Source organism: Camelus bactrianus, chromosome 16 (assembly GCF_048773025.1).
Source record: "Camelus bactrianus isolate YW-2024 breed Bactrian camel chromosome 16, ASM4877302v1, whole genome shotgun sequence".
Lineage (NCBI taxonomy): Eukaryota > Metazoa > Chordata > Mammalia > Artiodactyla > Camelidae > Camelus > Camelus bactrianus.
The window spans coordinates 29,269,131-29,512,923 of NC_133554.1; the positions used below are offsets into that span (position 1 = coordinate 29,269,131).

Genomic DNA, 243,793 nt, shown 5'->3' on the forward strand with positions numbered 1-243,793 from the left:
GTGCATAGCAGCAGCCCAGGCATCTCCCTTCCCCTGCCCCCAGCACGTGTAAGGACCCTCAAGACAGCGAGTACTGTTCGTATACTCCTTCACGTCTGTTTTCTGACCAAGATGGTGCCCTCTCTGTGGACAAGGACTGCTGTCCATCTCTATGTATCCAGAAACTAGCACTTAGTAGGAGCTTTAAAAATCGTCAAGTAGGGAGAGAGAGAGGAGACGCTTCAAGAGGTAAGAGGTTTAGTCTGTGCATGAGGGACGTGGCATCTGAGATGCTGGCTTGGTGTCCCCACCACGTGGATGGCCAGTCTCTGGAGGAGAGAGACCCGGCCCATTTGGGAAACCGTGTCAGTCGTGTTGATCTGTCAAGGGTCTAGTGGCTGGGGAGAAGTTCTGCTAAGGGCGAACCTGAGGTCAAGGGCCACCCAGAGTTCATTGTCAGGGCGGCTTCCTGCCAGCTGCACCTAGGGTAGGCCCTGAGCCCATCCTGGAGGGTGTGAAGGGCCGGTCCACGGTCCCTCCACCTTCTGACAGTGGCGGGGCTTCTCTGAGACTAAGTCGGGGCCCAGCCTGCTGTCCTGGGGGAGGGTGAAAGGCAGGAGACCCCCCCAGGGTCGGCCGACCCAGCCCATCTCTGTGGGCCAATGGTGGGAATGGGCAGTTGAGCCCTTCTTTGTCCCTGGGAAGTTGGTGAGCGTGGGGTCCACTCCACCCTCCAGAGAGGAGTGGGAGGGGGGACAGAGTCAGAGGAGCCAGATCCAGGGATGATTGGGAGGAGGGGCCCAAGAAGGAGGAGACTTCAAAGCGCTCCCAGAACAGCTTATAAACCAGCTGGGCTGGTGGGGCAGCCAGCGGGGGCCTTCCTGGGGAGGCTGGAAGCTTGCATGGGTTGTGCAAAGAGCACTGGACGGGGGTCCGGGAGGGGAGGGCGTGGGCCTCAGGACCCCTGGCGGGCCCTGCCTGGCCTCTCTGTGACTCGGTTTCCTCTCTTGAGTGGCTGAGCTCACAGCAACACCCGGGCTCCCTCCAGGCTGGCCTGAGGGTCAGCCTGACGGTGTGGGCGAAAGTGCTGTGTGGGCGCCAGCCCTGATCAGATGTTATTTATTATTCTGAGCTGTGTTTTGGTGGGAGACTTGGACTGGCTGAGGAGAGCCGAGTGTTCTAGGGCCCTTTCTCCCCAGTGCTGTTTTGAGAGTTCTCAGTGCAGAGTGGCCGGGAGCAGGGGCCCTCGGAGGGAAAGGCCCACGGCTCTCGACGGAGCTGGGCGGAGGTGCAGATACGGTGGACAAGCTCCCCTTGCTTTTCTCACCACCCCTTTCCCCTCCCGACTCTGTGCCCCTGCCCCTCCCCCTCTTCATGGTCTCAAGTGACTCCCCAGAAATCAACCTCCTCTCCCTGGATACTTGTCCTCATGTAATGGGGCTGTGACAATTCCCCCTAAGTCCCACTCAGAAGTGTGTCACTGTCCATTTCCCTTTGTGATATCAAAGGAGGCTGCACAAACCACGTTCATCAAGCCCTGTACTGGGGCCTGGCTCTGAGCAGCTGGAACATGGGTTTATGAAATTACAGGGAATTCAAAGCAGCCGGCGTCGCCCGCTGTCTGGCTTCATTACAGGGACCAGCCTCCGGAGGGAAGTTTATTCCAATAATTTAAAGAATTAGGATCTGACATCCTTCATTAGCTCTTTGACATAAGCAGAAAAGACAAATCTTGCAGAATGACCCACACGACAAGAAGGAATTGGCTCGGGTGGGGAGGAGGCAACACACCGCTGGTGAGGAAGAGGACAAGTCTGCAGGGGGAGAAAGGGGCTGGCTTTTCACCATCGAGCTAGAGGGTCATGTTTACCCTGAAGGGGAGAGTAGGGTTGGGCTCAGCACTTAGTTTCCCCCTCTGTGCAGTGAGAGCACTGTTGGGGGCCCCCCTGGCCCCACCCCATCTACTACCCTTGGGACACAGCGACTCAGTTACCGCTCCCCAAATCCTTTGTGGCTTGGCCTTGAAAAGTTACCTCTCTCTTCTGGGGCTCTGTCTCCCCCCACCTCTCACCCCCTGGAGACTGAGTGACCGACACAAAACCCCAGCCTGCTCACTTTTCCGTGGCATTTTGGATATGAGCCATTTCCTGCCAAGCAAGAGAGAAATTGCCCCCACCCCTTGGCAGCTTCTGGCTCTTTTCCTGGCCCCTCCACAAGTACTGCCTCTGATGTTTCACAAACTTCTTGTCCAGCCTGTAAAGACCAGAGCTGGGCCGCACCTCGACAGCAGTTCTGACAGCTGGGTTTCCAAAGGCCCCCGCAGGCTGGTGTCCCAGATTTAACGGTGGGGTCATGTAGCTGTGTGACACAGGGTGAGTTGCTTAGCCTCTCTGTGTGTCTTTTCCTCAAATCCAAAATGAAGGCCCAGTTTGTTGTGGGGATTAAGTGAGACGATGCACACAGCCTGGCACATGTGACGAGCCCCGTAAATATCAGCAACAAGTGGCCCTGCCCCTGCTCACCGTGGGTGACCTTCTCCTGCGTAGGCGGGGGATGAGAGCTGTCTGGAAGGTGCCTGGCTCTCCCTCAATGCAGCCTTCATGGTCGTTAGCGAGGGCGGCTCGGCTGCCCAGCACCGTCCTGAAACACTGACCACGTAGGTCCTCTTGGAGCCGGGAGTGTGTCAGTCGAGGAGCAGGAATGTGATCCGTCCCGGAGCCGGGGGAGCCGGAGCATATCTGGTATGTGTCTCTGGAATGATTTGGGGAAAATTCACCGAAGTTGGAACTTGAGACGCAAAATTGCCCAGGACATAGAGATAGGAGCTGTCCGTACGCCCCCCACCCAGGGACCTGGTGCTGGGGTGGGAGTTGGCTGACACAGCACAGGCTGCTCAGGCCCGCCCTGGAATGGCCGTGAACTTGTTGTTTTTCCACGTCATTTGCTCTCAGATGTACTATCAGGCCGGGCGATGCTAACCCTGCGGCTGCAGGTCCCTCCTCGTAACAAGCGAGTATGTGTTCTTTGGAGGTGGCAAGGGGAGGAGGGGGCCCCGGCAGAGAGGTGGGGGGAAGGGAAACATGCCTCTCCGTACAGTGAGCTTGCGTGTCCTGGAGCCAGCTCCCCCCAAAGCACATGCCATTTCTGGCCCTTGAAGGGGTTAAAGGCCTCCTGGAGTCAAAAACAAGCAGGTGTCCCACCGTGCCAGATACGCCGCCTAAACTGCTTCCAGCTTTTTTTTTCCTCTTCTGCAACAAGTCTGTGATCAGCCACAGGACAGAGGAGCCAGCAGCCTGCCTGTGACAGGCATCAGGTTAGCTCGCTCCCACTCGGGTGGCGCGCCCAGGACATAAATCCAGGCTCGGGCCCCTGTGCGGCTTCTCTCCCTGCACACTCCGGAGAGGGAGTTCCCGCATCAGAGGCCGCGCAGCCCAGCGGGCTCCACTGACTCGGTGGAGGCAGCCTCGGCAGCGGCAGCCCCAGCGCGGCGAGCAGGCCTGCGGGGTGGGAAGGGCAGGTGTCTGCAGCCCCCAAGGAGCAGGAGGCCCTGGGGGCCCTGGCCCTGGCATCGTCTCAGGGGAGGTCTCTGGCTGCCTCAGACCGCACCATGCGGGCCCCAGGGTGCCGCTGGTTCTGGTCCCGCTGGGGGCAGGTGGCAGTGTTGCTGCTGCTGCTCAGGGTGCCCCCACGAGGCCTGGCACTGCCGCCCATCCGATACTCTCACGCGGGCATCTGCCCCAACGACATGAACCCCAACCTCTGGGTGGATGCCCAGAGCACCTGCAAGCGGGAGTGTGAGATGGACCAGGTGAGTGTGAATCTGGAAGCCTGAGACAAATGGACCACGTGGGTTGTTAGTGAGGGAGAGAGAAAGCTGTGTGGTGGGGACACTCGGGAGTGCCCTGCAGGGCGCAGGCCACATGGAGATAAACAGAGCGTGATGTCCGTCTGACTTTGAGGCCAGGAATAAGAGGAGGGTGTGATGTCCTAGTTTTTCGGGGTCTGGGAATCCTCAGATTCCTGATGCGTGTCGGCTGGGGGCTGCTCTGAGCCAGCACTATGCCGGGCACATCACAGAGACTGGCATGGCTTCTCCACAGCCCGTTGACAGGTGAGAGTGGACTCAGCCACAGCAGTAAGCAGCCTGAGGCTCCACGTCAGGGAGCAGAGCGTGGGCCTGGACACGGCACCTGCCTGACCACAAAGCTGAGGCTTCATCCGGCCTCCAGGCCACCTCCCTGGTGGTTTGGACCCTGCTACTGAGATCAGACCAGGCTGATGGGGAGGGTGGGCAGGACCGGATCTGAATGGACTCTCTGCGGGTCCCTGGGAGGGAAGGGGATTAAGCTTCAACCTGCCAGATTCCTCAGTCCTCCTCGTCAGAGCACCCTGCAGCATTCAGGGCAGACCTGGTTCTAGGACAACTCTCTCCCAGCTCTGGAGGCCAAGAGCCAGCCCTGCCACTTCCCCCAGGGGTGAAGAGCCTGCTAGTACCTGGCATTGCCAGTCTGGCAGCTCCTGGGGCTCAGGCTGGGCTGGGCATTACCAGGGAACATGAAAGACCCTGGTACTCCCTCTGCCAAACACATGTAACCTATGGGAGCACACGCTCGCCCTGGAGAGAGTGGCCTCTACCTCCCACTGGAGTGAGCAACAGGACGCGGAGGGAAGGGGAGGTGAGGGCAGGGAGGGGTGGCAGAGCGTCCCCACCTGGCTGAGGTCAGTTGACTACATTTGCCAGGAAGGCTGTTTCACTGGCACAGCCTGGCCTCATAAATCAGGTGGGGCTCGGGGACAGTGAGACTCTAGCCAATTTCTTATGTCTTGGGAAGAAGGCACCTCTGTGGGGCTGGGGATTTAGACATCCAAGGGCACGTTCTGAGCACTGAAGCAAAAACTGTTCCACAGATTCCCTTTAGGTTTCCTGTGCCCAGAAACACCTGCCCCTGCCCCCAAGGTCCCCGCCTCTCATGGACCTCCAAGTTCTGAAGGAGCTTCCCAGCCCAGAGTCTTTAAAGAATTGAAGGACCCTTCGGTAGAGGAGCAGGTTCCCCTGCTGCTCAGCCCCTCCTGCCCTCACCCCTCGCCCCCAGTGGGTCTCTCCCTCTCAGATTGTAGCTCTGAGATCTGTCCTTCCCTGTCCTAGGGCCTCCCTGGTGTGGCCTCAAAGCCTATGCCAAGCAAGGGATGCAAAACAAAGTCCCCATTCTGAGCCACGAGGGGAAAACAGTAAACAAGTTGAACAGGCGGGCTCCACACAGCCCTTAGCTGATGTGGAATGTCAGAGAGGCTGAAGGAAAGTTGGAGCCGCCCGAGGCCAGCCCTGGTGGGAGCAGTGCACAGAGCCACAACCGGGGCGGAGGATTAGGGGCACTGCCCGCCGGCTTGACCAAAACACCGCGTGAAACTCTTGTTTCACGGCCCAGAGCAAGTTGCTAATTTTGAGGAATTAAACTAATGCCTTACGCAGCTCCACAAAAAATTAGAGGGAATTACAGCCTGGTAAGTCCTCACTGACGGCCGTGCTGACCTTTGCCACACAAGGGGACTTTTTTCCTTGTTGATTTCCTTGTGTGACGTCCCACGCTTTGGAACTAAGTGCCTGGGTCCAGCACAGCTTACAATGGCACGACCTGGCATCCAGGGCCTGGCCCTTCCTCTAGGCTTCGGACGAATGTTGCCATCATCAGAGCCGCTGTTCCTTATGTATGTGTGGACAGCCTCGAATAGCTGTCCTACCAGTGTCTGACTTTTCCTTCTTAGCATTTGGGTGACCTCTTCAGAGCCAGGGCATCCCCAGTAGAGAAAAGGCCAAAAGGCAGGCTCATTCATTCCAGCCTAGACCACACTGTGGTAATTATATGATATAACAGAAAAAAATCTCCTTTCAGAACCCCATCCACATGGGGCTTGAAGCCCTCTCCCAGCACCTCCCAGCTCTGTGGACTTAGGGTCGCCTCTCTTAGTCTCTGCATTCTATCTCATCTCATCTCATGGTGGCAGGGAAACTTTCCCTCTTGCAGGATGTGGGCTGCCTCTCCCCACACTAGTGCTGTGTGACCTTGGGCAAGTTACCTAAAATCTCTGTGCCTCAGTTATCATCACCTGTGAAGTAAGGATGATGGTTGTACCCACCTCAGAGACTTGTGATGAGCATTAGATAAGCTGACAGATGTAAGCATTCTTAGAAGAGGGCCTGGCAAGTAGTAAGTGTTATGGATACATTAGCTATTATTATTATCAAAACGTTTTGCTCACGGTGCGTGAGAACATTTTCCTTCCCCTCCCCGGACACCGTGGGGTGGGGTGGGGAAAGCCTGTGCTCTCTTCCTCTCCTCCTCACTCAGGCCTCTCCGTGTGGCTCTCCGCAGGAGTGTGAGACCTATGAGAAGTGCTGCCCCAACGTGTGTGGGACCAAGAGCTGTGTGGCGGCCCGCTACATGGACGTGAAAGGGAAGAAGGGCCCGGTGGGCATGCCCAAGGAGGCCACTTGCGACCACTTCATGTGTCTGCAACAGGGCTCTGAATGTGACATCTGGGACGGCCAGCCCGTGTGCAAGTGCAGAGACCGCTGCGAGAAGGAGCCCAGTTTTACCTGCGCCTCTGACGGCCTCACCTACTATAACCGCTGCTACATGGACGCCGAGGCCTGCTCCAAGGGCATCACCCTGGCCGTTGTCACCTGCCGCTATCACTTCACCTGGCCCAACACCAGCCCCCCACCACCAGAGACCACGGTGCACCCCACCACGGCCTCCCCGGAGACCCCTGGGCTGGACCTGGCGGCCCCAGCTCTGCTCAACCACCCTGCGCACCAGTCGGTCACTGTGGGTGAGACAGTGAGCTTCCTGTGTGACGTGGTGGGTCGGCCCCGGCCTGAGATCACCTGGGAGAAGCAGCTGGAGGATCGGGAGAACGTGGTCATGAGGCCCAACCACGTGCGAGGCAACGTGGTGGTCACCAACATCGCCCAGCTGGTCATTTACAACGCCCAGCTCCAGGACGCCGGCATCTACACGTGCACCGCCCGCAACTCCGCTGGCGTCCTGCGGGCCGACTTCCCGCTGTCGGTGGTCAGGGGGGGTCAGGTTTCGGCCACCGCAGAGAGCAGCCCCAACGGCACGGCTTTCCCCGCAGCCGAGTGCCTGAAGCCCCCTGACAGTGAGGACTGCGGCGAGGAGCAGACCCGCTGGCACTTCGACGCCCAGGCCAACAACTGCCTGACCTTCACTTTCGGCCACTGCCACCGCAACCGCAACCACTTTGAGACCTACGAGGCCTGCGTGCTGGCCTGCATGAGCGGGCCGCTGGCCGTGTGCAGCCTGCCCGCCCTGCAGGGGCCCTGCAAGGCCTACACGCCCCGCTGGGCCTACAACAGCCAGTCGGGCCAGTGCCAGTCCTTCGTCTACGGCGGCTGTGAGGGCAACGGCAACAACTTTGAGAGCCGCGAGGCCTGCGAGGAGTCCTGCCCCTTCCCCCGGGGGAACCAGCGCTGCCGGGCCTGTAAGCCCAGGCAGAAGCTCGTCACCAGCTTCTGTCGGAGTGACTTTGTCATCTTGGGCCGAATCTCCGAGCTGACAGAGGAGCCTGACGCGGGGCGCGCCCTGGTGACGGTGGACGAGGTCCTGAAGGACGAGAAGATGGGCCTCAAGTTCCTGGGCCGGGAGCCACTGGAGGTCACTCTGCTCCACGTGGACTGGACCTGCCCCTGCCCCAACGTGACCGTAGGCGAGACACCACTCATCATCATGGGCGAGGTGGACGGCGGCATGGCCACACTGCGGCCCGACAGCTTCGTGGGCGCATCCAGCAGCCGGCGGGTCCGGAAGCTGCGTGAGGTCATGCACAAGAAAACCTGCGATGTCCTCAAGGAATTCCTGGGCTTGCAGTGAAGCCCCCACCCCTCCAGGCCCCTCCCTGACCCTCTCCCACCTACCCACCCATCATGCCCCTCAGTCAGCAAACTGGGCAAGGTCACACTAGACAGTCTTAGGCAAGCAGGGGAATAGCAATCAACGTGTGAGAAAAAGGCCACAGAGAGTCTTAGATCAACTTTTGTTCTTTGGGTTCAGTAACAGTAGGGGCCTGTGTCTTTTTCAGCTGAGGGAGACGAAAGGAGAAGTCAGCAGATACTTGGGCCTTATAATCTTCTCTTGACTGCCCCCCACCCCCGGCTCTGCCCCTAGCCAGCCTCCAGCCAGGATTCTAGAGGGTGGCAGCTGCATGATGGTCACAGGAATAATTGAAGGAGTTGGTTTACAGAAGGGGTAGGTGGGGATAGAAAGGAGGGCCCAGAAATTCACTGGACAAGTTCCCCACAGCCCCCCGGAGCACTGTGAGCAGAACCATCCTTCGTGGTGGGCAGGAAGCAGGAGGCATGGTCCAACCCAGCTCACAGCTTCCCCTGAGTGGAGGGTGCTGGGCTGGTGTCTTCGGGCAGCGTCCAGCCTGTGCTTCTGTCAAGATGGCCCGACAGTGTCCAAGGCCACCTGAGCACCAGCAGAATACATGTTTCTCCTGTTTCTTTCTGGCTTTGTTAATTGGTTTATCGATGATTTATTGATTCAATTCTGTTCAGTCCAACTCAGTGGACATTTTCTGAACACTTACTGGTGCTAAGACCACAGGGAGGTGTTGGTCACTGCCCAGCTCCTAGTGACTGAGCACAAATGTCCAGATCCCAGGGTTCCCCCAGAAGCCGACCCATGGCTGGCCCTCCCAGCTTCAAGAGGTCCCATTCACAGTGTGCTTTCCACTACCACTGGCTTCCTCGAACATAAAGCAGATAGAAGCCCCAGGATCTGTTCTGGTGGGAAGAGAGAGGAAGAGGAAAAGCAGGCAGGGAAGAGGGTTGGTGAAGGAATAAGAAGGGAGGCAGGCCGAGAGGCAGGCTTGGGAAGGAAAAGGAATGTTGCTCGATGCTCCCATCTGGTGGCGGCCTCAGGAGCTGCAGGGACCTGGAGGGAGGCTCTAGGTGTGGCCTGGGATAGCCAGCCGGTTTGGGGATGTGGCAGCTTGTTGATTTCTGTTTCTGGACTTCCTGTGCAGGTCCCGCCACCCCACCACTAGGTAAAGGATTTGGGAAGCCCACAGTCAGCTTTCATCTCCCCCATTCCCTCCTTAGACCTTCACTCGGTCCGTGCCCCTCTGATGCTGAAGAAGGTCGTTGTGGGGCGTTCTCTTTTCTTCCTCAAATGTAGGGGGAAGATACCAATTAAAACCTTGTAGTATCAACAGCCCTTCTTGTGTTTGGGCTAGTGTGTGTGTGTGTGTGTGTGTGTGTGTGTGTGTGTGTGTGTTTGTAGGGGGTAGTGTCATTTGCTTTGGTGACCTTGCAGGAAGGAAGCCGCCAATGGGAACTTCTTGGGGTGGTGGAGGGACACTGCTAATATTTGGCCCACATTGCAGGTGCTTGCAGCAGCTCTGTGGCTTAGGCACAGGAGAGCTGAGGCCACAGAGGCCAGGTGACTTACCCAAGAACACGGAGGTAGGGAGGTGCGGGCTCAGGCCCAGGTGCTCTAACTTGTATCTCAGTCCCCTATCCTATCATGACAGCATGGTGGGCCAGGGAACACTCCAGGCCCCACTGCTGATGGTGAGTTCAGAGGCACGAAGGTGAAGGAGACGGGGTGGGGGTGGGGTGGCGTGTCATGGCCAGCCGTGACTCCTTAGGGGGTCTCTGGGGGAGGCTAGGTCCCAAAGCCCTGGGTGCTCGGAGCACATGGCTTGGTTCACAGGCTAGGGCAGCAGCACTTTTGGTCCCTGGGTCTTGTGACTGCTCTCCTCCCTGGAGATGTGTTCAGGAGCCTGCAGCCGGGGAAAGCCCCCAGCTTGTCCATCCCTGAGGCTGGGAGCCAGATGAGCACACACCTGTCCCCTGTTCTCTTCCCTGGCCACAACCCTGAGAAGGAAGCCAGGTCCGGACTGGCTCAGCCCGGCCAATCCCTCCTCAGAGATAATTCCCTGCAGTAAGGAGGGGCCAGGATTGGGAAGACAAGCTGCTCCGTGAAAGAGAAGAGAGGCCAGAGGCGAGGGAGCTTCTCAAATCACCACTGGGAAAAGGCTGAGCACAGAACTTAACCAAGAAGGTGTGAGCACTGGCCACAGGCCCCACCCTGTTCAGGTCAGAGAACCAGGGCGTGAAGACTCAGCTCCTCACCCCACCCCTCAGAGGCCTGGGGACATTCTGTGGCACCTGCTTCTAGGCTGAGGTGCCCCAGTAAATAGCACATCACCTTAGAGCTCCAGGGAGCAAGTGTCCACATGCCAGCACCTGTCACCTCCCCCATCCCCACACTCGCACAGATGTGGGGCTGAGCCCTGTGGCTACCTGGTGGAAGTGTGAGGTTCAGGGGGTCCGATCTCAGGGCTCCCTCTCACCAGCTCACTGCTCACACACAGCCCCAGACTTGGGGTCCCTGTCGCAACTGGCCCCAGCTTGGCAGAGTAGGAAGGCCTCACCCGTGGAGCCTAGGTCTGAATCTGGGCTCTGACAGGTATCTGCTGTCTGTCTGAGCCTTAGTTCCTGCATCTGTAAGACAGAGGGTAAGAAGAACACTTCATGGAGACTGGGGGAGCTCAACGCTATTAACAGTGTCAAACTGAAAAGCCTAGGAAACAGAACCCAGCCCAGATGGCTGCCCCTGGGCCCCCTCTTGGCCCTCAGCAGCTCCCTGGTAGAGAGCAGGGCCTCGGCACCTAAAGCCCTCCCCTGGCCCTCCCTTCTGGGCCTCGGGTTTCATGGGCGCAGTGATCACACAGCTCCAAATATTGTCTCCTGTTGCTCACAGAGTACACCCAAAACTGGCCACCCCACATAGGCTGATTTGGGTTTGGAAAATATGAGGAATGGGTGATACAGAATCCATTATACTTTGGGACCCACCACATGGTATTTATTTTCTGTCCTTGAAACAAAGCCTGCGTCTCTCTCTCTCTCTCTCTCTCTCTCTCTCTCTCTCTCTCTCTCTCTCTCTGTGTCACCCAGACCTTACACAGTAACTAACTTCTGGGAGGTGCTCAGTGCAGGATGAACTGAATTCCCAGGGCCTTGGTTGCCAGGTGACCTAGAGAGGCCACCACACCAGTCTGGGAGATTTGGCCCTGGCTTCGGCCCCAGGACATGGGGGATTGAGCCTTCTTCCAGGTCTGAGGTCAGACTCTCACCTGCTTTCCTGTCTACACTGGACACTCACTCCTCCCCGGCTTGCATCTGTAGGCTCCCTCTCCATCCTCCTCCCCACTCTGGTTCATCTCTCTGTTTGCTTCCAGACCAGGCCTGAGGCCTCCAGGGCAGGACAGCTTGGCTTTTTCCACCCTCTGCCTCCCCCAGCACCTCCAGCCTAGAACACTCCTCTCCATTGTCTGGCCAGCTGCTCCATAGTCTGATGTCACCCTGTGGACAGTGGGGCCAGAGAGCAGGGATCAGGGGCGGAACCTGATGAGGGAATGGGGCTGAATAAATACATAGCCACATGGTGATTTCCTCAGGCTGGGGAGAACGCCCTTGTCCAACTGTCCTATTAGAACATCAGCACTGAGTGGGGGCTACAGCACTATCACCTCTCATCTCCACCACAACTGTGGGAGACAGAATGCTATTTTGTAGGTGAGAAAACTGAGGCTAGAGGGGATAAGAAACTTGCCCAAGATCCCAGAGCAAAGATTTGAACCTAGGCAGTCTGACTTCAAGGCCATTACTGCTCACATTATGCTGTTTCTCCCAGCATGTGACACATGTGCGCGCACGCGCACACGACTCTGGGCTGAGCGGTGTGGCATCCCATCCCGACCTGAGATATCTCCAAAGAGCCTACCTCCCATCAGCCAAGTGCCTCCCACCCCAGCGCTGACTTCCGATCTTGCGTGTCACACGGTATCTCTATCACACACATGAGCAGTCATGGCCTAGATTCCTGAGCCTACCCGTCCTCCAAGACTCAGCTCCTTGGGGAGCCTCTGCTACCCCCAGGCTGCACAAACACTCCTCTGTGAGTCTGTCTTCCTCTGCACTTGCCCTGATTGCCGGCCAGAGTCACTGCTTAGGGCTCCGGGAGGTCTGTGGGCCCAGCTTACAGAGCTCAAGTGGGATTCGCTGAATGAACAAAGGGTCCTGGCACCCCAGGCCACATGGTGCACTGGACAGCCACAAGGCTGGTAAGGTGCTTCTCTGGGGTGCCCCCTCCTTTTCCCCAGCTCCACTTCCTTCCTGATACCGTCTCCTCCTCCCACCTCCCCAAGGACTCTGAAGTCTCCCTCCTGCTCTGGGAATGTGTGATTAATATAGGCAGGATGGAGGGCAGGGTTCCTGGGTCCTATTCTTGGAGGTGGACTCATTCTGGAATGTGCCCTGAGGTCAAGTGACACTCCTCGATCAAGCTGCGTCAGGAGGAAGGAAGAATAACCCTCCAGCTGGCGTTGCCCTGAGGGGGTGGGTAGGGCAGGCAGGTGGGCAAGTCTACCACCCTCTCCTTCCCACCTCTCTGGCTCCTGAGCCCCCAGGCACTTCTGTTTCAGGTCTGGGTTGGAATCTGTGTCTACACCCCAAATTACCCCAGGACGTGGAACTCCGGCATCCGGGTCTCCAGCAACACCCTGGCCCCCTCAGCCCCACTCAGGTGAGGGGGAAACAGGCCTCACCCCCAGTGCTTCCTGGACTGGACCCTCCCGGGGTGGGGCCTCGTCCCAGAGTGCCTCTTGGGGTGCGGCGAGGTGCCTGGGTATTTTGTGCCCTTTTCAAGTCTTGCGGGCGCTGCAAGAGACCTGACAGGATGAAGCTATACCCATCCTGATCATTTGTTTTCTGTCCTGGTGTGAGGGACGCACCCAGTTCTGTTCCCTTTCTGTGTGCGCAGCCAGGTGGTGGAGACAGGGCTGGGGTACTGGCAAGAACCCTCGGCAGGAGAAAAACATGCTGTCAGAGAGAAGGATGGACATCTGGGTGCCAACAGCTCTGCTCAGGCTCTGTGCGCACTTGTCCTGTTTAATCCTCACAAGGCTCCAGGCTGGATCTTTTACTATCTCGCCATCTGATGGAGCCCGCCCTGGGCTGCAGCGTTCCCGAGGGCTTTGCTCCCCTCTCTACGCCCTGACTGTGCAGGGTGTTTGACGAATACTTGTGGAATGAATGGGTGACTGAATGAAGCCAGCCCAACAGGCCTTATGGAGGTAGAGACGCCCTCGCAGGCATCATTGTACCTGTTTTGCAGAGGCTGGATCTGAATTTAAGTGTTTCAAGGAAATTTGCCCAAGGTGCTAAGGCTGATAAACGGAAGCCAGGATTGAAACCCAGGTCTGACTCCAGTCCCCATATTCTCTCCAGACTGACACGTATATTTTAACCATATCAGCTAAAGTCTGCAGACCCCAAATGGCAGTTCTTCTAAGCTTCCATGACTGCCACTTCGGACCGCCCCCTGCCCCCTGGGGGTGCCGAGGCTCTGCAGCCAGCTTATAGAGCTGCACCCCTCTTGGTTGTGTAAATGAATTCACATGAAATAAACTATTTTAAAATTCAGTTCCTCAGCTTCACATTTCACGTGGTTAGTGGCACCAAACTGAACAACACAGACACAGACTTTTCCCATCATCACAGAAAATTCTACTGGAAAGCCCTGTTACAAAGGACTAACACGTAATTCTTGTGTTCTCTGGTGAGATCTTGTGCATCTGTTGGGGGCCTGTCGGCAGTGCCCCTGACTCTAAGCTCCTGCCCTACCAGGGACACTAGGGATTCCTGCTTTTTTCAGGCAGCTGCTGGGTTTGGTCTCATTGATCCTATTGCCACAAGGGCTTTCGGAATTTTGTCTCCAGACTCTGATCTCAGCCTCAAAATCCCCTTACCTTTTCTCCCAGAAGGCTTCTGTAAGCCTTCTTGCAAATAAAGTTCTTAATGTCCTTTCTCAGTGTCCCGGAGTTTCTGACAAGGTATGCAAATGAGTACACACACACCAAGCCCCAGCGCTCGTGGCCCTCAGGGGAAGATGAGTTCACCAAACTTTAAGCTAAACATGATGGAGAGGGGCTGCTGATAGGAAGGCGACAGTAGGGACTATAGGCTACATCCTCCCGTGCCTCAGCACAGTGCTCTGAGGACCACTGCAGAGCTCTGCCACGGGTTATAGCCTACTGGCTGGTCACTTACTCAGAGACACCCGTGCTGCAGCGGCCGTCTTGCTTCTTACATGGAACTGCTGACCAAAGGTCTAAGAATTAGTTATTTTGGCATGGTCATTGCTGTTATAATTAAATTGCATAAGCCTTTTAAAAAAGGCACCAGATATTTTAGGCCTTAGGGTCCCCAAATATCCTTGGTACAGAGGGTAGGGGGCCATGAGGAAGGCTGGAGTCATGGTAGAGTATATGGGCCCTTGAGTCAAACTATCTGGGCTCAAATACTAGCTATGTGACTGTGGGTAAGTTAACCTTTCATGCCTCAGTATCTTCATCTATAAAATATAATAATAATAGTACCCAGAGTGCCTCCCCAGGAGTGGTCAGCCCTGGGCCTGGTTGCTCCGGTTGGCTGGGGATAATGGCTTTGCATATCTCTGCCCATGGCTGGAAAGAACTAGGACATGAGAACAGGTCCCCTCCCCAAAGCTGCCCTTGGACAGCAAAGTAAGAACAGATGCAGTCTCCTCTGCTGACAAAGGCAGAGTCCAGGACAAGGGGAGCCAAGGGGAGAGGAGAGAAGGAGAGAGACACACCCTGGGTTGTGCAGTGGGAAGCAAGCAGAGACAAGTGTAGTGATGGGGTAGAGACGGGGAACCGCTGGGACCTCCATGGAGGCCCCAAGAGCATTTCCCCACCATTCCTTTCTCTAACACCTCACAGCACAGAACTGAGTTCTTACCGATCCCTTTTTTTTCAAGCACTTCTCCCCATCTCAACACACCAAAAAGGGCAACAGAGTAAAAGAGGAAACAGCCTCAGGGTCTTGGTATGAGCAATAACTCAGACCCAAAGCACTCCTCTTAAATCATCACAACCAATCACTTCACCCTGGGACCCTAATAAGAGGAAAAGCTGGTGTTTGTGGATGAGCAGAATGCAGCTTCAGTGAGTCTTACACAGACAGCAACCCATCCCCACCTGAGGCCTCATGGAGGGGGGTACCCTTTACCAATTAGATGCCCTGATGGCAGAGTTAATAATTTCCATCACTAATATCAAACAGCACCTAATATGTGCTCAACATACATTATCTTGTTAAATATTTACCACCCTGTGGGTGTATATTAGTCACCTCCATTTAATATTCTCTGTATTTCAGAGAGGATGAAACTGAGGCTCAGGGAAATTGAATATTTTGCCCAAGGCCCCTGGCCAAGCAGAAAACCAAGCCTAGGTCGGTCTATGTGACCCCAAAGCTCACACATTTAACCACATGTATAATATATTCCACTGCAGATTCAGGAATAGTGAAGTACAATTTTTCTCTCTTTTTCGCTTCCTTCCTTCTCCTTGCTAATCCACCAGGAAGTTTCACTGCCCAGGTTCCTCATGAAAAGGCATGTTTTTTTTTTGTTTGTTTGTTTGTTTTTTAAAATATGGAACGCTTCACGAATTTGCGTGTCATCCTTGCGCAGGGGCCATGCTAATCTTCTCTGTATCGTTCCAATTTTAGTATATGTGCTGCCGAAGCGAGCACTGAAAAGGCATGTTTAAGGCCAGCTGACCTCCCCTGAGTAAGGCTGATCACATGCTCTTGAGGCTAAGCCACAGGCAGAGAGACAGAAAGTTGGGGGGTGCAAGCCCCTCTCACAGAAGAGGAGAGAGAATTCAAGTTATTCCACGTGGGGAAGAGGATTATGCTTAATGCTTTATGTATTTTATATAATCCTCACACTAACCATAACAAGTAAGATTTCTCAGATAGCAAATCTCAGGCTGAATAGGTTTAACAGGGCACAGCTATTCAAGGGTGAGTTTGGGATTCAGTTTGAAGTCTGACCTCAAGGCCCATATTCTTCTCTTGTTCAGAGCTACTAGGAGTCTTTTAGTTGGAGGCTTCATGAAGCCCCTACACTCCTATAGAACATTCTTACTTAGTTCTTAGCAGTTACCAAGGAGTCTGGAGGGAAAATTATAGGGCCTAGACCTCCATCCCTACTGGTGAATTTGGGGTGAGACATGGATCAGACACTGGTGTTTTCTGTTCCAGAGAAAGAGCCATGCTTCATTCAAAGCAGTGATGTTTTCTGAACAGTCTCAGGTCACATGAAGGGGCTTGGCCAGCTTGTGGCAGTATTTTCAGTGGATGACTGAGTGCTCAGCCACAAAGGAAACTTAGGGGAGACTAAGGAAGGGCATTGTCCAGGGAAAGTGACCCGAGGGAAAGTTACTTGTGGCTGCTAATTTCTTGCTTGGATATTATAAAGCTTACCCGCCAAAGCCTCTTTCTTTGATTTATGCTCAAACTGGAAGATATGATAAGCATCCAAAAAGCCAGACTGGAAAACAGAATAGTTGAATTCTGAAAAGACTAGTTACCTTGGCCAGGAGTAGAACATGGTGATGGGGACAGCAGGTGGGAGTGAGCTGGGGGTGCCTGAGTTTGTGCGGTGAACACACACATTCCACTGGACACCAGTTTCTGGGAGGGTACTACTTGCTGTGAATCCTGATAATTATAAAAACAAAAAGAGGTTTTGTCTCTAAAAGTAGGAAAACAAATGACATGACCCCTAGGGGGAGCTTCCGGCCTGAGGAGGATTTCAGGAGAAGCATTAAACCAAAACCATGATGAGAATTAGAGCCGCGCCTGCTGTTCAGCCCCTCCCTCACTACCACTGCTTCTGCCCTGGACTTCTCACCTGCCCTCCCCATCCTACCCCTGGGTCTGAAGAATAAAGAAGTTCTCTCTTTCACAATATTGCTGTGGAAAGCTTGGAACAATGAAAAAAATTACAATGTCCAAAGTCATAGCAGCTTCTCCAAGGAGTAATGGGCTGGCATTAGGGCTTCTAGTTCTGATTTCCACAGCTTTTTTTCCCCAAAAGTTAGCACAGATTCTCCCACTGTGGCCTTACTAGATGAAGAGAAAGGACCAGGACCAAACTTTTCCTCCATCAGGGCTGGGAGTCTGAGGGAGCCCATGCTTCCCCAGGTGACGCATCCTTCATGACTTGATAACTCCTCCTTAGTCCAGAATCCCTCAGAGGGACGTGATCTCTCCCCTTTCCTCATACCTCCACATTCTCCTGTGTGTGATTATTTGGGCATGTGTGTTATCTTTTGCTAGAGCATAAGCGCTTGGAAAGACCCTAAATGTTTATATATATCATCAGTTCCTAATGTAGTAGTTGCTCAAAAAATTGTTGAGTGGGTGAACACGGGGCTGTTTTAAATGCTACCTCACTTTGCTTGAGACGGCTCAGCCTGACCCTTTTGCTATCATAAGGACTAGTAGAGCCAAGGACCCAAGACTTCAGGTATATGAAAGGCCTAGATTTCCTTCTCAGAGGACCTGAGCACCCAGACAGCAGTAGGATGTGGGTACATTAAACTAGCCCATGACCCGCAAACTCATAACCTACTCCCTGCATTTCTGCAGCAGACTCCCTTGCCTAACTGTGCCTGGCAAAGGCTGATAGTAACCTAAGTTTGGGGCTGCTGAGCAAATGACCACTTACAGGACCAGGCCAGTTGTACAGGGAGGAAAGTGGCACAAAGTGCAGTTTATGTAACATCCCTGCGTGATCCTGTGTGGTTCTTTCCTCTTGAGGTCAAGCAAAGGAGCAGTGTAATGTAATGGTTAAGGATGAGGGACTTTGGAAACAGAATTCCACAGTTCAAATCCTGGCTCTACTGGCAGTAACTGTCACAGACTCTGCTTCCCTCTGTAAATGAAATTACAGAGGGTTCTTAGGAAATTTAAGTGAGTTAAAATGTATACATGTTTAGAACAACGTTTTGCACAGAGTAAATACTATAAAATCATGACTTTTTTCATTTTTCAGTTTTATTAGGTAGAATTATTACAGTCTGACTGCACATATACAATATATTGCATGTAAATACATATACACAATATACTGCATGTATTTTTTAAATTTACATTTATGTACTGTTCATTGTTTCTAAGAACATTTAGAGTTTTAGCTTTTTAAACTTACATAGTCATCAAATGAATAAAGCCAACCACAAAATAAGAATGAATTTAAAAAGATACACACACCCTGCTGTTAAAAGCAACATTCTTTATAATTGCCAACATGTAAAGCATCCTAGATGCACATCAATAGATAAATGGATAAAGAAGGTGCAGCATATATATGTAATGGAATACAACTCACCCCTAAGAAAGAAGGATACTTTGCCATTTGTGGCCTTTTGTTCTCTTTTTTTTTCTTTTCACTTCAAAAACCAGAATTTTATAACTGGCATAAACATTTCCATTGCATCAAAAACAGCAAAATACCTAGGAATAAACTTAACCAACGTGGTTACCTACACTCTAAAAACTGTAAAACACTGGTGAAGGAAAATGAAGATGATACAAAGAAATGGAAAGATATCTTGTGCTCTTGGATTGGAAGAATCAAAAATGTTGACTATTATTGTTGAGCTTCTGAGGTTTATTATTTCCTCTGGACTCCTTAAGACTTTTGATGATATCAAAATCATCGTCATTCAAATACGTAGCACGCAAGGCACTGGTACCACCACCTACCCTCCTTTAAAGTCTGGAAGGAAGCGCGTAGTCCTCAGGGAAGTGTGATACACCTGGATTAGGGGACTTGTCCTAAGTGTCCAAACTTCTGCAAATCCTCCATCAAGGGGAAGTGATCTCCAGGATGAGTCCCAGGGCAGCATACACACCAGCTCCCTCTTTACCACTCTTTCACCTTTCCCAAACCTGGAGGGGCAGATAGAGGAGACACACCCTAACCCCTTCTCTACCTGCTACCTGACTCTTCTCTGGCAGAGGCTCCTGGGGAGATAAGATCTCGCCTCTGACTCTCTATTCCTTTGTATACAGAACCCAGAAAGTTCTTTGAACTTTTGTGGCTCAGATAATAAATGAGTCTCCTTCCAAAAAACATTTCTTCCTAAGTTACCAAAAAAAAAAAAGTTTCTTTCGTTTCTTCCAAGCTATTGTAAGATTTGAAAAGATGAAACTTCTCTAGGAAAAACCCTTTGTAGCTATGGGAAAGCTGGGTTGTTCTCAAAGTCTTTAGTTAAAGGGCTTCTAGTGACACCTTAATTTCTAGAAAGGCTGTCCAGGGATTGCAGCTATCTTAAGCATTGGATTGAAATGGTTTAGAGATTCCAATCATGTTTCCTGGAAATAGAAAGGAGTTAGCAGAAAGTAAGTCACCAGGGTTCTACAGAACTTTAGAATGGCAGGTAGTTAACAAAACAAGAAGTGCTCTTTTTGAAAAAAGAGCTCTGAGGTCAGTAGACAGATCTGGATAATCAGAGTGAAAAAACAACAGACATGCTCTTTACAAAACAAACCAAAATCCAATCTTCATCCTTGCCAGAAATGAATCAATAGATAGTGAAGGGGCGGCAAGGAAAAGCCATCTGAAAGGAATACCTGCATTTAGTTCAAAACAGGAAAAGGGACTGTGCCTAGAACTACTGCCCCATGTCACAGGGCATCTGGACTCTGGATTAAATGGACATTTGTAGGGTCCTGTGATTCCATGTCTTGAACCATACTGATTGAAGGAATATCCAGTATTCCCTTCTGTCAGTATCCAGAACTCATCAATTTATACCCCTCTGCTAGACACCAAGCTAGACGGATGCCATGTCTATGTTTGTCCTATTACTTTCTAGCCTAAAGGAAGTACAAAATCAGAATTGTTTTGAATCAGAATTGAGTTTGGGGGAATATCACAACCCAGCTTTCATGCTTGGAAAGAGGCTGTGGTGCCATATTGTCCCAGCTCTCTCATCAGCTCTGAGGAAGGAAGAGAAAAGGAGACTCAGGAGCTGTCAAAGGACATTCGGAGAACCAGTGTTTAAAAATAGCTACAACCTGATGGCTGGGAAGGAAGTTTATGTTTGGCTTTAAGATTTAGTCCAAAAACCATAAAGGCAGTGTCTAGCTTATTTTGTAAGAGTGGTTTTTCCACAATTATTTTTGAAACACTTGAGTGTATAGACAGAAGGGATGCGACCTACAGTATATGCCAAGTTTTGTCTAAAAATATTTTACACCTGTTCTCTGTTCTGCACACTGGTCATATTTTATCAGTGAAGTAAAGTGCTCATAATGCCAGATGAGGAATGTGTTTTTCCTTCCAAGTCCTCAATGTTTTTCCCTTCTGTAAAGCAACCTCCTCTTTTTTTCTACCTGCACTAAAATAAAGCGAGCACCATTATCCAGATAAGATACCTGCCACCAGAGCTACATTTTAACTACTCCTATTCCTGAGCCAGTACTATTTAGGAACAGTCATTTCAGTACTTTCCACAACAGCATGGACACTTTACCAAACATTTTTGGCTGCTTCCAAAAGGCCAGCCAGATTGTATACTGGGTTTAAATCAACTTGCTGATTGTATGAAAAAGAATGCTGAAACACTGGTTTCCCTATCAGCAACTCAAAACTAGAAATACAAACTCAGTGGCATTTATTACTGAAAAATGAATAGAATAGACTTTAGGATATTACCGTAGAATTTTTACTCAATTTTCTGTTGATGCGAATAACAGACTGGACAACAAAATGTTGAATATAATAAAGACAATTATGGTCTTCATTTACTTTTTTTTTTATTTCAAAGGGCAATAAGTGTGGGTAAAATTTTGGACTTCATGGCTTCTAAATACTATAATGCCCTAAAGAACACAATACAATTCTTCATAGCAAGGTGATTAGTTCCTCATAACTCCCTGAGAAAGTGTTTTGATACTGCTGTACCTGCTCTTGCAGATGAAGAAACTGTGCCATCAGAGTCAAATGACTTAATATGCTTAAGGAAGGAATTAGACCCATAATTTCCAGTAGCCTCTAGATACAAGCTGTTTCCTGATTAAACGGGTTTTTTCCCCATAAGGTTTGCCTAATTGTAAGAGGATCTCAAAGCTCCACTTACAGACTATATGTATAAAGCAAGTCTTCTAAAATGTAAATCTTAAAACTCAAATATTTTAAAATGGGTTTTTGTTTACTGTGCAGTTTAAACATGCTCAAAACTAATAGCGACACTAAAGGGAATATAAGTTCATTCATAATAGCTTATGCTTCTAAAATGTGACCACTTCTTATGTTAAACCAAAATATGGTGATCTCTTTCAAGAAAGGCTTTCAGAATCAGGTTGAAATAAGGTCATTTGGTTTCCTTAATGTTTTAAAATAAAAGCAAAAAGACCATTTATCACAACATCTATATATATAGAAATCATGTATTATAAAGACAGTTTTTCAAAGTAACTTAAATCATAGGTACTGGAAACGTGTTGTCGAAGACTATTTTGGTAGCTTACTTGGCCTTTCCTTATCATGTTTATCAATAGCACAGATAAGGAATGTGTATGAAAATAGCTCCAGGAGGTCAGTGTTTACAATTTTACTTACAAATACTGGGCCCACTGAATCTACAGCCCTTACTCAATCTGAAGGAATCATCCAGTGGTTCCAAAACAAGAGAAGTAATTGACACAACTGAATTAAGGAAATCAACAAAATTAGAGCATTGATATAATGTAATGATTTCTAAAAGCATTTCCAGATAGCCCATGATCATAGTTTATGGCCACCGGAAATATAAAATCTCTCTCTTAAAATACCATCATGACTTCAGAGACGGCTGAGAGTCTTCTACTAGATTCTTTGACACTCTCGTAGAGATTCTACAAATCACGTAGCTGATAACATCAAAAATGGTCTTATTCCAGACTTCAAATAAGATTAGCAACCAATTGAAGGGAATAAAGCATAGAGCTTAAGGCATTAACACTGGAAGCAGACTAAGTTTGAATCCCAAGTCTGCCACTTATTGGCCATGCAATATTAAGCTGTGTCTCAGTCCCCCTTCTTTAAACTAGGTTAGAACTGTGCGTGGCTCATAGTAAGTGATAGATGAGTATTTGTTTCCTGAGTGATTTAGAATATTAACACCAAAAAAAGGTTTCAACACAAGTATTGTACAAATTTTCCAATTGTATGCACAAAGATAGTGATCCTAGGTTCTTTAAACATGAAGATATCTTCATATTTATATATATATATAACACAAAAACTGAAGAACTCTGATCTAGAATGATGTCCTGGGCCAAACTGATTAAGCCTCAGCTCATTGGCATATTAAACAATATAATGGGTTTTATTCAGCAATGTCAATTTTACATCCTTATCTTCTGATAAGGCTTTCCCCCTCTTATCTTGCACTAGAACATTGTTATGCTGCTTCTAACAAATTCATGTGTTCTAGTCAAACAAGGATATACATTTGATGTGCCATGCCTATGCTATCTTGTGTAGGGAAACTGCGGAGGAAGGTCTCCAATCAGCATTTTACTTCATTAGCTTAAGTATATGCAAAGAGAGGTACAGTTGACCCTCAGACAACACGGGCTTAAATTGTGTGGGTCCACTTATATGTGGATTTTTTTCAATAGCAAATACTACACTACTGCATGATCTGCAGTTGGTTGAGCCCCCGGTGAAGAACCACAGGCATGGAGGGCGCTCTAAGTCACACGTGGATTTCTTGCTGAGTGAGGGGTCAGCTCCCCTAACCCCTGTGCTGTTCAAGGCTCAACCGTACTTTATTTTCTCTGTATGTTACACAAATTCTTAAATTTAAAAATAACCTAAGTCCTGAAAATTCGTTAAGATTCAATCTCTCAATTAAAATGCAGGTACATAAGACATCTATATGAAAATGAAATTAATACCAATACACATTAGAAAAACACTTTAAACTCAGGGAATCTTTAGTTTCACTTTCGAAAGCTAAGAAGTTAATCACAGTAAATAAAGCTTGTTGTTATCTTAAAGGGAGCATTTTGACCAAAGGCCTGCATTTGCCATCTAATATAGGTTAAAGCTATTCAAGAGAGATTTAACAATACACTTGATTTTAGAAAAGATGGGCAGGAAAGGAATATTCTAAACCCAGAGAGCTATTTTTGGCATCATCTTCTTCACTTATCATTGAGCTATGCAGTTGTAAAGCAGCATTTTGGACACCAGGATAGGGCCATTCAGAGGCTGCTACAATATCCTTAGTTGTAGAAGACACAAAGATGGGTAAGACCTATTAAGGTAATTAACTCATCAGTCAACCAAAAGTCTCCACACAGAGGGTCAAAAGTGTGATGGCACAGTGAGGGAGAAAGATTTGGGACTGAGATGTAAGCTTCTCTAAGATTTTCTAAGGTGTGTTAGACAAAAGCACCTTTAAAAATTTTCCATTCCTAATGAGAAAAAAAGGCACGAAAACAGAGCCTTTGTTCATGCTTTAAAAAAATGAAAAACAATAAAGTCCTCAAGGATACCAACCTCAAATCAACTTTAAATCAACTAATTTTCTTGAAACCAATCAAGATAAAATTGAGTTAAATTTTTTTCAGGCACCAAACTAACGTATGTACCAATATGAAATTTCCCTAAGATTTTTTTTTTGCACACACATCCCTAAGATTTGAAAGATATTCATACTTACATTAAGCTTAATTATTTAAAATCTGAATTATTACAGTTTTAGATTGTTACAAACTCTATTGTGTAGCTATTAGCCAGTTGCCTAATTCTGATTTTCAGGAAAAGTATGTTTACTTGAGACTTTATTTATAAAAAGGCAGTTTTCTCCCGAAGTTAAGCCTGTGATAACTTCACCCAAATCTCCGGCAGAAACTAGTGCTTAAAATCATTATTCTGATGGTTCTCTTACAGCTTTTCGAACTTTGTGATCACAAAAGCATGTAATTGATAGCATACACAGACCAGTCTCTTCCAGTCACTACCCCAATACTTCTTCATAACCTCATTCTGTCCACTAAAGGACAAAGGCCTCACCATGGAGCTGACAGAACAGCTTAGCTGTTACTTCCAGAGCTTGTTTCCTTTAAACTTTTTATTGCTCTAAACTGCATGGGTAACAGACAAAAGGCTTTTGTACACTAGTGTCCAAAAAACCCATTTGAGACCAAATTTATTTCACAAATAACCCAGTGGTTTCTTACTACAAGAGTACAGAGAAAGTTACTTTTTCTTCCAGTTTAAGACAACTTTCTCCCCAATACTATGTCAACAGTGTTATCAATGGACATTTAAAAGTGTAATGATTATTTTACTTTTAAAACTAGTGTCTCTCCCTTCTAACTCATTTTTCAAAAATTTCTATCCTTAACGACCCACTACAATTGGACACATTATATATTATTAGATGACTAATCTTTGAATGCCCCAAACCAGCAGGTTGGCTATCCACTTGCAAAGACAAAACCAACCAAAAAACGGTATGTAAACTTTTTTTTGCTGGGAAAATGCACACAAATAGTAACATTAGCAACCTGTCCAACTAATCTTGAATTGATTTTAATCAAATTCTCGTTACATACAATGACTAAACAAGTGTAAGAATTAGTAAAAACAGACCTAAATCTTCTTTTTAAATAGTTAGATCAGTTGCTTTGTCCAGGCAAGTTTTCTGAGCTATTCATCTCCCACGCAGAAATAGAAAACTGATCTAATGGTCTCTCTCTCCATGTACCTTTCAAATAAATGCTCTCAGTTTACATGAGTGAATTTCATTTCAACACCTCACTCTGTCTTAGATGTCAACATGCTACCACATTTTAAAACTTGCTATAAAATAGAGTTGACTAGCCTTATTTAGCATACCGCCCCTATCATGGGGAGACAAGATGAGGATTGAAGAGAGTTGCTAAAAACAATAAAGCCATCCCAAGCATTGGTCAGGCTAAGGAGTTTTGACAGGACAAGTTTTTATATGGCAAAGTACTATCTGTGCACTGCTTTCTATTATTTTCTGATTCAGTGAGTCAGAACTTTCTGCCTATCAGCATTTACAATTCTCAAATTAGATCTTTGGCAAAGGCTTAAAAACAAAGACCACCATAAACATTTTTAATTTTAAAGAATTTTAATACAAACTTAATATAAACTATTTCAGTCCCTCTTAACATGTAAGACACTGACTCAAAATACTTTTATACCGTTTTTTCAAGTATTGCACAATATAGGTACAAAATTAATATTTACGATTACATTTTCTTCCATAATATATAGCAAAAATCTTTAAACCTTTAACAGAAAATACATTTTTTTGAAAAAGCAAATATTCGTACATTTTAATTCCACCACTAAAGGAATATCCTGTACACAATTTTTAGAATAGTTGATGTCTGTAAGATGGATATTTTACAATTTCAGTAAAAAAAATACAACATGAAGCTGCTGCTGTCACAGATCACTGTAGTAAAAAGATATAAATGCAATACCATGTCGTAGAAACAATATATATATCCTCTGATATTTTACAAACTTTGTACTAAATTAAATTATACAATTAGAAAAGACCAATAAACCCACTTATTAGTGCCAATTTTTTATTAAAAAAAAATCAGCCATGTCCTTGCTATATCTTAAATACTGTAAGAGGCCATATCTGAGAGTATACTTTAAAATATACAGTCAGTATAAAATAACTTTGTGCTTGGTTGGCAATGAAAAACGATGCATGTTTTATTTTTGTAACCAAGCTTGAATGTATCCTGACTATAAGCTTTAAAAAAAATCTCAAGGAGGTTATTTAAAAAAAAAAAAATCCCCCTTGGGCCCGAGCATTTTAACTGGTACGGTACATCTTTCTCTTTTTTTAGTTAGCCATAACAGGCTGGAATTGCTGGTTAGAATACTGCATGTTATTTAAGCTAAAATTCAAGCCATCCACAAAAGACTTCTCGTTGAGGCCTCCGTAGGCCGCAAACACATCAAAGGCATTACTGTACTGGAGAGGACTGAGGTTAAGGGGGCTGTCGCCTGGGAACATTCCACTGGTACTACTACCTTGACCCTGCATGTTAGGAAAAACAAACTCCTTGGCGTTGGGAGAAAGAGCAGAGGTTTTCTGCTGCAGCGGTGGCGGTGGAGGCGGCGGCGGCCGGGAGGGCTGCTGCTGTGGCTGCAGCGGCTGCTGGCTACCCAGGCCAAGCCCATACAGAGAGTGCACTGAGGAGGAGATGGCTTTCTGCTTCAAGAGGTCATTCACGTTCAAGCCGAGGTTGACAGGAGAAGTGCGTGCAACCTTGCTGCGGCCACTATTCTTCATTTTGGTAGAGCCGAACTTGGTGGCAGCAAAAGTGGCAGTGGTAAAGGTTAAAGGCTGAGTGGACCGGGGCATGAAGGTAGGGCTTACAGCAGCAGAGTGACCAAAGGGAGGCGATGGAGAGCTGGACACAGAGGAGGCTGGGTCACTTATGGGCATAAAAACCTGGGCCTCTGGGTTAAAGCTGTTTTTGATCTCCTTATCCAACTCACATCCATTTTCATTATTATCATCCACATAAAGCACTTTCACTGGTCCCTTTTCACCAATTTGGTAGGAAACCTCAAATGGGTCGATCCAAACACTAAGATCCTGCGGCAGATTGCCACGAACATCATCAATGTCCAAACCACTCTCTTTGGATGCTTGTTCAATCACTGGGTCCACTTTTTCCCCTATGTGTATACATCTAAACCCTGATCCTTTGTATGGCTTTTCAGGATACCAGTGCCCTTCATATTTCTTCTTAAGAAGTCTTTCAAGCTCTTCACCAAAAATGTTGACACGTCTCCTGGGAAGCTTATTGTACAGATATGAAATAATAAAATTTAGTGCTACTTGGATTTCAAGCTGCATAGCTGCTATGCCACAAAATTAGGTTTGTGTTTCAATTCCCCTAGACACACACAAAAGTGTTCAGTTTGTGGCAGAGAAACAAATTTTCATTCAAAGTGCTGGTAGTAGATATCCTTCACGTTGAGCGGTCTTGTTCCTTAAAGGAAAAAAAAAAAAAAAAGCAAACATGTCCAAATAAGATAAATGTAAGTCTCAAAACTTTGTTTTTACCCCCAGATTAATTTCATTTTTGAAAAAGTCTAATAGGCTAGAAAGTCTGAAAAATACAATCAGCACAAAATAAAGGAACATACAATGGAAAATTATTTATTGAAGATCAAAATCTCAAGGGAAAACTTAAGATTTACAGTTAAAACAACTAAAAGAAAACTCTTTTACTTTGTTTCTTGTTAAGAGTTCTAAATAGGAAAAATATTTCCAGAATATACAGAGTATTCCTTTTTTTCTTCCCTCAATTCTTACAAAACTATTTACTGGAAACTACTCATTATCCACACATGTATAAGCTAGTTTTAGAAGTTGGTCTTATTCACCGACTGAGAAGTGAATTCTGTATTTTGGCTCATTTTGTATATATACTGCTTAAATCTACTTTATTGTTAAACATTTCGAAATTTGAGAAGAAAATTTTAATTTTCAAAGTACATTACACTAAAATTAAAGGTACTTAAATACTGAATGAATTGCCATCCTAGTGAACGATAATCATGAACCAAATTATTCTATATAGTTGCCGTTTTAAATATACGAAGAGCACAAAATGTAATAACCGAGCTTCCCTGTGCTTTTCTTTTCAATGTGTATTTTTTCTAAATATGAAAATACCTCCTGAGCACCAAGTATAACAAAAGAATTAACTTTAAAATTCTATTGATTATTCTGTTTAAAGGGCAGTGTTTCTGAGTTTTATCCTGATCTTCAAAACCACCTCCCTCCCTCATGAAAGAGACAGCCGGAGAGGCATGTACGATAAGGTCGACCTTTAAACGTTTGCTGGATCAGCACTGGGTGGGGATAAGAAAAGATCAAGGGCAAACAGAAGGTATTTGCAAAGGGGATCTATGTGTACACTGAGGCTGATTTAAAAGGACATTTAAAAATCAGGTTGGTATTAATCTATTTGTTCCATTTTCCACATTCATGGTGACAAAGGGAAAAGAATACCTGGCTGTCGCCAAACTACAAACACTTTCCAAGCCAAAAGCCTGAGTGCTGGCAAAGGCAGCTAATTAAGCCAAACTGCTTGAAGGTGCAGCCAAGCGAAATTCAGGCTCGGCAGAAGGTAGTTTCAAAGCAACGCCTTAAGATAGGAGCGTGAAGAATTACATAAACAGCCAGTTGGGTCTCATTAGATTTCTGCTCACAGCCCTCGGAGCCCAAGCGCTACAGCAGCAGCAGCAAGAGGAGGAGAAAAAGAGTACAAGTCACCTCCTCCAAGGAGAAGGCGGCCACGAGAAATGGAAAAGCGACCATTCGGGGCCCGGGGGCCCGCGGGGCGTCCGCCGCACCGGGTCAGCCGCTCCCCTCCCCCCGCCGTAACCTGACCCGCTGCTCCCCGCCCCCCCAAGGCTCCTGGGACCCGGCCAGAGCCGGGGGAGCACGGGTTCCCCCGCACCATTTTCGGGCCCGGAGCCACCGGCCCCGCGGAACCCAGCGTTCCCCTCGAGCTTGCCGCTACTCTCGGGCGTCCCAACCCCCAAATTCGGTCAGCTAGCCTCGAGCCGTCCTTCCCCGGTCACCCTGCCCGGCCGAGCCCGACGCACCGGCGGGCCCCGCCTCCGGTTCCCAGGCGCGCCGGGGCCCCTCGGAGCCTCCTCGGGCCGGGTGTCAGAAGCCGCTCCCCTCCGCGCCCAGGCCGCGACGCCGCGGTCCCAACCCCAGGGGGCCGACACTCGACGCCGCTGCAGCCCCTCCTCCTCCTAACCCCGCCCGCCGCCCCTCAATACTTACGGGCTGCTTCCACCACAGATCCGGCGGCTGGGCGGAGGAGAAGGGGCGGCAGGGCGGGGACACTGGAGGGTCGGCGGCGGCTAGCGGGCCGGTCCGAGTGCACGTCGACGCCGCCGCGCGGAGGTTGCGGAGGACGAGGGCCTGAGGAGCTCGCCCCTTCTGGCTCGGGTGGCGAGGACGGGGTCAGGCGAGCGCGCTCTCTTTTCCACACAGCCCGGTGCCCAGCCCAGCGACCCCGTAATGTGCCCACTCCACACCGGGCCAGAGCTTTGCTCCTTCTGCCGCGGCGCGCGCCCCGCCTCTCGTTTTATATTCTCCTCCCCGCCCCCATTCCCCTCCCGTAGGGGCGCGCGCGCCCGCCCCGCGTCACACAGCTCCAGGCGCCGTCACCATTCCCCGCCCTCCCACCCCGCACCCGGACCCTCTCCGGCTGGCTCCGCCCCTGCCCTGCCCCCGGACGCCATTGGCCAAGTCTTGCCTGCCCATGTCCTGACGGGAGGTGGAGGGCCGGGTGGTCACGGCCACACCCCTCGGACTCCAGGATGGCCAGTGAACCGACGACCTGGAGTCACTGTGGGCGGGTTAACAGAAAATTTTGGACAGGGATTGGGGGAGAGACGCGCCGGTGAGGGCTACAGAGGTGGGTTGGGGCGACTGACTCCATCTAGGCGGAGAGCTCCCGGGAGAGGGGCCGGGAGCAAAGCTGGTTGGGGAGAAAGCGGCAGGGGAGAACTGGGAGGAGAGCCCAGGGCTCCGAGAGGGAGGGGAGAGTTTACAAAAGAGTGCCCCACCGGCGTGGGATTGTGGCCGAGGAAATTCCCACTCGTGAACGACCTACCAAGTCGGCCTCCAGTGTGCCCAGGAGAGCCTAGAAAAAGGGCGAACTGTGACAGGGACTCGTGCACCCGATTAATTGAATATTAATCACCTCAAGGGCCTAGGCCAACTGCCATCCGGAGAGAGGCAACTGCAGAACCAAAGCTGCCTGCCAGGCTGGGGGTGGGGAAGGGAGACAACCTGGCCACACCTCCCTCCCAGGTGACAGTTTAACTGCCTCCGCTTCCCACATCAGACCTCCCCGTGCTACCCGGCATCATCTCGGACCTAGGGGTGGCTTAAGACGTTAAGAAGAATCATGTTTTACTCCGAATGTCCCCGTTCAGGCCTCCATGCCAAACTGCGTACGTACCTAAGTATGCACATGCATGTGTGCGTTTCAGGTGCCTACTTTAACATACACATAATAAACACCGTGTCTTGCTGTATTGTACATTTAAGACAATGTTCAATTGAAATATAGGCGAGTAAATAGGGAGTGGGGAAAGAGACTCAGAGGAGGCGGGTAAGCACCCTTTTTCACAACCTGCGGCAGAGAAATACAGGAATTTACATTGGGAGTGGAACCCAATGTCAGTCTCAGGCTAAAAATATTACTCACAGGTAGCAACGACGCCTGATTGGCCACGCTTCTCCCTTAGCAACCAGGTGATTGGCTTTCTGGTATCCAGGAGACCGACGTCAAACTCTCACAGGGAAACGCGGAGAGAAAGTCTAGGGGGAGGGAAAGGTAGGAGAGGGAGAAAGAGGAGCAATGAATGAAACGCCGACTGCCTGGCCTTCCCCTCTCCCCTCTCCTCCGCACTCAAGGAGTGCTTCCTGGAAAAACACCGGTTGGGGCGCCGCCTTCCCCTCAAAACGGAGGGGCCTGCGTTCTCAACTTGTTATAAGGATGTTAAACCGCAATTCACCGAGGAGGCGGGTATCTGAGGAGACGGCTCTGTAGACCAGCTGTGCTCCTTGGGCACAAACCCGCTTCATGGGTGCGAAAATCTCGTAGCTTTTTTTTTCCCTCCAACCTGACTCGCTCTCCCTTCCTCCCCTTTTAGAAGGAACCGAACTGAAGAAGGATATTTCTAAAGTCCCGAAGTGTGTGAGAGAGGGAGGGAAGATGAGTTTGTGAAATAGGCTGAGGGTGGGAGTGGTCAGGTGACCGATTTCTTGTTTATAGTACAGATTCCTAAAACTCAGGCAGCGTTTTTTTTGTTTTTTTTTGAGTAAACACAGAAGTTTTACTCAATGACTCTTAAGTTCTGGTTTTTCGGTTGTAAAGGAAGAATGAGATTTGGTTGTGAAAGTATTGAAGCATTTTAAATTAAAATGCCCCTTCATAAAAATTTTTTATATTATTCTGTTCTGTTGTCCTCTTTTTGCTCATTGTGGTTTTTGTTTTCTATAATGAACATTAATTTCATTTGTTTTTAAGAAATGAGTTATTTTTAATTTTATAATTATTTGAGCACAGAAATTGCAAGGATATAGAATATTTGGGGAATGGTTTACCCAGAGAAACACGATTTTTTGTGTGATCCAGAGAATAATTTCTCTTACTATTAAGTAAATAATATTCTGTACCAAACATTCAGAATTGCAGGACCATGAATCAGGCCATGTGTCTTGATTGTAATTTGGAAAATATATCACTATAATTAGAGGATCATATTATGCTTGGCTGAGATTAATGTCTTAACTAAAGATAGATGAATTGTAATTTTGTCAAGCTTATCTATACTTTTCAAGAATTCTTTAAAGGGAAGGCACAAATTCTTTTTCTGAATGCCCCCAATCTATAATCTCAGGTTTAAAATCTGAGAGCTGTCATCTCATAGGTGTTGATTAAATATTAGTAGCAGTAAATAGAATTTTTAAAACAGAAATTTGGATACAAAGCATTTAATGGGTTATTGTTGCTCAGCCCAAGGGTGTGAGAGGGCTTCAAACCAAATATAAACACACACATACACAATGAGGACCCATGACATACTGGAAAACTGAAGAGCAGGTCTTGGGAAATCTGAATTTCACCTGTTTCTATCAACTTTCAGCTCATCTATAAATAGGGCTAGATTCAGTTATCTCCAACAATTCTTTCAATTAAAAAAAATTCTACATTTAAAGCTCAATGCCCCTTAAGTAAATAATTTAGTTCTTTTCATATATAGATTGCAAATAAAAAGAAAAGCAGATTCATATCCTTCCAACATTGCTGGTCACAAGGTATAAAATTCCTGTTATTCAAGTTTTGCTCTTTAAAGGACACTTCATATGACTTATTGCTATTTAACATTTACTTTGGGTTTTTTAAAATATTTTTTTGGTGGGGGCAGGTAATTAGATTTGTTTATTCATTTTCAGAGGAGGTACTGAGGATTGATATTAAGCTTCAGGTGTTATCTTGATCAACAGGTATTTCTCTTTCTGGGCAGGTGATAGTCACTGAAAATCACAGTCCTTGCCTTTCAAGTCCTCCCATTCCACACAGTTTCTAGGGCAGTGCCTTACAATGAAGGTAATGATTGGTAAATGAATAAGTTCCAATATCATGGGAAAACACAGTTCTTGAACGTGTCCTGAATTTTTACATTATTCACCCATATAAACACACACACACCTCACCTGGATTTCTGGGGGAGATGTGTCCTAAACTTTCTAATTCTCATGCTGTTTCCTTGTAAACTGAGACAGGATTATGGAAGAATCATTACCACACAGTGTGTATTTGCTAAGGCTTATTTCAATTCTAGGGAATCAACCTTTTACCTTTATTTGAAAATTAGGCAACATACAAATGTAATGTTATTCATACCATTATGGTTATTCATTTCTTTTAGACAGTCATGCAACATAAACCATAGCATGCACATTTTAAAAATTGTTAATAAGAAACAATTATAAACTAAGCATTGAGTTATTAAAAACCATGGGTGGGGTATAGCTTGGTGGTAGAATGCATGTGCATGAGGTCCTGGGTTCAATACCCAGTACCTCCATTAAATAAATAAATAAACCTAATTACATACCCCCCCAAAAAATTTTAAAAGAAAAACAGACTGACAGGTCTTTTAAAAAAAAAAAAAAAAAACAAGTATACCAATTCTTTCCTAAACCTTTCTCAAAAGAAGGCATGCTCTTAGGACTGAGGAAACCTTTAGTGTAGTTTCCTGCTGCTTCTCATATGGATTAGTAGAGGAGGGTCATACATTCTCCAAGAGTTGGGAATACAGACATTTGTAATTGCAAGATAACTGGATAACACTGAACAAACCCATTTATCTTTGGAACAGGCAATCCACTGAAGCAATTTGATCTGATAGAATATTTTCTTCTTTTTTTTTAAAGTTTTTTTCTTTTTAATATATATTTTTAATGAAGTATAGTCAGTTTACAATGTTGTGTCAATTTCTGGTGTATTAAAGTTTAAGAATAAGGGAAAGTTTAATAGTTACACTGCCATAGACAACAGTGGGCCACACCGGTGAAAGCCTAGAATGTCTTCTTATGACTTGCTTACTCCTTATGATCTTGATGAACAAAAATCCAAACAAAATCTTGAAATTTCTTTCCATTAGCCAAGGATGAGGATTTTGATCTGAGCTAGAGATTATAGTTGCAAATTCTAGGAGTGATACAGTATTCACCACACTCTAAGTACAAAGAACATTTATTAACGTCTCTGCAGGGGGGGTATAGCTCAGTGGTAGAGCGCATGCCTAGCAAGCACAAGGTCCTGGGTTCAATCCCTAGTACCTCTATCCAAAACAAAGTAAATAAATGAAAACCTAATAACCTCCCCCCAAAATAAAAAATGATAAATATTTAAAGTCTGTGAGTTAGTGTTATTACTTTAAATATATGAATTCTAGATTTCATCCATTGCCTACTTTGTAAGGAAAATTGAAAATACCCTATTGTAGTGATACATAAATTTAAACCATAGATTGCATCCGTTATTATGCAGCTCTGCTTAAAATAGAATTTTATAGATAGATAGATAGATAGATAGATAGATAGATATAGATAGATAGATATAAGATAGATAACATGGTCCTGCAATTCTAGATACACATGCACGCACGCGCACACAATTGTAGCAGACACTGTTGCTAGTTCACCCATTTCCCATGCCCTATTCTGTTCCCCTAGTCCGCCTGACTAAAGAGGCCATAGAGCTAAACAGGTATCTTCCCAGCCTTCATTGCAGGGGTGACATTGTGACACTGTTGTGCCAATGAGTCATAAACAAGAATCAGCTGGGATGGTTTCTGAGCAAGCTTTGCTTTGCTTTTCAAAGGAGCTTATTCCAGTTACTACTGCTGCATAACAAACTATCCAAAGCTTGGTGGAATAAAATACCTATTTTACTGTGCTCTTGGATCCTTTAGGTCGGGAAATTCTGACAGGGCACAGGGGGATGGCTTGCCTCTGCTCCGCAATGTCTGAAACTTCAGCTGGCAAGTCTCAAACAATAATAATAATCTGGAGCAGGTTTTTCTAGTAGAACTTTTTCCAGTGATAGAAAGATGCTCTGTCTGTTCTGTGTGGTATAGCCACCATCCTGAGTTGGATAGCGTGGATCTGGAAGCTTCTTCGCTTACAAGTCTAGCACTTGGGCTGGGATGACCCAAAGGCTAGGCTCAGTTGGCGCTGCTGATTGGGGCTTCTACACATGGCCTCTGAACTCTCCCTGTGGCTTGGGCTTCTCACTGTGTGGCAGCTGGATCTGAGAGGAAGCATCCCAGGAGGACGTTTCTGGAGAGTGAACATTCTAAGGGAGCCACATGGATGCTGTATGACCTTTTATGAACCAGCCTCAGAAGTCATAAAGCACCAATTTTGCCATAGTCTATTGGTTGAAGTAATCATAAGCCTGCCTAGATTCAAGAAGAAAGCCTATAGACCCTCACCTCTCAAGGGAGGAATGTCAGAGAATTTGAGATCATTTTTTAAAAAATCACCTCTAGGACACTTCCACCTTTTCCCTGCCTTAACATGGGTCTGATGCAGGAGCTACAGCAGCCTTCTAATAACCATGAAGAGAACTCAAGATAAACATAGAGATAAGGGCTCTGACTAAATCTAGTAACTACCTAGGTTAGATTTACTTTTTATAAACCATATTAAACCATTACATCTGAGAATATTCTGAATGAAAATACCAACTTAACACCTTTTAAGGAAATCTGAACTTAGTCCTTAAAAACAAGATATCTTCAAGTCTAAAATGTTGGACTTCTTTATTATTATTAAACCTGGAGATGCTCATTGTAGAAAATTTGGAAAATAGATATAAAGAAAATAGGAATCATTTTTAATGTTACCACACAGTGGTAAGCCATTGAAAGCATCCTGCTGCATTTCTTTTTGAATGAGATTCTGCTGCATATGCAGTTTTGCATCTGCAGTTCACTTAGCATTACACTGTGCCTGTTGTCCCCTGACACTAAGTATTGTCATAATCATCATTGTTAGTGACTGCATTCTATGATTTCGAATAATTTCTTTAATCATTGCTCAGCAATTAGTGAGACTTTTTTTTTTTGTATTGAAAAACAATCATTTAACCAAACATTTCTATATATGAGTCTTTGCATCCTTGATTATTTTCTTGGGATAGTTCTATAAGTGAATTTACTGGGTCAGAGAGAAGGGTTTTTTTTTTTTTTTAATGCATAATACATAATGATCCACTTTCCTGAAAGATTATATTCCTTAATATTCCCAGTGTATAATCATGTCTGTCTCACTACATTTTTTTCTATTCTTGGATAATTTGATAAGTAAAATGTTATCTCCTTGTTTTAATTTGCATTTCTTTGAATATATATGTAGGATAAGCATATTTTCCCATGTTTATCAGCTCCTTGTATTACTCTTTCAATCAATTTTCTAGCCATGCCTTTTCTCCATGTTTCTATTAGAGAGAGATCTTTGTGTTTTTCTCTTCAATTTGTGTGAGCATCTTGTGTATTATGTGCCAAATATGTGGCTGAACATGATTCTGATCTTAAATTTCACTCTAGAACTTGCTCAGATGTTTTAAACACATGATTTTGATGCCTGTAACCTTGATTTCCAGTCTATTATTTAACTTTTTAACATTCAGCCTGACTCAAAGATTACCAATGAATTTTTTTTTTTGAAAAAATGTCAAAACAAAACAGTTCAAGTCATCTTTCCTTGGGGCTCTTTCTCCTTGATCTTTCTGCCACTTTTCATACTGTTTACTGGTAACTCCTTGAAACATTCCCTTTGGACTCTGCATGTTCTTGTATTGACATAGGACGTATCCACCATGGCTCCGATTTCTTAACTATGTCAGCTGTCGTCCAGCATAGTGGAAAAATTATGAACGTGAAACCAGAGGATATGTATTTGAGTCCTGCTCTGCCAGATATAAGTTGAATCTTAGCCCTCATGTAATAAATAGATGCAATAATTACCCTCTGAGCTGTGAGAACCAAATGAGATGATGCTTGTCAAAGTTCTTTGTGAACTGTAAAACCCTACATAGATGTTCATGTTTTCTTGCTTCCTTCCTCCATCCCTGTCCCCTCCCCACTCCTCTCCTGACCTCTCACTTCTTCCCCTCCTCCTCTTCCTTTGTTTGCTTCTTATGATTGATGAGAATTTGATTCAGCTCAAGTGAGAAAATAAGTGAAATTACTTTTAAACTATAAATAAGTATTATTAACACCCTCTTTTCTCATAAATAACGTCCCCAACCTTCAAAATGTCTCTCAGAATCTCATGCTTTGGTGTTATTTAATTCTTAGGTTACCTAAGTTTCTGTGGTTCTCCTATATTGGATTAATTCCAAGCTTTTTTAGGGCAGGCATCTTGTCGTACGCTTTTTTGTATCTTTGCACATGAGTTCCATCGTGCCTTGTAGTCAGTCATATAGATTGATTGATAGCTTTGCTATGCACAGTTGCCTAATCCAAAGAAACAACACAGAATATTTGAGAAAGGATAAGTGGTTCCGACTGGCTGGTGTATGGGTTCAGAAAGTGAGAGGAAGCTGAGTGGGCAGAAGACATTACCGAGGGTCTTGTGTTAAGAAATTGAGATTTTGGCCTTTAGTAGATGGGATGATATTGAGTGACTTTTTCCAGCTGGGAAAGGACATTACTGGAATCCTGTTTGGAACATATCTTATTCAGCTCTGTACCTGAAAGCCTAGTGCAGGGCTTGGCACTCAGGAGTCACCCTGTTACTGTGTATGCAATTGCTTTTATCACTCAATGGGGTATTCTTCAATTTTTTGGTTCTTCTGAAGATAAAATATTTTGTCTTTTAGGGAGGAAATAGACCCTGCCTGTAGTCCAGTATTTCTATCCACTTTGGAACAAAAGAATTCTATGGCAGAGTATAGGCCAAAATCTTTTGGTTTCTGATAAGCCTAAAAACTTTCTGTGGAGAATTCTACTGGGGCTCCAGGAAGGTTGGTTTCTTCTACCTCCACCTTTCCTGTGCTGGGTATTTGTTGTTACTTTAAACAATGTCCACTCACCTTCCTCCAGCACAGTCCTGAGTTTTGTTTGAGCATCCATCCCTCTCCCACTCTCTGTCCATGATCCATGTATTTCCTTTGGGCCCTGCAGTCTAGGCTGAAGACAACTAGAACATGGCATTCTCCTGGCCACTGAGATGGGTTCAAGGATGGCCACTGACTCGTTAGGCCAATCAGAGCCAATAACTCTCAGTTCTGGTACTTCTGTTTGAGGTTTTGGAGACAAGTACTCTTTCCCATGAAATAGGTGCCTGAAAGGCTCATATCTGAGTCTTCTGGGGCCATCTTAGTACTATCAGGAGAGAGCTGCCAGAGAATACAACTAGCCTAGGCAAAACATGGAGAAAAATCAGGTCTTGGAAACAGCCTTTGAGCCCCTGTATCACCTCTACGTTTCAGCTACAGGATGTCTAAGCATGAGTTCTCCCAAATTGCAGGGCTTTGTGCTACCACTTTAATTGGGAATGAAAGCCCAGGGAGCAGGAGTGAGGGACAAGGGGAATAAGACAGGGAGGAGGGAAAACAAATCAAGTTTTGCGTTATTGAGCCAGCTGTTGTGAAGAACAATTGTCTTGGATCCCATGGGCCAGTCCCCCAAGAAGCGACATAAACAGTATCCCAGGGTAGTCCATCTGAGAAATAAAAGGGTGAAGAATTGCTACACTGCTTGCTGTCTCCCACTGATCAAAAAATTCATATCATGGCACCCTAATTCTCCCATATTTCCAGGTTTTGTACATTGGAGGCCAAGGAAGGGTCTTGCACCCCAGTATCAACTGGGAGGTCCCTGGACAGGAGGCAAGTGACACAGTATGAGGTGAGGAGCTGTCAAATTGTGTGATGTTAGTTGGAGCCTGTGCAGATCTGGTCACAGCAGTGACAGCTGGAAGGAGAGAAGGTAAGGCCAAGAGAAACTGAGGTGGTGCCTAAGAGGTATCAGATACTCATGAGCTAATAATAAGTTCCTTTTTGGCTAAAACCAGTTGGGGTCAGGTTTGTACATAGGCAATCTTGTGTCCACAACCCCCATCTCCCTATTCCCTGGACTACAGTGGCTCTCACTGTCTAGGGCATTCATTGTGGCATGAAAGTGTGTGCTGCCTTTTTTGTTACTTAACAATCTTGCCTCGGTGGGTGTCCTGTCCTATCTCTCGGAGAGATCTGCGTTGCCAGGAGAGCAGGGAGGTAGGTTCTACTGCCCTGCACCTACGCCGTTCACAGGATGCTTACTAAATATTTGGCTGAACTGACTTTTCAAGTTTTGTAAAATTCAGCATTCTGCTCTTTGATTATTTGCATCCCAATGTGCTTTTCCCAATATACGCTGTTCTTTTAACCTGTTTGGTTAAATTTGGTTAATTTGGTCAGTACTTACACAATGAATCACCAGATGATTTCACATGCTCTGTGGCATTTGGATTCTAAAGTTAAAGTTCTTCTATTCTAAAGGTGGTTAATATGAAAAAAATGTTAAGTAACATGTAGAATAGCTCTAGGAGCTTTGATATTGACCAAAGTAGGAATTCCAGAAGTTGAGAATTGAGAGAATAACCTGAAGGGAATAATTAAATCATAGGGAAAAACTGATACATTAATTAGATGAAAGGTAAAAGTTTGGATAATAAGCTTGATTTAATAGATATCTGTATTCTTGTAGGACTTTCCAAGGATAGATATTCTCAAATGTCCACGGAATAATTTTAAATTGCTTATGTAAAATTGCAAAGAAAATTTCCAAAAGAAGAAAGTTTATGCCACAAGTTGTCTGTAGAACATTAACACTAGAAATTAACAACAAATATAGCAAAAAATCTATTCCCTTGCAATTTAAAAGCACTTTTTGAAATAGCTTTTACATTAAAAAGGAAATCAAAACTGAAATTTCATGTAATTTGTGGTTAAATAGGAAATTTAATCTGAAACGACGATTAAAGTGATGACAATATAATGTGGACACTATATCCCGAATTCTACAGAATGCAGAAAAAGTGATAATTGGAGGAAAATTTATTAACCTAAACACATTTATTAGGACATAAGAAAAACTGAAATGAAGTTATTGAGGCATTCAACTCAGGATGCTAGAAAAAGAGAAGCAAAATAGACTTAAGTAAAGTAGAATTTAAGAATTGCTATTCATTCTTGACAGATACAACAGAAATTGATGAAATAAAAAATAAGCATCAGATGTCTAAAACCAAAAGCTGACGATTGACCAGTAAAACAGATAAAAATTTTACAAGACTGCTTAAGGGAAAAGGACTCAAACTGACAATATTAGAAATAAGAAGAAAACATGATTATAGAAACACAGGTTATTAAAGAATTAAGAGAATATTACATACAACTGGATTAAATCTGGATTAAATTTACAGTTCTCAGGGAAAATATAAATTATCTTATCAAACCTAAATGGACCACCAGTAGGAAAAAATTGGAGAAAAAATACGTTAAGATCTACTCACAAAAAGAAAAGAGGCCGGAGTGGCTTTATGGTCTAACAAGCTCATGCCATGAAGCTGGCATGAGGCTGATACCATAGCAGACAAGCACCGAACAATAACAAAAAAAGAAAACTGAAGGCTAGATTTGCTTATGAACACAAACTTTAAAAATTTGAAGTGAAATAATAGCAAATTGAATCATTGTATTAAAAGTAATACAAGGATGATTCAACATTAAGATATCTGTTAATACAATTCACTACATTGATACACCAAAGAAGGGGGGAATGATCATTTCAATGGCTACCAAAAAATTTTTTTAAAAAGACTTTGATAAAATCCAGTATCTTTTCATTATCAGAAAAAAAAAACCTTTTTTTCCTAAACCAAACTTTTTAAAAGTGAAGTAGAAAGGAAACATCCTTAACTTGATAAAATCTCCACCAGAAACTGACAGCAAATATTACTTAATGATAAAGTATTAAAAGCATTTTCTTGAAAGTCAGGATTGAGCCAAACCGAGTTGGTGCCACCATTATTATTAAACAACCTGGAGAACCTAGTCATTGTAATAAGATGAGAAAAGGAAATGAGAGGTATACATCAACATGTGAAGAGAGAATATGGCATTGTTTTCCAATGATATGATTATTTATCCAAAACATCTAAGACCAACACCTTAAAAAAATGATTGTGGACTATGAAAGAGTTTAACAAGGTGGTAAATTAGAAAATAAACATCGGGGGAAAAAAATCAATAGCTTTCTTATACAACAGCTATAATAAATTAGGAAATATAACAGAAAAAGAATATAATTTACATTAATTAAAAAACTATAAGTCACTTAGAAACACATTATCGAAAATATGCAGTATTTATAGTGAAGAAAACTATGAAACTTTATTGAAGGACATACAAATATTGAATATGGAGAAACAGTTTATATTCCTGGATGAAATGATTCAGTAATAAAAACATGTTGGTTATTCTTCAAATTAATCCCTATTGACTTCCCTGCAGGACTTTTTATGAATATACTAATTAAAATCCATCTGGATGAATAAATATACAAAAATCATCAAGAACATTTTGAAATAGAAGAATGATGAAGGGAGTACCTCCTTTTATATTTCAAGACATACAACAAAGATATCAAAGATTTAATAATAAAAACTGTGGTACTGATGTAGGAATAACCAAATGGTTAAGGAAACAAAACAGAGTCCTGAAGGATATCCTATTTAAATAGGAATTTAGTTTATAGTAATGATTGCAATTATAATTTATGGGGGAAAGTAAAATGGGGACAACTGGCTCTCAATTTAAGGGGAAGAAGTTATAATACATCATACATAAAAATTCCAAGTGATTTAAAGATTAAAACATTTTTAAAGTCTATAAATAAGAAACAAATATACAAACCTGTATAAAATCTTGAGTTTGGGAGAAGGCCTGAATCCTAAAAGCCATAAAGAAAAGGTTAACAGATAGACTACAGATAAACAGATTTATCTCTCCATAAAAAGCTTAACAGATAAACATTAAAATCTTTGGTATAACTATAAAAATCATAAACAACATCAAAAGAGAAATGACCAATTGAGAGAAATTATTTGCACTTTAAGCAAAGAACAAAAGATTAACAATTGTAATATATAAAAAAACTTCTATAAATCAACAACTGAAAGATATATAAACCCATTGGAAATTGACTACAGTAAAATGGAACTAATTCACTGAAGAAAAAAAATACAACTTATTAATAAACAGATAAAATGACACAATCTCACTTATTACTCCATATTATTATATGTAAAACAAAAATGAAAACAATGAGGTATTTTATTTTGTCCACTGGTTTGCTAGAACTTACTAAAAATTCCTAATTGTTAGTGTTGACCAAAGAGTGAGGGAAAGGGCACTCTAATAGGCATTCAAATTGGTTAGATGGATGTGAAATTGAAGCTATTTGTAGTGAGAACAAAAATGCACATGTGTGGTCACTTCACACCAGTCAGAATGGACAGCATTAAAACATCTACAAACAATTAAAGTTGGAGAGGGTGTGGAGAAAAAGGAACCCTTCTACACTGTTGGTCGGAATGTAAATTGGTGCAGCCACTATGAAGAAAAGTATGGAGGTTCTTAAAAAACTAAAAACTGACTTACCATATGATCCAGCAATCCCATTCCTGGGCATGTATCTAGAGAAAAATATAATTTAGAAAGACACATGCAGTGAGGAGGGTATAGCTTAGCAGTAGAGCTCATGCTTAGGGTGCACCAGGCCCTGGATTCAATCCCCTGTACCTCCATTAAAAATAAATAAATAAACCTAATTACCTCCTCCCCTCAAAAAAAAGAAACATGCACTGCAATGTTTATAGCAGCACCATTTACAGTAGCCAAGACACAGAAACAACCCAAATGTCCATTGACGGATGACTTGATAAAAAAGATGTGATATATATACACAATGGAATACTACTCGGCCATAAAAAAGAATAAAATGATGCCATTTGCAGCAACATAAATCGACCTGAAGAACGCCATTCTAAGTGAAGTTAAGCCAGAAAGAGAAGGAAAAATGCCATATGATATCACTTATATGTGGAATCTGAAAAAAGGACACAAATGAACTTATCTACAAAACAGAAACAGACTCACAGACACAAACTCACAGAGAACAAACTTATGGTTACCAGGGGCTAAAGGGGGTGGGAAGGTTTAAATTGGGAACTCAAAAATTGCACCTCTTGGGGAGTGATGGAAATGTTAGCTAACTTGATTGTGGTGGTGGTTTCATGGGTGTGTACATCTATCAAAATTCATCAAATTGTACATCTGAAATACATGTAGTTTACTATACAGGAACCATACCACAATAAAGGTGTTAAAAAATGCACACACTTGTGAGAAAGATGTATCTTTAAAGATACTTACAGCTTAGAATTGCAAAGAAAATGGAAGTAACTTGTGTCTATCAGTTACGGATAGTTGAATCATTCTGACACATCATGTATTTTAAAACTGTTGATGAGGTGGGTCTATAACTGATAACGTACCAGGTATTGGTCTCCATACTTTACATCCACTCAATCCCTACAGAAACCCTATGAGGAACACAGCATCATTTGTGCTGCTTCACAGATAAGGGAGCTGAGGCCCAGTGGGGCAAGTCATTCATCTAAGATCACACAGCTGGTAAGTGGCAGAGCTGGGATTTGAACACCAGTGGTCTGGCTCCAGAGCCTGTGATTTGACTGTAACCCTAAATCAAGCTTCCATATGACTATCTTACACTGGGAAGATAAGCAATCCTCAGAAAAATAATTGAATAAGCTCATCTTTATTGAAAGTGGAAAACATGCTTTGGTGCAGAGGAAAAAGTGGTTATATTTAGTGAGGGGTAGCTATAGGGTGGGGTGAAGGGGCTCTTCACTTAGATTCCATTCTTTATATATTGCTTGAATTTTTCACAGTAAGCAGTTACTTTTGCAATTAAAAATAATATATTAAATATATTTTGACATTATATATTATATGTGATTTATACACTTAAATTGTCTTCATATTTGGGGCTTACTTCTTTATATAGTGTTTGTTTCCAGAAGCCTCAATTCAAACTATTAACTTGCAAAAATGAGAACAGAATGTTCATGCCTCATCTATCTGCCTACATTCCAAAAGCATTAATTTATCACTTTGGAAGAGGTCAAATTTTATGCATTTTCAAATACCTATTTGTTACAAGAATTTTGTAAATGGTCTGGCTAACAATTTAATGCCTAACATAATCCCTAAAAGAGAGTTTGCCTTTTTGTTCCCAGCATCTGGAGTTCCCTTCCACAAGCCCTTTGTGAGATGCCGTGCTGGTTGCGAGGGGCCACAAGACTAAGCCCCAGGCTAGTGGGGGCTACAGACACATCCCAAGTCAGAAACTGGAGCGCCGTCTTGAGTACCCCTTTTTGCTCATCACGTCCCTATTGCCACCTGCCACGGAGCCCATCTAGTCCATCCAACCGCTCTCCAAGCCCTTCACTGTGCAGCTCTTCCCTGGACCGCTGCACCAGCGTCCTGCTGGCCCTCTTGCCTTCAGCCCTGCCCCCATTGTCAACCTCAGCACAGCTGAGGGATGATGCGTCTTTACAAATACAAAGAGGACATGTTCCCATCCTCCCCACCCAGAGCAGAGTGAACCCAGCAGCGTCTCCCATTTCTCTTAGGAAGAGGACCAAAACCCTCACTGCAGTCTACAAGGCCCTTGGGGGACCTGGTTCCTGCCCGCCCATCCAGCCACAGCCCAGAGCTTGCACAAACTTCCTCCGCCCTCTTTTACTTCCTCAAATACGCCAAGTTCTCTCCCACTTTGCTCAGAGCCCTTCTGCCCGGGAACTCTCACACCCGCCTCCCCTGGCCCTGACCTCATTAGCCTCTACTTAGCTTTCAGCTGTGGCTTCTCTTCTTCAGGGGAAGCTGTCCCAGCCATCACTATTAAAGCAAACCCCCTGCTCCTTACCCCCACAACTCCCATGTAGTTATTTACTCACTAGCTGTCTGTAAAACTGTAAGGTCCACAAGGGTAGGAACTGTGTCTATTTTGTTCCCTGTGGTATCCTTGGAAACAAGCATAAGCCTGACTCAAACAGGTGCTCAATGAGCACTTGAGTGAATGAATGAATGAGTGCGTGAATGAGTAAATGAATGAGTGTGAGGGGAGAGGGTATAGCTCGGTGGTAGAGCACATGCTTAGCATGCACAAGGTCCTGGGTTCAATCCCCAGTGCTTCCATTAAAATAACTAACTAAATAAACCTAATGACCTGCCAAATAAATAAATAAATAAGTGAGCGTGTGGTCCTGCCACCTCTCCAGACAGACTGTGATAAGGCCAAAGTTGCTGTTGGGGCCTGTTGAGACTGTCTTTGTTTGGGAGGTGGGGAAGGCATCACAGAGCAGAAGGAGGCCTTGAAGGGTGGGTATCACTTCGAGGGAAGGGAAGGGTGGGGAAGGGAAAAGGACATTGCAGACTTAGAACCTGCAGAAGCCTGATATAAATGCCACTGTGGTTGTTAGGTCAGAGAAGGGAGAGGCAGAGATAAGGCTGCAATTGTGGGTGAGCTCAGCCTGGGAAGGGCTCCACATACCAAAAAAGGACTTGACCTTTATTCTGCAGGTGACGGGGGAAACTGGGAAGGTTGTTAGGCCATCTTTTCCTGACTCCCTTCCTTTTTCCATCCCTCCTTCCCTGCTCTTCTTCCCTCTGAACACAGGGAACCTCCAAGTGCCAGATAGTAAGCTTTTGGATGGAAATAAAGTAACAAGGAGTTGTCAGGCAATTTTGAACAGACCTCTTTTCCTGGTCCTGTCCCCAGATGTACAAAGCAGAGCTAGAGTAGTAGAAAGAGGGAAAGTCACTCCTCATGGCAACCACCTCTCTAGGTGCCTGGGAGCCCCTGAAGCACCCAGGACCCTAAGCCCCAAGGGTAGAGGCTAGAGGGAGGAGTCGAGAGGGCAGGTGCCCAGCGGTGAGAGTGACAAAGTGATGGGGCCACTGACAAGTGTCTGGGGAGGGTCCCTGAGGGTGTGTCACTTTCCAGTGTTTCTTCTGCACCAGGGCTTTGCCTTAGACAATTGAAGGGTTGAAAGCTGCAACTCCAGGGCTCTGGCCCTGGGGCACAAATAGGTCCCCCCTTGCCCAAAGCCAGGCAAAGCACCTCTCTGAATAAAGCTGGTGAGTAAGGGACATCACGGTGCCACACCTGCCAAATCGGAGGATTTGCAGCCTCAACTTAAAGTTACCTGTGTCCCAGGTAAGGGCATGAGCTCCATCCTGCCTGAGGGGGGTTGGAGAGACAACGTTTCCGAGGGTTCAGACCCCTGCCCTCCTGGCTTTTCCGCAGACATTTCAAATCTTTCAAGATTTCAAAATCATGGGACCTCTTGGCTTCAAAGTTCCCCACCCTGCTGTTTGGGCTTGAATTTATACTTCAATTCAACAGCATTCATTGAATGCTTGCTGTGAGGAAAGCCCTGTGCTCGGCTCACAGTCATAAAGATGAGTAATTCATGATTCTTACTCTCAGGAGGCTTCCAGTCTAGTGAGGGAAACAGATACAAACAAACTTTTAGAACAATGTAAAGACCTCAGAAGAGGTCAAAAATCTATGGAATCCATCTGACTTTTTACTGTCTTTATGTAACTGCCATATGTGATGCATGACCCAACATTTTATCTTCTGTGCAATCCTTGGGTTTTTCCCTCCAGCACTCTTTTTGAGGTTTTGGGATTGTTTTGCTTTGTTTGACTGCAAAGAAGGTTAGATGTGCTTTAGAGTCGCCTCAAAATTTCCTCTGCATCATCAACAGCTCAGTTTCCCCTGAGTTAGCGAAGCCCTGTGTCCTCCTTACCTGGGAAAGGCAGACCTTTACCAGGTGAGCTGGAAACTGCTGAAGGAAGCAGCCAAGATGTGGCTTCCAAAGAGCAGGCAAGAGGGTCCCTGGCCATAAATATGTCTTTGATAAGGGCCCACAATTTCACTGTTAGAATTTTATTCCTTTGAAGATGCATGAGCCCTGGGAGCAATGATGCCTTAAGTAAATCCTGACCTCTTATCAGCTCTAGTGGGAATGCAGGGAGAGGCAGCCAGCTTTCCAGGCCCACTGTGTTCTCTAGATTTTGAGGTTGTTTCAGTTAGCTACTACTGTGTAATGAACCACAACAAAACTTGGTGCCTTAAAACAATGATTTATTGCATCTCACAGTGCTGTGGGTTGGCCAGTTGGATGGTTCTGTTAGTCTTTCTGGTGATCACTCATGTGACTTTCATCATCTGTCTTGGGCTGGAAGGTCCCACATGGCCTTATTCACAGGTCTGGCAGTTGGTGCTTGTTGTCAGTCCTCCAAGTGGCCTCTCATCCCCCAGTAGATTGACTGAACTTCATCAAGGCATGGTGGTCTCAAGATTATGAGAAGGTGATAATAGACACTGGAAGATCCCTTTAGGCCTAGGCTCCCAAATTTGCACAACATTATTTCCACCATATTCTATTGGTCAAAAAAGTCATGAAGCCACTCCACATTCAAGGAGATGTCAAAATAGACTTGACCTCTTGGTGGGGAAGCAGAAATATCACATTGTACAGGGGTATAGACAAGGAGGTGTGATTCATGGGGACCATTGTTCTAAACTCTACCAAGAGATCTAAAAGAAGTAAGGTGTAAAGCATTTCCTCAGGACAGCAGGATAGAGGAGCTGTAAGATCTCCTATTCTATTTCCATGATCTTGACTAGAGTTCTGCTATCTTTTGCCAGAAAGGACATAGCCTATAAATCCAGTTCAATTGACTCCATCCAACAACATAGCGCTATTGGACTGACCCTCTTGAGTTGTTAAAGTATGTTCTTTACCACCTCCAGCAATATGCTGGTAAACTGGATGGGAAGGGTGGAGGAGCCCTGGTTTGTAGCATTTGCCAGTTTCTGTGGTGTAAATACACCTGCCGTGGCTGATTTCAAGCTACTAACGTGACATCACTGAATGAAGAGTTTGGAATAGATATGCATAATTGATTCTCTGCCCTGTACAAGCCAGGACCACACCTGTTCATTATCTCTGGAATTTTCTAGAAAAAGTGAATACATATTTTAAAAAACCACATACAAAAAACCAAAAAGCATAAACCATTCCTGATGCCAAAATGATAAAATGTATTTAGAAGATGGAGTCTTGTCTTGGAAAGCCGGGAATTCCACAGCTATTAGGCAGGCTGTGGCAACCTTGGCAACTCGATGGGATCTAAACACATCAACACAAAGTGATAACTCTGTGTGGGCATAATAATTTCTGGAAGGGTACACACCTAAGTAGAGTGGTTATTTCTGGAGGTGATGGTGGGTGGAGATGAGGGACCTATCCTGATATATTTCTATACCATTCTCACTTTTTTTTTCAACAGTGAATTGCATCCAATTTATCAACAAACAATTAAAACTGAATAAGCATACATAGACTCACTGAGCTTTACAGACTCTCTGATTCAGGGAAACACAAACCCAGATAAATTAGGGAATTTGCCATGGTCGAGACCAGGACCCGGATCGGCTGACTTCTGACTCAAAATTCTTTTTCGAAAATTTCAGCTGCCCTACTCCAGTTATACGTCAGGAAGAAACTGATAATTCTACCAAAGTTTTGGAGAGCCTTCCCCTGGAATACTGGGCACAGATGGGAAGGCAGACCACTGGGAGTAGCTTCCAGGCTTGGCAGGCCACCACAGGGCAACAGCACAGACCCCCTTGGAGATGCACGTATCGTGTGGCCCCCATAGGAAGTGACTCACTGCTAGTGTCATTTAACAATGAAGTACAGCAAGTTAATAGAAATCCCTGAATCTGTATCATTTGCCTAAAAGATACTTCTACTCAATTTTGGACTCTCTTCTTGGGAAACTTCATCACTGGTACCAAATCAGTTGTTTGAAAATTCTTTTTTTTTTTTTTTTTTTTTTTTGAGAGTTTAGTGTTTTTTTTATTTTCTTCCCCCCTTCCTTGTGCCCATTTGCTTAAACGACCTTTAGGCTTCAAGTAAGTAAGTACAAGCCAATCAACTGCAGTATGAAAACAAGCATCAATAAATTCGTGAAAATAACACATAAAGGGCACCCTTATCTTGCAATGGGAGGAGGAGACATTGGCTTTTAAGAAAAGGTCTTGTCTTGTTTGGACGAGTGTGGGAGGAAAGTCAGGGAGGAGGAGTGCTGGCCGACCAAGGCAAATGGGGAACCAAAGGGAAAAAACTCTCTTGGAACAACAACAAAAAAATTCACTGTGATTCAGGCTCTCAGCTCAGAGTCGTGTTCAGGGCCGACTGGGACACAGTTGGATCCCCAGTGGGGAGATTTCTTTTCCCAGGCTGAGCTGGTGCAGAGGGGCCAAACCACCCAAGCACTTGGAGGTGAACCCAGTTCAGCTCAGCATTCATCCTTTTCTGGAAACATTCTGTATTTCCTGCTTCATTTTTAGCCCTGTGGGTGTACACCCTCCTCCTTGTTAGGCTTAAGGCGGGAAGCCCCATAAAAAGACTGGCAGGACCCCCAGGCAGGGACACTACCCTCCTGCCAGCACCATCCGGGTCCCTGACCCAGAAGTTCTATCTCACTTTTTGCCTCTGAAACTGCTTACTTACCCCTAAAATTCTATTGGTTCCCTGAGCTCACTCCTGATTGGTCCATTTCCCTCACTCCTGATTGGTTATTTCTCTCCCTCCTGATTGGTCCATTTCTACAAAGCTTGTTTCTAATTAGTCAACTTTTGTTATACCCTATTTGCAGATGATTTTGCAAAGTGTAAATTGGCAGCCTATAAAAGCCTGTGTAAACCTACAGATGGGGTTTAGAGTTTGGAGTGTTAACCTGTCTGAGCCTGGTGGCATAATAAACCTGAGTTTTCCAACTCTCTGAGTGCTGCTTGGTCCCTCCCTGGGATCCAGGTTGCTGTCACAACTGAGCTGTAACACTGAGCTGTAACATATTTTTTCTGCAACAGGCTGAAAGCTCCCTGAGGGTGTTGTCCACTTTTTGTTCATCTTAGTATCTCTTCAAGTGCCTATCCTAGCAGCTCATTCCTGGCAAGCAATCAGTAAAACATGTGCCAGATGAAGGAATCAAATTCAAGATAAGCAATATGTTGGGGATGGACTTGGCTCATTGGTTTTTCAGGGAGCAGTGAGCATGGAGGTTTGGGAGTGGGTAAAAAATAAAAGATTAAAGATGATCAGAAAAGAATGAAATAATGCCATTTGCAGCAACTTGGATGGACCTAGAGATTATCATACTAAATGAAGTAAGTCAAACTGAAAGACAAATATATACCACTTATATGTGCAATCTAAAAAAATGACCCAAATGAACTTATTTAGAAAACAGAAATGGACTCACAAATATGGAAAACAAACATGGTTATCAAAGGGAAAAGGAAGAGTGATAAATGAGGCGTTTGGGAATAGCAGATACAAACTGCTATGTATAAAATTGATAAACAACAAGGTCCTAGGGGTAGTATATTCAATAGCTTGTAATAACCTGTAGTAGAAAAGAATCTGAAAAAGAATATATATATATATATATATACTGAATCTCTTTGCTGTACACCTGAAACTAACACGACATTGTAAATCAACTATACTTCAATTAAAAAAGAAAAAGAAAAAAGATAATCAGGCTATGTCTCTGCCTCCAAGAGCTCACAAATAAGTCCAAGGGACAGACTTCGACATGGATGTGGATTAAGTATCCATTTAGCTCCTTGCCCTGGGACCTATTAATTTCTACAGTTGTGACCAAACTTGAGACTCAGTCTTCTCCTCCTGTCCCTCACTTCCATGGGGCCTCTCCAGCCCAAACAGAGGAGAACAGGGGAATATGGGTGGAAGAAGTGCTGGGTCCACATTGCAGTGGCTGCAAGGGCTGATCTAAGCTCGAACATTCCGTGGAGGTCCCCAGCAACTGAGGACAAGGGCGAAGGCTGAGGCCCAGGGGTAGGGATGTGGCAGGGTGTCCACTCAGAGGTGGGCAGGAGCAGGAGAAGGCAGAAGGTGGGTTCCAGCCAAGGCCCTTGAAGAGTGCCAAAGGTCAGACTGGGGAAATCAAGTTCAGGTGTTGGGTCCAAAGGACAAGAGGAAGGCTGTAAGTGGGAGAGGACCCAGGTGGCCCTGGAATGGAGTGGGAGCAGGCTGGGCAGGAAGTGAGTGTCCTGGAGTGTCTGCACAGGACTTCAGAGGTGCCAGCTGTGAAGACGTGGAAGGCTTAGTCAGCGTGAAGGCTCAGGGCCAGGGCAGACACCTTGTATGTGGCCACAGAGACGTTGTCATGTTCCTTGCAACCAAGCCCTCAGAGTAGCCCAGACCACAGGTAGGGGCGCCCTGGGCCTGGATGGATTCTAAACTTTGCTCTGACCATCAGTCCTGCTCTTTCTTTCCAACAGCTGCATACTGAGAAAAAGACAATGTAAGTGAGCATTTTGTAAAGTTAGTTTTCATTTCCACTTGAAATAGCTGTCTATTCCAAAATTATGTCTGTGTTACCTTTGATGGTAAGATAGATTTTCTTCTATGGAATCATGGTGATGGTTGGAGATAAGTTTTTTGGTTGTTTGAATGGCTTCACTGTGCTAAATTTAAAAGTTGGCAATATTGGTCCCAGATTTATGTAGGAAAATCATAAAGCATCAAATCCCAGGCTGGTTACTTCTGTTCTAAGGAACTGAAATCCTGACCCTGAACCCCAGATCCTGACCACCAAGATACCATCACCATCATCACTGTCATCCTCAGTCTCATTATTAACAACAACATTTGCATAAAACACTGTCCCAACCCTTTGCATAATCCAGTTAACCCCTTCCCTTGTTTTGACATCTTGCCCACCTGCATCTGCCTAATTAATCTGGCTTTGGCCCTCCCTGCTCTGACCTTGGCCGCTGTCAGCTGAACCCTGATGGCTCCCTGACTACAGGTTCATAATCTCTTCCCTGACCAAACTGGAGACTCAGAACCTTGTACTGACTATGTGGTTGGGCTCCTACCAGCCACTGTCAGACCCTCTGAATACTGAGCATCCATCCTGCCGCCCAACTCTGGGACCCCCAAACTAATCCCTCTCCAACTGGACCCTTCCCCACTTACCTACATCTGACCCTCTTGGGCCCTCATTCCACCCTCCCAGCTCTACTGCTTATTTCCGGCTAGAAATGTCCCACCAATGTGTGAATCTTCTGGGTATAACCCTTATCATGCCTCCTCTAAGGAAAGCAAACTTTCAGTCAAATACTACACTTTTGTCCCAGACCTGGAGGTGTTGCTTCACTAACCATCGAGAGGGTATGAAGTGGCACTGCTCTGTGCTTCATCATGTGCACATTTCTGTAACTCTATGAGGTAGATACAATTGTGATCTCCATTTTACAGTTGAGTAAACCAAAGCCCAGAGAGGTAAAGTCACTTGCCCAAAGTCACATGGCTAGTAAGTGGGAGGAATGGGCATTGAATCCAGGTTCTAGAGACCCAGGCTTTAACTGCCACATTGCCTAGCTTTCTCTAAAAGCCTAAAAAGCCCTGGGCTAGAAAGTTTGGAATCAGACAAGTCAAAGAGACTTACGAGTTCCAAGTCTGTGGAAGTCACTAGTGCTCCCAGTCTCTGCTCCTGCATCTCCCATGGTTTTATTAGAATCAACACAAGCTACTTAATATCCAGTGGACACAATTATCACCCCTATCCTTTCCTGCATTAAAAACCCCAGCAACCACAAACGTGTCTCGGTGGGGTCTAGGTGTTTAATTCAGCACTCTGAAAATGTCAGTCACAACAAAGAAGAATAAACCTGCATTACTTGGAAAGCATTTTGCAGCTGATGGAGGAGGTGAATGCAGTGGTTTGAAGCATGGAATCTCACTGCCCAGGTTGAAGTCTGGACTCCCAACAGTGTGTGACTTCAGGCACATTCCTTAACTTCCCCATGCTTGGTTATCCCATCTTTAAGGGGGATGACAATCATAATAGTACCCAACTCACGTGGGATTTTTGGTAATTATAGTTTATCTATCTGTCTATCTGTCTGTCTGTCTATCTATTTATCTATCTATATGTAAAGCCCTTAGAAAAGTGCCACACACACATAAGCTCGTCACAAGGGCGCACTGTTACTAGTCTCTGAGCTAGGAGAACTGGGACATCACCACCCTTCACAGTCAAGGAAATTGACACTCCAGCGAAATGCTCAGTATCACACGGCTTTTGTGGAGTGGACCCAGAAATGAAGTTCAGAACCTCTGAACCTTGCAAGCTCCTTTATTTCTTCCAGTAATTTCTTATTTCCATTTCTGATGTGATGGCAGTTGGCCCTGATTCCCAGACCACCAATTTCCAACCTCATTAATTAACTCCTGTAAGAGTCAGGCTCCTCCTAACAGGCCATGCTGCCATTCGGAGCAGACGAGACCCCTTCAGCGGCTATCCATCTACCCCTGTGCCCGAGTGCTGCAGAATACGGCAGTCAGTGGGGAGGGCATTTACCTCCATCAGGGGCCTAATTATGCAAATCCCAAACACGGGAAATGAAGGGGAGATTGTGGCCTGCCCAGGTCTGATGGGTGAGCTGGCTGGTGTCATCTTTCCTCTGGTACAGACCAGAGGTTTTATCTTGGGAGCAGCTCAGCCACCGTATCTCAGCTGCTGGGTTGCAGGTGCTGGGGCAAAGAAGGCTGAGCGGGGTTAATATCATTCTCAGTGACTCATCCCAGGAGAGGACCTGTGATGGATCATTAAGCTGTCTTGGAACTTATTTCAGGCCCACGCCCCCAGGATGAACGCTCTCAATTTGTTTATCGGGTCTCCAACAATAAGCCACTATTCTCCTTCCCCACAACGCAGTTACACAATCTTTCCCCTCGTGTCTTTCAGCCACCTACTGAAAATCTGTCTGCACTGAGCACACTCCCCACCCCTCTCCCAGATGCCTGCCGGGCGCGTCATGCCCCGTGTCTGACGGGCAGCTCACTGCCTTCTGCCGAGCTTAACTCTGCTCGCCAGGACCCCACCCCACCACCCGCCACCCAGCAACGCAGGCACTTCTCCTGTTTGAGCGGATTTTACTCTTCCCCTACTAAATCTTATCTCCCTCAGTGACTCCACACTGAATTATCCATCTTCCAGTGCCTAAGGAATGTCCTGGGTCTTCCAGTTCCCTTTTGATCTAAGGTTCTTGGGTTGATGTTTTCAAATTATTTAATTTACACACACACACACATAATTCATGTTTCTTATAGAAGAAAGAATACAAATCACTCAAAATTCTGCCACCCAGAAATAATCTCTATAAATATTTTGGGAGTACATTCTTTTCGACCTACCTCCTCACATTCCAAAGTTTACCTCTGTGCCCTTCCTTGCTGGGCACCTCTGATTCGTCCCCCGCCCTGGAAGCATATAGATGCCATTTCTTAATAAGCATCCATGACAGGATAGGATATATCTGTCAACTTGTATGTGGATCTAGATGGTGGAGTCACCTTCCTCGTGGCGTGGGCACAGGTCCAGGTGAGACAGTCCTGCCTGCGTTTCTGCAACAGGCCCTCCTGGTCTCCTGTCCCCTGGGCCCCCCTCCGCAGGGCCTCCAGAATGAGCAGACCAAGACACGATCCACATCAGGTCATTCATCTGCTTGCAGCCTTCTGTGGCTTTCCATCACATTCAGTGTGGAATTGGGACTCCTTAGCCTGGTACCAGTGGCTTCTCGTGACACGAGGCTGGCTTGCTCTCCCTGTCTTGTCACTTGCCTCCCCACTGAGCTGTTCCTGCTCCACCTTTGTAGGGCAGTTTGCTCTCCCTAGAGTGGGACTGCTCCTTGCATCCCAGGATCTCTGTATCCATGGCTTTCTCTGCCTGGAACAAGCTTCCCTTCCCCTTCCTCTGCCTGCATGATTTCAGCCCTTCCTTCAAGACTTAGTTCGAGCACCATCTCCCCAAGAAGACTTCCTTAACCATCTCCTTGCAATCTTGTCCCATCTCAGTTCCTCTGTGAGGACACATCATGTAACCTATAGAACTTGACTCCTGACTGAAAATCTACTGTCCTGTCTGTCTCCCACACTAGACCATAAGTTACATGAAGGCAGGGACTAACCACTGGCCACTAACAAAATGTCTGACTCATAGTCTGTATTCAGTTCAATTTTTTTTTTCCTGACTAGAATGTAGGAGTGAGAAATACACGTGTGGCTGTCCAATGATATTCTTGCTCAGGAGGTGAGCATTTTCACTAGATCCAGGTATAGCATATATTTCAAAATGGATTCAGATACACACACCTAGGATCACAGTGCTTCACATTATATGTAAATTATTCCATATAATCTCATTTCAACCTCACAACAACCACAAGAGACAAGAATTATTTCCATGTTATAGATCAGCAAGATTTAGGGATATGTCAGCATCTTACAAATAGTAAATACAGGATCAGAATTTGAATCAAGATCAAAATCATCCTCATTCTCTGAAGAAATGATTGAGATTCAATTGTCTTTAAGGTTTCTTGGGAGCAGAAATTTGTTTCCCCATCTGGTTCCTTATAATTTAGCTGCCAAGTGATCACAGGTTCACATCCTTCCCGAAGGTAACGAGGGAATTTATGGATAAATCATGGATTGATGGATTATGGCAATGACTTCAGTATCACCACAGGTTGCTCAAGCCTGTCCCTTCCTGTCCTTCATCTCACAAGTTTGATAAAACTTTCTCCAGTTATCTTTCCTTAACCAAACATTGTTGACTCAACTTGAAGAAGTGGAGAATTGTTACCCCACAATGAGCTACCACCAATCCAGGTGACCTAGTTGGTACCTTGACCTGTCTTTAAGATTTTAACAGAAGAACTCTGATACTAAGTGTTCTTTATGGGTGGAAAAGTGCTGTGTTAGACTCTGATTCATTCATTCACTCAAAAAACATTTACAGAGAGCCTAATAATCACAGTTAATAACAGTAGCTAACATTTATTGACGGCTTAATGTGTGAGAGGCACTGCTCTATGCCCTTCACATGTAGTAACTCATTTAATCCTCATTGTTGAAGACTCCCTCAGGTGGGATCTATTATTTTGACAGTTTTATAAGTGAGCAAACCGAAAGACAGAGAGTGTAAGTAACTTGCCGAAGGACACACAGCCTATGGTATATTGCCTCTCTTACCATATACAAGACTCTCTCCCGGCTTTGGGAACATGGAGGTGAGTGTGACAGGCCCTGCCCTCCAGGAACTTATGTGCTCATGCAAAAAAGATATGGAGCAGAGAACTGCAATCCTCTGTGGTCTTCCATGTGTGAGATGAAAAGAGGCATCAGAAAGGGATGTTTGCTGGCTAGCTGAGGACCTCAGAAGTGTCACAGAGGAGGTGACATTTCAGCTGAGTCTTGAAGGACTAGCATCAGTTAAGGAGATCAGAAAGGACGGGGTTTGTTGCAAAGAGCAACGTCTGCAGCAGGGATAGAAGCAGCAAAGCGTGGAGGTAGCAGACAGCGAGATGTTCTGAGGGGCTGGCTCACAGGATCCACAGGGGACCATGGCAAGAAATGGGCCAGAATGGCTGGGTCATGGAGGGTCAAAGGAATCATACTTTATTTTGCAAGAAGCGGAGAGTTATGGGAGGCATTTAAACAAAGGAATGGCATGCTTAGATCTGTGTTATACATATAAGCAATAGGGAAGATGGACAAGTGGGAGAGTCAAAAAAGGAAGCCAGGAAATCAGTCCACCAATTCTTGGTTGGAATCACCCAGGCAAGAAACACAACCCCCAGAAGCAGGCATTGGTTGGAGAAGTATTTTAAGAAGCAGAATCGACAGGACTTGATGGCATCATGCGTCTTGCTTGGGCCTTATGTGAATAGGCTGACATTACCCATGGCAGGAATAAAGGAGGAAGCGCTCACTCATTCATCTGCTTCTTTGTTCAACAGACGACTTGGTCAGAGAGCCAGAACCTAGACCAGGCAGTGGAGATCCAGCAGCCAATCAGCAAAAGCCCGCCCTCGCAAAGTCCACAGTCTACTGGATGAGGTAGACAGGTAAACAGACTGATGACAATACAGAGGGGTGAGAGGGCCACCCACAGAGTTGAGTCCTTGAAGTCTGATGGGGAAGTCTGGACATCAGCCCCACCCCGGACATGACCCAGCCTGGAGGCAGCACTAGTTTCTTCTCTGCCCCTGTGCTGGTCACTCTACCTCCCCTTCACTCGGGTTGTCCAGCCTGGCTTCCCCCGGGGCAAAGGCCAAGGGTCCAGTGGAAATATTTGGGGTTGGCAGGGCTGGAGTCAGGGCACAGCTCCTACTAAGGCAATGCAAAAACAGGGCATCCCAGCATATGAGCCATGTCAATGCCCATCTGGGAAATCCAACAGCCAGATGCCAGTAGGACTAGGTAGAGACCCTTAGTCCAAAGGGTCAGGAAGGGGGAGGCAGAGCCAAGAATTCAGAGTTAGGCAGACATGAGGCCAGAATAAGCCAGAACTCCCAGGATGATTGCCACACGCTGGGGAGATTTGCTGTTGGCTGGTAAGCACATGGTGCATGGGTTCTGGGGGCTGGCAGAAGGGTCAGAGGTAGGACACCAAGCAGCATGCCTTTCCTACATGCTGCAGAGAAGTGGCCCAGTCCCCACATGCCGCCCAGCCTCCCAGGTAACCCAGGCCAATTCCTCTGGGCCTGCTGTGGATGCAGTGCGGGAGGCCTGCCGCAGGGGACAGGCGCCTGGAGACAGGCGCCCACTGCACAGACAGCAGGGCCTGTGAGGAAGCTCGTCCCCCCACCTCCTCTCCAATTCCCTCTTCACAAAGGAAAAGGAATGAACAGGGTCAGCAAAAGCCAGAGGCAGCGGTTAAGCTGCCTGTGCAAAGTGGACAGTGCCGGCTCGCCCATTTGGGACATCCCTGGAATCCAGGCCCTGCTCTGAACACTCAGGGCACCTGGACAAGATCAGCCACAAGGTGATAGAGGCGGATAGAGAGGAAAGGAATGGGAGATGAGAGATGCCACCAACAGGACAGGGAGCAGCAAAGGAGAACAAAAGAGATTTGGGAAGGAGGACAGACGTCGTCGAGGCCCTGTTTCCTGTCTCTGCGTCTTCCAGCATGAGTACAGCAGCCTTGTTCCCAACAACGTGGCCCCTTAGCAGGGCAGGGGACTCACAGCCCACCAGCCCCTGCTGGGAGATGACAGCAGGTTGCTGAGCAGGGGAAGCAGAAATCCTGGGGGAAGAGGGCACAGTGAGGGACCAGGCAGCTGGGGCCTGATCAGCGTGGGCTCCTCTTCCATTGATCATGCCTCTTGGCAGCATTTGCATTGATTGATTGTTGCCGTCTCTTCATTTTATTAACTTTAATTTGTAATTGGGTTGGTCAGCAATTGTTCTTCCTGGAGGGTGTAATTAGGATTATAAATAGAGCCAAGTGGAGAGTCTGGACGATCAACAGCGGTGCCCGGGGCCCCCCACCTCCCACCCCTCACCCCCTCCCTCGAGAACCCATCTTCCAACAGTAAGTTTGTTGCTTCATTGTCTCAGGTGGAAAGTGGAGGTCTCAGAGGATCCTCACACTTCACTGGAAGGACTCAGGGCTGATGTTCTGGGGACAAACGAGCCTGGGTATTTGCTGTAGGAGCCTCTTGAATTCAGTGCCCATAGCAGTAAGTCAGTTCCAGAAGTCACATGTCCTGCAGGAAACCTCCCCAGCCGTGGCCTGTGTTCCTTCCCACCTACTTCGTCCAGGCTGGGTCCAATATCCTCAAATCTGCCCTCTCTGTGCCCGTTGTCCAGGCTTCAATTCAGGACAACTTAGTTTTCACAGAGATTATTCCATAGTCCTCTTGCCTGGTCTCTCCAGGTTATGCGTCTCACTTTCTCTAAAGTGTAAGTCTCTCCATGTGTTGCCCCTGCTCACAGGCCTTCCAGGATTCCCCTTAGCAGAGCACAGAGCCTTCCATAATCTGGCCCATCTGACCCCCACACTCCTGCCTGTCTCCAAGACAATCCCAAACATGGCCAGCCCCTCACACCCCTGGGCTTTACACAGGTAGTTCCCTTTTCTTTGACTATCCCTCTGCCTCCTTCACATGGAAAAGTTCTAGCCACCCTGCAAGCCCCAGTTCAAATACCTTCTCCTCAAATGAGTCTCATTGGTCTCCTCCCAACAGAACCCCCCCCGGCCCCGCCCCCCGGTCGGCGGAACTCCCACAGGGCCCTATACTCTCTTCTCTAATTGCTCTCTCTCTCTCATCCTTATATGTCCATCATTGTTTGGTCTAATATTTGTCCTCTACTGTCTCGACTCCTATATGTCATTGCGTCCTTCTGGAATTGCAGCTGCATTTTGGGCAGAGATTGTAACTCTGAGATTTTTTTTCTTTAAGGCCCGGATAAGGGCCCGACGTAGATGGTACAGAAAATGTTCTAGTTGATACAGCTGCTCCCGTGCGCATGGGTAAGTGTTCAAACCAGCCCTGTCCACTGGGATTTTCTGTGATGCTGGACATGTCCTATATCTACATTGCCTAACACAGTAGCCACTAAACCACGTGTGTCCATTGAGTACTTGAAATGTGTTTGGTTCAATTAAGAAACTAAAAGTTTAATTTAATTTTATTTTATTAATTTTAATTTAAATAGCCACACATGGTAGACAGTACAGGTTTGGATTAAGCTGATTTAGAGTAAAAGCTAGCCTGAAGAGTCCAACTTGGCACTGCTGTATTACAATCTCTAAATAAAATAAGTGCTAACAGTAATAATAGTAAAGGGTTAACTGGTATTTTGATAGCTCACATTGGGGTGATACTGAGGAGGGAAGCCCCATAAAAAGACCTGCAGGACTTCCAGGCAGGGCCACCACTGTCCTCCCACCACCATCCGGTTCCCTGGCCCAGAGGCTCTATCTCACTTTTTGCCTCTGAAACGACTTACTTACCCCTAAAATTCTATTGGTTTCCTGAACTCACTCCTGATTGGTTATTTCCTTCACTCCTGATTGGTTCATTTCCCTAATTTCTGATTGGTCCATTTGTAGTACTTCATCTGCATGGAGCTCATTCCTGATTGGTTATTTCTCTCCCTCCTGATTGGTCCATTTCTACAAAGTTGTTTCTAATTAGTCAACTTTTGTTATGCCTCATTTGCATATGATGTTGCAAAGTGTAAACTGGCAGCCTATAAAAGCCAGTGTAAACCTACAGAGAAGTGTTACGACCTTGGAGTGTTAACTCTGTAAGGCCAGGTGGTGTAATAAACTTGAGTTTTCCAACTCTCAAAGTGCTGCTGGGTCTCTTTTTGGGATTCAGGTTGCTGTCACAACTGAGCTGTAACACTGGCAATATCTCAGGGTCATCATCCCCTGGTCAAACTTTTGATGGTCTGGGGCCATATCATCTGTGGGCTTGATTAAAGCATGCTGAGACTGGCGGGCCTTTGCCAGCAAGTGCGTTCTAAAAATTCAGAACGTTAAAGCGACTAACTGACTCCTAAAATAGTGGTATTTCCCAAGCAGGAGAATGGTTTCTTAGGTATCCTGAGGTCTGAGAGGCATTACAGCCTGAGAGTCTTATGAAGAACTTAATATATGCTGAAGGTGCCGTTTATTGGCCTGGGCCTAAAAACTTCAAAAAGGGCAGAAATAGGACCAGTATAGCAGATGTGCAGAGGTTGCCTTAAACTCTTGCTCCCGTGGAAGATACTTCTTTTGCATGTACTTTCTCACCTCTTGGCAATTAGCAAAGCATCTGAAAACAAAAAGAAAACTTTATCCTTTCTCTTTGGGCAGCTGCATCATTTGGAGTTAGGGGAGTCCAAAGCTCTCTGGTGACTGATGGCCAGGTGGGACAATGTGACCAGGAGGTGAGAGCTGGGGAGGGACACTGACAGCAAAAAAGCAAAGTTCTCCAACTACATGCTGCCTCCTCCAGCTGTCAGCCCACACCGGTGAAAAGGGAGGACTCGGGAACAGAAGCACCCACCCGCCCCCAGCCTTGGAGAGAAATGTTTTTTTTCCCTGGGCGGGTGGCAGGCAGGGAAATCAGGGTGAGGCTGCCAGTGTGGCAGTAGCTCTGTTTAAAAACATTTTTCATGGGATAGTAAGAGCGGGCAGAGGGAAAATAATTACAGCATTGTAGCCAACAATGCATCTGCTTAAACGCAGGTATAAATAGATCCTTAAGCCCTCCTCTGCTCAGCACAGCCCATTAATCTCAGCCAGGAGCAGCCGCTTTGAGGGGGCAGGGGAATGTTTTCTGGTGAGGCAAGGGGCTCCCTCCCCCTCCCTGGTGCACCAAACCACCTTACAAAAGCTGCTCAGTCCCTAGGGAGGAGAAAAAGCCAATGTAGAACAGGGGAGGGCTGCATTCAAAATCCCTTCTCATTCGTACACTATAAAATGGTACAATCACTTTGGGGAACCATTTGGCCATTTCTTGAAGAGTTAAACATACGCTTATCATGACGACCGAGCAATCCCACTTTTAGGCACTAGTGCAAGAGAAATGAAAACACACAACCACAAAAAGACAAATATACTCGTGTTCATTGCAGCTTTGTTCATGTAGCTGCAACCCACAAACAACCCACATGTCCGAAAACCAAAGAATGGATAAACAGTGTATGATATGTCCATATAATGGAATATTAGCAATGTAAGGAATGAACTACTAATAAACATGATGACATGGATGATTCTCAAACTATTTTGCTAGACGAGAAAAGTCAGACACAAGAGTGCAAGTGGCATAGTAATGTGTGTGACACAGGCACATCTAATCTAGAGGAACAGAAAGTGCGTCAGTGTATGCCTGGGGCCAGTGCAGGGGGGTGATTGACTGGGAAGGGATTGCCGGGGAATCCTAGAGTAATGGAAGTGTACTACACCCCGATTATTGTGGTAGATACACAAGCATATGCATTTATCAACTCATTGACTGGTAGATCTGAAATGAATACATTTTATTGTATATATTTAATTGTATGTAAATTAGACCTCAGTAGATTTGCAAATATTAACTACTATATATAAAAATCAATGAAAAAAACAAATTTCTTCTGCATAGCAGAGGGAGCTATATTCAGTATCTTATAATAACCTTCAATGGAAAAGGAATATGAAAATGAATATATGTATGTGTATGCATGACTGGGACATTATGCTGTACACTATAAATTGACACATTGTAACTGACAGTACTTCAATAAAAAAATTTTTAAATAAATAAATAATAAATTAGGCCTCAATAAAGTTGATTAAAAAAATAATTCCTTTCCAAGAGCCTTGATGAGGGCCTGGAAGCCCCCATCCTGTCAGAAGTGGCCAGAGGCCAGCCAGCTTTTCCTACGACAGTCTTACTACGAGCAGGCAAGTGTCTTTCCAGAAAGCCCAAAGATCAGGGAAGTCTCCCTCAAGGCCTGGTGATACTGCCAAGCTGGAAAAACGGCTCCCTGGTGCCTTGGAGAAGGCTCCTCTTTGGCCCTTGATCCTTAGAAGGCTGGAATTTCTGGCTGAACAAGAAGGCCTGGGCCCAGTCCCCAGCAGCTTCTTCTCAGCTCCAGGCAGGACGCCTGGCCACTCCTCACACAGGTGACGGCCTGCGCCTGGGGCCCGAGGGCCCTGGCAGGTCCCCGCAGCCTTGCTGGAGGCAGAGGAGGGAAGCGGCAGATGCCCAGCCCATCCTCTGCCCCACTGCCTGTGACCTGTGATGGCAGGGTCTCTGGCTACAGAGCAAGCTCACAGGGGAAGGAAGCAGTGCCCCAGCACTCACCTGACTCTCCAGCCAAGCTCTGGGCCAGGAAGCCTGAGAGTCAGAACTTTACTCTGAGTGGGGATGGTCTAACAGCCCTCAGAGAGGGTCAAGGAGTCGTGGCAGGACAGGGCCTGGAGCTGTGGACTTTGACCTCTTGGTCCAGTGCCCTATCCCCACCTCAGACTGGGCTCCCAGTTACTTGCTGGGGTCGGGTTTTTAAATGGGGCTTGTTCTGAATAAGCGTTCTCCAGGGCAAGGCCTACAAAACAAAGGGACTGTCTGCTGCGCTGGCTGGTGCCCTCGGGGAGCGGGGGCCACTGCTGGCTTGTCAAAGGCAGCTGGCCCCCAGGTGTACACGTTGCCTTTGCCCAGCTGCTGAGCTCAAGGTTCTCCCTTCAGGCCCTCCCAATTGTGCAGTTCAGGGCCCTTGGCGCCCAGCTAATCCTCCATGGGAATCACAGAGACGGTGGGCCTGGCACCTGATTCTGTTCGCTGTGGGATCTGGCCTTCTGGTCCACACGAGGACCTCAGGGGTCCGGGAGCCCCACCTCCTCTGCTCTGTCTGGTTCCATGTCTCTCTCCTTGTCTCTGTCTCTCTGTCGTTCTCTGCCTTTGCCTCCCCTCCCCCATTCCCTGTTGTCACCTGCACCTGTTTTTCCTGCCTTGCTCAGTCTCGCCAATCCACAGGCTGTTTATTCCCAGGGGTCCCCTCCCCTTATCTTCCTGGCAGCTGTTGGCCTTGGCCTGGAGGTACAGAATTAGTTAACTCTTCCTCTCCTCCCACCCCCAGGACTTCCAGTGAACCACCAGCAGCAGAGCACCGAGGACAGCCCAGGGTCAGAGCTTAGGAGGTCTGGGGTCTGGCTTTCACTGCTGTGTGACCCCTGCCACATCATGTGACCATGAGCTGGGCCCTTGCCTCCTGCACCTCAGTTTTATCATCTGTAAAATGAAAGCATCTTACCTTTTTACTATCCCAGCTCTGCACCACCCTCCAATACACATACAAACACACACACACACACTCCATTTTTTTAAAAGTTTAGGGCTATCAAATCACGTTTTTTAGTAGCTGTTAATACAGGAGTAGATTTTGTATGAAACAAAACCAACCAAATCTTCTGAGCAGCATGTCATGTTTTTCATATAAAACAGAATCCCAAATTAGTAATTACTGAATAAATGTGCATTTATCATGTTCTCCATTATAATTCCAGCAAAGAAACTTGACATTTTAGTTAAGCCTGTGTAGCCTTCACACAGACAAATGTTCTATTTCTGCTTGGCTTTTTGAAAAATAAAAATCAGCTCCAGGTCTCTTCCTCCCCTCTCTTTTCAGATCTGGGGTGGAAAGTGGGGAGCCAAGGGTAGGTATCTTTAAGACCCCTTGTATTGCTGGAGTAGGAGGCCCAACTGTGTCTCATTGGCTAGCACATCAGTCACTCATTAGGCACCAGTCCCATTGGTCCTGCCTACCAATGCCTGGCCTCCCATCAGATAACAAAGAAAATGGCCAACAGGACAGGGCTTGGGCCCCAAGACCCGCCCCCAGCAACAAGCCCCTCTGCTCCTCACCTGCCAGCCCAACCCACAGGTAAACCTAGAATTCAGAGGAGTGACAGTGGAAGCAGGAAAAAGCCACAGTCATCAGGATTTTCCCAAGGGAAAGAGTCCAGGTGCCTCATCAAGGAGACTACACTTTGGACCTGAGGCTGTTCCCCAGACCATACCAAGGAGTTTAAAGCAAAGATGCAAGGAGAGCCGGTTCCCTTGGCCCTCCTCTCATTCCACCCATGGGCAAACTGAGGACCTGGAGTACTACTTCCTTGTCATTCTCTTTTTCCCTCTGCCCCCCACCTACACCTGCATCCTGGACTCCTATGGAATAGGTCAAAGGGGCTGAGCTGGATGGGGTAAGTCTGGGCCCCATCTAGTGACTTCTGGGTCTATAGCACCTGCTCCTAACTCTGTCCCTAGTGGACCCTCCACCTGATGTCTTAGAGGTGCCTCAAATTCAACCTGCTCACCCCAACCCACTAATCCCCCTTTGGTAGGAGGGTTGCTCCTCTGGCTGGGCTCCACAGCTGTGCACCTGGCCACCACTCACCCAAGGCTCTGCCTTCTGACCCAAAGAACCCACCAGCCAGCTGCTCATCACCTCCCTCAGCCCAGGCCTCATGGTAGCCCTCCTAGACCACAGGGGTGGTCCTCCCAGCCTCCCCTAGCCCGACACTGGAGGCAGAGGGTGCCCATTCACTTCATCTGTGACTGATCACTCACTACCTTGAGTGATTTGGTCATACAAAGACTCTGCTTATGTGCAGGAGGCAGAACAGGGAGAAGTGAAAGGGAAAACTAAACTTCTTGGAGGGGGATGGGAAGCCATTCATCAGACTCAGAGATGAGGAGGACCTGGCTCAAGGTCCCTCAGCCGGGCAGAGGCAGAGTGGCATGTTCAGGGGACAGTAACGTTCTCTCTCACCAGGGAAGCTGACCACCACCCCTCCCCACTGGCCCCACTGGATACGGGAGCTTCCATGTGCCCTAACCTTGCACACTCTTTGACACCTCTGTTTCCTTCCTCATGCAGTCGTGCCCTTCTTCTCTTCCCCCACTTCGAGTTAGCCAGCTGCCCAAGCCCAGCTGAAATGCTGCCTCCTCCAGGAAGCCTTCCCTGAATGCCAGCCCTGGCATACTTCTCTCCATGTCACTCAGTACTCTCAGACTTAGGTTAGAATTATTCCTTTGTGTGTCTCCTTGGAGGAGTGGGACTCAATTTCCTACCTTCATATCCTTAAGAGCACCCTGCACAGTGCCTGGACTGTTGCAGGTGCTCAACAGGTATTTCTGGAATGAATTGTCATGATATTTATATTGCCATTGTAAATGGCTGATGTTGACAGAGCCTTTATTTGAATAAGCCACTGGGCTCAGCATACGAGCCAGGGCACATACGTCCTCAGAATGATTATCTCCAAAATTAGTCCCATTTCACAGGTGGGGACACCAAGCCTCAGGAGACACATAAGGGACTTGTCCTGGTTCTCACTGCTGGAAGGTGGCAGCACTGGAACTCAACCCCTGTGTAGCTGATTCGAAGGCTGAGGTGCAGCCCCATGACTCTTGGTCTCTGTGCTCTGTCTGCCGCCCAGATGATGGTGCACCTGGGCCAGATAAGAAACTGTTGAGGGCCCCAGGTGGCCTTCCAAGCTTCAGTGACACCTGTGGTCCAGGGCCTGGGGACGGAGGCCCCACCAATGTCACAACAGGCTCCACTCAGGCCTGCTTTGCGGATGACCCTGGTGGTTCAGATCCTGCCCTGGAATCCTCAGCCCAGCCAGGTGACAAGAGTTCCCCGCTGGCCCCCTGCCACAGGAACACAAAGTTCTTTTACACACAACCTCTCTTTGTCCCCTGCTGGTGACGGCAAATAGCACAGGCCCAGGGGGAAATGGTAAGGTGGCAGAAGTTTGTCTTGGACGGTGTTTGCAGCCTCTCTGTTCTATTCTCTTTCCACTTGGGGTTTCCTGCTGGCTGAACCCCTCCCCTTGCTGCAGACTGGATGCTGGGGTTTAACTCTTTTATAACCTGGAGTGGCTTAGGGAACGTGAGGCTTTTGGGGAGACTGGGAGCGAAGGTGGGCTTTCTGCTCTGCCCCAGGAACCCGGGCTGACCTACAGCTCATTCCAAACAGAGCCTGTGACTTTTTTTGCCCCTCCAGGGCCCCCAGTCACAAAGTTCAGTGGGACGGTGTTCTCTGTCTCTTGTCTCCCTCACTGGCTCCGAGGCTCTGTGCCAAGGTTCCCAGATACAGGGCTGCACAGCCTCCTGTCCCTGCCACCAGCCCTGTGGCCCCCAGGACAGGCTTGTTCACTTTCACCCCCTCCTGTGCGCTGGGCCTGCCCCAGGCCTTCACGGACATCGGCTCTCTTGATTGGCACAGGAGCCCTGAACTCTCCTCCCTGTTTGATGGATGAAAACTCTGAGGTGCAGAGGGGCTCAGTGAACTGCTGGGGTTTGAACTTTGGTCCCCGTGGCTTCCTTGACCCCCTTTCCACATGCTGCAGCCTGGAGATCAGGCTGCATCCCCCTGAGCAGACACAGAGCCCGACACTTCTGCGGCCCTCAACTGCCCAGCACGAGATGTCCCCGGGGAGCGGAGGCCAGCCAGGCACGAGGGTGAGGGGCTGTCCAGCACTGTGGCTTCGCTCCAGGAACGAGGGCACACCACCCAGGCCGGCTCATCCCTGCTTCTGTGACCAGCCTGAACCTCCACTTTCTCTCTTATGAACCTGTTTCTGGGGATTCTTCTGAGGATTAAACAAGGTAATCCAAGCTGAGTGCTTTGCACAGTGGTCCATGGTAGGTGCTCCAGAAAACCTTGTTGTCACCTGTGACCTGGGTGGGGGCGGGGTGAGGAGGGGACAGTGACGAAACGGCACCGAAACCCACAGGAAGCTTCATCACAGAGACTGACAGCATAGGCAAGGGAAGTAACAAAACAAGAAGAAAAAACTTAGAAATTTTGGCTGAGTAAAAGCAACAGTATAATTACCATCATTTATAAAAAGTTCTTCCCATTAAGGCCTAATTCCCACCAAGCGCAACAATGATTATCTCATTAACTCTGTGTCACATTAACTTTGTTGTAGGTTTTATTTGATTAAAACAGTGAACTCTCCACATGTATGCTCATTCTTCATAGTCTGTGGTTTCTGGAGCACAGTCCTCTGCTGACAACTTTTTCTAAATTAAAAAAGGCACATTTCCAGGGAAGCGTCTTATAAAATTCAGTTACTTTGACTCCCCAGAGCGCAGTGGGGCAGGGTAGAGGGAGAGTTCCAGCTTCCCATCAGCGCCCACCTCGGGATCTGCAAGGGTTGGTGGTGAAAGGTGAATTATGTGTCAATGTTTTAAAACCTCTGGGGGCTTTTGTATTATTTGAATATTCTACTATGTGCATTTGTATTATTTTGTAGTAGTGGAGGGTGCTATTTTTCCCAATACATCGAAAACTCCAATGTTGTTACAGTCAGGATTCTATTTCCCCCACAGGGAGAAAAGCTTGCTCTGTCATATGCACTTAAGCACCTGACATTTTTCTCATTTTCGGATTGGCGTTGCAGCACCCTCCCGCTACTCCTCACCCCTACCTCAACAGAGAAAATCTGCTGGCTGACAGCTCCCAGCTACACCGGGTGATAGCTGAAAATTTCCAACAGGGAAGTGTCATGCTTTGCCAACTCTGGGAAAGGCAGAGTAATTGGCTGGGATCACAGACCTGGGCGATGGTGCAAGAGAAGACAGAGCTGGTTGGGTGAAGGCTCCCCAGAGGCGGGCTGGGCGTCTTCCATGATGTCAGACCAGCGGCATTGCATCAGGCCCTTCAGCCACCCCTCTTACCTCCGAGAGCCCTAGCGTGTGCCTGCTGACCCATAGGAGAGTCTCTGCACCCCACACCGGACCCAAAGTCCCCTTCTCCCAAGGTCAGGTTGTATGTTTGTGGTGGAGGGAGTGCAGGAAGAAAAGCCAGGCCTCCGCCCTCGACTCCAGTGCAGGTGTGGGTGGGGCAGCAAAGGCTCCTGTCGTCATTACAGAAAAGGGAGGCCAGAAGTTCAGGAGAGGGTGCTTCTGCTGTCCTGCCTCCCTGGGGTCTGTGCACACCAGGGACCTGCAGGTGGAGGATGAAATGCCAGGTGGAGATGGATTACTCTGATTCAGACTTGGTCTTCAAGACCAGAGATGAGGGCAAACTTGGATCCTGGAGGACCAGGGTGGGAGGGCCTCAGAGAGAGGAGCCCCTGACAATCGGGTAAGGGAGGCATCTGCCTGTTTCATCCCCTCCCCACTAGCACCCAGATGTGGCCCATGAAAGAGCCCCCAGCCCCCTGCTCCTGGACACCATCCTCCTCCAGGCCTGGCCTCACTCTTGTGATCTTGTGGCTCTGCCTTTTGCTGTTGAACATGGGCCTCGGACAGCTCTGTCCAGCAGAAATATGCCAGCACACATATAACTTAGAATTTTTCTAAAGCCACATCTGGGAAAGTGCAAAAGAAACAGGTAAAATTAATTTTAGGAATAGATTTGCTTAACCCAACAGAGCCAGAATGTTACAGTTTCTGTGTGTAATCAACATAAAAATGAATGAGATTTTATGAATTCTTTTTCTGTAATGTCTCCAAAATCAAGTGTGTAGTTCACTCTTGCAGCACCTCTTGGTGTGGACTAGCTCCATCCCAGGGCCCAGGGGCCATGGGGGCTCGTGCCTGCCACGCTGGGCAGCCCTGGCCTAGGGCTCTCCTTGTGCCCTGCCACTCCCCTCAGGGTTGGTAGCTTGGCCTCCTCAGAGTCCCCAGCTCCAGGCCCTTTTACCTTTCCCTGATCCAGGAGCAAATCAGCCTTTGGGTCTGGGCGCACATCTCTCTTTCCTTTGTTTAACAAGGGAGGGCGGCAGGGAAGCCGAGAGCCCTGGCCTGGGCATCAGAAGGTTCTGCCACTCAGTCTGCTGGGTCGCCTTCCCTCTCTGATCCTCTGTCAGGTGGGGGTTTCCATTAGACTCTCGACTTTCAAGCAGTGGGTTTTCCAAAGTTAATTTTATGCAGGAGCCCAGTGTATACACAGAGGAGAGAGCCACTGGACTGCTCTCTCTGTTTGAAGAGGATGTGGGGTTTGGGCCGTTTCCTCCCGGCTTCGCCCTGGAGGTAACTCCTTGGCCAGGCCCCAGAGTACCAAGGAGGAAAACTCTACCAACAGTCTGCCACTCACATGTCACACAGCATCTTATAAACATGTAAAACTACCCTGTAGGTTGCTTGTGGTCCCATCTATACAGTAAAAATATAAAAACACACATGGGAAAATGCATATCTCTAGTCAGTGGCTTCCTCTGAAGCAGGAGGAAGGAGATGGGCTAGGAATGGCACTTCGGTTCTATTGTCAACATTTAACTTTTTGACCAAAGGAGATCTAAAGAAAATAAAATACAGCAAAATGTTAACATTTGTTCAAGCTTAGTAGTGGATTGTGGCTATCAAAAATATTACCCTGTACTTCTCTGTTGGAAATATTTTATAATTTAAATTTATTTAAAAATTTAAGGAGGGTAAAAATATATAATCTAATGTTATTAAAGCAAATAATTTTTTTCAAATAGTAAAGTAAAATGTAAGTCCCTCCACCCCCCCCCATTACCCCTAAGACCCCCTCCACCCTTCCTGCTCAGACAGCCCAGGAATCCAGGTGCTGAATTGACCAAGGGTTGGGGTCCTGGAAAGAAGGACCAGAGCCAAGCAGTTATTCAATAAGCAATGAGTGTACCTATGGATATCAGATATGTGGAGGCTCTTGGGGTGATTAAGACCTGACCCCGGTTCAAGAGGAGCCTGAGAGACCTGGCCTAGGTGCTGGAGGTGGGATGGCTGAGGGAAGAGGCCGGAATCTGCCCCCTCCCTGGCTCCCATGGTTCCCAGTCTAGATTTGGGGGAGCCCCCTCTCCAGTTCTCACTGAAACTCCCCCTCCAATCGCAGCTGGCCACTCCAGTGCACTGTGGATTTCTCTGGACTCATCCAGTCAACTCTGGGGGACACCCCTGGCTCAATCCTTTGAATATCTGTGTTCTCCCCTAAAGCCTGGGCTCCGGCTCCTCCCAGCAGCCCCTCCCCCCTCCAAGTGGGTTAGGAAACTTGCCAAGATCACCTGGCTGGGCTGCGCCTGGGGGAGGCGGAGGGTTGTGGGAGGGCAGCCATGTACCCGGGCCTGTGGGGTTATTTCATTCCAGCAAACAGGTCCTGCTGGTTTGCCATTTGGAGAGTTTGGCCCCAATTCCCATGGGCTGGTTAAATGGTAACTTGTCTTTGGCTGTTTGTGGAAAAGTAACAGAGAAGGAGCCTCCAGCTCGGACGAGGAGCAGTGTGAGGCCAGCGAGCTCTGGGCGCTGCACTACGAGGGAAGCTTCTTTATTTTTTTCTCTTTTATGGACTCTCCGCCTTTCATACATTCTCCTAGATGAGTAAGAGCAAGGAGGAGTGGTGATGGTAATGACAGAGTTCCACAGTCACCCAAGGACTTTCATAGGGAGATTGCTTCACCAATGCCGCTGTGCCCATTTTTCAGAAGGAGCAACAAAGGCCAAGCAGAGTGAGGTCACTATGAGTCACGGGCCTCCCTGGCTCAGTGTGGTGGAGCCAAGAGGCAGAGCAGTCTGGCTGGGGGTTGAGACTCCACCTTATACTCTCTGGTTCTTCCAGCGGGGCCGACTGTCCTTGCCGGCCTTCGACCCCTCCGTTTGTGTGGTCAGGGGGTGGGGCCACAGTCTTCCTTTTGTTCAGCGCCCGCCTGATTACAGAGCTGGGCACACGGATCTCACCTGCCCCCACAACAGCCTTTGCAGGCAGGGCCGGTTTTGCCAACGAGGACACCAAGAGTCAGCAAGATTAGGGCCCTTGTTCAAAGTATTGCAGCCGGTCAGCCCGAGGGAGACCAGGCCTCCAGGCGCCAGCCTGGGATGCAGGCTTGTCTGTGGCTCCCAGACTTGTGCCAGGCCTGCCTCTGCCTCCAGAGAAAGGACCTCAGGCACAGTGTTTCTGGCCTAAGTGGAGGGAGGGAGAGGGCTGGGGCCCACTGGGGTCTGTCTTAGAGTGGACAGTCACTTTGAGAGGAGGCTACCATTTCCCTCTTTCCAGCTGAGTTGGCCTGTCTCGGCCCTGAGACAGTCTGTCTGCTGACTCCGTGGGCGTTGGTGTTCCCAGGGCTTACTGGTGTTGCCCTGGCCATTTCCCATGTAAGGTCCCACCTGTCGCCGTGTGTTCACCTGGTATCAACATTCTAGTGGGAAGAAGGGAGAAGGAGGACCCTCATCCCTGGCTCTCAGTCCCAGGCGGGCAGAGGGACTTCTCTCCAGCTTTTGGAGACCCTGGGGAGACAGGCACCAACTCCCAGAGAGTCTGTGTGAGCCCTAGGGTGCCCAGGGTGGACAGTGCTCCCCAGTTAGTGATTGTGTGCAACAGAGGACAGAGGCCCGGGTCATCCTGGCTCCGCAGGGTATGAGCCGTGACTCCTTTTCCTTCTTGGTTCCCTGGACAAGACACTACCTTCCTCAGAAGGTCTTGTGAAGGTGCAGTGACGTAAGGTGTGTGAAACAGCCTCAGGCGGGCCGAGCACCCAGTGCAAGCCAAGCAGCCTCCTCGCCCACAGCCCCTGGGCATCTCTGTGGTGATTTCAGCCTCTGAGGAGTGGGAGGCCCTGCTTCATCAAGGCCACATGCTGCCATGCTGGGGCCAGAGGTTTTGCTGAGGAATCTGCAGAGGTCAGTGGGAGGCAGGACCCAGGGTCACAGGGCAGGTGGACCAAGGATGGCTGCCCAGGGCAGGCTGCAGCTGGGGCTCTCCTCGCACTGAAGGCTGATAAGTTTCCTCCTGCAAAACCATGTGATACAAATAGGTGCTGGGTTGAGTACACTCAAGTCTGAGCTGGGAACTGAGCCCCAAGGCTGTCCAAAGGCCTGGCTCAGCGAGGATCATCATTTAGCCCACTCTGGGAGCCTAACTAAGGCCAGAGCCGGTGACCTGGGAAGCTGGGCCCTTCCCCAGTGTGTTCTGGGAGAGGGAGGCTAGGCCGAAGGACGCAGCCTGGAAAGCCCATCACCTGGTTTGGGAGAAGAAACCCTCCTGCCAGGTGCTTTCAAACCTTGACCCAATTTCTCTCTCCTTCAGGAGAGCCAGACTGGGAGAGGGTGTGGTTGGTTTTCCAGGGGCCCAAGTCTGGCCACTACCCAGAACGGGGTCAGGCAGTTCCCGTCTGCTGAGAGAGTGTCACTTAAGTGCAGGTGGGTGCTTAGACCTCTGTCTTGGAAGGGGCGTCCCTTCTCCCTGCGCCTTCTGGACCTCTTGCACGCAGATACTCACCTCCTCCAGGGCACCCCGATGGGTGGCTCTCCCACTCCTGGGACACTAGACTGGGGTTGCTCTTACAGAACCAGTTTGAAGCCAAACACTGGCTTGTTGCATCCCAGTTGAGCAGGGGGCTACAGTGGGGTGAGCACAAGTCAGTTCAAGGCCAAGAAAGGCAAAGGTTCCGTAGGGACCCAAGGGCAGACCATGATGTGTGTGCGGCAAGCTCCCCCCATCCTCCCCTGGGCTACAGGGACTACGTGTGTCCTCACAAAGTGACCCAAGGGTCCTTTCTCTTCCTTGTGACTCCTTCATGGCTGCTGGGCAGCACACGCCTTCCTCTCCCTGGCTCTGGGAGGTGAAGGAGGGGGAACAGAGTGAGGGACTGAGGCCTTCCTAATGTGAAGGAGGAGCATTTGGGTCCGACTGGCTGTCTAGAACTCCCTGAAGTGGCCCCTGGAGCTGTGGGAGGTTTGCCCTCCCCCTAAGGGAGCCGAGAGCCCTGAGAGGTCCCCTGGGCTAGAAGGTGCCCGGGCACAGGTGTCCAGGTGGAAGATGAGCAAAGTCGGCAGAATGGAGTCCAGAGAACAGGCTGAACCACTGTCGGGGGACAGGCCCCAGCCATTCCCTTGGAGACTGAGAGCCTGAGACAGGTCCTAGACCCCTCAGGGAACAGGCTGAGGGGGGAAAGCCAGTGGGGGATGTGCTGGACAGGCGGCAAGCTCTGTGGGGCCATGTGGCTGACACCCAGGGAGGCCCTTACCCTGTGTGCTGGGGTGGCACTGCTGGAGAACAGGCCATCCCCCTGGCCAGAGCTTGGGAAAGGAAACGGCCTAGGGCACCTTCTGAACATGCTGTCTGGCCCCTGCCAACAGCCCCTGAGGAGGAGGTAACAAAGAGGAAACCTGACCTTTCTCAGGCCCCGCTGCCCTGGCTCACCGAGCGTGGACTCCAGCCCACAGCTCCACCATCTCAGAAAGTCACACCTTCTCCTGCCTTATGCTCCTGACTTGCTGTTGTTGATTTTCCATCATAACCCAGGGTATGATTGGGCCAGTCCCACCTACTTCCTGGGCCTCTGAATCCTTGTCTGCTGACTGAGGTGTGAGACCAGGACACCCTTGAGCCGCCCTCCAGACCCTACAGCCTCCCCATCCATGACCTTCCTCACCAGTACCACCCCTTACCTTCCCTCACCCAAGGGGAGTCGATGGATAACTGTGCCTTCTCCCCATTTTCCAGGCTCCTCTCCTGGATCCCACAGGGGATCTGGCAGTCAGGGAGCTCCCCTGGAAACACCTGAAGTTGCCACTCACCACTTGGATAGGTTTTTCACAGTTGACCATGCACCTATCTGTTATCTGTGATTCCCTTTCATCTTCACTGCAGGGTAAATATTGTTACCTCTATTTTACAGATGAGAAGACTGAGTCTCAGGCCCCGTGGCTTGCTCAAAGCCACCTAGCAAGTCAGGCAGGGCTGGGTTTTGAACCTAAATCTGCATGGGGCCTGGGACTGGGGAGGGTCCAACCCAGCATCATGCGGAGCCCCTGGGTCACCCTCCGCTGTGGGGCTGCAGCGTGAACACCCAGGCATCTCCATTCAGGGCTTGGCTTTGCAGTCAGCTGAGCCTGGTGATGTCAGTGTTGCCATGGAAACCCCTCCCCTGGCGTTGGGCAGGACCAGCCTTCCCTGCGCAGTTTCCCTTTGTGTGGACTTTGCAATGCGTTGCCAAGGCAGTGGGGCCTGCTGGGCGGGTTGGCACGGGGTGGGGAAGGCAGACAAACCCACACTGCATCCCAGCAACTCAGCCCACAGTGCCCTCAGGAGGGAGGGGCTGCGGTCTAGGGCCTTGGGCTGGTGGCCAAGGCCATGATGGTGGTGGGGGCAGGCCTTGCACCCCTGCTTGGGGTCTGGCCTGGCAATAGCCTTTTAGCATGTGTAGTGCTGCACTGGGGTCCTGCCACCTCAGGGTCACCTGGGCCAGAGTCTTGTGAAAAGGCAAATCCCGGGGCCACTGCAGACCTGCTCGGCTGGGGGTGGAAAATATTTGGGTGTACAGTCAATTCTGAGAACTACCATTTAAGAAAGAATAAGTTTACTGAGCACCTAGCTATGTCAGGCCTTTTGCCTAATTTATTTTGCATAATCCTCTTGCCAACCCTGAGATGGGAAGGTGAAGAGAGGAAATGGGTTTTTGGTGGGTCTTTTTAAATCCAGATTTCACAGTGGAAGACACTAAAACTCAGAGAGTTTCAATCTCTTGCCTGCCCACCATCACCCAGCTTGAACGTGGCAGAGTCTAGGTTCAAACCCAAGGGTCCAAGGCCCTACCCTGCGGCCTTCCGGTTGGCCTGGGCTGATGGCACAAGTCAGCAGCCTGGCATCGGTAGCTTCCGTCTCCTACTGGTTTTCCAGGAAGAATCCTAAAGTACCTTTGTAGAGTGGGCCAGCTCTGTCTGAAGCCTCCACTCCCGGATCTAAAAGGGCCTTGAGCCAACAGAGAACCACAAAGCTGGTGCCTCCCCTCCTGCATCTGTGGCTGTCCTGCCCGGTGAGGAAAACCACGCTCTCCCCGTCTCAGCCCTTCCGCCACACCCTCCTCTGTCCCATTGTCTGCCCCAGCCTCCTTGCTCTCTTGAAGGACTCCTGAAGTCCCTGGTCCCTCCCCCTGCCCTGGGGTGGGTGGCCACTGACACACTCCACAGAGATGCCCCCTTATTGGAAGTCTCCAGGAACAGAAACTCCGTGACCTTTGCCTTCCTATGTCCAACCTCCACCCCTCCTGCTTTCTTTGAATATGGGCTCCCCCAGCCTTGTCTGTCTCTTTCTTAACAACCTCTCAGAGTGCTCAAAGGGAAGGAACCTCGCACTTTGGTCCTTGGGTTCTATTCTGCTGGTAACTCTGGGAGGAGGCTGAGACCCTGACTGACATCACAGCCCCTGGGTTTGGGGGCTCCTCCTCCTCACCTGCATCTCCTGCACTGAGGGTCAACAAACACCAGTGATGTTGGATGAAGGCTGACCACACGCCAGGAATGCCAGAAATTGCTGCACGGTGAATGGTGCTGGGAACTTCTCAGCCCCGTGCTGGGTGCGCCTACAGCCAGCCAGTGTTCCGGCCCCAACTACTACTGGGCTCTGCTTGTCATTCTTTCATTGAACAAGTATTTCCTGAAGTCTGTGCTACGTACTAGGAAGAATTTTTAAAAAAAAACCCAAACAAGCCAAAAAAGAATGAAGGGGATTTCAAAAAATCTGAACAACTAAATACCTGTGATCCCTGCCCCCCGAGGAGTACAGTCTAGTTGTAGTCCATGTTTAACATCACTTTGGGACAGAAGGGGAAGATACCTCTAAATACTAACAATGGTCATCTTTAGCTGGTGGCATCGTGGGTGACTTTTAATACCTTTGACATGTTTTCCAAACTCTGATCTCTAAGATGTAAGTTATGTAAGCAAGGTTGCCCCAGCAAACATGAGTGTTTCTTGGGATCCTATTAAGAACACGCCATTTACAGTCTCTGGGTCTGGAGGAGGGGTCAGAGGTCAAGTGGTCCAGCCCTTCTCACGGCAAGTGGATAAGGTTCCCCAGCCCCACCTCTGCAGGGAGGGTGGGGCTGCCTGGGCTGAGATTCTGACCTCAGCCTGAGAGTGCAGAGCCAAAGCACCAGGGGACAATGAGTGGGCAATTCCTACCACAGGCCTCTTAACCTCCTCCCTGGGCCAGGGGAGCAGAGGGGAGAGAGGGGTACAGATTTCCTGAAGGGGAGAGCCACCGATGTGACCTGGCCTCTCCCAGCCTCAGTTTAGTCATCTATAAATGGGGACAACAGTACCTCTTGCACTTGGGTGAATTTGATGAGATAATTGGCCCACAGGTACCTGTGAGGCAGGAAACCCCATAAAAAGACTGGCAGGAACCCCAAGCAGGGCCACTACTCTCTTGCCAGCACCATCCAGTTCCCAGGCCCAGAGGCTCTATCTCACTTTTTGCCTCTGAAACAGCTTACTTACCACTAAAATTCTATTGGTTCCCTGAGCTCACTTCTGATTGGTTATTTCCTTCACTCCTGATTGGTTATTACTCTCACTTCTGATTGGTCCATTTCTCTAACTTCTGATTGGTCCATTTGTAGTACTTCATTTGCATGGAGCTCACTCCTGATTGGTTATTTCTCTCACTCCTGATTGGCCTATTTCTACAAAGCTTGTTCCTGGTTGGTCAACTTCTGTTATACTTTATTTGCATATGATGTTGCAAAGTGTAAAACTGGCAGCCTATAAAGGCCTGTGTAAACCTACAGACAGAGTCCAGAGCTTGCAGTGTTAAGCCTTTTGGGCACGTTGTAGTAATAAACGTGAGTTCTCCACCTCTTTGAGTGCTGCTTGGTCTCTCAGGCAGATCCAGTCTGCAGTGACAACTGAGCTGTAACACATTTTTTGGCAACAGTTGGAGGGTACCTGGTGTGTAGTAGGTAGTGAGTGGGCGCTGCAGAAGACGTGGAAGAATGCACAGGCTGGCTGTTTTCCTTTATTGGGTTGGAAACCTCCCCACTTTGGCCTTGAAGTTGTAAAACTTTTATAATCTGGGCGAGAAGCTCTCCCGCCCCTGCGCCCCACATTTTCCAGCACGGGCTGCAGTAGAAAATCCAAGGCTGACGCTGTAGTGGTATCCGGCTCCCTGGAAGTTCTGCCAGCGCCCCGAGGCCCAGGCAGCTCTGTCAGGACTGCCACGTCCAGTCCCACCACACCCCAAGCAGCGACCACAGGAATGAAAGGGATTATGGATGTTTTGTGGGGAAATCAAACATTTAGAAAATGTTTGTGAAGGCCAAAAGAAGTCTAGCTGTAGGCTACAATATGTATTCTCAATTTCAGCGTTAATCTTGCTAAAATGACATCTTTGCATTTAATCGGGGTCTTTCTGGGGAATGAGTTCCTCTAAAAGAGGAGACTATAGACCTTGGCGGTCCTGGAGTCACACAGGCATCCATGTGTCCTGTGCTGACTGACCCTGTCTTCCCCAGTGCATTTTTAGGCACTAGTGGATTTGAGATTTTGGCAATAGTCTGAGGCATTGAGTTTTACCAGCAAAATAGGTGGGGGCCTCTCTGAAAGCAGATACCAGCTGTGCCCTGCATTTGCAGAGAAGTGTTCACTGCCAGGTTGTGGGCTTATCATTCTGGGGGAGGGAGGTTACAGAAATGCCCCCTCCCCAAGCTGAGTAGATTAGGGTTTGCACCTGCTCTTCCCTTCAAGAACCGCTCCATTTGATTCTCTAACCAACCTTGAACCAGGCCAGGGAGAGATGATGGTGATTCCCGTTGCAAGTGAAGTAATTGAGGCCCATGGAATGATTTACCAGAGGTTGCCCAGGCACTCAGTTCAAGCCCTAGGAACTTGGACCACGTTATAGCAGATTTCCCAAAGGCCGGGTCCTGTCATGTCTCACCCAGGAGACTTTGTACCCATCGTGGCCAGTGGGATTTCTTTCCCTTTGCGAATTTTATTTTGTAATCATTACACAAACCCCATGTTAATATCCATGACAAGAGCCCCAAAAGATAATCTGTAACCCACCAACATCTGTTGTATTTCCATGCTTCCCTTCCAATCATTATTCAGAGGAAAATCCTATTTCATTGCCTCTGAGATACGTTTTTTCACTTTTCTAAAATATAAATGCGTTTTATAATTGATGTACACACATAATGTGCCTGTTTGGGGGGGGGTCCAAAAAAGCTCAGTAAAACTCTTGTGTCCTAGAATCAAGGAAATAAGATAGGTCGTTTAAAATCACCTATGTGATTTGCCTCTCACTCTGTTCACTTCTCCATAGATCTCTCAGCATCAGCAAAACGTTTTAAAGTAAGGACAAGCAGCCTGGACTCGATGAGACCCAGTATTTCATAATCCCTGGCCGGCTGGCCACCCTCACACAGGGCACTTAGGCGATGAGACTAACTTCAACATAAGTCAAAACAGCAGTAGGACATATGTCAGCCACTGCTTATGAATTCCAAGAGGAGAGGGGAAAGAAAGACGCCAGCTTTGGGGACTCTGAGGAATGAGGAGGGCTCCTGGCCCCAGACTGCAAAGGAGGGGATGTTTAGCAATTCTGAGGTTTGAACGGGGAAGCTTTCCAAGGGAGAACAGCCCAACCTGCCGTGTTCCCTGAACCTTGAGAATGAATAAACCAGAGTAAGAGTTTTTTTTTAAAGCATCTTTAAATTGAAGGTGTCTTGTTAAGCTGCTTGCTTTTAGTTGTCAAGTTACTGGTGGGCACCCTGTGTGCCTCACACCTCAGTCTGAAATGATGAGCTTCAAAGTTTATGGAGAATCAGAATCACCTGGAGGGTAGATTAAACCACAGATCACCAGGCCCCAGCCCAAAAGTGCTGAGCCAGCTGGTCTAGGGTGTGGCTCCAGCTTGCATTTCTAACAAGCTCCCTGTGATGCTGGTGAGCTGATGCACCTGAGGATGACTCGAGGTGCTTTTAAAAATACTGGTTCCTGGGCCCTCCCCAGGACTCTGGGTGCAGCTTGAGCAGCAGGATTATCAAAGCCTCCCCTACACCCCCACCCGTGATTCTAATGTCCTGACAAGATTGAGAACCCCCAGAGATTTATGGCAAAAGCCACCAGGCGTGATTAAGGCTCCTTGGCTTTCATGGACAAACCTCCTTTGTTGTCTTAGCTCGGGGCCTGACAGGCACTGGGTCTCTGAGGGTCAAAGGGAAACTGTCCTCTGCAACCTTACTTCCATATCTGTTTCTTTGAAACCAAGTAAACTGTTTGCTAATGCTGGAAAAAATGTGTAAGCCTATTACCCACGTTTAAATCAGGAGATGTCATAAAACCAAGCCTTCTGGTTCCCCTGGGCGAGCATCTGGGCACGTGGCAGTGTCTGGCTGGAGCTGGGCACAGCCACCGTTTCAGATGGGCACTGCTTGCCAGCCACAGTTCCCATCACTTCCTAGCATGCCAGCTTTTTTTGGCCTCAGATACCCATTGATTTTAGATACTTAGAGCCATTTATACCCCTCCTCTGTTAGTGGGCAGGTGTGAGTGGACAGGTGATCTGGGGGTGGGAACCTAAATTGGTACCTTCCACTGGAGACAGGAAGCCTGGGGAGAGGCTGTGTGTGTGTGTGTGTGTGTGTGTGTGTGTGTGTGTGTCTTTTGGGTGTGTGTTGGCTGTTGGGGAATGAGATTAGGTCCTGCTCTTAGCCTGGAAAATCGGGGCGTAGAGGGAACTAGACCGAAACTCAGGAGACCCAGAATTTAATCCCAGCTCTGTCACCAACTTGCAGGGTGACCCTTGACAGCGAACAACCTCTACCTGTGCCTCAGTTTCGTCACCTGCAAGATGAGAATGTGAGACTTGCTGACACCCTGGGTCCTTCCCACTCTAGGAGCTGGAGAGGAGACTGTCTGAGTCCTACAGCCACGAACTGAGAGGAGGGGGAGGCCCAGGGAGGAGAGATGGCTGGGCCCTGGCTGTGGGCTGGGCAGTAGTGGCTTGTGCCTGTCTCACCACAGGCCTATACCATCCCCTGTTCCCCCAAGCTGGGCTCTCTGGGTCCCCACCTGTGGGCTCAGGCCTGCTCAGATCCCATACCAACTCTAATGTGAGGCACCGTGGGTAGCCAAATGGCCATTCCTGTGACTCTGCCGCCTCCCTGGCTGTGAGGCCTTGGGCAGGTTCCCTAACCTCCCAGAGTCTCAGTGTTCTCTCACGTAAAATGGGCTAGTAACAGGTTGCTGTGAGGAGCAAACAGCTGCAGGAGGGAGCACAGAGCCCTGTGTGTGGTAGGTACTGAGAGTCACCACCACCACCATCGTCACCGTCGTCACCATTGTCACCATCATCAGGAGGAGGTGCTCAGGTTGTACCCTGGGTCCTGTTCATCCCCTGAAATCTCAGTCCCAGCCCCAAGTTGCATCTCCTGATAACTGGGATCCCACTGCCCTCTTAGGTTCCTACTGAGCCTAAGTTCCCTAAAATGGGTTCACCTGGATGGTTCCTCATCTTCCCTGCAGACCGAGGCCCCTGGAATCAGGCTGACCTCCACCCTTAAGCCCAGCCCTACTCTTTCCTTTGCCGGCTGCCCTGTCTCTGTGCCCTGACGCATCCTAGGCATGGAGCCAGACAGCCCACCCCTCACCAGCTGTGTGACTTTGAACCTCTCTGAGATTTTGTCAAATGAGAATACTAACCTCCACTAGACCCTAAGCTCCATGAGGGCAGGGACAGTGTTTATTCACCTGTACATACCCAGAACCTAGTCCAGTGCCTGGCACATAGTAGGTATTCAACAAATATTTGTTGACTCAATGAATGGGTTGGCCTAAGGATTAAATTGAATAATACATGTGGAACATAGAACCAGGTACACAACAGGTGCTACATTAATGTTTGTTGGGTCTGAGTCTCCTAACTCCCTGGGCATCTGTGCTTTCCCCCTTGTCCTTTCTTGTGGCCCCCTTGTTGGGACACATTCCCAGAACTCTGACATGGGTCACAAGGTTATCATACTTGGCTCCCACCTATGCCTTCCCAGCCAATCTCAGCAGTAGGAGCCAGCCCCCAGGGTTTTTCCCACATCCCCTCGGCACCCCATCTAACCTATTGGACTCAAGGACCACCTGGTGCACATTCATTCACTCATTCATCCAACACATTTTATGGAGTGTCTGCAATCATCACCCAACCTCCCCAGACCTCTCCCTAAATTTTGGATTGGACATCTGATGAGTTGCCGGACATCCCTCCATGGACCTGCCACAATGCTGCAAAAAGGCCACATCACACCCACTTCTCCAGGGCTCTCCAAGCTTCTGATGCCCCTGCCCACCTAGCCCCCCAAGACAGAAACCTGGAGCTACCCATGACACTCCCAGCCAGGCTCCCAGGCCTGACAATTTATTTTCTCAACATGTCTCACATCTCATCCCTCCCAGCCTTTTCTAGCTTTGGGATCCCCAGGTTCTCTTTCCTACATTTTTGTCTCCTTACCAGTCTGTCCACCCCCCCACTTCTCTTCCTCTTCTCCATCCTCAGGCTGCTGCCTCCAGAGGCTCCATCCCCTGCCTCCACTTTCAATGCCTCCCAATTGCTCTCCTGTCCTTCAAGGCTCCCATAATCCCCGGTCCCTGCCACCTGCCCAGCCTCATGTCCTTCCCTCTCTGTCTCCTGCTCCACTTGGGGGTTGGGGTGGGAGTGGGAGGTCCCCTGCTGACATCATTCTGTTTCTCACCTCCGAGGATCATTCGTGCTACTCTTCTGCCTGGACAGCCTTTCCTTCCTCATCTCATCTCTTACCTGGGAAACCCTTACTCACCTTTCAAAGCCAGTTCAATGTCACCTCCTCCAGGAAAGCTTTTCAGACCCCACCCAGCCAAGATTACAGATCCAGCTCTGTTCCCATATTACCGGTGCATGACTCCATCGGTGTGCTTACGACATTATTTTATAATTATCTGCTTACGTGTCCAGCTTTGCCATTAAATTGTTAGTATGTTGGGGGCAAAGATCATGCTTATTCAGCATGCTACTCTTCTCTGCACAGTGCCTGTCAGAGAGTAACCCTCTTTTCAGATACAATTGCTTTGTAACACATCACCCCACAATTTAGTGGCTTAAAATTGCTATTTTACTTTGTTCATGGTTTTGTGGAGCTGGAATTTGGGAAGGTCTCAGCCAGGCAGTTCTCACTTGGGGTCTGCCGTGGGCTGCAGTCACGCCAAGGTCCCACTAGGCTGGATGCACAAGATGCTGTACACACACAGCTACAGCTGATGCTGGCGGTTGGCTGAGGGCTCTGCTGGGCTTTTGACTAAAGTGCTACATGTAGCCTCTCCAGCCTGGCAGTCTCTGGGTAGTCAGACCTCTTCCCCTAGAGCTAGCATCCCAAGAGAGCCAGAAGAAAGCTGCATGGCCTTTTCTGATCCAGCCTTGGAAGTCAGGCAGTGTCGCTAAGGACAGCCTAGATTCAAGGGGAAGAGACAGAGACCCCACCTTGCAAGGGGATAGTGTTGAAGAATTCGCAGACATGCTTTAAATCCAACATAACGCTCAACATACTTGTTAGAGGGATGGTTGGGTGGATGAATGCCAAATTGCTCCCCACCTGTTCTGTCCTATGGGTACTTAGTTCTTTCTTTCCTTCCTCCTTCTCCTGTACTACCATGACCCCAGCATATATGAGAACTAGCAGGGCAGAGCAGCCTGGTGATAAGAGGGCCAACTGCTAAAAACCCACGGCTCCTGTGGCCTCGGGCCGGTTGCCAGCTGGTGGGAAATGGTGGGGCCAGTCCCTGTCCAGTCCTGGACTTCAGTTTCTCTGCTCAGATAACAAGATGCTGGGCTACATACTCACTAAGACCCTCTGTGCTCTAACTTTAAACACATCCAGACTTTCCCTCTTGCTTTCTGAGAAGGTGACTGGAGGTGGAGTCCAGCCTCCATCCCCAAGGCTGCTCCCAGCCTTTACATTTTTGGGGTTTGTTTCTAAACGACACAGGCACACACACAGTACATTCTGGTGTGAGAAACTCAAATAGTGCAGAAATATACAGAGTAAGATATGAACTTCCCCATGACCTTCCTTTAGGCCCTGCCTCCCTGAGAAGGGGACCACCCCCATGAGTGCAGGGCCCATCTTCATGACCCTTTTAAAGGCATCTACTTCCCTTTACATCGAAGATGCAGAGATAGCCTTGCTGGGGATATTTGGTGTTTTTCCTTTTAACACAAATGAGACCTTACTGTTCATGTTGTTCTGCAACTTGCTCTTTTTCATGTAATTCTGTGTCTCTGACATCTTTCAGTGTCTGAATATGAGTCTAGAATGTGCCACAGTGTGAAGGCTCCGTAGTCCATTTGCCCGTTCTCCTTATTGTCAAACATGTTGGTAGTTCCCAGTCTCTATTATTTCATGCAATCTTGCAATGGACGTCCTGGGGCTGTGCTTGGTGCGGGGGGTGGGGGTTGGGGGGGCCGGCTCGTGGGGCTGTGGAACACTCCATCTCTGCCCAGGGATGCGGAGAGGCTCTTTCCAGGCAAACACACTTCAAATCCTAAGTGCAATACGGAGTTGTGTGGCCTGGGACGCCTCAGTTAGACTCTGAGAACTCAGGGTGGGGCCGACGAACAAAGCGCCCGCCTCCTCCGGGCAGGCGGCCGCGGAGGCAGGAGGGCCAGTCGGACGGCTGGCGGCGGCGCTCCCCGGCCAGGCTCTGGCGCGGTTACGTAACTGGGCCGTTAATGCTGCTTTCCTGGTCGGTGGAACCCAAATTAAAAGAGGAAATTATTCTCCTGATGCTCAATTTGCTTAATCCCCATCTGCCTCTCCCCTGGTCCCCCGCGCTCGCCGAGAGCTCGCGTCTAAGGGTCTTGAACGCGCTCCAGATTTCTAATTTAGTTTGCTTATGCAACCAAAAATATTATGGCCGCGTTTCCTGGGGGTGACTAAATCTTTATTCTGGGCTCCAGGCACTCTAAAAATGGCAGCACCAGCGCCCCGCGCAGCTCGCGCGCGCACCACGCGCCAGCTTTTTTTGGTTCCTCCGAGGCGCGGGCAGCTCTGCAGTCGCGGGGGCCGCAGGCGGGAGAGGCCGCGGGACCGCCCGGAGCCGGGAGGGCCTGGGACGCCCCGGGAGGAAGCGGGACAGCGCCGCAAGGGCCTGGGGCGCCCGCAGACGCAGGGGACGTTCTTGTCGCAGCCGCCTGGGGTCCTCTCGGAACCTCAGCCTCCTCTCTGGTCTTTTTTTCCTCCGGCTCTGATTCCTGTGCGCAGGCGCGGGCATCATCTTTCCCGCCCGTGCCTTCACCCAGAGATCTGTTGAAAGATGTTTGTTGCGCTACTGTTTATTCCGGAATAGCGAAAAATTGGAAACAACGTTTCTGTCATCGGGGATCAATCTAGTAAATGAGGGGAACTTCGATAGCTGATAAAAAAAAAATAATGGGAAGATCAACCTGTATTGATGTGGATTCGATTAAATTAAAATTAAATTTAAAAAGGCAACTTCTATTGTGTTTTGTTGGTTTTTTTTTAAGTCATCAGTGTGGAAAGGGAAGGCTACGTTGGGCTGTTGTGGTGATCACTTCCGGGGTGGAGACTGACGTTGGGGACGGGGAGGTGAAAGAGATTTCTGGGTTTTATTTTATTTCTGTAGTTTTAGAATCATAGAAAGAGACTGTGTATTAGCACACACTTTCAAATAATTGTTTTCAATATTATGGAGGAGAGGGGGTGAAGAGCAGAGAGCTTCCCTGACTCCATCTCTGGAAGCAGTGGTCGGATCAGGGGTGGGACTGGCTGGAAAGCCTCTGCTCTCTGCCTGCCCCTGGCTGGGGCTTCAGGATGTCTGACCATTGTGCTCTGAGGTCTTGGGTCCTGGAAGTCTTGGGGCTGAGGACCAGATGGGCATCTGGACTGGCAGAGCAAATGCTGAGGGGCAGAGCACTGGACCGGGAATCAGAAACAGCTTCTAGTCCTGGAGGATTGACTGGATGCCCCTGTCTCCCTTCTGCCCGCTGCTCTGGTGTCCGCTGCCCTGATGGCCAGGCCGCGGCTGGGTGGGAAGAAAGTGTAACGACCTGGCCACCAGCTCTGAGGCTTGGAGCTGAGTGTGAGGCCTCAGCCACTTCTGGAGAAATGTCCCCCAGCTTGGCTTCTCCGGGAAAAGCCTGGGCTCCCTGTGGCCCCAGATGCAGAGGGCAGGATGTGATTCCTAGGCCTAAGACAGGCCCAGGCTGTGTCTGCACAGCACCAATGAGCCAGAGGCATCCACACCATCCCTGAAGAAGCAGCAAGGACACAACAGGCATCCCCAAGTGTGCACTGATTCCACCAGCAAGGTGTTATGTTATCATTTCAGGTTCCACATCAGTCCTGGAAAACCTGTGTGGGACTAACTTAATCATGTTTCTTTACTTCGGGACTTCTCTGGGCCTTTCATCTGCACAGGCACACGGAGCCTCTCCACCAGGTGTACTTTTACCAGAAATAAGTGACTCAGGAGTCCTTTCCTTCCAGAGCCTCTCAGGGGCCTAGAGCACTTCAAACCGACGAGCTAGTGAGGGCAGGAGTCAGGCGGGAGGTGCACCGGCACAGTTTGGGGAAAGCCGGGAGGAGGATGGTTAAGTGTAGGGATGTGGGGGGAGATGGAGCCCACCTCATCTGTGAGAGATTAAAAAAAAGCCAGTCCTGCCAGTGGGGGGCGTGCCTGCCAGGGTAGGCGCGGGGGCCAACGTTAATCTCTTTTCTCAGAGCTTGACTCCCTGCACGACCCCGTGCGTGCACGGACCCAAGGGTGCACACACATCACAAGCTCAAGTACAGGCTTGTACTGCACAGCTCCTCACGTGAGCACGCCCACCCATTCACCCTCCCACATGCCACCTCTCGCACAAGCAGGCTCAGCACACGAGAAGAGTGCATGTCCATGCACACACCCAGGTACACACCCGCACAAACCCTCGTGCCCGCGGGAGCGCACACACAAGAAGGCAGGCACACAAAAAACACCAAGGCGCAAATGGGGCACACGTGTCCCCACCGACGAGTGTAGCACCTTGCACACCGTCACCCACTCATACACACACCGGGGCGAATGTGCAGGTGAATGAGTGTGCTGGCCACCTGGAGCCACTCGGGCAGCCTGAACCCAGAGGACACACTTGCATCCGCACACTTGTGCCCTCACACACACGGTGGCTTTTAAGTCCGTAACAGGCTCCCTGCTTCTTCAAGTAAGTGGGGCCAGCGGGGGTGGAGGGAAAATTGTGCTTTAGAGGGAAGCTGAAGGACTCCTAAAGTGCATTTAGCAAAGCAGTTCACAGAAGCATATGTCCTTCGAGTATTTTTATCTTCAGCACTCATGTCTAGCAGAGTCTGGGTGGCTCAGCACTGCGACCAGGAAGGAGGATGAGTGGATGGATTTCAAAGCAGATGGCCTCTGGCTGCAGAGAAAGGATACCCCCTTGCTCCCCCACACCCCCGCCCCACAGCCTGCTCTCCCCCAACCAACTGGGTTCCCCAGAAGCCTGCCCAGGCTGCCCCCTTACCACTGGGAAAACAGCCAGCAGGGCAGATTCCACAGCCCCAACGCGGGAGCCTGGAGAGAGGGTCTGCCAGCCCCCACCCCAACCCAGCCCCACTCTCAGGAGCTCAGCTCTCCAGAGCACTTGGGCCTGACCACCAGCCTTGGGCCTGGGCTGTGGTTGACTGCGGGAGGCACCCCCCTAGTCCCCCAAATGTAGGCATGGATGGTGTTTTCCACTATTCCTGAGCTGGCAGGAGGTCTGGGCATGTGCCCTGGCCCTCTGGCTGGTCACAGATGAGCTGGTGGATTTCAAAAGCTATTGAATCCCTGGGTCCTGACGCACCTGGTTCGCCACCAAGCAGGATCTAGTGCCCATGGATCTGATGTCAGAGGGCGGTCCTGGCAGAGCTCCATCCTGCCTGCCTACAGTAGCGTGGCGGAGCCGACAGAGAGAGGAGCCCCAAAGCCTTGCCTTGTGAATCACAACCGTTTGCTTCACGCTGGGCCAGCAAACATCAGCACCTTCTAAAAAACGATGTTGAAAAAGAATAGCAGCAAGGAAAAATAATCAGGAGCTATTAAGTGAGCCTAGCAGATACGCAAAACATTATGACCTTGTGTCTATTTTAAAACAGTGCTAAGTGTATTTAGGTAGAGGAAAAAACTGGAACAAAAATCATTATCTTTAGAAATTTATCATTCCACAAATATTTGCTTAGCACCTACTATTTGTCAGATTGTTCCAGGTGCTGGAGTTATAACAGTAAAGAGACAAAACCCTTAGGATCCTACATTCTTGAGAGTTAGCAGACAATAACAAACAACTTAGCTCCACATAGCGCTGGGAAGAGGGCAAGAAGAGGAGATACGGGGCATTGAGGAGCTGCAATGTTTAATAGATTTTATGTTTTAAATAGTTTTAGACTTACAGAAAAATTAAGATAGTACAGCGTTCTCCCAAATCCCTCCCCCTGTAGGCACGTTATCCCGTTATTGACAGATTAGATTAGAAGGGTGCGTTTGTAACGATTAATTAATGAACCAACATTATTATTAACTGAAGTCTATTGTTCATTCAGAGTGCCTTAGTTTACCTGATTTTCATTGTCAGCTCCAGGATCCATCAGGACACCACATTATACTCAGTTTTTTTTGTCTCTTTAAGCTCCTCTTGGCTGTGACAGTTTCTTACTTTGTTTTTGAGGACCTTGACAGAACTAGGGAGTCCTGGTCAGGTATATTGTGTTGGGATTTGCCTCATGCTTTTCTCACGATCAGACTAGGGCTGTGGGTTTCCAGGAGCAGGACCACACAGGTCAAGTGCCCTTTCCAACCTATGTCACATCAAGGGAACATACTACGTAAACTTGATTTATGGCTCTTGCTGTTGACCTTGGTCACATGGCTGACTGTAAGGTTTTGTCAGGTTTCTCGACTGTAAAAGCTGCTCCCCACTCTGCCCATCTTCCATACTGACCTCTTGGGAAGGACGTCGCTGGGCACAGCCCACACTTAAGGAGTGAAAGTTATGCTTCCCCTCCCCCATTTAGGTGTTGTATCAACGTAAATTATTTGGAATTCTTCTGAATGAGAGACTGGTCTCTTCCCCCCCCCCCCATTTATTAATTTAGCCGATACAGGTATTTATTTTACATTTGGGTTGTAATCCAATACCATTTTATTTTGTTGCTCAAATTGTTCCAGCTTTGGCTGTTGTGAGCCCTTTCGCTGGCTCCTGTGGCCCTTTGACACACCCCTCACCTTTTAAAATTTTTTTTTTAGCATTTCCTTTTTGGCACTACAGGGCGCTCCAGGCTCATCTTGTGTACTTCCTGCCCCAGTCCTAGAATCAGCCATCTCTCCAAGAAACCCTGGATCCTTTGTTGTGGAATGGTGCTAGTAACTGAGATCTGGGTGCTAGGTTTGATCTGTAATTTTTAATGTAGTGGTTAATGAAAGCTTCTCAGAGAAGGTGGTACGTGAGTGAAGAAGGTGAGAACAAGCCATGGGGATACTGGGGGAGGAAGCACTCCAGGAAGAGGAACTGCAAGTGCAAAGGCCCCGAGGCAGGCATGTGTATGGAAGGAACAAGGCGGCCAGCATGGCTGGAGCCAGATGAGAGTTGTGGGAGATGATGTGGGAGAGCTGGGGGAGGTGCAGCCAGTTTAGGAGCCATCCTAAGGGCTGTAGCTTTCCTCAGGTTGACAGGCGAGCGGACAAGTGACACAATCTGTTATTTTTTAATAAGATCACTCTGGCTGTTGTACTTCGAATAGAATGAAGGGAGTCAGCCGACACTACTGTAAAAATCCAATGAGCGGTGATGCTGCTAGATCAGATAGTAGCAATGGAGGTGGGGGAGGGCTCAGGTTCCCAAGCACAGCTGACAGCATTTCCTGACAAATTGGATGTAGAGTAAGAGCTCAGAGCCTGATCATCTGGAAGGAGGCGGCTGCGATTTGCCCCACTGCGGGGAAGCTGGTGGAGCCTCAGGTTTGGTGGGGTTTAAGGAGCTCACCTTTTGGACACATTAGTTTAAAACGCCATCCGTCCTATCTGGAGTGCAGGGGAGGGGTGGACTGGAGACATGAAATTTGAACAAGGCCTGCACTGAGATGCTCACTGATTTTAGCCGCTCGGAGCCTCAGGCCATGGATTTGGGCCTGTTTCGGCTGATGCCGTCAGTCCGAGCTGAACGCAGGAGGAGGAGCCAGACCTCGACCATGCAGGGGTGGAGGAGGCCCTGAGGAAAGTGGCCCCAGATCCCGGCAAGGGTTTGGTCAGCTCGCAAAGAACCCTTGGCTTTGCTTTAGACCAGGATTTACCACGCACATCCGGGGCTCCGGACATGGAAATGCCCCAAAGTGGGAATGAGCTTTCTCTCCAGCTGGATGCTCCCCGTTTGGGCCTTGGGAGCCAAATTTCCTTTTTCCTCAGCACCTAGCCTCTGGGCCCCCAGCCAGTCATCAGAATCACTGAGTGAATGAAGGACATACTCTTGAGGGCAGCAGCTCCGGCCTGCCGGGATGTGACAGCAAGAAGTAGCTGGACACCTGAAACAGGAGGGTTGGAGAGAGCAGAAGGGGAGGAAGAGAGGAAGTGGTGGGAAGGAGAGTGGAAATGGGGAGGCTGGCAGCCCTTACCTCTCCGGACTCCACAGCTTGGTGAGCAGGCAACCGCTGGAAGGCATCCCTGCCCCTCCCCTGCTCTCACCGCCCTCCTCCCCATCCGTGAACGCTGTGGGCTTCACCTTCATGATGGGCACATAGTCAGACCACTTCTCCTCCGTGCCTGCCTCCACCCTGGTCCAGCCCACCACTTTCTTGGGTTTGCGCCTCTATGAGAGCTTCCTTCTGTGTTTGCTTCTACTGTACCTCCTCCTCAGAGCAGCCAGAATGAACCTCTAAACAAAACAAGATCACACCATCCCTTCACAACCCTCACAGGCTTCCACCCCTGGAAGGGAAGGGCCTCCCCTCAGCCCTGCTCAGCCCTCTCCGCTCTCCCATCCTCCCTCCTGTCCCCTCACACTGGCCTCCTCAGTGAGCCCACACAGCAGGGACCTCCCGCCTCACAGACAGACAGACACACACACGTGCACACGCCCGCCTCAGGGCCTCTGCACTTGCTGTGCCCTCTGCTGGTAGACCACTTCCCTTCCTCCAGCTCTGTTCGCTAACGCCACCCCCTCTTCAAGTCTCAGCCCAGATGTCACCTCCTCAGACAGGCCTTCCCTGACCACTTTCTACCATCACTCACTACCCCCTCATCCAGCTTAGTTCTTCTTAATTCTCTTCACTGGGTTTTACGTATATTTAATCTTGTCTCCCCACAAGAATTGTTTTGTCCACCAGTGGATCCCTAGCACCTGGACCAACACCCAGACAAGTAAATGCTTTATAAATATTTGTCAAATAAACTATAATAGCCACTTCTCAACTCCTAGCGTCCCCTAGGGCTCGCTCAGGTCATCCTCGGTTTCAACAACTTGGCTCTCAGAAGTAGAAGTGTTGTGGAAACACGCGTTACAGCTCAGTTGTGATAGCAACCTGGAACCTCACAAAACACCAAGCAGCACTCCCACAATTGGAGAACTCAGATTTATTACACCAGCAGAAGCACAACAGTTAACACTCCAAACTCTGAAACTTTACTGTACGTTTAAACAGGCCTTTATAGGCCAGTTTTACACGTTGCAACATCATATGCAAATAAAGTATAACAGAAGTTGACCAACCAGGAACAAGCTTTGTAGAAATAGCCCAATCAGGAGTGAGAGAAATAACCAATCAGGAGCGAGGGGAATGGACCAATCAGAAGTGAGAGAAATAACCAATCAGGAGTGAGCTCCATGCAAATGAAGTACTACAAATGGGCCAATCAGAAGCCAGGGAAGTGGACCAATCAGGAGTAAAGGAAATAACCAATCAGAAGTGAGCTAAGGGAACCAATAGAATTTTAGGGGTAAGTAAGCCGTTTCAGAGGCAAAAAGTGAGAGAGAGGCTCTGGGCCAGGGAACTGGATGGTGCTGGCAGGAGAGCAGTTGCCCTGCTTGGGGTTCCTGCTGGTCTTTTTATGGGGCTTCTCGCCTTAGAACTTCTAAGTAGAACCTGCTAAAGATGGGAAGGAAATTCACCAAAACCTCAGCAAAGTCAGTCGCACCCTCCTGCAAATCTTCCACGCCCAGCCCCCAAGGCCTGAAACCTCAGACCTTCCTGGAGCTTCCTCCTCCCCCAGGTCCGCCTTCCGCCGGAGCCAGCCAAGCCCCAGATCCATCAGCTCACCTCTCAAACCCCTCCTCAGCCCGCCTCTTGTCCCGCCTCACTGCCCCCTTGCTTATCAGCTCAAAACCTCCAAAGCTGAGAACCTTTGATCTTGTGTTACAAGCCATTTCCCACAGAGTCTCCTCTGCTTTTAAATTCCTTCTACGGTCCTCAGGATAGTCAAAGTCTGAACTCGTCTCCCTCTGGCCCCACCTCCTCTCCAGCCTTGCCCCCCCAGCATCTCATTCCTTTGAGCTCCTGTTGGGGGTGGTCTCAGCCCCAACACCGGCGCCTCCCCATGCTGCCCTCACACCCCTCCTCCTCTCTCCAGCCTTCTTGAATAACTGCAGTTAATTGTGGAACTGCCATCCTGACTTCCCGCTTTGAGTTCTCAGGGCTCTGTCTTGAGTCCTGGTTGCACTGCCAGCCTGCTTCCCTGCTCCGATGTTTGAGGTTCACCGGGAGCAGCTCGGGGTGGGGAGGGGTGGCCAGGGAGATCACCAAGGCTGCTGAGATCTCCAAGGTCTATCCCTGGGCACCACCATTGCCAACCTGGCTCCATGAGGAGGACCTAGGTCTCTGGTCCAAGCCTGACACGGAAGAGCCTCTTAGGAAACATCCACTAACTGGTTGAATGGTTGACTGTAGTAGCTCTAACTGCTTTTTTTCTTTTCTACATTTCTGCATTTTCCAATTTGTAAAAATAAGGTCCATCCCTCAGTTTTTAGAAGGAAAAACAAAAACTAACCTTGAAAAATCATTCTTATTAAAATGTTGATTAAAAAGTGACGCTTCCTGTACTTTCCAAAGCTGAAGCAATGCATACCCCGCATCCTGGAATCCCTCCCATGGGCGTACAGAAACGTGTCCCTGTAGTCACAATAGACCAGGACGAGAATGTTCGTGATAGCCAGGAGCTGGAACCTACCCAAATGTCCACCAACAGCAGAATAGGTGAAAACATTGTAATGGAGTCACTTGGTGTGGAGCTGCCCACAGTGAGGACCACTGCCCTATTTATGAGCTAATCTCATATATACTTAAATAAAACATAATATTGAGCAAAAGAAACCAGACACAAAACGGCACATGCTGTAGGGCTCTGTCTGTGGATAGTTACTATTACAGTTTAGAAGCAGCCCTACGGGGCTAGGAGTCAGGAGAAAGTTTAACTCTGGGGACAGTGAGTAAAAGTGTCCCAAGGGGGCTTCTGGGAGCTGGTGACGTGCTATTTTTCCATCTGAGTGCTGGTTCCATAGCTTGCTCGGCTTGTGCAAATTCAGCCAGCTGTACACCTTTGATTTTCGCAATTTTCTGTCTGTATGTTTAACTCCAATTAAAAAGTTAAGGGGTGGGGGGAAGGAATGTATCCTGGAGCAGGTTAAATCCACTTCTCTTTTCTGTCCAAAGGGAGGTGGAATGCAGGTGCTGGGGTCTCTGGTGTGTTTACCTCTCATCGGCACCACCAGAGTCCCTCCCCAGTCTCTTGAGACACCAACCTCTCAGACTCAGAGGGTCTGTTTCCATCAAGCCTAGAGAATGCCCAGAGCTCTGGGGTTGGCTCCCAAGGTAAATCCCACCATCACAATTTAGGACCTAGAAGGAGGCGTCTGGGGGGCTACTGGCTGTCCCTCTGGCCTTGTTCCTCTGGGCCTCTTTGCCACCAGCCACCAGCTGTGAAGCAGGGCTGAGGGTAGGGGCCAGGCTTGGTGTGGGAGGTCACAGTGCAGCAGTACGGAATGTCTGGGTCCCTGAGTTCTGTCTGGCTTCCTCTCAGCACCCACCCACCCCTGTGAGGAACAGGCTGGCAGGTGGGGCTGTCTATACTGCGGTGTCCCCATCCCAACCCCCACCCCCAGCAGAGGACAGAGAGCCAGACACCTGCTTCCCCTGCACTCAAGGGCAAGGGAAGCCCAGGGGCCTCACCTGACCTTGCACTTTGTTCCCTGTGGTCACCGCACCAGGGCTCTAGGGATTTGGGTTGCCCCAGTCTGGGACGGGGGACGGCAGAGGGCAGTAATCAGTCCTCACCCTGGGGTGGCAAGGAGCTCAAATCCAGCAGTGCCCTCCGCCATGGCCGGGCGGGCGAGGTTATTTATAACCGTGGGTCACATTACCTCCCGACTTCCAGCTGGGGCCTAGCGATCCACAGTGATTAGCATCTCCCGGCCGCCCACTGCGAACAAATAGCCTCTGTGTGTCTCTGGGGCACTGGGCCTCCACACAGGGCCTGCAGAAAGCAAGATGTTGACCCAGAGTCAGGCGCCCCTGGCTCCCTCGGTCAAACCCAGCCACGTGTGAGTTAAGAAGAAGGTGTGAGAAAGACTCAGAACTTCCCTTGTTCCATTGCTTCCCAGGTTGAGAATGTTGGTCTATTCTGGGTGGCAGTTTTGTTTACAATACAGGGCTCCCCAGCATGGGGCTGCCCAGAGGTGTGCCCTCTCCAAAGCCAGTGGGAAAGAGACAGCACTTGTGACGGGACCCACTCCCCCTTGTGTGGTCCTGGGAATCACACAAGACAAACTGCATTCTTCCCAGCAGTGGCTCCTCCTTCCTAGATGGCAACTGAAGCTCACAGGTAGAAGTAACTGGTCCAAGGTCACACAGCCATCCGTGGCAGGTCCCCTACTGATGGGGAAGTACCTGAATGTCAGACGTCCTGATTATGGCCCAGAGGAGCCATTGTAAAAGGAGGCTGGGGATGGAGAGATTGGCCCATTCATTCAACACATTTTTGCTGAGTGCTTACTAGGTGCCAGTCAGAAATCCTCACCTGATGGAGCGATAGATAATCCAACAGACAGAATCACTGACTCACCAGAGCCTGGGGTCCCTCAATGGAGCCATATTCCAGGCAGCTAACCCAAGGCGGGAGACTGAGTCAGAGGGTGAGAGGGCCAGGCCAAGGGCGTGCTGTGGGACTGCAGCCTTGGGCTGAGCATTTGCTGCAGGCGACCAAGGCCAAGTGAGTCTAACACCCCAAGCTGGTGAAGGCTTTGTCTCCTCAGTGGGAGCCCCACCCCCTAGCTTCAAATGACCTGACACCCAGAGCAGAGGGTGAGGCCTCACACTGCACCCAGTCGTGGTGGTCTTCCTAGGGGCCTAGGACTAGTGAGGAGCAGGGAGGCGCTGAGGCAGGAGTTTGAGGAGGCCGGCAGGGAGGGAGGGCATGCTCTGGATGCTGCCTGCCTTTCCTGCCATGCTCTCACACACTTGGAAGCACTTGGAAGAACTTCAGCTGTGTGATTTGACTATCCCCTGTCCTCTCTGGGGTCTGGCTGCCTGGAGTCCTGTTCTAAGGACTCAGAGATCCTCCACTCTGGGCCGGGCTCAGCCTGCGAGTGTTCCCCTTGCCCAGTGAAGCCCAGGGCACAGGCCAGCGGTGGAGTCAGGAGTGGCCAAGTGGCTGTGCATAGCCAGTGGTGTCCGGCCGCCCACACCGGCGTGGGAGGAAGGGCTGTGCACACATGTTGCCTGTGTGAGTGTGTGAGACACGCTTGTAGCCGCATGTGTACAGGAGTGTGACTTTGTGGGCTGATGGCTGTATAAAACCTGTGCGCAGGAGGGAGTGTACATCTTGGTGTGCTTATGTGAGAGTGGAGAGGAGTTAGTGTGTTTGCAAGTGTGGAGTGAGTGTGGGGGAGGTCACTGTGTAGGCCCAGGTGTGTATATGGAGGGCAGTGTGTTGTGTTAAAGGAGTGTCTTAGGGGCCTGGCTTAGCCTGAGGTGTTGGATAAAGGCCTGGAGGGGCTTCTCCCTCACTCTGCAAACCCCCTCTGCCCACATGGTCAGCCTGTGACCTATGGGCCCTGACCAGTCAATGAACTCAGGGTCTGGAAGAGTCAGCGGCTTTTCCAACCTCTTTGCCAAATGAGATGTCAGCACGGAGGCAGGGCAGGAATTGGGGGGTGCGGGCTGGGGAAGGTGGCAGTGACTTTATGACAACTGGCTGCTGGGGAGGAGTGGGGAGCCGAGGCGGCTAGGTGAGGAAACCTGCCCCATTGGCCCCTGTCTGGGGCCAGGCCTGGGGACCCACTCCGGGTGGCGGCAGCAGCCCAGCCCCAGGCTCACGCTCCCCAGGGCCTGTGGCTCCCTTTGTGGGGGCCTCACCGCAAGGTGGGGAGGGGTGCTTTGGAGCTCTGAGCACCCTCCAGGGCTTTCACGTGCAATCCCGTAAGCTCACAGCAACCTCATGAGGTAAGAACTTTACCTCCCAGAGAGGCAAAGGAATGGACTTGTCTGGATCTGGCCTGGAAACATGGGTTGGTTCATTTCCCACTGCACCCCACAGCGGCAGGGGATGGTGGTAGGGTTAGGGTTAGGGCCCTTAAAACCACTCCTCAGCAAAGGCCTCGAAGTTTAGGCATTTGACCTTCTCTGAATCTTCAGACCCGAAGCTTCTCATTCCACCCAAAAGGACCTCCTTCTGGGAGCCCCTCCACATGCTTCTCTACAATCGGGGGGGGCAGTAGGCATCAATAGCCATGCAGTAGGGCCACCACAAGTGAACAGAAGACTCTCTGAGCACAAGCCAGAGACTGGGCCCTATTTCGAGCAGAATGCCTTGGTCCAGGCCAGGCTGCCTGACTTATGGGGATCAGCCTCGCAATGCTCTTTTGTGGGACGGGAGAGGCCCCAAGATCACAGGCCCTGGGGTGGGCGTGAGCACTGTCTTTGCTCCCAGAGACTGAGATCAATTTTGGGGTGCTATTCTTCAGCCATTTACTAGTTTCTCATAATAATAATAATAATAACTACCCCTGCCTAAGCTTTATAGTTCACAGAGTACTTTCACAAACACTCTCTGATTTAACCTCACACCTGTGCTGTGATGTGGAATTAATATACCCATTTTATAGAACCTGAAACTGAAGCACAGGAGGGAGGCTCTGCAACTAGTCTCAGATTACATGCCTAGGAAGTAGCAGCCGCCCAGCCTTCCTGAGCCCCTGTCCAGACCCACTCCTTCCACAGCAGCAGCCCTTCCCCGAGGAGCGCAGTGACTGTCCAGCTTCTCCAGGGCAAGCCCGTGTCACCCTCAGTGAGAGCAGACAGTCCACTCTCGTCAACCAGGGCTGTGTGAAGGCTGTTCCCCATCCTCCCCTCCACAAACACGGAGGAGGGGGGCTTGGATGGTGAGGAAGATGTCAGGAAGCAAAGTGACGCTGACAGGAGGGAGCTGGAGACAGGTGCTGAGACAGGTGCTGGGGAGGGTCCCACTCCCCTTGGCACTGGGCCCAGCAGTGGAGAGGAGGGACCAGCAGTTCCTGGAACATCAGCCCGTCGGCCGGGTGCCCAGAGCCTGCTGTTGCCATGTTCTCACTCACTTGTGGCAAAATGAGAAAAAAAAGACAATATGGTAAAGTTTTCATCTAGTTAGATCTACTCAGTCTGAAGACTGTCCTCTCACCTGAGTTGTGTATTTTCAAGTTTGTGTGTTTAAAAGGACTCTTCCTTTGACATTTCCTTTTAACGTCTTTAACTCAGCACAATGAAAAACTGGTGACCTTGTCAGATCCTAAATGGTTCCTTTGGCAATGTTAGTGACCTGAGAAATCCAAAGACTGGGAACCACTTAGCTAGCTCCCAGCTCTTGGTGGGACCTGGCATAGAGGTTGTTTTTTAACTGAGGGATGATATCTGAACAGCTGGGAAAACCCAGGGAGAGACGGGGTTGGGCGGGGTTCCTGCACAGACTCAGCCCCACAGCCCCACAGCCCAGGCATCCCCAGGAAACCTGAGCGGAAGGAACATTTGAGTAACCGTACAGGGAATTCTGAGAAAGGCCTCAGGACCACACACCCTCAGCCTCTTCTGTGACCCTGAGCCAGGGGCAAATGTTCACTTAAACCTCACCCCTGCCTTCCCCAGCCCCCTCAAGGCCGGTTCCAAAATAGCCTGGGCCCTGGAGGAGACGTCATGGGTCTGGCTGCCTGCCCCTCAGAGAGGGCACGTTGGTAATGCCAAGGCCAAATATAGAGGGACACAGGACACTGATGGGGGACTCAGGGCCTGGGGAGCTGAGCCAGCTTCAAGGTGCCTACCCTACACCCTCCCATTCTGAGCCCTGCACCCCCTAAACCTGGGCAGCTGGGAGGTCAGTGTCTCCTGGCTTGGCCGTGCTAGGGATGTGTCCCAACAAGTCGAGACTGGAGCTGGAGGTGGGCCCAAGGGGCGCCGGGCCTGGGCCGGGCGCGAGCATGGAGACGCTGCCTCTGTGTGGGGGTCACACAGCGCTTTTACAAGCATCACTTCCCATAGGTTGCTCCTGAGGGCAGGAGACTCAGGACACACAGCAAGCAGGGTGCCTCCCAGGCAGAAGCACCCCTGCCCTCTGTTCTTCCCAGCTTCCGAAGGAGACCAACGCCATAAACCCGGGGGTGGGAGGCAGAAAAGAGGGCAGGCAGCCAGGCCAAACCCCAATAAACTGCTCATTCAATCGAACTGCAAATAATTAGTCCTGATCACTAAGGCAGCCTCCACCCTCCACTCCCAGGAATTAAAAGTCAAAGGGCAGAGCTGCTGACGCAAATGTCAGGGGAGACATGCAGTTTGGGACAGCTGGGATCCTGCTCCCCGGGCTCTGCCGCCCCAGCGCCCTGGACACAGCACCCCCCCAGGCCAGGCCCAGAGAGCCGGCCATTCCCTGCACTCTTGGGGAAGGGGGCTTCACCACCTTCCCTCTTCCCGGTTCTAAGGTCAACAGTATTTGATTGGAGGTTAATCAGAAATTCCCGTGAGATTGCGTTGCCGAAGCCTGGGGGCTGGGGAGAAGCAGCAGCTCAGCATCTGTGAGCCTCTTCCTTCCCCACCCCTACAAAGGAGGAAGAAACCTCTGCCCCCCCCCCCACCAGGGGGCCAGCTCCCTCAGATTCACTGTGTGTCCCCCTAGGTCAACCCTGCGGCAGCAAGCCCTGAGCAGCTGCCCCGTGGTCTGTACACCAGTGGTGACCCCCAGCGGTCAGTGCGGGACTTCAACTTGGGCTCCTGCAGACCCAACACTGAAGCCTCAGCCCAGGATAATGGCTAGGGGACTCTGGGGTGCACAAGGTTTAGGGATTTGCTTTTGCTAAGAGGGCTGTTGGCATTTTGGAGGTATTTTTGTATGAGCTGATTTTTCCTAAATGAACTGAGTCTGGATCTTGGCCTAAAGGTCCCACTATTGGCAAATCAGCTTCAGCATGTCTAAGAATGCACTCATCTGCTAGCCCTGAACCTGCCCCTCCTCTGGACTTCCCTGATTCTATTAATAGCACCACCACCCTCCCAGTCCCTCAAGCTCTCAGCCTCCGAGTCATCTTCCTCTCCTCTCCACACAGGGCTGGGTCCTGTCCTGCCACTCCTTAGCCTTCAGGTCACCCCAGCATCTGTCCCCCTGGTACACATTGCGCCTGCCCCAGTTAGTCAGCCTCTCTCTCGAGCCACTGCCATCCTCAACAATGCCGCCGGGTCAGATCTGGGTATGTGACCGGCCCCCTCCATTTATTCACTGTGTGACCTTGGGCAAGTTACTTATCTTCTCTGAGCTCAGCTTCCTCAGCTGTAAAATGAGGATAATAACTATAATCCCCACTTCATAAAGCACATGAATTAAATGATAGAATGTACATAAAGACCCCGTCATATAGTATATGCTCAATGCACATGAATCATTAGAGAGTCCAACTCCTCCAATTTAAACAAGTAAATTGAGGCCCAGAGGCTGGAATGAGAGCCAATGTCTGGCATTGAGCTCCAGGTGTCCTTTCTTTGCAACTTGCTACAGAGCAGAGGGAGTGGAAGTTCCTGGAGTCTTGGGACTCCTCCACCACCACCCCCATCATCATGTTCTAAACCCAGAACCAAAAGGTCACCTTCTTAGTTCACTGGGCCCATCTGCCTCCTTCAGGGGCAGGTATGCCTGGGTAAGTGTTGGGGTCATGGAGCCACAGCAAATACTTTCTGGGATGAGACAACTGCAGGTCACATCCAGTTGCTGTGAATCAGGGCCACCCATCTGCAAGGTGATGAGTGACGTCCGGCATGTTGGCCTGGCACAGCTGCCTGCCTCTGGGCTGCCGGGAGTGCAGGGCTGTGCGGCCCGCTCGGCAGATGCCCAAAGAGGGCAGGCACCTCCTCCTGTGACAACCCCGCCCTCACATATCTCTCCACTCACACTCACCCCACCTTCAGTCCCAGGACTTCACATGGGGGTCAGAGGGAGGCAGGCAGGCTGATTCAGCTGGTTTCCCGTCCAGGCAGATGTGCTTAACAGTCGTTCCACCAGTGAGCACCTGGAGCCCACAACCTCATGGAAATTGAAGGTGGGAGCCTTGTTCTGGGAAGAGATTTTCAAAGGGACTTTTCCCCACAAAGCTGCAGCAGCAGCAAGAAAAGCAGATGATCCAGGTTCAAACGTGGGCCTATCCTAAGGCCCCTGGACACCTACTGTCTAAGACAATGGCTCTGGAACAGGGATGGTTTTGCTCCCGAGGACGTTTGCAAAGCCTGGAGACATCTGTGGTTGTTATGACTCACAGGGATGTGTGTGTTGTGCATGCCCTCCCGGCATTTAGTGGGTAGAGGCCAAGGACAGTGCTAAATATCCCACAATGCACAGCACAGGCCACACAACAAAGAATTGTCCAGCCCAATGTCAACAGTGCCTGGGTTGAGAAACCCTGGTCTAAGAGCCATCTGTCTGGTAAGGGAACCCCTGCCTCAGAGCTGCCTTGAAGATTAAGAGAAGCGATGCCCGTGAGGAGCCCAGGACCGGGCCAAGTTCGTGCTCCACGTCTGCAAGGGACCCGTCTTTGCTGAGGCCTTTGTTTGGCCTGGGACACCCTGTTCATGAGCAGAGGTGGAGCGGGCACTTTTTCTGACCGTCTCGTGAGAATTTCCTGAATTGATCTTGGTGTTTCTACCCCACCCAGCCTGGGGCAGAGTTTCTAAAACAATCTGGTGTTCACTCACCAGCCCTCTCAATGAACAGAAGGCAGGCCGTGGAAGGAGAAGGCCACTGCCTCCGCAGTTGAGTTCTGTGGGAACCCGGGTGCTCGCCATTCTGCGCCTCCCGGCCCTCGGTCTCCCTCAGGTCTCCCTGTGATCTGCCCACCCACCCCTTTCACTTCAGTCTTTGAGGCAGAGTGAGGAGAGGATAGGAGGTAAAACACACCTGGAGAGGCAGGAAGACTGGCTCAGCCGCAGCCCCGGGCCGAGCCAAGGACCCGCAAGCCCTCCCTGCCGTGCTCTCGGTCGGCATAGCAGCCATGGGGTCATGTCTTCTCTACAAAAACTGATCCCAGATAAGTCTCCGCCTTCTCCCCTGGTGAACCCAGATCAGAACCCCCACCCTGGCCCCTGAGCTCTGCTTTGCTGGTTTGCCCAGCTCAAGTATAATAGACTATCCGATTATGGCCCGGAGCCGGGTGGAACGGTCAGGTTAGCTGACATAGACAAGACCCTGAGACCCCTTTCTGGCATCACTCATTTGTGGGCTCTGGGGAATCTGGGGGACACGACCACCACCTTCCAAACCTCAGCGATGGCCATAGGCTGAGGCGGGGTAGCGTTTCTGTCTGTGTCTGGAAACCCAGCCAGCCGCTCCAGGACAAGCCCAGACACGCAGCTGTTCTCAAAAAGGAAGCAGCAGCCGTGGGGGAAGGGAGGAGGAAGAGGAAACCCAAGGACTTCAGACTGATGGAGTACAATGACAAGGGCCTAATGAAAGGATCTGTTCTTTGTCTCCAGGTAGGAGCCTGCCTCCTGCCACAGGAATCTCTTCTGGGGAAACATTTTTGTCTTGATTGGAAATTTATTCCTGATGTGTGACATTCTACCTTTTACCTTTTCTTCTAAAGCTTAGCTTTCCTGTGGGTGAGCCGAGGAAACTGTGACTGCCCACCTCCCCCCAATTTCCCCATGCCCCCCTTACTTGGTTTCTTCCCAGGGCTGCTCAGAGACTGCAGGCCACCCTGCCTTCTGCCCATCTTCTCCTGCAGGGGCTGCACAGTCGGGCCTATCGGGCATCCTGCCCGAGGCGTAATCCATCATGAAACTGCTGCCCGGCCTTGGCTGCCCCTCACCAAAAGTTCCTCCCAAGGACCCTCATCCTCTGGCTGTTCCAACCTCCATCAAGCTTTCCTGTCACTTTCTGATGCCACAAACCTTCTGCCATCCTCACCTCCAGAACCAAGCTTCTCTCCCAGGCCCTTCCCTTCCTCAACCAGCTGTGCGCTGGGTGTCCCTGGGTGCGCTGGGTCTGGCCTGTAGCTTTGCACAGGAGGCTGGGCAAGCATGGAGAAGCTCCGAGTGCTGTGTGGATGGTGGGAGCTGTCTCTCTCACCCCAGGGGGGGTGAGGGTCAGAAACTGTATCCCTCTTCTCCAGGTCTGTGGCCACTCCCCTGTTCCCGTCCCCTCCACGTGTGTCCTGACTGGAGCACTGGCTCTGTCTACAGCACCTGAAGGCCATGGAGGAGGTGGCAAGGGTCCTTTACCCTGTGCACTCCCTGGCTCCCTGCCCTCCTCCCCCCAGTGCTGGCCGGCCTCATCTTCCTCTGTGGGGCCCTTGCCTGCCTCCATTAATGCAGTAACATCTCACTCTGCTCCTTCCCCATCAAGAAGATCCACAGCTTCTTGTGACTCTGGTGGTGGTGGTGGGAGGGGTAACAAGCCCTAACGCCCACTCTTTTGCTCCTAATGTTTAGAATCACGGGGACAGAAAGGGATCCTTATCCAGTCCCTTATCATCATATAGACTAGAAAACAGGGCCGGAGAGAAAATGACCAAAGATCATGGCTACTCAGAGCAGCCTGGGACGGGATCTGAGTTCCCTGGCACAAGGCCCAGAGCTTCTGGCTGCCATGTAATTCAGCAAGCCCTCTGAGAGTTAGCCACCACGGTGGTGTGCGGGCCTAGAGGTTTACTCCAGTCACACAAATTCTCTCCCTCTAATCTTCGCCCCCTCCTTTTCTCCTTTTCAGCAGCAGTTATAAAATCCAGGAAATAGATGGGGATTGATGGCCTATAAAGGGCTTAGTTAGCGCTGTGACCTGCTGAGTTATGTAACTCCTATTTATTATCGGCCTTGGATAAGGTTTCTATTGAAGCAACTCACTAAGCTGATTCCATGACATTTCCTTTAGCCCTGCTCAGAAGTGGCAGCAGCAGAAATTCCTCTGCAACTTCAAAGACCAGAAATTGGTGATGTGGAGTCTTTGAAAAATTCCCTTCTTTAATCCTTTGGGCCAGTGTTTCTCTCCCCCATAGCAACCCCTGCTCACCTCAGCAGGGTCCCAGGCTCTAGACCACCTGCCTTCCCCTTGGGTTCCTGGGCTATTAGGCTGCTTGGCTGGGAAGGCTAAGAAAAGGTGTTTTCCCTGCCCCTGGCAAATGAACGGAATGAGAACTCCGGGCTATGAGAACCTAGAGGCAGTCTAACAGAAGAGGTCTAGTCCAATCTCTGCTGTTGGATAACAGCCGCTCTGGGCCTCAGCTGGCTTGTTAGGAAAGTGAACGAATTTACTGCCTTATCTGTACAGTTTGACCCCCTATAGGCACCCTCCTTGATCATGTCTGGCCTGCCTTGCACATGGACAGCTCCGTGAGGATGAAGGGGAGGGATAAGGGGCTGCCAGTCTTTGGAAAGCTCATGCCAGCACAGCGCCACCTTGTGTTCGAAAGGGAGCGGAGCCCAGTGTCTCTGGAGCAAGGCAGTTCTTGTTCATTTCCTGTTCCCCTACCCCTTTTTACTCTGGGAGGGGCAGATACTGGGAAGCCAAGGATCCTCCCTAATCAAGTTAGCATCACCTCTTAGCCCTTCCCTTTCTTCCCCAAGTGATGCCAAAAGGGCCTTAGAGAGAAGCTCTCTGAAGGCTCAGCTGACATTCTACAGCAGACTTTGAGAACTTTCCCCAGGTTTAGGAAGGCTAAGGTGGACACACCCAAGGGAAGTGCAGGACCTGGAGAACTGAGTGTCTACCTTCCTAATTAATACATATGCCTTCCATTCATGGAAGTGATGCCTTGATGCCTCAGGGACTAACTGGTGCATCAAAGCAGTTGTTTTGTACCAAGTGGTGCAGGCTTCACAAATTCTCTCCATTAAGGATCTGACAGAAGGCCACTGGCCCACACAACTCAAACTGCACGTGGCACACATGACCTAGCCTCAAAGAAGGTCACCCTAGGAGACTTAAGAGTTCATCTGAGCCAAGCTCCAGCTTTTACAGATAAAGAAAACTGAAAGTCCAGAGAGAGACGATAGACTTTTGATAGATCAGTGGCAGGGAGAGGCTAGGACCTTTGCTTCCTTATGGAGACTTGGTTTTAAGATGCTGACTTCTGGCTCCCATCATATCACACTAGAGGGGGCCTCTGAAAGAAAGTGCTGTCCCTTTGGGGCCCCAGAAACATTGGCTTTAATATAGGGCGGAATGGTCTGATAAACCCTCAGCTGGGTAAAGCCCAGGATGGGGTCTCTAGATCAGCCAAGGCTTGCCCTGAGGCATCTGCCCAGTTTCTGCTCATCTCCAGCCAGACTCCTCCAGGAAGGGCAAATAGTTGAGATGCCTCTAAGAATCAATACTGGAGTCTTCTAGTGAAGAAGATGCCAAACTTTTGCTCCTAGTTCCTTATTTACAGCCCCAAGCAAACTCTCCAAGACAGAAGTGTGGATTGCCTACAGAATAAAAGCCTGTTTCCACAGAAGCATAACAGGCCAAAACTCAACAGAAGGCCAGCAGCTGAAAATTCACTCCAGGATTTGTCACTTTGTCTAGGCTAGTCAAAGGTAAAGGAAAGAAAGCTTAAGGAGAAAGGACAATAGGAAAAGAAACTGAAGCCTCAGTGGGGGAAGATACAATATTTGTTCACTGCTGAGTAGTACTACTTTACATTATCTCATTTAATCTTTCCAACAATCCCCTGAATAACATACTATTACTATAACACTCCTGATGATGAAATTCAAGCTTTTGAAAGACTGCTCCACTCTCTCTGGGGGTCTCTGCACCTGAGATGGTCAGCAAAAATCTTAATAGATGGAGGTTTGCCTCTTGCTTGGGCAGAGTGATGCTAATCTTCTTAATCATGTAGAAAGCATATAATCCTCCTTGCCACCATACCACACCCTGTTGTGCATCAGATGTTAATATTTTATTCAGTTTTGTATGTCTTCATTCTACTTGTTTATATGCAGTGACTCATTTAATTCTTGTCATAAAGCATTATGAGCAAGATACTGAAAAAAATGTGTTGATGGCATCTAAAAATGTCAAACTTACCATTATTTTCATGCTTCAGTATGTCCCTCAGTGTGCCTGCACAGGAATGAAATAAATTCTTAGATGGAAAAAGTATGTGTCTCCTTCTGTGTTTAATTTTCAAGGAACACTCCTCTTCCTTAAGTCGGGGAGGGTGGGGCAACAGAGAAAGACAGGCATTCTCTGAAAGGCCCACCAGGCCCAAGGTAACTCTGCTTCCTAATACAGTTCTCTTAAGACAGACAAGGTCTAGATCACTGATAAAAAGGCTGGAAATAAGAACAGTCTGCATTAAGTAAGCACTGAAGAGTTTTCTTCCTGTTTTTATACCACGAAATAGCCAAAGCACATACCACACCAGCATCATTTGTTCAGCTAATGCCTCTAATGGACAAGTCAAGTAATACTTGACTCCACTCTATCACTTTTGTGTCTACTTTCCTCTCTTAGCCAGTCTCCTCGAGGGCATCTTACTCATCTTCACATCCCTGTCATCTAGGGGCCTCCAAAGCCAGCTGCTGAGTGCCCAGCAGGGGCAGGCGATATGCTGGTTGCTGTCACATCATTACTCCATTTAGCCACCTACGAGAACACTCTGGAGTGTTACTTGCCTTTTACAGTAAACAGAATAGGTAAGTGACTTGTGAAGGGTCACAAAATTAGGGAGCAGTAGGCTAGGGTTTCAAACCCAGCTCTCCTGACCTCAGATCCAGTACTTTTTGCCCACACACCTGCGGGAGCCTCCAGTGTGGACTTAATCTGGTTATACTTCCCCGTGAGGACCTTGGGCCTCTACTCGCCTCGGCCAGACCTGTTCACTAATAGGCGAGGCCCCTCCTGTGGCCAGGCCTCTGGATCACCTGAGGAAGATAATATACTCCAGAGTGGCTCTGTGGGTCACCTGTGAATTTATGGAGTAAAGACCTTGAGAAAATTATTAGATGTTATGCAAATACATGCTAGTCACAGCAACTGAAGGGTTATGGCTTTTTTCTATGGAAAAAAAAATAGCCTTATTAAGTGAATGGAGATGAAATATTCCCTTTAAGCGTTTAATGTAGCAGTAAGTTCAAAGTACCATGTACTGGTAGTAAGTGGCTAAGAAGGAAGAAGCTTTGTGCTCCTGGAAAAGAGATGTTTGTGAACCCAGCTGGGCTGCTCAAGTTCCTCTTAATAAGGCTGCCGGTCCCAATGGAAGGACCAGAATCACAAGGGTAACTGTTCTTCCAAACACACCAGTAAAGTCTGATACTCCTGAGGTGAGAGGAAGAACAGTAATTCCCTTTCAGGAATTAGCTCCTTGGTGATTCTGGCCACACCTCCCTCTCCTGGCCTCATTGAGAACTGCAGCTTTTATATGAAGTTGCTGCCCTGTGAGCTTAGGCTTACTGGTCCTCTTCTCCCTTGAGGCCTCAAATCAAATCTTAACTACTTTTGGTCTGTGGTGGGGAGCCAATGTTCTGCTTGGATATAAAAGCAAGGACCCACACTGTCTGGCTCCTTTAGTCCAGTGACGTTCTGATAAACTGGGTTTTCTAAGTTATAATCCAATCCCACCCACCTGATCCCTGGGCCTCATGGGGGATTGGGGCAACCGTGGACCTGCAAGCAGGTAGGGCTGGTATCTGTATAGACAACACACCAAGGCAAAGTAGAACCAGGGTCACAGACCCAGAAAAGGTTAGAGCTAGAATTTTTTTAAAGATCACCTGGGTAAACCACCCTCGTCTAACACATGCGAGAACTAAGGTCCAAAGATGCTAAAGCAGCAGTCCTCAACCTGGGCTACACTCACTCACCACACTTCACAGATGCCCACGGCCAGTTCAACAGGTCTAGGGTGGTTTTATGCCTTTGTGGGTGGCTCTGGGGTGCTATGTCCAAGTGAGTGGTCCAGGGGCCCAGGGGGCAGGGCCTGTTCAGGTCTTCTACTGCCTTCTTGGCCTGCTACCACTACGTCTGTAAAGGAAGGCAGTTTAAAAACTGAACTGTATCGATTACCGAATATTTAAGGCATTCTGATGAGTTCCTTAACTGCAAGACCTTTCCTAATAGCTGGCCACTGCTCAAAGTGGAGCCCATGCTTTCATGATTGCCAGGGCTCTCCTGCCTCCGCTGCGTGTGAGAGGCCTGGGGGCTGGATGAGGGAGACCTTGGAGGCTTAGGCAGAACCTCTCCATTAAGGTTGGAAAGGCAGTTTCACCACTGGGTGGGACTGAGCGTGACAGTTCCAGCGAAGAGGACAGGGCTCCTGTCCTGTTCCCCCAAGAAAATTAAAATGAATTATTTGCTGTCCTGTGCTGCTATCCTAGTCTCTCACTAGAGACTGGCTGGATCAGGAATATAACTAAATGAGCCTCAAAAAAAAAAAAAAAAATCAGTTTCCAAAGCAATGGCTTGGCAGGCCCCAAAGGACTCCAAGGGGCAGTTAGGTAAGGTCCTGCAAAGTAGGAATGAGACAGGCTATTAATTCATTTCTGGAGCATCCACCCTCACTGGCTATGACCTTCATCTAGTGGACTGCCCTACTGACATGCCAACCAGGGCTACTATTACTATCCCGTCAGAACCCCACGTCCTGTAAACAAAATACACAGCATGAGACTAAACACACTGCGCTGAACATGAATGCACACTGTGCTACCACATGATTAGGCTTATAATCGTCCTTCCTTCCAGTCTCTCCCAAGCAAATGGATCACAAATAAGCACACCATATTATTAACATCTACATTACAGCCTGCCGCTTATTACTGAGTAATCTGGCAAATGGTATACTTGGTATCATGTGTGGGTTGTTACTCAGCACACCCACATTTCTAGAACGCCCTACTGTCTATTACTCATATCTCACTTAAACACGTGAGCCAAGCAAACACGTTCTTCGTGTATTCCTCACTGCTCACCTTTAGCCAATGCCAAATGGCGACAGTCCTGACCATCAGAATTGACATGTTTGATGGGGAATGATTACTGGACTTTCAAGTAAAAATCAAGTTCAGACCCCTACGAAAGGCAAAAACAAAACACACTGAACCTCATACATGTTTCATATACATATTTATATATATTTCATGTACAAAGTTACATTCTGAACCCCAGGGATTCCATAAAAGAAATAAATACTGAAATAACTACATTGCTAAATGAGCTTTTTTGCTCACAGAAACGAAGCATCAGCCTCTAAGAGACAGCAAGTGGGACAGACACTCTAGAACCCATTTTTCAGATTATAGAGGCAAGTAAAACTCTGAATAAAATGTCTAGGACAAAAAAATTCAGAACATAAAATGGTTAAAATATATTCAAATATTGAGAAATGTATGACAAAATTAATAATAAAAACAATTTTTTAAAAGAAAGAAAAAGACATTTAGTGTTACAAAATAGCATAACCCTGTTAGAAAAGCATTTACGATTTCCACATTTAATTCTCTCTACTCTTCCCTTGTTACAAACTGGGACAAGATAAGTCCCTTTCTCAACATGATCAATTAAGAAGAGCCCAAAATCTGGTTGAGTCCTTTGGTAACAGTCATAACACTCCAAGAAAACAAATATTCAGTTCCACAGCATTTGCAAGACACACATTCTTTAGGACAGTTATATTATGAGACAATCGTTTTGCTTTGTTTTGTCACTAAGGCAGCCTATGTTAAAGGGTCTATTCTCAAACGTAGGTAGACCTTTACAAGAAATGAACAACACAGCAACTGAGAGAATGTATTTTAACCTTTTCTATGCAAACATGCTTCATCTGAAAAGTTATGTGCTGCAAATTTTGTGCTCAAAATGTTTTACACTCTCAACAGGCTGCAGCTACTAAGATATTTATTTCTATTAAAAAATTTTAGATCCACACGAATTAGAGGAAAACACTCTCAACACTGAGTTCCTAAACAATATTCTCCCTTTGCCTCATAGGAATTCTAACCTGCATTTAGCAGTAAGTACTAGGTTGATGTATATGACACTGCCATTTCTGTAGATCAGCAATGTTGAACATCAGCAATTTCACATGGTTCAACATCATACATAACCCAAGCATAACAAAATGAGAAAATTCTCAATATTCCTTATTTCTTCCAATAGGGGTAATTTTTTTTTTTTTTTTTAACACAGAGAGACCAAGCCAAGGTACTCAAGCCTCTTCACTACTGAAGTGGTAGCTACCGGCAGATTCCACCAACTACTTGCTGCTTGCAAGAAGCTTGTATTTTGGCATTTTCTTCCCAAGGTTACCACCTTGACCAAAGTGAATGTTACAAGAATATAAACCTACTATTGGGGAAAAGGTAAAGCAATCTTAGAAAATATTTAACTGAAATTACAAATATAAAGACAAGCCCTTAAAACAAATTGTACAGGCTTTTCTGTACTCTCTCTAGCCCCTGAAGTTAATTAACAGGGCCACAGATATCTAACAGCTTTAGATAAAATAACTACATACCTATATTCCTTAAGTTAAAGCCAGTAAGTTTAAAAAGAGCAATAAAACACCTATTGTAACATGTTTGCATTTGTCATGTTTAACACCTGATCTCCTAATTTACATTGTCATAGAAACATGTAAAAGACTGAACAGCAAATGGGGCCTGACTCTGGGATGTTTACATCTTGGGATTAAAATTCCCAAACACTTTGGTGTCTCTTTTGTGGATTTATACAACATTCCCCCAAAATGTTTAATGACATGGGTTTTTTTTTTCCTTAAAGTATTGCCGAAAATGACTCAGATTTAAAATAAAATAAAAGTACAGCTTATAAGCTATGCAAAAGTGACCTAAGTTTCAGTGCCCTGAAGAAAAGTGACTAAGTAGCTCAAGCAAAAAATTTTCCTTTTCATACAGCTTTTACCAAAACAGTTTTTTCCTTCTAGACATCTGAAGTGGCCACAATTGTACTGTGTACACAATGTGCTTATAGATACATGTGGTCAAGTGGATCCAAAGGCAGATTCAACACATTAAATCCTGTGTATTTTATAATCAAGCCTAATCATTTATATGCTTAAAAGATACTGGTAGTACTTTTTGCAAATATCTTTCCATGACAGTTCAGGAAAAAAGTCCCTGGTCCTTGAGGATGCTCAGACATCTGAGACCTTCGTTGGTTCCTTTTTCTGAAGTAGTCCTTCTGATGACTGGAGGCCTTTATCCAATAAGTTAATACTTTAAAATAGTACTTAAACTTATACTTAGCTTTGCTTAAAGTAATGAATAAGAAATGGTAAATTATACATTTTCAAGAAGTTTGAGAAGGAAAAACTGCAGCAAAATGGCTCTTAAAAACTTACTAAATAAGAAAATCAATTAAATCCAGACTCTGTTTTCTAAGGGGCATTGTGAGTGAAAAGATGTAATGTCAACTTTTACTTTATGCTATTTTGGCTTTGTCTTCTCCTTCATAGTTTTCCTGGCATTTTAATCTCAAAAGGGAACAAAAGCTTAAATGCCATTTACATACAAAATATCAAGTGTTAGTAGTTGTACAGTTTTATACAGAACAAGAGAAAATAGCGTTTCTAATCAAATCTCTCATTCAGTTCGCTAGGCCATACTCCATCCCTACTACAGCTTAACTCTTATTACTGGTAAGAGCAGTCCAAGAACAAGTGGTAAACAAGTTAATTTTTACATGGAAAAAATTCATCCAACGACTACCATCCACTGGTATGAGAAGTCCAAAACACAATTTTTTAAAACAAAACAAAACAAAACACAAAGAAAAAACCTCCTCTTGCAGAAGTGTATCTTCTAAGCCTTATAAATAATAAACCATTCAAACATGTCAGTGTGAAAATGAGTGAGACTAGTCTCCAAAACAAACAAAAAACAAACAATATTCAGAGAAGCAGGCCTCAAACTTAGAGCTCTAATAAGTCAGAAACAAGAAACTTTTATTTAAATAGTGTAGTCTTAATTTCTTTAATATAAAACCCCCCCGGCAAAATCTGATGAAAACAAAGTTTTATATACCATATAAACAAGATTTGTCAGATTTGAAAGTGAAAGTTAATTTACAGTTAGCTTTTAGCCCTCTTGGGACATTTAGATAAATCCTAATAATCCACCTGGTATTAGTTTGTGTCAATTTTACAATACATTGGGGAAAACTACTATTCTACTTAATGGTACAGTTTCATTTATCAAGTGTTTCCATTAATTCCATTATTAGTGACAGCTATAAAGTGACCCCATCAAATGAAGTGAGTGACATTAGCTGTGGCAGAGTAAACCACATCTGGATTGCTTTCTATAATTCACCAGTTTGCAGAAAGTAAACATTCTTTGATTTGTTCATGATATACTGAAATTGCCTATAACACTGGTGCAGTAAAACAGCTAGTTCCTGTATTGTTACTGTCAGACAGATTCTGTAGTATAAAGTTAACAGAAAAAAAATGCTCACACATTGTGTGGTGAAACTGATTTCACAACGAGAGCATTAAATAAAGGGGAAAAGGGAAAATAAACCATGCAGAAGAGATGGTTCCCTGTCACCACCTGTTTCCTATGGGTTCACTCACTACCATACATCACTTGCCACACTATCAAGTGACTCCTTTCCGCTTTGGCGACAGAGGGTTCAAGTGGAAGATCCTCTCCAAGAAGCTCTGATTCTCCACCTTCATCACCTGGTAGATGATAAGGAGACTCAGGTTAGATTAAGCATGGAAGACGCAAGCCGATGTACATCAGACTCATGGTTAGTCCATGAGCAGTATGTGTAAAACTTGTCTGACGCCCGTTTCAGAGAACACAGTAAAAGAAATGCCTTGAGTCAGAATCTTCACTGCTTAACTTCTGAAAAGTACTAGTGAGGATCAATTTCTCATTGTTAAAAATTATTGTAGGATATAAAAACGGAAATAGAACAAAAAAAATCAAATTCAACTTAAAAAAATTAAAATTAATTTACGCTTTAAGGCAAATCTGCTTTTCAGGCTGGATTACCTAGAGTTATTGACAAACCTGGTTAAGCAATTTTTATGTTATTTTTAGGATCCACAATGGAAGGAATTTTTAGTGGAAATGGAAAAAACCATTTAAAGGTTTCATTAAATTACTCCTTAGCATAGTTCCAACTGCCACACTGTACTCGAAAAAAAAAGTTTCAAAAATCACCCTAGCCAAGTGAAATCCATTTCTATAAAGGAATTTGGCGGCAATAATCAATTATTTAAAACACTTTGAAGTGACTTCATTTCTGCTAACACCAGAATCAATCAATTCCTAAATTTAACATTAAAAGCCCTGCCTTAAAAATATGTCAATAAGCCTTTTGCATCAGATATTTTAGTTTATACCGATTACACGTGGCACCCTGTCATTTACATGACTCTAAATTTTATATTCTTTCAGCAAAGCTTTAAAGTATTTGTCTAAATAAATAAACAAACAAACAAATAAATAAATAAATATTTGTCACCAATCTACAACATTATATTCTCCAAAGCCTTGTATTTAGAAACTTTCTGAGTCACTGTGATTTTAGGCCAGACCAAAGGGTCCCTTTATTTACAGCAAATAAATTTACATCACAGTGCTTTACATTTAAAGAGCACCACACTTTCATAAACATCAATTCTCTATTTTCTTTGAACCATCTCTGACCATTCCTTCTTAGATCCCGTCATAAACTCTAATGATTCTTTAAATGGACTATCAAAACAGGGTTCTATCCTAGAACCTCTTCTTCTAGTCCATACATGTATATTTCTCCTTGAGTGAACTCATCAGCCCCTGTGGATTTTAGCACAACTTCATGCCAAGAGCCTCCAAATCTCTCCCTCCTGAGATATAAAACCCTTAGACCCTAAAGCCCAGTGGACACCCATCTAGGTAACTCCTGGTTTCCATGGGCTTCAAGGTCAGTATGTCCAACAGAACTCATTCCTCTCCCTCCAGATCTGTTGATTCCGTTTGGTAGTCCTTATTTCTGAGTAAACTGTCCATATTTCTCCCTCTGTTAGTTACCAATTCCCCATCATATTGATTATCTAGTCCTGTAACACCATAATTTATTAACATTTTCTATCTCTGTACTGTTCCGTAATTTACTGGAGGGAAGCTTTGATTTGTTTCTATATTTCAAGCTTAAGGCTGACAGCCACAGAGTAGCTAATTAATGTTTATAAAGTGAGAAAATGAACAAATGAAATCAATTTGGTTACAAACAACACTTTATGAAGTATTTTTATTTCTCCACTTAGCAAGTGAGGAAACTGAGGTTCTGGGAGGTTGAATGATTTGCCCAAGGCCTTCTGACTCCATATTTTATGCTCTTGACATAAACCTCAATATACGACCAAACCCTGCTATTTTTTGATGTTCATTCAAACAAATACATATACCTTGATATAAAAAAAATGGAAGCAGGAAAAAAGAGAAATTTATTAAAAGTCATTTTCCAAGTAAAGAGTTCATAGAAGGGAGAGAGAAGCAAGATGGCGGAGTAGAAGGACGCTTGTAGCTCACCCTCTCCCACAAATACACCAAAATTCACATCTACGGACCCACTCAGCCAACCAGAGCACCTGCGGAACTCCCATAGAACATCTCCCTCTTCGAAAGACAAAGACGCCAAATATCTGGTAGGAGAAAAGGAAAAAAGAAGAAAAAGCAAAACAGTGCGGGACCGATCCCGCGAGGAGGGAGCAGCAAAGGAGGACTGGTGCTCGTTCACTGGGGCTCCACTCTCCAACGGAGAGGCCAGCGGGATGGAGGGGGAGCCTCCGAGGCTCAGATCTGCACTGAACACCCCTTGACTGACAGAACTGAGTTAAACGGGCACAAAGGGTCCCCGCGACACCCAGCCCGAGATGCAAGCTGGCAGCTGGGGCCAGGGCAGGCGGCCCGAGCCGGGGAGAGGACTGGGGCAGCTGCACTGAGGCAGCCCCAGGGGACCACAGGGTGCTGCGCGCCGTGGCTCGGAGGGGATACGGAGTAGAACAACCTCAGTCCCACATAAATTGCGAAAAAAGTAAAGCAACAGGGCTGGTGTGCCCTGGGGGGAGGGGTGCCATAGCCTTTGTCTCCTCGGACCGGCGCCGCCATTACTGGCGGTTCTCGCGAGAAGAGAGGTGGGGCGCAGCCACAGCCGCCGTCTCTTCCTGTGCACAGCCCCCGGCCGGGGGCGGGGCTGAGACCTGAATCCACACCCGGGGGCTCCACAACCTCCTAGGCAGGACTGAGACTTGTTTCCAACCTGAGGCAGACAGGATCTTTCTGCCCTGGTCCCTCAGAGAACTCGCACCACCAAGACAAATAAGGAGCTGAGATTTGGCATGGAGCAGAGGCAGGGCCGTTCCTCATTCTTCCCCGAGCCCGCCTTCAGAACGCCAACCCGAGGCAGAGCGGGCAGCGGCACAGAGCAGCGAAGAGACCAGCGCAGGGAAAGGGTGGGCAGCAACCCGCTTTCCTGGCAGGAACGCAGCACCTGACAACGGTGCTGGGAGGGGGTGCAATCTGCTAGCCGACAGCCACTGGGAGCAGCATAGAAGAGGGCGCCAACAGAGGGCCTCTGGAAACAGCAAGCTGAGTTCGCAAAACAGGGCGAAGACACGAAGACCTCTCCATAAAATCATCAAGAGCACACCGTCTCCAGGAGAACTAGATAACTGATACTCCTTAAGCCACAGTGCCAGAGAGATATGAGCACTATGAAGAAGCAGAGGAACCACTCCCAATTAAAAGATCAAGAGAAATCCCCTGAAAGCACAATCAAGGAAATAGACATTGATGCCCTACTAGATCAAGATTTCAAAAAAGGACTGATCAAAGTACTGAAGGAACTAAAAGAAATAGTGTTTAGAGATATAAAATATGTCAAAAATGAAATAGAAGCTATAAAGAAGAACCAGGTAGAATTAGTAAACTCATTTGCTGAGATGAGATCTGACCTAAAGGCTGTACAAAGCAGAGGAACGAATAAGTGACCTAGAAGACAGGACAACAGAAAGCACCCAATCAGAACAGCTGAAAGAAAAATAAAAAACAATGAAGACAATATAAGGGACCTATGGGGTAATATAAAGCGTGCCAATCTACACATAATAGGGGTTCCAGAAGAGGAAGAAAGAACAAAGGGAATTGAAAAGGTCTTTGAAGAAATCACGACTGAAAACTTCCCAAACCTAAAGGAATCAGATATCCAACTACAGGAGGCTCAGAGGGTCCCAAACAAGAAGAACCCAAACAGACCCACACCAAGACATTATAATCAAGATGCCCAGAGTCAAGGATAAAGAAATGATCCTAAAGGCAGCAAGAGGAAAACAAAGAGTGAGTTACAAGGGAACCCCCATAAGGCTCTCACCTGATTTCTCTACATAAACACTACAGGCCAGAAGGGAGTGGCAAGATACACTCAAAGTCCTGAATGAAAAAAAGATGCAGCCTAGGATACTCTATCCAGCAAGGCTATCCTTTAGAATAGAAGGAGAGAGAAAGAACTTCACAGACAAGCAAAAACTAAAAGAGTTTAACAACACTAAACCCATGCTAAAAGAAATATTGGCAGGTCTACTCTAAACAGAAAAGAAGCAGGATGCTACAAAAATGACAAACTCATAACTGGAAAGGAGATAACTGCCATGAATTACAAAAAGAATAAACACAAAATTGTAAAAGAAGACATCTGAATCATTAAGAGTGGGAGAGGGAAGCAAGGAAAGCCATTGTGGAAAACATTATGGAGATCCCTCAAAAGACTAGGAATAGACTTACCATATGACCCAGGAATCCCACTCCTGGGCATACATCCAGAAGTAACCCTACTGACACCTGCAACCCAATGTTCATAGCCACACTATTTACAATAGCCCAGACATGGAAACAGCTTAAATGTCCATCAACAGATGACTGAGTAAAGAAGATGTGGTATATTTATACAATGGAATACTATTCAGCCATAAAAACTGACAACATAGCGCCATTAGCAGCAACATGGATGTTCCTGGAGAATGTCATTCTAAGTGAAGTAAGCCAGAAGGAGAAAGAAGAATACCATATGAGATCACTCATATGAGGAATCTAAAAACAAAACAAAACAAAACATAAATACAAAACAGAAGCAGACTCACAGACATAGAATACAAACTTGTGGTTGCCAGGGGGGCAGGGGGTGGGAAGGGACAGACTGGGATTTTAAAATGTAGAATAGATAAACAAGAGTATACTGTATAGCACAGGGAAATATAAACAAGATCTTGTAGTAGCTCATAGCGAAAAAAAGATATGACTGAATATATATATGTTCATATATAACTGAAAAATTGTGCTCTACACTAGAATTTGACACAATATTGTAAAATGACTATTACTCAATAAAAGTTAAAAAAAAAAAAAAAGAGTTCATAGAAAACCTCTTAGAAATGACTTGAGTTTCTTATTTGCAGTGGGTGAAAATCCACACCACAGAACTGAGCTCCCAGAACCAATGACTTACCCATTCGGAAGTCAATGTAGCCCTCTCCTCCACTGATGACAAGCATAGACTTCAAGGGCGTCTGGTTGCCAGGCTCCTGTGGAGATGGCCCTGCTTTGTCAACTGTCAGATCTGCACCACTACTGGCACTTTGTGGGCTGATGACTTGACCTATTTATATAGAAACAGAGGTGACTGTTACTTATCGCAGAATGGGGTGGGGGAGACTCATTTTTTCTGAATGTTTTCAGAAAGCTAAACAAAAGAGTAAGTATATTTTAATACAACCAATGTTAGAAGGTTCTGCATGATCAGAAAACATCTATAAAGGTCACAAAAGCCCACTCGGAAAACTTAAGTAAAGTCTTTTTTGTACCAAAGCTGGAATAGGTCCAGAATCCAGTACAAGGTCTGTATATGGCTAGGCTGGTCTTAGCTGCTTGCTTCAGACTATTATAATCTACCTTGTTTCATCTAAGGGACAGTGGAAGGGTAAATGTGTTACCCTAAAAGGGTAAATGTGTTGTGGAAAGAGACAGAAGGGTCCTAAGCTTAAGCCTTATAAGTTTGGATATTCATAATTAATGTTTGAACTGATTTTAAATCCATGGTCTTCCTCATATTTAAGAAAACTACATCTTATTTTTAATTTACCTTATGCAAATAAAAGTTACTGGTAAGTATTTCGTTTGTTCTAACATTTAAATTCTAAGGTGGAATTCTTGAGCATGAAATGATAGAAACCTTGAAATATTATTCACAGAATAATCTCTATGACATTCCTCTTAGAAAGCTTTGAGTGTGGAGTGTTTGTCCTTGCCAGATCTGCTGTCTTTTGGTCAAACTATAGAGATCATGCCTCTACGAGACAGCAGGACACAGTCCCATGATGTGATACACTTCATATAAAATTAATTTATGTTGGACATGGATAGGACAGTTTAATTTATTTCCACAGTGCCTCATGCTGGAGGAAATCAAGACTGCTAGAGATAACTTCTGTTAGTGACTAGTTAGTTCTGCCACAGAAGCAAAAGCACAGTGATACGAAAATAAGATCAACCTGAATGGTTTAATCCTTAGGGCCAACTGGTCAACAAACAACAATGCTGCCAATTCTACTTCCAGATTTTACCCAACAGAAAAGACTTTCCCATGTGCACAAGAAGGACTACTGCCGTATTGTTTTTCACGGTGGGTGGAGGGGGTAGCAGGGGGACCCCAGAGGTCCATTCACAGGAGAATGGATAAAAGATAGCACATTTATTCAGATATTAGAATACCATAGTTAAATGAATGAACTAGACTTTTATGTATAAATATTAACAAATCTCAAAAACAAGAAACAAGTTGCAGAAGTGATGGTTAATTTTACATGTCAACTCGGCTAGGCTATGGTGCCCAGACATTTAGTCAAACTCCAACCCAGATACTGCTATAAAGGGTTTTTTAAAAGATACGATGAACACTGAAATTGGATTTTGAATAAAGCAGATTGCTCTCCATAATGTGGGTGGGCTAACAGTTGAAGGCCTTAGAGAAAAAGATATGTCCCCCAAGGAAAAGGGAATTCTGCCTCCAGGCTGCCTTTAGACTCGAGGTGCAAACATCTGCTCTTTCCTTGGTCTCCAACCTGCCAACCTGCCCTGCAGATTTCAGACTTGCCAGCCCCCATAATCACATGAACCAATTCCTTAAATTGATCTCACACACATACACACCCTATTGGTTCTGTTTTTCTGTAGAACCCTGACTAATATACTGAGATACGACGATGTCCAGTGTCACACGGTTGGTGTAGCAAAGCCAGATTTTAACTTGGTCTAACTCCTAAACTTGCCTCTTACAGGGGGAAAGTTTCAAAACATAGGTCCTGCTTACAAACGGTCAGTAATATCATTTTAGTAGTCTCAATGGATGAGACATTTTTCACTGGACGTCACCACTACCACCTTTCATCGAGATGGTGCTTTATAGTTCCCAAAGCACTTTCATTAGTCTTCACAACAAATGAGGCTGGCAGAGCAGATATTAATCACATCTACTTAGGAAATGAAGAAATGAGTATCAGAGGTTAAGCAACCTGCTCGAGACAACAAGGCGAGTGGCAAGACCCAAATCCCCAGACTCCTAGTCCACTGCTCTTTGCCACAACACTGGTAAAGGTCCGAGAGCACACTTTCTATCTCCTCCTGAATACAGCTTTGATGATAAGGGGCTTCTTTCTAGAGATCTCCTTTATTAGGTCAAAACCATTTTTTGATATTCTGCAGTGACAAAATAATGCCATTGCTTTTCAAAGTAAAGAAGTCTCTTAAATAAAAATCAAGTTTGTTTTGGGTCTGGAAAAGAGATTCCAAACAACTTGAATCAGGTATCACTATAGCACTTTATTCATATTTCCTTTATAGAGCATTTCATGCGTTCTATTGGAATTATCTGTAATTCTAGTATTTAGTTTAAAAAAAATCTGATCTGACAATAATTAACAGTTGGCCCTCCATATTCATGGTTCCTTCGTGTTCATAAATCTGCATCCATGGATTCGACCAACCATGGATCTTGCAGTACAGCAGTGTTCACTACTGAAAAAAAAATCTGTGTATAAGTGGATCCGTGCAGTTCAAAGATCAACTGGACATGCAACAGAATAAACTAACTCACCTGGAACTGCCACAAAGAATTTCACAGCATCCCTGTGCCCATGGAAGCAAAGCTGTGCGTGTGCCATTGAACAATATGGTATAAATGTCCCTGGTGTTACTTTATCGCTGTTTTCATCACCATATACACGGATGACACTTCCAGGACGATTTCCGGATGCTCCTGAGGTTTTATTTGCTGCAACAGAAAAACCAAACACTAAATATTATCCCCTAGAAAACAGTAATGATGTAAGAGGTTACTGGTTAATCCTTATATTATCTAAAAGCTACAGCCAGTTGAGATAAAACAATGGCAGCAATGCCAATTCAAGACAAAGCTGGAAAAAAAGATATATAGCATGCTAGTTATTTTTAAGTACCTCAGTAAATGGAGTAGGGGATTTTGCCAGTCTAGCAATAATTAAGTTTACTTTTTAAACACACATATTAATTTAAAAAAAATTTTTTAGTTAACAAAACAGATTTCTTAGGTATGTCTGTTTTATTTTTCAATCCTCATTTTAGAAAACCAACCAGTTATAGAGCTTAAAGTAAAAAAATAGATATTTTTAAAGTAAAATTTTTATAGCTTATCTTCCAATTTTTCTCCTGTCATAAGAGTATCTCCCTTAAGAGATGGTAAAAAGCTGTGCTTAAAAGGATCCAGCAAGTACAACTGAGGAGCTCTTATTTACACCAGACTGATGGGTTTGCTGAATTATTTTAGAATGACCAGACTCACAAAACATCCCCAATTCCATGAGCCAGTAAGTGAATGAAAGAAACATGATTGGTAATAAGAGTACATAATGTAGATTAATGACAGTTTTCAGAGATGTTTTGTGTTTTTTATTGGAAGGAAAACAAAAGTCTGAAAGAAAGTTCAGCTGCAACAAAGGATGATAAATAGACTAAGCTGCTGAGCAGTAGTTTGGTGGCCATGTAACAAACATTAAAAAAACAAACACCTGCGGCAATGCAGTGACTGCAAGTGAATGACATTTAGGAACATTCAGGAGGGTATCTAGAGACGTGAGAATGGCCTCACGGGGGCCATGAGAAGCCAGGAAGAAGAGTTTGGTTCAGGATCTGCACTTACCCCTCAGCCCCAGTAAACGTCCCTGGTGAAGGATTACGGCTAAAGTGAGAAAGGAGGAAAGGGGACATGGAGAGGTGCATGACAGGGAGGAGAAGGGTTACTATGAGCCACTCCTCTCAGCATCTTCTATCTGGCAAGCCAGAAGCTCAAAGCTCCTAACTAAATTAACAAAACCCAACTGGGTCTAATACCAAGTAACACACAAAGTTCCTACCAAAGCCTCTGAAGAATAGCTGTGCTCAAAAAGGACAATTTTCTTTACTGTGATTTTGTTTTTCCTAATTATAAAGCAATTCAGTGAATAAGAACTTACTGGGGAGGACTGCCTAAATCCTGTGCAAGTAACTATGCTAAAATGGAACTGTCTTTTATAAAGAACTGAAATGAACTCTGAGGATCCTGGAATCTCTTAGGAGATAAGAAGTAGCCTACACATAGAGATATGTAAGTAACTGCAGAAAATACAGCTGGGATTAAGAATTTAGGTTCTTTAAAAGCTCCAGATATACCACCATCCAGTCCTCTTCCCTTTCCCTCTAAAAATTCTGAGGTGTTTAACTTATTTTATGAACTTATAGCACTTGTTTTCAGACCATTCCCTGCCCATGAATTTTTAACACAGAAACACTTATTTAATGAATGATCAATGTAATGGAACATAACATGAAAAACGTAATGTAGACTTTGTTCACAGGAATAATAGCAGAGCATAATATAAAAAACATACAATGTACATTTTGTTCACACTCTTTTCAAATACAGGATAGATAGCCTGTCTCCAACATAAGGAAGGGCTGGCTGACTTCCTAAGAAACTTCTCCCACAACTTTTTCCAAACCTCAATAAGCCAAATGGAATATCCTGAACTAACTGCCACAGAGATAATGAAAAATTACTGGGTAATTAGGTTGTGTTTCTAGATACTGGTATAATAAAGCTGAAAGAAAAATGGACTTCAACCATTATTTAAAAGATGAAATAGGACTGTGATCCCTGAAACGAAAAAAAGAGTTTCTCACAAATTATAAATATTGGTCCTGATACATTTGCTTGAGTTTGTAAGTTTCACAGAAAGAGTGAAGGAACAATAGTTCTTTGCCATCAGCTTGATTTTCTGAATTACCATAGATTTGCCAATAACTAAACTCTCCTTCTACCTGAATTCCACACATGATTATTCCCCGCAACTCCCCTATTTGCACTGTGACAGTTAGCTAAAAATGTACTTACTTTCTGTCAATGGGATGGAGATAATGACACCATTTCCCGTCCCCACCCACAATCGATTGCACGACACCATAAGAGCTGTGATCCTCACAAAAGAGAAGCCCAGTTTTCCAGTACCTATACAGCAGGAGAGAAAACATTTTATTGAGAAACTAGAGTAGATGATATTTATCTTCCAAGCCCTTCAGAGTATCTGCATTAATATAAAACAGGAAATGTGACCAGAGCTAGATGGGTATTTCCTGAAGGTGCACATCAATCAAGGCAAACTCTCATCTGGCTTTATCACCTATCTGACAATTCAAGGTTAACAAAAAAAAGGAAATTCTACAAGTGGCTGGCATTACATTATCATTCAGAAGGAAGATACTATGGATCAGGAAATACAGAGGATTTAGTTAGGGAGCTGCAAAACCAAACCGAACAAACCAAAACAAACAAAAAAACTCAACAAAAACAGAATTTTACTAGATTGGGAAATCAAATGCCCTTCCATTTGATAAGCTGAAGGAGTTCTGGCTTGCCTTAAATATCTTTGCATAGGTAAGAAATGACTTTGCTAGTAAAACCTATACTCTTTCCTTGTTTACATATTTGGATCTAAAGCAATTTAGAAATTTTAGGATACCATATGCATACAATTTAGGGAGAATAAATGTACTTTTTAATTTTAAGTGAACTTTTTAACTGATCTTATTTTCAGGGATTTGAGAGGCAAAACAGATTTAAGACACAGAGCACTTAGTCACTCGTAAGTTCTACTTACCAGAAATGGGAGTATGACCATAGAATCACAGTGTTAGAAGGAACCTTAAATACTATTCAGTCTAAGCTAGAGATCTTTAACCTATGGTCAAAGTATACTGCTGAAATTAGTTTGTGACTATGTATATATATCTCTGATTCTAGGGAGAGGTCACATAGCTATCATCAGGTTTTCTGAGGGCAACAGTTCTAAAAAGGTTAAAAAACCACGGATGTAGTCCAACTTCTCTTCACAGAGAAATGCTTCATGACAGCCCTAACAGTCATATAGCACTGGACTGGGACACTGCCAAGGACACTGCAAGGAACAAGCCAGAGATAGCTCCTGCCCTTCCTGGGGCGTAAGGTCTGTGGAGGAGAAAGACAGTAAACAAGAATCACATGATGCTGGTACAACCACAGTAATGATAAGCCATGAAGAAAAAGTATGAGAGGACCTAAATCAAACTGGGAGATCAGGAAAGGTCTCTTCTGGATGTGACATGTAAGCTATGACCTGAAAGCCAAGTAAAAAGGGACTAAGAAAAACAACTCAGGCAGATGATACAGCACATGTGAGGGCCTTGAAGTGGGAAGGAACTTGAGTTTTCGGTCAGTGTGGGCAGAATACAGTGAGCAAGGAGAGTGGTCCAGACCATTTAAGTCCTTCTAGTAATGTCACAAAATGTCGCCTCACCTAAAGGCACAAATATTCTAAAAGTGGCTGGCATTACATAAGTGGAAGCATGTCACGGTGACATCTGCACACTGATTACTATGCAGAAAACTGATTGGAGTGAAGACAGGGAGACCAATGAAGAGGTTCATGGTTATCCAGCTGGGCAAAGGACGGTGACCTGGCATACGGGGATAGTGGTAGAGATAAAGATGTAACTGATTAAACATATTTTAGGGGAAGACTTGACAGTTCCTGGTGATGGATCAGATGTGGGGAATAAGAGAGGTCAATCCCAGGTTCCCATCAAGAACCACACAGTAGATGGAGCATCTGCCTGACACTTTCAGGGATAAAAGCTCACTATTCCTGAGGCAACTTATTCATTGGGTCCACCCAGCATTTAAGACCATTAAAAATAAAACATTTTATTTAGTTGACAAAGATAAAATGCTTTGGAAGCTTACCTAGCATTTTGCTTACATAAGGCTCAATATCCACATCCTGCAGATGTTGATAAGTGTGTGCATGATAGAGACGAAGTGTGGAATCCAAACGAATGGAGACCCACACGCCATCACCCACCCAGGCAAGCTGCCGCACTTGGCTTTCCTTCCGGGGGTGTGCATCAAATGATTTCTAGGAAAGATTGTTCAATTACAGTGTTAACTTTATTATGTTGGGGTTTGTGTTTAAAAACCGTGCTAATTTGCATAAGAATTTGACAGATTATATATTAAAAGAGGAGTCTAAATATTGTTTACTCTTATGTACCCAACTGCTATTATCCTAGAGTGCAGAACAAAATGAAGAACTATACACACCACACACACATACATACATGTAAGAAACACAGCTGAAAAATAAACACTAAATGGTTAACTTTGGAGCTTCTAGGATTGGGAATAGGATTTAGGACAAAGGGATAAGAACTTTCACCTTAAAGTTTTCCTGATGTTTTTCTTTTTAAAAACAACTAGAATAAATTTACGTATTATAACTTTGCTTAAGAAAACAATGCTAAGAGTTTTCTGTTTTTACAACAAATTCCCACTGCAATCTTATTCCTCAATCTGTAACACATATATGGATTTGCCTGGATACATATGGAGTGGGGGAGAATTGGGGAGTCGTCCTCCTAAACAATCTATACATAACTAAACATTTCAAGAATGACGTGTTCAAATAATATGTATCTATGGATACTTAGACACACATTTAGACATTCATGTGTGAATCCTTCCTTAAAAAAACAGACAAAAAAACCCCCAAAACCCCCTAAAACAACTACTTCCCATCCTCATCGTCAAAAACAGGAAGAGAGGTAAAGTAACACAGAAAGCTGAGAAGTCGGTGTATCACTGAAGTTTCCTTAATACACAGAATCAGAAGACAATTTCTGAAGAAGCTGAAAATAATTAGTCTGAGGGTCTTCAGGTAATACAAATTCAGTAAGTACAGAAAACATGGGTTAACTTGCCTCTATTTTCATAGCCTTCGGCTGAACTACATAAATTTTGTTCCTATAGCCACACCAAACTTTGTCATGTACCACAGTCATGCATCGGATGGAATGGTGAGGTCGTCCAAGATCTAGCAAGTGATAGTTTGACAAATCCCACTGCCCATCTTTAAAATAAGAAATAGATTATTAGTTCATGCATACCACCCTTTACTCAATCTTAACTCAAGAAACATTCTATTTGGGTGTGTAAGTGAATTTATTGATGAAGCACTCTCAAATACCATGTATTCAGTCTATCTTTATTTGCAGAGATTGAGTTATCTTGTTCTATAAACTGCAAAGTTGGAAGAGACCTCAAAGATCATCTGATCCAACCTATCACTCAGTACCTGGACCTCCATGCTCTCAACAGCAGTGATGTGATAAATCAGTAATAAGCTACCAGTTTATAATATTTTAAGAATTAGAATGGATTTGAGGTTATTTGGGGGATAATCTCTCACTCACTTGCATTTTGATGTACTTTCCTGGGTAAAAGTCAGGGGCAACTCACTGCTCACAGTTTAGGAATTATACATACTAATTTTAGTGATAACAGAAATACAAAGGAGAACCAACCACTGGAAGCTGCTTTGCTTGAACAATTTGAGTGAGAGAAAACATATTGTCTCACAAAGCAGCTGTTCCATTTTCAGAAAGTTTTAATTATCTGAAAAACACTCCCCATATCTAGTCTGCCTCCTTGTATGTAATCACCCATCAGACTATAGTCTTCCCAATGGAAGCACAGAATAAATCCAATCCCACTTCATTGCTACTGCCCTATGTCTTCTCCTTTCAAAACCAAGCATCCTTGGCCTGTGTTTTGTACACACCATATTTATGGACCCTTCGCCCTAACTCCATTTTGTGCAGGTCCATTTAACATTGTCTTTCTACCAGAGTGGAGCAGGGTTATCACCAGCCTTGTTCTGACACTAATTTGTATGAGGCTCAGGACATTAACTAACTCATACTGAATTTGACATCAACCTTTCGGTAATTCTTACTCTTCAGACATATCTACTCCACCTACTCTTCTGAACTCAAATGTAGGACTTTACATTTAACCTTGTTTTATTCTGCCAATATAACATTGGGTTAAGTTTATCAAAACATTTATTATTCCATTTTTTCTAGGCTCTTCTACTCACTAGCTGAGTAACCACAAACAAGTGACTAAAACACTCTGTGCCCCAGTTTCCTCATCTATAAATGAGGATGACAATAGAATTTTCCTCCTAAATTCAGATAAAATGTGTAAAGGGGCTAAACAAGGTAAAACAGAGGCCTTTCTTTTTGTTATGGAGTCATTAACCGGCAATGTCTAGGCACCTAAGTATCATCTTCCCTGATCTATCAACCTAGTAGGTAGGGAAGGAAGTATCACTTTTGGTTGATCTATGTACCAAAGAGTAATGAAGTGAAACATGCTCAATTTCCTTAATTTAATTCATTCAAGGCAGTTTTCTGACATCACCACCCTTCTGTCTATAGATGGTAGGAATACTAATTTAAAGGGAAAAAATATAAATAATGTGACATGAAAATGATTAAACCTTACTCAATTAAAAATTCTTTTAAAAAATATTCCAAATGTAAGTGGATACAAATTATTTTTTAAATGCTGGACAGAAGAAAATAAATCTCACTAAATTTCTTCTAATTGAATAAGTATATGAATGAAAAATAAATGCCTCCATATCACATTATTTTAGACGACCATGAGGACTACTTGCTTATTATGGTAAACAGATTTTCACTGAGGTATACTATTAACGTATGGCTCCAGGCAAGCACTCACATATTTACTGACATCATACATAGTTAGTATTCAGTTTAAACCTTTATTCTTTCTCCTATTAAGTATCACTTCTTTAAAACATAAGAAGCCAATCTGCTTGAAAATGCTCTTGCAACAACTTAGTGCACATTATATGTTCATAACTCACCAACTCCTCTGTGAAAGATTGCAAGGGTACCATCAGCCAGGGCCACTAACACAATTCCTTTCACGTGTCTGCAAACAGGAAAAGGGATTTCAGAACTCTCCTTTCGGGAACAGGAAAGGCACCACATGCTACTGAACTAGTTCAGAGGTTCCTAGAAGGCCAGTCCGTGATACGTGAGGAGCTTACAAGAACCTAAGTGGACACACACTTTTCTTCACTGAGAACGTCTCGCTATGAAAATAGTAGCTGAACTAAATAAACAGCACATGACTGAGCTGTTTCACTTTCTAGCCCAAGTTCCTCCCCTCATCGCAGACTGTCAACAAAAGGTCCACAGACCAGAGACACACACCTTGAGTGGAACTAACAGAGTCAGCTCTGTGAACTTAAGAGACAAACTGACTTTTGATAGTAAACATATAGAAAAGAACTAGTAAATCAATGCCCCAGTCAACATATTCACAAAGTATAAAGCATATTCTAAAACAAATATAAATTATTGAATATTAATAGGCTTCTCCCCCAAGGTAGTCTCCGTACGGTGAGGAATCAACCTGGCAAGTTTTCTCTTCTATTTAAAGTTCTCTGGTTTACTTTCCAGTTAGAGTTTCAATCTTACTCATAAAGAGGGTTAAAAAAAAAAAAATCTGAGTACTGATTTAGTCATGAAGTACATGTTAACTTTAATAGTCTTAAAATCTAGTTTATACCAAAGTACTTATTTTTAAAAGGAAGAATTTCTAAAATAAAACTTACACAATACTGAGAATCGAATCTTTAAGTTTAATAGAATGGAGACATTTCCTCCACTGGGCTACAGATGAATGGACATACAAACTGCAAGAACAAAATCAAGACTGGTAAGGCATAGAGAACATCACGCAGTTGCTTATACCTAATAATGAACACAAAGTTCCCTCAGGAGGAAAGAAGAGCAACATAAAAATCTGAGGCAAAAAAGACGACCAGAGTAAGGGGAGACCTACGGCAGAGGAATAAGCTGCAAACAAACACACGAAGAGTGAAGAGCCAGAACCAGTGCATGGTTGGTTAGTTTCAGGTTACCCCACGCTTCAGAAGCTTACTTTTCTACTACACTATCTAGAACTTTCTGAAAGACAAGAGTGGTTTATATCAGGGATCGGCAAACTACAGCCCATCCATCTACCTGTCTCAGCACAGTCTACAAGCTAAAAACGGTCTTCACATTTTTAAATGGTTGGTAAAAATCAAAAGGAGAATATTCCATGACATATAGAGTCGTATGAAATTCAGTGTTCATAAATAAAGTCTTACTGGAACATGGCCACACCAGTTCACTTACGTATTGCCAATGCAATGGCTGCTTCTGCACCACGACAGCAAAGCTGAGGAGCTGCTACACAGATCATATGGTCACAAAGCCTAACGTGTTTCTTATCTGACCCTTCACAGAAAAAGTCTGCCAAACCTTCATTTTGTAGATGCCACTAGTGACCCTGCTTACCCTTGGAAACGCACAATTTTGTAAGACTCCCCACATTACTACAAAGTGAACAAAAGATACAATGTTCATTATCATCTCCTAAGCTTTCAGACTGTAATTTGTGCTGGTTTTCCTAATAACTCTGCTAAGAAGTCATATTTAAAATTGGGCCTTCCTGCAGTCTAGGGGTTAGTTTAATCCCTGGTATTCCTTGAACACACTCTAGCCTACATAAACCTTCTATGCATCGGTAATTCTCCGTTTCTTGTTGTTCAGGACCTCCTGTTTCCAGATCACCCAGATTTTAAAGTTTTTTCTGCCTCTTCCTCCAAGAATATTATATAAAGGGAACATTCTGTGACAAACACATGGTTTACCAATCAGAACCAATGCAAGTCCAAGTCCAGCTTATGACATAGTTGCAACATAACCTCAAAACTGTGTATATATAAAATTCTTCACTTTAATAAGCATTTTTTGCTTGTATTTGTATGTACCACATTTTATGTATCTTCTGATTTTAAAAGCAAAAGTAAAAGATAAGATTTCTAATATTAAAAGAGTTGGTACCTACCAGCCATTCTGAGCTCCAAGCCACATAGTTGGTAAAAGGCTACTCATTTTCTGGGCTTCTTCCCTCACCAGGTCTTGTTCATTTGGCAATACTGATAACTGATCTTTATATGCATCTGAGTCATTACTGGAAAAGGTGGGACAAAAGGGAAAAAAATCTTAATATGTTTAGTTACAGTTTTCAGGGATAGATCATTTCTTTATTTTAGTTTACAGTTAAAAATAAAACACTAAAATTCCAATAAAGCCAAAGTTAAATGCTTATATTAAACATTTCAACAAGAAAGGAAAAGAAGGAAAGCAGGCAGGCAGGCAAGACAGAGAGAGAAGGAAGGAAGGAAGGAAGGAAGGAAGGAAGGATAATATATATATGTAGTTCAGCAATTGTACCAGAAATAATTATCAACATACTACGAGGCCCAAGGTACAGGTAAGGGAATTAAGGCAAGGTAATGAAATATAGCCATTAATACCCAGACTATAGTTAAGGTTCTCTCTTAAAGTTATTTTGAATTCTATGAGTTTCTTCCACAGGAGAGGAGGAAGGATGGCCCCTTTGTGAATAAAGGAAGGTGAATTATAAAGAATTTTCAAAAATAAGTTAATGAGCTGAAACATGATTGTACTCTATCCCAAACATTCTTTCTTTTGGATTGCCAGAGGACACTTAGTGAAAAATATATAAGTGGGCGATCAAACTCAAAACAAACAAATCAGTAAGTCTAAAAAGATGACTTTATTCTTAAATTAACATTTAAATGTTAATAAACACTTGGTTGCTCTCTTCACTATGAGGAAGAATACTAAATTGCTAAATTCTCCAGTTTAGACAGATCCTCAGTCAGCTTTCTATAAGGCCTAGAGAAGACAAGAGAAACTATTAAAGAATTTGCTAAATGGGCCTAGATTAACCTACTTTTTGAAGGAAAAGCCTAAGACAAATTGTTTTCTAATAAAATGTTTGTAGGAAAACTGAATTCAAAAGGTCATTCAAACCCACATGGGAAATTTAAATAACCAGTTTTGCTGACAGTGTGGAGTGAGAGTAAGGGTAGGGATTAAAATGGCAAAGAGTTATTCATAAAATGGAAGACAGTGAGTGCAACAATTTTTTTAAAATCATACCAGAGAAGAAAGTGACTGGGAAGATTCTGACTAATATACTTTATAGGCAAGATTTTTTTTAAGTTGGAAGGAATAAAGAAAAAATGAGGGGAAATATGTCCAGAGAGAATGCAGTAGAAGAAATAGATGAAGACCTACTGGAAATAAGTAATAACATCGAAATCTGCCACAACAATGTCAATGAGTGGGAATATTTTGGCTGCTTGAGATCATTTTGGGTCCTTTTATGTGTGTACTTATCTGGTTTTCTAAGTTGTTAACCCATGTGTATACCTTGACTGATACACTGGTGAGAGGTCTTCTGGGATTTGAACTCCCAAAGGATCTGTAAAAACATGCTCCGTGTACACGCCAGCTTGGGCGCTGTCCACAGTATCTTCAGCTGACCCTGAATTGCCTTCTGTGGCTTCAGTTGCTTCTTCTGCTGTTGGAACATTTTCATCAGCCTCACTATTTTCTGCTTCCTTTTCTACAAAATAAATAAAACATGCAAATTATTCCAAGTCTGAGCTTTTCTCTCAATAATTTCCCCCAAACAAACCCCTCCTCTAAAAACTTCCACTCCACCAACCCCTTCTCCACACTATATAATGAAATTGAGAATTCTTGATTTCATTTAACATTCATTACAGCATCTTCTTTCAACCTCTTTCATCCTTGTTACTTTAAGATCTAAGTAAAGTCCTTAATGAGGCATCTGCGACAGGCGCAGGCTCTATACAGATGGTATCTAAGGAGGACAGGTATACCTGGTGGTTTTTCCATCACTGGAGAAGTTCCATTGGTACTAGGGGAAGTGGCAGCTGCTGTCACACCTTCTGCAGAGCAACCAACCACCGTGATGCCTCCAAACAGGCTGTCTGTCTCTGCTGAACTATTACTTGTCATGCTTCCACATAAAGACGCTTTGTCTACCTGTCCAGATTCTGAAAGCTCTTCTCCTGCAGGGTAGTCCGTTTCTCGTGCTCCTGAAAAACAAGACAAACCTTCTTTCAATAGCTAAGTAAACTCCTATAAATAGCATTTTCTCCTATAGGAGAAAACTATAGGTTTGAAATAAGAGTGTGAATGTAGGACACATAGCTATTCAAATATACTACCAAGATGGTCAATTTAAATTTTATTTAAACTAATTAAATTTCAATTCACAAATTGAGAAAGTAGCTTAAAAAATTAAGATAATACTCTTATTAATACAAGCACAAGTAAACATGAAAATGTCAGAAATGACACTTCTCTTCTTACTATGAGCTCTTCAGCAGCCACCAATTGAGGTTAAAAACAACGAAATCTAAGTATATCTGACAAGTCAGTGAAAAAAAATGTTTAATAATCAAGATTACTATTTGAAACATCAACTTTCACCACTATTAAAAATTAATACACCCAAGGTATATACAGTGCCTTAAGATATTAGTTAACACATTTAAAAACTAAGCATTTACCATATAAAGGTTAAATCTCTTCAGTTCCCTTTATTTAGAAAGCTGTTTTTACTCTTATCACATAAAAAACTTTATTACAGTAAAATATACATACATATATACTACATAATATTTGCCATTTTAAAACCATTTTTAAGTATACAATACAGTGGCATTAATTACATTCACAGAGTTGTGCAGCCATCACAGCTATCTATGTCCAAAACTCTTCCATCACCCCACACAGAAAACCTGCATCCATTAAACAATAACTCTCTGCTCCCCGAGCCCCTGCCTCTGGTAGTCTCTAACTTACTTCTGTCTTTATGAATCTGCTCTAGACAGCTCATATAAGTAGAATCATACAATATTTGTCGGGGTTAGTCTGCTTTGCATAAATGTTTGCAAGGTTAATCTGTATTATGGCATATATTAGAATCTCTTCCCTTCTTATGGATGAGTAATATTCCACTGTGTAGATATATCATAAACCTCTTTAATTTTTAAACCAATGTTTTAACATCATATAACACTTAATCCAGAACTTTAGAAGGCCTTACCTTACTAATCAATGTAAATAGCCCCTTGCCCTCTGCCTCCTATGCATCTTCTCACATTACCATTGCTTTATTTTCTTCACAGCAACTGAAAATATCTAGCTTAGTGATTTGTTTCTACTTTATTTTTGGTCTTCACCAATTAGAACATCAACTCCACAAGAGAGCTGTGCACAACTGTATCACCAGGAACCAATCAGCTCCTGCCAGGAAGGAGAAGTGGACAGTAGGAAGAGAGGAGCACAGGTCACTCTTACCTGGTACGCTTGCTATACACAGAACATGAGAGTTGCAAACAGTGAAACTGTCTAGGATGTTGCCTGGTTGAACAGCATCAATAATGATAACTTTTGTAGCTGAATGAGTGCTGGTACAGATCCAGATCAGACTAGATAATTCTTCTTGATTTTTTAACTCTTTTTGCTGTTCCTGCATAGGCAAAGTAAGGAAAATGAATGTTTAAAATGATATGTATGTATAAATATTTATATGGCTGTGCTGTTACAGCAAAGGCCAATACTATTTCAAGTTTATTTCCAGATAACCAGCTTTCAATAATAATTAGAAGACTAAAAACTAACAGTTAAAGCACATCAGTGAAAAAAAAACATTGTATATCTTGACTGTGATGGCTCTTACCTGGGTGCATACATTTGTCAAAACTCTCTGAATTATACCTATTCCGAGTGTACACTTTATTATATGTAAAATATACCTCAGTAAACTGATTTAAAAGGTGGGGGGTGGTGAGGAGTAAGCAAGGGCACAGTAAGTAATGGACCCAGAAGTCAGTTTTAGATTAAAGAGCTAAACTAACAGTCTCAGAAACCAGGTCAAACATGAGTGCACACACTTACCTTAAGTTCCTGATCTAACTTGTCTAAACTACTCTGAGATGCACTTCGCTGTTTAGTGCCTTCTATGTCCAAACCAGCGACATCCTTGTAAAATACACTTGCTCCAACAACAGAACCGCCGTCTCTAGTCTTCCCACCCGATAAATTGACTCCAACAGCACACCACAGCTTTTTTGGGTTTAAACAGAAAAATGGTATTAAGTCATTTTCTTTCTAAAACTACATAGAAGTTTTCACATTTCTTTAAAAACATCTAATGATTACAAATAGAGATCTCTAATGTCCAAAGATCTCTAGTATAAAACTACAAAATGGACAATAACCTTGCCCACAGAAATAGAATTTAAATGTTTTTGGTTTTTTAAAAAAAATTGAACCACAGTTTAAGTAATACTACCTTTAACTTCAAAATTAATTTACCTTCATTGATGTATCTTTTTCATCTAGAGGTCTGAGATAGACAGGCACAGGTAAATTTTTCATCTTATTTTCCCCTTGTCCATTGGTTACCTAACAATTGGGGAGGGGAGAGAAAGACACACTGGTAAGACTCATCAGAAGTGAACTTACAGAACCACTGAGACATAGGCAAGCGGTGCTGTTACATATTTACTCTTTCAAATCAAGTTCCATTTAATTTTGTCATTCTTATTTGAAAAATAAGCACAAAATCAAATGGCAATTAGAGAAAATAAGATGCTATGGGAGCTCAGAAAAGATACACTACTTCACGCAGCTGTTAGTGCCTGTATGTTTGTGGGACTGAGTGTGTGTGGGCACGCGTGCCTGTGTCTGAGGTAGGGAACACGGAATGCACAAGTTCCTGACGACCTAAACTGAGCATTAAGTTAACTTTGAAAGGTTCCACGATAATGGTGTCTTAAAAATTTTAAACAATAGATGCTGTTTTTTTTTTTTTAATGAACTCTTCAAATATTAAAACAGAACAGGATATCTCAAGTCCCATGCGCTCCTCCTATTGACCCCTCTCCCTCCTCACAGACTCAGGGGCATTTCTTCTGACCTGCAGGGCTCTAGAAAACAGCCTGAAAACCACTGCCCTCAACACTTCTCTAAACATGGGCCATATCCATGCAGCTTGAAACGAGCGGGTCTGGGATGTGTATTTCGAGTCTTTCACGCTCGGGCACACTCTGCTCCCCCTGCATCTCCTGCTAGATGCTCTTACCATGTTCACACGTTACCTGCTTGTACTTCTGAGGCAGACTCCAGCCAAAAGCCTGCACTCTACCATCTGCCTTCTGAACGTGCGCCTTCACCTGACGATACTGTTCTCTCTTTTGTTCTCTGCGCGAGGCTAAACTAGCTTCAGTTCTAAAAGGAAAGGAAATTTCCCTTTTTAGTTAAGTGAATATAACATCAGCTCATCTCCCCTACTCTGCTAAAACAGCAAAAATAACAAGAAAACATTACTTTGGCATCAGACACTTTACAGACACTGTATAATTTAATGTTAACGCCTCTGAGATATGTTACTTTACTTCAAGGTAGCCAAGTTACAGGAATAGTTTCTTTATAGACATATCCAAACACTCATAGCTAATCTGATAAGGGGTAAGAATATTCCGAACTATTAAGTTATTTAGGGCATAAACCCTAGTCTCAAAAATACTTACTCTTCACTTAGGAAATCAAAGGCTTTGGACTTATCCCCAGGGAGTTGAGATAAGGTGCTGCTTCTTTTCTTGACTGAAGGAGTAACATGAGAAGTGGGTGCATTGTATTTCAAATTAACAGGTGGTTCGGGCTTCTTAGCAGTGTTACTTGAGGAGCTGAAAAGTCGGCTGAAGCTAAAATGAAAATAAGAGGATGTGTGCGTGAGTGCATGTGTGTATGTATAACACGCACAGTGAAGAACAATCTATAATTTTCTACAAATTCCAGCGAGCTTTTATGAGGCAATGAGTGAGAGACAGGCAAAAAGGTTGTAGTCACACTACAACCTTAGCAGTAACAAACAGCCAAACTCAGACATTCAAGAAAGTGAAACTATTGCTTAGAATGGCAGATCTTGTTCTTTAATTAGCAATTCTCATAATGAAAGAAGAAGCTCTTAAGTATAGGGAACTTCTTGTAATGAAGAAATAAAATAAGATGGTTCCTTTAGCCAGCTCCTACTTGGTGCAATATAACAGTGGTTGTTAAACAGCAAGGTTATAGCTGCATAGTTTGGACAGAAGCTTAGTAAGCCAATTCTAAAAACTGTCATAATAAAGTACTAGAAAATCTATTACTATTTTAACACACATCTTAATACATTTTCTTAAACCTTAATTTAAATAACAATTTTTACATTTACTCAAAAAAAAAATCGTTTCTATTAAATAGCTGATTCACCAAAGAGGGGTAAGTTTTAAGCACAGTACTTCTGGCACAAACATAGTTCAACTCCAAAACACACACTTAAACACTGCTCAAACCCCACAAACAAAAACACTAATTCTTTACTTTATAAAGTTCCTTACAATCACACAACCAGTGAATCAGTAACTTACTTAATGGGGAATCTAGGAAATTAACAACTCTAAGAATAATTCCCCATTATTTTATTTAATTTAGCAGAAGATTCCACCAAATGCATAAGCAACGTGATGCAGCTTACAACAGTATGATTTTTTTTGTCCTCAAGAACAGCCTTACCGAGCTGGCACACTACATACCAAAAAGAAAAAGTTCAGTTTAGCTATATACCCTAAATTTAAGAAAGAAAGTAAGAAGACACAAAATTATTCTTGAAAATAAATTTTACTCTAATCTTCTTGTCTGAAAGTACTGTCTAATGTCATTATGTGTTTTTAGATACTTACAACTGCCAAATGCTTGACCTTTTTTTTTCCTGCATGGCTGGATTTTCTCTTGATGCTCTATAAGGAAAGGGAAATAGGCAAAGAGGGAAGGAGAGCAGGGATGGAGAGATAGGGAGGGAGAAGGGAAGGGGAGGAGGAGGGAGAGAGAGAGAGGGGAGGGAGGGAAAGAAGGAAAAAAAATGTGTTATTAGTGAGGCATTCCAGCTTTCTATCTGAAGAACAAGGGACCCAAGAAGTCCATGAAACACACAGAGGAGAGGCAACAAGTTCAGTTATTTTGATCTATCATGTGTCAGTCAGTCCATTAAGGCCAAAACAACTAATGTAAATAAATACCATCCCTCCTGCAAGGAGCCCAGTCTATTGATAGAGACAAGATTGTCATCTGTGCTGGACAGACAGCCAACAAGCCTGAATATTAATATTCAAATTTTTTATTGAAGCGATATCCCTCAACTCTCCCTTTTATCAAAATACTGCCTTATAAATCCTTGTCTCTATATAAAGGCGTCATTCATCTAATATTTCCAGATCTCAAAAACTAGTTCTGATGGGCCATTCTTCCATCACTGGAAAGCTGAAGAGGATAAAAAATAAACTGCATTGACAGGTAATTCAACAAAAAAAATTTTTGTAAAGCATTCTAAACTGATTTAGTAAGACTGTAAGAATTCTGCCATCACTATCAGAGCCCCCTTCTGACTTCTTTTATTTTTTATTTTATTTTTTAACATTTTTTATTGATTTATAATCATTTTGCAATGTTGTATCAAATTCCAGTGGAAAGCACAATTTTGCAGTTCTAGATGAACATATATATATTCATTGTCACGTTTTTTTTCTCCATGAGCTACCGTAAGATCTTGTATATATTTCCCTGTGCTATACAGTATAATCTTGTTTATCTATTCTACAATTTTGAAATCCCAGTCTATCTCTTCCCACCCTCCGCCCCCTTGGCAACCACAAGATTGTATTCTATGTCTATGAGTCTATTTCTGTTTTGTATTTTTTTTTTAAGATTTCCACATATGAGCGATCTCATATGGTATTTTTCTTTCTCTTTCTGGCTTACTTCACTTAGAATGACATTCTCCAGGGACATCCATGTTGCTGCAAATGGTGTTATGTTGTCGGTTTTTATGGCTGAGTAGTATTCCATTGTATAAATATACCACTTCTTCTTTATCCAGTCATCCGTTGATGGACATTTAGGCTGTCTCCATGTCTTGGCTATTGTAAATAGTGAGGCTATGAACATTGGGGTGCAGGTGTCATCCTGAAGTAGGGTTCCTTCTGGATATATGCCCAGGAGTGGGATTCCTGGGTCATATAGTAAGTATATTCCTAGTCCTTCGAGGAATCTCCATACTGTTTTCCACAGTGGCTGCACCAAACTGCATTCCCACCAGCAGTGTAGGAGGGTTCCCCTTTCTCCACAGCCTCTCCAGCATTTGTCATTTGTGGATTTTTGAATGATGGCCATTCTGACTGGTGTGAGGTGATATCTTTTTGTAGTTTTGATTTGCATTTCTCTGATAATTAGTGACACAGAGCATTTTTTCATGTGCCTATTGATCATTTGTATGTCCTCTTTAGAGATATTTTATTTTTTTAATACTAAATTTAAAACATCTTCTAATTCACTGGAGAATGCTAAAAGAAAGCTACCATTTTTTTCACTTGTTGACTATCATTTGGCTGCTAGAATTAAAAATAGTAATTAAAAGTGGAGCCTGCCTATATGCCTCATTTTTTAATATATTTATTATTTATTTAATACCCTTTAAAAGCTGGAAATAAGAATATACTTATTAGTACATTAGTTTCTTTGTCCAACAAATAAATATTAGAACACTGATCTTCCTTCTTAGCAGCTATAAGCAATTAGAATTTTTACATACTGTAACTTTGCTATGCAATACATTTCATTCATTAGTATTAAGTAAATGATTTAATTATAAAGAAATAAAAGCTAGGTGTTAGAAAATATGTTCATAAACTTTAAAACAGTATGTCACTGTGCTCTGTTGTTAGTAGATCTGGTGGGACAATCCAAACTCAAAAATATGGGCAAATTAGGGGGCATCTAATTCATAAATTTCTCAAGTAATTTTAATTCTAAAATTAAAGTAAGGCATGCTGTTACTGAGGATGTGACCGTTAGATGGCAGCATTACATGATATTTAAGATCCAACTGACAAAGATGTCAATGGAAGTTGCATTTTGCATGAATAGTCAGAAAGGGGGAAAAATCAGGAGTTATTTTACACGAAGACAATGAGTAAAAATGATTGATTTCCTATTTAATATACGAAATTTTTATCTCTTCCTGATATTATTGCAAAAGTAGTGTCAATTTCTACATTCCTTTGAAAAATGATTGTTGAAAGAAATTTTCACATGTTGAACTATGGGAAGTCATTCTTGTTTAAACATAATTTAACTCAAATTTTATGCTGACTAAAGCCTGTTTGTGATCTATCAAACATATTGTACATCTGCTTTAATTATTAAACAAAAGGGTGCAATGACCAGAAGTCAAGAATGTCCATGTTTAAAATAAAGGTTAAATGCCTTCTTTTCCTAAGACATCAAAGCTGGTACTCCTTCAGTGGAAAAACTTCCCTTTCCAGGTAACAAAGCCATACTGGCTTGCTGTGTACACGTGGATCTGGGTTTTTTTGAAACCTTGAAGGAATGTATCACTCATTTGTCTGATGTTCTTTGTTCTGACAAGATATAAAACTATGCTGAAAACCATGCTTCTCTGGAGCAGTTCCTCAGAGTTATCTAAAAGGCTGTCTCCTGAGGTACTGTTTTCAGTCTTGCTCAAATAAAACTCTTTTCTGTTCCTATTAAGATTGTTTTTTGATTATTTTTGTCAACAGACCAGCATTTAAGTAATCACAATAGCTTTTTAGAGGTTGTGGGACAGACAATTCTCCAAGAGCCCCCACTTGCTCAAAAGGCACCCACTTTGATCACACTCTGTTATTAACTGCCAGTATTTCTTTAGATCTCTCCTAGTACACAGGGCAAGGGCCTTGGACCCCCAAGACAGGATTCTAGTTCTGAATGAAGAATTATTCAAACCTAGGAAACAGTAAGTAGAAAAACACCAGAGGTACTTCTCATACAAACCGAATCATCTCCGTCCATCGAACAGCTTCCTGAAGCTCCATCAGCCTCTCTTTATACTGGTTTCTCTCCATTAGAACTCGGGCCATTTCTACTCTAGTAAACCGCTTCCTCTGGGCTGTGGGAATATCACTCTATAATGAGAAGAAGGCTACAGATCACTCAGGGAGCCTATGTCGGTTTTAGTGTTAGCTCAGACTTAAGCAAGTCTTTAAGATTTTAACATTCTTTAATTTTTGTAATCTAATGGGTAACTTAAAGATAGCCTTATAAAAATAAAATCAACAAAGAGATTTAAATAATTACTTACGCGTGAAAAGAAGTAGACAATTTAATTTCTGAATATAAATACACAAATTTGAACATATTATAAAGGAAATACAGAGAACAGAGCAGATTTTGAACAAAACCAAGAAAGCTGTTATCTCCACAGATTTAATATGCTCACCTGGAAGTGTTGTTTTCACAACAGTATTTTAAATTTATGTTCTATAGCAAATGCTAGTTATTCAGAAATTAGTTTCAAGTTAGTACCAGCAGAGGTTCATTTATCTCAAACTACCAATCCGGGGGGGGAGGGTATAGCACAGTGGTAGAGTGCATGCCTAGCGAGCACGAGGTCCTCGGTTCAATCCCCAGCACCACCATTAAAAAGAAATACATGAACAAATAAACCTAATTACCTCCCCCTCAACAATAAATAAACTGAAAGAGTTTAAAAAAAAAAAAAAACACCAATCCATATACACACTCAAGACTAGTGTAAAGAGTAAACTTACTGGCCAAGGTACTCAATGCTATGCATCACTAAAACACCAAAAGAAACGTGAGATGGTGACAGCAGCGTTAACCAGAATTATTCTTAGAGAGAATGGGGATGTTAAGCATGGTAAGATCCCAAAAGGGAATGCTCAAGTCAAGTTCCTTCTACTGCTGATTTCTACAGGCTGTTCAGGAGGGAAAGGCTGGCTGAGCTGCAGGGCTTTCGTTTTGCTGAGTGTAGTATGCACATTTTGAATCAAAGCTGAAAGGCACAAGACTGTAAGAAAGAGGCTGAACTTAGCTTAGCCCTCAGCAGTCTCCTCCTTCGTCCTCCTGCCACAGAATTTAACCTCTCGTTAAAAAAAAACTCAAACAACAAATGATCAAAGGATTTTCAGTTTGCAACACAGCAATCTCACTACTAGCTTCCCTGTAAAACCCTGGAAATCCCCTGGAAAAACCAAGAGCCTAGCACTATAATGTTCAAAACAACAGCATTGCTTGTGGTAGTAAAAAGCTGAAAACAACCTAAATATTCATTAACAGGAAAACAGATGCATAGATTGTAGCACATTCATGTAATGGGATATTATAAAGCAGTGAACATGAAGGAACTACAGCACTGTGTACTACAGTACAGGTGAACATCAAAAACCTAACACTGAGAAGAAGCAAGTCTCCAAGACTAAATACACAGAAAACACAAAAAGAATGAAAATTAAATACCTTTAATTAAAGATACGTGTATGTGTGGTCTGATAATTTTTTTTTTAAGTTAAGAAAACAATTAATACAGGAGAATAGTTTCCTCTGGAGGAAAAATGAGCACACCATATGTACCTAGAAAGCTTAGCATATGGATACCATGTGGGAGCATGACGTATCCTATTCGTGACTACAAACATGATTTTGACTTCCCCCCCCCATCTTTATAATGCTATATCTAAAGCCTAATTAACAAGGTTTCTCCGAAATACTAACATGTGGTAAGGCAAGAAAATAAGTCCAAAATCATAAACCTACATCATCATCCTCTTTTGCTTTTTGCCTTGCATCTTCAGCTTCTGCACGAGCTCTAGTGGAGGGAAAAAAAATCAAAACATGTTATCTTGAGTTAATTTCACCATTTTAAAAAATAAAAAAAAGTCAAAAATTTTAACTACCATGATTACTTTCCTTTTTCCAAAGAGAGTATTTAGCTGCCTTCATTTAGGGGAATGTTATCATAGCACTGTTCTCAGAAAACCAGGTATTAAAGCTGGGTAAAGGAAAATAATGAATGTTTATAATTCCCTGATTAGCAATATTTGAACAGTTCTAACTTTTTCACATCATTACATCCACAAAAAATTATAATATTCAATAAATGGAAGGGTCTGCTCACAGCGGAGGCAGTCAGCCAAGCAGTTCACCCTACCCTAGGCAGCTCTGTGCCCTTTGTGACTTGAGAGGACTACAGGCATCAGTCTCAGGGTTACACCTCTAACTGCTGTGGCATGCTGGAAAAGACTGCTTGGTTTAGAACAACATAGTGGAAACTTACTTCCTAAGCTCTTCCTCCAATTCTTTGTTCTTTTCCTCTAGCTTCATTTTGGCTTGTTTCACAGCCTCCAGCTCCCCTTGCAGCACATCTTTTTCACAGGTCAGTTCATCCACTTTTGCTATCAAATCATTCTTCACTACATTCAATGCATTTCTAAGAAACACATAGTTCAAGTGCACCATTACAAAAAAATATTCTAACTCACAGATTACTTCTCTTGTAGACTAAAGTGAACTATACAATCATAAAGCTAAATAATAATCAAATATTTTAAAGGTATTCTACCTGATGCTGTTTGTAGATAAAGGTAAAAAAGAAAAAAATCCACAAAGCAATGGTCTAAGTTTTTACACCTCCCACTTATCAAACAAAGAATAAATGTATAAAGCAAGGCAGATCACCTAATTATAAAAAAAGTCAGAATTAAGTAAGATTAAAGCTTTAACAAATAGTATAAGGGTAGTGTTGTTAATAAGCTCTAAAAAATATTATCTAATCAATAAAGTAAAATTAATTCTTGATTCTACATTTAATAATTAATCAGAAAAAAGCCTAAACTTGAAAACAAAAAATCAAGATCTAGTTCCTTCTGGGTATAGTGGGCACAGGACCTCATTACAGCTGCCTTCTGTTTTGGATATATACAGAAGTTCCAAAGTTGCTCTGACACAGCAAATTAACAAAGGGGCCTGATCTGCTCTTCCACATGGCTCAGTCCCCATCACACTAAACAAAACTCCAGAGTGTTTGAGAGCCTAAGACGTCACAAGTTGCACCTGAGACCCTGCAACTGTGGAGGACAGTGCTGAAGAGGAAGACTGGTATAGATCAAAACATTTATACAGAAATAACAGAAGCCCCAAGAGGAGAGATAAGAAAACAGAAATCCCAGAGGAGGGAGCAAAAACCACAAAGGACACAACCAGAAGATTAAGAGAAAGGCATGAATACTTGTAGGGTAAAAAGGAGATCAAAATCTGTTTCTGAAAAAAACAGAGCAATGAAACATACCTATCAGTGAGATAAGGTCCCATTAACTATTTGTGTACGTGTGCACATACAAGCCCATACGCAGAGAAGGGGAAGGAGATGGGGTAGTGAGACTGCATTTGTGCTGTATTAAATTAAAGAAGTGCCACTGATTTGATGAGAAGAAAATTCAGTATCTGTTCCCTGTTAAAATTTTGTAAATACTTACTTGGTTTCCAATAGTTGTGTATTTTCTAATATAAGATTCTCAACTTCACGACCCATTCCTATCAAAGATAAAAGATTAAAAAGTTTGAAAATAAATTTATCAAAATCATATAAACTTACAGTAAGCTATAGTCACAAACTTAATTTTATAAATTTTACCTGTCCTTTAATAATCTCATTTTGTCTATAATTTCATTTGACATATCTAATTGTACGGACTATAAAATTATAATTATCTACCAAAAACAAAGCTAAAGATTTTGTAGCCAATTCTTTATAACTGTTAGTCTGTATTTTGTTTCTCATAGACAGTATTTCAAAGGAATAAAGACTTTTCTGCCAAATATTTTAAAAAGCAGCAGTATTTATGGGGAAAAAAGAATAGCATTAATATAGATCAAAAACTGTTTCCAAATCACATCTGATATGGTAGGCCTTTGCCTAAAAACTAGGTCTTAACAGAGAACAGGCAGAAATAAGAAAGACTGAACTCCAATGCAGATGAAACCTTACCAAAGAAATTATGGTCTTAAAGCCCATGCATTCCATGTAAAGCAAAAACAAAGAACAAGAAATGTTTTATATAAAAAACAGCACGAAAATTGATCATTAATCTGTAAGTTTTATGCATGATATGAAAAACATCTGAAATCACAATGTTATGATTTAAGGCATAATGATGTGCAAAAGACAGAAATTAAGATGATGTCTTTCATTCATAAGGATGCTCTGGTAAGTTATACCTTAACAAATGCTTTACCAATACTTTGTCAAAATAAAATCGAATATAGAGTAAAAAATCCCAGATCAATACTATAAGGTTTCTTCAAAGTGCCACCTCTGTTTAGTTGTTAATTTATAGAACTGTGCCTAATAATTTAATGAGTCCTATAAGGTAGGTTAATGTTGGAAAATCACATACAATGGAAGAAGTAATACATAAAACACACCCCTAAGAAGGGAAGAAAATATTTCAAAAGAAAACAACATAAGATAAAGAAGTTACCATGTCCACTTATTTTCAAAAAGAGATAATATTTCAGATGACTTAAAGATAATTTAAACCAAAACCAACCTAGGAATGCTAAAAATTCAATGCTCACATACGGACTCATATTTTATATATTATAAATTGTAATTATCTCAAATATTCTCAAAGAACAGGGTACTTCTACCATGAAGAATAGATATTAGAGACAGTAGCTTATTTAATCATCTATCTATGTATTCTCTAAAAACTGAAAATAAAGACAAACTGAAAAAATTTCCAAATTTCAATTCAAAAAAGAATTTTGGCAAGATACGTGAAATACTTTATTTAAATATTAGTGTTAACTTTTCAATAAAGCTATAGAGTCAGAGGAAACAGGGTTGAGGTTGGCTGAAAGAAAGTTTATATAACGACTATGTTTGCTAAACTCTCAAGCACATAGGCACATATGCATAAAAGCTGAAAATATGTGCAGGGCAAAATAATAATAATAATAATTGAGCAGAAAAAAATAATGAGAAAGCATTAAATGAGAACAGCGGCCAAGAACACCTAGCTTTAAAAGGCAGTAATAATAAAGTATTTAAAAGCATACACACCAGAATATTCCCCTGGGTAAGCAGCCCAAGAGAAAACATGAATGAGAATCTCAATTAGATTGTTTTCAGAAAGCAAGATCTACACTCATTTACTTCAAAATGAGAGAGAGAAGCCAATAAAATTGAAAAGATATAAAGAAACCAAACACAATACAGTATATTATAAACAGGAAAAAAATGTTGAAATATGTACTCTATGGAAATTATATCCTATAATGTAGTTTCTTAAGTTTACACATTCCCAGTGAGGAGTTCTCTTAAAATCTAGTGTATAAATGTAACGTGATCAATAGGACTGCCTCAAATTTTCACTTTGAAATGTGTCAATAAAAACTGGTAACTGTTAAGAAAAACATAATATGAAGTGGCCCTGCTCCGATTCAAGATTCAACTAAGGATAAACTTAGGTCTAATGAGCAAAAACCTGTCTGATAGTTTTTAAAGTAATAGGCATCTCATTTGCATTTTAGCAATGATTCTCAAGCTAGGTCCCATAAATGGGCTTCTGAATTATCTGTTAATTCCTTGAGAAAGTATGCACAATTTAATCTATTTCTGTAGGTATGTTTTTTCAAAAGTACACTAGTCTCTTACAAATTCTCCTATAAAGGAGTTTTAATTCCAAAAGATAAAGAAGCATAGATTTAGAGGTGAAACAAAACTGTTAGAGCAATCCATTCACTTAGTTGCTGTGCTAAGTGCCAAAGACTCCACAATTAGCAAAAGTCATAGTTATCTTCACCACATTGAGCTTACAAGGAGACAGGTACATTAAAAATTACAGTGAAGTATGAAGAGTGGCCTAATAAGGTGCAGTGCCATGGGAATATATTTCTAGACAACTGAGCTTTAACTAGGGGATCAAGGCAGAATTCCTAGGAGAGGATGTGCCACTTAATCAAAGACAAGAATGGGATAACAGAGATACATAGTTGTTTTTTTTTTTTTAAAGCAAAGAAGCAAACAATCCTTCATGACTGGTTGTGAGGAGAGATTAAAGCAGCAGAACTGAGCTGATGGTGAGGTCATTCATTGAATTATTATGTGTTGGTGTAAAGAACAGCCTTGGAAGACAGGACAACATAGATGTTGATAAACTGAGCTTTAGGTATATGAACTATGAAGCTCTTCAAATCATCTTAGAGGTGTCTAGTGGGCTGTCTGGAAGTCTGGGGATCTAGAAAAAAAGTCTTGGATGGAGATAAAAATCTTTGGGGCAATTAGCCATGAAAACAACAAAGAACAAGAGCTAAGATTTCCCAAACATGGGAGAAGGCCTGAACTAGGGAAATCTGAAAGATAAGCCAGAGAAAGCAGATCTTGCAAAGAAGACTAAAGAGGAATAGTCAGAGGCAGGAAAGAATACAGGGAAGTCACAGAAACCCAGCAAAGATAGTTTTAAAGACAAATGATATTTGAAAAGTCACGTGAGATAAGTGAGCAGAACTTCTGGATATAGCAAATAAGAAGGTTGCTTCAGGGAAGGTTAGTGCGGGGCAGAATGCCAGACTGCAGTCTGCAGAGGTGCAAGTGGGACAGTGGAAATCCTGCTAGTTAAACGCAACCACACTTAAGAAGTCTTTTTCCTACTGGTGTATCACAAGTATCTAAATAGTGCTAGGCACACAACAGACAACTACTTCGTTGATACTGCCGCATAAAAGTATGACTAGAAATGGGAGGAGAATGAGTGATATACAGTGGGAAGGTACTAAAGATACGGGGTCAGAGGTGGGAAGTGTTTTTTTTTTAAATGGAAGTGACCTGAACATATTTAAATGGTAACAGGAAGAAGTTAGTAAAAATAGTGAAGTTGAAAATACAGAATTTAATCAAGAGAAAGAAAAAGATCACTGAAAACAAGAAAGTCAAGGGATTAGATGCTGATCAAGTTAAAGGACAAGCTGTGGGGGGTTATCTCTTTTAAATTATTAAAACTGGAAAAAAAGTAATCTAAATACTGAGTATACGTACGACTGCAAAAACAAGAGAATAGTTTTACAACAACATAGCATTAGAAAAATATATAGTAATTTATAGAAATGGACTATGTACTTATTTATCAACCAAAGATCAGTTAAGGAACGTTGGGGAACAATTTTGCTAGTTTAACTACTTTCCATTTCTTGAGTATTGTACCTCAATTGCTATCAGTGAACTGAACAGAAGAGAAGCCAAGGGACAACTATATGCCTGGAGATTTCATCTATTATCTTTGACCAAGAAATATTCATGTAGGCATAAATCTCTATACTTAATGTAATATATTAAAATCTAATATGGAACATTCTAGAGATAAATGTATCAATATCTGCAATAGGGAAAAGACAGTAGTTTACAATCTATTTCTTATTTTCAAAGTGGAAAGGAAGCCAGAGTATCAGAATTTTGCTTTTAACCTATTTATTATGCTTAATTTTCTGACTTAAAGAATGGACGCTTTCAGAAAATATTTGATTTAAATGAACACAATGATTTCTAAGTACTAAGTGGCTTCTTAACGCTTTACAAAAAAGTTTGGGGCCAACAACATCAATAATGGTATTATTCAATATTGGATAAGGCAGCAGAGTATACAAACTAAATTTAAAAAGCACTTCATTCTAGTTAAATACAAAGGGAATGCATGCAGGAATTTTGGGGGGATGATGTATATTGTTTCTGCTGGTGTTAAACAACTATGCATTTGTCAAAACCAAGAATTCACCAAAAGAGTGAATTTTACTGTATATAAATTTGAATATAAGTTTAAACATTTGAAAATTCTTTTTCTTTTTTTCCCCAGTTTCAGTTTTATTAGGTATAATTATTACAGTCTGACTGCACATATACATTATATTGCATGTAAATACATATATACAATATACTGCACATTTTGTTTTAGTTTACATATATATACTGATCATTGTTTCTAAGAACAGATTAGAGCTTTAGCTTTTTAAACTTACATAGTTGTCAAAGCAATAAACCCAACCACAAAATAAGAATCAGCAGAATGTGGTAATCCAATTATAAAGGACAGTCAAATGTGCTTACACATATTCAAGAAATCAATCATCTAAGTTATAAATAATAAGTAGTTCATTTGTGTCCTTACTTTTTATCATCTTTTTTTAGATTCCACTTATAAGTGATATCATACGGCATTTTTCTTTCTCTCTGAAGCCCACATCGCTTAGAATGATGATCTTCAGGTCTATTCATGTCGCTGCAAATGGTATTATTCTTTTTTATGGCTGAGTAGTGTCCCTTTGTATATATGTGCCACTTCTTTATCCAGTCATGTGTTGATGGACATTTGGTTGTTTCCATGTCTTGGCTATTGTAAATAGTACTGCTATGAACACTGGGGTGCATGCATCTTTTTGAATTATATTACTCTCCAGGTATATGTCCTAGAGTGGGATTGCTGGAATACATGGTAAGTCTATTTTTGGTTTTTTAAGGAACCTCCGTACTGTCCTCCATTATGGCTGCACCAATCTACACTCCAACTAATAGTGTAGGAGGGCTCCCTTTTCTCCACATCCTCTCCAGCATCTCTCCTTTGTAGATGTTTCAACGATGGCCATTCTGGCTGGTGTAGGGTGATACCTCACTGTAGTTTTGATCTGCATTTCTCTGGCAGTTAGCAATGATGAGCATTTTTTCATGTGCCTATTGGCCAATTGTATGTCTTCATTGGAGAAATGCTTGTTTAGCTCTTATGTCTCTTTTTGGACTGGGTTGCTTGTTTTTTTGATATTAAGGTGTATGAGCCATTTGTATGTTTTAGAAATTAGTCCCTTGTCAGTTGCATCATTTGCAAATATTTTCTCACATTCTGTAGGCTACCTTTTCGTTTTGTTGATGATATCCTTAGCTGTACAAAAGCTTTTCAGTTTAATTAGATCCCATTTGTTTATTTTTGCTTTTATTTTCATTACTCCAGGAGCTGGTTCAAAAACTGCGAGTGTTCTGCCTATGTTTTCCTCTAGAAGTTTAATAGTATCTCATCTTAAATGTAGGTCTTTAATCCATTTTGAGTTTACTTTTGTATATGGTGTTAGAAAATGTTCTAATTTCAATCTTTTACAGGTAGCTGTTCAGTTTTTCCAGCACCACTTATTGAAAAGACTGTCTTTTATCCACTGTATATTCTTGCCTCCTTTGGCGTAGATTAATTGACCATAAGTGCGTGGGTTTATTTCTGGACTTTTTATCCTGTTACATTGATATATGAGTCTGTTTTTGTGGCATTACCATACTGTTTTGATTACTGCAGCTTTGTAGTATAGTCTGAAGTCAGGGAGTGTAATTCCCCTAGCTCCATTCTTCTTTTTCAAGATTGTTTTGGCTATTTGGGTTCTTCTGTGTTTCCATACAAATTTTAACATTTTTATTCCAGCTCTGTGAAGAATGTCACTGGCAATTTGATAGGGACTGTACTGAATCTGTAAATTGCCTTGGGTGGTATGGCCATTTTAACAGTACTGATTATTCCAATCCAAGAACAGTGTATCTTTCCATTTGTTTATGTCATCTTCAATTTCCTTCATCAGTGTCTTAATAGTTTTCAGTACATAGGTCTTATGCCTCCTTGGGTAGGTTTGTACCTAGGTATTTTATTCTTTTTGGTGCAATGCTAAATGGTATTATTTCCTTAATTTTCCTTTCTGCTATTTCATTGTTAGTGTATAGAAATGCAACTGATTCCTATATATTAATTTTGTATTCTGCAACTTTACCAAATTCATTGATGAGTTCTAGTAGTTTTCTGCTCACTTCTTCAAGGTTTTCTATGTCATCTGGAAACAGTGACAGTTTTACTTCTTCGTTTCCAATTTGGACTCCTTTTATTTCTTTTTCTTCTCTGATTGTGATGGCTAAGACTTCAAAAATTATGTTGAATAAAAGTGGTGAGAGTGGGCATCCTTGTCTTGTTCCTGATCTTAGAGGAAACGCTTTCAGCTTTTCCCCGTTAAATATGATGGTAGCTGTGGGTTTGTCATATATAGCCTTTATTATGTTGAGGTATGTTGCATCTATGCCCACTTTCTGGAGAGTTTTGATCATAAATGGATGTTGAATTTTATAAAAAGCTTTCTCTGCATCTATTGAAATTATCATATGGTTTTCATTCTTCAGTTTCTTAATATTGGTGTATCATGTTTACTGATTTGTGGATACTGAAAAATCCCTGCATACCTGGGATAAATTCTACTTGATCATGCTGTATAATCCTTTTAATGCATTGTTGGAATCAATTTGCTAGTATTTTGTTGCAGATTTTTGCATCCATGTTCATAAGTGATATTGGCCTATAATTTTCCTTTTGGTGATATCTTTGTCTGGTTTTGGTATCAGCATGATGATGGCCTCATAGAATGAGTTTGGAAGTGTTCCTTCGTCTGCAATTTTTCTGGAATAGTTTCATAAGGATAGGTGTTAACTCTTCTCTAAATGTTTGGTAGAATTCACCTGTAAAGCCATCTTGGTCCTGGACTTCTGTTTGTTGGGAGGGTTTTAGTTACTGATTAAATTTCAGTACTGGTAATTGGTCTATTCATATAGTCCATTTCTTCCTGGTTTAGTCTTGGCAAATTGTATCTTTCTAAGAAATTGTCCATTTCTTCTACATTGTCCTTTTTGTTGGTGTGTATTTGCTCATAATATCCTCTTATGATTCCTTGTATTTCTGTGGTGTCAGTTGTAACTTCTCCTTTTTCATCTCTGATTTTATTCATTTGGGCCCTCTCCCTTTTTTTATTGATGAGTCTGACCAAAGGCTTATCAATTTTCTTTATCTTTTCAAAGAATCAGCCTTTAGTTTCACTGATCTTTTCTATTGTTTGTTAGTCTCTATTTCATTTATTTCTGCTCTAATTTTTATGATTTCTTTTCTTCTACTAACTTTGGGGTTTGTTTGTTCTTCTTCCTCCAGCTGCTTTAGGTGTAAGGTTAGGCTGTTTACTTGAGATTGTTCTTGTTTCCTGAGGTAGGCTTGTATTGCTATAAACTTCCCTCTGAGAACTGCTTTTGCTGCGTCCCAGAAGTTTTGGATCATTGTGCTTTCATTTTCATTTGTCTCAAAGTACTTTTTTTATCTCCTCTTTGATTTCTTCCATGATCCACTGGTTGTTTAGTAGCATACTGTTTAGCCTTCACATGTTTGCGGTTTTTTTTCTTGTAGTTGATTTCTAACCTTATAGCATTGTGGTTGGAAAAGATCCTTGGTATGATTCCAATTTTCTTAAATTCCTGAGGCTAGCTATGTGGGCCAGCATGTGGTCAGTTCTGGAGAATGTTCCATGTGCACCTGAGAAGAATGTATACTCTTGTTTTCGGATGGAATGCTCTATAGATATCAATTAGGTCCATCTGGTGTAATGTGTTATTTAGGGCCTGTATTTCCTTATTGATTTTCAGTGTGGATGATCTGTCCATTGATGTAAGTGGGGTGTTAAGGTCCCCCACTATTACAGTTATTGTCTATTTCTCTTTTTACGTCTGTTAACAATTACCTTACATATTGAGGTGCTTCTATGTTGGGTGCATATATATTTACAATTGTTACATTATCGTCTTGGATTAATCCCTGAAGCATTATGTAGTGTCCTTCTTTGGCTCTTTAAACAGTCTTTATTTTACAATCTATTTTGTCTGATATAAGTATTGCTACTCCAGCTTTCTTTTGATATCCATTTGCATGGAATATCTTTTTCCATCCCCTTACTTTCAACCTGCATGTGTCTCTAGCTCTGAAGTGGGTCTCTTGTAGACAGCATATATATGGGTCTTGCTTTTTTTACCCATTCAGCCAGTCTGTGTCTTTTGGCTGGGGCATTTAATCCATTTACATTTAAGGTAATTATTGATAGATGTGCTCTTACTGCCTTTTGTTAATTGTTTTGAGTTTGTTTTTGTAGATCTTGCCCCCTACCCCCTTTCTTCTTTTTGTTCTCTTTTCTTGTGCTTTGATGACTAGAGAAGTTCCTTTAACATTTGTTGTAAAGCTGATCTGGAGGTGCTGAATTCTTTTAGCTTTTATTTACTTGTGAAACTTTTGCTTTCTCCATCAAATCTGAATGAGAGCCTTGCTGGATAGAATATTCTTGGCTCTAAGTTTTCTCCCTTCACTTATTTCTAACATTTTTTTGCATTTGCCTCTCAGTTTTGCCAGGGAGTCTGGCAAATCTTTAAAGGAACTTTTCATGCATAATTTAATGTTAACAAAGCTAGAATATAAATTTAAATGTAAAAATGGAGTGTTCCTTAAGATCTTTTAGCCTTTCTTGAGAAATGCAAACTAATTCAATTGCTTCCAATGTTTTATTTAGACTTTAATGGTGGGAGTCTATGTCTAACTCAGAATAATTTTATTTATATACTTTCAATCTCTCTTACTTTAGATTAAGAGTTTGAGCTCTATTTACACAGAACTTGTATTTCCTTCAAAAAATACTTCTGTCAAAGACATAACTGGTAATCAATAAATTTATCATAAATGAATGCAAGCAACACCTCTCTATATTCACAAGAACTGACAAACAGCACCTTTTGAGCACAGTGTAGTCTGTATGATAATTACAGTAAGAGATACAAAAAAGGCTTGGAAACCAGAATCTATTTCAAAGGCATAGATTATTTAATACTATGAACTTTTCAATTTCTATAAGGTTTTAAGTTATAAGAAAGGCACACCAAAGCAACTGACATAAGTCAGATTCATGTAATTATTGTTGAAAGGAACTTCAGAGACCACCTAGAGCAAGAGCAAACTTTTTCTGTAAAGGGCCAGATGGTGAATATTTTAGGCTTTGTAAACTACATGATCTCCGTGCAGATAACTTAACTCTGCTGTTGTGGTGTAAAAGTAACTATAGACAATATATAAACAAATGAGTGTGGCTGTGTCCCAGTTAAACTTTATTTGTACACATTGGAAGTGAGCTGGATTTGGTCCATAAGCTGCAGTGTCCAATCCCTGAACTCTTTCTTTTTATACACAAAGAAACTAAGGCCAAGAGAGGTTAAACTATTTGACAAAGGTCACCAGATAAATAGTGGAAGGGTAAATGCAGTATTTGTTTCAAACCAGGTATTCTTCAACAACACAAACTCTAAAATGATTACATTTCTCAAAGAGTTAACATAGAATGTTCTATGAAATCTCAGAAAAATCAAGTGTTGTAATTTCTTATGTAAGGTCAAAAGAATTTAATGAAATGTATTTAAGCCATGAAGTAGCAATCCATCAATCCATACCTATACATTTACGTACACACACATACACACATATATATAAAATCACTGTTTCTTTTTTTTAATCATATAATTGTAACTTTAAAAAATTTTTTATTGTTTTTAACTGAAGTATAGTCAGTTTACAATATTGTGTCAATTTCTGGTGTACAGCACAATGTTTCAGTCAAACATATACACACCTACTTGTTTTCATATTCTTTTCACTATATGTTACAAGATACTGAATATAATTCCCTGTGCTAAACAGTATAAATTTGTTGTTTATATATTTTATATTCAGTAGTTAGTATCCGCAGATTTTTTTAATCTATTTTTTTATTGAGGTATAGTCAGTTTTACAATGTTGTGTCAATTTCTGGTGTATAGCACAATGCTTCAGTCACACATGAATATACATATATTCATTTTCATATTCTTTTTCACCATAAGCTACTACAAGATATCGAATATAGTTCCCTGTGCTATACAGTATAAACTTATTGTTTATATATTTTATATATAGTAGGTAATATCTACAAATCTTGAACTCTCAATTTGTATCCCTTTCCACCACTTTTCCCCCTGGTAACCGTAAGTTTATTTTTTTTCCCCTTCCTTTCCTTTTGTAAAACATTTTCAATCTTTGTTGTTGGGGTTTTTCTTAACACATGAATTTTATTTACTTTTATTATTTATTTGTTTTAATGTACAACATATATATACATATGTGTGTGAATATATATAATGGATGTAAGTAAATGTATTTTTTCAACATTTTTTATTTAGTTATAGTCATTTTACAATGTTGTGTCAAATTCCAGTGTAGAGCACAATTTTTCAGTTATACATGAACAAACATATATTCATTGTCACATTTTTTTTCCACTGTGAGCTACTACAAGATCTTGTATGTACTTCCCTGTGCTATACAGTATAATCTTGTTTATCTATTCTACATATGCCTGTCAGTATCTACAAATTTTGAACTCCCAGTCTGTCCCTTCCCAACCTCCTCCCCCTTGGCAACCACAAGTTTGTACTCTATGTCTGAGTCTGTTTCTGCTTTGTATTTATGTTTTGTTTTTTTCATTTTTTAAAGATTCCACATATGAGCGATCTCATATGGTATTTTTCTTTCTCTTTCTGGCTTACTTCACTTAGAATGACATTCTTCGGGGACACCCTTGTTGCTGCAAATGGCGTTATGTTGTCGGTTTTTATGGCTGAGTAGTATTCCATTGTATAAATATACCACTTCTTCTTTATCCAGTCATCCGTTGACGGACATTTAGGCTATTTCCATGTCTTGGCTATTGTCAATAGGGCTGCTATGAACATTGGGGTGCAGGTGTCATCCTGAAATAGGGTTCCTTCTGGATATATGCCCAAGAGTGGGATTCCTGGGTCATATGGTAAGTCTATTCCTAGTCTTTTGAGGAATCTCCATACTGTTTTCCACAGTGGCTGCACCAAACTGCATTTCCACCAGCAGTGTAGGAGGGTACCCTTTTCTCCACAGCCTCTCCAGTATTTGTCATTTGTGGACTTTTGAATGATGGCCATTCTGACTGGTGTGAGGTGATACCTCATTGTAGTTTTGATTTGCATTTCTCTGATAATTAGTGACACAGAGCATTTTTTCACGTGCCTATTGATCATTTGTATGTCTTCCTTGGAGAATTGTTTGTTTAGGTCTTCTGCCCATTTTTGGATTGGGTTTGTTTTTTCTTATTAAGTCGTATGAGCTGCTTATATATTCTGGAGATCAAGCCTTTGTCGGTTTCATTTGCAAAAATTTTCTCCCTTTCTGTAGGCTGTCGTTTTGTTTTACTTATGGTTTCCTTTGCTGTGCAGAAGCTTGTATGTTTCATTAGGTCCCTTGTTTATTCTTGCTTTTATCAATCTTTGTTGTTTTTTAAAATCAATTTATTTAATTTTTTATTTGTTGGGGGAGGTGGTTAAGGTTTACTTATTTACTTCTTTAAATGGAGATACTGGGGATTGAATCCAGGGCCTCGTGAATGCTAAGCATGCATTCTACCACTAAGCTATACCCTACCCCCCATAAGTTTGTTTTCTATGTTATCATTGTGTTTCTCATGTGTAATACTGTTCTCAGAATACAGGGATTCAATAAATTGTGTTACATGAATTCAAAATACAAATTAAAATGCAATTCAATTTTAGGCACACTCATATGTGAAAATACTTTCATTTAAAACTTTCATGATCTCAAAGAACACGTTTCTATTAATTACTTAAAAGTGCAGTAACTCTGCACCACTGGGCAGTCAGAGACATTGTAAAGAAATCTTCAATTAGATCATTTTAAAAAAAACCTCTCTTTAAAACAATATGATTCTACTTTAGATGAACTATCATACCTAGTAAATCTGCTCCTTCATCCACATCTCCAATTAGGCCTGAACCAGCTGAAGACAGTTCTTCAAAGAGAGATTCTGTATTGCGATCAAAAGCTTTATTCTCTATGCCTTTGGTGGGAGTGCTATGCAACAAAAACAACAAAACCAAATCAACAATTATAACAAAGACGTTTTTATCAGTGCAAAATGAATACAAAGGCTAAGTTACATAGGAATTTTTTTACCTGAAATTTAATATAAATTCTTATTTAACAAGATTTCTCAGAGGGTTCCTAAGAAATTTCCATTAAACTCCATAGAGAGAAGTGAAGAAATTACAGAATGTTTTTGTGGTGAGATCCTAGCAAACACAAAGAATAAATGGCAGCTAACAGAAAGCATAACTCTGCACTGTATCAGGCAGTCTAAGTGCTTTCACAGATTACCTTATAAAACAAAACGTTCATACCCACTCTAAAAAGCAGTTGCTGCTATTATCCCAATTTTATAGAAGAGGAAACTAAAAAGGCTGATGAATTTGCTAAGATCATCCTGCAAATGAGTGAAAGAGGCAGAATTCAAACCCAGGCAGCCAGGCTTCAGAATCCATAATCTTAACTGTGTGTGTGTGTGTGTGTGTGTGTGTGTACTGTCTCTGTATAAATTGGCATGGTATCTATTAAAATTTAATATGCAAATACCTACTTGACCCAAGAATTTGATGTCCAAAAAATCCCTACAAAAATCCTGTCACAAGAAGGCAATTATGTATGTAAAATGATGGTCAGAGCAGTATTTTTACAGTAGCAAAAAGTTGAAACGCCCTAAGTGATCATTAATAAGGTGCAGAAGAAATAAGTTATGGATATAAATAAAAGTTTAAAATTTTAATTTTATAGTTAAAAATATTAAAATAGAGCTTTCCAAACAAACAAACAAGTGCATTTTAAAAGGCAAGTTGCAGAGCTCTGGTCAAGATGGCGGAGTGGTAGGCCCAGGAGCTTGCCGCTCCTTGCAACTACAACAAAACCACAACTGAATGCCAAACAACCATCAAAAAAAAAAGACTGGAACCTAGCAGAAAAGATCTTCTGCAACTGGAAACATAAAAAGGGAACCACAGCAGGACAGTAGGAGGGGCGTGCTCGGGATATAATTGGGCCCCATACCCCCCGGGTGGGCAACCCACAAGCTGAAGAATAGTTAAGTTGCAGAGGCCCTCCCACAGGAGTGAGAGCTCTAATCCCTACATCAGTCTCCCCAGACCGGGTTCTAGCATTGGGAAGAGAAGGGAACACCAGGATATCTGGTTTTGAAGGCTTGGCTCCAGGAGCTCCACAGGACTGGAGGAAACAGAGACTCCATTCACTTGAGAAGCGTACACGGAAACTCACATGCACCAGGTCCAAGCACAGAGGCAGTGATTTCATAGGAACCTGCGCCAGACCAGCCTGCTGGATTTGGAGGGTCTCCTGGGGGTGTGGGGGATGGCTGCGGCTCACTCAAGGGACATAAAAGCTGGTGGCGGACATTCTAGGAGTGTTAATCTACATGAGCTTTCCGGGAGGCTGACATCTTGATTGGATCATGAGCACAAAGACCTAGCCCCACCCAACAGGCAGCAGGGAAGCCTCAGGCCAAACAACATACAGGGTGGGAACACAGCACCACCCATCATCAGACTTCCTAAGCCACAAAGGCCTCCTACCCACCAGAGGTCCAGGACCAAGCTTCATCCAGCAGTGGGCAGGCACTGGCTCCTCCTGCCAGGAAACCTGCATAAGCCTTTAGTCCAACCTCATCCACCAGGGACAGATACTAGAAGTAAGAAAACAACAATCCCAAAACCTGTGGAAGGAATCTACAAACACAGAGATAGATAGACGATATGAGGTGGCAAAGGAATATCTCCCAGGCCAAGGCACAAAATAAAATCCCAGAAGAAATAAGTGATGAGGAGATAGGAAATTTACCTGAGAAAGACTTTTAAGTAATGATGGTGAAGATGTTTAGAGAACTCAAGAAGAGTATACATGCATAGAGTGAAGTTTTCAGCAAAAAGATGGAAAATATAAATACCCAAACAGAGCTGAAGAATAAAATCACTGAAATGAACAATATACTGGAAGGAATGAAGAATAAATGAAGCAGAACAGATCAGTGAACTAGAAGACAGATTAGTGGAAATCACTACTTCAGAACATAAAAAATAAAAAGGAATGAGGATAGTTTAAGAGAACGCTGGGACAACATGAAGCACTCTTATATTCACATTATAGGGGCCCCATAAAGAGAAGAGAGAGAGAGAAAAGACCTGGGAACATTTTTGGAGAGATAATAACTGAAAACTTCCCCAACTTGGGAAAGGAAACAGTCACCCAAGTCCTGGAAGAGCAGAGAGTACCACACAGAATCAACCCAAAGAGGAACACACCAAGATACATAGACATCAAACAGACAAAAACTAAGGATAAGGAGAAAATATTAAAATTAGCAAGAGAAAAGCAACAAATAACATACAAGGGAACTCCTAAAAGGTTATCAGCTGATTTTTCAGCACAAACTCTACAGGCCAGAAGGGAGTGGCACGATATATTTAAAGTGATGCAAGGGGGAAACTTACAACCAAGAATACTCTATCCAGCAAGGCTCTCATTCAGACTTGATGGAGAAATCAAAAGCTTCACAGATAAACAAAAGCTAAAAAGATTTCAGCACCACCAAACCAGCTTTACAACAAATGCTAAAGAACCTTCTCTAGTCATCAAACCATAAGAAAAGAGAACAAAATGAAGAAAGAGAAAAGAGAGAGAGACCTACAAAAGATTGCTTTGGCTGTTTGGGGTCTTTTGTGGCTTCTTATAAATTTTGGAATTGCTTGTTCTAGTTCTGGGAAGAATGTCGCGAGTATTTTGATAGGGGTTGCGTTGGGTCTGTGGATTGCTTTGGGTAGTGTAGCCATTTTGATAGTGTTGATTCTTCCAATCCAAGAGCACAAGAAATCTTTCCACTTCTTTGTGTCATTTTGGTTTTCAGAGTATAGGTAACCTCCTTGGCTAAGTTTATTTCTCGGTATTTTGTTGTTTTTGATGTAATGGAAATGTCTCTGCCAGTTATAAAATTCTAGGTTTTGAAGTAAAAAAAAAAAAAAAAAAAAAAGATGAAGGGCTACAAATGGCAAAATATCCTTCTTTTAATGGGTGACTTGTATACCATTTATTTATATATATATATATTTATACACACACACACATGCTGCATCTCCATTACCTATTCAACTATTGATGTGCACTTAGGTTGCTTCCATATCTTGGTAATTATAAATAACGTTGCTGTTAATAGCAGGGTGTATGTATCTTTTTGAGTTAATTCTTATTTTGTGGTTGGCTTTATACCTTTGATAACTATGTAAGTTTAAAAAGCTAAAGCTCTAAACGTTCTTAGAAACAATGAACAGTACATATATATATATATATATATATATATATATATATATAAGTTAAAAAATATATGTGCAGTTAAAAAAAATCTATAAAGCCATGAAAGACATAGAAGAAAAACTTAAAAGACATATTACTAAATGACAGAAGCCAGTCTGAAAAGGCTACAAACTATACGATTCCAACCAAATGACATTCTGGAAAAGGCAAAGCTACAGAAACAATAAAAAGATCCTGGTTTCCAAGGGTTTGAGGAGAGGGAGGGAGAGAGGAATGAATAGATGGAGCATAAGGGATTTTTAAGGCAATGAAATTATTCTGTATGACACTACAGTGGTAGCTATATGTCATTATGCATTTATCAAAGCCCATAGAATGTACAACATCAATAGTGAACCCTAATGTAAACTATGGAGTTTGGTTGATAATAATGTGCCCATGTTGGTTCATCGATTGTACCAAATATCCCTCACTGATGAGGGATGTTGAGGGTAGGGTAGTATATATGTGTGGGTAGGGAGGGCTATGTGTGAACTCTGCACTTTCTGCTCAATTCTGTTGTGAACTTGAAACTGCTCTAAAAGAATAAAGTCTATTAAAAACTGAAAAAAAAAAAAGGCAAATTGCAATACAGTATGTATAAAAAAGCCCTTTTTACAGGGTTGTAGAGGAGAATGGGGAAATGTACATGTTTGCATATTAATGTTATAGTAATAGCAAAAAATCTGTACAGGATTTCCAGTTAAACATGTTGGACATAGTCATTTTTCACCCAATTATTCAGAAATGCAACTAAAATGACAGCAAAGGAATTCTAAAGGTATATCCCCACAAAGACATGGGGAATAGAAAAAGATCTAAGAAAGCAGATAAAATGTGAACAAAATTCTGTAAGATGGAAAACAGATGGGCAAACGGTAGAAACTGATTAAACTGATTCAACAGAGAAGAAAAAGCTGAAACTTAAGCCATTAGTGTGTAAGGAGGAAGTCAGTATGCTGCCAGAATCCCTGAAGGGCCCACGAATTGAAGAAATCAGAAATCTGCAGAGAGACGTGTAAAAGAGGGACTATAAGATAGAGGGATGGGATGAAAAGATAGCACAAGAAGTAGTATGAGACCTAAATCCAATCCTCCAGAACAGTGAGACTTCCCTTCTCCCAGCATTGCTCCAAAAACAATGAAAGCCAAGGTTAAACGTTGTAGGCAGAAAACTGAAGAATCAGTATCATTTATTTAAGTATGAGCAAAACAGCCACAGAGGACTAGGTATTCGAAGAATGTCTCTATCATAAAATTAAGAGCCCAAAACAAATGGACTATGATGGGGCACTCAGAGTAAAAGGAGACAAGGATTGTAGACAGCAGCAAAAACTTTAAAAAAAAAAAAAATCTTCTTTTAAAATAACAAATGTTGCATCCATAAGAGAATTATAGGATGTTATAAAAAGCAATCATCCAAGAAAAATAAAAAGATTTTAGGGAAAAAAAATTAATGAGGGTTGAAAGATAAAGTTGAAGAAATCATCCAGAAATTAGAACTAAAACTGAAGAGATAGGAAAAAAAAGGGGAACAGGGAATTATGAGGGTTAGTCCAGGATGTTCAGTATGTTCAATCGGTATTCCACAGAGAAAGAAGAGACAACAAAATGGAGAAATAAAAAGAAAATTTAGAACTGGGAAATATGAATTTCCAGATAAAATGACTTATGCAGATACAAAAGAAGATCCCTATATCAAACACAACATCACGAATTTTTAAAAAGGAAAACAGAACAGGGATAAAGAGAAATCCTAAAAACTTAGAAAAAGAATATACAAAAAAGCAAGAAACCAAATGGCATCACTCCAAACTCAACATGATGATGAAGCAATGTCTTCACAATTCTGCAGACTTTCCAACCTAGAATTCTGTACCCAGCTAAACTATCATGTCTTTATATGATATTTATCACGTTCAGGTTCTCAAAAACTTACTTCCCACACAGCCTTTGCCAAGAAAGAAAGAATATGTTCTGTCAAAACAAAGGCATTAATCAGGAAACAAGATGACATGTGTCCAGGAAACAGAAGACAGAACAGAGGAGAGAGGTGAAAAGAATCCCCAGGATGACAGTGAGAGCAAATTCCAGGACCAGCGCAAACATCATAAAGTCTAGATTGGAGAACAGGAATAGAAGACATCAGGAGAGAGTGTGCCAGGAAACTGGTTTCATGTTTGGCCATTTTGAGAATGTTTATGTTTATGATTTGTAGGGCATCCGTCAATGAATTAGTGATAGGTATGTAGAAGTCTAAGCAAAACAAACAAAACCAACCAAAAAACCCCTGACACTTTACTAAATTAAAGAAAAACAAAGTTGTAAAAGAAAGGAAATGTAATCAGTATATTCTGTGGCTAGGCTGTTAAGTATTTACATAATCATAATGATATAATCAATGAGTCTTAATGTAACAAAAACAGATACAATTATATTGGGAGGATGAAAGGAAAGGCGGTGGTTTAAGCGCTCTAAAGTCTTCCATTATAAAGTCAACAGCTAGTATTGCAATGTTTTTAAACCAGTGCTTCTCATTTGATCCTCAGAATACAAAAGATGGTTTGAGTGACTATTTTCTCAATTATCTCAAAGAAAGTACATAGCTAGTACTGTTCTAAATGCACAGGAGTGGAGATAATTCATTATATACAAGGAGCACCTTAGGGCATTAGGACTTAATTTACTCATAAAATCCCAACTGAGAAAGAGAGGGACTAAGGGAAAAAGCGTAAGGATGTGATTTAGATACTTGAAGATAAATACCCAAAGAGAACTGAGAAGTGATAGAGACTGACTCTTGGGAGTGGGAATGACATGTTGGTAGGGGCAAGGGACTAGTATTGCCCTTCATATTTTGTATTGCCTTTGACCTTAACAGTGCATACATGCATTAGTCTAATAAAAGTGTTTTTTATTTTTAAAAAGAGGTTTAGAATGATAAAAGCACACAAATGATAATAAGTAGCTGTATCTCCTAGGTTTAGGAGAGAATGGATAAGAAGCAAATTTCACTTTCTACACTCTGCTTTGTTTAATTTATTAAACAAACAATTAAGGAAAAATATTTTAACAGGACACGGCCTTTGAAATCAGAGAGTCCTAGATTAAATCCCAGCTCCGCCTCCTGCTAGTTCAGTAATCTTGGACAAGTTACCATACAATTCTGAGCTTCCTTCCAACAGGGGTGAAGACAGCTACCTAACAAGGTTATAATTAAGATAAAATTATATATAAAATAATGATGGTGATAAAATTAGCTAACATTTATTGAACCGGGCACTTGCCAATGATTTAACATGTATTAAGACACATTCTTCACAACCATCTGAGGTATTATAATTCCCTTTTACGGATGAGGAAACTTACCTCAGATTCAAATCCAAGTCAGGATTTGAACGCACATAGTCTTATTCTAAGCTCATGCTTTTTAACCACTATTGCATACTGCACAATGTCTAGCAGTGATCAATAAATGGCATATTTTTATGGTCATTGTTAATTAATTAAAAAAATTGTCTATTAGAAATTAAAAGGCAGTAGCTCCTGTGTGACATTCTTGAACATCAATATATTTCAGATGACCTTCATTAAGATGACAAATAACCATTCTCTTCTCACCACTAAACAGCCTACCCATGTGGAATGAGACTAATTTCTTCCAATAGTAAGATCATTACAGTTTTGAAGGGAAGACATTCTCTTCTTCCTGATCTGGGGAAAGGAATAAAGTTTGCTCAAATTATTACTTTTCTCAATTTTGCTTCTATGTTTTCTAAGTTGTAGAAAGTATGGAATACTCCTTATCCATCTTTTTTCCCCCGCATCCTTCCACATGCTCCTAGTTCCTGATGCCACAGAGGTAACATTTCATAAAACATTTTAAGCATGTACAATATCCAGATTCAAGATTCGAAAACCAAAATATAATATCAATATTTCTTCAGCAAAATATTTGAATGCATTTTGTCTGGTCAGAGACCAGAAGACAATGGGTACTTCTGGGAGAGGGAAAAGATGTCCTTTCTAACATTTACAGTACCTTGAGCCTTTATATCCACTGAGATCTTTGTCCATATCCAACTCAGGAGTGGACTCGATGATTGCCTGAACTTCTGACTTCTCTTCATTTTCAGCAGAGCCTTGGGAAATGACAAAATGACATAAAAATAATGCACATAACACATACTGTCCCTCGTATGAAAATCCTGTTGCTTTTATGATTGTAAATATATCATTTCACCATAAAAATTTTTTTAAAGAGTTGATTCTAGGAAACATAATCTTAGATAAAATGTCATATATACAATTAATAGTAAATCCAAGAAACTAATAAATAACCAAAGAAAGTTTTCATTTTTGCTTCTTTCTGGCTATCCCCAGCCATAACTCACTGTTTTCATTCTATTTAAGGTGTGGAATACAGAGAAATTAAAAACATAGCCTAATGACCTAAGGCAGGGACTGTCCTTCTGTCTTTCAGGCACTCCAACCTGCCAATCCCCCCATCCCAATTTTTCTCTCCAAAACTTTATTTAATCATCACCTCTTTTAAGCTAATTTAAAATTGAGTACAATTTTATAAATCTACAGCAACAACACCCCAAACGTGTATCTTCTCACACCCACATCATCTGGATTTATTGAATACTTTGCCAGTAAATAAAGAACTAGGGTCACTTACCTGTTGACACATTTCTAGTTTCTTGGGCTACCTGTACTTCAATGTGCTTGCTGATCTCTGACTTTTCTGGGATATCTGCAGCCTTTACAAATCCTTCATTATCTTCATTTAAGGGAGTATCAGTAGGAATTGCTGCCACATCTGAAGCAGCTGTTGATGCTGGAGTGGTAGCTTTAGATCCTCCTTGGCTAACATCAGAAAGTTCATCCTACAAATAAATGTAATTAGGGAAAAATGTTTAATGAGTACTTTATTTTAAATTATTTTTAAAATGGGTTAAGAAATAAATTTGAGAGAAAATGTTATTTTTTAAAAAGTCAGTGATTACCAAAGGAAATCAATAAATAATCTCTGCAGATTATTTTCAAGTAATTGGGAAATGTTTAAGTAATCATATTTTTCCAGACATACATAGGACTCTTCTAAATAGAAAATCTGAAGATAAAAAGTAGATTGGCAGTAGTAACAATAAAAGTATACAATAATGTCACCAGAGTTCGTAACAACAGTTCTAATTTGTACAATCATTTGATAATAAAGACCTATTTCAAACACCTAGAGTATGTACTGTGTCATAGCTACTCTAAAACAGCAATGAAATAAGATTCTTAATCTCAGGGTAGAGTTTTGTAAACAGCGTCCTTAAAACATGTGGTATCCAGGTCATTTGAAGTGCTTGTAAAAAGGACAGATTCTAAGTCCAAGTCCAGGCTTTAGGCAATAAGATCAGGAAACCTGCATTTTAACAAACAATCCAGATGATTTACATACTCATTAAAATTTGGTAACTACTATTATAGAGTCCACAGATAGGCTTCAAGAGGTACATGCCCAGACTGAAAATTTATGCAAAAATCTTTGTATAATGAATTTTTCTAGGAAAAGAATCTACGAATTTTATCAGATTTTCAAAGGGGTTTGTGACTCCAAAATAATTAAAAACAGCTATCCAATGGCCACCAATAATGAGGCAGCTCTTTAGAGCAAAATACCCACCTCCCAAAAAAGAGAATCTGACAAAATGTTTACTACTAGTAATAATAATAATGATGATGATGGTGGTGGTGGTGGTGGTGGTGATGATGACTAGGGTGAATTTAGTGAATTTACCGCATGTATAATTTTGGATAAGTTATATATTCTTTCTATACCTATCTGTATATCTGTGTATCTGTACATCTATATCTCATTTGTAAAACAGAGATAATGGCACCTAATTCATTACATTATTCTAACCTTTTCTATAGAAAGACTTAGCAACATGTTCACACATACTGTTTAAAATGTTGGCTATTTATTCCAATTTATAACAATACATTATGCACAACTTTGAAAATTTCACAATGCATGCTTCTGGCCTAAGACAAAAATATATATATATAAACATATTAAGTTGTGCTATGGTGGGAGATGATTTTAGTGATATTTGTCATCTCTCTGTAAATTTTTATTTTTTAATTTTTAAAGAACATTGTTAAAAATACATTATAGCTATAAAAATAATAGAATAGAATCCAAGCAATTAAAAACAACTAACGCAATAATACCAATCTTACACTGAGAAACTTCGGTTATTTTAAGTGCTGAGAAGTAAGAGGGTGTTCAAATTCAAGTTTAAAACTCTATTTAAGAGTAAGAAAACATTTTTTGGCTTATAGTCAACTTACACATGTTATGATGAACAGCAACTACAATGAAAGTAACCATACTTGGAGAACTTACCCATCAACTAAAACTTGGTTTTACAACATTAAAATGTTTTCATCTCCAGCATTATCTTCTCTTAATATTTTAATTTACTAACATACATTTTGATGTACCACAAATTTCACTACCAAGAGTGGCTGAACTAATACAAATCAATTATCAGATGAGAACACAGGTTATGGAAAATACATATATATTTGCCACAGCAAATCGAGAGCTCTTTATTCCTTCAATAAATAGTCCTCCCATCCCCATTCACTCTTCGTCTCTATCCTAGGCTTTCAGGGTTTTTTTTTCCCCTTTGTTTTTGTTTTTAATGATGAGGAATGTATAAAGTCACAGAATGTGACCCAGTATGGCGTTACTCATTAAGAGTCTTGAGCCTAGCTCTACTGTGGGCTTGAGCTCTAACACATAGATAAAACCCAAATGTTTGCTGAAGAACTTCATCCTAGTAAATTTTTGCTAGTCTCATTTTCTGACAGTTTATATTGTATTGGACTTGTATAATGGTTGGTCGGCTACTGATTATTTATTGCTCATTATCATTATAAGAATATATATATATCTCCCATGACAGATAATGATCCATTTACTAAAAACAAGTCTTGGAGATTCTGAATCTAGCAAAATAAATAAATAAATAAACAAACAAACAAACAGTAGATCCATGTTAGCATAAAATACTTAGAATGAATTTTCAATGACATAGGAAAATGCTACATTAAATTGGAAAAAAAATATGTATACTTTTTAAAGAAATAATCAGAGATGTATAGAGGATATCATCTATAACAGCAAAAAACAGCAAAATAACTTAAATGCTGCAAAATAGGAAATTAAGTAAATTATAGTACATTTATACAAAATCCTATGCAGCAACCAAAAAAATTGTATTTTAGAAGAATATCTACTGAGATGGAAAATATTCAAAATATTTAGCAAAGAGACTGGGGATCAAAACAGTTCTATACAGTATAATCAACTAAAAAATACGGCTAGAAAAAGGTCTGTTAGGACCTACATGACAATTTTAATAGTAGTTGCCAATGGGTAGATGGTTAATGAGTGACTTTCACTTTCAATTTGCCCTCGTTAGCATTTTTTTAATATATATATATATATATATATATATATATATATATGTATGGGTGGGAGGGGATAAATTTGGGAGTCTGAGATTTACAAATGTTAGTCACCATATATAAAAATAGATTTTAAAAAGTTTCTTTCATATAACATAGAGAACTATGTTCAATATCTTGTAATAATCTTTAATGAAAAAAATATGAAAACGAATATATGTATGTATATGCATGACTGGGACATTGTGCTTAGTACACCAGAAATTGACACACTGTAATTGACTGTACTTCAATAAAATATATGTGTGTGTGTGTGTGTGGTTTTAAGTAGAAAGAAATTATAAAAATCAGAATATAAATCCATATATCAAGTATGGTCTCAAAAACAATTTCTTTTAAGTGTATAAAGTGACTAAAAATGGTAGTAAAAAAAAAATTTTCCTGTTTATAATTCTTTTCTGTTTCCAAATTTAACAGTAGACATGTACCACTCTTACGACAAAGGGAAAAGGTAAATAAGATCTAAACAAATTTGAATTAGTATAATTAGATGAACTTCTTTCAATTTGTTGGGACGTTTTGAGAAAAAGAAAACCATTCATACTATCCATTCTTTATTGCTTGTGTTTAAATTGATTACCTGCAGTGCAATACACTATCTCCATACTCCTAATAAAATCAGCTGAATTATACACCCAACTATTTTCTTCTGTGCATCTCAAATACAGGACTGACTTCCAATGGGAAGAAAGATAAACATAAATAGTTCGGTTCTCTGTAAACTCCTTTTCTCTTAAAATTAAAAGACAAAATTATTGACTATTAATTACCCTGAGCTGGTGATTGGCACCTAATTTAAAAGTAGCTGATTAAAGTTTAGTCAAGCAAACCAGCTTGTTAGGAGTTGAGTCAGGAAAACCAACAAGAACATTCCTGGAGCCAAAAAGAGCTATAGTGAAGATAACTTGAAGTCAGCCTGAGTACCACTCTCTTGATCTTTGTTTTGATGTGTACTCTGGTTAATAGAAAAAATAAAAGTGTATTATTTTGGTTCGTCTACCAGCCTTGTTAATTCATATTTATGTTACCATATATATGAATTCTCACCCTTTAAAGGTTTAAAATATAAATTATATTTAAAAATTAATATAAAATAAACAGTCCAGGCTCCTGATGAATAGTATTGATAGACAGCACTTAAACCCATCAAGACTATGGATTCAGAAAGTCCCAGAGAATATCACGTTCATCTATAATGACGAAATGATACACCTCTGAAGGTATCTGAAAAACAAATAATTTGAGGTTGATCTTGATCTTGCCATTTATTACTTAATTAATTAAAAGTTCACAATATAAAGAGTCTGGCAAAAGCCCTCTTCCCCACATTCACTTGTGGATCTGAAATAAAGTAACCAGGAGAGAGCTGAACCTAACAGGAAAAGGACTGTGACATCTTAGGGGATCTCAAGGTTTAGGGCTACAATGAAGCGGTAAATTAGTATATGCTTAGAATAAGATGGTATTTTAAAATTTGTCCTAGGCTATCCAAATAACATGAGATTTACTGATCTGTAACTTATTTCCCTTTTATACTTTTACCACATAAAAATATTTTACACACATTGAAATAGCTCACTGTGTGGGCTGTACTTCTGACAACTGGATCCCAGGATAGAGCATGAGAGTTGAGGAAGGAAAAGCTCTGAATTTTAGGGACTAGTTTTCAAAAGAAGTATTTTCCTTGGTCTCCCAGGCAGTGGTGACATAAATGTCCTAAGATTAGCAGGAAGTAACTGAGACATCAAGTTTCTGCTATAGTGTTTGACCGAGGGCACAATATTCTTACATTGTATCTCCTATGGAAGAAAGTATGAAATTCTCTAACAATGCCGCCAAAAAAAGCAGAAGGAAGAAAGACAAGTCTAAACATTAACCTGTTAAAACATAAAATGTATCACTTTTGGTCAACAGTAAGGTCATAAGACATCACGTGCAGAACAAGGGAAAATCTTTACTAGGCCCTAAATGGAAACTGGAAGCACTTATAAGAATTAATTATTCAACATAAAGTTATAGGGGAGGTACATGCTATTATTCCATATGTAATCTGTGGCTTCTGGAGACCTCCAACTCCTATTTTATGCTGGTCATGTCCCAGCACTGGGGTACTGTTTTAGCTAACAGTCTTGACTACAAATGCTGCCTTATTTATCTGAAGACCACTAGCCTACCAATTTCCAAATGCCTGATGTCATTAAGAAATCCTCTTCAATGGCACGTGGGTGCCAAACATGGAGACTTACAGGATTGCCAAGTTTCTTTCTGACAGACTTATTTATTTTGTAACCCCATTCTCACCCTTTCACTCTTTAAGAAACGGTCAGATTGTAGGCTGTGCCTGTCGCTGGAGAATGCCCACAAAACCAAGGGACATGACTGGAGAATCCAGTGCTACAGGTACAAAGGAATGGCACTCCTGTGCAACAAAACAGAAAATAACAAGGGCTAGTGAGGTGTAGAGGGAAATTAGGACCCTTGTGTACCATTGGTGGGGTTGTAAAATGGTGCAACTGCTAAGGAAAACAGTATGGAGTTTCCTTATAAAATTAAAAATAGAACTACTATATGATCTAGCACTACCCCTTTTGGGGTATCTAACCAAACAACTTGAAAGCAGGGATTCAAAGAGATATTTGTACACCCATGTCCACAGCAGCACTATTCATAATAGCCAAGAGGTAGAAGCAACCCAAATATCCATTAAGGGATGATGGATAAACAAAATGTGGTGTACATATGTACAATGGAATTTTATGCAGCCTTAAAAGTAAAGAAATCCTGTCATGTGCCACAACATGAACCTTGAGGACATTAGGCTAAGTGAAATAAGCCAGTCACAATAAGACAAATATTATGATTCCACTTATATGAGGTATTTAAAGTAATCAAACTCATAGAAACACTGAGCAAAGTGGTAGTTACCAAGGCTGAACGGAAGGGAGAAAGGGGAAGTTGTTGTTTAATGGGGACAGAGTTTCAGATGTGCAAAACAAAAAAGTTACAGAGATCTGTTTCATAATGTGAATACTCTTAATACTACTGAACCGTACACTTAAAAAATGATTAAGATGGTAAATTTTATGTTATTTTTTTTAATTGAACAAAAAGAGAAATAGGTGTCATTACTTTTAGCTTCACTTGAGATACCACAGTAAAAACAATCTAGTCTTTGTGCTGTTTTCCTACGGGTTTCAGAAATCAGGCTAGAAGTCTGTACGCCTTTATAAAAGACTTTCAGTTGTTCCATTCATCAAAAGCCTCAGCCTTGTATAGATACACATGTCATGTGTTATCTGGCATTGCCCCATTGCTATTTACGTTCAGATAAACTATAAAGTAAGTTCACAACTATGAAAATAAATTATCTCATCAAGGACAACTTAGAAATGTGTTTTTCTAAGTAGTGTTTTCCTAAGTAGCCTGCCTGACTTCATCTGAAATAAATTGAATAACGGGGTAAGTAACTGTGTTACATAAATTTGTCTTTTAGCTTCAAAGATTTTATGTAATGTAACTACATACTAATGTAATTAATGTAAGGAAACAAAATTACAGAAGGTAACTAGCCCCATGGAACCCCCATATAATACTTATCACCTTATACTTTAATTTCTTTGCTTACATTTCTTTCACCCCAAGTAAAAGTTAAATTTTCAAAGAAGCAGTTTAAACACTCTTCTGATTTACAACTCTATGGCATAACAGAATCACAATATTCTCTGTGTACATGTAATTTCTGGAGAGCTTCATAACTATAATTTGATTCCTAGAAGAGTCTGTGACCCAAAGAAACACTAGGAACCACTACTCTAGACACATTTAGATGAAATAGGTGTAGATACTGTGGGTCCAAAAAAATTCAGTCTATTAAAGGAGAGGCATGGATGTCCCACCTCGAAGGATATTTCTAAAAAAGACACTGTTTCACTGCCACAGACCTACTGAAAGGCTTAACCTGCTTAACCCTGGCCTAGTGGGTAGAAGAAAGTCTTATTTAGTCTTTATATCCCCAGTGCTTAGCTTATCAAGCCTGACATGAAGTAGGCTCTCAAAAGATGTTTGCTGATGAAGCTGAGTGGTGCCCTGACTGGAGCTGAAGAAATCTGTTCAACTAGCGAGGCAGCCCATGGTAAAATGATATATACTAGGCTGTCTCCAGGACACATACAAGTTATATACATTCTACCCTGAGGAAGGCATTTGTGTAAAACATACTGGTTTTCTTACTTAGAGCTGAATAAATGGAAATAGGCTGAATTTCCATAGGATTTATTTACATTTTCTAATTTCAAACTGTTGGCTTTAGAAAAGATTACAGTAAACCCTAGCAACCACTGTAGAAGACATAATTTTCTTTTGCATATCAGTGAATAACATCAGTAGTTTTCTAAACTGAGCCACTGATGTCTTGAGAATAGCAGTTGAGGAAGTAACCAAAAGTTAATCGTTTTCATTTACTTTTTGCAAAATGTTTTTTTAACCTCATTCTCACCTCCTATTCTATAGCCTTCAGGACTACTGCTGAACTGGGAAGAAAGAAAGATTATAAAAAAGAAAAACAAATCATGTATTTACTAGGTGTTAGCAAATTTCTAAGTACCTTTGACTTGTACTCTCTCAGGATAACAAGACCTATTTCTCTATTATCTACTATGTTAAAATGAAGGTTTGGGGGTTTTGTTTTGTTTTGACTTAAAATCATCACCTTTAAGCCTCTGTTTTAAGCAGTATCATGAATCAGAGGCCATCACTTGGATTTTGTCTTACCTTATACTTTATCAATAAGCAGCTCATCACTTAACCCTTTTTTCTATTCACACAGCTGTGTGAAATCTCCCTGAAATTTATCCTAATCATCTTGGATAATTAACATGATAAATATTCCAGTTTAGCATACTTGGAAACATTGAATGCACCCTTCTTCCCCACCCCCATCTCATTTCTGAAACTGTTAGATAACACTAATAATCAAAGGGTAACCAAGATTCAGATTTTTTTTTCACAAAAACATCTACTTACTCATAGTTTTCTTTCTTTCTCTACACTTACCCCCTTTGAGACAAAAGTGTTTCTCTTAAATACAAAGCAACTTCAAATTTTAAATATTCTTAGTCTGGAAATTCATCAAAGTCTTTTTGAAAGTTTAAAATTCAGCTGCCAGGTCTGTTAATTCCCGCAAATGAACAAGGCATAATTTCATTTTTTTCTTTCTTTCTTTTTACTGAAATATAATTGACTTACAATATTATACTAGTTTCAGGTATAGTGGTTCGATATTTTTATACATTACAAAATGATCACCACAGTAAGTCTGAGTACCATCTGTCATCCATCATGTTACCATACCGGTAGTTCAAAATTACTGTATGAAGTCATACATTATTATTAACTATATTTCCTAAGCTATAAATTACATCCCTGTGAGTTCTTTATTTTATGAGCTTTAAGTCTGTACTTCTTAATCTCCCTCACCTATTTCACTCATCACTCCACTCACCACCCCCAGCAACTACCAATTTGTTCTCTGTATCTGAGTCTGTTTCTGTTTTGTTATATTCGTTCATTTTGTTTTTTAGGTTCCACATTTAAGTGAAGTCATATGGTTATTTGTCTTTCCCTCTCTGACTTATTTCACTTAGCATAATACCCTCTAGGTCCATCCATGTTGTCATAAATGGCAAGATTTCATTCTTTTCTAGTGGTTGGGTAATATTCCATTTAATATACCACAGCATAATTTACTTTGTAGAAACCAAATGGCCTCTAACTTAATATTTGTTTATATGATCTTTGATCCAGGATTCTCATCTTTAACTCTTCTCAACTATCATTTCATCAAAGCTATGTAAATTACTGCATGGCACTCTCTAAATAAAAATGAAAGATTATGAACATACATTTTTAAATAAGAAAAGCAAGCTGCAGGATATACTTAGAGCATAAACTCAATTATCTTACAAAGACATACATGAGTATGAACTATCTTTGTGCACATGTAAAGAAAAGGGTCTGAAGGTTACACCAACTATTCACAGTGACTGGGAAGGAAGGAATGGAATTTAGAGTTGAAGAACCTACATTTTTACTCTAGATTCTTTGATATTATGATTGTGAAACAATATTAATATAATTTTTAAAGAAATCATTAAGCCTGCTTTATAAAATATATGGACTGAGCACCTTTACAACATCTCTATCATCTGGCATTGTGCCTGATCCAGGAGGCATCAATGTTTTTTTAATGCAAAAAGCAAGGTAATTTTTCTTCAACAGGAAATATTTAGGCTATTTTAACCTATTTCAAGAGCTTGTTTAAACATTAAATATCAACAGTACATAATACTCATGTGCCAATTATTTCAAAAGAAGTCACATCAGAAATATAAGCTACAAATACCATCATTTTAAAATAGTATTATTTATCTAAAGTTTTCCAATTTTCATTTTGAACATAGCCTCTCAGTCAACACAACCTAATAAATATGCCAAAAAGGAAAAAAAAATCTCATTTATAAATTACTCACTAATAAACAACTAATTCCAGCTCCTCTTCTCCAAGCAAGAGTTAAAAGGGGAAAAAGAATATATCTTACCATTTCATTTGTCAGTTACACCTCAATAAAGATGAATGAGAATGGGAAAGTACCAAAACACTATGAAGAGTAACTCTTCACTCCCTTTCCCCTTCAAACCCCAAAAGTCATCTGTGAATGATTCTTCAAGTTACCAGATGAGACTGTATGTGAGAGGAAAGGTTTACAAATAAAAATTGAAGTTACAGAAGAAATTCCGTATCCTCTGTCACAAGCAGAAACAATGCAAAATATGACAACATACAATCCATTTTTCTTAAAATTCTATTTTTATTTTACCCTACTATGAACACTAATATAAAAATCCAAAAGGAGGTAATATAGAATACAAACCAATGGAAAAAACCAACAAAAGCATCAAAGAAGAAAGGGCTTACAAGCAATCACACTCCAAGCAATAAGCACATTTAGTGCCTAGATCTAGGTTCCTAAATACCTTTCTCCAATAAATGGAACCAATTACACAGCTGGGGCAAGGAAAATATAAGAGCCCAGAGCATCCAAGGGTGCCAGGACAGAAGGCAGGCAAAAGAGCATGGGCATGTCGAAAGGGTATAGGATGACTCCTAAAAGAGAGCCAAAGCTGGAAAAAGTTGAACAAAAAGTAAGTAAGAGCATTGGATAGGATAACCTACAGAATAAAATAAATACCCATGAGTCAAACAAGGAAGGAAGGGAGGGAGGGAGGGAGCAGATAGCTCTCCCTTCCAAAAGAATTTCAGTTAGTAGATGCAGGATGAGGAAAATACAAAATAACCATTAGAACACTACAGTAATAGTTGTTGGTAAGATCCACTGATGGACACTAAAATCAGTGAATCAGAGTTTGAGGAGAAACAGGATATTTGCAGTTGCAAAGTATATCCACCAAGATATTTATTAATTAAATTATAAAGGGGAAAATGGTGACTATACAGTGGAGAAATCCAACACACACCAGCTGAACCAAGCAGGCAAGGTTAACATCACCACTAAGGCATACTGCTTCTGTAGTATTCTTGCCAAAAATATAGCCTCAATCTTACCATGGGAAATCATCAGAGAAGCCAACACTGAGAGAGATTCTACAAAATAACTAACCAGTACTCTTCAAGCCTGAAGGTCATTAAAGATAAGGAAAGGCTGAGGAACTGTCACATATGAGAAGAGACTGAGGAAACATAATTCAATGCAATGTGGGATCCTGGATTGGATCCTGGAACAAAAAAAAAACAGTAGTGGGAAAACTGGCAAAATATGAATACCAGTCTATAGTTTATGTTAATTCCTTAGTTTTGATAATTTTACCACTGTCACTTAACATTGGTGAGTGATGGGTATAGTTCCCTTTGTACTATTTTTACAACTTTCCTGTAAGTCTAAAATATTTCAAAATGAAAAGCAAAAACAAAACCAAAAACGGAGAGCTTTATTTTGAAGTTTAAAATTATACATGCATTTTATAATAGGGATCTTTAATTACAGAAGATACAGGAATAAGGTTTATTAACTACTACAGAGATTCAAGCTTGGGAAAACTAAAGAAACAGGAACAATTTAAGACTTAATCACAAGTGCAGGAGGATGGAAAATTCTTCTAAACAAGAATGCTGGCTCGGTTCAGACATTTCCTGTTCTGTATGCTAAGCACATCCCCTAAAGAATACAGCACACTTTGACCACTGGCTTTACATACCAAACCCTGCAAACAAGACCTCCTCACAGAAGTCCCACTGAAGTATTTCAAGTCATATGGTTTCAAAAAAACCTTTAAAAATTTCACAAGTAAGTACCAATCCAATTGCTTTTTTAGCTAAAACTGTTTTTCCTCAGTTCTAAAAGTCACATTCTACTTATAATCAACAACATAGGAGACTCTTCAAAGGAAAAAAATAATGCTTTGGGGAAGTATATATACATGCATGTGCATATACTACTCACACACACGTGACTTGTGCAGGTGCATATATGCACATAGGTGTATATATATACATATACATGTGTATATGTGAAACTAGACAGAATCTACGAAATCATTGCAAAGTGATACCAACCAAGGTCTAGAAGACAGCATGAAAATTTTATGTATCGGACATTTTAAATAATATTTAAAGCACTCTGCTCTCTCTCTTTCCATATTTGGGCACAAGGAAGAGATATCTGAACTCTAAACTTGTAAAGCAATGAAGAACTTATACAACACTGTACAGCTACCATCCCTTTGGCAAGAACTTTGGCAAATCTATCAAAATCTTAAATACATGCTTTAATCCAGCAATCCCACTTACAGGAATCATAAACACATACAAAATTATGCACAAGGTTATTAACCACAGCGTTGCTTGTAATAGCAAAAGACTACGAAAAACTGAAGTATCCCATCAATAAAGCAGATTTTAATGGCAGGTGGGATATGTGATCCCTTTCTGTCAGCACTTCCTCTACAATTCTGATGTATCATTTATCTTTCTTCACTCCCTTGCTTTCAGTTTCTTTTTCTACTAGACCCTTCCTCTAAGCATTAAAACAACTCAGTGTCTCCCGTTCTAAGAGTACTTTCCCCTTCACCCTGCCAACTCAAGATATCCTTTCACTTTTCTCCCATAACCACCTTTCTTGAGTAATCTACACTTCCTGTTACCTCCTTTCATGATTCACATTCACTCCTGTTAATGGTCCTGCAACTCAAACTGCTCAAACCTACACCTACAAATTTACAAATTCAGTCCTCATCCTACTTGACTTCTCCATACCAGCTGACTCTGCTAACAACTCTTTCCATTCTAAAGCTCTTTTGCTGCTTGACTTCCAGGGCTGATCTCTCCTCTCTGCCACTATAACCCCTTCCTCTCCAGCTAAGGCCCTTCTTTCCCTGTACATCTTCTGCCTCTCCATTCCAGATTGTTCCCCCCACCCCCATATCAATGCTGCCTTCCTCACCTGCTAAGGCTCTGACATCCTATGCCTGGCACCTTTCCTTAAGGAGGCCCTCCGTCATTCTGTTCAGTCTGACACCCCCAAGCCGGATGCCCCTCTGCAGGGATGACCTTAATAGTGCTGAGGCCCTGACTCTCCTACACCAGGCTACCCTCACATAGATACATTCCTAGCCTTGCTCAGGTTGTGATACCTACTTTACCCCGCCCCATACCACCCTGTGGATGCTCACCTTGTTCTGCCCTAGGTACCTAGCAGCTTTAGGACTCAACTGTGCAGAAAGGAAAGAGGAAGGGCAGATAATGCAATACTACACCATCTTAATAATTACAGTGTTACAGTAAGTCATGCATTATCTAGCAGGCCAAGTTCTTGTTTTTATTGTTCTTTAGGACTATTGTGTTATTCTTGGCCTTTTTTTCTCCAATTTCTTCTTTATTTACAGCTTGTTCATGAATATAATTCAGCTGGATGAACAACCTTACCTTAACATTATTGCTCATTTCCAGCCTTAGCATTTTTATAATATACTTTCAACAGAAAATGTCATTTAATATAAGAAGTTGTTTTTTTACCAATTTCACTAGAAGCCCCCAGTAAAAATTTTCTATTAATGATGCAATATAAAACTCCTCTGCTCTCTGCCTTAAACTGATCTCTAAACTAAATTTATGAGAACCACTAACAAGGTACCAAGTGAGGCTTCATGTAATCTGTGGCATTTAGATTGGCCTTGAAAGAGAGTATTTTTACAGGTGGTAACCTAAGCAGGATACAAATACATATGTGGGAAAACTATATAGAAAAGCAATTGGATGTAAAGGTGTGGAGTTCAGGAAAGGGGTCAAGGTTGGAGATTCAAACTTGTGAACATTGATGGGTGGTTGGCATTTACAGACATGAACTTGAGCTACTAAGATTAAGTAGAGGGTTCAACTTTAAGGCCTAGAGAATTCTTAACTTTTAGAGGTCCAAAACAAGCAATGGAAAAGAACCTTTGAAGAAAACCAGTGAGTCGGAGAGACAGAGAGAGACAAAAAGAAAAAGACAAAGAATAGGATCCCAGGAGCAAATTGAAGAAAGCATTTCCAGAAGCAGAAAGTATTCAAATGTGTCAAATGCTGCTACAAGGTAAGGTGGGAATGAGAAGTTTCCATCATATTTAGAAAGATGGATGTTTTGGGTAACCCTGAAGACACACTGGTACAGTACAAAGGACTGAAAGCCTCAGAGGAACTGGATGAAGAGGGGGGGAAAAAACCAAAAATGTTTCTCGAACATGCCAAAGTTTGTCCCCACCTCAGGGTCTTTACAAATGCTATTTGATCGCCCTGAAACACATATTCCTCTAGACCTTTCCATGCACCTGTACATACTTCATGTCAGCGTACAAGTCACCACCTCCAAGAGGTCTTCCTTCATCACTCTAAAATAAGCACCCCTCCCTACTAATTACTCTCTAGCCCCTTCCTTTGCTTTTTAAAAACAGTACATAATAGTACTTGAAAGTCTGATTTCATCTGTTTGTCCATTTCCCCCCAGAAGAATACAATAAATAAAAGAATAATATGTATAAATACTTATTCTTAAGAAGAACTCCTATATTTTTCTAGTTGCATCAGTCCTGGCAGATTTTGCAGTACATTTATCCCTCAGTATCTGCACGGGATTGGCTCTAGGACCTCCTGCAGATACCAAAATCCGCAGATGCTCGTCTTCTCTATAAAATGGTATAGCATACCTGAAGAAATAACGTTATTGACTACAACTCTCTCACAATGAGAAATCTGCAAGAAAGCAACAGAGAGGGTGCATAACTTTACAATCACTGGCAAATTCCCCTTACTGCCGTTCTTCTACCAAAGTGTACTACAGTTCTGGTTTCTTGGTTATAACCCATCATGTGCTTTTCTCACAACACATTTTCACCTTAACCTTATTGCACAGAAAAGTTATGCTAGTAAAATTAATATTAATTATAATTCTTACCTTCAATGTTTCATAACAAAGGCAAAGCATACTCTAAATATAGCTAGGTCATCCTCAAAGTTATCAGAAAAGGGAAAACAAAAGAACACCTTACATTAGACATCTAGTCTAGTTCCCATCAGACACGGAAACCAAGATTAGTGTGTATGTACAATGCAATCCAAGGAAACTCTAAACTCCCGACTCCCAGGTTTGTTTTTGTAAAGTTAGAGAAAGATATCTGATTAATAACAAGGCTTAGGTAAAATATTTCCTAATTACGAGACATAATTTACAAAAAAGACTTTTACCATTTTGTAATGTACTATTTCATTCCCAGAAATCTTTATCTTTGAGCCTTTATCTCATTAGTAGCTCCATGTCCAGAGTAGAGACAGACTGGATTTTATTTTTAAAAAACTCTCTGGGGAATATTTGTCTTAGTATTTGTAGGGAGAAAACAAAAAAAAACCTTCCATGTTTAAATCCATATTAATAACCTGTTAATCAGTTTATAGTTTATCAATAGAGTTCTGTCACAGCATGTCACTGGATTAAATAACAAGAGAATTATAACAATCTTCTCTTTAAGGTATCTTTTTGGGTGGATTAAAATATAGTTACCATACGGTATACATTTTTAATGTATTAGAAGTATCCCTCCTACTTAATTTTGTTTTGGGAAAGGGACACAGCAAGTAGGCGACTAAGGGATGGGTGTTTTAGAAGATCTATTATACCAACAGGCAGGCTAAAAAAGCCAGTGTGGCTGTGGGAGTAAAGAGTGAGAGAATCTCCTAGTGACAATGAGCAGCTGTATAATTATGTTCTATTAAATTGAGCAAAAGGAAAGGAGAAGGGAAAAAAGGTGAGGTCAGACTACAGTTAAAAATACTTTTCAGTGGGAGAAAAGCTATAAAATATTTATTGACTGCTTACTGTTTCGAGCACATTTCAAAGGTCAGTGGAATGATTCTAAATGCTTCTACCTACCAGAGCTCAGAAACATTTATATTATCCCAAAAGAGTCTGTCTAACATCTAAAACAAATAATTTATTCAATAAACATGTTCTGAGTGACCACTATATGCTAGGCACTTTTCTAAGTGCTAGGTATACAGCAGTAAATAAACCACATGGATTTTATGTTCTTAATGGAAAGGAAAAGACAAAATAAAGAAGTAAATGACTTAGTATTTTAAAAGTATTTTAAAAATTTCGTAAGAGCTATCTTTAAGTACTTAAACCATAATAAGTACTTTGGCAAAAAAGAAAACAGAAAAAGGAGATAGGATGTAAGTAATTCAGTTGTATTCACTGTAGGTAGCCTGTTTGTTTTACCACAGAGCAGACTTTCTAATGTAACAAGTTTCTTTTATAATCAATATTTCCTTTATAAATATTCCACCTTATAAGATACAAACTATAACTTCAAATATTTTGAATTATTAGTGTATCTCCATTCTTAGAATATATTATTGTTTATATTTATAACTTATTTGATGACAAGTTCTTGGTTAAGAAAATAATCTATAATGAGCCAGACCTTTTTAGCTATACACAATGTACTTTCGGATATTGTTTTATGAAGGTTTTTGAGGAAGGTACCATGTTCTTTTTTTTTAAGTGAAGTCCTAGTAAATTGTGAAGGTTCCAAGAGTGAAGCAGGGATTTCAAGTTCAATGATTTTCAATTTAAAATACAGAATTACTTTCACTGGTCACCCCATCTTAAATTCATTATAATGTAGCCTAAATCAAATAGAAATTTTGGTCATTAGTATCATTAGTATGCTAATGAAGAAATAACAATGCTTGACTTTGTTTTCCTATATAACTTGAAAAAGAATAATAAAAACTAAAACTCTTTGGGATGAGCTCATTTCCAATTAAAAAAAGGCAGTTTTATAAACTAAAATGTATACATACTATTTCATTATGTTCTGGTTGTCTAGTACCTCAACTTGGATAAAAAAGCTTATAAAACATAAGCTGAAGATTTTCAGAGAACAAAGCTTACCTTCAGGCTGGTATGAGAACGTGGTTGACTTAATTCCTGAAATTTCCATTGCTCTGATCCAGGGGTCTCTCCGCCTTTCTGAGTGTCAGGTGTAAGCAGTCCGTCTCCAGCAGGTAACGGGAAAATGCCTAATGATATAGGGCGTTCTTTTCTATTTGGGGAGGGGAGAAAAAATTAAGCATTAATTAATCTTTAACTTTTATTTATCATGACTGTAATTAATAAGCCTGAGCTGTCATTGCTTGAGAATCATCATTCTTAAATAATACTGTTTGCCTATCTGAACAAGTAGACTTATCAGAGAGAAAGCACAGTCTCAGAAGTTAAATTAGCCCCAAAAAATCAACTAAGAAAAGTAGTAAGAAAGAGTTTAAGAAATCTTTTAAGTTCTGAAGAGTTCCTTGCCCAAGAAGCAGTCTGTGGTGTGGTTTCACAGCAGGAAGAGCTGCTATGTTTTCACTCAAACTTAGGTCAGCCCTAGGGGAACTTGCAAACTCCTTCTTTAGAACTGACTCCAATCCCTGCTTATAGACTTCCCAATTCCTCACACACCAGTAAGAATTTACCCAAGCCTCTTCAGAGTATGTCTTTTCTGCCTAGAGGAAAATCAATATATCATCTAAGTTAGAGCTGATTAAATGGTAAAAGGAACATGTGGACCAAAAAATGTTGCCTGCCATTCCAGTATACAAATGTTGCCAGCCATCAAGCCATTAGCCACTGCAGCTACCCTGATGGTATGCCCTCAGGGGAATTCAGAATGGAGAAACTGAATTCAGGAACTGGCCCTAGATAGTTAAGATGCATATCACAGAAATAATTTCAATGAACCCAGATTCTTGCATCTTCCTATACATAGAAAAGCACTGAAATCATTAACTTGAGATGTCTGTTTTTTGTGATTAGCAGTAATCTTTTGATGTTTCATTATATGTTTTTCCCCACTCATCAAAAACTCCTATACATCCTGGTTCCTCCCTTACCTCTTTGGAACAGTTCCTCAGAGCTATCTGAGTGGCTGCCTTCTTGGGCTATGGTCCTTAGTAATGTCCCCCAGTAAAACATAATTCTCAACTTTTAGGTTGTACAGGTTTTTTCAGTTGACAAACTCAAGAGTTTTATCCCCTAAAGTAGGAAAGCTGTATTTTTCTACAAAACCAACATATGAGTTCCTTTCTATCACAATACATAAGAAAACAACTGTCAGTTTTTCCAAACACAGAGGCCAAAAAATTCTATGAAAGACTGTAGAGTTTCCAATGCTTTGTGGGAAATTTTAATGAACAAGAGTTTCAATTTTAATAATAATAGAATTTTAACAAGAATCTTTTGCTGATGCAAAGGATTTTTAGAGGGTAGAAACAAGCCTACTAACGGGTCATCCTGGGTCATTAATTCAAATGGAAACTGGCAAGAAAGGAGAGACACCAAAGGTTTAGGGCCTCCTGGAACCTTAGCACTACTGGTAAAAATGTAAGAAGAGAAACATTGAGGTTATAAATAGAAGTGGGAAAATATTAAGCTTTGCTAAATAAGTCTTTTACTCTGTTAAGCTCCTTTTTTTTTTTTTTTTTTTTTTGGTGTGTAAGCTCATTTTTATACCAAGAAACTTAAGCTACTTTTGAAATGTGCCCTCACTTAACACAAAGGGTACATGCTTTCATTGCTTAATAATAATCAGAAAGGATTAGTACAACTGTCAAACACCTTCTTATAGATTAGGTGAAGCAAAGGGGTTGGTTTTATTAAAGTTGTATGCACAAAGGAAACAGAATAGGACTTGTCCCTATCACCAGTAATTGCTCATCACTTCTTCACACTTGGGGTACTTTTCCTATTTGATTTGGGAGGAAAATTCAAATGCAGGGAAGCAGCTCAACAAAAGGCTAGATTTTAAAACCAAATCAAAGTTTATTTCTACAAGCTGCCAGAACAACCAAGTAACAAAGTAGTCAGCTATTCTGTTAATACCAGTTATTCCCAACTGCTAGTTCAGCAAAGTTTCCATAAGTCCATGGCAAAAAGAGGCATTATTTATTATATCCTTATCGGATAATATGGAACACATTATACACATACATGTTTCCACATATCACAGAACATGCTCTTTCTTGAGAATAACTCACACTTCCTACATTTAATCTGCTTCTTTGATTTTAAAATGCCCTTTCTTTCATCAAATGATGGTGACAATGACTGAAAATTAGATTTTTTGTTAATGTTTGAAAATGACAAAATAAAAAGTTATTGACCTAATGTTTATTCCCCAATTTGGAAAGAACGTATTTTGGGAACTGAAGATCTAACGGTCTAAGAGCTACGAGTTTACTTACTTACTTTTTAACATATCTTAATGACTTAAGCAAAAAAGTGACCAGGAATTTAATCAGATAGAATTTAATGAAAAGCTCTCTAACTCAAAAGGCAAAGAAAAGATAATACAGACTTCATTCAAATCCATCACAGTGCCAGCAGCAGTCAAAATACAGGCCAGTCATGAGAATTATCTTCCTTTATGAAAGACAACACAATCATTTTCACACATGTCAAATACTGAGTAAGTGTAAGACTACTGAGGGAAGGAGTTGGCCATGAATCCAAGTTTTTCTTTCCAACTCCTGTTAACTAGTAAATCTACAATCCAAAATATAAGTAGAATTCAAACCTTTATATTGTTTTTATTTATCCTTCAGAAACTCCTCTCTAGGGAGGGAAATTTTCTTTAGAGTCTCATAGCTATCTGTCAAGAGGGTCAATGGTGCTCTCTGTTACATTGTTCCAACTCTGGAAAAATAATATTACTATACACATAAGACATGGGGGAAGGGAAGAGGACATGTAATTATGCAATTTAATTAGAATCCTACTTTCAAAAGGAGACCCTAAAAACAGAACATCAGCCCTGTACTATGTTGGTACATACGTTTGATCCTCTATATAGTAAATGTTTCAGCAAAACCCACAGAAGAAACCAAAGAATGAAATACGTGTAGAAAAATATCAAGTGGCAAATTTAAACCCCAGGTGTTTCAATATGCTATTACTGTCTAGAAACAAAGCTATCACCAGCTGTCAGAATCCTTGTTATATATTTTTTTGATTGCCTTAGTTCCATATATCCATTTTTAAGTTGGTTATTTAAATGTTACCTTATGTGCATAAATCATTTCACAAATATGTTTTGAAACAGCTTTTTGGTTGTATTCCCATTTAAAAGAAATAGTCATTCATAGAATCTACTATATATGTGTATTATAAAGGGCAGTAAAAAAGATTACATTTGTTCAACACCTACCACATGGCAAGCATTGAGATGATTTATTTACATTATCTCACTTTATCTTCATAAGGAAACAGGGTTTATTTTCTCTGTTTTCAGATTAGGAAAAGTAATGCTCAGAGACTTTGGGCACTAGTAATCAGCAGAGATGGGATTCAAAGTTAGATCTGTTTGACTCTAAGACCTATGTACTTCGAACTACCTACTTCTTGACAATTAAATCTTAATATTGAAAACTTTGTTATCTTTCTTCAATCAGATCAACAACTTTTATATCAAGGAACTTTTAAAACTTAATTATAAGTTATTTTTACTAATAAAATAGCTAAAGCTCAAATAGTTTTTGCTAAAATGAGGTAAATATAAGTGACTATAAAAATTATTTACTCATTTAATTTACACTGTATCTTGCAACTGATTAAATACACAATAATCACCTCACTTGATTTTTAAAATGACCCAATGGGATAAGAACCTCAGAGGAAGAAACTCGGGCACGAAGATTAAGCAACTTGCCAAAGGTCCCACAGCTGACTTGTGGCAGAGCATTTGTACCCAGGCCCACCAACTCCAAACCTCTTATCCACTGCACAACACTGCATGGCACAGCATGGCACTGGCTTCTCAAATGCAACTGAAACCTAAGACTGCCCTTTAAAATCAGTCTTATTTTAACAGTCTATATATTATTGAGTTAAGCTATTTTTAATTTTCTAAAAAATCTACGTATATATATATACACAAATCTTTTATGTACTAAAATATACAGAAGTAATAAGATTGCTCCCGATTTTTATAAAACCAGGAAAGAAAATAACCAAGTACCTAGTTTTAGACCATAGATGAAATTTAATTTCTAGATCTTTAACTAATGTTGAACATGAACAGACCTACAAATAAGAAAGAACACACTGAGTGAATTTACTACTTTAATTCATCTTAATTTATCTAAATTCACAATTAGGAGTTCAGTATTTTAAGCAAACATTTAAATAATAAAAGCTATACACTATGAACCCTCACTTAAAACCATGCACAAAGCAAAAATCTCAACAAATCAAGACAGTTTTAGTTTGATGAATTAGAAAACAAAAGAAACCAAAACCTTCAACCTCTAGAATGTATAAGATGGTTCTTAGAGCGTGCAGGAGAGTGAACAGCAGAAAAGCTACAAAGATTAATGACTACCCCCACAAGCAGGCATGGGTATTTGTCACACAAGTCTACAAAGAAAGGGCAACATCTGACATAACAATAGTGAATAGGCTTTGCAGAGCTTTCACAACTTTGATGTGTAAATAATAGGGGGAAATGCATTCCTTGCCCTAAAAGGTTTAAATCCTTTTACTTTAAAATACATTTTGTTTTAGGAGGAAAATATTTAAATTGTCAGTTCCCATAAGCTGCTACCAAAAACTGCAAAAAGGATGGCTAAACCTCCAGCAGTCAAAGGATAATCAGAACAAAATAAACACCTATGGCCTGTGTCTAATCAACTACAAGTTCCAATATAAAAGATATTTGCTCCTAAACGCTTAGATGCCAAACGAAGGGGTGGTATAAACTTGGATATGATTCTCTAATCCTGCTCTCCCTTTACTCTTTGAAAGCTGCTTAAAACCACACTGACCTTGTACTTGTGTATAAGTACAATCTGAAAATCCTTTTCTTATGTCGGTGATTTCCAAACACAAAGCCGTATCCCTAAGTGGCAGCCCATAAATTACTATAAATAAGAACAGAAAACCTAGCTTCAGGCCATTTTCCATTGTCTCAATCTGCAACAGAAACGGTTACAAAGCAGACCCGTGAAGCTAAAAATTCAAGAAAAACCAACTAAACAGGGACTTCTAAGAGAGACTGGAGTACCTGAGTATCCTTGGTAGGTTCTGCGTCAGAGCTGGCACTCCGGTAGAAATAGAAAAGTGCACAAGCAGCAAAACAGAGAGAGATACTAAGATAGCAGAATTAATGACCACCGCCCCGCCAACAAAGCCAAACACAAACAGCAGCATGCATCCAGGACTCATGGCGCTGTGCTGGCATGGTGAAACACCCGGACCAGGAGGCCTACACGGGGGCCAGAGGGGTATCTTTGTAGTGAGGATCTGTCATTCAGCTGCTGCCACAAAAACAATGCCATCAGCAGCAGCTTTCCACTTCATCCTGCAGCAGCTCCGGAGCGATGGCGTCATCCCACTCTCCCCACCTCATAACCATAGAGCTGCTGCTCCTAGCATTTATGCAGCAATCCAGAGCGACAGCCAGCCTATTAACTATTTTCCTCTCCACTAAGAGTCCTGGCTTAGCTCATTGGCTACAATGCTTGGAGATCTACATAATTTATTCACACTCCTACAGCAGTCTAACTAACAGAAGTCTAGCTAACCCTTTCAAATGTGCCTCTCTGTAGCAAAAAGGACTTTAAACCAATTATACAGGAGAAAAGAAAATTTTTCAGCATCCTCACAAATCAGAAAAACTTAAAACTAGTGTAATCTCCATTAAGTACTATGAAACAATAAAAATACCTCGATATGTTGCTTATATGGCATGGCTCACAATTTACCTTTTCAATAGTGAAGGCTGTTCTGTGTTTCTATGCTATTCTCTCGTATAGCATTCCAACTACAGTAGAAAGCTTTTGAATCAGCCGAACTATTGTTCCAGGATTAAAGAACAGGGAGAACCAGAAACAAACAGATGATTTATTTCGCTTTTTCTCCAAGCAAAAATGCGTAATTAAAAAAAAAAAAGCTTACCTAATTCTACTATAAGCTGCAGACTCTAGTTGATCACTCCCTGAGAGCTGATGAAGTTTTGTTCTTTCTAAGTGTTCCATGTAATTATGGATCATCTATTTTGAAGAAAGAAAAGAATATACAAAATTTTAAGACTAATACCTGGAATAAAAACATACTATTTTAACAAGGGAAATATTGTAATATAAATTTCTTTATTTATCAGACTACCCATAGTTCCATGTAAAAGAATATTAAGAATGAAAGTTTCCTTTAATGGCAAAGGAATATGCAAATGATTACATTTAAGCATGCTAATATCTGCAAAATTAGCCAATATCTTGCTTAGCATAGCAAAAATCTTTTTTTTCTACAATATGTGATGCTATTAAATAATTTTGACACAAATAACACAAAACAGGATACAGACATTGTGAAGGAGTTGACAAGAGATTACTAATTACTAAAAGTGGCAGGGTATTTGAGAAATCCATTACAAAAATGGGAAACAACAAAGAAATTAACATGAAACTTGAGAAGAAGCCATACCTTAATTTTTTCCATTGTACAAAAGATCCACAGACTAAGATTATTTAAGATTTAATTTAATATCAAGATGTTTATTTCTTTTACCTACAGATTTAGTTGAAAGAATGCTAAAATAGTCTCTCCTTTGTTTGACTGTTAATTACTAGAATCATTACTTCATATAATCATACATAATAATAGTAGCAAATTAAAACAAATGAAAAATCAGAGCACTTTGAATGACTCTTAGATAAGGAAACTTAAGACAGACCAAGCTAAATGTAGAAGCGAAAACTTCAAAAATATCAAGTACACAAACTTGATAGTTCCATGTAAAAGAATATTTTACCGAATAAAATACTAACTACACAAGAAATTCTACAGTCCTATTTGATTTTTTATAATCTAAAGTTTCACTTTTAAGAAACCTAAATCTGACATTAAAACATCTAAAATTCAACAAGTTTCAATCATAAAATCAAAAAGCCTTTGCTAAATACTGACATGATATGAATAGGAAAAAACAAGAGAAGTTATGTTAGCAATTTAAAGGAATGTAAATACCAAGAGTAGGCAAGAAAAGGTGACTGTCTTTCTTGGAAATATTCCTTGAAGTCTTAAAACTATAGCATGGAATAGCCTTGAAGGTCGCTAAACTTTCGTTGTTTGAAGATGGGTTTTATTCTCAATATAACTTAAAATATGTATTGTAGCATATTAAAAGGAAAACTACTCCTTGGTTAAGTTTATTTCTAGGTATTTTGTTGTGATGCAACGGAAATGTTTATGCCAGTTATAAAATTCTGGTTTTGGAAGTGAAAAAAAAAGTGAATGAAGGGCTGCAAATGACAAAATACCCTTCTTTTTTTATGGGTGAGTTGTATTTCATTGCATATATACGCTACATCTTCTTTATCGAACATTCATCCATTGATGTGTACTTAAGGATGCTTCCATATCTTGGCAATTATCAATAATATTGCTGTTAATACTGGGGTGTATGTATCTTTTTGCATTAATGTTTTTGTTTTTCTCGGGTATATGCCCAGGAGTGGAATTGCTTAGCCATATGGTGGTTCTATTTTTAGGTTTCTGACAATGTACAAGGGTTCCCTTTTCTCCACATCCTTGTCGACATTTGTTATTTGTGTTCTTTTTGATGATAGCCATGCTGACAGGTGTGAGATGGTGTCTCACTGTGATTCTGATTTGCATTTCCCTGATATTGGTCGTGTTGGGCAACTTTTCTTGCTCCTGTTTGGCCATCTGCATTTTCTCTTTTTGAAAAATGTCTGTTCAGTTCTTCTGCCCATATTTTAAATGGTTTGGTTGGTTGTTTACTTTTTAATTAAAGTACAGCTGATTTAAAATGTTGTATTAGTTTCTGGTGTACAGCATGGATGGACTTGGAGGGCATTATGCTAAGTGAAATAAGTCAGACAGAGGAAGAAAAATACTGTAAGATAGCACTTACATGTGGAATCTAAAAAAATACAACAAACTACTGAATATAACAGAAAAGAAACAGACTCATAGATGTAGAGAAGGAATTAGTGGTTACCAGTGGGAAGAGGGGAGGGGAGGGACAAGACGGAGGTGGGAGAACTAAGAGGTACAAACTATCACGTATAAAATAAGCTACAAGGATGTATTGTACAACATGGGGAATACAGCCAATATTTTAGAATAACTATAAATGGAGTATAACCTTTAAAACTTCATGAATCACTATATTGTATACCTATAACATATAATATTGTACATCAACTATACTTCAATTTTAAAAATATGACATTGTAAAATAAATAAATAATGGTTTTAAATGAGTAATTTTGCAAATTCAAAAAAAGGGAAAACTACTGAAATGAACAAAGTTTTCAACAAAAATTTTAAATTTATTTTTTAAAAGTATGCTTTTCTTGTGAAAATGTTACTTGGCATGGATGCATGTACAAAAATGAAGAGTTATATAAATCAACTTGAAAGTGTTATTTACTTCAAATAAAAAGCTGAACTCTGATGCATGAATTAAGATGGATAACTATATCAAATCAAACATAAAAAATCAATCAGGCTGTCCCCCAATTAAAACTAGACCAGATAAGATAGAATCACGTGGACATGGTGTGTGAAAGTATTTTAAAATTTTTTAAGTTTACATATTTCAAATTTTAAATTAAAGATTTTAGAAAATCTAAGTTGAATTCTCAGTAATATGAATTTGATTAGTTCAAATGGAGGAATATAAGTTTCTTTAAGCATTCAAATGAATAGAAACTTCCTCTAGAATGCTTTTATAGTAATCTGTATTCAATATAGGAATAAAAAGAATTATAAATAAAATGCAAAGATATAGAATGAGTTTTACCCCAAAGTTCATCTTATATATTCTTGTCTTAAATGATTAAATTTAATTTTTTTTTAACTTTAGGAAATGGTGAATTCCAAACCTTCTTCAAATCACTGACCCCAAGTCATCTGAATACATTTGCAGATACAGTATTCTGACTTTCCAAAATGGCCTACATAATGAAATTGGTTTCAACCCAATTAAACTAGCACTTAACAGGAGAGAATAACAACAACAAAATGGCAGCTAATATTTATTAAGCACCAACTACAAATCAGCCAATGCATGTACAGCTATTGTTTTATTTAATCCTCACAACAATATTATGATTTTTCTAAATAAACTCCAGCTTAAGGAGGTTAAAATAACTTGCCCAATTTGACCAGCTAGTTAATGATTAACTGTGTTCTAACTGTGTTAGTTAGTTGGCTGTGGGGCCACAACTCAGGTCCATCTGACTCAGTCATCAGAGCAGTTAAGCATTAAAGGACTCATGGTGTGTCTGCCCTTTTGGTCAATTCTCGAGGCAGGCAATAGGCCCTTTGTCCTTTCTTCCTCACACCCACAAGAAAACCCCACACCCTAAAGCATTTCCTGACATCTGAAATAAAATATGCACTATATTCTATACACACATGAAAAAAGTAGAAAAAAACACACTGTACATAAAAATCTAAATTTTAATTATAGGGCTTCACAGAGTAGCTCTGGTTTTAAAAAAAAAAAAAAAAAAGTGAGTGGGAGGGCAGGTTCAGTGCTGCCAGACACAAAAGAGAAGTAAGTGAGTAAAATAGGACATGCTTTAGACATGCTATTGTTGGGTCCACCAGCCCCAATCCTCCTGATCTCAAAACTGCAACTCTCAATTTTCTCAGGTATGTACATTAATTCACACATATTCAGGAGCCAATTCAGGAAAAAATTGCTGGAGTCACAGAGAAGGATCCCAAGCATACTGCTTGGAATGTCCCAATTCCCCTCCCACCTAGAGAAATCTTCACAGCAGAGGTTGACTGTCAGCTTTGTCTAGAACTGAAAAGCAAAGGCAATAGTTATTAGAAAAACAAGGCAAAAATAGAGGTTTTGGAGACAAGTGGCATGAATCTCTTTAATTGTGTGGGCCTTGAATCTTTCTATATGAAAGATTCAAGAATCCTGTATGTTTATCTGCAAAGCCACTATTCTTAAAGTGGCTGAGATGCCATAAAACAAACAGGCACAGAGTATTTTCCAGTGCATTTAACACCCATGTGTTCCATAACCTGAAAGCATTATTGAAAATTCAGGTAACGGAATCAGGCAGACCTAGGCTCAAACGAGTCACATACTAGCATGGCATATGGGACAAATCACTTCATCTTCTCTTTCTAAGCTTCCACCTGTAAAATGGGGGTGGATGATTAAGAGTTTGCATAGAGAATGAGATGAGAATGCACTTAAACACTCCCTGATGTAAGACCAGGGCTCAGGTTTTGGTGATTAATATAAGAATATGTACACATGTGAACTAAGTCCCTAATAATTACTTGATGTTTATATTTCCTCCACCGCCCTCCTTAAGGTATGTCTTCTTTTAAGCAAATTCAGTAATGTGTATAAAATTTTGGATTTGATTAGAGAACAGTTATTCGCATTACAAAAAGAGCCAGAGATTTCCCTTAAGCAGCAAACAATATGATTGATAAAAGTGCTACTTTTTTGTATCCCTATAATAAAGGTTACCTTAGAAGCAATAGTGGAAAGATTAAGGTTAAATCCTTCAGGCTTCCTTTCCCTGAAGGTTTTCAGAATTTACCTTTAAAGGACACCTAGTTCTTTAGCATTGGATGGCTATTTATAATTGCTAATTGAATTATATTTCTAGTACAGATGTATAAATACAGAAAAATGTGGGCTAGAATAGAACAGACCCATATTTCAAAGCAGCCATATCTGTATTATAAAAACCTTCCTTGAGGCAGACTGAAATAGAGGGAGCCTATCAGTGCAGAGGATAAAAGCTGCTTATGACTGAGGGAGCAGATCCTATGAAAATGCTACATGCAAGATCTGCCTTGATGACTAGACAGGCCCAACTTTCTGACTTGGTATTTAAGATTTTCCTGAGATCTTTTTTCCTTCTTTGACTGTCCTTCTCAGAAGGCACAGAAGTAGAAAAATTATTATATCTCTTCATTTGAAATTAAGACATCAGGTATTTTTTTCCTGTTGGAACATATTTTTACTTTATTCATTTCACTAATACATATGAGAGGTAATGTGAAATTTCACTTTACAATGATTTTTTAAAGAATGCATATAATTTATACATATTTCAATAATTTAACAATCCTCAATTATTACAAAGGTTAAAACATCAACAAAAAAACCAAAATGATTATTCATTATTCATCACTATCAATTATTTATGGCACATAAACATATCCCCCCCAAAACATGTTTGTAATCAGCCTTGATAAGCACTATTAAAATAGGGCATCGTTCAGGCACTGAAATCAATGAACCAACAATAGGCTTTTAACAATCAATTGTTTTTTAACAGTCTTAATATTCTTAATATCCACCATAATACCATCTTATTAAAATGTGGTTATTTTTTACATAGTGAAAGGGCTGCTGTGTAAGCTGTTCCTGTCTTCCCAGAGCTCTATGGTACCAGCACTCCATGGCCAACCTTTCTCCTCTACCACTGAATGCCAATTCTGTGATACCATTCATGCTTCCTGTGTGGCTATGGAAGCTAAGACAGTAATAATCAAACCTCATATGTCAGGAAGAAATTCCAACTCCCCAAGAAAGTGTTAATAAGCACATTACTCTCCAAAGTAAGTGAAACTGAGTACAGTGGGGTTTTATACTCCTTAAAAGCAACAATACAGGTCCCAACCAGGGGCAGGATAACAGATCAGCCACATTAGTGAAAGGAAAATGGAAGCTGAAGACTAGAACCATCTGTATCGTGGGAAAGACTGGACTAGAAAGGGGAAAAAAGACCAATTATCTTTTTCAGTAACAAATAATGCATAAGTCTATTTAGGTATATGAAACCCAGAATGACCATGATACACAGAAACAATTTTCACATTAAAGAGAGAGAAAGAAACAAAGGCAACATATAAAAGAATGACAGAAAATCATAAAAAGAAGGTTAAAAAACCCTCAAAACATCTTCTAACTTGCTTTGGAGAGATTATGTGCTACAGTTGTTAATTTAAAATAGTGAAATTTGGGGAGGGTATAGCTCAGTGTTAGAGCATGTGCTTAGCATGCACAAGGTCCTGAGTTCAATCCCTAGAATCTCCATAAAAAAATTAAATAAACAAATAAACCTAATTACCTCACCCTAAAACAAAACAAGTAAGTAAAATACTGAAATTTCATGCAGAAAACCTGTTTTAGAGTCATTTTAACACAATTTTTGTTTGTTATTTGTTACAATCTTAATGCAAATAAGTCCTCTATACTGTATTATTTATTATACATAGAGATTCTGACCAATAATTAACCAACCCATCATTTCCCAACTGATAGCAAAATAAATTAAATCAATTCTCTCATATTAGAATCATGTACACTTTTATTATGCACATATAAGCTTTTACTTAACCAGACAAAGAAATAACTGCCTTAATAATTATTCTGCGGCACACTAATTTACCACATGAAAAGTTAATTCCAGATAAAAGACATTAAAAGTCAACATTTGGTAATTAAGTAAATGACACACGAAATTTAGTATCTTCTGGAAATAATCCCCAAGAATTATACCAGCTGGTTTTCAAAGAAAAAGTCAGACATAAGGTTAATTTCTTTATCTCAACATTAGCATAGTAAGAACAACCCAGAAACCCACCTCAGTGTGTCTCTGATGTAATGCATTATATTCCTTCTTCAGTTCTGCTTCTCTTTCTTCAAGTCTGCTAACTGAAATTAAAATACATACACTTAATCAAAACAAAATATAAGAAATTTACTTGAAAATTCTATCTTTAAAACTTGGAATGGGTCATCCATAATCCTGGGCAACTTTAGGACTCATTGCTCCATATGAAATTCTTCACAAAGCTAGTGACCTCGTTTCATCATCCTTAATAAAACTTTTGGAGAGCGGATAAACTGGATTAAAAAAAAAATCTGATTGCTTCTCCTAACACGCATAGGTTTATCAGGTCATCTCCCCCAAAACAGGTTTTTAACATGATATGAAATCACCTCTTTAAAAAAAACTTTACAAATCACCTCATAGAAGTTTTAACCTGGGATTGGGGCCCAAATCATTGGATTCTAACATTATTCCAGCTCTTTTTCACTACTGAGCAGTATGTGAAAATGTCACTGTTTCCAAGTACTTTTTCTGCTTTTCAGGGACTCATCTTCTTTTATTTAGCTCCCTCTGCTGATGGAGTTTATGAGTAGCACTAATTTGGGGTAGAGCTCACAGAGCACAGCTTTATGATGCTTTCTTTAAAAAAACAAAGTTTTAGATCCTGAGATACAGAATGTCACGACAGAATTTCACAGGAAAGAATGGTATCAGAGAGGAATGATTCTGAGACAAGATGGAATCCAAGCAGGACCACGAAGAAACTACAGTACCCCAGATAAATGGTGATGAGTACAGCAGGCACTGTTACCACAGAGAAGGAAACACAAAACCATGCAGGTGGAGAGGCAGAGGGGAGACCAGCCAGCCTGGAGGAGCCCATACTGGCTAAGGAGCAGTGGGAGACAGTTGGCTGGGGAGAAATAAGGCTGCTGCTAAAGGAGCTTGTCAAGATACCGTTTAAGTCCATCTGAAAGCAAGAGAGTAGCTGGAAATGTTCTCTTGGTTATAAGGGTCAGCTAGCCACAAACAAGCCAGGCAAAGTGTAAGTGACAGCCTATGACAGTGTTGGCTGGCTACAGAAGTAATTACTACGAACAGCATACACATGAATGTTTTCATATGCCTAATATTAACACACCAGACACCACACCACTTAACACAACTTGTGCTGCCTGGTAAACTCATCTTTGGCTTGTGTAGTTTTACTTGCCACCTTTGTTTAAATATCTTGAAAATATGCGACTAATCACGAAAACTATAGCTCTGACTTTTGATTTGTTTCTAATTGAGCCTATGTGTTGGCTCATTAAATCTACCACAGTGAATAAACACACTACCGCACCCATAGAGCCATACTTTATGGTGCCAGGCGAGACTTGAATACATGTTCCGCTCATCTTATCCTGTGGCTGTAAGCAGTAAAAAAGCAAACTTGCAAGGCAGCTGTTTTGTGGTAACACAATAGATATTGAAGCCATGATAATTTTTAGTGACTCTTCTGTGATTCTTATTTAAAAACAAGAAATCCAAGGAAATTTAGATATTTAGAAACAATTTCAAAATGTACATTTTCTACTACTTATCAGTAAAAATAATTTAAAAGCATAATGCCAAAGCAACTGGGTGAACTTTAAGTATTTTTAATTGTTCATCTGTGTGAATCAAGATTTTCTTGGCACTGTGGAACCAAAACAAAAAATTGAAGGCTGAGGCTAAAATAAAATTGCAAGTATCATCCACAACTCTCAATTTCAAATTTGTGTTCAACAGTAGAGCCTAATTATTCTTGTCAACTGCGTTTATATGAATTCATAAAACAAATCTGTATCACCATCATCACCATTATTAACAGCTAACATTGTATGGTACCTGCTATATACCATGCACTGACCTGTGTACTTTATATAAAGTAATTTGAGCCAGATATTCTTCTTATGTTGAAAGTTTATAATATTCATTTTAGAGATAAGGAAAATGAAGCAAATAGAGATTAAGTAACCTGCCCAAATCCACACAGCTAGTAAATGGTAAAATTAGGAGCCTATGTCCAGAATCTGTTTTTAATTACCACGCTACTCTGCCTCTCAAGAAATACTCCTTTTAATCTGTTTTATATATTGGAATCTATCTCAAAATTTCATTCAGGGAAAAAAAGTATAGAGAGTACTATTCCTTTTTCACCTGAAACAAAAAACTCTGTCTTTATGGAAAAACCTAATCACAGATAACAACTCAAAGGTATCAAACTGCCAAGTAAAACATGTACCCAACTTTTCTAATCATCATGAAATGCATATTAAAACCAAAATGCAACACTACTACATACCTGTCAGAATAGCTAAAATGAAAAACAGTACACCGAGTGCTGGTAAGGAATTTTCATACACTGCTGGTAGGAGTATAAATTGGTACACCCAATTTGAAAACTGTTTGGCAAGATTTAATAAAGTTGATTATTTGCCAACCGTATGACAAAACAAGTTCATTGCCAGGAAAAATGTATATGTATCCACCAAAAAGGCATTTAAACAATATTCAAAGCACCACTACGTGTTCTCCAACCTGGAAAAAACCCAAATGTCCATCAACAGAAGAATGGATAAATATTCCTGTGCCAGAATATTATATAAAAAATGAAAATGAACAAATTATTGCTGCATACAAGATCATGAACAAATCACACAAATAGGATACTGAGAAAAAAGAAGCAGAAGCAAAAAAAAACCAAAGTTCAAATACATACAGGACAAATTTTAAACTAATCTAATGTGTTAGAAGTCAGGACAGTGGTTACTTTTGGGGAGGGTTTATGACCTGATGAATTTACTAAGTATACAGCCTGCCCCACCCCGAATCCAAACATAATGTGTGCCCATTCACACAAGCTCCTTCCTTGGCTTGAATACTCATCATTCTTTACGTCCTGCAACAACTCCTATGAATTCAACATATAGCACAGGGTTTAAACAGACTATTCAGAACCACTACAAATAAGCTGTGCTGATTCATCATTAAAATGAACAGGGAGATGAACAAAAATGTTACCAGACTGGGGAATTATAGAAAGAAATAAAAAATGATTAGCATCAGCAGAGGATAAATTGGAATTATTCTTTTGAAGGTCATGTTAGTATATTAAAATAAGCAATGTGTATATCCTTTGACCGATTATTACTATTCTTATTTATCCTACAGAAACACACCAATGCCAAAAGATATGAAAATGGATATTCTATGGAATGCATCTTATAATAACTCCATATATAATGGAAACTCCTTGCATATATGTCATTAACTGGTTGATGAAGTGAATTAGTCATATGGTAGACTGCAATACAGTGACTTTGCTACTTCTAAGTTATGTTATCTTGGGTACATTAACCCCTCTCGGCCTCAGTTTCCTTATTTATAATTGAAGAATAATGCTTATAATATCAGAGCTGACATTAGGATTGAGGGTGAGTTAATGATTGTAAAGGGTTTAGAACAGAGCCTGGCACGCACACGTTTTTCAAATACAACAATTAAAGTTACTGTTAACATGAATGCAGTATTAGCTATATGTACTGACATGATTGTGCCTAGAACTCAATGGAAGGATGCTGAATATTGTTATATGTGAAAATAAAAAATATAAAGTAATGTATAATATGATGCCAATATGATATCTACAAAGCCAAAACTGAACTGATTTTTCTCTCCCAAACCTGCTCTTTCCCATAATCTTACTCGCACAGAAATCTTGCAGTTATCTTTTTGCTCTTCTCTTTTCCCCACATTCCTATCTGTTGACAAATTCTGTCCATTTTACCTTCAAATTTAATCGAGTCTGACAACTTTTTACCACCTCTATCAATCCCACTTTGATCTAAGACATCATCTCTTGCCTGGATTATTACAATTATCTCCTGACTGGTGTCTCTGCTCTAGCCTTTGCTCCCCTGTATTCTCAAAGTAATAGCCTAGGTGGAGTCAGATAGTGACTGCTCAAAATCCTTCAATGGTGAGGGAGGGAGGAAGGAATGAAAGAAGGAGGGAGGGAAGAATCCTTAGAATGGACTATAAAACCCTCCAAGACCTGATGTGCCAAGCCACACCACCCTTTGTTCCCATGGAGAATTCCTGTCTCCTGATTCAATTGCTAGGAACTGAGTTGTGTCCTCCCCAAATTCATATGTTGAAGCCCTAACCAATGTAACTGTATTTGTAGAAAGGGCCTTTAAGACGGTAACTGAGATTAAATGAGATTGTAAAGATGGGGTCCTAATCCAACAGGACTAGTGTCCTTTTATAAGAGATACCAGAGCTCTTTCTCCCCAGACAGGCAAAGAGAAAAGGCTGTGTGAGAACACAAAGAGAAGGCGGCCACTGGCAAGCCAGGAAGAGAGGTCTCAGAAGAAACCAAACCTGCCAGCACTTTCCAGCCTTTAGAACTGTGAGAAAATCAATTTCTGTAATTTTTCTGAAAGTCTGTGGTATTTTGTTATGGCAGCCCTAGCAGACTAACACAAGAAGTATCATTAAATTAACCTTGGAAATAAGCTTTTATACAAGATGTTTATCAAGTGACTTGGGACAGACAGCTGGGCTTGTAGCACAAAGAAACAGGCCCTGCCGGGTGGGGGGAGAGGGACGTGTTGGGATGGCTGATAGCTCAGTGGTAGAGGGCTTGTTTAGCATGCACGAGGTCCTGGGTTCAATCCCCAGTACCTCCATTAAAAAAAAGAAGAAAGAAATTAAAAGGAGAAAAAAAAAACTTAAGAAAAAAAAAAAAGAAACAGGCCCTGACTTTATGACAGCTTGCTAATCAATGCTGGGTTTGTGTAGCTTTGTTGTAATGTACTACTTAATCTCAAGAGAGTAGGAAAGAAGACAAAGCCCCAAAATACCACTAACTGCCAAAAAATTTCTATATTTACCTAAATGAACATGACCATTGTTCAAACTGGCTTAGATTTATCTACAAAAATTTCTTAAATTTCTATTAATCACTCTATTCCCTTAAGCAGGTTGGATTATTTCTATCCATAATTCCTTAACCCTCCATTCACAGCTTTCTAACCCATTAGATTTATGTTGTACTTATTTCCAGTTGGCATCAAAGCATCAATTTGTGCCTCAAAAATAAATATGACAAACTATCAATCTATTCTCAAACCACCCCTTTCACATTATATTTACTAATCTCACAGAAATTATCTATGAGATAACTGTATTATTTCTTAGCAATCCCATATTATACAAAAAAGGGCGTTTAGCATATGCAAACTACATATGATTACACATGACTTGTCTCTTACTGTTATTTTTTTAAATAGATTTTATTTTTAGAGCAATTTTAGATTCACATCAAAACTGAGAAAAAGTACAGAGTTTCCATATACCTCTGCCCCACACATCAACATGTTCCCCCACTATCTACATCCCACACCAGAGTAGTACATATATTATAATCAATGAACCTATATTGACACATCATTATCACCCAAACACTAAATTTTACACTAGAATTAAATCTTGGTGTTGAATATTCTATAGATTTGGACAAATATATAATAATATGTATCCACCATCGTAGTTTCATACAGAGTAGTTTCACTTTTCTTAAAAATTCTCTCTTCTCTACCTATTCATCCCTCCCTCCCTTTTAACCATGGCAAGGACTAATCTTTTTACTTTCTCTATACTTTTGCCTTTTTCAGAACACCACATATTTGTAATCACAATGTATGTAGCCTTTTCAGATTGGCTTCTCTTACTTAGAAATATGTACTTGAGGTTCCTCTGTGTCCTTCCATGGCTTGATAGCTTACTGTTTTTTAGCACTGAATAATATTCCATTGTATGAATACATCACAGTTCATTCCTGTTATTTTCATAAATGCTGCAGTCTTAAAATTATAAGCCTTAAATGCTCATCAACTCATCTAAGCACTAGAGTTAATTTTCCTCATCTACAAAATGAGATTTTAAGATATTTTCAGTATTGCTTTATATTACAGATTTCTTTTTTCCAATATTACAGATTTCTATGCTGACAGATGACTTCCATCTTTACAGTTTCTGATACAAAATAAATCACAAGTATGCTTAAATCAAGCTCTCTCTCAGCTTTTTGTATATTTTACCTGTTACGCTATTTAATACAGCAGTATTTTATTTTTTCAGGCAGCAAAAGATCCAGGCTAAAAATAGAACATATTCACCTCAAAATACATGACAACACTGCAGTTTACTGTAGCCTATTATTTTTTATTAGTATGATGCATCACTACTGTACTCTGATTTTTACCTCTCTTCTACAACTATGCTTTATAAGACCTAAGTAAAAACCCTCAGCTGCTTAAAAATAAATAATTTTAAAAATTTTCACAAATACACCAACCACTCAAATACTGAAAGACATCTGCACTGAAGTGAAATCATTTGCAAAAAGATAAAACTGTTTAAAACAGATTATTCTTGAACCTATTTTTCTTTAAAAGCACAATAGAAAAATCTCTATAATTAAACTATTTCCCATTCTATATGCTTCCAAGTACTCCCTTTTTAGTGTGAAATGTTTTAAATCTAATTACACTAAGCTGGTAAAGCCAAAAGAGATGGAAATAAGTGAAAGACAACTAACAAAGGACAACTGATCATCTGAAAACTAATGAATAAAACAACTAGTAATATAACTTTACATAAGGCATTTTCCATGACAATATTATTATTTCATAAAAGTGAAACACATGATATATTGCTTATTTCCTTGTCACATTCATTTTCACTATTTTACACACCTACAGAAGATTTTTTTAGTAGGTTTATGGCAAATTACCATATGATATGATTACATTTACTATTTAACTTAGGAATGAGTCTCGTGAATGTACAAAAATAAAATCTGGAACAGCTGTATTTAAGAAATATTTTATATCATTATCATAGACCTATATGTCTGTACTATTTAGTCAAGACTAGAGTCTTTCCTAGAATAGTACACTTAATTTACTCATAAAATCTGGATGGCAAAAAATCTCTCTCCAAAATGTATTACGTGTTCAACGTCTCATTCCAATTGCAGGTTTTCCTTGGGCCAGAAAAGACCTTTAGCCCATAAACACCTATACTATGTTAGCAAAACCTAACCAGTCAGAAATTGACTTCCTTCTAAAAAGGAAGTTTCAACACGTTTTTATTAATCACCTCCTTAAAAATTTTTTTGTTCATGTAATCTTAGCAAGTATTTTAATCAGGCCTGAGTACTATCCTATAATTTATCAGTCACAGCTACTTAAAACACTCCACCCATCCCAAATTTTAAAATAAAAGCAGACAGGGGACTTTAATATCCCATATACATCAATGAATAGATTATCCAGACAAAAAATAGGTCATCCAGACCATTCCTACTGAGGAAACATTGAGCTTAACTGACACATTTGATCAGATGAACTTATTAGTTATATACAGAACATTCTATCCAAAAACTGCAGAACACACATCTTTTCAAGTGCACATAAAACAATCTCCAGGACAGATCACAGGCCAGGCCACAAGACAAGTCTCAATAAATTTAAGACTAAAACTGTATCAAGCATCTTCTCCAACCACAACACTATGAGATTAGAAGTCAACTACAAGAAAAAAACTACAAATAATACAAACACGTGAAAGCTACACAACAGGCCACTATGCAATCAATGGACCAATGAAGAAATTTAAAAAATTACCTTGAGACAAATGAAAATGGAAACACAATGTTCCAAAATCTATGGAACAGAGCAAAAGTAGTTCAAAGAAGGAAATTCAAGGATCAAGAAAAATCTCCAAAAAAAATCTAACTTTACACCTAAAGGAACTAGAAAAAGAAAAACAAAGCCCAAAATTAAGAGAAATAAGGAAAAATAAAGATCAGAGTGGAAATAAATGAAAAAGAGAAAAAAATAGAAAACATCAATGAAACTAAAACTTGGCTCTTTGAAAAGATAAACAAACTTAATAAAGCTTTAGCCAGACTCATCAAGCAAAAGAGAAGGCTCAAACAAATAAAATCAGAAATGAAGCAGAAGTTACAACAGATACCACTGAAAGATAAACAATCATAAGTGAGTATTACAAACAATTATAAACCAACAAGTTAGACAACCATAAGAAATGGATAAATTCCTAGAAATATATAATCCTCCAAGACTGAATATGGAAGAACTAGGAAATCTGAACAGACCAATTACTAGTAATGAAATTGAATCAGTAATTTAAAAACTTCAAACAAACAAAAAGTCCAGGACCAAATGGCTTCCCAGGGGAATTTTACCAAACATTTCAAGAAGAGTTAATAACCTAATCCTTCTCAAACTGCTGCAAAAAACTGAAGAGAAAGGAATGCTTTGAAACTCATTCTATGAGGCCAGCATTACTGTGGCATCAAAACAAGACAAACACACCACAAAAAAAGAGAAAACTATAGGACAATATCCCTCATGAACATAGATGCAGAAATCTTCAACAAAATATTAAAAAACCAAACTCAAGAATACAATTGGAAAAAAAAAAAAACAACACAATGATTAACCCACACTTATTCCAGGGATACAAGGACAGTTCAATATACACAAACCAATCAATGTGATATATCACATTAATAAAACAATAAAAACACATGACACATCTCATTAGATGCAGAAAAAGCATGACAAAATTCAACATCCATTTATGATTAAAAAACTGTCGTATATTTATACAACTGAATACTATTCAGCCAAATGACAACATAAAGCCATTTGCAGCAGCATGGATGTCCCTGGAGAATGTCATTCTAAGGGAAGTTAGCCAGAAAAAAAAGAAAAATACCATATGAGATCGCCCATATGTGGAATCTAGAAAAAAAAAAAGAGAGAGAGAGAGAACATAAATACAAAACAGAAACAGACTCATAGACATAGAATACAAACTTGTGGTTGCCGGGGGGAGGGGGGTGGGAAGGGACAGACTGGGAGTTCGAAATTTATAGATACTGACAGGCATATGCAGAATAGATAAACAAGATTATACTGTATAGCACAGGGAAATATATACAAGATCTTGCAGTAGCTCACAGCAAAAAAGAATGTGACAATGAATATATGTATGTTCATGTATAACTGAAAAATTGTGCTCCACACTGGAAACTGACACATTGTAAACTGACTATAACTCACTTCAAAAAAAAAAAAAAAAAAAAACCGTCAACACAGTTGGTATAGAGGAAACATACCTCAACACAATAAAGGCCATATATGACAAATCCACAGCTAACATCATACTTGATGGTGTAAAGGTGAAAGGCTTTCCTCTAAGATCAGGATCAAGACAAGGATATCCACTTTCACCATTTTTATTCAACGTAGTATTAGAAGTCCTAGTCACAGCAATCAGACAAGAAAAAGAAATAAAAGGTATCCAAATTGGAAAGAAGTGAAACTTCTTTTGGAAGAAAGGCATCCAATTGGCAGAAGTGAAACTGTCGGTATTTGCAGATGGCATGATACTATATATAGAAAACCCACCAAAAAACTATGAGAATAAATGAATTCAGTAAAGTTGCAGGATACAAAATTAATATACAGAAATCTAACAGAAATACACTAACAATGAACTATCAGAAGGAGAAATTAAGTAAACAATCCCATTTAAAATCATATCAAAAATAATAAAATACCTAGGAATAAATTTAACCCAGAAGGTAAAAGATCTGTACTCTGAAAACTCTAAGAATGTGAAGACAACACAAATAAATGTAAAGATATACTGTGCTCGTGGATTGGAAGAATAATGTTACAATGTCCATACTACCCAAAACAATCTACAGATTCAGTGCAATCCCTATCAAAATTGGTGTTTTTCACAGATTAGAACAAATAACCCTCAAATTTGTATGTAGCCACATAAGATCCCAAAGAACTAGAAAAATCTTGAGGAAGAATAATAAAGCTGAGGTGTCATGTTCCCTAAGTTCAAACTATACAACAAAGCTATAGTAATCAAAACAGTATGGTACTAGCACAGAAACAGACATATAGCTCAAAAGAATAGAAAGAATACAGAACCCAGAAATTAATTCACATTTATATAGTAACACTAACCTATGACAAAGGAGCCAAGCATATGCAACAGGGAAAAAAGAGTCTCTTCAATAAATGATGTTGGGAAAACTGGACAGCTACATGTAAAAAAATGAAACTAGAACATTTTCTTACATCATATACAAAAATTAACTCAACATGGTTTAAAGACTTAATTGTAATACCTGAAACCAAAGAACTCCTAGAAGAAAACACAGGCACTATGCTCTTTGACATTGATCTTAACAATTTTGGGAGGATCTATCTCTTCAGACAATGGCAACAAAAGCATAAATTAGCAAATGGAACTACATCAAACTGAAAAAGCTTTTGTACAGGGAAGGAAACCATCAACAAAACAAAAAGGTAAGCTACTGAATGGGAGAAGATAATGGCAAATGATATGGCAGATAAGGGGTTAATATCCAAAATACAAAGAACTCATATAACACAGCATCAAAAGCCCAAACAATCTGATTTTAAAAAAGAGCTAAGGACCTGAACAGACATTTTTCCAAAGAAGACATACTGATGGTCAAAAGGCACATGAAATGATGCTCAGCATCACTAATCATCACAGAAATGCAAATCAAAATCACAGTGAGACATCATCTCACACCTGTCAGAATGGCTATTATCAAAAACAGAAGAAATAACATGTAATGGAGAGGGATGCAGAGAAAGGGGAACCCTTGTGTACCATTGGTGGTAATGTAAATTGGTACAGCCACTATGGAAAACAGTATGGAGGTTCCTCAAAAAATAAAAAAAACAGAACTACCATATGATCCAGTAATCCACTTCTGGGTATTCATCTGAAGAAAATGAAAACAGTAATTCAGAGCATTGTTTACAATAGCCAAGATATGGAAGCAACCTAAGTGTTCAACTTATAGATGAATGAATAAAGAACATGTAAGAAAGTATAATAGAAAGAGAGAGAGGAAAGAAAAGAAAAGAAAAGAAAAGAAAAAAGAAAAGAAAAGAAAAGAAAAGAAAAGAAAAGAAAAGAAAAAAGAAAAGAAAAGAAAAGAAAAGAAAAGAAAAGAAAAGAAAAGAAAAGGAAAGGAAAGGAAAGGAAAGGAAAGAAAAGAAAAAAGAAAAGAAAAGAAAGAAAAGGAAAAGAAAAGAAAGAGAAAGAAAGAAAGAAAGAGAAAGAAAGAAAGAAAGGAAAGAAAGAAAGAAAGAAAGAAAGAAAGAAAGAAAGAAAGAAAGAAAGAAAGAAAGAAAGAACGAACAAGACATATACAGTGGAATATTGCTCAGCCATAAAAAGAATGAAGTCTTGTCATTTGTGACAACATGGATAAAACTACAAGGCTATTACGCTAAGTGAAATAAGGCAGACAGAGAAAGACAAGTACCATATAATCTCACTTATACGTGAAATCCAAAAAACAAAACAAATATAACAAAATAGAAATACACTCATAGAAAGGGGAGGGTATAGCTCAAGCAGAAGAGCATGTGCTTAGCAACCATGAGGTACTAGGTTCAATTCCCAGTACCTTCATTATAAACAAACAAACAAACAAACCTAATTACCTACACCCCTCAGAAATAAAAGAAAATATTTTTTAAAAAATACACTCATAGATACAGAGAACAAAACTACTGGTTGCCAGACGGGAGGGTAGTAAGGGGGAGTGAAATAGGTGAAAGGGAAAGAGGTACAAACTTCCGGTTATAAAATAAGTAAGTCACGGGGATGTAATTACAACACAGAGAATACTATCAATAATATTTTAACAATTTTGTGTAGTGACAACTGATAGTGGTGATTATTTCATGATATATAAAAATACAAAATCATTATGCTGTATACCTGAAACAAATATAATATTTTGAGATAATTATACTTAAAATTAAAATTTTTTTTTAAAAAGCAGACAATTATCTTGTGCTTAAAATGACTATATAAATGAGATTTTTTTTTTTAATGACTGGGTACTAGGGATTGGACCCAGGACTTTTTTAATGGAGGTACTGGGGATTGAACTCAGAACCTCGGGCATGCTAAGCATGTACTCTCCCACTGAGCTATACCCACCGACTTTATTTTGTTCTATTTTTGAGATTTAAATCTGTAGAAATGATAATCAGCTTCTCTAGCATAAGTATTGTACACATCCATCTTTCTCTCCACTCCAGTACAACTACTTGAATCTACTTACTTGAGGTTCTTAAATGATTTATTTCTCTATCACGTTAAAATTAAACAGATTTGTTCTTGTGTACAGTTATACCCAGATGTATTACATGAATCAAAATAAGAACAGTAATATATTACCAATTATTAGTAGACAACCTTATTCAAAAGAATATGATTCAAAGACAGTCAAATGTTAAGGTATCCATTTCCCCACTTACGAACTAGTAACTAAACAAGGCAGGATGCCAATGAGAAACCCAACGGATATCTTCCCTAAGTGGCTGTTCATTATATTCAACTCTACAAAACTATGCAGACTTTCAGACAACCAGGTTAGCGTTTTGGCTGTTTCTAATTCTGAAATCAGCAGGATAAATGGGCAATTAAGGGGGGTGGGGGTGGTCACAAAGTATAGTATATGCACATAATGGAATTCAGCCTTAAAAAGGAATGAAGTACTGATGTATGCTGCAACATGGATTTACCTTATGCTAAGTTAAAGCCAGTCACAAGAGACCATATATTGTATGATTCGAGTTATAGGTGAATTCATAGAGACAGGAAGTGGATGAGTGGTTGCCAGGGGCTGGGGGGAAAATCAGGAATGAGAAATGAGTGCTAAAAGGCATGGTGCTTCTTTTTGGAATAATAAAAATGTCCTGGAATTAGAGTGGTGATGGTTGTACAACTTTATGAATATACTAAAAACCATGGAACTGTATACTCTAAAATGCTGGATTTTACGTTGAGTGAATTATATTTTTTTTAAAGAAGCAGGGAGTTATTCAAAACTTATCTCAACACAAGCATCAGAAATTACATCTTAATAATAACCTATTTTGTAGAAGAAAAAGTCAGGAAGTCAACAGAACAAAACGAAAATCTCAACACTTAATGTTTGTAAATGTGTGTTGAATAAATGAACGACAATTCAGTGAAGAGCTGTAAAGCAATAATAAAAATTAAGCCACAATAACTTTAAGTTATTTAAAAGTCAAATGAGAGTACAAATCATAAATGTTCTATTTTCATTAAAGTCTCCTCACCTTCTCTTCCTCAGATTCTTCACAGGAAAAAGGTTAGGCAGATGGTTGCTAAGCTTTAGGTACATTTCCCTCCCTCGCCACTTGAGCAAATCGTGTACCATCTACTAAGACTGTTAAGCTGAGGCAAACACCGGCCAGATATTAACCAAAGCAGTTTCTCTTTATTTTGGGACACAGAGCTAGACCACATATCCCAGCCTCTACAAGTGAGCTTCTGACTCAGTTATATAGCCAATAAAGTAGAAATCAAAGCTATGTGTGCATGCTTAGGCCTGGTCCAACAAAGACCTTCCACACACAATCCTCCATTGTCTTTTCCCTTCCTCCAACTCAGTGTAGGTGAACATGACAAACCTGAAACAAGAAGCAAGTGGGAAAGGGCCTGTGTCTCCAAAGGAGCCACCCATATATCAGAAACATCCAATTTAAACTTTACACGAACAGGAAATAACATAACATTTGAGTCATTACATAAGTTTTTTGTGGTTTGTTTGCTACAACAAGTAGAGGTATGCTAACCATATATTAGCTTATAAGCATGCATTTAAAACTCTCTTAAAAGGCATTCTATATTATCAAAAGTGTGTTACTCCATGCTGCTTAAGAACAGTTTATGTCTTGACACAACACTGTAAACTGACTATATTTCAACTTAAAAAAAAAACATGTTTTTGTTATTCTGTATGATTTTCTGAATATTATTTTGGCAATTATTCTCTCTAACATAACATCTCCAGCAAGGACCTTGACAGAAACTTTCCATATTTCATGTTTTCTTTATCTGTACTGTGATTCCAAATATTAGTATTATCTTTTTAGGTATATGAGTTAACCACCAAGATCATATAACACAAATTCAGAACCTCTCTTAAAATACTACTTACATCTGCACAACAGCATAGTCAATTGCCTCAGTTTTCTCAAGGCCTAAGTCACATAAGATGGTATGGTGTTTAACTGAAAAGTACCTTTAAATGCTGGGAAGAACCGTATCTTCAAAGTCCGGAATGCCACTAAGTAATCAGTCAGGGAAAAAAGAGAGGGAAGGGAAAAGTGGGGAAAAAAGGCCCATCTGGGCAAAGATGATAGACATCCCCGAAAACCTCAAGTACCATAAAGTTAACCTATGCTTACATTGCTGTATTATATCTGAAGTGTTTAAACAAGAAATTGTTTCTTGTTTAATAGTTCCCATGTGAAACTGAATCTCAAAAATGATCTCAGGAAAACTCCTAAAATCATAACATTTTACTCATCAAACTAGCCACAACCTGAGGTTTACTTGAAATAAACAAGATTCTGTTCATCCTTCCTATCTCAAAACAACAGATAACCAATCTGCCAATTTTTTAAGCTGCTAGTATTCTAGAGGAGAAAAAAAATCAAACAAATCAAGGCATCAAAAGAGAAAAAAGGGAGAGGAAGGGCAAGAAAAAAGAAGAGTCAAAAGAATAAATGTTCAAAATGTTCCCCTTGTAATAGCTAATGAAGATACTTCAGCCTCATTTTAAATGCTCTTTCTTTCCATTCATCCTTCCAAAGAGCACGAGGATATGATTCAGGCAGGAAGAGCCACCTGCTCTACCTGCTCAAAATCAGAGCTTACCTCCTTAGATTGATGGCCTTTGCCAAGTTTGGAACACCTTCCATCTCTGCTGTCTTCTGCCCCATCAGACTGCTGATAGGCCTACGGGGGGAAGAAAGAGAAACAGACCTGCTAGAACGCCATATCCAACTCATTATTTGCCTTCTCTAAAGGAATCATCAGTTCTTACTATTCAAAGAAGGCAGATAATCCAACTGGTACTTGGCCTCAGAAGATTGATGTTTGTCTTCCAGAATCTTTTCCTTAAACAATTTAGCATCAAAAGTCTCAACAGGCAAGCAAGAATCAAATGCTCACTTAAGAGCAAACAAATCTCAGACAACCACATCAAAACAGTAATAAAAACCTCTGCTCTGCCAATTAAGTCCTTCACCATGTCTTCACCAGGACAGATGTTATATGCCACCTAAAGTCTCTCTGTAGGAAGAGTCCAAGCTTTCCCTCAGCACATATTCCTGTGTATCAACCTTCATGGTCAAGAAATACTTCCGCATAATCAACCAAAACCAACAAATTCATTTTCTGATTTGCTCTCCCAAAATTACAGAAAAACAACTTGATATCTTCCTTACTCATTCCTTTGTGTTTGAAGAGTAACCATGTCACTCATGTTTATTCTGTTCTCTAAGCTAAATCACCATCAATCCTTTAACCCTTCCCCATAAAATTAATTTTCCCTGTAACCTTTAGATCTAGGTATTAATTATGAACTACAACCTTAAGGTTCTCAAAAGACAACACTAGACTACAGAAATGAAGAGTCCAAATACAGATAATAAAACATAAAACAGACCTGAAGACCATGGAGATACTACCTAATAGAGCATAAGTTAATAAACATTAGTGTTTGCATAAATTATCTTGTGCCTAATTGCTTTCCCTCTCATATATAGGCTTTTTAAAAAAACCCTTTATTAAATATACAGATATTCTTAATACTGCAAAGAACCAGATTCAAGTCAAATGAACTAAAATACTTAGTTTATATACAATGTATTTTATTTTTGTCATTTTTTTAAAAATCAGGAGATACAAATCTGAAACTCCTAAAGCTGCCTTATTAATAAATGTGCTTTCAACAAAAAAATACAAATCAGTTATCTACTTTCATCATTTTAAAATTAATGTAAAAGGGGACTGCTTATTGACGAGATGATTAAAAGGGAAAAAGTGACCACTTAGAGTATTACTGAAATTCTGAGAATATTAACATTCTGTGCTAAATTTCAAAGTACAGTAAAGGGACTGATAAAGCTTTTTATTGGCCTGAAGGTATTTTTTTTAATGATTTAAAAAATAGTGACAAAATATTTAGGCCCTCTCAACTATTAACTTTGGTATGAAACCATACATGGTAACTAAAAAAGATTATTCTTCTTCGATGTTGTGAAAATTCTCAATTTACCAACCATATTAGTAACAGAGAGATCTTGCTTGCAAATTATTTCCAGATTTGAAGTCTGTTTTAAGCCATTCATCCATTTAAAATTAAAATTTAAAAATATGTTAATAATTATACTATGTTCCCATATTTTCTGTCTAGTGATATGCTACTTCTTACGTCCAAGAAATAAGGAGAGTTTTTCCTTCCAACAATAGTGTTTCAAGGTAAAGGCCTGAAGCTCTTTTACTAGACTAAAATCTTTGTTGTTGTTGTTGTTAGACTAAAATCTTGATACTAAATTTTAAAAGCAAATGAATGTTATAACAGGGGATGGGAAGAATAGAAAGATCAGAGTAGAAGGCTCCACCACAAACGTCTTCAGTTGTCAAAAATCTTTCTCCTTTAATTTTGAAAAATGGATTTTCATTCAAAGGAACAAAAGACAGATTCAGAGAAGATTATTTAAGTAGCTTAAAATCACTGGCATCTAAATCTTGCCAACTTCTCTACAATTCAAGGGAATCAAGGAAAAGTTCATCTCTTGTTTATAAACTCAAGTAACTTGAGGACAGCAGAATTTTCCCAAGAGAGAATCAAATAAATAGTTCTATATCAGCTCTGAGTGCTAATATATTGTAAATAACAATTCAAATTCTTAAGTTATGATCAATAAAATGGAATTTGCTACTAATTCTTACTTCTCCAATTCTGTTCACACTAAAAATGGCCAAACACTATTAAATACCAAGAACCACTAAAAAAAAAAGGTTCACGTTCCTTGACCTGCTTCTGTAAATATGCCCTAAGAAAATTACCAAAAGAGGGAAGTCCATAGGTGTGAAAAAATATTCACTGTAATATGATTCACTACATTGGAAAAAATGTCCAATCAACCAAGAGAAGCTTTTTGAGGTTTTTTTTTTTAATTCACCTATATTCATTCCTTCATTCCACAAAGGATTTGATATAGTTTATAAGAACATATCATAAAAATTCATCATGTATGTGTAAAATGTGGATCAAGGAAAAAAACATTATGAATATGACAACCAAGTAAGGCCCCAACCAGTTGTTACAGCTGTATTTCAAAGTTTGTTCTCGGTTTCTGAGTAGCCAAGGTCAAAAGAGAAGTGGCTATTCTCACTAGAGAAAAGGAGAAAGCATAGTTTCTCGGGGAAAACAAGAATTGTTAAAAGATGGCATAGCTTCTGGATGATGGGTGTAGGCAGACATCTAAAAAATAACAATTAGAGATTACACTACACAGTAAGGAAAATACTTATGATAATGTTAAAAAAAAGGATACAAAATTTTATATACACTCTAACTGCAGTAATATAAAAGCACAGTACATGCGGAAAAGACTAGAAGGTCATACACATAACCTTTCCTCCCACACACAAAACTATGATTTCTTTGACTATAATGACCATATCATATTCCTCTGTGCCAAAGCCATACCTCAAGGCTGAATACTAGGCAGATAGTAGTAGTCTAATATTTTTAACTATATTAAAATGTCTATATTTACTTGAATTAATTGAGATAGTACTTGGCTTTACAAGAATAGAAATAATCAATATGTAACAGAAATAATGAATATAAAAAATATTTTCTGACAAAGGACCCATTACTGCCACAATATGAATGGCAGGGTTGATTATAGACACCTTACATAGCTGAAAGCACCAACAGGCTTTTCTCAATCCACAAGTTCCTTATTCTACTCTGTAAGTATTTCAGATTCTTCCTCAAGGCTTACAAGATGTTAACTACCAAGCAGTGTTACTAACATTCCCAGAAAAGAAATAATATGTGGCACCTTTCAAAATTCTTTATTCATGTTTGAAAAGCCAAATATATTCCTTACGTAGCTTAAATTTTGAGAAGAGAGTAATCAGAAACCTCCAAAATAAAATATCAGAAAATTTAAACAAAATTTTTATAGACTCAATTTTTCAACATTATGAAATCATACCACAATCTGATAGATTTCATACTATCAAAAGCTATAGCGTGCCTTTTAATTCAGTTCCTATTTCTTGAATTTTTCTTGTTTCTCAAATAGCAAGTAACTACAACCAAAATTTCCTCTTTTAACATAAGAAGTGGTCTCAAAGCAGAACTTGAACTTTTACTGTGGCTACTTTTTAAAAGGGATATGCCCTAAACCATGTCAATCAGAATCCACAGTCTTTTAAAATTAAAGACTCTTACTATATTATACAAACAAAACATGGAAATCAGACAAGATTTTGTGTCATATGGCATCGTATGGCAGTCAAAATAGCACTAAACTGAAAAAACTGCATCTATCCCTGCTCTCTCTAGGTACCATCATCAGCAATTTCTTTGGCCTTAAACAAATGCTTATTTAAAAACAGATGTTTGAAACACCAAAAAACACTCTTAAAACACTTAAAAAGTTTGAAAAAATAGATGTTAGGTTACAGTCACTATAATAAAATCACTATTTAGTCTTTAAAAAACAAAATAGTAGAATTAAGATTAAATAGTCCATGTGGGGAGGGTAGCTCAGTGGCAGAGTGCATTGCTTAATGTGCACAAGGTCCTGGGTTCAATCCCCAGTACCTCTATTAAAATAAACAAACAACCGAACAAACCCAATCCCCCACTCAAAATAAAACCCAAATTTTTTTTAAATATGTATTAAACAGTCCAGATATTGCTTCCTATTACACAAAAAAGAATTAATAAATTCTGACATATATCCATTTAAATTTGTTTTCATCTCTGGAAAAAAATATATTCCTAGTCTCAGTTTTCCAATAGGATAGGGCATAGATGATTCTTAGAGATTTTCTCCTACCACCACCTTTTTAAAAAAATAAGAAGCTTTGATTCACACCAAAGATTTTGGGCAGGGAAAACCTAAGGCAGTAAAATGAAAAAAGTTAAAAAAAAAAAAAAAAAAAGTCAAACTATTCCCTCACCCCTGCCAAATTTTTTAGATGTAAAGAGAGAAGAGAACAATTAGATGGAAAAGAGAAAAAGATTCCAAGGTATCAAAGGAGAAGGGAGTAAGTTCTAAACTATTAATAAAAAGAGACTCATAATAGCCTCAGCTCATGGACCAAGAGATTCATCAGCTTTGTGCATCTGAATGGTCAATTTTGATTAACCACAGCTTTAAATTCTTACTGTTATTTAGACAACAAGATTTATTTCAAAATGGGATAGCAGACACCTACTGGGAGAAATTCCTGGAGGGATATTATATTAATAACAAAAATTAAGTTTTCTGATCAAATTTAGCTCAAGACCGTATCTAATACTTGGTGAAAAATTTTCTCATCCCCTCTGTATTTTTTAAAGTGACACCTTATTTTTAAAAAGTATTTTGAATTAAAATGGAAAAACGATAATTTGAGAGAATGGATACCAAAGAACATGAGAATTCCAAAAAGGGTAGCTATGACTCACTGGACTGGATAACAATCTTAATTAAGAAACTACTATATCAAGTACAAGGTAATTCTTCTTTTAATATCTTCCTTTTATATCGGCAGCTTATTAAATGCATAAGAAGATTCTAGACAAGGAGTCCTTTCTAAGATAAAAGAAAATTTCCTTATCCAAAACTTGATACTCCTCAGAAATCAGGAGGTAAATTTAGTAAGGTAAAACTATAATAAGAGGTTGGTTCTGTCACAAACGCACCTTTAGTACTTGGTTCTAAAATACTATATACTCCCTGATACGAAGTTAGGATTAAAATATTATCTCCAATAGCTATTTTTTCTCATCCTTTGAGTAGAGAATGCTCAACTCTTGAAATGTACCAAAAGCTTGCAACTGCTACAAGACGGTGTCCTTAGATGAGTGGTACTCAGGGTACTGTGAGTCCAACAATTTGTTAGTGTATGCAATGTGGAGTCCATCATACAGCTAAGATTTCAAATTTCTACAGTAGAATCAGAAATCACTCGATGTATCCAATGTTAAAAAACCAAAGATACAGCACTCTAGCTATCCACAAGCCTAAAAAGAACAAAGACATGACACATGCTCATTCGGTCTCACTCTAGTTGGCTTATCCTCAGCTCCCTTCTATGACATCTGCTTAAACTCCAGATTCCCAGTGATTCTAGGTTTAGCTCCATTAGGCTCTTCCAGAGGCCTAAAGGGAACCAGTCAGTTATCATACAAACTCTAAACCTGGTAGTGAAGGTTATCCTTCATAAATGCCAATCCCTTTACAGCAGGTCTCACTATGTAGCCTTAATGTGTGATGTGGAAAGAGTGACTGCTGGCCATCTCTTGCTCCCAAGGATTCTAAAGTTTACAATCTTGGAATGGAAAACTGGAGAGTGACTTGCCTGCCTGAATCAAACATGAAAATATGTCACGAAGTTTCTGTTTCGAATTTTGACTTAATTAGGTCCCCTTTCATTAGCCAAAAAGGGGAAAGTATCCTTGGGATTTGAAACAATTAAATATTTTTGAATCAAGAATAATATATGAAATTATGTTTAAAATGAAATGATTTTGAAAAAACAACATTCTATTCCCTAAACACCACAGTTTTCCACTAGAAAAGCATGAAAAAGAGAATTCAGTTATTTTTTCACACATACTTCAAAGCTAGATTTTCTCTTACATTTTAAAATTTGAAAGCATTACGGAAACCAACGGAATTTTGTGTAGCTGATCAAAATTAGAAGAAATAATCCACATGAACACACTCTAGATCCTGCATAATGGATACAGCATAATGTTAACTACTATACGATGTAAATTACAAACAAAAGCTTGAGAGGCTAAATTGAAGAAGAGAGTCTTACAGGTATCTGATTTAGTCATTTCTGCAGACATGGGTACCACATGAAAATGTGAACAAAAAAGAACACAACCTCGTTTCCAGGTCTTATTCTTGAGTCTGGGGTGACAATTCCAACCATATATTTGAAACCCTAGTCAAATGTCAGCTTGAGTCATTCCATTTTTTTAACATGCTTTACTTACTCTGGTCAGCATAGTTTTTCGCTTTGAGTTCAAGTTGTCTTGTTTGAGATTCTAAAGATTCCACCCTGGTCTGTAAATCCTTTTTCTCCTGTTCTTGAGAGTCTTCAAATTCAATGAATTTCTAATAAAGAAGAAAAATATATTATTTGCACTAGATAAATGAAATTTTTAAAATTAGGCACTAACTACCTAAAAAGATCTCAGAATCATGAATTTAGGTTGATTTTTTAGTTTTCTCTATAAAAACTAAGTTTTAAAATCTTCAAATATAGAAGGAAAAAAGTGACAAAATAATTTGTTTAAAGTGTTTCCACATCATAAAAGAGGCATTCCAAAGAAAATACAAATATGTACTCCAAATATATAAATCCTTAAAATAAAAAATAATAAACAAATAAATGAATAAAAAGTGAAAAGAAAAATGAAAATACATATATATAAATCCTTTAACTCAAATAGTATACTTGCATATTCATCCAAGTTTAACATACATTTTTACATAATTTTGTATATAACATGTATAATAGAGAACTAAAGAATAATGGAATATGAATAAATTTATGTTAAATGATTATCTGATTAATGAACAGTCTTCTAGATTACCTGAACCACGGAGTTTAAATTCCTAAAAGCACATAGCAGAAATATCTCCACCAATCAAATTTAATTTACTAAAACTGCTCTCATCATGGAGATTATCATTAAATCTAATCATTAAATGTCGGTCCTAATCTTGTTTTTAAAATTGTTTTATCTGCATTGTTTGACAATGATCACTCACTACTCCTTAAAGCTTTTTTTTTTTCCAATTTGGTTTTTTCCTTGTTTCCCTTCCACTTGACTAACTGCTCCTTATTGGTCTTCTTTGTTGGTTCTTCCTCTTGTCTCCAACTACTTAACATTAGCAAGCTCAGTCCCTGGACAATTTTTTGTTTGTTGTTTACTCTTATTCCCTGGTGATCTTACCGAGTTTCACAACTTTAAATACTAACTAAATGCTGGATATCTCCAAATTTCTAGCCCAATCTCTAGCTCAGACCTGAACTCCAGTTTCGTAATGTCCAACTGCTTCCTGGACAACTTCATTTGACCATCTAATAAGAACCTTAAACTTAACATGTCAAAGCTAGCTCCTCGGGGTCTTACCTAACTTATTATATTACTCTGATCAGTTGCTCAAGCCCAAAACTTCGGTGTCAGCCCTCACTCTACTCTTTCTCTAATACTTCATATCCAATTCATCAGCAAATCTACCTGCAGATCTGACCACTTTTCATCATGTCCATCCTGGTCTGGGCCACCATTATCTAGTGCCTGGATGAATGCAATTAGCAATAGCCTCCTAACTGGTCTCCTTACTTCCCACCCTTGCCCCTCTACAATGTATTTTCCATGCAGTAGTTAGGGTGACTCTTTTAAAAAATCAGAATGCTTACATTATCCCAAAGTCCTTACCATAGCCCTCCAGGACCAATACAATCTACCATCCTCAAACGTCTTTGACATCATCTTCTACTACTCTTCCTCCCTGTCTCCCCCACCTCTTTTACATACTCTGATTCAAGCCTCCTTGCAGTTCCTCTAACATAAGCCTTTGCACTTGCTTCCTACTGCCTGGAATTATCTTCCCGCAGATATCCAAATGGCTTGTTCCCTCCTGACCTCCTTAAAATCTTTGCTCTAATGTCAGCTTCTTACTAACACTTTCTTTGGCCATCATATTTAAATCATCATATTGGCTACTGCCTACTTCCCTTTCTGCTTTTCTCTACAGCACTTATCTCAATCTAACATACTATATATTAGTAATTTATCTTATTTATTATCTGCCTTGTCTCACCGGAATGTAGGTTCCATAAGGGCAGGGGTTTGTTGTTGTGTTCCCAGTGCAAAGAATGAAGATGACACATAAGCAAGTACTCAAATATTTGTTAAATAAATGAATGAATAAATAAATGAAAAAAGCTTTCAGAATAAAAACCTAAAACCCATATAGAAAAGTGTACAGTTCACAAACTTAGTTTTTTAGTTTTAATATGAAATTTTCAATTATCTACTTTATCTGTCTTATCACTGTAGTAGACATTGTTTTCAATAACTGTAGTAGACATTGTTTTTTTGTCTGCACACTGTCTTCCTTTGAGGAACTTCCCTAGTTTCATGCTAATTCTATCATGTCCATGCAGTTCAACTGGTAAGGACTCCATCTCCCTAGGGGTGGGTGTATGAGTGGTAGTGGTTAGAGTCCTCTCTGGGACATTTGTCAGTTTTTAGGAAGAACACTACCTCTCTTCCTCTGGAATTGCAAACTCTAAGAATCTAGAGGGTTTAAGCTACAGATGGACATTTTTTTTTAACATGTAGAAAGAGCATGCCTGAGAACAAAGCCAATGTAAAGTAAAACAAAGGACAAGGAGGGGAAAAAAAAAAAAACCCTAATTAAAGATACTGTTTGAGTCCAAGATTCAGTAGTTACTGAGGCCAGCATTTCCCAATTGTTTTATTTTTTCAGTTACATAAACAAATACATTCTACTTGATATGAGCTTGAGTTGATTTCTATCACCAGAAGCTAAAAGCAATCTAGTATATTCATATACTTTCCCTCAAGAGCCATTTGATTTCCTCATGTTATCAGCCAGTATTTTCTTTATCTTCGAAGCGTAAAACCTACAACCTCTGAAATACTGATTCCTAATCATTTGGGAGTTCATAGACCACTTGGGAATTTGATACAACCAATAACCATGTTTCTCCAGAAGTAATGCCCTCACTCACGTCAAATACTGCCTGTCTTTCTCAGGGGCTTAGAGACCCTTTAAGACCTTCCACAAACTGCACATTTAGCACTCTTGCCCTCTACCTTTTTATGAAAATTTTTCATCTTTGTGAGGTTTCTGAGAAGCCTCAAACAGTTATTTATTTTACAGAATATTAATCTAAAAACAACATATAAAGAAGGAACAAAAGTTATAGTAATTATAAGAAAAGAGGTAAACTTAACAAATTCATTCATTTATTCAGGAAATGTGTACTGACTACTTAGTTAGACAACTTAACATGTGAGAGGCACATGGAACATGACTGTGAGTACCACACTATCCCCGCCTTCCAAGACTGTTGACTGGCTACAAACTGAATGTAGGCAGATGATACAAAGGATACACTGAACAGAAAAGCACCACTACATAACAGGATGTTACTAACAAAGTCTGAGTAAGTTATTTCAATATTTTGTCTGGGGACATAAGCAAAGACTAAGAATTAATTTTTTTAATGTAATTATTTTTTAGCCTATCTTGAAAATGATGCTCCCTTGCTTGGCCAACTGAACTGCCATATCTGCGCAAGTAACCAGAAATTAATAGGCTTGTGTGCTACAGACAAAACGCTGTTTTAAAGAACATACAGCAGAGTTTACTAAGTAACAGTTAAAATGCTGTGCTACTGAACTCCTAACAAAAACTTTCACCACTAACAGACTGGCACTTGCCAAGGGCAAGGGGAAGGGGTGAAGAAAATAGGTGAAGGTAGTCAAAGGGTACAGATTTCCCCTTCAAAGTCCTGGGAGTGTAACAAACTACATGGTAATAACTACAGTTAACAACACTACTGTATTGTATATTTTTGAAAGGTGCTAAGAAAGTAGATTTTTAAAGTTCTTACCATAACCCTGCCCCCGCCAAAAAAAACTGCATGTGATGTGATGACAATGTGGTAACCTTTTTGTGGTAATCATTTTGCAATATATACACTATTCAAATCATTACATTGTATACCTTAAACTTACACAATGTTATATGTCAATTATTTCTCAATAAAATTAGGACAAAATCCAACTTTTTTTCCCTGCCTTTTCAGAACTGCTTTCTGAATGATGGAAGAAATATTATCACAGTCACACAGCTTCACGTCTGCTTTGTTTCTTAGTGACCCAGTCTGGCTTCATAAGGGCATGAATAACCTATAACTATTTAGTAATCACTACTATACGCTTACTCCACAAGCAGACTTACACCCAGTTCAATTTTTTTTTCACATTTTATTATGACTTAAGCAAATATCACCTTAAGTAAACAGACCAAAAGAAAAAGGGACTTTTTTTTTCCAAACAGTGAATCTTAAGCTTTTTGGAATCAAACTTCTTTGAGAATCTTATGAAAATAAACCTTTTCCCAGGAAGAAAAATATATGAAACAAACTATGCATTCAATTTCAGTGCATCTTCAAACTCTGTAAGAAATTTAAAAATGATTTTCCTCCATTACAAAAATTATAAATTTTGATTTTTTAAAAAATAATTTTTAAAAACTCTCTCTGTTCTTGAAAAATATCAATTTTATTATCTTGTAATGGAGATGTTGGGGATTGAACCCAGGAGAACTGAGCATACACACTCTATTATACACACTGAGCTATTTCCTTCCCACCCTCCCATGAAAAATCCCAATTTATTTATTTATTTATTTATTTATTTATTTATTTATTTATTTATTTATTTATTTTTAGAAAAACAAAATACTATTTTAATTAACTGCCTTTTGTCCTCCATTTTTCTGCTATATATTCTTTTTTTTTCTTCATTTTTTTTTTTTGTTTTTTGTTTTTTGTTTTTTGTTTTTTTGATTTACAACATTGTATTAGTTTCTGGTATATGGCATAGTGATTCAGTTACTACAGGCCACTGAATATAGTTCCCTGTGCTATACAATAGGACCTTGCTGTTTATCTATTCTGTACACAGTAGTTTGTATCAGCCAATCCGAAACTCCCAGTTTATCCCTCCCTCCCTTTCTCCTCTGGTAACCGTAAGTTTGTTTTCTATGTCTATGGCTCTCTTTCTGTTTGTAAATAAGTTTGTGTCTTTTTTTTTTTTTAAGGTTCCACATATAAGTATAAGTGATATATGATACTTGTCTTTCTGTTTGACTTACTTCACTTAGTATGACCATCTCTAGGTCCATCCATGTTGCTGTAAATGACATTATTTTAATTCTTTTTATGGTTCAGTAGTGCTCCATTATGTGTGAACGTGTGTGTATACAGACACACATTTTCTTTATCCATTCCTCTTTTGAAGGACATTTAGGTTGCTTCCATGTCTTGGTTATTGTAAATAGTGATTCTATGAACACTGGGGTGCATGTGTCTTTTTGGATTACAATCTTCTCCAGATATATGCCCAGGAGTGGGATTGCTGGATCATACATTAGTTTTGTAAGGAACCTCCATACTGTTCCCCAGAGTGGCTGCACCAGTTTACATTCCCACCAAAAGTGTAGGAGGGTTCCTTTTTCCCCCACACCCTTTCCAGCATTTATTTTTAGACTTTCTGATAATGGCCATTCTGACTGGTATGAAGTGGCACGTCACTGTGGATTTGATCTGCATTTCTTGAACAATTTGTGCTGTTGAGTATCTTTTCATGTGTCTGTTGTCCATTTGTATGTCTTCTTTGGAGAAATGTCATTTAGATTTCCTGTCCATTTTTTGATTAGGTTGTTTGTTTGTTTGTTTTGATATTGAGCTGTGTGACCTGCTTGTATATTTTGGAAATTAATACCTTGTCAGCTGCATCATTTGCAAATATTTTCTCCCATTCCATAGGTTGTCTTTTTGTTTTGCTTATGGTTTCCCTTGCTGTGCGAAAACTCTTAAGTTTAATTAGGTCCCATTTGTTTATTTTTGCTTTTATTTCCATTACTCTAGGAGTTGGCTCAAAAAAAATATTGCTGCAATTTATGCCAGTGTTCTACCTATCTTTTCCTCTAGGAGTTTTATAGAGTCAGGTCTTACACTTAGGTCTTTAAGCCATTTTGAGTTTAAGAAAAATCCCAGTTTTAAATGCGTATTAAATCTTAGTTTGGGATTGTATAGATGCTGCCCTCATTTAAAATGCTAATCACTATTGTACAACAAAAGTAAATTTTCCTCAGGCATGATAAGGCATGTTAACAGATCACACAGGGTACTGAGAGCCTAGGAGGAGAAATACTTCTTAATAGCCTTCAAAGAGTAATCAAGAACAAGTAACAAATGACTGAAATTTTCTAAATTGCTACACCCAGGAAAAATACTTGTCAAATAGGCTAATTCTGAGCTATTGTTTTGTGAAATATCCCTGACAACATAAATAACCTTGGGAACATAAGTTGTTATAGGGTAGAGTAGCTCAGAAACAGAACACTGATAATTAGTACAGAAAATTTCAGAAAATGGCCTAATTCTATATGGCACTTAACAACAATGTGAAAGTAAGAAATACTGATATAAAAATTTAAGAAAAAGAAAACTGGAATAGAAATAGAGAAGGTGCCATGAAATTCAATCAGATGCCAAAATAGAACTGTTGGCAGAAAAAGGTTTGGATCCATGGTCCTAAAAGGGGAGTCCTTTTTCCTAGATGTGGGTTAGGGGTAGAACATAAAGGAGTTAGTGAGAACTGTTTCTTTTTTCTGTATCTAATCCTCTCAAACTATAGTGAAAATAAGTAGGCAATAGGTGGTATGAATCATACTTTAAAAAATAAAAAAAAAAGTTCTCCAACAAGGCTTTCTACTTCTCTTCTATGCTCAGAGATCCTAGGTGAGCTAGTAGCACATATGAGTACTGCTGAATCTCTTTGTAGCTTTGTGGTTTACAGACATGTCCGATTCCTGTTTTAATGACTTGTTAATTTACTTCAGAGAAGCATGTCCGCTTTCTACTCCTGTATTTTCAACTTAACACACAAACTGAGATAACATAATAATAGGAACATATCTCATTCTGTCACTTTTTAACCAAAAAAAAAAAAAAAAAAAGGTTGTCACAATTAAATTAAATAAAACCACACTTATTTACAATGACTCTTCTCCAGACACCAGCAGAAGTACAGAATAGGAAGATAGTATAAAGATATTTATTACAAATTACTAAGTAATGACATTCATAAGCTATACTCTTAAATAACATATTAACCAAAAACTAAAACTCTTTATACACCCAAGCAATCCAAGCACTTACTTCATGCAAGCCATCAAAGAAACACAATAAACAGTTATCAACATAACATGCTGAGTGTTACAACAGCAGCAAGCATAAGGGGCAGCAGAAACATAGAAAAATAAGTAATTAAACGTGCTTTTTTCAAAAAAGAAAAGCCATTTCAGCTGACTCTAAAAGAAACAGTTTATCTGATGAGGTGGGGTAAAGTCAGTTCACGCAAAGGTAACAGCACATGCGGACACAGAGGCATAAAGATCATGGCATGCCCATGGAAATACAATTTGGAATTGAAATGTCAGTAAATGATATTAAGGGTAAACCATTATCCAAAGAATAAATTGGGAGTCTCTTCTTTGATTCACAAAGGGAGTAAGAGGGCAAATAAGATTCCATTCATTCGCCCATCCTTTCAACACACAACTTGAGTCCCAACTGTTCTAATCATTCTAAGGTGCTGGGAATGTAGTAGATTACAAGACTGCCCTGATTCCAATGCTCCACTGCTTGAAATCTGGTAGAAGAAAATAGACATTAAACATGGGTAACTACCAAAAGATTGATTTGCAAAGATTAGTAATCCAATAGTTGCTTGATCTGAGGTAATACTGATAAGGGATGGCTGGTATTTGTTACTACCTAAGTGACACCAACATGGGATAACAACACAACCTTCGTTTACAACTCAGTCTCAAACTTGTATATGACATGATTGTTGCAAGGCCTTCCTAAAAAAAGGAGTTAACATTTCAAATTCTGAATACAAAATGAGACTTAAAAATCACATTCAAGTTCACACACAATGCAACCACACTGTAATGTGTGTAAACCACATATGACACAAGAAATAGCACAAGATATCAGAAAAGTGTTTAATGGGGAACTAACTTGGTATGACTCTGGGAAGACATTCCTGAGACATTTAAACTGAGACCTGAAGGATAAAAAGAAAAAGTTTATAAGTAAAGAGCAAAAAGTTCATCAAGTGAAAGAGGTCCAGAATGACCAAGCTTAAAGACAATGGCCTGAGATGAGGATGAAAAATAGACAAGGAATAAATCATACAAGACCTTACAGGATAAGTTGATCACATGAAGGATGCTGAACTTCACTCATACTTTGAAAAGCTTAGTCTGTGAGGATATGGAGAACGGACTGTGTGGAGATAGGAACAAGTGTTTGAAGGGAGACCAAAGGTTACCACAGTAGCCCAAACCAAAAATGATTGCATGCAGTAGCAGTAAGGATGGAGAGTTGAGAATGAAATCAATATATCTTGGAGGTAAAATAAACAGGACTGATGACTGAATGAAGGAGAGGAGAGGAGAAAAGGAAAGCAAAGGGGAAAATCTAAATTTCTGCTATGTCCAATGAGGGGGATGGTGGTATCACTTATTCATCATAAACAGATGGGGGAGAGGTATGGGTAATATAATTGAATTCATTTTTAATACCAAAGTGAGCCACCTGTGAGGTAATCAAGTGCACCGTATGTAATATTTATTTGTAAATAAGGTATCTCATTATTTGGAATGCAACTGGTACAACACATGTGGAGGTTAGCAATGTGGATCAAAGTCCTTAAAGAGTGTTACTTTTATCATACTTTAAAAGCCTTGATATATAACATTATATATAGTGTGATCCTAGTTTTATAAACTGGAGGAATAGGCAAAAAAAGCTCTGAAAGTGTATATTAAAATGACTGTTTAGCAGTGGTGAGATTTAAGATGATTTTATCTTTTAATAGCCTTATTCTTAAGCAGTCTAAAGTTACTGATTTTTTTTCTTTTTACAGTAAATATGGATTATTTACACATTCTAAAATAATAAAGGAAAGGGACCAATTGGTGAAGATGGCAGAGTGGTAGGACCATGAGTTCGCCTCTCCTCGCAACTACAACGAAACCACAAGTGAATGCTAAACAACCATCGAAAAAAGACTGGAACCTAGCAAAAAGGATCTCTGCCACTAGAAACATAAAGAGAGAATCACAACAGGACAGCAGGAGGGGTGTGCTCACAATATAATTGGGCCCCATACTCCCTAGGTGGGCAACCCACACCCCCTAGGTGGGCAACCCACAAGCTGAAGAATAGTTAAGTTGCAGAGGCCCTCCCACAGGAGTGAAGCTCTAAGCCCCATGTCAGGCTCCACGGACTAGGTTCCTGCACTGGGAGGAGACCCCAGGCCATCTGGTTTTGAAGGCCAGCGGGGCTTGGCCCCAAAAGCCCCATGGGGCTGGGGGAAAGGGAGACTCCATTCGCTTGGGAAGCATACACGGAATCTCATGTGCACCAGGTCCAAGGGCAGAGGCAATGATTTCATAGGAACCTAGGCCAGGCCTGCCTGCTGGATTTGGAGAGTCTCCTGGGGATGAGGGGGATGGCTACGGCTCACCCAAGGGACATAAGAGCTAGTGGCAGACATTCCAGGAGTGTTCATCTACATGAGCTTTCCTGGAGGCTGAAGTCTTGATTGGATCATTAGCACCAAGACCTAGCCCCACCCAACAGCCTGTAGGGGAGCCTCAGGCCAAACAACATACTGGGTGGGAACACAGGAACACAGCCCCACCCATCAGTAGACTTCCTAAGCCACAAAGGCCTCTAGACAGGCCATACCCACAAGAAGTCCAGGACCAAGCTTCACCCAGCAGTGGGCAGGCACCAGCTTCTCCTGCCAGGAAACCTGCATAAGCCTCTAGTCCAGCCTCATCCACCAGGGGCAGATACCAGAAATAAGAAAACAACAATCCCAAAGCCTGTGGAAGGAATTGACAAACACAGAGAAAAAACAGACAATATGAGGCAACAAAGGAATTATTTCCCAGGCCAAGGCACAAAGATAAAATCCCAGGAGAAGAAATAAGTGATAAGGAAATAGGCAATTTATCTAAGAAAGAGTTTAAAATAATGATGGCCAAGATACTCAGAGAACTCAAGAGGAGTATAGATGCAAAGAGCGAAGTTTTTAGCAGAGTTGGAAAATATAAAGATTACCCAGATTTGAAGAATAAAAACACTGAAATGAGTAACACACTAGAAGGAACCAAGAATAGACTAAATGAGGCAGAAGAACGGATCAGTGAGCTAGAAGACAGATTAGTGGAAATCACTACCGCAGAACAGAAAAAAGAATGAAAAGAAATGAGGATGGTTTAAGAGAACGCTGGGACAACATGAAGGGCACTAATATTCACATTACAGGGATCCTAGAAAGAGAAGAGAGAGAGAAAGGACGTGAGAAAATTTTTGGAGAGATAATCACTGAAAACTTCCCCGATTGGGAAAGGAAACAGTCATCCAAGTCCAGAAAGTGCAGAGTATCACACAGGATCAACCCATAGAGGAACACACCAAGGCACATAGTCATCCAACATTAAGGATAAGGAGAAAATATTAAAATCAGCAAGAGAAAAGCATCAAATAACACACAAGGGAACTCCCATAAGGTTATCAGCTAATTTTTCAGCAGAAACTCTATAGGCCAGAAGGGAGTGGCACAATATATTTAGTGATGAAAGGGAAAAACCTACAACCAAGAATATTCTATCCAGCAAGGCTCTCATTCAGATTTAAAGGAGAAACCAAAAGCTTCACAGATAAACAAAAGCTAAAAGATTTCAGCACTACCAAACCAGCTTTACAACAAATGTTAAAGGACTTTCTCTAGTCATCAAACCATAAATAAAGAGAAAAAGGAAAGGGAGAGAGAGAGAGGGAAAAAAAAGGCCTACAAAAGATTGCTTTGGCAATTCGCGGACTTTTATGGTTCCATATAAATTTTGGAATTGTTTGTTCCAGTTCTGCAAAAAATGTTGTGAGTATTTTGACAGGGGTTGCAATGGATCTGTAGATTGCTTTGGGTAGTATGGCCATTTTGATAATGTTGATTCTTTCAATTCAAGAGCACAATATATCTTTCCATTTCTTTCTATCATCTTCAATTTCCTTCATCAGTGTTTTACAGTTTTCAGAGTACAGATAACCTCCTTTGTAAGTTTATTTCTAGGTATTTTGTTGTTTTTGATGCAATGGAGATGTTTATGCCAGTTATAAAATTCTGGTTTTGAAAGTGCAAACAAAAAAAAAAGGTGAATGAAAGGCTGTGCAAATGGCAAAACATCCTTCTTTTTTACGGATGAGTTGTATTTTCCATTGTACATATATGCTACATCTTCTTTATCTATTCATCTATTGATGTGCACTTGGGATGCTTCCATGTCTTGGCAATTATTAATAATGCTGCTGTTAATAGTGGGGTGTCCATATCTTTTTGAATTAATGTCTTTGTTTTTCTCGGGTATATGCCCAGGAGTGGAATTGCTTAGCCATATGGTGGTTCTGTCTTTGGGTTTTTGAGAAACCTCCATATTGTTTTCCATGGTGGCTGCACCAATTTGCATTTCCACCAACAGTGTACAAAGGTTCCCTTTTCTCCACATCCTTGCCAACATTTGTTATTTGGGTTCTTTTTGACGATGGCCATGCTGACAGGTGTGAGATGGTGCCTCATAGTGATTTTAATTTGCATTTCCCTGATATTGGTCATGTTGGGCAGCTTTTCTTGTTCCTGTTGGCAATCTGCATTTCCTCTTTTTGAAAAATGTCTGTTCAGTTCTTCTACCCATATTTTAAATGGTTTGTTTCTTTGTTTGCTTTTTAACTGAAGTACAGTTGATTTAAAATGTATTTCTGATGTACAGCATGGATGGACTTGGAGGGGATTATGCTAAGTGAAATAACTCAGACAGAGAAAGACAAATACTGTAAGATAGCACTTACATGTGGAATCTAAAAAAATACAACAAACTAGTGAATATAATAGAAAAGAAACAGACTCATAGATGTAGAGAAGAAACTAGTGGTTACCAGTGGGGAGAGGGAAGGAGGAGGGGCAAGACGGAGGTGGGAGAACTAAGAGGTACAAACTGTCAGGTATAAAATGAGCTACAAGGATGTATTGCACAACATGGAGAATATAGCCAATATTTGACAGTAACTATAAATAGAGTATAACCTTTAAAAATTATGAATCAGTATATTGTATACCTGTAACATATAATATCATACATCAACTATACTTCAATTTAAAAAATATCACATTGTAAAATAAATACATAAAGTTTAAAAAAAAAGTCTCGGGAGAGAGGGGTAAGAGCCCATGAATGGGCTTTTTTAGCATGTGTTATAAATACATCTTCACTAGATAACCCTTTCCCCCTCTCAATAACTAATAGGCCAGCAACAAATGAACTCTCCAGACAGAATTCTCCTGGGAGCAACTAGACACTGGGAAAAAAAAAAAAAAGCAGTAAACAATACAGGCTCATGTCAGGATCTAAAAAGAACAAGCTTTGTGATGAAGCAAAATGGTTTCAAGTCCAGATGGCTTCCAGGAGCTGTTTCGCCCCACTATTCTGGGGGAAAAAAACAAATGATTACTTTGAAAAGACAAGCTTCCTAAGTTAAAAACAAACAAACCAATAGATTGTTGCTTATTGGAGAAAGATGCCAAGAGACAGAAAACAAGAAAAACAAAAACAAGAAAACAAAAACACAACTTTTAAAATAGTAACTTTGACACAGTAGCTGTCTAAAAAATACCACCAAAAAAAGGCTGACTTACTGCTAAGCATCTACCAAGATATTCTCCTCCTCCACTCATCTATGCTCCATTATATTAAATAACTGTTAAACTCAGCTCAGCTAAATGAAACTGTTTTTCAATATTGTATCTTTTAAGAAATAAGAGGAGGACAAACCATATTATTAAACAATCTCTGAGGTATGTGATTCCTCCACCCCCCCCACCCCCCACAAATCCAAAATGCAGAACATTTTCTAATACAAATCATTCAGTTTCTTCAAAACTAAGTAACAAGGTGGGGGGAAAAGAAGAACAGTTACAGGTTAAGAGATGCTAAGAGACATATTAAACCAAGTATAAATATATGGACCATCTTATTTCAGTCTTAAATGAAACAACCAGATATAAAACACTTATGAGACAACTGGGGAAATGTGAACACTTATTAAATAGTAAATATTATTAAGGAATAATCATTTATAGGTTTTAAGTATGATAATATTTGTTTTTTTTTAAAGTCTATCTTTTAGAGACACACTGGTATATAGTCTTTTGATCTGCCTTAAAATTATGGTGGAGGAGATGCTGAGGGGATGTGGGGAGGGACAGATGAAACAATATTGGCTTGATACTGATAACCATTATAGTTGACTGTGGTTACATGAGAGTTATTATATTCTACTTTAATATTTGAGCATTTCCATAGTAAAAAGGTAATAAATAACAAAATAGAATTATTTATGAAATCTAAAGTAATATGACAAAACTTTATAATAAGCACTTCCTATCATTAAAAATCAAATAAATATGCACAAAGTGGCATGTACAAGGATATTCACTGAAGCGTTATTTCTAACAGTTCAAAACTGGAAGATAACTTGAATGTCCACCAACAGTAGATAAGTAAATTATGATAGATCCAAGCTATAGAAACTATGTAATTAGAGAACTGGAGTGAGGGTAAGCTGAAAACAGGGGGGATGATTGGGAGTTTAAAAGCACTAGTTATTAATGTCCCTAGTAGGGGACAGAACAGCCAGGTGGCCCTCCCCGCCCACCCATACAGAAAATAGGAAGTTTGTTTTCTGAATAAACTCAGTAAGAGAGATTCTGGACTAGGGGAGGGATGCCAGGCACAGTCAGGTGCCAAATGAAAACAGAGGAACTAAATGAAAATCTGCATACCAGACAGTAATACTGGCAGCTCCCTTTCAGTTCCTGCCCTCAGAAGCTCCAACCTAAAAAAGAAAGACCTAATATCAGGGTTAAAAAAAGGTGGGTGGGGTGGGGACAGTACTCTGAGGAAACAGGCAAAGCAGGGAACAAATAAAAGCTAAAATGAATATACTGAGACCAAAGAAAAGTTACTGCCTCCATGAAACCAGAACACTATACTATTTTTAAAAAGAAGTGGAGGGGAGGGAGAACAAAAACGAGGAAGAGTTCTTAGAAATTATGAAAGTATGAATTACAGAATCTAGCACCTGTCTTTCTTTAGGGTAACCAAACAGTTGATAAGGAGAAAGTTTTACTTTATAAAAAAATGAAATTAATAAATGCTGAATGAATAGTTGAGTTAGAACCATTTCCCAAACCTTCATGGAGTAACATAGAATATCCAGTCACTATTCAGACTTTTCTGGTTGTCTTTATGCTTTTATAGGCAGGATCCAAAAAAAGTCCTTATGCTGCATTGGATGATACATCTCTTAGGGTCTCTTTTAAACTAAAGGTTCCCCAGTTCTTTTCATCCAGTGGTCTTAGCAGCCATTGATGATCCTATAAGGGAATTCTATAAAGTCATTACAAAGTGTAATTTAGATCTAACCAGACACAGGTTGTTGCCAGTTATGAGTAATGAAATTGAATAGGCAATTCACAGAGAAGGAAAGTAGAACTATCAGCAAATGTAAGAAAATAAGCTCAACCACACTAGAAATATGAGAAAAGCAAATTAAAACAAGAGGTTATTTCATACCCATCAGACCAGCAACAGAAACCGGAAAGTCTGACAGTATCGAATGTTGGCAAAGATAAAGGAAAATAACTCTTATACACTACTAGTGGCAATATAAATCACTGAACCCCTTTGACAAGCAGTGTGGCTTGTTTAAGTTAAGTTTACAAATATTTATCTTATTAAAACTTGGCATCTTTATTTCTAAAGTATGTATCTTTGATGCAGCCACTACAGAAAACAGTATGGAGATTCCAGAAAAAATTAAGAATAGAACTACCATACAACCTAGTTATTCCACTTCCGGGTATTTATCCAAAGGACATGAAAACACTAATTTGAAAAGATAGATGCAGCATTATTTACAATAGCCAAGATATGGAAATAACCTAAGTGTCCATCGATGGAGGAATGGGTAAAAAAGATGTGGTATATATAATGGAATACTACTTAGCCATAAAAAAGAATGAAATCCTGCCATTTACAACAACTTAGATGGATTTTGAGGGTATTATGCTAAGTGCAATAAAGTCAGACAGAGAAAGACACTGTATTTTACTCATGTGTAGAATCTAAAATGAAAACAAATGAACAAGCAAAATAAAATAAAAACAAACTCATAGAAATAGAGAACAGATTAATGGTTACTAGAAGGAAAGGAGATTGGAGGTGGGTGCAATGGGTGAAGGGAGTCAATTGTATGGTGATGAATGGTAACTAGACTTGTGGCGATCACTCTGTAAGTATATACAGATCTTGAACTATAATGCTGTGTACCTGAAACTTTTTAAATTAAAAAATAGATTAATAAAGCCTATATCTTTGAGAAGCTCTTAGACATGCACTGAATGCTACTACTATTCAAAGTTTGTAGTACATAATGTACTAAAATATAGGAAATAACTCAAAACGTTCACCAACTTGAAGAATGGTTAGTGATATATTCATATGATGGAACACAGCAGTTAAAATAAAAGAAGTATATATCATCATGGACAGATGTAAAACAAACAACTGAGTAGACAAAGCAAACTGCAAAATTATATGAAAATGCAATAGGATTTAAAAACAAATATTTATCCCAAAAATGATTCCAAAGCAATATTCTACATAGTTTATAGATATACATATATGTACTGAATGTCTAAAACTAAGCAATAGAAGAATGACACCAAACATACAGGTCACCTTTGTGTGACCAGGTCTCCTTCTATTACCGCTTCTCTCTCAGAAGGTGACTTTACCTTTATCTCTAATGTTCTGTATCTTTTACTTAAGGTAAATATTTTAAGTAGAAATAAACTGCTCATATTTTCCCTGGGTAATGTGTAGACGGATTATTTTTTACATTAATCTCTCTAATCTTCTATTATTTTACTTAATCTTTTTTTTTTTTAATGAAGTTCTTGTGCTTCTAGTAAATATGTTTGAGTTTCTTGTAAGCAATGGTTCTTCATCTTGGGGTTGAGGGGAGAGTGAGAATGTTATAATCACAAATACCCTGAGAGGTCTTTTCCAAATATATAGGCCCAACCTAGCAGCACTTCTTACAAACCAGTCTAACACATCTATAGGGGTGTGGGTGGGAGGGTTTAAAGACTGATTATTTGGAAACCCTCCCCCAGGTGGTTGAGGGTACTTTCTACTGCAGTGAGAAGTCAGGAAGGGCAGCTGAACCCAGGATGGGTCCTGACTTTCAAACTCCCCTTGAGGCCTCAAACCAATTCCTAACTATCCTCTACCTACAGGTGGTTACGATCCAACTGCTCATATGGACAAAGAAAGATATCCAAGACATCTTACGAATTAAAAATAAAACCATGCTACAACATACTACATACATTATGATTTCATTAATTTAAAATATACTCATATACAAAAAGGTATCTGAAAGAATGTAATGAAAGCCATTAATTGTGAGGTCTCTCTAACAGACAGGATTCTAGAAGCATTTCGGCAATGCTTCTGTTTTGTTTTGTTTTTGCTTTGTTTTTTTCACAAAGAGCATGTACTTTGTAAACAAGAAAAAATAAGTAAATAAAAACAAATAAAACCATTAGATGAAACAATAGCCAAACAAGTACAGAATGTGAAAGAATTTTACTCACTGCCCAAAATATCATCCCTAATTGTATAAATGCAGTAAGAATACGACCATTTATTCAACATGAGCTTCACTATTCTTGCATCTGTGTATTTTATATTCCTTATAGTCCTGTGACTGATCACCACAGCAAATAGAGAACAATTCATTTTCTACTGCCTTACCCAAAAACACGAGAAAGAGAAACTCACTGGCCTATGATGCAGGCTATCAAGCAGGAACTGATTACCACACTGATAAAGACTGAAAAAGTATAAAACCATGAAGTCAGCTGCATCAGCCAAGTAATGCTTTACTAACTTTATCACACAGTTTTGTGCTTCTATAGGTCAATATTTTACATTTCTGATATTAATTTACAATCTTGACAGTGTGGTTTATTTCAACACCTGACTCTGTTATGAAAATATTCTTCTATTAATAAAAAAAATTCAGAAAATGTCATCCTGGAAAAAACTAATATATTATTGAAGAAAATTTAGAAATGGATAATCATTTCTTTCCAGTTTTTTTTAATGTTTAATGGAAATTTTCCAACATGCATAAAAATGGAGAGAATAATATAATAAAACCCCAACATATCATCACCAAATTTCAACATTTACCAGTATATGGTGAATCTTATTTTATTTGTACTCTTCCTCTTTCCCCACAACAAACCTCAGCATCATGTGACTGCATTATAAATACATTAGTATGTATTAAAGATACATTTTAAATATATATAGATATGTGTGTATGACCATCTTATTGCCTTGACTGAAGATCAATGGCTTCCTACTAAAATACAATCTTAGTCACAACCCAAACTCCACCTTGGCCCACAAAGCCCTGTGAGTGATCAGCTCCTCCATGTCTCTCCTACCTCCTTCCCTCCCTTTCCTGTAGACTGCCTGACTCTTCATTTTAGAGTACTTGCATACCTTACAGCCTCACTTTCTTTGCCTAGAACACTTCTCTGGTGGTCTCCTCAACCTTCATGTCACAACTGAAATGTCATGTCTCCAGTAGCATTCCCTGACTATACTATCAAAGAGTGGATAGGCTCATTACGTTAGCTTTTCACATACAATTTTAATTGACAGGTGCCCATATATGAGTTTTTTAAGGATTAAATTTAAACTACTGAAACTTGAGTTATAAAATTAGAATTCTGTCTTGTTAAAAGCAAAATATTTCCAAATGTTAAAAAAAAAATACATAAACAAGCAAACAAACAAAATACCCATACATAAAAATGTATCAGAACAACAATGGTTTATCTGAATGGTTACGAAAAAAAGCATTCAACAAAATTCAATATCCTTTCATAATGAAAACACTCTACAAATGAGAACAGAAAGGAACTCCTTCAACCTGATAAAGAGCATCTACAAAAACCCCTCAACGAACATCACACTTAATAGTTAAAGATTGAATGCTTTCTCCCTAAGATCAGGAGAAAAAACAAAAATTTCACTCCTGCCGGGTCTATTCATTATTGTACTGGAGGTTCTAGTCAGGGCAATTAGGCAAGAAAATGAAATAAAAGGCATCCACACTGAAAAGAAAGAAGTAAAACCACCTCTATTCACAGATATGATATTGCATATAAAAAATTCTAAGAAATCCATGAAAAAAAATATTAGAACTAAGTTGCAGGATACAAGATCAATATACAAAAATGAAGTGCACTCTAAACACTTGCAAAGAACAATCAGAAAATGAAATTAAAAGAAACTAACACAGCATTGTAAATCAACTATACTCCAATTAAAAAAAATGAAATTAAAGAAACAATTTCATTTACAACAGCATCAAAAAGAACAAAATATTTAGAAATAAATCTTACTGAAAAAGTGCAAAAATGTATCCTCTGACAACTATAAAACTTTGTTAAAAAATTAAAGATCTAAATAAACAGAAATAAACCCTCATATTTATAGTCAATTGATTTTCAACAAAGGTGCCAATTAGGAAAGAATAGTCTCATCAACAATGCTGCTGGGACAACTGGATATCCACCCTGAAGGAATTAAACTGGACTCCATATACTAAAAATCACTCAAAACGGATCAAACACTTAAATGTAAGTTAAAACTATAATACTCTTAGAAGAAAAATGAGTGTAAATTTTTTGTGACATCGGACTAGCCAATGGTTTCTTAAATATACACCAAGAACACAGGCAATCAAGAAAAATAATAAACTGAACTTCATCAAAATTTAAAACTTTTGTGCTTCAAAAGACATCATCAAGAAAGTAAAAAGAGAAGGGGGAAGATAATAGCTCAACTGGTAGACAGCATGCCTAGCATGCATGAACTCCTGGGTTCAATCCCCCGTACCTCCTCTAAAAATAAGTAGGTAAGCCTAATTCAACAAATAAATAAATCCACCACCTCTCACAAGAAAGTAAAAAGACAACCCACAGAATGGGAGAAAATATTAGCAAATCAAAACTCCGAAGAGACTCATATGTACATATAACAGAATATTCAGCCTTAAAAAGGAATGAAATTATGATACATGCTACAAAATGGATGAGCCCTGAAAATATGCGAAGTGAAATTGGTCAGACGTAAAAGGGCAAATAATATATGATTTCACTTACATGAGATTCCTAGAACAGATAAATTCATTCCAACAGAGACAGAATGGTGGTGTCAAATAAAATGTAACTTTTTGTTGGTAAGAATCATCATTCTGAATCAATATGAATCATGATTATAAACCACACTACGTTATAGTCTGTGATGCCTTCAAGATAAAAAGCCACATTTTACAACACAGTCTTTTACTTTCTGATTTCTGATTAGCTATTCAATCTTAAAAATAAATGTTATATTTTGTAATGCTCTGAATACATCACACTTTCAAATCTCTCGTACTTTGGCTCAGTGACACAGCTAAACGCCACCCTGCCTCTGAAGCATCCCACAGGTTGAGTTAGGCTTCTTAGCACCTTGTACATACATTACTTGTTAAGCAGAGCAACAAATGAGTAGGTAATTTCTGTCAAATGTTTCCCAAATCAAATCACATCAAACAAGTACAAGTACACTATCTTCATAGAAGAACCATAGACAAACAATAGTCTTTTTAAAAGGTTACTTTTCTGGTTTTACAGAAGCCTATTTATTTGATTTCACACTTCTGTGCAACCTGTTTTAACTTTTTAAAAGGTATTTGTTCTTGAATAGGTAGTAGTTAACAAAAAATGAGGCTAGGACAGCAGGTAACTGAAAGAAAATTCAAACTGAGGATTTGATAATTAAAATTAGAAAGTTTATTTATACCATAAGAACCTAGAAAAGCCTAGATTTCAATGCCTAAGAAATAAATGTTTACTATTCTTCAGAATGAATTTTTCTTCAAAAATCATGTTGCTTTACTAACCATTGTATTTGTTACTATACTACTGCTATATATTAATTAGAAATGTCTACCAAAAGATTGTAAACAAAATAGTTAAAATTAAGCTTTGGCACTTAACTTTCATTTGTGTGGAAAATTTATTCAGATGTACGAACTTATTTCTCAACCAGCAAAACTGAGAAACAAATATTTGTGGCTAAAATAAATAAAAACACAATAGAAAGCCAGTATTATGTCAAAAACAATTCAAGAATCATGAAGTAATCCCTACCATAATTTTGACAACAGTTCCAAAGTCCCAAAGATCTTAATATTTCAATTTTTAAATGCCTAAATAATTCTAGGATATCTACTATATATAGGACAATATAAGTAAAGTGTCTGCAATATCTCTACTCAAAATAAGTCAGTTTTTCTGTATATGCCTAGGTCATAGGACTTAAAGAAGAACTTTTTGGATGTTTTAGGATAACTTGGCACCAACAGTAAGGGCAATAACTTGAATGCACAAAAGAGAACTTTAGTTAGGCTTTGCAATTTGACCTTTAGCATACTTATCCATCCATCCGTCCAACCAACAAACATCTATTAAATACCTACTGCATCCCAGTAGTTTAGTGGGAGAATTAAATAAAGCAATCGGTTAGTTTTGATACAATATTGAAAGTGAAAGAGAGGGGAAGGACAGTAAACTGTGGGAAGACATAAAATGGGTACAATCCATTGAAATCTGAAAGATGAGTAATGTTAGCCAGGCAACAGAAGAGAAAGAGAATTCCAAGCAAAGAGGCAGCTTTTAAGAAGGCCTGGAAAGACTGTTTTTTGCATAATGAACTCAAAGTGTTCAGCATGGCTCTAAAGGGAAAAAAATTAATCTGATAAAATAAGAAGCAGCCAGATTATGAGGCTTTGTATGTTAGGAACTTTAGTCCTTTCAAGAACTATAGAAAGAGCCACTAAAGGCTTTTAAGTGTGGAAATGATCTGATTAGATTTCCATTTTGGAGAGATCTGGGTACAGTGTGATAGAATTTTGTAGTCTGGCAATCCTGGAAGCAGATAAACCAGTTATGAAACAGTTTTAGTTGTCCATTCATTTATTCAGAAATATTCAATGGGTACTTCCTTTATGCCAAACCTGGTATTCAGTGTGAATGACACAAAGTTCCAGCCCCCCACAGGAGTAAAACTGATTTTCAGACTAATAAAAATGGATTTGAAAGAAGTAAAGACATTCTAGATGTATTTAAAAGTTGGAAGCAAATGAAGGTAGCAATTGGGATGAAGGAGAGAGAAGAATTAAGAATGGTGACCATGGCCACCTCTCTCATTCCCTCATCTTCGGAGATGGCCCGTACTCTGTCTATGGAGTGTGTATCTACTTTCACTTTAACCTGAGCAACCAACCCCCAAACCTTATGGCCTTTCTCTCACCTTTTGAAACAGCCTACACTCTATGCAGTATGTATCTCTCTAAATAAATCTACCTTTACTCAAAAAAAGAAAGAATGGTGACCACGTATCTGGCCAGGTAGGTAGTGGTATCACGAAGACTGGAAACAGGGGATGAGCAGGCTTGGGAGATAAGTGCAGTTTTGGACATGCTGGGAGACATTCAGGTCCAGTAAACACCAGAAACTCCAGAGAGAGATCTGGCCTTAAGAGGCTGCTCTTAATAGGACATCAGCTCCATGAAGGAAAGAATCTTGTCTGTTTTACTCACCACTGTATCCCCAACAGACACAGTACCAGGTACATAGTTGGCACTCAATAAATATCTGTTAAATGAGTAAGACATACATTTTGAAATAGTCAATAAATGGTAACTGAACGGTTAGGAATGGATAATATGAACTAGGCAGTGTGCAGAGTGAGAACATAAGAGGATTTGAGAAAAAGCACCAAGGAACACCAAAGCTAACAAGTGTAAGAAGAATCCACAGAGTGGTCAGATAAGTAAGAGGAAAACCAAGAGATTTCAAAGTCAGAGAACTAAAATACAATATGCTTCTTACAGGAGTGACCAAGAATCAAATGTTGTTCAGAAGTATGAGAAGGAGTAAGTAAGTCAGAAAATAGAAGAAATGGATTTATGAGGGCTACCCACTTTCGTGAATTTTCAAGAATATGAATAGGAGAAATTCTGACTATTATGCATAAAGTATCATGTTTAAATAATTACTCCTATGAGATGAACTATTTTCTGCATGGGCACCTTACCCTTATATAAGCTTGTTTGTTCCATTTAAAGTGCCTGCCTCTTTACTTTTTACCTCATCACCTTTTTTATTTCCTGTGTAACATCTATCACAATCTGTTATTAGCAGGTTTGTTTCTTCTTTATTACAACATAAACTCTAAGAAAGCAAGGGCTACCTTTCCTTGTATACTTTATTTGTGGCCACATTCCCAGAGCCTAGAACAGTGCCTGGCATAGAAAGTATTTGTTTTTTCTGATCATTCATGAGTCCTGTTATCCTTCTATCTACCTAGGGGACTGGGATAGGGTAGAACTAGAAGAGCATGGAGTTTCCTCTCAGCCCTTAAAAAAATAACTGCAGGAAGAGCAAGGGAAAAATACATTTTAAAGGACAATAACAAAATTCAGAATCACAAATATCCTAGACCCATACCCTGCAGGGAATCCTACCAGCAGGACCTGAAGTTACAAGGGAAAAATGCTCAGGCTCTATAATTTTAGTGGTGCAGGTAAGCAGTCAGAAACAAGGTATCCTGGAAAAAATTAATAAACTGAAAAAAAAAGTTACTACAGAAAACATTAAACATAGGGTAGTTTCTCATTTTCTGTATCTGTAGATAAGTAACGAATGAATCTAGGTAATGGATATATAGACAGTCAACATACTCCTCATTTTTCTGTATGTTCAAATATTTTCCTAATAAAAAGCTGGGGAAGGGAGGGGTATATTTACTGAAAAAGTTTACTGATCTTTTAAAAAATATTTTAAACTTCCTAATAATAATTCTACATCTTCAACTTGGAAACTTCTCTATTGTACTGATTAATATGTAAATCTTAATGGTTTAGTTCAAACAGTTTTGGCCAACTAAGCCAAACTACTTGACACAAGAATTCCTAAGTGCATTCTACAGTCTTGCATTCAAACTAATAACTAAATATCACCAGCCAAAATTTCAGCATGAATTAAAAATTTACACACATGTTTCTAAATATCTTTTTGAACAGACACTTAGCATATATTACTAAACTGCGTCCATGTTGATGTTTTTATCTCAACCTAATTATTTAGGTAACAGTTGTATTATGAGTGCTGAGCACAGCAAAAAAATTAAAAAAAGGTGTTTTTAAAATAACTCAGCCATTAGTCAATGGAACAAAAGAACACATATTTGGCTACATTCTTATACTACCTCTCCTGGGAACCAAAGATTCCATGTTAAGTGTGCAGTGTGTAGTTAAAGGTAGGCTAAGGAATCCAACACGCAGGAACCAAACTTAGGCACAGAACTGCATCAGTGACCTATGGCATATACATTACAGTAATCTAGTGGGCAGTCCTTGCTCTGCTAAATCCATCCTGGTACCTGCCCCATTTTGATAGTCTCTTTTGTGATTTTAACTAAGTAAAAATGTGAAATGTCACTATCATAAGGACACACAAATGGTATCTCACTTAGATACCTAAACTCATAAATCTCTGAGAGCAAAGGTTAAGTTGTCTTAATAACTAAACAATGGTTAATTAACTGATTACCATTTCAAAATGGAACAATCCCACTGACACACACCACCACCCCCACACTCCCCTATAGAAAAAACAGATTGCTGATTTCAGAAAGTGTCTGGAAACAGGGAATGACTAGGGGCAAGGACATATCTATTCTCACTGTGGGCAGTGTGAAGCTTATTCAAATAGTTCAGCAAGAAAAAATAATGGCATTTTTTTCAATATAAAAATATGTATTTTTAAGAGTGCTTTAAAATGTATTGGTTTTATGTACAAAATAATTTAGGTAATACAGAGATCAACAAAGTGTATTTTAAGCATTCTAAAGTGTATTTTTAGCATTCTGAAAACAGGTGTGAAGAAATTATGACCAAAAAAATTCCAAAAAGCCACTGACCCTTGCTCCAGCTGAACCAAGAGAGAAATTAAGTCAGCACCTGAGTCAATCCTTGGACCAAAAATCCTCAGTTCACTGAAGATTCCACAAGACACCAGTTTAAAAAACCATTTAACAGGTGCTACAGAAGGACATGACTTTTTAAAAATATTTGAAAACTTTATGTCAATCGTTAACACCCAATGTAGTCAACTAGCAATTTGTTCTCTTGTACTAACAGATCATTTGCGCATATAAATAAACTACCACTCCATTTTAGTGAAATAAAACCTACTTAATATCAACAGGACACTAGAGTAACAGAATTAAGGCTAAAAATCTGAAGAATCATCATAATTACTAATTTAAACAACAACTGTGTTAAAGGCACAAAATAAACTTAATGTTGAAGCAAAACTGGAATTTCCACTTCTTAAATCCTCATTAACCACAATCAACAAATATAAGCTATAAATATGCAAAATTACTCTTCACTCCTGTCTTTATACAGAATAGAAAGACTTCAAATTTTCCTTTTTAAGTGATAATTAAAGAGATGAACTTTCATTATAAATTATTTTGCAAATAAAATTAGCTTCAACACTTTTGATTATAATATTTTTATGAATGAATGAGAACTATAACATCAAATTTCAAAAATGAATATCAATGCCTGCTTTCCTGACCACAAATCTTATCACTCACTCCCATGTTCATACACTACCAAAGAAAACAACTTGATTGCTGTCTTCATAAAAAAAAAAAAAAACATCAATTTTGTTACTACTTTAACTGCTGATTCATTGGGAGAAAGTTCATTAGAAAATTCTCAGTAGTATCTCTCACCTCTGCATTTAACCACTTCAATTTTTTTAGACAAAAAGCCACAGAAAAGCAGTCACAAAAACCACATAATCCCAACATCTTCTCAGTAAAGATATTCTCTCTTCAGTCCATTTTCTTCATGTATGCTTGTCATGCGAGGAGGATGAAAAGGGCACATCTTCATTTTTATGTGCAATCTCCCTCCACCCAATAAAAAACTCTCACTTTAAAACTAAATTCCTAAGAAAAAGTTTCCTTTAACTCATTTGCCTACTTCTGGAAAGTTGTTTTTTGGTTTTTCGTTTTTTTAATCACTCAAAGCAAATAATGTCTATTTTAAAAGAATCAGAACTTGTGTAAATAAAAACATAAAAAAGTACTAGTATACTCTCCCCAAGAATAACATCTCTCTCCAGATCATTTTCTCTCTAGATTTTTTTTTAATCACTGATGTACAGATGAATTGTTCATAGATTCACAAGGCTTACTCTGAATAGAATAGACAAGAAAAGTCTGGCTGAAGAAGTGAAATTTAAGCTAAGCCAAAAGTGAGGAGCTAGCCAGAGTGAAACTCTGAGCAAAAAGCGTTCTAGGCCAAGGGAACAGCATGGGCCAAGGTATTAGACAGGACTTGGTAAAGAAATGGAAACAAATATATACGGCAGCAGCAAGGAGCCCAAAGAGAAGAGTGGTAAGCAATAAAATGATAGACTTCTTGATTAGCATTTGAAACTGGTTACAAAGCTATCTAAAATCAGCCCTCTGGGTTATTTTTATAGACTCACAAACCCAGTAAGTAGGCTGGTAAACTCCACACAAAAAATTTTAAATAAGAGCAAAGAAAAAAGACAGAAAGTATTCAAATTAAGTAATATTATAATAAAGATTAAATTTCTGATTCCTTGCTGAGAGTTCCTGCAAACAAGAGATTATAGCACTTAACACCTTTTAAAATATTCTCACCATTTATATACCCTCCTAAATTTCCACAAAAGTGCTCAGGATTTACTTTACACTTTCTGGTGATGGTCAACTTCCATGCTTGCAAATACTCTTGCTGTAAATACCCTGAGGCACTTTTGCTATAATAGCAGACTCTTAGTCTCCATATTAAAGGCCACAAACAAAGCACTCACAGAAAATTTAACACAGAATTCACTTCTGCATATTGACCTAAGAGAGACTGAATTTCTAAGTACTGGATAAGATCTGGCTTACAGTCTTACAAGAGGATTGATAACAAGATGGTTTTACGTTTGTGGTCTGGAAGTTGGGCTATCTAGCATTTCATCAATGTTCTCTATTCTAAAGTTATGGCCCTTTGCCCAAAGGTTTCATTATAGAGAATTTATGTAGACATATTTGAAAAGACATAAATTACAAACAAAGTCATTGGATAATCTGTTTTTTAAAAGTCATTTACTTAAGAAATTAATATACAATCCAGAGCCTAGCAGCTTAAGTTAGTTTTGTTTTCTGATTCTGCAACCTGTGGCAGATGGTTCTCTTGGCACGTGTGACTCTGGCACTTTGCCCATGTTTACATGGACTGACAGGAGTTTAAGGCCAAAGGGAGCCATTTCTTTTACCCATGGTGATAGGTCATGCTGGGCCTGCTCCTCACCTGTATGTATACTTAGTTAATTCCACAGTCTTTCCATATACATCCACACACTGGCAAGGGTCTGTCTGAGCCCTGAAGACATATAACATGTCATCTCAAGAGTAGTACATGACCTCTGTTCTATAAACAGTGCTAATAAACTAGTGGAAATTGGGGAGGGTATAGCCTAGCACGCACAAGGTCCTGGGTTCAATCCCCAGTACCCCTGTTAAATAAATAAGTAAATAAACCTAATTACCTCCTTTCATCAAAAATAGTAAAAATTTATAAACTAGTGAAAATTGTGATTCCATTCTTAGTTTTTTTTTCAACCCTTCCTTCCCTATATACTTGGAAATATTCTTGAAATAAAGTTAATTTTGTTTGGTAAATCAATGGCATTTTTGAGACAAACATCACAAAATCAGAATTAAAAATCATCACTACAGTCAAGGTTAAAAAAGAAAAAAAAAAACATTATTTGACCCGGTATAAACGTTTAAAAAAAAAGTATACTTGCCAAAAAGTTCGAATGTTGGTACCATTTAGTGTTAGAAAATGAGCTGCTAAACAAATCCTAAAAACTTCAAGTGTTTCTGAGACAGCATGTCGTTCCTTCGATAATTACTTAGCTTCCTTCAATTACCATGTATTTAGCCAGGTGAGCTAGATGATCAGCAAACAAAGATGAATAGAACACTTCGCCTGCACTAGGTAAGTTGCACAGAAATAATGCCAGCACACCCTGAAAGCTAAAAATCCTTGACTGTCTTAAGAAGTCACTTGCACTCCAGAGCTTCAAAAGGTTCACAGACTCAAGGTGAGGGCACCGAGGTCACACTGCTGAGGTGCTAAAATCAAAAGCCGGCCAAGTGCACCCGTAAACTGCAGTCTTTGAAAAGGGTTGCTAACAGTCACCTACACCTCCTCAACCCGCCCCCACCCTGCCCCCGTCCGATTTATAAATAAACGGAGGGTTTTTTAAGGGAACTGTCCAAGGTTACCACCTGACAAGGGGGAATGCTCTGATGTGGGATACCAATAAAATCAAACTCCATACTCTCCATATTCACAGAGTACTGTTTGCTATACAACATCTAAGTGTTGACAAAGTGTCAACCAAGGCACATGAAGCATAAAATAAAACCTCTTTCTCAATAGGGTTGAAACGTCAATAAGAAACTGACCGAAAGAGGGAGATCTCTAACTTCCCAAAGCAGTAACCCTCAGGAAAGGTACTGGAACCAGCGGAAGTTACATATCCAAGACAGAAGTGTTTAAATGCGTGTCGTCCCCCCGTCCCCAGCCCCCGCCCATGGTAAAAGTTTGAACCGCCATCTGACTATCCCACTGTGGTGGGAAACTTCCCAATACTACAAGAGGCAAGCAGACACCCTAAAATCTCCGCCTTCAGCCAACCCCAGGTGCCCTCAAGCCAGGCTGTGGCTTCCTCCACGGGCCTCGCCTCCCCCATCTCACTCCCTTCTGGACACTCGCTAGCTTGCCTCTGTGTCCAGCACCGGCCGGGGGTCCCGGGACCCCGCAGCCGCCGGGCTCAGTCCGGTGGGCCTCGGCCTCAGGCCTGCCCCCAGGAAGCCAGCGCGCCTCTCCTCCCGAGCCGGACCGCGACCTCGGCCCTTGGGCCCGGGTCGCGGCCCTGGCCCCCCGCCCGTCGGCCGGCCCTCACCTCCTCGGCGTGCTTGCGCAGCGCCTTCTCTCGCTCGTACTGGGTGATGAGCTGCTCGTTGTCGTCCCGCAGCAGCTCCAGCTCCACCTGGTGCTCCTGGTCCTGCGCGAACACCGAGTCCAGGTTCTCCAGCACGGCCACCACCAGTGGCATCAGCTCCTTGACCACCTCCTCGTCGTAGCGACCGATGAGCCGCTCGAACTCGCGGTAGATGGAACCAGCCAGGCCGGACACCCGCTCCGACATCACGGCCCCGGAACCGCCGGGCTCCTCCTGATACACCACACCGTCCTCCAGCTCCATGTTGGCGGGCGGGCAGGCGGCCCGGGGCGTCGCCGGCTGAGGGGGCGGCACGGGCCCGCACGGGACGGGTACGTCTGGGACTGGGGCTGGGGCTGGGCCCGGCGGGGTGGGGGCCCGGGCCGGAGGAGGGGAGGGGTAAAGTGAGCGCACTCAGCCCAACCGCCGCTGCACCAACTGCCAGGGCAGCCGGGCCGCGCGCGCCACACGTCACCCGCGGGGCGGGACCCGCGTCGCATCGACCCGTTGGGCGGGGCCCCGCGGGAGGCCAGGCGCGGCCGGGGGCGGGGCCAATGCGTCACCCTGCGCCGGCGGAGGCGGCGTGGCGTCAACACTCGGCGCCGCGCGGGCGTTGCGTACACCAATGGAAAAGACTGCGAGAGGAGAGTGGCGAGAGCTGCCCGCCACGGGCTGGATCTGCTGGGCGGATCCCAAAGGAAAGGGAGGGGTTCTGGAACAGTGACTAATAGTCTAGAATTAACGTAGCTAAAATTTTGTTATTTTTTAAGCTCACGAAGGGCTTTCTCATTTGATCCTTACAGCAGGCTTCGTATGGTAGACGTTTGGCCTTCGTTTCAGACGAGGAAAAGTAGGCCTAGAGAAGTTACGGTTCACCCAAGGTCACGCAGCTAGAACGGGAAGGAGACTGATCAGGGACTCAAACCAGTTCTTGAGAAAAACGGAGAGGGAAAGCTACCTTAACAAACTCTGCCTCAGTGATAAGGTGTTCTCGAATAGGATAGGATTATTTGGGGATAAAGAGGAGTAGCCTTAAACAGAGGAAGTGCAAAGTATCCTGGAGAAGGGTAAAACTTAACGCCACATCGTGCACAATGCAGTTTCTCTGCTTCTCCCTGGCAACTTGGAATTTCCTGGCTCCAGCCACCCTCCTTTCCTCTATTCTGGAAGCGGGGCGGGGCGGGGTGTTATGGGGGTTGGGCAGTGGAGGAGGAAAGAGGTGGTGTCACTGGATTGAATAAGTCTGAGGGTATGAGTTCTCTGGCGCCTGGGAAAGAATCACGTGTGGGGAATGACACAACACCCAAACCTCGGGCGGGCTGAGTCAAGGATCACTTCCTGGTGTTCTCTTTTAGCCTCTGCAAATGGGGCAGAAGACACTCCCTAAAGTCCCTATCTCCGGAGCAGGTGACTCAGTAGTACTGTGGTCTCGACTCCTGTAAGAATAGAACCAGGGAAGACAGGACTTGGATGAAGAAGGCTTTAGTGGGGGAATCGGCTACCTCCCAGGATCATAAATACCCTCAACTTGATGTTTACGAGTTGAAGTTCTCCCTACCAAGCACGAACTAGTCCTCCAAAGTCTTCCAATCTAGACTCAACAAGACCCACATAAGCAGTATGCAGCTTGGGCAAGGGCCAACCTATACACTCAGAAGGACAGAAATGAAAGTACTAAGCCTTAGGAGGTCAGACGTAACTGAATTTGCTGCCTCTACTGTTCCCCATTCTCACCCACCCTCTATGGTCACCCTTAAATTGTGTATATATCTGGGCCTATCGCTGGTTGGGAATGAGCCCTAAATATCCTTTCTTTTCTAAATCTCACATTTGAAAACCAGTGAAAAGTCTTGCTCCAGACCTTTCTTTTCTCTCCTTTTTTCTCTTCCTGAGGGTGCTTACTTAGGCAATCTACCTATATATATGCCTCTATTTTCCTGGGAGTCAGAAGAGCAGGAAAACTTAGGGCAAGTCTTGACTTTGACTTTCCACAGTATTATCATACACATCAGAAAATTTAAAGGAAAAAATTTTTGATTTTCAAGTATGAGATTAGAATAGTCTTAAGAGTAAGTATGCTGCTTTAGGTATAAATTCAACGTAGAAAGATATGAGATACATATTTATGTCTTAATTTTAAGTTTCTGCTACCTCAGAGATCACATTTAATTGTTTAAAATAAAATTTTGCCAAATATCCATTAACCGTTGAATAGAGAAGTAAAATATGGTGTATGCATGTAATGGAATATTTATTATTCAACAATAAAAAGAAATGAAGTACATACTACAACATGGCTGAACCTTGTTAATACACTAAAAGAAGCCATCACAAAGGACCACATATGAAAGATCAGTGATTGCCTAAGGACTGTTTTGAGGACCAAGAGAAAATAAGAAAGACTACTAATGGGTATGGGTTTCTTTTGGGGGTAATGAAAATGTTCTAAAATTGATTATGGTGATAGATTAATGACTCTGAATATACTAAAATAGGTGAATTATATGGTATTGGAATTGTATCTCAATAAAGCTGTTAAATTTATGGCTATAATGACTTTATAGGAAACCCAATGGACCACAGTGTGTAGGGTGGAATGAAAACAGTATTTAAATTGTGAAACTTGTACTCTACTATGGACAGGTCATTTTGAAGAACTTGGGCCAGAAACTAAATAGAAAATGGTTACTGAGTACCTTCTAGGTGCGAGTCACTGTGATAAGGATTATGATTCTCAGCGTCTTCATCTGTATGATGAAAAGGTGTGTTAAAGAATCTGTAAAGATTTCTTGCAACTCTAAAATCCTATTATTCTCATTTGTAAGTAGGAGTGAAAGATCAGGAGAGAGGATCTTGAGATTGAGTCCTTTTAGTCAAGTCCTAATTTTTGTTTGTGTATTTTTAATGGAGGCACTGAGGATTGAACCCAGGGACCTCCTGCATGCTAAGCATGCACTCTACCACTGACCTATTCCCACCCCTGCCAATTCCTAATTCTGTAGGCAGTAATACTACCTCCTATATTCAACCACCTGGATAAATTCCCAGCACCCACCTCTAACCCCACAAGCTGAAATTATTGTTAAAGTCTTAAGAGTCATTCAGGAAAACAGGTCACGTTGTGGAATTAGACTAAATGTTTACTTTTGATTCCTAAGAGGAAGGAAATTCCATTTTAAAGAGATTCTTTGGTCTCAAAAAAATAGTGAGGACACTAATGGGAGCAGCAGAAGGGAGGAGCTGATGAAGGAAGGAAGGGAGGAGTTTCTTCCTAAACTCAATTACTATGATCACTGGAAGACCAAAATTACTAGTCTTGCTGTTTGTCTAGCCTTCTGGAACTTTTATAGTTGTTTCTATGTGAATCAATTTCTCTAGTTTCACCAACTGCATTTTCCCATTCATTACCCCTTACAAACGAGACCATGCTTGGTGAGGCAGTCCAATTATGGAATTCAGGGCTCTTAAAAAGTGCCAGAGGACTTTTCTAAGCCCTCAGTTTTTCGGGTTTTTTCCCCCCTCAGTTTTTCCTTTGAAAGCCTTTTAAGGTGTCAGGATAAGATGGCTAAATCTGCCTAGGCTGAGGTTGCGAGAAGGCCTCTAGATGAGAGCTATTCCCTTGTAGCACCCTCCTCCACCTCACCAAGCCTCTGCCCAGAACTTTGGACTATGAGAAATTGCTTCTAAAATGAGGAGGCTGAATGTGTGGCTGAAGTAAGAATCCCATTGTCTGAGGCTGTTTTTTGTTTGTTTGCTTGGTTTGTTTTATTAACTTTTTTTTGCAGGGGGATGAGGAAATTAGGTTTTTTAATTTATTTTTAACAGAGGTACTGGGGATTGAACCCAGGACCTGGTGCATGCTAAGCACATGCTCTACCACTAAACTATACTCTCCCCACTGTCTGAGGCTGTTTTTGATGGTATATTGGTCATGTGTTCAGGCCTATTTTCTCCCCACTTCCATATGTCTTGGGTTCAGTGGAAGAAGAGAAGGCCCATCACACACCTCTCATTATATTTTTTATACATAGAGCCAAAGTTTATTCTGGGAATAAAAGACATGTTTTCAAAACAGTGGGTTAGTTGGATTTTTTCCCTGATTATGGACAAAATTCATGCTCACTATACAAAATTTGCTAAACACAGAAAAGCACAAAGAAATTTAAAACCACCCAGAAAATCCCATCTTCAAGATTAACATTTAGCAATCTGTAAGGTGACCCAGGAAATCTTCATTGTCCTTGTGGGAGAGAAGTCAAGTGCAAGGGAACTTGCTTTCTCTGGAGCAAGGA

General features: G+C 41.4%; 3 protein-coding genes and 1 non-coding gene across 9 annotated transcripts; 1 reads left to right on the plus strand and 3 right to left on the minus strand.

Moving 5' to 3' along the window:
• Positions 1-2,325: 2,325 nt before the first annotated feature.
• On the plus strand, positions 2,326-9,218 carry WFIKKN2 (WAP, follistatin/kazal, immunoglobulin, kunitz and netrin domain containing 2). Of its 2 annotated transcripts, none has more exons than XM_074342812.1 (2): positions 2,326-2,720; positions 6,351-9,218. In XM_074342812.1, the coding sequence occupies exon 2, from the start codon at positions 6,420-6,422 to the stop codon at positions 7,869-7,871; it is 1,452 nt and encodes a 483-aa protein (XP_074198913.1). In that variant the 5' UTR covers positions 2,326-2,720; positions 6,351-6,419; the 3' UTR covers positions 7,872-9,218. The 2 variants fall into 2 exon arrangements, with proteins under 2 accessions (XP_074198913.1, XP_010947911.1); XM_010949609.3 differs by lacking the exon at positions 2,326-2,720 and adding an exon at positions 2,746-3,787.
• Positions 9,219-15,524: 6,306 nt separating this feature from the next.
• On the minus strand, positions 15,525-15,631 carry LOC123615216 (U6 spliceosomal RNA). Its single transcript, XR_006722782.1, has one exon. It is a non-coding gene; the product is annotated as a U6 spliceosomal RNA (small nuclear RNA).
• A 9,403-nt stretch (positions 15,632-25,034) lies between these two features.
• Positions 25,035-29,059, minus strand: TOB1 (transducer of ERBB2, 1). Its single transcript, XM_074342813.1, has 2 exons — positions 28,765-29,059; positions 25,035-26,950 (listed from the first exon to the last, which is right to left on the minus strand). The coding sequence occupies exon 2, from the start codon at positions 26,812-26,814 to the stop codon at positions 25,789-25,791; it is 1,026 nt and encodes a 341-aa protein (XP_074198914.1). The 5' UTR covers positions 26,815-26,950; positions 28,765-29,059; the 3' UTR covers positions 25,035-25,788.
• A 77,822-nt stretch (positions 29,060-106,881) lies between these two features.
• SPAG9 (sperm associated antigen 9) lies at positions 106,882-239,969 on the minus strand. Of its 5 annotated transcripts, XM_045512583.2 has the most exons (30): positions 239,463-239,969; positions 211,269-211,389; positions 190,034-190,104; positions 183,324-183,418; positions 177,282-177,432; positions 160,931-161,138; positions 160,289-160,388; positions 152,789-152,910; positions 140,590-140,647; positions 139,392-139,544; positions 138,872-138,923; positions 137,090-137,220; positions 133,945-134,001; positions 132,754-132,927; positions 132,322-132,451; positions 131,537-131,626; positions 131,117-131,284; positions 130,517-130,688; positions 129,028-129,246; positions 128,552-128,747; positions 127,155-127,280; positions 125,872-125,952; positions 125,116-125,183; positions 123,140-123,288; positions 122,127-122,298; positions 120,243-120,356; positions 119,013-119,051; positions 117,933-118,109; positions 115,290-115,439; positions 106,882-110,475 (listed from the first exon to the last, which is right to left on the minus strand). In XM_045512583.2, the coding sequence occupies exons 1-30, from the start codon at positions 239,763-239,765 to the stop codon at positions 110,360-110,362; spliced, it is 3,963 nt and encodes a 1,320-aa protein (XP_045368539.1). In that variant the 5' UTR covers positions 239,766-239,969; the 3' UTR covers positions 106,882-110,359. The 5 variants fall into 5 exon arrangements, with proteins under 5 accessions (XP_045368539.1, XP_010947913.1, XP_074198917.1 ...); XM_010949611.3 differs by lacking the exon at positions 119,013-119,051; XM_074342816.1 differs by lacking the exons at positions 211,269-211,389; positions 239,463-239,969 and adding an exon at positions 204,899-204,966.
• Between the last annotated feature and the right edge of the window lie 3,824 nt (positions 239,970-243,793).

What these genes read in the sequence shown, in the direction of transcription:
- WFIKKN2 (XM_010949609.3), top strand. Translation starts at nt 3,587, where the DNA reads ATGCGGGCCCCAGGGTGCCGCTGGTTCTGGTCCCGCTGGGGGCAGGTG. An exon ending in GGGAGTGTGAGATGGACCAG is followed by an intron (nt 3,788 to 6,350) that starts GTGAGTGTGAAT and finishes GGCTCTCCGCAG; the next exon opens with GAGTGTGAGACCTATGAGAA.
- TOB1 (XM_074342813.1), bottom strand. Translation starts at nt 26,814, where the DNA reads ATGCAGCTTGAAATCCAAGTAGCACTAAATTTTATTATTTCATATCTG.
- SPAG9 (XM_045512583.2), bottom strand. Translation starts at nt 239,765, where the DNA reads ATGGAGCTGGAGGACGGTGTGGTGTATCAGGAGGAGCCCGGCGGTTCC. An exon ending in AAGCAAAAGAGGATGATGAT is followed by an intron (nt 137,221 to 138,871) that starts GTAGGTTTATGA and finishes TTCTCATTATAG; the next exon opens with AGTGATATTCCCACAGCCCA. An exon ending in CTACATTGACTTCCGAATGG is followed by an intron (nt 110,476 to 115,289) that starts GTAAGTCATTGG and finishes ATCATCTACCAG; the next exon opens with GTGATGAAGGTGGAGAATCA.